The following is a 288,358-nucleotide window of genomic DNA, read 5'->3' as shown; positions in this document are numbered from 1 at the left end:
TTTGTTCATAGTGAGCTGTTTAATTTTTAGGTGTTTGAGTTATTTTTCAGTTTATGTGTGTCATTAAATTCCATTTTCAGTGCATCATGACCTGATAATATAGTTGACATAATTTTTATCTTTTTGTCTTAATGGAACAATGTTTTATGGGCCAGCATGTGGTCTATCTTGGAGAATGTCCCATATGCATTGAAGAGGATTTGGGGGAATGAAAATCCTTTTATGTATCCACTAAAATCCACTCTTCCATTTCTTCCTTCAAGGCCAGTATTTTATTGCTGAACTTTAATCTAGTTTATCTATCAAAAGGTGAGAAAGCAGTGCTGAAGTCTCCAACAATTATTGAACTGCTATCAATATCTTCCTTCAAGAAAATTAGCAGTTGTTTTAAGTATTTTGCTTGTCCCTTATTGGGTGCATATATGTTTAAGACTGTGAGATCTTGCTGATGTACATATCCTTCTTTTCTTTTTTTTTAAGAATTTTATTTTATTGAATCACCATGTGGAAAATTACAATCCTTTCAGGCTTAAGTCTCAGTTATACAATGCTGAAACAACCATTCCTTCACGGGTGTCCATATCCCACCACCACCAAAAAAAAACAACAACACAGTACACCTCCCATCCCACCCACCCCCACAGCCCCCGGCTTGTAACTGATAAATTTCACTTTACTTTCTATTTACTTTGGTTACATTCAATATTTCAACACAAACCTCACTATTATTGTTAGGAGTACCTCACTAGAGTCAGACCTGTTGTGAAGAGATATGAGGTTTTGGATTTCTGTACTTTAGCAACTAGGTCCAGGGAGATTTCTTCCAGGTATTGGATCATTGCAAGCTTTTAAACCCCATATGTGGTCGTCATAATATGGCGGCTGCCACGCCCTTCATTCCGGGCAAGGAAAAGGCGAGAGAGAGAAATACCTTTCCCCTCCTGGGAGGACATGGGGCCGCGGCTTAGTTCTCAGTCTGAAGACATTCTGCGAGGAGCTGCCCATGCCAAAAAATTTAGCTGGCGTCTGGAGTCACGCTCGTGCAGCTGAGACTATGTTATCCTACACTGGGGGACTTTTTTGTATACTTTTTGGGTCACACCTGGTGATGCATAATGGTTACTCCTGGCTTTGCACTCAGGAATTACTCCTGGCAGTGCTCAGGGGACCATACTGGATGCTGGGAATCGAAACCGGGTCAGTTGTGTGCAAGGTAAACGCCCTATCTACTGTGCTATCACTCCAGCCCCATATCTTATAAATTTTAACCTTGCACTCGACACCAGAAATTGCATTTGGTCTTTACTCTTTTAGTTTAATTTAAGAGAAATGTAAACTAAGACTCATTTCTTTCGTTTTTTGTTCCCATTTATTTTGGAGTAATTAACTTCTTTTTTAGATTAATATAATTTTAAATTAATCCATACTGCTTTAAGGTATTTAGGGTATATTTTTCAAAATACCATATCTGAGACGACTATTAAAAATTGTTCTAATGACGTCTCTAAATGAAGTAAATATCCTGTGTTATTTACAGAACAATAGATTTTAGAATGGCCAACTAATTTTGATTTTTAGTATTGGGCCCAATATGCAGATTGAGTTATGTCACTCTTCTACTTCAGCAGATTATTTTAGCTTCCACAAAATGTTATTGGTGTAGACATATTACTGCGCACTTTTGTTTATTTGTTAATTCCTGACAGAAATGTTTTATATTTATATTTAATACATAGATATTTACTAATTCTTTTTAATATATGGGTGACACTTTACAAATAATTAATTCAACATTACATTATTGATTAACATTGAGAGATTTTTTTTCTAGTTGGTTATTTAGTAAAAGCACTAACCATTTTGTCATTAACCTATTTGGGTTTTCCTGGGACTTTTCTAGCATTTATAATAAAAGTCCCCAATCCCAGGAAACGTCAATCCTATCCTAATTGGAGACTTAATTACCTTTATCTCCTCCTATATCTGTTGACCCTAACATCTTTGTACATCTATTTTCACTTATTTATATTTTTGTACTGTCACATGCTTTCCTGAAGCTTACAGATCATCTTAGTGTTTTTATACCTACACTGTGGATTTTTCTAGATTAATGAGACTCAAGTTATTTAGTCAAAATAAGAAAAATAAGTCATAGAGTTATGATACAGGTCCATATTAGAAGGCATAATAAAAATGTTTTAGCATTAAATTTATTGGGAGGGTAAGACAGAATTACAGACAAGCATGAAGATAACAGATGGATAAATGAAAATGAAGAAATATCAAAAAGGTACATATGCTGCCTGAGCCCACGTGTTGCCTGTGCCCCTGTGTAGGTGCCAAATACAGGTGGTTCCTTATCACATGTGTTGCCTGCATCTCCTCTCTTGAGATGTGTACTTTCATACTTTCATGTCTAATGCTGGGATATGTACTGGGGCTCCCTCCCCACTCTGGAGAAGCCCAAGTTCTTTCTTGAATGCATTTGAGTGTATCCTCTCTCTCTTTCCCTCTGTCTCTCTCTCCTCCTCCTCTTCCTCCTCTTCATCCTCCAAACTTTCAAAGAAATCTGTTATACTTCAAATAATTATCAGAGTCAAATTATTTTTTTCTGAAAAATTTGCTATAATTGAGTTCTTTTATGTATATCTCTAATTTAAGTACGTGGCAATGAATTGACAATCTAGAAACCTGTTTTCAATACATTTGAATCTAATATTTTTAGAATTCAAATTGTAAAAAATAACCCCTTCTCTTACCCTAAATATACCAAAAGCCTAAATTCTAGTGCTAATAAAATCTATGCGATATGAGGGTAGAAGATGACTGAATAGAAAGGGACCTGAAAGCACTCCCTGAAGATGACAGAAAAATCTGTGTCGAGGGCTGGAGCAATAGAACAGCATGTGAGACATTTACCTTGCATGAGGCAAACCTGGGTTCAACCCCTGGCACCCAGAGTGTCACCTAAGTGCTACGAGGAGTGATCCCTGAGCACAGCTGGGTGTGCCCCCACCAAAACCAAAAACAAGAAAATACACAACCAAAATGGAATTAAATACAAAGAAAGCTAAAGAAATTCACTGTCTCTATGCCAACTCTGTACACAGTATTAGAAAGCTCTTCTACAAAAGGCAAAGATGTCGTACTCGGAAGTAGTCGGCTACAAGAAGGCATAAAATATGGTAAAGAAGAATAATTTACAAAGGGTCTTTTATTTATTTATTTATTTATTTATTTATTTATTTATTTATTAGTGAATCACTGTGAGGTACAGTAACAAACTTACAAACTTTTGTGTTTGCATTTCAATCATACAGTGATCGTTTACCCATCCCTCTCCAGTGCCCATTCTCCTCCACCAATGTTCCCAGTATCCCTCCTACTACCCCCATGCCATCCTCCACCAACCCACTCTGCCTCTGCGGCAGGGCATTCCCTTTTGTTCTCTCTCCTTTTAGGTGTTATAGTTTGCAATGGAGGTATTGAGTGGCCATCATGTTCGGTCTATAGTCTAATTTCGTCACTCATCTTTCAACCTTAATGGGTCCTCCCAACATCCTCTACTTGGTGTTTCCTTCTCTATCTAAGCTGCTTTTCCCCCCAGCATGTGAGGCCAGTTTCCAAGCTGTGGGGCAGACCTCCTGGTCTTTATCTCTATTACTCTTGGGTGTTAGTCTCCCATTCTAATACTTTATATTGATGAGTGCAATCTTTCTATGTCTGTCTCTCTCTTTCTGACTCATTTCACTTAACATGATACTCTCCATGTTGATCCACGTATATGCAAATTTCATGACTTCATCTTTTCTAACAACAGCTGCATAGTATTCCATTGTGTAGGCGTACCAAGTTTCTTCAACCAGTCATCTGTTCTCGGGCACTCGGGATTTTTCCAGATCATGGCTATTGTAAATAGTGCTGCAATGAACATACAAGTGTAGATGTCATTTCTGCTCCATTTTTTTTTCATCTCTGGGATATATTCCTAGATTTGGTATTGCTGGGTCAAATTGGACCTAAATTTCTAATTTTTGGGGAAACATCAAAACTGTTTTCCAAAAGGGTTGAACCAGTCGGCACTCCCACCAGCAGTGAAGGACATTTTCTCCCCACATCCACACCAACACAGCTTGCTTTTGTTCTTTTTGATGTGGGCCAGTCTCTGTGATATGAAATGATATCTCATTGTTTTTATTTATTTATTTATTTATTTATTTTTAAATTTTTATTATATCACCATGTGGAAAGTTACAAAGTTTTCAGGTTTATGTCTCAGTTATACAATATTCAAACACCATCCCTTCAGCAGTGCCCATATTCCACCACCAAAATCCCCAGTATACCCCCCGCCAGAGCCCCCCCAACTGTATAACTGATGATTTTCACTTCATTTTCTCTCGACCTTGCTTACATTCCATATTGCAAAACAAAACTCACTATTGTTGTTGGAGTTTCCCCCCAATGAAGACAGCCCTACTAAGGAAGCATTTGATAATTGGTTTGTCATTAAAAGATTGTATGTTTTCAGTTTTTAGAAAAGGTCGCGCGGCCGCGCGGCTCGAATGTGTTCCATTCCCGCAACCCGGAGCCGTGTTAGTTGCTTCTCAGTGTCACCAGGGCTCCATCCGGAGAAGGTGTGCCTGCTGTACCTCCTCCGTCTGGATCCCTGGTGTTGTTGGCCCAGATTCGGGTCCGGAGCATTTCTCCGGTCGCGTTGCTCACCAGACTGCCTGGCCTCTTCTCTGTTGAAGGTGGGAAGATGGCGCCGAGGGTGGGTTGAGGGTGGGACTTCCGGCGGCCGGGACCATTTGGAGTTTGGGCAGGCGCTGCCCCACTCCAGTGCCCCCCCCCCGCGGCTCGAATGTGTTCCAGTCCCGCAACCCGGAGCTGTGTTAGTTGCTTCTCAGTGTCGCCAGGGTTCCATCCGGAGAAGGTGTGCCTGCTGTACCTCCTCCGTCTGGATCCCTGGTGTTGTTGGCCCGGATTCGGGTCCGGAGCATTTCTCCGGTCGCGTTGCTCACCAGACTGCCTGGCCTCTTCTCTGTTGAAGGTGGGAAGAAGATCTCTCATTGTTGTTTTGATATTCATCTCCCTGATGATTAGTGATGAAGAGCATTTTCTCATGTGCCTTTTGGCCATTCGGATTTCTTTGAGAAAGTTTCTGTTCATTTCATTGCCCCATTTTCTGATGTGGATGGATGTCTTCTTCTTGTAGAGTTCAACCAGTGCCTTCTATATCCTTAATATCAACCCCTCATTAGATGGGTATTGGGTGAATATCTATAAAGGGTCTTTTAAAATGAACTTAAATCTCATTTGCCTTCACTTTAGTAGAAAATGTAAGTCTACAATTCCAGTGAAAATTTCATAATAAAATTAAAAAACCAAATATACTCATTAGACATAAACAAAAACATAGATATGAATCATCATTGCTATGTAACAGAGAGAAGTCAAAGTTTGGGGAAAGAAAATCAAAGAAAGCCAAAGAAAGCAGACTGTTTTCACATATATCCATAATTCATATAAAATGGTAATAAATTCCTTTATTTGAATAATTCCAATACATATAACTGGCTTGAACTGATCAACTTAAAGGCAAAGAGTTGCAAGATTTATCAAAAAAACAAAACACAATCATTTCTTATAAGGTACACACTAAATAACTTATGATAAACACAAGTTAAAGGGCTGGAGAAATAGTACAGTGGGTAGGGCCATGTGTTGAATGTGACTGATCTAGTTTCAATTCTTGCAACCCAATTGGTTTCCCAAGCCCCATCAGGATTGGTCCCTGAGCAAATAGTCAGAAGTAAGCTTCAGACAACATCAGGTGTGATCCCCTCCTAGTGAACTAAAAGGTTGGAAACAACTGTACAGGCAAATAGTATCATAAAAAGGCTAAGGCAGTCATATTACATCAGAAAGACTACAAAGTAAAAAAGGCGATATTTGAGATAGATGTACATTATATAACCCTTAAGTGGTCACTACATTAGGAAGACATCACTTTTAAACATATATTCACAATTGAAAGGGTATCAAAGTATAAACATATCTACTAATAGGCTGAAGAAATATATCAAGAGCAACACAATAACAGTGTAGTACTAGATGTTATAATTCCTCTCTTATTAATATATAAGTCAAGCGGATTAAAAATCAATAAGGAAACAATAGCCTTAAAGAAGGATGGGGCTAGAGAGATAGTACAAGTATCAAAGCATGTGATTTGCACACATCTAATCCTGGTTCAATTCTAAGAAATATATATGACCTCCTGAGCACTTCCAGGAGTGACCCATGAGCACAAAGGCAGGAGTAAGCCCTAAGCTCTGCTGGGTGTGACATAAAACCAACAACCAACCAAACTACCAGAAAAGTGTAACTTAGCATGTACTGGTTCCTCTCCACTAAAAGGTTAATACACATTATTTTCCAGTGCACATGGGACATTGTCCAGGATATACCATATGCTGCACACAAGTGTCAATAGAATCACGAATCACGAAGGCAGATATTATATTGACTTATTCACACAGTTTTTTAAAAAAGTAGAAATAATCAATAGACACAAAACTAAGAAAATTTCATATGTTTGGAAGCTAAGCAACTGTTGAACTATAGAACAATCATTGTATTAAGAAGAAAACCAAAGAAGTACAAAGATTCCTGTAAAAATAAGAATGAAGAAACAAGCTGTAAGAGCATATGGGACACAACTAAAAACAGTTTCAAGAAGGACAATAAAAGTGTTACAGCTTATGTTAGGAAATAAGAAATGAAAATAACCTAAGAAAATAACCTGTACTGCACCTCAAAGGTGGAGGGGACTGGAGGAGGGCCTTGTGTAGTTGTCAATCCCAGGTCAGTCCCAACACACCAAACAAGGAGCTGACCACGTAGCCCACCACTTTGCTACTGCATCCCTATAGGTCAGCTGAAGCCCTGGTGAAAGAGGATAAAATCTAGTCAGACCCTCTGGTGAGAAATTGAGCAGTTGCACATGACCTGAGCCAAAGTTCAACTCCATAGAAAATAGAACACCAGTAAAAATTTAAAAAAATTATCCATGTCAAAACAGAGGTTGATAGAAGTCCAGAGAGAGCCCCACATAGATAGGCTTTTAAAAACCTGTTTGAAAACTTTAGAGCAATCATAATGCTGCTTAATGATCTGAAAAAGACATTTGAATAGAGAAACAAAACATTTGAAGGAAGTCTGATGCTCTATTCAAGTAAAAAAAGGTAATGTAAGAACCCATTCCAGCATAAATAAAGACGCTAAAATATATAGTAGCAAATATCAGAAGAAGAATGGATAGAATTGAAAATAAAATCAGTGTTTTTAAAGATATAGGAAAAATTTCCATCAAAAATGAAAAGGCAGGGGCTGGAGTGATAGCACAGCGGGTAGGGCGTTTGCCTTGCACGTGGCCAACCTGGGTTCGAATCCCAGCATCCCATATGGTCCCCTGAGCACCGCCAGGGGTGATTCCTAAGTGCATGAGCCAGGAGTGACCCCTGTGCATCACCAGGTGTGACTCAAAAAGCAAAAGAAAAAAATGAAAGGGCAGTAGAAAAGTGATTGAGGAAAATGAAGACTACAAAATATTATGCACAACAGCAGAAGGACCAACCTCAGAAACTTAGTAATACCAGAAAGAGAGGACAGATAGAGAGCGTACTAATCACTAATAGAAATTGTGAGTGAGAACTTCCCCAAATAGGAAGAAGTAGATGGGAGCACTGATACAAGAGGCCCAAAAATGACATTCAAAGTAAACCCAAACAAAACAACCACAGGACACATTGTGAGCAAATGAGCAAGAACGAAAGATAGAGATTCCATAAAGCAACAAGAGAAAAACAAAAATTTTATATACAAGGAAAAAACCATAAGTGACCTGAAGAGATTTTTTTTGTAATGAAACTCTACTAGAGAGAATGAAATAGTATATACTGAGTATTTGGTGAAAAGAACATCAAAGAATCCTCTAATCTACAAAGTTGTAATTCAGAGTCCAAGAAGGGATAAAATATTTCAAACATTTCCTCTGAGGAAATTTTTGGATCATTTTTAACACATAATTCATAACAAGTCATACAAAATAAATTATTTAGGACCTGCTTTTGTAGCAGGCTTGAGTAGTAATTGGAAATTTAAAATAATGGTGGTGGGAAGGTGTTATGGTGGTGGGATTGTTATTGGAATACTGAATGTAATAAATTATTGTGAACAACTTTATAAAAATAAAATAGGAGGAAAATATATTTCAGATAATTTCCTGGAAGTGCCAGAAAAGTATTGGCAGTAGGTCCTCTTAAAAGGTTTGAAACAATTCACTAGTGATTCCATCTGGGCCTAGGCTTTTGTTTTGGAAAAGACTTTTGGTTACTATTTCAATTTCCTTTATAGTAATAGGTCTGTTCAGGTGTTCAAAATCAACATGGTTCAGTCTTGGGAGGTTATAGAAGTCCAGGACTTTATCCAATTCTTCTAGGTTCTCTCATTATGTGACATACTAATTCTTAAAGTAATCTCTGATGATTCTTTGAAATTCCATGGTTTCTGTTGTGATGTCTCATTTTTATTTCTGATTCAGTTTGTTTCTCTGACTCTTTGTGAGTCTTGCTAGCAGTTTGTTGAAACTTTATTCTTTCAAAGTACCAGCTATTGGTTTCTCAGATTGTTTTTTGGGATTCCGGTTCATTAATTCCCATTCTAAGTTTTATTATTTCCTTCTACCTACCTGCATTGGGCTCCTTTTTTGGTCATTTTTAGTTTGTTAAGTTGTGTAGTAAAGTTACTTATGTGCCCCACCTTTCCTTCCTTCCTGAGCAATGCTTGCTTAGCAATGAACTTTCCTCTTAAAACAAGTTTTGCTGTATCCCACACATTCTGGTAGATAGTGTCCCCATTCTCGTTTGTTTTCATGAATCTTTTAATTTCCTATTTGTCTCCTTCTCTAACCCATTGGTTGTTCAGTAGTAGGCTATTTAATTTCCAGATGTTTGAGATGCTTCTCCATTTTTGTTTGTGATTAATTACAACTTTCCCTGAACCATGGTATGAAAAGATAGTTGATATGTTTTCTATGCTCTTGACTTTGTGGAGGTATGTATAGTCAGCCTTGTGAATATATGCACCCACCCCATTTCTTCCATTTTCCATTTCTTCCCTCAAATAAAGTATTTTTTGTTGAGCTTTAGTCTGGTTGCAGTTTTTTTGAAGCGAACATCACCCTGCTAACAAAAGCAGACAGATATACCACCAAATAAAGAGCATTACAGGCCAATATCCTTTATTAACACCAATTCAATGATCTTCAAAAATGTTAGCAAATATAAGCTAACAATTCATCAAAAAGGTAGTACATGAACAAGTAGGGTCCATCCCTGGAATGCAAGGATGATTGTAAGTCATATGTAAGTCTTTTGTAAGTTACTTAACATATGTAAGTCTATCAACATAGTACACCATATCATAAAAGGAAAAGGAAAACCGCATGATTATATCAATAAACTAGAGAAAGCATTAGACGGGATCTAGTACCCATTTTTGATTAAAAACTCAACAAAATGGATGGAAATTAAAGCAACTTCCCTTTGTGAAGTTAGAATTTAACTATACTAAAATGATAAGAAAAACACCAACATTTGGAAACCGAACAACATTCTGTTAAATAAAAATTGGGTCAGAGAGTAAATCAAGGGAGAAATATAAAAATATTTCTTGAAACAAATGAAAATGCAGTCACAAATTCTCAGAATCTATGGAACACAGATAAATAATACTAAGTATGAAGTTTATAGAAATACAGACTTACATTATGAAAGAATAAAAATCTCAATGAAAGACATAACCTCTCAGCTTTATGAACTAGAAAAAGAATAATAAATTAATCATTAAGTCAGTAGAAGGAAATTATAAAAATTAAAGCATAATAAATTACATACAAATAAAAATACAAAAGATCAATGAAATAAGAAGCTGGTTTTTCAAAAGAATAAACATGACCAACAAACTCTTAGATTCAGGCAATGAAAAAGAGAAAATCCAAGTAAACTGGATCAGAGGTGAAACTGAATTAATTACAACAGACACTTCAGAAATGCAAAGGTTTATAAGAGGTTATTATGAACAATTATATGCCACTAAGTAGGAGAACCTAAAGAAATGGATGAATTTTTACAATCATATAAGCACCCAAGATTAAATTGAAAGAATAGAAAACCTAAACAGGCCAATCACAAGTAAGAAAATTGAAACAGTTACACAAAATCTCTCCAAGAGCAAATGTCCTGGTCCAAATGATTCACTAATAGGTTTACAGATCCTTCAAAAAAACCTTAATGTCCATACTCCTGAAGTTATTTATAACTATCAAAGAAACCGGAATCATTCCTAACAGCTTCTACTGAAATTCTATTACTGTAATCACCGAAGCAAAAATATCTCTAAGAAATAAAATTATAAACCAATATAATTAATGAACATATATGCAAATATTCTGTACAAAATATTATCAAACTGAACTCAAAAAATCTCAAAAAGATCACACACAATGATTACGTTGAATTCCTGCCATGGATGCATGCATGGTTCAATATATTTAAATTGTTGGGGGCTGGAGAGATAGCACAGCAGGTAGGGCATTGCACGTGGCCGACCCGGGTTCGATTCCGAACATCCCATATAGTCCCCCGAGCACTGCCGGGAGTAATTCCTGAGTACATGAGCCAGGAGTAACCCCTGTGCATTGCCGGGTTGTGACCCAAAAAGCAATAAATAAATCAATAAATCGTTGACGTAATACACTATGTCAACAAAAGGGGAGATAAAATTATATGATAATATCAATTTATTCAGAGAAAGCTTTTGATAAAATTATACATCCATTTATTTAAAAAACCTCAACAGCTTGTGGATAGGAAGAATATGCTTCAAGACAGTAACAGCCATTTACCAAAATTATCCACAGCCAACATCATATGCAATGAAGAAAAACTGAAAACTTTCCCTCTGAGATAAGGCACAAGGCAATGATGTCCACTTTTTTCACATTTATTTAATAGTTTCGAAATTTCCTGCTATAATGTAGTTAGTCAAAAAAGAAACAGTGGATTCAAACTGTAGAAGTTAAATTATCACTATATTTATATGTATGCATATATATTCCTAGAAAATAATTAGAAATAATAAACAAATAAAGCAAAGTATTTGGGCCCAAAATAAATGTACAAGAAATGTATTGCATTGCTATATGCAAATAATGATCTAAAATAGAAAGAAAAATGATAACCCTGTTTTAAACAGTGTCCAAGGTCACAAAGACAATACAATAATAAAGCATTTGACTTGCATGAAACTGATGAAGGTTCGATCTCTGACACTACATGTCATTCCTCTGAGCACCATAAAGTGTTATTTTTCAACATTGCTCTAGCAATATTCCTGAGCATAGCTAAGTGCTCTGCTCTCAACCCCCAGTCCCCCAAAATATGTCCAATAATATACAATACCTAGAAATCAACAAAGGACTTGCAAACCTTATGCACTTAAAACTGCTTCAGTCTTGGAAAAAATAGGACACCCAGGACATAGAAAAATATTCTATGTTCATGGATTGGAAGAATTAGAATTGCAAGAATAACCATAAACATTATGTAGATTCAGTGCAACTCCCATTAAACTTCTGTTGTCATAACCAAAAACATTATGTAGACTCAATGCAACTCCCATTAAAATTCTGTTGTCATTCTTGAAGGAATTAAAACAAACTCCACTATATTTGTATTTAATCATAAAACGCTAACAATAACAATTCTAAGAAAAGTAAATATGGGAGGTATTTCATCTTCAGAATTTAAATAGTAACATAATACTACATTAATCAAAACTATATGGTACTTTAATAAATATGGATTGTCAGACCAATGGAATAAAATTGAGAGCTCAGAGATAAACCTTAAGATTTATGGAGAGATAATTTATGACAAAGATGATGGGAGCATGAAGTGGAGCAAGGGAAGTCCCTTCAACAATCTGTATTGGGAAAACTTGTCAGCTCTATACAAAAAATAATAGAAAGAAAGGAAGGAAGAAAGAAAGAAACCAAGAATGGAATGAAGAGAGGAAGGAAGGAAGAAAAAAGCAAGCAAGCAAGCAAACTACTGTACTTCACACCACAGGTAAATGTTAATTCAAAGGGGCCACAGGCCTTGAGATAGATTAGATTCCATCAAATACACAAAAGAATACATAGGTAAAAGACTCAGGATATGAACCTCACAGCTTTCTTTAAATATCTGGGTCCACAGGCAAAAGTAACAATACAAATAAATTCAACAGTATAAAATTTGAAAGTTTGTACAAGGAAAAAACAACTGAGGTTTAAATTTAAAGACAGTATGATCTCTTATACCTGGTATCTACAATAACCGGATGAGGCGACACATTGGTTTAAAGGGGGGATTCCTAGGTCTTATCCTTGGCCCCAGAGTATAGGAGTATAAGGATGAGAAGGGAGGAAATCGAGTGGAAGGGTGGGGGCAGAGGTTAAAGGGATTCAGTGGTGTTAAGGGATTATAGAGCTAAATATAGAAACCACAGAATCAATGACACTAAAATTATGAGATCCAAATTTTAACAACCAAAACATAAATAGGTTTCAGTCAGGATGGCAAGCTGGGTGTGGGCATAGGGGAGAGAAGCTGGGAATATTGGTGGAAGGAAGTTGACACTGGTGGTGGATGAGTGACAGAATATTGTATGGATAAAACTCAACTATGAATAAATTTGAAAATCAAGGTGCTTTAATAAAATAAAATTTAGAAAAAGAAAATCTACTAAATAGAAAAAGTATTTCCACGCCACATATCAGATAAAGCTAATATCCAAGATATAGAAAGCACCCATAAGACTCAACAAGTTACTAGCAATACCCCACCAAAAACTGGGGAGAGATGAAGAGATACTTTCCCAAGGAGGACAAGAGAATATATGGATAGGCAATAGACATAGGGAAATGTTCATAATCGTTTATTACCACAGAAACTCAAATTGAAATAGAAATGAAACATCCCTTCACACCAGTGAGAATGGAATATATCACACTGACTGCAAACAACCAGTAGTTTCAGGGATTTAGTCAAAATGGAATTGTCATCTACTGCTGGTGGAAATATTGTCTAGTTCAGTCTCTATGGAAACAGAGCATGGAGAATTTTCCAAACAGCAGAAATTACTTAATCTCTCTGTGTTTTGATATTTTCATCAGCAAAATCAGAATGACCTTAAAGGATTATTGTAAGTATTACATGAAATAATTTATTTTAGGAGCTTAGAGTATATGTATGTGGTGTTGAGTATCGAACTTAAGGCCTAACACAGGGCAAGAGCTCTACTAATGAGCTACCTCCGAGGCCCCCATAGAGTGGTTGGAGCAATAGCACATCGGGTAGGGCGTTTGCCTTGCACGAAGCCGACCTGGGTTCGAATCCTCCGCCCGGCAAACTACCCAGAGTATCTTGCCCGCACAGCAGAGCCTGGCAAGCTACCGCAGTGTATTTGATATGCCAAAAACAGTAACAAGTCTCACAATAGAGACATTACTGGTGCCCGCTTGAGCAAATTGATGAGCAACAGGATGACAGTGATACAGTGATACAGGAGCTTAGGAAAAAATCTTGCACATAGTATAAAATAACCTCTATTATTTTTATCCAAGAGCCTTGATGTAGGTAGGACCTGGTGATATTGAGTATTTTCTTTTTTTTTTTTTTTTTTTTTTTTTTTTTTGCTTTTTGGGTCACACCCAGCGATGCACAGGGGTTACTCCTGGCTTTACACTCAGGAATCACCCTTGGCGGTGCTCAGGAGACCATATGGGATGCTGGGAATCGAACCCGGGTCGGCCGCGTGCAAGGCAAACGCCCTACCCGCTGTGCTATCACTCCAGCCCCGAGTATTTTCTTTTCTTTTACTTTACTACCCATTCTTTTTGGTGTTAGCTATCTTTTAAGGTACCATGCTTTTATCACTATTTCTTCATCAAAACCTATTTTCCAGAACTTATTTAATGCTGCACAAAAATCTGGTTGTCTGGGAGACTTTGTGATTTAGCTAAACTATAAACTGGAACTAAAAGGAAATGCGGGTTTTACGTTAAGGATAAATGAAAACTATAGGGCTCTGAAAAGGAAATCATACCCCTGGAAAGTCAAACTTGCAGAACTGAGTTATTAGTTCATAGTTATTCTGAGAAAATGTGACTTATTAATGCATGTGGCAACCCTAAAATAATATATATAATCCTAAAACTCAAAGGAAATAACTGCCTATTACCCTCCAGATTTTGCTGAAAAGTCATGCATTTTATACATAGTATTATATGAGAACTTCCTGCGTGTTTGATTTTATATCATTTCCTTTATACAGTTCAACAATGGTTTATTTTAGGCATTGACTCCATTTCATGTATATATTTTTCAGTTTGTGGGCCACACCCAACGAGGTTCAGGGCTTACTTCTGACACTGCTCAAGAATAACTCCCTGCAGTGTTCTGGGGACCATATGGGATGCCAGGGATCAAACCCTGGCTGACTACTTGCAAGGCAAACACACTACCCACTGTACTATCTCTCTGGCTCCCATTGCCCAAGTCTTAAATGTAAAAAAATAGATATGCACTTCCAGGAGTTTTATTTATCCCACGGTCTTAAATGATGGAGTCAGGATTCAAGCTCAGAAGTATCTAATATCAAATCTCCTATTATTTCCACTTTGCCACATTGAAAGAATTTTTGTTCTGAGAACAGAGTGCCAGTCACTGTGTAGGAATCACTTTGGGGATTTAGAGATTTGATAGTTTTCGTTCAAGAGACCACTGAATTTTTTTTATTACTGCTTTTTTCTTATCCCTTGCTTTGATCAGTCAAAGGAACTACAATAGAAATGAAATGTATGCTCCAGAGTCCCAACTGGACCCAGAAGGTTTAAATTGACTAAAATATGATTCGAAGTTCTGACTGCAGAGGTTGGCTATTTGCAAGGATGTATCTGCAATAAGGAAAGAAAGCAACTTGGTTGATGATTTGGTATATTGCTCTTCCTTCAAGTCCTACTAGACTAAGAATATGAGCCACATATACATAATTCTCCTGCTAGTTGAGTGTTGGAAATGTGGCTGCTTATTTAACATCATGCCTGGTATTGAGGCTAGACATCAATTGATTGTGAAGCTGACAAATAAGATTAAAAAGTTATGCTTCATATATTTTTAAAATATTTTCTATGGAGACAGTAAGAACATATTTTGAGGAATAATAATACAGACAAATATTTAGTGGTTTTCTAAAGAGCACTTTGCAGACTCTGCATATTGAATTTTAGAAATGTCTCTTGATGTTTATAAGATGCAATATAATACAAACATTGTTTACCTGTAATTAAATTTCCACTTTGCATATAGCATAAGATAACTTATTGTTAAATAAAATACTGACATAGTGAATCTTATTCCGGGTGGATTTTGCAAGTTCATTTCAATGTATGGGTTTTTTTTTTGAGCAGAGAACATGCTTTGTTGAAGAGTAGATATAGAACAGCACATTCTAGCATATGTGGAGAAGGATTATCTTCTGTAAAGGGCCTCTAACCCTTAAGGAAACCCCCAATGAAATTGTTTTTGTATATATTTTAACAGTGTCAGGGATCTGCCACTAAATATGCTTACAGTTACAAAGCTGTCATGATTGAGTTTCAGTCTTACAACGGTCGAACACCCATCCCTCCACCAGTGTACATTTTCCACCACCAGTGTCCCCAGTATCCCTCCCACGACCCCTACCCCATCCCAGCCTCTGCCTCTGTGGCAGGCACTTTCCTTCTTACTCTCTTTCTCAACAAATTTAAAATGCTCTTGCCCAATCCACAGTAGTATACAGAGATGACACTGGAAAGGCATAAACAACCAGAGCTGGGATTGTGGCAAGGGCTTCACATGAAGACAGCAGTGTTATAGAAGACCAAGCTAAGACGGGTGACAAGTTCAACATCAAAGCTGCCCCAAGATAGAAGGTGCTATCGCAGGACTGGAGATAAATTAAAAGGAGCATGTTTTCTTTCACATGACCACCACCTAAAATAGAGGAGACCAGAGAAAAGGAGAATGGTGGCAAGATCCTGAGAGGAAACAGAGGCAGAGTTTGTGGAGGGACATAAGCATTTCAATTCTAGTTCAGCGGGGTTAGGGCATGCAAACCTTGACAGAGATGCCTTGCTGAGTCATGGGAGGGGTACGAAAGTTATTTTCAATCCTGTTTTACATCTCCGAGGATGTTCAGAAAAAAAATCAGTACAACTTATGTGGAAGGACAGGTGTGCCACGCCGAACTGGTACAGGTGACAAAGTTTTGTGATATCAGTTACCATGCAGCATGACAGGGAAAGGTGAATTTATTTTGGCACCTGCACACATGTAAAAGGGGGCAGGAAGTAAAGAAAAAACATTTACCACTGGATACTTTATGGTGAGGCAATAAGTATTCAATTGTTTCTACCAAGGCACTGCCTACTGCTTAGAGATCAAATTAAAATGACTCTCAACTATAAGTTAAGAGCTTGATTATGAACAAATGCTGTCATGATCCAAAAGTAACGATGAGACTAGGACCCTGCTAGGGATAGGAAGGACTAATCTGGCCTGAACACTGTAGTCTGAGATTGAGATGACCCCAGGAGAGCAATTCTATAAGCTTACTGCATCTCTTACTGTGTCCATACAACATGATTAATATTATGAATGCTTGTATGTTTGTTGGACAAGGAGAGGAGAAACACACCCATAGGATTCCACCCTTGGGTGGGTCCTCTTGCTGAAAGACAATCTATCCTAGAAGCGGCATCCCCTAAGGGAAAAAACTTTAACCCTATTGATTGTGACCACACCTATGTGTAAGCCCCTGGAAGAGTGGGCTGGGGGGTTCCAGATCCAGAGTCCGAAGAGAAGCAGAAAGGGAGAGACAGGAGTGAATGGGGATGAGAATGGAATAAACGGCAACTGATCAATCAACCGCTTGATCCTCATTTTCTCCTCTGTCTGCCCCATAGCCTGGGCTGCTCCAGCTGGGCAAATGGCCCAGGACCACCCCCTGAACACGGCCGACGGGGAGAGCTGCCCCTGGCAGATGTTATTTACACCAGACCACAAGTTTTTCACAATTTAATTGAAGATACATATGTTGACATTTTATTGTTGTTGTTTTGGGACCACAACCAGTGGTGCTCAGGGATAACTCCTAGCTCTGTTCTCAGAGATCTCTCCTATGCTCAGGGGATTATCTGGGGTGCAGGAGATCGAACCCAAGTAGGACACATGCAAAACAAATGCCCTGCTCGGTATCTATCGCTCCAGACCCAAAGGTCAATATTTTTAAGAATTTTTTTTTTGTTTTTTGGGTCACACCCGGCAATGCACAGGGGTTACTCCTGGCTCTGCACTCAGGAATCACCCTTGGCGGTGCTCGGGGGACCATATGGGATGCTGGGAATCAAACCCGGGTCGGCCGCGTGCAAGGCAAACGCCCTACTCGCTGGGCTATCGCTCCAGCCCCCAAAGGTCAATATTTTTAATTTAAAAATGAAGTGTACTTGTAGTACTAAGCAGTGTTGTGAAAATGTGGGGGAAGGTTAAGTTCTACCTGAGGAGATTGGACATGAATTCATGGAACACTTTAGAACCCATTATCTGGTTAGAAAAATGAGTTGAGATCTGAGAAAGATACACGGAAGTATATTCCAGGATGTGGGAATTGATCATAGAATAAATTCAATCATGGAATTTATCAAAGTTACAAGTTTGTGGAGGCTAGGCCATTTTTCCTTTAACCATTGAGTTATATAGTTGCGTAGTCAGAGCACACAGTATGGATATTGACCTGGGCAGGCTGATAAATCTGAGTCTAGAAGTAAATCTGAGAATCAAGAATTGAACTGCAGCGATTCTCACTTTTTCATTCTTGGACATTGCTTTTGAAGCTGAGGGAAACATGATGGAGCAATAGATAGCTATTCTTTTATGGGATGAATATTTGTATCCCCTCCGCAGTTCATATGTTGAAATCCTAATGCCCTAATAAAATGCTGTTATAAGACAAGGATTTTGAGAGCTAATTAAGTAATGTGAGTGGAGCCTTCATGAATCAAAATAGGGAGTGCTCTTATAGGAAGAAACACAGAGGTTTTTCCTTCCTGTAGCTCTTCTCTTTACCATGTGAGGATACAATGACAAGTATTTTGTTATAGCAAACCATGATAAGACACTTTCTGTTCCCATTAGATTTTACACTTGGCAAAGGATTAGGAAGAGACCAGGCATCTTACAGAGGAAGGGTGCAGTTCTGAAATATAATAAAATCTTAGTTAAGTAGGAAATCATTACTAATTAAATATCAAAATAGCTCTGGGGCTGGAGCGATAGCACAGCGGGTAGGGCATTTGCCTTGCATGCGGCCTACCCGGATTCAATTCCCAGCATCCCATATGTTCCCCCGAGCACCGCCAGGATTACTGAATGTGAAGCCAGGAGTAAACCCTGAGCATTGCTGGGTGTGACCACCCTCCAAAAAAGACAAAAAAAAAGTCTAAAATTTTATCTTGTTATCTCAAATTCTTCCCTAATCTACTACGTTTCTAACTTCTTTTTGGAGATGTTTCAGTTTAGTTTTCTTAATTTATGGTTTGGAAACAATATTAACTAAATAAAATTGCAAATTATGAATAATATATTATGTAATTTAAATTTTTTTAGATGAAGCAGATTATTTAGGATATGTGAGATGAGAAATTTCCCCGTGAAATAAGGAAAGAGAAATTACACAACCCAAGAAACTTCAGAGTGGGGGGCCAATATATTGGTTTTTACCTGAGTGAAGTTGCTGTTCCATTATTAGTCATTAACTTGCAAGTATTCTTTATCTCTTTTGTGTGAATATTATATAACGGAATCTTGAATAGTATCATTTTCTTGAACTTTGGTTTTTATAAATAGCATTGGTCAGATAAAAAACAATCCCAGCAGAACTTGAATGAAATCACATTATTCAAGAACTTTAGTTCATCATATTCCATTTCACTCAAAGTCATTTCCCAAGAACTATGGAGCACATTAAGTGAGGACATAGTGAATAATGAAAAGCAATGCTTTTATAACCTCTTTTTATTGTGCTAAAACATACCACATAAATTATCTGCTCAAGTTCAAATTTGAGAACATTTTTTCTAACTCAATGAAAATGAAAAGTTTGAATTATAATTATTTCTCCTTAATGTATAAATCAAGCCTTTGTGTTCTTGTCAAGTGTGCTTACCTATTTGCAGATGGACCAGTTTCTATAAGTAGATGTTTTTATTTTACATAAAGCAACAATATAAATCACTTAACTGTACCTTTTAATTTTGATACATAGCAAATGTGAGGCAAAGATCAACTGGAGAGATTCCACTTGATAAGTGGCTGTAATGTATATCAATCTCTCTGCTCAATTAGAGGTGACAATGCAATATTGCATTTGTATTATTCAACCTTGAAAGTGGTCATAAGACTTCAGAAATTACCTAAAATTTGGGTGAAAATATGAACTATGCCCATCAGTCGAACATATCATAATAAGTACTTGAATTTTGTAGGATCAGATAAAATGTACTTTGTTTTGTGCTAAGGCTCCAGGAAGCATACTCTGGGTATATAATAAAGCCTATGTTGGCAGATCACTCATGCACTCTAAACCTGAGTTTCTGTTTCTATAAATATGAAAAACTTGACTAAATGTTAAAAATGTCAGTTCATTCCAGTATCTTTTGATTCCATAAACTGAACAAATTTTTCATTTTCAAGTGCTTTTTCAAGTGTTATTTTATTTGATATCTCCAACTTTCTGAGGTTGTAAAGGAGATTTTAAGAATGGTGAAACCAAGGTTAAGAGAGTAGGATGTCTCTAAGGCTTGAAATGCAACACAATTGAATTCAAATGAATTGATGAATATGACAGAATACAGCTGCTAGACACAGATCAACATTTACATTGAAAGTTTGGTGTCACTGTCACTGCCATCCCACTGATCAACGATTTGCTTGTGCAGCCCCAGTAATGTCTCCATTCATCCTAGCACTGATATTTTAGCAGCCTCTTTTCACTCATCCTTCCCAACGGTGCCACATTAGAGGCGCTTCAAGATCAGAGGAATGAGACCCATTATCGTATCTGGCAAATGAATACGTCACGAGGAGCTTGCCAGGCTTTCCCATGCGGGCAGCAAACTCTTGATAGCTTGCCAGGTTCTCCAAGAGGGGAAACTAGGCTTCCAGGAGCTTGGTTTTATAGTCTCTGGCTGTTGGCTGTTGGTGGGATTACACGGCCGGGGGGGGGGCAGATTCTGGGTGTGACTGCCTAGCTACTGGAAAATGGGGAATCTGGGTGGAAGAGGCTCAGTCCCAATTCAAGGAGCCTTAGAGATCTCGGCCCCAGGTCTCACACACTTGGGTTCCTCTGCCGGTTCCTTCATGTGTGAGGCTCGTCCGAACATTATTATCCAACTTTACCAAATTGACAATTATAAACACTGGTACTAAGGCTACCAGACTACATTTTCTTTTTAAATTGATAAGGTACATTCACTAAAGACTACAGTTTGGACCATAAAACCAGTCTCAGTATATTTAGAAGTATTGAAATAATGCAATATATCTTCTCTTACCAAATAGTCTGAAAAATTACCCAGTAGACTGGAATGATAGCACAGCAGGTAGGGTATTTGCCTTGAATGCGGCCAACCCGGGTTTGATTCCTCCGTCCCTCTCAGAGAGCCCAGCAAGCTACCGAGAGTATCCTGCCCGCATGGTAGAGCCTGGCAAGCTACCCGTGGCGGATTCGATATGCCAAAAACAGTAACAACAAGTCTCACAACAGAGACATTACTGGTACCAGCTCAAGCAAATCTATGAACAATGGGACAGCAGTGCTACAGTACTACCACTGGGTATGATCACTGTTCACTGAAGCAGAAAAAGCCCCTCAGAACCACTGGGTATGGCCAAAAAACTCACAAGGAAAATGAGGGAAATTTGAAGACATTTGAAAGTGAATTATAATGAAAACACACCATGTTAATATTTGTGTCGTACAATTTATACTCTCCATACATTTGATCGAGCCTCACGAAAGTTTGGTGCAGCACTTGATATATAACACACTTAGGAAAACATTACAGAGCATTAAGAAAATCTCAGGATATTTAATAAAAGGTACTGCAGCAAATACTTATTCATATAAAGTATGAAATTGAATCTCCTCTATATATTCTATATAGCAACATTTTCAGATGGTTTATTGGATTAAAGTGTCAACAAAAATGTTTAGAATAAATCATAGTTTTTGTGACCTTGTAGCAAGGGAGTTTTTCCTTATTCTTATTTTTTTTTCCTTTTTGGGTCACACCCAGCAATGCACAGGGGTTACTCCTGGCTCTGCACTCAGGAATTACCCCTGGACATGCTCAGGGGACCATATGGGATGCTGGGAATTGAACCCGGGTCGGCCGCGTGCAAGGCAAACTCCCTACCTGCTGTGCTATTGCTCCAGCCCCTGGGAGTTTTTCCTTATTAATACAAAAGATATTAAAGGAAAACATTGAGTTTGACTCACTAAAATATAATAAAATAGAAACCAAACAGATATATTAAGAAATCAAGAGGTAAGTACATTATATCAATTTCATTTATTTTATTTTTAATAAATTTTATTTTTATAAAGTCATTCACAGTAATTTATTACATTCAAAATTTCAACACCAATTCCATGACCATGACACCTTCCCACCAGCATTATTTAGAATTTTCCCACCACTGCCTCAGCCTGCCCCAAAGGCGGTGCTAAATAATTTATTTTGCATTGCTTGTTATAAATAATTCACTAAAAATGATCAAAAAGATTTCCTTAGAGGAAAGTGCATGAAAACTGTAGTATCTCACCTTGGAACCATTAAGCCTCTGTCATTATTTCGGTTTTAAAGTGCACTTCTATGAAAATAAAAGACAAAAATTTCAAGGAAAGAGAGGGAAAAGTACGATTAATGAATTAGGTCCTTGACTACATCAAGAGAGAAAACAAAGTCAAATTCAACATTTTTTCTTATCTGAGAAATAGTGTATGGTTCCTTCGAGTTTGAGTGAGAGTTTAGCCGGATAAAGTATTCTTGGTGAGGCATTCATTATGTTGAGTTTTTTCACTATGTCCCACCATTGTCTTCGGGCTTGGAGAGTTTCCTCTGACAGGTCTGCTGTAAATCTGAGGGGTGCTCCTTTGTATGTGATTTCCCTCTTTGACCTTGCTGCTTGTAGAATTGTGTCTCTATCTACAGCATCCACCATTCTGACTATGATATGCCTTGGAGTCTTTTTATTTGGGTCTCTTTTTGCTGGCACTCTTCGGACTTCTTGTATCTGGACGCCTGCCTTCTCCAGCTCTGGGAATTTCTTAGTAATGATGTCTTTGACTATGTTTTTTTCATTGGGGTTACTTCCCTGTGGTTCTGGTACTCCAATGATTCTTATGTTGTTCCTCTTGAAGTCATCCCCCAGGGCTCTGATTCGCTCTATAGCCATTTTGAGGTCTTTGGCCATGATTTGTTGTTGTCTGTAAGCTTTTTGCAGCCCATCCTCAAGCTCGCTGATTCTGTCTTCGGCTGTAGTCATTCTACTGTTGAGGGCATCTACTGTGATTTTTAATTCATCTACCGTTTCCTTTATTTGTGTGACTTCCGTTCGTAGGTTTGAAATTTCTGCTCTCATTTCTTCCTGCATTTTTTTGGTAGATCGTTCCAGTGATTCATTCATCTCCTCCCTTAATTTATTGGACGTCTGTTCCATGGTTGCTTGAAGTAGGTCGACTCTCCTCCAGATTTCCTCTCTGAATTGTTTATCTGAGAGGTCGTAGATGTTGGGAGCCTCTTTTGAGGTTTCTAGTATCTTTTCTTCTCCCTCTCTTCCTGGAGGGGATTTTCGCTGCTTCTTCATATTGTTATGGAAGTATAGGATTGGAACTTTGTAGGTGTTTATTCCTACTACCTCTTGCTGAGAGAAGGAGGGGCTCTGTTTGTGCTATTGCTGATGGCAGCTTTATTCCTATTCTAGAATTCTTCCTTACACTCAGCCTTTTCTTTCTGATTGATGTTGGGGCTTTAATGAAGACTTAAGGCTAAGTTGTCTTTACAAAGGCTTTGCTAAGCTTCTCTTATTCACTGATAATTTTTCTAAACTTGGAGCTGATAGGCTAGTTCGCATAAGTGATTGAGATGTGTTAAAGCGATTTTCAAAGCAAGAAGACTATACCTAATGTGCTAAGGTAGGAAATAATAACTGCGGCCGCTCTGGCAGGAGGCCACGCCCCTTTAGGCCACGCCCCTAAGATACAGGCCACGCCCCCGTTTCTTCCTAGCAGGGGCTCCTGGGACGTGGGTCACCTGGGAAACGGCCGGGTTGGAGGGAGCCGGACGGACGGGAAAGCTGGGGCGGTGGGTCAACATTTTTTCTTAATGTGTAGCATCAATAGTCAGATTAAAATTGATAAAGCAAGAAGTAATGGAATTAACTCAAAAGTACTAATACCACAGAGATAAATAGTGCAGGTGCTGAGAACATGCTTTGTTTCAGGAGGTTCAAGATACAAGTTTGATTCCAAACACTGCATGGTCTCTGGAGCTCCACCAGAAGTGAATCCTGTGTCCTGAGCTGGGAATAGTAGCCACTGAGCACTATCAAGTATGACCCAAACAGCAATAGCAACAAAAAGCACAATTCACCAAAATTTCTGAAGGAATATGGAAGCAGGGCTAAGAAGGAAACGTTTTGCTTTTAATTTTTGAAATTTTGTAACACTTGAATTTTACTGCATGATTATATATGTCTTATATAGTAAAAACTTAATTAAATGAACTCTACAAGAAGAAAACATCCAATCCCATCAGAAAATGGGGCGATGAAATGAACAGAAACTTTCTCAAAGAAGAAATCTGAATGGCCATAAGGCACATGAGAAAATGCTCTTCATTATTAATCATCAGGGAGATACAGATCAAAACAACAATGAGATATCATTTCACACCATAGAGGCTGGCCCACATCAAAAAGAACAAAAGCAAGTGGTGCTGGTGTGGATGTGGGGAGAAAAGGACTCTCCTTCACTGCTGGTGGGAATGTTGACTGATTCAACCCTTTTGGGAAACAGATAGGATGTTTCTCAAAATATTAGAAATTGAGGTCCCATTTGACCTAGAAATACCAAATCTGGGAATATATCCCAGAGATGCAAAAAAGTATAGTAGAAATGACATCTGTACTTGTATGTTCATTCCAGCACTGTTTACAGTAGCCATGATCTGGAAAAAACCCAAGTGCCCGAGAACAGATGACTGGTGAAAGAAACTTTGGTATGCCTACACAATGGAATACTTTTCAGCTGTTAGAAAAGATGAAGTCATGAAATTTGCGCATACACGGATCAACATGGAGAGTATCATGCTAAGTAAAATGTGTCAGAAAGAGTGGGACAGACATAGAATGGCTGCACTCATTTGTGGAATATAAAGTAACAGAATGGGAGACTAACACCTGAGGATAGTGGAGATAAGGACCAGGAGGATTGCTCCATGGCTTGAAGGCCAGTCTCACACGCTGAAGAAAAAGGCAGCTCAAATAGAGAAGGGACCACCAAATAAAGGATTCTTGGAGGGTCCACTCAGGATGGGAGATGCATGCCGAAAGCAGACCATAGACCGAACATGATGTCCACTTAATACCTGAATTGCAAACCACAACACACTAAAGGAGAGAAAGAGTAAAAGGGAACGTGCCTAACACAGAGTTGGGGGTGGGGTGGATGGGGTGGAGGTGGTGGGAGGGACACTGGGAACATTGGTGGTGGAGAATGGGCACTGGTAGAGGGATGGGTACTTGATCATTATATGACTGAAACGTAAGCACAAAAGTTTTTAAGTCTGTAACTGTATCTCACAGTGATTCATAAAAGAAATAAAAAATAAATAAAATAAAATAAGTCAGAACCAGGTAGAAAAGTTTTTAAATCCTTTTCTCAAGTATTCACAGATTATATGATTCAAAAGGAACAGATACCCAACTGTCTATAGTTAAGAGAAGTGAAGAGTTCCTGGTTTGCAATCACTAAAGCAATAATTAAAATTTTGAGTAAACTGGACCACATAAAATGTTGATTCGATTTGTAAATGAGACGAATGCACAAATCAAAGGTAGAATGATTAGAGTTTAATCTGCACCATATTTAAAAAAGGGTCTTTAATAGATTGAAGATGTTAGAATTTTCAATAAAACTTTCAATTCAGTATATTCTCATTAATATACTGGTAAAGTAAAACTTGTCCTTGAGTGCTTTAAACTCATATCCAACCAATGTGACAATATGTGAAACCTTAATCAATCATTGAAAATTCAGAATCCACACATTTACTTCATCTGTAAAATGGGGTAATAATATAGACCTGACATAGCTATGAAAAAGCCCATTACAGATGACATTAAGGTAAAGGGTTTTCATATATATATAATATAATTTTCATAAAAGTAGTTCACAATAGTTCATTGCAGATAATATTCAAACACAAATCCCACCACCAAGTATTTTCCCACCACAATAAGAGGGGAGTGTGTTAAGGTTGTTGTATTTCATTCTGGAGCCATTTAAGTCTGAATATAAGAGAATACAAGCAAGTATTTTAAGTAGCACAAACAAATGTGTGCTACTTTTGATAAGTAAGTGAGATAGATTGTTAGGAGCTCCAGGAAATTCTGCGACACTGTCTTCCGGGAGCTTTAGTTTATAGTCTCTGGGTCTTGGTCGTTGATATGATTACATGGCACCAGGTTTAGTTTGTGGGTGTGACTGTCAAGCTACTGGAAAACTAGAGAGCTGTGGGTAGGGATCCAGTTCCAGTCCAAGTGGGCTTGGAGATCTCAGTCATGGGTTCCCGCATACCTGGGTTTTTCTGCTGGTCCACTTTTGAGTGAGGTTCATCCCGTCTTGAGTTAGGCTCGTATCCTCTTGGGTGAGGCTTGTCTGAGCATGTGCAGAATGGCCTTGAGCATGGCTGCTGTTGGGTTCTGGAGGTTTTTGGCTGCCAGGGTTCTGCTTGGGTCAGGGAAGCTAAAGGGTTTTCTATTTTAAAATTTGCCCTGGAAAACTTATTTACAGTGAATATTTTGGGCCCATTGCCAGACATTCTTACTTAGAAACTCTGGGATGAAACTTGGTTATATAGATGCTGAAATATATTTCTTTAGTCACTGTAGCACTGTATCACTGTAGCAATGTTGTTCATTGTTTTGCTCGAGTGGGCACCAGTAACATCTCCATTGTGAGACTTGTTACTGTTTTTGGCATATTGATTATGCCACAGTAGCTTGCCAGGCTCTGCCATATGGGCGGGATACTCTTGGTAGCTTACAGTAAGGTTACACTAAGAGTAACCCCTGAGTTACAGAGGCACTGAGAAGTTCTGTGTGTGGCACAAAAACAAAAAAATAAATAAGTAAATGAATAAAAATAAAATGAACCCTAAAAGCTTACAATTAATTGTCCCTATCTGAGGCTGACTTAACATAATCATATTGATTTCCATCTTGTATTATATTGGATATGCATTGTAAATAACTCAAATTTTAATGATGAGAAGGTAGAATGAAAACCAAACTTGTATTTATTTAGGCATTGGGGACCACATCAGCAATACTTTGGGCTTATTTCTGGCTCTGAACTCAGGGATCACACCTACAGGTGCTCAGGAGACTACATGGGATGCCAGGGATCAATTTCAGGTCAGCCATGTACAAGGCAAACACTTTCTCCACAGTATTAGGACTACCTCTTGAAAACCAAACTTATAAATATGAGGAATGTATTTTCATTTATGGACATCTAATTCACAATGAAAGGGCTGAGCATGCAGTTGAGAAAGGAAGACTTTTTCAACAAATAGTAATGGGAAAACTGTATAGGCACATGCAAAAAATGAAGCTGGCTCACTACTTATCACTGCACATAAAAATTAACTCAAAAGAGTGAATATTATTTAAAAGGTTTGGAAGCCATAAAATGATAGAAGAAATCATAGGTAATTCCAAGTACCTCAATACCAGAAACATATTTGCAAACTCAACTCCATTGGCAAGGGAAAAGAAAGTAAGACTAAGGAGATGGGGCTACATGAAATTAAAAATGCTTTTACACAACAACAACAAAAAAACACTAAACAAAAAGATACACTAGCTACTGGGAAAAGATAATACATGATTTGGCAATGTCACTCCAAGACATTTATACAAAGTCTATGAAAACATTTACTCAAAAGAATATATGTACCTCTAAATTCATCACTGTAACACTGTCATCCCATTGCTCATCGATTTGCTTGAGCGGGCACCAGTAACATCTCCATTGTGAGACTCGTTGTTACTGTTTTTGGCATACCAAATACCCCATGGGTAGCTTGCCAAGCTCTGCTATGTGGGCAAGATACTCTCGGTAGCTTGCTGGGCTCTCCGAGAGAAATGGAGGAATCGAACCCCGGTCAGCCACATGCAAGGCAAACCCCCTACCCGCTGTGCTATAGCTCCAGCCTTCTCTAAATTCATAGCAACATTATTGTTATTCATAATAACCCAAACATGCAATTAATCTAAATTTCCATTGGTAGATGATTCGATAAGTAGTTGTGGGCAAAAAGAATTTTTTAAAAGAGTTGTAGCATGTAAACTCATTGAAATACTACTCTGACATTTAAAAAGATGACATTTGGTACAAAATGGATGCTATTTGAGGTAATTATACTGTTAAATAATTAAAGTCAATTATCAGATGTTTTCACTCATATGTCGAGTATCTACTAAAGCATAGACTGGTAAGAAACAACAAAATTCATTCACCAGTGTTAATTATGGTGGTTACTAGTGGAGGTGGTGGGAGGAATGAGAAAAAGGATCGTTTTGGTGGTATAATGTCACTGAAACTCAGTAGTGGGTGCAGTGAACATAATACAAAAATGTTTGATGACAGACCCCTGAAATTCAATAATTTTTCAATCACTGTCATCACTGTCATCCCATTGCTTATCGATTTGCTCGAGTGGGCACCAGTAACATCTCCATTGTGAGACTTGTTGTTACTGTTTTTGACATATCGAATATGCCGAGCTTGCCAGGCTCTGCCTTGTGGGCAAGATACTCTCAGTAACTTGCCAGGCTCTCAGAGAGGGGTGTAGCAATTGAACCCGGGTCCACTGCACGCAAGGCAAACACACTACCCGCTGTGCTACCGCTCCAGCCCATATGTGTACATACATATATATATATATATATATATACATGCATTCATACATTTATATATAATGTTTCTGAATCTGTGACAGCATCCACTGATTATTTAGTGAATGAAAATAAACTATTAAAATTCATATTAAAATTGTGTTGCATTCGAATTTAGAATACTTAACAATTATCCCATTTTTAAAATTAAAAGAGGTAGGTGGGGCTGGAGAGACAGCACAGCGGCTAGGGCATTTGCCTTGCATGTGGCCGACCTGGGTTCAAATCCCAGCATCCCATATGGTCCCCTGAGCACGGCCAGGATAATTCCTGAGTGCCGAGCCAGGAGTAACCCCTGTGCATCGCCAGGTGTGATCCAAAAAGCAAAAAAAAAAAAAATTAAAAGACGTAGCACAGAGGCTAAGCCTTTGCCTTGCATGCAGCCTACCCAGACTCAATCCACAGTACTGCACACATCCCCTGAGCACTCCGAAGTGTGACCAGTGAGCACAGAACTAGGCATAAACCCTGAGAACCACTCGGTATGGTCCCAAAGCAAACAAAACAAACAAATTCTACAGTAATTTATGATACAGAACAAGTATGAAAAGAGGTTCACTTATTTATTTTTATTTATCTTGCTTTTGGGGTCACATCCAGTGATGCTCAGGGGTTTCTCCTAGCTCTGCACTCGGAAATTACTCCTGGTAGTGCTCAGAGGACCATGTGGGATTCCAGGGTATCAACCATACGCAAGGCAGGTGCCCTACCAGCTGTACTACCACTCCAGCCTCAAAAGTTTTTAAAAAATTTCTAAATTTTTCAAATCAATGATAAATGTGAATGATGGAAAAACTTCTGATGGAGAGAAATGAAACAGACACAAACTAGATAACAGATTTGGGAGAGAACAAGGAAATAGAGTACAGTCGTTAGTTTTAAAAGAAAACAGAGCAATGAATTCTTTTCAAAGGGCTTCAAATTTAACTCTGGTTAATACATATCACGTTTGGTTCTATAATTTTTTAATTACTATCAGCAGCAAACCAAATAAATTATTTTATTAGAATGTCCCAAATATTCATGAAAGCATCAGATCCTTCCTCCAAGGTTGAACTGCAAGCCTCCTGCTAATTTTCCTTGCCTTTTATTTACTCTACTGCTTCCACATGGCCGTGCCCACATCCAATACCCAGGTTGCTCTGCTAAGCAACACTTGGCTGGCACATGGGATCTGTTGCTATTTGGCTTTATCTCTTCCTCTCGTTTGTTTCTTAGGTTTTTCCATGCTGGGGAATGAGGGATTTAAGTAAGCAGGATTTATTAGCTAGCCTTTTCTCCACAAACTCTACTTAAATTCTCTGTTGTCTTAAAGTACACCTTCCAAAAAAGGTGCCTGTCAAGATGGCAGGCTGACACTGGGGGTGGGAGGTAAGAGAGGGAACACCTGGGAACACTTGTGGAGGAAAATTGGTGGTGGTGGGATTTGTGTTGGAAAATTGTATGTGAAAAACTGGGGATATTGGTGATGGGAAATTTACAGGTGGAGGGATGGCATTGGATTATTGTATCATAGAAACCCAACCATGAACTGTGTATATCATGGTGATTCAATTAAAAATAACAACTATAGCTTTGTAACTCATGATGCTTAAATAAAACAAAATTTGTGTGTGTTTGGTGAAGGGAAAGAAATGGACTAAATAGGACCGTAGTGATAGTACAGAGGTAGAGCACTTGTTGCATGCTGCCAACCTGGGTTCGATGCTTGGCATCCCGTATCGTTCCTTGAGCACAATCAGGAATAATTCCTGAGTTTAGAGTCAGATATAACCCCTGAGCATAGCCGGATGTGGCCCCAAAAACAGACAAAAAAGAAATGGACTAAATAGCCAACAATTCTGGGATTTTGGATTTTGCCCACACATCAGTTTGCCCTAAATAGTTTCACTATAGACCTTCCTAGAGGCTAAGGAATGAAGTGAAAACTCAATGGCCTGATGAAGACATAGCTAGCTCCTTGATACTCTGGTTCAAATAAATTAGTTTTTTCATTTTCAGGATATATGAGAATATATGTCCTGATTCTCAGTCTGTTCCTGACTACAACAATAGCAGTAATAATAATTTCCTTGAATTCTAGTGATCCCCAGATTCCATTAGGAATCAAACACTCTCTGAGGGCACTTATAAAAGGCAGAATAATGATATGCATATACAGCTCTGATTCTCTCCCCTATTTATTTTTATTATCTTACACTTTAAATTTTATTAATGCACCATTATTTACAAAGTTATGAAAGTTGAATTTTAGATATACATTATTGCAGCATAATTCCCACCACCATTGTCAACTTCCTCCGACAATGTTTCCAGATTCCTTCCTATATCCCCTTGCCCTCTTGACAGGCACCTTTATAAGTTTATTTATTAAAGTTTGGGTCTTTTGATTTTAGTGTCATTGACTCCGTGGTTTAGACATTTCACTCTATCATTTCTTGACACCACCTTTGTAACTAAGTCTCCTGACCTGATCTGCATTATTCTCAGTTTTCTCTTCTCCTCCCCTCCGCTTTTTCTTTCCTTTTCCTCCCTATACTGTGAGGTCAGGTTGATCTGGGAATCCCCTCTTTAAAACATTGCATTCTCTCATCAAGTTATACTAAATATCACATTTGTGTAATATCATTCTGCATTTATCCTTCTTCTGGCTTGCTTCATTTAACATGAAGTTTTCCAGTTCCATCCATGCTGCCACAAATTGCATGATTTCATCATTCCTTACATCTGTGTAGCATTCCATTGTGTATATATGCCACATCTTCACAATCCACTGATTTGTTGTTGGACATCTAGGTTGACTCCAATAATAGTTGTGTACTGAACGCTGCTAGGAGCAGAGAGAAATAAACTCCTAAGGAAAAAATGATGCAATGACATTGCAGTGGTTTCCTATAAAAGCTTTCCCAAGAAATCTACATATATTACTTGTAACTTAAAGGAAACTACTTTACAAAGCTAATTTTAAAGGAAAATTGTAGCCTCTAATTCATTATGTGGCAATTTCCATTCCAGTCTAGTTGATAGACTAGACTCACTCTAGTTCCAAGAAAATACTTGACTTACTCAAATCATGCAAACCTAGGGATTGAAGTAGATATTATAATTATCCCCATTTTACAATTAAGAAGACAATAACAGAGGGGCAAGTAACTTGACCAAGTTTAAATAAAAGGGGTAAAGCAGGGAATTGAAAATTGGCAGTCTGGCTTTAGAGCCTGAACTCTTTACCACTATACCAAGGAAACTAATATGACACAATTTACTCAGTAGGCACTATAGAAATAGAAAATATGTTTATAAATAAACTATGTATTTTGTGATAAACCTGAACTGATATTTTTATTGTTCTTCAGAGATGTCAGCTAAGGAGCTGCACCAATTCCTATAATGTTTCCACAGATAATCTTTTTTGGGAGGCATGTGGGTATACCTGACACTGTTCAGGACTTACACCTGTCTCTGTGCTTAGGAATCACCCCTGTGCTAAGATGTGGTACCACAGATCAAACTGGGATCTGCCTTGTACAAGACAAGTGACTTAACCACTATATTATCTCTTAAACTCTCATAAATATCCCATTAGGAAGAATTTTTACATGCAATCTTCACAGCCTTTTGATATGCACTGGCTATTGTTCCCATTTGATAAATAAAGCAAACAATTCTAAGAGTTTAAGTGACATGCCTGAGCATTTCATATTCATAAATTGAAATATAATATGGTTAAGATATTCCCAAATTGTTTTGCACATTTAATATAACCCTTATTAGAATAATAGCTGCCATTTGGGGTAGAAGTTGACAAGCTGATCATAAGAAATATAAGAGAACCATAGTAGTCAAAATAGTCTGGAAAAAGAACAAAACTGGAGGACTCACATTTCCTGAGTTCAAAACTTACTACTAAGTACTAACAACTAAGTCAGTGAAGTCTGGCACAGAAAATATATACAGACACATAGGTCAGTCAAACAGAGTTGAGAATCTAGGAATAAAAACTTATATTATAGTTAATTTATTTTTTATCAAGGATACCAATATATTTCAACGGGAAAATGAATAATTTTTCAACATATGGTTCTGGGACAACTAGATATCCATGTACAAATGAAGTAATACAGCATAAATCAAAGACCTTAATGTAAGAGAGTAAACTAAACACTCTTAGAGGAAAATATGAAGATTGCAGAAGATATGGCTCTTGCCTTGCTATGTGGCTGATCGTGGTTCAATCCCTGACACCACACATGGTCTCCTGAACACTTCCAGGAGTGACCCTAAACAGACCCAGGAGTGACCCCTGAGTACCACTAAGTCTGATTTCCCCCCAAAATAAACAGATGTAAACTTTTATAATTTTAAGTTAGAAGTTTCATATATCTGACAACAACAGCACAGAATTTTTTTTAAATTGACGAATTATGTTTCACCAAAATACAAAATATTTGTCTTCTGCGGCTGGAGAGATATATATTGAGTACTTTCCTTGCACATGACTGACCTAGGTTTGATCCCCAGAATGCCATATGGTTCCCCCGAGGCCCACTAGGAGTGATACTTTGGCATAGAGACTGAAGTGCTGAGCACCGTTGGGAACACCCCTCCCTAGAAAAGAGAAAACATCTTTGCTTCAGAGCAGTGTTCCAAGAATGTTTTTAAAACTATCAATAAATCAGTTATCTTTTTTCCTGTGTGTAACTTGTATCAAGAATATATAAAGAACAGTTACAACTCAACATATAAAAGCAACATATTCCTTATGAAAAAGGAAAAGAATATTAAAAGAAAAACTTTCAAGAACTTATACAAATAGCCAATAAGTACATGAAAACATGCTTTCTAACATTAGTCATTAGTAAAATTCAAATCAAAACCACAAATCATAATTTTATGCCATGAGAATATCTTATACTAAAAAAAAGAAAATAAGTTTTGGTAAGGATGTGGAGAGTTTGAGCTCTCACACATTGCTGGTGAGAATGTAAAATTGTGCAATAACTTTGGAAAGCAGCCTCTCAGTTCTTTAGAAAGTTAAACCTAGAGTTACAGTATGACTCAGAATTTCCACTCATATATATATGAGAATTGAAAACACATGTTCACAAAATACTTATATGTGAATGCTCACAGCAACTTTATTCTAGTCAAAATTTTGGAAAATCCCAATGCGCATTTAATGATTAATGGGAAAAGTGTAACTATATTCATACAATGAAATATATTATTCAACAACTGAAATTAATTAAGAATTGATACATGCTATAAAATGGACAAAGGTTGCACTAAGTGAAAAAAAGTCAGACACAAAAGAACTTGTATGATTCCATGTATATTAAGTGTCTTAGGGAGGCAAATCAATAGAGGCAGAAAAGTAAATTAGTGGTTCTAGGGGTTGGCATGCTTGTTGGAAAAGAGGGAGTTACTGCTGATGAGTGTAAAACTTTTTTACAAAATAATAAAAATATTATTAAATTAGTGATGATGCTTATGTTACTGTGAATATATTATAAAACACTGACTCATACTCTAAACCTTTTTATTTTGCAATAGATACATTATAAATCAATAAAGTTGCTGAGAAAATGTTCAAAGTCCAGGCATAACAGAACTGTTTCATACAGCCTAATGCTCTTCAAACCTATAGTTTTAATATTCATTTGTTGTCCTAAAAATAACTTTTGAGTTAATTTACTACTAACAAAGCTTATAGGTGTTATTTTATCAACTATAAAGCTGTCATAATGAGATTTAGCCTTGGTTTATATGATAATAATCATCTAATAATAAATAGTACATAAATAAATAATTTATGATGTCACTGCTTAGAACTTTAAGGAATTCTAACCATGGAAACCTATGTATAATAGAACTTTGGGTCTAATATACATAGACCTGTCAACAAGGATTAAGAGTAGTATCTGTATTGATAATCTACTTAATATAACTAAAGAGCTATAATTTAGAATAGGGAGAAGACTTGGGGCAAGCATTTGAGAGTAGTTAGGTATGAAGAGAGGTAACAGAAATAAGGGTTTTGTGGTAGAAATTGATTTTGAATTCATTTTTTTGTTGTTTTATCCCAAATTATATTTTATAAAAGCACCATGATTTACAAAGTTATTCATAGTTTGAGTTCATCTTTGACAAGGAAATGAATTTCAAATATAAATAAAGGCATTACACTCCAGGAAAGGCTTGAGAATCAGCCTGCAAAGTAAGTACATAGAGATGTGGTATGAGATGATAATGTAAAATGGAGCCAGATTAACAAAGATCGTGATCGCCAACCTATGGTATTAGGGCTAAGTCAGGATGTAGTGTGTTGGGGAAAGGCCCTGGTCTTTGTTTTTCAAAAAATTTAATTGTAGTTTTAAGTAACAGTATTGTTAAGGTTTATGGTATTGATGTAAAAAGGAATGGCATCCCACCACCATAAGCAAAGTGCCCAAGGCTCTCCTACACTGTCTCTGTCACCTCTGGTCCCTATCTCCATTTCTTCTCACTCTTCTTCCCACTGCTTGGTAATCAGTTTTGTAATCCAAGGCCAAGTGTTTCTCATTAGTTGAAATGATCTATTCCCGTGTTGTGTGTCTCTCTATAGTTCATTGATGAGCAAGATCACCTAGTGTTTTTTCTTCTCCCTCTGACTTACTTTTATTTATATGCTACTCTGCAGTTCCATACATATTGCAACAAAATGCACAATTTTCTCTTTTCTTATAGCTTCATATATACCACAACTTCTTGAGAGCTTGTTTGGAGGTTCTAGCAGGGGAGCGCAGCTACTCGTATACCCTCGACCGAAGACCTGTCCATCTCTATTCGGGGAAGGCCATCCTCTTCGACCAGCCCGAAGCTTCGGGAGGAACGCACATAGAGCGGTGAGGGAGTAAGGAGACACCTGCCTAGCCAGCCAGATCAGCCGAATCAACCCTGGTGATCAATGGGGTGACAGATGTCACGGCCAGATTGCCCTCACATCCTATACCACAACTTCTTTATCCATTCACCTATCATTGGACTTTGGGTTTTTTTCCATATTCTGGCTATTTTACTGCAAAAAACATAGATGTGCATATTTCTTTTCTAATTAATATTCTTGGGTCTTGTGGTTAGATGTCAAGAAGTGGAAAAACTCCGTCATATGTTCTTCATTTTACTTTATTTAAACACCATGCTTTACAAGGTTGCTCATAATACAGTTCTTATGTGATTTGATGTTCCAACACCAATTATCCCACCAGAGTGATCTTCCCTCAACCACTCTGCCCATTTTCCCAACTACTCTGCAAGCCTGCCCCTTGAAAATCACACAATAATTTTTTCTATATTGTCTATTACAACAAATGGCTAAAGGAATTATGGAAAAGATTTCAGTAAAAGAAATTGTGAGTTTTTATATCTCCCCAGAGATATAAAATATATATTTATATAAAATACAAAGTGATATATATTCTATAAAATGATATGATGTAAAATATATGTATTTTTATATCTCCCCTTGCAGTCATGCCTGCCTCCTATAGTCACTGCCATGTTGATTCACCAATTGGCCCTGCTCTTCAGATTCACAGACAAAATTTCTGAGCTCATGAAAGCCAAGCAGCTGAAATTCATGGACACATGGATCTCCACAGCTGAAAACTCTGTGGCACACTCAGGAAAGGTGCACTGAATCCCTGCCCTGCGGAAGCCCCAGTAGCCACACCTACACTCCACCGCCGCCGCCACACAGCTTCGCTAAGATTCTTTGCAGACTCATCCCAGTTCTACAGATCCTGAAATTTCCAGACTGCACGACCATGTACCTCCAAATTCCACCATACAGAAATTCCAGTAAGAGCACACCAAATCACATGGGAAAGTAACATATAAACAAATAAACTCAACAGACAAAAACATTAACACAGAAGGTTCCACTAGAGATGAATAGCTTAATAAATCCTCAGACATATGTTCTACTTTTACTTTTCTGAGGAACTGCCACACAATTTTCCAAGACATTAAACTGGATGTCATTCCCACCAAGAGTGAATGGAGATTCCTTTTTTCTTCACATCTAGGTCAACAAATCTAAGTTGAAATCCTGATCCTCTCACTGATCTGGGTGGTGACCTGCAGTGAATTGTTTTCCATTTTTGGGGATGCAATTTAGACAATATACTTCTTTATTTGTTAACCAAAAAACACACCAGTTTTCTATTGTTTACATAATTTTAAAATCTTTCTGGTGGAACCAAGACCTCCTGAACATCTTTCTGTGTCCTCCAAAACTCAAACTACTTCTGTGCACGCTTCGGCAGCACATATACCAAAACTCAAACTACTTCTATTTCTGGATTTTAAAAATACACTCACAAATGTAGCACTGTCTGTAGCACTGTCGTCCTGTTCACCCATTTGCTTGAGCGGACACCAGTAACATCTCCATTGTGAGACTTCTTGTTACTGTTTTTGGCATATTGAATACGCCACAGGTAGCTTGCCACGCTCTGCTGTGCAGGCGGGATACTCTCGGTAGATTGCCGGGCTCTCCGAGAGGGGAGGAGGAATTGAACCCAGGTCGGCTGTGTGCAAGGCAAATGCCCTACCCGCTGTACTATCGCTCCAGTCCATTCACAAATGTATTTTTTATTTATGAAAATTTGACATTGTATGACTGAAATACGATCATGAACAGCTTTGTAACAGTGTGTCTCTCACGTGATTCAATTAAAAGAAAGAGCTGTTCGAGTTGACCCTTTTTGACTTAGAACATTTCTTTGCCAAAATTAAACAGTACAACACCAACATTTCTTCTACAGTCTTCATCTATGATACCAGTGAAAAGATGAGTCACCATGTGGCAACACCATGACAGACAGCAGAAATGAGAAAAATCAACTAGGCTTTAGGTTCAGTTCCTGGAACTGAAACAGTTTTGTTTTCCCATTAAACAGAAATGCAACAAGGCAAAAATAGCCAACCAAGACCCCATTTGGAAAGTCCTTGGGCCCAGCAAGTGGGCTCAATCAATTATCATGTGCAGTGTCAGCAACAATTAGTGTCAGAAATTGTCTTTTGTTAACCACAAAGAATGAGTAGCTTATATAACCGTACTCTATATAATGGGCTGGAGCGATAGCACAGTGGTGGGGCATTCGCCTTTAATGTGGACGACCCGTGTTCTATTCCTCCGCCCCTCCCGGAGAGTCCGGAAAGCTACCGAGAGTATTGCGCCCCCACGGCAGAGCCTGGCAAGCTACCTGTGGCATATTGGATATGCCAAAAACAGTAACAATAAGTCTCACGATGAGAGATGTTACTGGTGCTGCTCGAACAAATCGATGAGCAACAAGATGACAGTGACAGTGACTCTATATAATGCCCTATGAAACTAGAGTCGGTGTCCTTGTCTTAGAGCCGCTGTGTTGGTGTGGACTTGGACGCTAGCTTGAGCTAGCAATATAATTCCTTGCTTTTGCATCACAAGAGTGGTCCCTCTTCCTTATTCTGAGATCCGGTATAACATTTGGTATAACACCAGCTCCAGTATCTCTGAAGTGTTTTGCAGCCCAGCCAGAATGAGGAGCTTCTCTTTCAACACACACAGAAGGAAGAACTATCTTGAATGTTGGTTTTCATTAGGGCTTTCTCCTTTGGTGGTACTGTATAATCCTAGACACTGTAGAGGTCGTAGTCCATGGCGCACTCAGACCCCTTTATCAGGGCGGTTGCATGCTCTGAGAGTGTCGAGAGTGGTCCAAACAGGATCCGTAGGCATTCCTCAAAACACACCCCTCCCCACCCCTCCCCAGTCGCTGGGTGAGACAGCGTTTCGAGAGCAGGCAGAGCCAAGGACACCAGAAACAGAGGAGATTAATCCATAGACTCAATTATTTGTCTTAATTTTCAAAATGGCAATAGGGAGATCTACCTCACCTTGTTGGTGAAAATTTATGAGGAATAGAGCACTTATTATATGTTAGGAGAACCACTGGTAGATTTTTGGGGAATTGTAGTGGAGGTGGTTGAAGTTATGCTGTAGAAATATTTGTACATCAGCAAGAAAAGGAAGGAGACTTTAAAGAAAGCAATCAGGAGACTACTGATGTAGGTCAAGTGAGAGATCATATATACCAATTCCAAAATGGCATCTGTGTAAGATGAGATCTTATACTGATGAGATCCAAAATATGGATGGTTACCTTCCAGAAGTACAACCAATAAGATGTTTGACTTACGAGATGACTTATGAGCTCAGGGCTTTTGAACTTAAAATTCAATAATTGTATTTCAATTTAAAAACCCCAGAAAGTTAGGAAACAGAATACTTTTGGCATAATAGGTAGATGAGGTAGGTTTTGGACTTTTGTGACAAAATATCATTGTTTAACTTTTTGGGAAGACTACACCTGGCTTTGTGCTCAGGGATTCCTGGCAGGGTTCAGGGGACATGTGGGATGCCAAATATCAAATCTGGGCCAGCCATGTGAAGTGCAAGTATGGGCTTACTGTAATATTTCTCCAATCTGAAAAAATATTAATTTTATGGAAATAGAAGGCAAATATGTTTGCAAGCCATAGTTTAAAAAGGGCTAAATATGTCATGGGGTCTGATGGATCTTTCAATTTTCGGGCTTAAGATACCGTTAAAAGTAATATAGTGATTCAATAAATTAAAAAAAATTAAAGTAATATAATTTCAGGAGACTGCTCCGGAACCCAGACAGGACCAACAACACCAGGGTGCCCCAGATAGAGAAGGTGCAGAGTCCCTGCCTTCTCCAGATGGAATCCTGGCGACACTGAGCTTCTACTAACACGGCTCCAGTATGTGAGGACCGGGACTATTTCTCCAAACCACACAGCCGCTTATGCAGCCACTCGTTCTTTCCTGATATACAAAAAACTACTCAGAAATGGCTCCTCCGCCCCTAAGAGGCCATGATCCCAGAGGCACACAAACCAATCTCAGAACGCAGCGGCTACTGGCAGAAATACCTCTGGACTTAATTACTAAAATACCAGAATTCCAAAACCGCGTGGCTGCTTTCATGGCCGTGCAACATCATATATTCTTCATTATGAGCAATAGAAAACAAATTATCTAATGATGTCTTTTCAGCAGATCTGATTGTTGGACGGGGGGGGGATTCCAAATAATAATAGTGAGTTTTCTGTCAAATATTGAATGTATTCAAATTAAAGAGAGAGTAAAGTGAAAATCATCTGCCACACAGGCAAGGTGGGGAGTGGCAGGATGGTATACTGGGGTTCTTGGTGGTGGAACATGTGTACTGGTGAAAGAATGGGTGTTGGATCATTGTATGACTGAGACTTAATCCTGAAAGCTTTGTACCTGTTCTCATGATGATTTAATTAAAAAAAAAATAAATAAGTAATATAGTTTCACCGAGGAAGGATTTAGAAAGCTAGATGGGCATTTTTCAGAAAGAATTGATGTATTTGAAAATTTGCCTCAAGCGGGTCAAAACCACTCCCAAGAGAGGAAAGAAAGACTTTTCTTCCTCTTTTTTTCCTCTATATCCTCATTATTTTATGTCAAATCTCTCCCAGAAGTTAACAAAATATAAGAACACAGTATTCCAACTAACAAAATCACTCAACTACTCTGAGAATTAATAGGTTTTATAATGTCCTGATCAGGAACTTTAGACTTAACATATAACATTTAATTCTAGAAGAATAGGGCGTTTTTATTCCCAAACTTTTGGAGCACATTTTATTTCCATGTGGAAAAATTACTTTATTAAAGTAATAGTTATAAACTTATACCATTGTATTTGTTCATTATAGAAAGCTATATGATATTAAATGTATACAGGAAAGGCCACGGAGATAAGTAGTTCAGTGGATAAGGAACTGCAAATATGACACTGTATACCTTCCATGCAATCAACCAAGTTCATTTTAGAGCACAGCTTATGGTTGTCTGAGCACCACAAAGTGTGATTCCAGAGCACAGATCCAAGAGTAAGTCCTGAGAACAGCCAAGTGTGGCCCCCAAGCCAACCAACTGACAAACAAATAAAGCAAGCATATAGAAAAAAACTGCTATCCATGTGCTGATTGAAATAACAGCTTAATCATCTGGCTGGTCACTGGATCTTCTGCTCTTATTTAAGTTCCTGCTCATCTGCAGTTCTTGAAAGGATCATGCCAATTAACTTTATAACAGGTTATTAGCTACTTCAGTCATAGCCCTTAGACCCCCACTTTGAAAGAGGCTGTGGTTAGTAATTACTTACTTCTGTTACCTTGAGCCTTCTAGGAAATGTAAGTGAGTAGAGAGCTGCTTTGGTTTAGGTGGGTTTTTTTTTTTTGGTTTTTGGGTCACACCTGGCGATGCACAGGGGTTACTCCTGGCTCTGCACTCAGGAATTACTCCTGGCGGTGCTCAGGGGACCATATGGGATGCTGGGATTTGAACCCGGGTTGGCCGCGTGCAAGGCAAACGCCCTACCCGCTATGCTATCACTCCAGCCCCTAGCTGTCTTTTTTGCAGGCCTGAAAACAAGCTGGATGTTTAGGATCCTTTTGTACCCTGATGGATGATAGAATGTCTTTTTTAAAAAAAATTATTGAATGAGGGCTGGAGCAATAGCACAGCGGGTAGGGCATTTGCCTTGCACGCGGCTCACCCAGGTTCGAATCCCAGCATCCCTGAGCACCACCAGGAATAATTTCTGAGTGTAGAACCAGGAGTAACCCCTGTGCATCGCTGGGTGTGACCCAAAAAGCAAAAAAAAATTATTGAGTGATAGAATGTTTTTGAAATGGTTCTGGTACTGGCAACCACAGTTTCTGTAGTACTACTTGTCAGTCAACCATCACGTGTCTCTGTTCTCTTTCCGCCTTTGTGGTACCTGTGGAACTAACTGAGAACAACACTAAAAGAATAAGGAACATCTGTCCCCATGTTAACCTCTTGTTGAGTAGCCATTCTCCTTATGGGGCAGAATCAGAAGACCAATACGGGACATAACATTTCTTACATCAAATCTAAGCCTCTTGCATACAAAGCATATGTTCAGCTCATTTTTGAGCTATCAATATCTCTGGTTTTGATACATAACTCAAAAATTCTTGAATTACCAGCATAGAAGCACAAGCACAATAAGGTATTAAATTAGTTCCATCGGTGCACTATAGTTTTTACTATGAGTGTGGGGCAAGGGTGCTGGTGATAAATTAGACATGGAACATGTCCTCAGAACACTTATGGTCTGGTGATAGAAGTAGAAACAGAATCAGGTTACAATATAATGTTAGAAATACACAGAGCATGATGGTTACACAGTTGAGGTGCACTTAGCCTTTCCTGGTGATTTATGGAAAATTATCTCAAGGGGTGGCAAATGAATCTTGAAGGAATATTTGGGATTAGGAAGTGGTAAAAGACAGGGGGGGTTTTCTAGGCACATGGAACTCTGTAATTACAAGCATAGAGCACTATAAATTATGACAAGTAACTAGAAGCAGTTTGAACTACTAAAGTACATAGTTCTAGATGTAAGTGGCAAAAAAGTTTCTTGGGAGATCTGTTAAGAAATGGAAATTTGGGGCTGGAGCAATAGCACAGTGGGTAGGGCATTTGCCTTGCATGTGGCTGACCCGGGTTCGATTCCCAGCATCCCCTATGGTCCCCTGAGCACCACGAGGGGTAATTGCTGAGTGCAGAGCCAGGAGTGACTCCTGTGCATCGCCAGTTGTGACCCAAAAAGAAAAAAAAAAGAAATGGAACTTTGATCAAGCAGCTTAAGCCATGATCCCAGAGACTCAGAAACAAATCTCGGAACCCAGAGGCTTTTGGCAGAAATGCATCCGGACTTTGCATTATGTTACCGGACTTCGGTCACTCCAGGTGGGAAATGGTGTCGTCCCTCCACCGGTTCCCCCTGGTGGCTCAGTTGCTGCCAATTTCCAGAGCCCAATGGACAACCAGGTATGGGCCCACAGTGACTAGACACGAAGGGCCTCACAGTATTGGGGTGGAGCCGGCCCTTTCCTACTCTGCCCTAACGAGACCCCAAGTCCCCAAGTCACCGCCCATGAATGGGCCCTCTGGCTACTGATCAAGCAGCTTAAGATATGATCCCAAAGACTCAGACTTCCTTTTTTTTTTTTTTGCTTTTTGGGTCACACCCAGCGATGCACCGGGGTCAATCCTGGCTCTGGGACCATTAGGATGCTGCAAATCAAACCCAGGTTGGTCACGTGCAAGGCAAACGTCCTCCCCACTGTACTATTGCTCCAGCACCGACCCCAGAGACTCAGAAACAAATCTCGGTATGCAGCGGCTTTTGGCAGAAATTCCTCCGGATTTCATTATTAAAATTTTAGAATTTTATATGATGTTGGCCAGGTGACATCATATGCTGGGGTTATGCTGGGGTTTGGGGTGGTGGAAAATGTGCACTGGTGAAAGAACGGGTGTTTTATCATTGTATACCAAGACTTAAACACAAAAGCTTTGTAACTGCTCTCATAGTGATTCAATAAATAAAAAAGTGGAAAGAAATGGAACGTTCTGTCCTTACTAGGCATCTATATAACAAATGGCCAAAATGAACATAATCTGAGAACTGGTCTAGAATATAGGCTGCCATAGAGGTGACATGCAGGTGTGGAGAGGTATGAAGGCAGGGAGTATGAGGGGAAGACCCTGAGTTAATGATATAGTACTGTACTGTCCTCCCATTATTCATCGATTTGCTAGAGTGGGCACCAGTAATGTCTCCATTGTGAGACTTGTCACTATTTTTATTGTATCAAATACGCCACGGGGAGCTTGTCAGGTTCTGCCATGTGGGCGGGATACTCTCGGTAGCTTGCCGGACTCTCTGAGAGGGAGCGAGGGATCGAACCTGAGTCAGCTGCATGCAAGGTAAACATCATAAGGGAAAGGAAAATCTGGTGTGTTGGGGGTGTGGAATTAGACTGTTGTGATTATGAAAATCTGTCACTGATAAATATTTTTGTGGTCTGTTTCTGTTTTTGTTTTTTGTTAGTGTTGTTTTGGGGACACATTGTGTTGTACGCAGGGCTTAGTCCTGGCTCTGCATTCAGGTATCTCTCACGGTGGAGTTCAGGGGACTATATTCAGTGTCTGGGATCCAGGCCTAGTTGGCTTGTACAAAACAAATGCCTTACCTGCTGTATTATCTCTCTGGCACCCGAATTCCCTTCATTAACAGCATAGTAAAATTGGGAACTGAAATAAAATTTGGAAGAAAAGGAACTTTATCCTATAGTGGTGGAAGAGCTATTTAGGGATTGTAAGTTGTGTGACCCAAGTTATAGTATAGTAAGTAGAGTTTTGCCTCTCACAGGGTGGACCTGGGTTAAATTCCCAGCATCACATATAAATATCTCAACTCCACCAGGAATGATTTAAAGCAAAGAACCAGGAGTAAGACCTAAGCACCACGTGGTGTGGTCCAAACAAGCAAAGTAATGAAAGCTATGAGTAATTTATCTATTCTTCATTGTCCACATAAGACATTGATATAAAATTTAAGCCTTGCCTTTTTCTAAAACATTGACAAAGCTAAAAGGGGTCATATTAAGCAAAATTAGTCAGAAGGAGGACAAACACCAGATTATTTCATTTGTGGTATAGAAAGAAATGAAAAAAGGAAATGGATTTAAATTTCTTGGATTTTCAATACAGAAGTGAGGTTTCCAACGAGGGAGGTGGGAGAGAGGAAAATAGTGAGACAATGGTTGAGGGTCTTGGGTACTTAGTAGTACTGGTAGGGCATTAAAATTTTATGCACCATAAGCATAAATGTAAATGCTATTGTAACCATATTATAATGAAAATAAATACTGTTTAAATTTTGAAAATTCATTAAAAATAATAATTTTATTTATTATTTTAATAATAAAATAAAAATAATCTGTAATGCTGAATGACAGGTTATGGGAATTGGGGAATGAGTACAACCATTACAAAGTTTCAGTGGCTGCCACTTAGGTATCATGATTTTAGTTATGTTGAATCAGTCTTTTGGATATATGGCTATACCCCTCACTCATATCACAGGTATAACTGAAGACTTGATGCTGGATCACCCATTACTTTTCCTTTTTTTTCTTCCCCCCATTGACTTCTTTCCTTCTCTGTCCATCTCTTCTCTAAATGCTGGGGTCAAGGGTGATCTAGGCACCCTCCTCTTACTACAACACATTTCCTCATCCAGTATTCTATATTCCACATAGAAGTGAGACCATCCTGTGTTTGTCTCTCTTCTTTTGGTTTACTTCACTTAACAAGACATTTTCCAGTTACAACAGTGTTGCAGCAAATTGAATGATTTCATCGTTCTTTGCAGCTGCACAGTATTCCATTGTGTATATATACACCATATCTTCATAATTAATTCATCTGTTATTGGACGCCTAGGTTGAATCAATAGCTTAGCTATCACACATCTATTTGTGGTGATCTTCACAATGCTTGCAAACACCTGGCCAAGCTATTGCTGGAAATAGCTTGTAGCATCAAGAAACTCAGACACTAGAAGGGCTGCATACAAACCACACAGTTGCCAGTGCCTTGCTTAGAGCATATTATGATATCAGCAATCCAGTTTATGGCGTCATGCTTACAAGGCAAGCACTTTAAGCGTTGAGCCATCTCCTGGTCCCCAAAAATCACACTGCAGAAAAGTGGATGATATGGTAAATGTCTATAAGTTATAATCTAACAAAGTAAGATAACAAAACTTAAATATATTACCTCAGCTTAAGGGAATATACACAAATACAGAGTAAATCTTAATCCTGTAGACATTTATCACATGCATCCTATTTTAAAAATTTCTATACATTTAATCATCAATGTTATAAATAATACAAATTGAGGGTAACACCCCCTTAGACTACTCTTTCTCACATTTCTCATTCTTTGTTCATGTTGTTGATATATTTCACTCAATCTATGAGACAAGGAACATTCAGAGATTTTTATGAAGATTAACAGAGTCAATTAAAGCTTGATACATAAAGCTTTTTAGAAATGTTGTGGGGCTGGAGTGATAGCACAGGGGGTAGGGAGTTTGCCTTGCATGGGGTCGACCGGGGTTCAATTACCAGCATCCCATATAGTTCCCTGAGAACTGCCAGGGGTAATTCCTGAGTGCAGAGGCAGGAGTAACCCCTGTGCACTGCCAGGTGTGACCCAAAAAGCAAGCAAGCAAGCAAACAAACAAACAAACAAATAAATAAATAAAGGTTTTTTTTTTTTAAAAAAAAGAAATGTTGGAAAGTACAAAAACCATGGGAAAGAAATCGCACGGGAATGGAAATATGACCATTTAGCAGCTAGAAGAGATTAAATGGGGAAACTTGTCTTCCACTAAAGACTGAAAACCAGAATATTAAATTGTAGCTGAAGCTATTTAGGGAATAGCTATTGCAAACACTCTTGTAATACAAATTGTTCCGTTTTCAAGAGGGTCGTTCATCTGTGTTAGTGCTTTACGTCTAGATAAATTTAAAGGTAAGTAGACAGATAAAATAATCTGTTGCATTTTTCAGCCATCGTGTCCTATGATTTCATATTTCAGAAAGCTAATAAAAAATAACATTAAAATGGTCATTTCAAAGGGAATGTGAGCTGGAGGCCATTTGTGTTTTCATCTTTATCTCTGTTATGCCCATTGGTAATCAAATCACAAACAAATATTCCTAGTGTCAACACGTAACAACAAATAGAGGCCTTTTTGTTTTTTCTTAATATTGCTTTCTTACCACAGTATAATAAATAAATCTGCAAAGTTTCTTTTTTGTACTTGTCCTTTACTAGCTCTTAAAATATACAATCATCAAGGACTTCTAAGGGAAAGGATCTTACAAACAGTGAATCTTGGAACTGGAGTCCTTAGAGGTTGGCTCAGGCCCAGGGACCCATTTAGCTGATGCTATGTTCTGAAATAACCCTGATTATAAAGCAGAGCTTCTAAGCACCAAATCTGATGCCAACTCAATGATCTGATTCTATAAAGTTAACAGGAACCCAGGAACCTGTTGCAGCACTGTGAGTTACTGCTGTTGTTCGACTAGGGAATTGTTACTGTGAGTTACATGTCTCTGTGCCCCAGACAAAAACACTGAGCCCAAAGGGAGTAGTAATACTTGAACAGGGAAAGAGGACAAATAGTCCAGAAACAAATGAACATGAGTACCCTCCTAGACGTAATCTCAGGAGCCATGAGAAAGTATTGCTTACTTCTGAGGAATTTGTAGTTTAGGAAAATGAAAGCTAAAATCTTTATTTTTTTATTTTTTATTTTTTTGCTTTTTGGGTCACACCCAGCGATGCACAGGGGTTACTCCTGGCTCATGCATTCAGGAATTACTCCTGGCTGTGCTCAGGGGACCATATGGGATGCTGGGATTCAAACCTGGGTCGGCCGCGTGCAAAGCAAACGCTCTACCCGCTGTGCTATCACTCCAGCCCCAGAAGCTAAAATATTTAATATGCAAAAAAGCGTTATTTAATTATACAAACCAGAGCTAAATATCACTATGTAAATGCTCAAGAAAATAATTAGGAGGGTGGCATTACTAACTCATACAGAAGTACATACATAGGCAAAGAACTCCAACGGTAGACAACAATGACAGAGGCTATACTCTCTCTTTTTTAATGGCATTTAATGGCATAAAATGCATGGAGAAGCACTTGGAGAGTCTGGTGGACCCATCTCCCTTCCAATCTTGGTCTTAGGACAGCTTGTCAGAATCCGAGTATATGTTTTTCTGTGAAACAATACTGCTCTGTGATTGCACATGGAAACAAGTTCAATATCTCTGAAGATTGTGAAGAAATATCAACACTTTTGCACCCAAGTTCCCAGACACTATACAAATGTTCTATCACTCCTTATGAAGTAGTTATTATTCTTATAGTCATAAAACTTACTAAGAAAGATTAAATTGCTTGCAAAAGTTATGAGAATGTAGTAGTCTAGAAATAAAACCAGGTTGTGGTGAGGCAAGCTCTAGGCTTCCAAGTTATACTTACATCTCCATTTGCAATAATAGAAACAGGTCTCTAGTTTGTGTGCACCTTAAAAATGCTAATTTTCTCTTGACGAAACCTTTCAGAGTAGTGCACACATTTGTGACTTGTATTATTTCTGTAGTCATTATTATACCAAGAGCATTAGTAAAATGGAACTAGACTGAGACTCCTGGGATTGTTGAAAGGCCTGTGCCTTTGTAATACTATGTAATCAACATTGACTAACAAATGATCTCTTTAGAACACAAATTTTATCTTGTCATTCATTTATTTAAATTCATTTAATAGCTTCCATTTCCTTCATTTAAAGGCCGAATTCTTTAGCGTTGTCTTTAACAGTCTGACACCATCTGACCTATATGATTACATCTCCTAACACTTTACTTATATATCCTTGGAGAGTTCTGCTATATTTTTCACTGACTATTGTCCAAATGTGCCTTGCTCTTAATAATTCCGGTATTTGACAATTTTTCCCCTTTGAATGCAATCTCTCTTCTTATTTTTCTTCCTGGAGCACCACTTTTCTTGAACTGTTTAAAGTTGCAACATAGGGTAAGAAAAGAGATGTGTAATTTACTTTAAAGAAAGCAATGTAAGTAAATGGAAGCAAAGATAAACAAATGGAACTATATCAAATTAAGTAGTTGCTGTACCACAAAAGAAAAAATGACGAGCATAAAGAAGACAATCACAGACTGATAGAAAATATTTGCTCACTAATCCTCTGACAAAGGTTTAATATCTACAGAATGCACTTATAAAATTTGAGAAGAAAATAACAACGCCATCCAAAAATAGGGAGAAGAGATGAACAGAAAATTATTTTTCAAAAAAATTGAATAACCGTGAGATGCAGTTACAAACTTACAAACTTTCTTGATTGTTCAGTCATACAATGATTGAGTACCCATCCCTCCACCCATCCTCTACTACCAATATTCCCAGTATCCCTCCTCCACCCCATCCCATCTCCTCCCAGCCTCTTTGGCAGGCACATTTCCTTTTACTCTCACCTGTTGGGTGTTATGGTTTGCAATACAGGTAGTAAGTGGCCATGTTTGGTCCATAGTCTACTTTCAGCACCTGTCTTCCATCCCGAGTGAGCTCTCCAAGCATCATTTACTTAGTGGCCCTTTCTCTATCCCAGCTAGCTTTTCCCCCAGCATGTGAGGCCGGCTTCCATGCCATGGAGCGATCCTCCTGGAACTTATCTCTACTATAAGTACAAAATAAAGTGGGCCATAGGTATATGAAAATTGCTCTGATTCACTTATCATCAGGGAAATGCAAATCAAAGCAACAATGAGATATCACTTCTTATCAGTGAAAGTTGCAACATCACAAAGAATAAAAGTGCTCATGTGGATATGGGGAAAAATCCCTCATCCATTGTTTATGGGAATGAAGACTGGTCTAATGTTTTTGGAACATAATATGGACATTTCTCAAAAAACTAAGAATTGAGTTACCATATGACCCAACAATTTTCCTTCTTTTCATCTACCCTAAGGGTCCAACAGCTATTACAAAAAGATACATGTTCCTATGTCATAGCAGTATTATTAGCTCAAATTTGGAAGCAACCCTAATGTTCAAGAACCAGTGACTGGATAAAGAAACCATGGTAACTATACACAGTGGAATACTACTAGGCCATCAAAAATGAAAATTGCTGCTGTGTGAATGTATTTATAGAGTATAATGCTTACTAAAGTTGATCAGTAAGAGAGAGACAGACACACAATGATCTCTCTCATGTGTAGAATATGAAGAGACAGTAAGGGAATAACAAATGGCCAGAGGGCAACTGAACCTGAGAAATGACCTACAAAAGGAAGCTTACAACGGCAGGGGAACAAAAGTGGGTAAAGATGAGAGAGGAACACTGGGACAATGGTGAAGGGATGCAGACATACTCGGGGTGCTGAAGCACTTTATGCATGACACCCTACCATTATTAGTATTGTAAATTATGGTACTAAAATGAAAATATTGTTATAAAACTAAAAACAAGAGGCCAGAGCAATAGCATAGCACATAGGATACTTGCCTTGCACCAGGCCAACAAGGGTTTGATCCTAGCACCCCATATTTTTCCCTGAGCCTTGCCAGGGGTGATCCCTCAGTGAATAAATAGGAGTAAGCCCTGAACACTACTGGATTTGGCCCATAACTTAAAATAAATGAAAATATGCAATATAAGCTCTAAATTATTATGGATTGAACTACCCAAAGTGCATAATACATTACTTTATTTGTCTAACTTGAGCATAAATATGCATCAAAATATGTATTATGAATACTGAAATTTCATTCAGAGAAGAAAAACACCAAAAATCTGAAATGAGGAAATCACAAATATAATTCATCTAATGCTGAAACTCAGAGTCTTCTTTTTTATTTTTTAAAATTTTTTTATTAGAGAATCACTGTTATGTACAGTTACAAACTTAAGAACTTTTGTGTTTGCATTTTACTCATACAGTGATCATTTACCCATCCCTCCACCAGTGCCCATTCACCTCCACCAATGATCCCAGTATCCCTCTCACCACCAACAACCCATCCGCACCACCCCACCCTGCTTCTGTGGCAGGGTATTCCCCTTTGTTCTCTCTCCTTTTGAGTGTTGTAGTTTGCAACAGAGGTATTGAGTGGCCTTCATGTTCAGTCTATAGTCTACTTTCAGCTTGCATCTTCCAACCCGAATGGGTCCTCCTGACATCCTGTACTTGGTGTTTCCTTCTCTATCTGTGCTGCCTTTTACCCCAGCATGTGAGGTCAGTTTTCAAGCTGTAGGGCAGACCTCCTGATCCTTATCTCTACAACTCTTGGGTGTTAGTCTTCCACTATGTTATTTTATATTCCACAAATGAGTGTAATCTTTCTATATCTGTCCCTCTCTTTCTGACTCATTTCACTTAACATGATACTTTCCATGTAGATCCACTTATATACAAATTTCATGATTTCATCTTTTCTAACAGCTGCATAGTATTCCATTGTGTAGATGTACCAAAGTTTCTTTAACCAGTCATCCATTTTTGGGCACTCTGTTTTTTTTTCCAGATTTTGGCTATTGTAAACAGTGCTTCAATGAACATAGAAATGTAGATGTCATTTCTACTATACCTTTTTGCCTCTTCAGGATATATTCCCAGGAGTGGTATTGCTGGGTCAAATGGGAGCTCAATTTCTAATTTTTTGAGAATCGTCCATATTGTTTTCCAAAAGAGCTGAACCAGTCAGCATTCACACCAGCAGTGAAGGAGAGTCCCTTTCTCCCCACATCCACGCCAACAGTGGTTGATTTTGTTCTTTTGGATGTGGGCCAGTCTCTGTGGTGTGAAATGATATCCTCAAAGTTTTCTTGATAGTCTGAATTATTAGAAATGTCTTTTCCTCTCTTCAGTGTAGAAGCACCAATACTATCTTACTAGGGACAAATATTTTATGAATCTTTCGCTGAATCCCTTAGGAATTATCAACCTCATAGATTCTATTAATATCTCTACTATAGCTCCCACCAGGTATTGTCATGATAATTTAAGTGTTTGTTCTCCCAACTACATTGTCAACTCTTGCGTAAAAACCATATTCTTTTTACTACTCTACCCTTCATACCTGGGACAGTTCTTATCAAAGACAGGACCAGTGTTTTTCTCAAAACATATTCCAAGAAGCAACATTAGAATTATCTAATAGGGAAGAATTTTCATTTTTTAATTGAATTACCGTTAATAAGTTGTTCATGGCTGGGTTTCAGTCACACAATATTCCATCACCCTACATCTGTGTACATTTCCCACCACCAATCACCAATGTCCCAGTTGTCGTGTTGTTGTTGTTGTCATTTTCTCATCTTTCTTCCTCCTCCTCTTCTTCTTCTCCTTCTTCTCCTTCTCCTTCTCCTCCTCCTCCTCTTCCTCCTCCTCCTCCTCCTCCTCCTCCTCTTCTTCTTCTTCTTCTTCTTCTTCTTCTTCTTCTTCTTCTTCTTCTTCTTCTTCTTCTTCTTCTTCTTCTTCTTCTTCTTCTTCTTCTTCTTCTTCTTCTTCTTCTTCTTCTTCTTCTTCTTCTTCTTCTTCTTCTTCTTCTTCCTCCTCCTCCTCCTCTTCCTTCTTCTCCTCCTCCCCACCTCTCTATGTCTCTCCTTTTTCTTTTGGGCATTATGGTTTGCAGTACAGGTACTGAAAGTTTATTATGTCTATTCTAACTGCCCTCCCCCCTCCACCACTTGTAGCAAGCTTCCAACCATAGGCCAGTCCTCCTAACCCTTGTTTCTTTTAGGTGAGGTTCTTCTTATTAAAGCTATTTTTTGTCATAAAAGTACAATATGGGTGTAGCCCTACTAGATGCATTGGACTCATTACCCAGTTAATTTTTAATTAATTTTAAATTAATTTTATACATTGCAACCTTTTGTTATTGAAAACATTTTCATGACCCTCCCACATTTAGTTACTTAAATCTGGTGCCTTAGACACCTCGTTCATCCTGACACGTCCACATTTAGTCATTTAACCCCAAATGGAACCCCACAGTTTTAATAAGCTAGGGTTTAGGGTAGGACTGGATCCATAGCACAGCGGGTAGGGTGTTTGCCTTGCACGCGGCTGACCCGGGTTCTATTCCTCCGTCTTTCTCGGATAGCCTGGCAAGCTACCGAGAGTATCCTGCCTGCACTGCAGAGCCTGGCAAGCTACGTATGGCGTATTCGGTATGCCAAAACAGTAACAACAATTCTCACAATGGAGACTTTACTGGTGCCTGCTCAAGCAAATTGATGAATAATGGGACAGAAGTGCTAAAGTGCTACAAGATTTAGGGTGCCCTTGAAATGCAAATTCACTAGAGATAAATAATTTGATTTTTGTTTATTTTCCTGACATTATTTCAAGGTTTGATGTAAGAATCCCTATTGTCAAGCTACTTCAGGTAATGAAATGTAAATGTAGCCACTTTTCTGTTGCTCCTGGCATCTGTCATCTATCTGCTATAGGATGAAATATGGGGAGGACTCTGAACTAAAACAGGGGAAAATTACTGACTCTGGAAGGAAATCACTGAGAAGGAATTAGAAAACTGGCTTGAAATTTGCACAGAGATATTATTCCCAAGGAGATTTTCCTGATTGTGGTTGATACAAAAGTTACAAAGCAGCAACACTGTACATTGTGAAGAAATACTGTGTACACACTTAGTACACTGTGAATAATTCGATAGGATACATTTCATTTCTGTCTCAGTTTAAGGAATAAGCCTGGTTGATCTTGATTTTGAGATAAGCAACAAAACACTTGGTTCTGATTGCTGTTGATAACTTTCTAATGATTAGGAGGAGAAGATAGCTATAGATAGCAGCTGATCTCTGGATATTTGACTACAGAGGTGGAAAGATTCTGGGTTAATTTGTATTATAACAGAGTACCTAGGACAAGATTTTCCATCTTGATTATTCTTTGTACATGGGTCAGTGGTACTGAATACATTCATATTGTTGTGCAACTATATCTACCATTCATCTTTTTAAAAAAAGTATTAGTGAATCACCGTGAGGTACAGTTGCAAACTTATGAACTTTCGTTTTGCGTTTCAGTCATACAGTGACCATTTACCCATCCCTCCACCAGTGCCCATTCTCCTCCACCAATGTTCCCAGTATCCCTCCCACCACCCCCACCCCATCCCCCACCACCCCACCCTGTCTACCATTCATCTAGAGAACATTTTCATCAACAGAAATTCTATCCATTAACCATGAACTCTCCCATTATTGCATCCACAACTTTGAGGTAATTTCATTCTACCTTCCATCTCTATTAATTTGACTACTCCAGAAATATTATATGAGAGGTATTATATAATACTGTAGCACTGTCACTGTCATCCTGTTGCTCATCTATTTGCTTGAGCAGGCAGCAGTAACGTCTTCATTGTGAGACTTGTTGTTACTGTTTTTCGGCATATCAAATACACCATGGGTAACTTTCCAGGCTCTGCCGTGTGGGAGGGATACTCTTGGTGGCTTGCCGGTCTCCCAGAGAGGGACAGAGGAATCAAACCTGGGTTGGTCGTGTGCAAGGCAAATGCCTTACCCGCTGTACTATCGCTCTATCCCAGATAAATTTTACAAATGTAAATTTTATTAAGAATGAAGAATTAATAAAAATTTAAGGAGAGATCATGAATGTGCATATAAGTATGAAAATACATATATATGTGGTAATTTTTATAGTATTTAACCTTTTGTAATTGACTTATTTCATTTAGCATGTCATCAGGATTCATCTATGTGGTTGTACATATATTTTTTTCTTAATTTTTAGTGCTAAATAACATTCTATTGTACATTTTTTATTCAATTGTCATTCTTAGGAGACTTGGGTCACCTCTACCTTTCTGGTATTGTAAATTATAAATAATACTTCTATGAATATATACCAAAAGAAGAATTCCTGCATCATAAAAACATAACTCTGTGTTTAATGTATTGCAGAATCGACATACTATATCCCATAGTCGCTCTACCATTTTACATAACCACCTGCAAAATCCAAGCATTTTTTTCTGCATACTTTCCTACACTTATTTTCTCCATTTTGTACTGTATTATTTTGATTTTAATAAGAACCCTTCTAACTGATGTGAAATAGCATGTTACCATGCTTTTTACATGAATTTTCTTCATTACTAGTGATTTCTGAAAGCCTTTCTTGCAGTATTGGTCATTTGTATACCTCTTTTGGAGAAATGTACATTTAATTCATCAGCCTGTTGGATTTTACTTGATGACACATTTAAAATGCTGACTCAGGGGCTGGAGCAATAGCACAGCGGGTAGGGCATTTGCCTTGCACAAGGCTGACCTGGGTTCGACTCCCAGCATCCCATATGGTCCCCTGAGCACCGCCGGGGGTAATTCCTGAGTGCAGAGCCAGGAATAATCCCTGTGCATCGCTGCGTGTGACCCAAAAAACAAAAAAAAATGCTGACTCAATGAACCCTGAAGTTTGTTCTCACTCATACCCCCATTCAAATAATGTGGAAAACAACCTAGGGTAGATAGAATAATTGTACACCAAAGATGTTCATGCCCTAATTTCTGATACCTGTGAATATCATCCCATACATATCAAAAAGGACTCTATGTATGTGATTATGTGAAGGATAATAAAATGAGATTTTACAGATTATGCAGGTGTATCCATTGCTATCACAATAATCCTTATGAAAGGGAGGCAACAGACTCAGAAGCAAAGAATGAGATTAATAGTAGAAGCAAAGATTTTAGTAATATAGGATTATGAATCAAATAATATGTTAAGCCTCTGAAAGGTGAAAAGGTCAGGAATTGATTTTGCTCTGGACTTTCTAGATGTTGCAAAATGTAAGATCTGTGTTGTTTTAAGCCTCTAAGCTTGTGGTAATTCACTATAGCAGCAAGATAATACACACTGGTTGTTTAAGTCGTATTATCTTTCAGGGTTAGTTGATTAAGGACGTTGAAAATGTGATAATGATGGGAAAAATTAGCACTGCACTGTCACTGTAGCACTGTCATCCCATTGTTCATCGATTTTCTCGAGTGGGAGTGGGCACCAGTAACATCTCCATTGGGAGACTTGTTACTGTTTTTGGCATGCCACTGGTAGCTTTCCAGGCTCTGCCATGAGGGCAAGATACTCTCAGTAGCTTTCCAGGCTCTCCGAGAGGGACAGAGGAATTGAACCCGGGTCGGCCACATGCAAGGCAAACGCCCTACCCGCTGTGCTATCGCTCCAGTTCAGAAAAAAAATTAAAAAAATGTGATGATGTGCCACAGAGATAGTAAATGGGTTAAGACCCATGATTTGTGTACAGACTATCTTGGTTTGATCCTGAAGCCGAATATTCCCCAAACATTGTCAGGGGTGATCCCTGAGCACACAGCTAAAAATAAGAACTGGACACATCCAGGTGTACCCCAACAATCCTTAAATAAATAAAGATGTGATAAAAGATATAGTTTCTATAGACAATAGAATACTGCTCAGCAATTTAAAAAAAATGAAATCTTGCCATTTGCAACAATGTGAATGGGATTTGTGGAAATTATGCTACATAAAATAATCAGCCAGATAAAGTTGAATAATGAATGATTTTACTGATATGACAAATATGAAGAAACAAAGCAAAGAAACCCAAAAAAGGCAAATAAAACGCTTAGATTATGACTGCAGGATTTAGGTTACAGTAAATAGAGGTGTAAATGAAGTGTAGAGGGTGGTTAGACTGTAGGAAAGTTATTTGTTTATTGGTATGGTGTATATTTTGTATTATGTTATATTATATTATGTAATTTTGGTATGTTCATTTGAAGAAGTATATACTCAAACAGATATACAGTGTTGAAAACCAACAGTACTCTATTAAAAATTAAAAGTGTCATAAAGTACAAATAAGTACTTACTATAGAACCAAGTAATCTGATTAAAAGGGGTAACGTTTTTCTGTTATTTATACACAAGAATATTTTAATTCACACAACTATAAAGAACAAAAACAACAGTTCCAGATTTTCAGTGAATTCTACCTACACAGAAACTGTGTGTAGGAAGTTAATAATGAACTGTCATTACATAACAGGAGGCTGGCTAAGAAAATATATTATGCTCTATGATATGCTTAAAGAATGAGAATCACACTAAAATGTTTGATAAATGTAAGAATAAGACTGTTTTTGTTTAACTTGACTACTGTTATTTATAATTTCCTCTCTGGTCTAATGATTCTGTACTGAAAAGAGGCTGTGTTTTCCTCACCAGGCTCTGGACTGGTGTGTGTATTTGAGGCTGAATTTGCATAGGAGTTGATTGTTGCCCCAGAGGCTTGTTTTATAAACTCAGACTCTTTTGCAAACTCTACATTGCCTCCCTCAGGGACCTTTTCCTTCCCTGTATTTGTTGTTAAATCACTAGGCAGTGGTAAGTAGCCAAACAACAGGTATTTATCATCAAGTCCCAGAGGAAAAAGGTCTCGTCCACTCATCTGGACCCCAACATTCTCAAATCACTAATCAAACATACATCGTGCAAGTTTCCCAGGAGAAGGTTCCAATTTTATCTTAGATGGGCACAAGTTCTTTACTTCAAATTTAAAAAAACAAAATAAACAGCCAGGCTTACACTCCCTTTCTTGATGTCTAGAGTTGACGTTAAAACCGGTTTTCCTATTTGTTCTCGGATGACAGTATTGCTAATTAGTGCTAAAAAGATCACTGAAGGCTTCACAGGCTACTTTGAAGAGAAAAGAATGTTTTCTGGAAATCATGCAATTTTTGTACCTAGAAGTAAAGCTATTTATGTAATATAATTTTCCAGTAAATAGGTCTCTTTACGGTAAACAACTGGAAAGACCATTTGCAAGGCTACCAGTGTGCCACAAAAAATCACTTCTGTACTATTGGTCCAGCTTGAAATTTTGACTTTTTGTGGCACACTGGTAGCTTCATTAAAGAAAACTACTGCCCTTGACAACATATTACAAGAATAATAAGTAATTGGGCGTTTCTGTGACAGAGAGTTAGTATAGCAGGCTTACCTTACATATGTCAGACACAGGTTCAATCCCCAGCACAATATAGGGTCCCCCCGCGCCACTAGGTGTGATCCCTGAACAAAGAACCAGGAATAAGCCCTTAGTAAAACCATGTGTGCCCCAAGAGAAAAAGAACTGGGGCATTTCTATGAAAATGTGTTCTGTGAAAATGCCTTCTCCCATTAACTGCTTGGCTTCTATCTTCAGGGATCAAGGGGGTAAACCAGACTATACCGATTTGCTAGATTCCCTATCCTTCAAAACTTGATATAAAATATAGTTTATGCTATAAGATTCTCAGCTTATGCTTTGAAATAAGATGGCATCAGGTTCAAATTATGACGCACAATACTGACTGAAGTAATTTTGAGGTTGGTCATTGCAAGTCTCAATTTAATTATTGGTGAGAAGGAGATAACTTACAACAATTCACAGGGTTGTTGTAAATACTAAATGAGATATTTTGCATACTAATGCTCAGTTAATGGAATTGGGAAATTCTTGTGTCAACCTGGGGGCCAAGTTCTCGCCCAATGATTCTCTAGAGTTGACTCGTAGAATCATCATTTCTGGCTGGAAAATTAAAGCATAAACTCAATAAATGTTTATATAACTTTGATGAACTTTATAAACATAGAAATAAACATAACACATCAAAGTGATAAACCTTAAATTTTACAAGAAATTGAAGATTTACTTCATGGTATATTCTGGTCTTTAAAAAATAATGCTGTGATATAAGCCTAAATATATACCTCAGTGATGTTCTCTCGATCTTATCCCACATTCCCAGATCTCCAAACTGCTAACTGTGGCCCCCAAACCCTGTTTATATCTGACTTTACCTTTCACCATTCCTCTCCTTAATTATTCTGTTCTGGACCATTTGATTTTCATTTTGCTTCTCCAAACACTAAACTATTTCTACTTAAAAACCTTTTAGTTAACTATTTCCTCCACATGGAACACTTTTTTTCTCAAGTTTTCTTTTGGTTTAATTAGTTTCTTTTTCACATCTTTGATACAGTGTCACCTCCTCAGACAGGCTTTCTGGGATCATGCTAATTAAAATCAGTTCTATCCTCTTTCTTACAATTAAAAGGGTCACCTTTACGACCTTACCACAATTTATATTTTCTTCAAGCACTTGTCATAAACTGAAAATTGTATTCTATATCTGGATGTATATGAATTAGTTGTTTTCCTTTTAGAGGCAGCTGTGGGATACTATTCTCAGATCTTCAAAAGAAAACTTTTACAGGATGCATAATTTACATACCCATATTATATGACTCTGTATATAACATCACAATGACAACAAAACCATGCTTTCCTCACCAGCCAAGAATCGAGCATGCTAAAAAACTGGCCCATTTCTAAGGGAGGGATGACACCTCTAATCAGAAAATTTAATAAGGAGGGGGCCGGAGCGATAGCACAGCGGGTAGGGCGTTTGCCTTGCATGCGGCAGACCCGGGTTCGATCCTCGGCATCCCATATGGTCCCCCAAGCACCACCAGGAGTAATTCCTGAGTGCAAAGCCGCTGGGTGTGACCCAAAAAGCAAAAAAAAAAAAAAAAGAAAATTTAATAAGGAAATTCCCTTATTAACATGACCAAAAATTTCTTAGACCTGTGTCTTTTGCCCAAGCCTCCTTTTCCACTTTCCTTACCTGTCTCCTTCATGGAACCTGAAGACTCTTGCTTCTTACTCCTGGCCCATTCTCTTTATCTTTCACAGGTACTTCCTCCAATAAAAGGGTTTTTTTTTTTATCTAAACCTACTTTACTATTTACTTTTTTGAAGATACTAATGGATCCAGCAGTTTACTCTCTTGAAGGGCCTGGAAAGACTGCTATGACCACTCGACCAGCAAAGACCTGGAATTTGGAGAGAGATGCTAAAGGTAGGGACAAGATGATCTGTAAGTAATGTCAACAGGCAGCAGCACTGATAATATTTCAAGTCAAAAAAGACAAATGGAACAACTTGCTCACAGTATTTGCCAGTCAATAAACTGGACTTAAGAGACCATCTGGTAGCAAATACCAACAGACTAGCAGAGAGGCATGACACTGAGAACTGGTAATCTATCCTCCAGTTCCTAGGAGGATCTTTACCCTCTAATATTACCTGTAACTCAGTGCAGCTGGGAGCTTCTGAATAAGATGAGAAGAGAGAACAGTAGTGATAAATCAAGTCATCTTTTGTTACACCTATATGATAAATAGAACTGGAGCGATAGCACAGCGGGTAGGCATTTGCCTTGCACGTGGCTGACCCAGGTTCGATTCCTCCATCCCTCTTGGAGAGCCTGGCAAGCTACCAAGAGTATCCCGCCCTCATGGCAGAGCTGGCAAGCTACCCGTGGCATATTCGATATGCCAAAAACAGTAACAACGAGTCACAATGGAGATGATACTGTGCCCACTCGAGCAAATCGATGAACAACCGGATGACAATGCTACAGTGTTACATGATAAATCAAGTCATGTTTCATTATACTTGTAAATTAGTCACCATACAGAATAGAGAACATTAGCATCTTTAGTATTTGTTCTATATTCTTCCCCCTCTTCTTCCTTTCATTGTTGTGATGATTGTGAGCTACACATGTGCCTGGATGTGGTGCTTGCATATTTCAGTTCTGGTGCTTACAGGAAGTCATATGTGATGCTCCTACAGTCAGCTGCAGTGCTTACCAAGGATTATGTTTCTTTAGTTGTGATGCTCATGTACATGCTCAATCTAGAGGAGGTTCTCATGCACATTCTTGTTATAGTGCATATTGGGGGTCTTTGGGTCTTTGCAGTGCACATACAGGTGATTACTGAGGCATACTTACTGGTTGTGGTTTCCACACATCTTTAAATGGTGATGTACCAATGTAGTTGTGTGTTCAGACACCTCTGGCAGTGCTGCAGCTGGAAATTGCTTAGAGAACCAGGAATCGCAGACGCAGACAGCTGCCAGACTCAAGCAACAGTATTGCCAGGATTGTTCTCTGAAAAGGTTGTGTCACCAAAGATTGAATTTACTATCCTTGTGCTAACAAGGCACATGTTCTAACCCACTGACCTATCCTCTGAGCCCAAGGTCTTTGATCCTAAGTAAATAATTCCAAGTCTCTCTATGGCTTTGGGTCAACCTTTAACTCTGGGTTGAAGCAAGTGAGTTGAAAGATTTGGCTTTCGTTTAATCTTTGCTCTATTTCTAACTACATAGGTCAGGAATACTTGTTCATCTTTCAGAGTTTATGCATAAGTAGAATAATCTATATCTTGAACAGATCTCTCCTGTTATGGTGAAGAGATATCACATAGTAAAAATTCATATATATATAAAGGGAGATAGTTCAAAGGGCTGGAGTGAACATCATGCATGTGTGAGGCCCAAAGTTCAATTCTTAGGACTACCAGGGGTGATCCTACAGGTTCAAAAAGCGCTGTATTACTTACTAGGCCTGCATCACAAAAATATCAGGTCCACATCACCAAGACTGCCTCAGGCTGTGAGTGTTCCCAAGACCCCAAACACTACTGATGAGAATGCCTTCAAATCAAGAATCTATGTCTATGGTGAAGGAGGGAGCCTAGTGTGTTGATAGTAAACATAGCATAATATACACAGGTGACAATTTATATAATTCTGTGTAATTAAAAGAAATATTATAGACTGATGTCACTATAATAAATTATTTTTAATTAAAATATTTTCTCCATTATAAAATTGCATATATGCTTTATTTAATTTTATAAAATATTAGAAAATATTTTCTTGGACATTAAACTGCCTGTGATTTTTAAAATTCTGAAACTATCTTTTATAAGATGATGCCCTCTGCTGGTCTCTTGTACAGCTTTAGTATACAAGAAACTTGGTCCATATTAAAGTAAATGGATATATCATTATCACTTTGTCTTATACTAAAGATTAAAGCAAACCATACATAATGGTAAAATACCTAAAGTTAGTTAAAATAAGGGTTAAACCTAGATTTCTGAGCTCAAGGTTCAGTGTCCCATAATCAGGCATATATTTCTACAGAAATATAAATATATGATTGAGTTTGATTTAACTATCCAAACGTACATTATTCTTTTCCCAACTATGTTGTTCCCCTAAAATTCATAAGCAACATTATGACTCAAGACTCAAACTTCATGAAACTTTTAATTATCTCCTCTCTTTTATTTAGCTCATAAAAGTATGTTATGTAGTCTCATTAATTCTCTTATAAATGTTTAACCCACTTGTCCATTAAAACTGCTGTCTTTAAGCATTCACATTCATTTTCAAGCTTGTGCTTTTCCAACAGGTTCTTGTGTGACTACATAGCCTCCAGATTTGTTCACTGTTTCATTCATTGTCACTGTCACTGTCACTGTCATCCCGTGGCTCATCAATTTGCTCAAGCGGGCACCAGTAATGTCTCCAAGTGAGACTTGTTACTGTTTTTGACATATCGAATACGCCATGGGTAGCTTGCCAGGCTCTGCCGTGGGAGAGAAATACTCTCGGTAGCTTGCCGGGCTCTCCGAGAGGGACAGAGGAATCAAACCTGGGTCGGCCTCGTGCAAGGCAAACGCCCTACCCACTGTGCTATCTCTCAAGCCCACTGTTTCATTCATTCATTCAAATTCTTACCTTACATTTGAACCAATGTGCTAGATGTGGACAATTGAGAAAAGCAGACACAACCTTTGCTCTTAAGAAAATAAAAATTGTGTGTAGAGAGATAAACATGTAAGCAACTGTACAATTATCATTACTCCAAATTAATGCCAAAACAATCTTTTGATGAGGCAGACTTGAAGTATTTTTCTTTCTCTAATGAGTGGGGAGTACTTACTAAGTAGCATCTATAAATTAGGAGAATGATGTAAGAATATTTAAGATATTTTGACATCTTGTTTAAGACAGATATTTTATGGGCAGAGAACTTGATTATGATTGATTAAGAATCATGATAAACAGTTTTATGATATATGGACATAGAAAGTGAGGATGTGCAAGAAGTAGTCAAAGATTCTTTGGGTGTAAAATGTTAATGTTTTCTGCTGATCACTCGATGTCAGTAAGTCCCTATACTGCACAACAAAAGTTGATTTACAATTTTTGTTTTCTTGGAATAAGAAAGATGCTGAAGGTAGTTGAAGAGTAATGTGATGTAAACAATACATGGTATGGTTGTAGGTAGGTGAAGCAAAACATTTTGATTCAAAACTATACAAAACGTATAGGAACTGTTACGGCATATCAGGGTCCCCGGTAAAGAGCTGGCAATAAAAAAAAACTTAGGAAAAATTGCCAAGCCCTGAAGTGGCCCAAAGGCATGAAGACTTAATCAAATTGAGATGCATACTTTGAGCTCTTTGGAGATAGGGAAACTGAGGCACGACCCAGAGAAAGGTTAGCCCCTCAGAAATAGAGAAGCTACAGGAGACTCTAGAGGTCAGGATAACGTGAAAGGACCATTAAAAGGCCAAGGATTTCCCTCTGACAATGTCCACATTAACTTTCATATATGTAGAGAACTGTAGGCCAAAACATTTTCGAGCAATTGTGTTTGACCTTCTTCCAAAATGAATTCTCTGCTTTTTACACCCTGGAGAAACCTATATCCTTTCTTGAGCATGTATTGTTCTCTTTCTCTGCTCTCTCACTTCTCTGCATAACCTTCTGTCAGTTAAAATTTTTTGGTGTTTCACAGCGATTCAATTAAAAACTGAAGCAAATCAAACAAACAGAGAAACCCTCTTGCTTCATGATTTCACCTCCTTAATGTTTTTCTGTGAGAAAAGGCAACAGATCTGGAATGACTGCACTGAGGTTAGGATTTTCTTTTCCTGTAAAGAGGAATATTGTCTGCTATAGAGGCAGGGGGAGTGTCAGAAAGGGGGGTATACTGGGAATATTGGTGGTGGGGAATGTGCACTGGTGGAGGGATGGGTGTTTGATCATTGTGTGATTGTAACCCAAACATGAAAGCTTTTAACTATCTCACGGTGATTCAATAAAATTGTCACTTAGTCACTTATCCCTTATCATCCATTGCTCATCGATTTGTTCGACTGGGCACCAGTAATGTCTCTCATTATGAGACTTATTGTTACTGGTTTTTGGCATATCGAATACGCTACAAGTAGCTTGCCAAGCTCTGCCAGGCGGGCGCGATACTTTTGGTAGCTTGCCGGGCTCTCCGAGAGGGGTAGAGGAATCAAACCCGGGTCGACTGCATGAAAGGTGAATGCCCTACCACTGTGCTATTGCTCCAGCCCCAATAAAATTAAAAAATAAAAAAATAAATAAAGAGGAATTCCTCTCTCAGTTCATGCCTATTTCAGAACTCAGGTGGTGACCAGTTCGCTTATTGTATAGAGCAAGTTGACTTCAGGCATAGCTTGAAAATTGCCTTGTGGGGCTGGTGGGATGTGAGTGCTTAAGTTCACAGAGCTGATCTTAGCAGTCCTGATCCATGCAAGTCCTTTCCCCTGTTATCTAAGGCGGATTGAACAAAGAGGTGGAAACACTATTTTCTTGAGGTTACTTCCAATGCTCCCCACTTTACCAAGCCATGGTAACAAAAGCCAGGGGTACATGGAGAAAATATTGCCAAATGAATCCTTAAATTCACACATTCAGTGATCACTGTCATCATTGTCACTGTCATCCCGTTGCTCATTGATTTGCTCGAGCTGTTACCAGTAACGTCTCCATTGGGAGACTTGTTACTGTTTTTGGCATATCGAATACGCCACGGGTAGCTTGCCAGGCTCTGCCATGCGCCAAGATACTCTTGGTAGCTTGCCAGGCTCTCTGAGAGGGGTGGAGGAATGGAATTTGGGTGGGCCAAGTGCAAGGCGAATGCCCTACCCACCGCGCTATTGCTTCCCCCTTAAATTAGAATCGGAAACAATGAGAACACGTTGAACAAAGTTGAACAGTCATTTAAAGGGGAATCAGATTTTATTTATGTACGTGTGATATTTTGCTTATTCACTCATCAGTTGATAAGCGTTCAGGTTCTTTCTGCTTCAGACTGTAATGAATAATGCTGTTATGAACATTCTGCACCGATTCTTATGAAAAAATATTTTTTATCTCTTGTATTATTTCATTTCTTCTAGAAATGGAAATGCTGGATTATATGGTAATTTTGTGTTTAACATTTTAAAAAAGATTGTCCTTATAGATTGTACACAATGGCCACTCAATACCTCTATTGCGAACCACAACACCCAAAAGGAGACAGAGAACAAAAGGGAATGCCCTGTCACAGGGGGTGGGGGTGGGGTGGTGGTGGCAGGGATACTAGGATCATTGGTGGTGGAGAATGGGCACTGGTGGAGGGATGGGTACTCGAGCATTGTATGACTGAAACACAAGCACGAAAGTTTGTGAGTCTGTAACTGTACCTCAAGGTGATTCACTAATAAAAATTAATAAAAAAAAGATTGTCTTGAAACGTGTCTTATTATTGAGAGACTTTGCATAATTCATGTGTCTATAGATAAGAATTACTTCCCTTGTCATTCCTGCCTTGCAATGTTTAGAGCCTAAAGAAAGGGGGAGTGAAATATGCTCCAGGAATGAGCTGAGTTGAGAGGGCTTGGTCACCTCACCAGGAAGCTCTGTTGTAGCCCCTGGGGTTTAGTGCCAAGTCTTGCTTTCTTTCTTGCAGTTTGCGTGCTTCTCCTTCAGGCATGTACAATTCCTGTTCTGAGAAATTTCAGCCTATTACTAGGAAGCTTTAGGGGATAGGCTGTGCAAGCTGGCCAACTTGTGCTTTTGAAGCAGTCAGGCAGGTAGGGGTTGGGGGGTGGGTGGGAATGAGTTCTTGAAACATAATACAAACCATGGATTGTGGGATTTGAAGGAGTTACTCTGTCACTAGCCCAAAGCTGCTGAAAGCGTTATTTCCAGGATCTACCTTGTGGACACAAGAAATGAGATCTGATAAGACTCTAACTTGGATGCAAGCAACGGCCTTGAGAAGCCTCAACCGCCTATGAGAGAAGCTACAGTGGGAACAAAGGGCCGTGATAAGGACGTAGAGAGAATGATCAAAAATTTCAAACTCTTCTCCTTAATGACACCTTAATGACTTTACCTAGGTAGAAAATTCTATCTGTGAGCAATTTGGAAAGTGTATGATGAATTATATTTATTAACTTTCAAAATGACCCTTTCATTTCTCTGATAAATCCTAATTACTCTTGTGCCTTTAATTTGTTGTTGCATTGAGTATGCTGATATTGTTTACCAAATGTTTGACTGGTATATTCATATAGGATGCTGTCTGTCATTTTCTTGTGATACCTTTGGCTTTGGTACCAAGGCAAAATTGTTTTCATAGAATGAGTTTGAAAGTATTCACTCTTGTTCTATTTTTGGAGTAGTTTTTGAAGAATTGGTAACACATTTTGAAAATGGTAAACATTACAAGAGTAGCTATTCTATTCCGGACTTTGTGGTTGTTTTTTTTCTTTGACTGGGGGTCACACCCAGCCATGCTCAAGGCTACGTCCTGGCTCTGAGCTCAAGGATCACTCCTAGTGTGCTCAGGATACCATATGCGATTCTGGGAATCCAACTCTGGTTGTTTTCATACATGGCAATAACCTTCCCACTGTACTGTCTCTCTAGACCCTTTGTGAATTTTTAAAATAATGGTCTCAACTTTCCTGGTTGCTATAGGTCTGTTTATATTTTTTTATTCATTATTCAATAAGTTTTAATAAGTTGCATATAACTTGTTGAAAAAGAAGTATTTGAGGGTCAGAGAGATAATGCTACAGGTAAGATGCTTGCTTTGTATGAGGCCAACACAGGTTCAATCCCTGGCACCACATCTAATCTCCTTAGAAGTTCCAGGAGTTACCACTAAGCACAGAGCCTGGAGTAAGCCCCGAGAACTTCTGGAATAAAATAAAATATTTGAAATTTAACAAAGCCTAATTTTTCTTCCTTGTGTCACTTATGCTTTTATCATTATATCCAAAATAACTTTGCCTAACTCAAGTTAATATAGTACTACTACTACTACTACTACTACTACTACTACTACTACTACTACTACTACGTAGTAGTAGTAGTAGGTTATGAGAAGGGTAGAAATAAAAAAGATGAATATAACATGAGGTGGGGAAGGAAAGAAAAGCAGTAAAACCAAAAATCAGGTAGGAACGAGCAAGAAAGGTGCAAATAACTCAGCAGCGAGGCTGTAGTTCTTTGTAGAAAGGAGAGGCAAAACATCAATCAGGTAAAAGCTTTCTATGACAACATTCAAGGTGGAAGAAAGTCAGTGGAAGACAGAGAAGAGAGGGGCTGGAGTGATAGCACAGCGGGTAGGGCGTTTGCCTTGCATGCGGCCGACCTGGGTTCAATTCTCAGCATCCCATATGGTCCCCTGAGCACTGCCAGGAGTAATTTCTGAGTGCAGAGCCAGGAGTAACTCCTGTGCATCGCCGGATGTGACCAAAAAAGGAAAAAAAAGACAGAGAAGAGAGAGCACTCCTAAACATTAGCAGAAAAGAAAAAGAAAAAAAAAAGAAGCTTCCTATTTCACATGGAGATAATTAAAAATGGTGTGAGCATAGGTGAAAAGTATTGCTCAAACTCTCTGGGGCCTAATCTTTATGTCTTAGACCTGCTAGGCGACAAATCCCATTCAGGTTACTGGTGCCCGCTCGAGCAGATCGATGAACAATGGGACAACAGTGCTACAGTGCTACAATGATATTTTAGGTTCAAAATAAAGGCTGAAAAAGCTAAAATTTGTCTTTGTCTGGATAGGTTAGGTTATTAAGACCCATAACAAGCTGTGATCGTTGGAAGTGTGCTTTTCAGTTGCATTATGTAAATTGCTGAGGGGCACTATAATAAAGTTTAAAAGATTGCAAGCCAAATCCTGACTGCTGCTTGAACTACTTGTGTGTCATTGGACAAGTTACTTAATCTCTTTGAGTCGTGACTTTTATCTTGTCAGATGCAGATTATACATGCTACCTACATTCTGTGTATGAGAATAAAGTGAGAAAACTATTGGCAAAGAACCTAGAACGTGGTCTAATACATGTATTACTATATACGCAATATGTTCCAGTTCTTTTCCCCAGTTTATCATCATTTCAGCCACATACACACTGGAACAGTCTCCTGTTTCTAAAACCTTTGACGGAATAATTAATTCTGCTTCTGACATTATGTTACAATGAAATTCTCAGAAGGAAAGAAACATTTTGTGGTCAAGGATAGTTATTGTGTTTGTTCATGGAAAACACATAAATATACACTCACAATTGACTACTCAAATGTCTATGCTAGGAAACTGCTATTAGTCTTTTTGTTTTTGTTCTGTTTTGGAGCCACACCTGGCTGTACTCAGGGCTTACTGCTGGCTTTGTGCTTTGGCTTCACTCCTGGTGATGCTCAGGGGAGTGACTATATGTGGTGCTGGGGACTGAACCTAAGTAAGGCACGTGCAATTCAAGCACTTTATGTCCTGTCCTATCTCTCAGGCCTGGGGCTGCTATTTAAAAAAATAACATTGTGAAGACTTTTCGTAACATAATGAACTGTTTATATTATAGAATCAAGGTAAGAAAATGTATTTGTATGTAAGTTTAAATCAATATATAAAGACAATTCAAAATGTTGAAAAATATACAAAAGTCTGAAATAAAATGACCAAAATATTAAGGATGATTTTCTTTGAATGGAGGATTATTTTTCATGTTTAAAACATTATATACTTAGGGCAGGAGACCGAGTACAGTGGGTAGGGCACTTGCCCACTTGCCAGCACGTAGCCAGACTGAGTTCGATCAATGACATCTGATACGGTCCCTGGAGAACCGCCAGGAACAATTCCTGAGTATAGAGCTAGGAGAAACCCCTGAGCATTGCCAGGGGTGGCCCCAAAACAAAAACTCAAAAGCATTGCATACTAGGACCAAAGAGAAAGAACAAGAGTTAAGGTACTTATCATAACTATGGCTGACCAGTGTTCGATTCCCAATACCACATATGGTCCCCCAATTACTTCTAGGACTGATCCCTGAGCACAGAATGAGGATTAAGTCCTGAGTACTTATAGGGGTGGCCAGAAAAGGAAAAAGTCTTAATAAGTAAAAAAATATCATTGTACATTGATGCTGTGAGATAGTACAGTAGTTAGGGCACAGGCTAGCATGTGCCCAACCCAGGTGAATTTTTGTATCACATCGTCTCCTGAGCATCATTTGGGACAACTCTGGAGGCTCAAAAACTGATTGTAGTGGTGGAGCCTCAGAAATCCCTGACACCCCAGGACCTGAGCTCCACACATCTTCGGGCCCTTGCATTGAATAGCCAGTCTAGTATGCTAAGAATGACCAGTGGGGCCCCCAAACTCCTGAGCACCACTTTGGAGACTACCTCCCCAAATAAACGAAAATAAGAATTGCACAATTTTTTGGCGCCAGAACTGCACAGGAGGAAGAGAGCAGCGTGGAAAGCCTTCAAAAGCATTGAAGAAGTGGTTAAGAGGACTAAGGATCTCCAGCTCTGGGCACATCTTTTCAATTCCACCGTTCTTTCTGCACTAACATATGCCTCAGAAACCTGGGCCCTATGCAAACAGGATGAGAACGCTATTCAGGTATCCCAAAGAGGAATCGAAAGAGCTATGCTAGGAGTATCACGTCTCACTCAAGTGAGAGAAAGAATCCGGAGTTCCGACCTCTGTCGACGGTCAAGAATCAGGGATGCTGTCTCGTATGCCAAGACATCAAACATCAGATGGACCGGACATGTAATGTGAATCAGAGATGACCGCTGGACTAGAGCTGTTGCCAATTGGATTCCACGGGACATCAAAAGATCGCGTGGCCTCCCACCAACGAGATGGTCAGACTTCTTCATCAAAACCCTGAATGAACGATTTGAGGCACTTCCTGTCCCTGGAGCGAACAGATATCATTGGGCTACACTCGCACACGACAGGGAAAAATGGAGACGTTACTGGCGCCCGCTCTAGCAAATCGAAGATCAATGGGAAGACAAGTGATACAAGACAAGTGAAGAATTGCACCTATGTTATTTTATACTAAGATCAATGCTGGACTATTTTATAGGCTATTGAGGAATACTCCAGAGCCGAGATTTATAAAATGTGGGTTGCAGCCCCATATCAGGCCATGGAACTGATTACTGTGGTTGGTAAAAAAATTGGCAACAGTAAACATTTTCTGTGTAAGGTATTTCTGATAGTGATGAAGAAAATAGATCCCTGGCATATTTCAAACAGGCTAACTTCAAACAGACTAACACCGGAGAACAGGAACTAATGGAAGTCTGAGTCTGGGTGACATAACACAACCATGGAGTGCATTGAAAGTGTAGTTGAGGTACTCATAGTCTTGCTTTGTGACTGTGGTAACCTGGGAATATACTCCAAATGTTCTCGTGTCCTTGAGGTGGCCCAGATTCTGCTTTGCAAAATAACTTGCTTGAGAATTTCTGCTTCCATGATCTTATTCCAGCTGCTTGAAAATGCTCAACTCCCCATCAGATTTTCTATAAAACTGGGCTGCAATAGCCACAATCTGGAAAAAACCAGAGTGCCCCCAAACAGATGACTGGTTAAAGAAACTCTGGTACATCTACACAACGGAATACTATGTAGCTGTCAGAAAACATGAAGTCATAAAATTTGCATATAAGTGGATCAACATGGAGAGTGTCATGTTGAGTGAAATGAGTCAGAAAGAAAGAGACAGACATAGAAAGGTTGCACTCATATGTGGAATATAAAGTAGCTGAGAGGTACAAGCTTGCAATGATGCAATTTCTGGCAGATATTTCTCTAGAATTAGTTACTAAAATACTAAAATACAGAAATCCAAAACCGTGCGGCTGCTAGTGTGGCCGCTTGACCTCATATCTCTTCATTCTCAGCAATGGAAAACAAATTATCAAATGCTTCCTTTTTCAGCAGGTCCGACTTTAGGGGGGAGAAACTCCAAATAATAATAGTGAGGTTTTTTGGTTGAAATATTGAATGTAATCAAAGTAAAGTGAAATTAAAGTGAAATTTATTAGTTACACAGGCGAGGTGGGGGCTGGGAAGGTGGAGGTGTAGGGGGAGGTATACTGTGATTCTTGGTGGTGGAATATGTGCACTGGTGATGGGATGGGTGTTCGAGCATTGTATAACTGGTACTTAAACCTGAAAGCTTTGTAACTTTCCACATGGTGATTCAATAAAAGAATGAATTAAAAGAAAACTGGGCTCTTGCCTATGCCGGAGCACAAACTCAACTGGACTATGATAATAAAACAGTGTTTTCTATTTCTCAAGGCAGATTGGTTCGTGTTTTGCTGGCTTTTTGTGGGGATTTTCATAGTGGCTTTCCCAAATATGGAATTTCTTGGATGTAAAAGGGTCACAAATGCAAAGTTTTAAAAGCCCTACTCTATTGCAATGAGAATGCTCTACAACTACAAATAACAATATGGATAAATTTCATAAGAATAGTACTAGCAAAAGGAGCCAGGTGCAAAAGAATACGTAGTACGCAACACTAGTGTATAATTTGAAGCAAAAATTATGCTATTCTGTTTGTAACAAGGATGTTAGTAACCCTTGGAGTGAGGGCAGTGACTTGCATCTAGTTCCTTTTACTCAACATTAATTTTGCGAAATTCAGCGTCTGGGGGAAATCTTTTTGGTCGTGATTGAAAAAGGGGCACAAAAATTTTTCTGAAATCTGCTAATGTTCTGTTTCATAACATGGCTACTATAAGTGTTCAGCTTTTGAAAATTTATAATCGTTATGAAAAGTTTGGCTTCAATAAAAATTAATATAGGATGGATAGATAAATAGATTTAAAATGTGCTGATGGCCCAGGAGTGCATGATGGAGTACCTGGATTGAAAACATAATGCCCAAAATTTGATCCTCAGCATTGACGACATACCTGATTGTTATCCTCTGTTATCACAGTATGCAATTTTTTGCAACATATGGTGGTTAACAATGCAAAACCGTATGTTCAAAAAAAGTGGGCTCTCTGCATGTGCGTTTGGTGCCCATCAGCCGCTTCCCCACTCTGGCTGGCTGCTGCCAACAGACACATGAAGGAGGGAACAGGGCCGCCAGGCTGGTTGGTGATCAGTTGCCGTTTATTTTCATCTCCGTCTCCATACCAGGCTCACATTCCTCTCATCCTAGCCTCGCACACCCCATTATGTTCCTTCTCTCCAACCAATTTTGCCCTTTCCATCCAGTTTCACTCTGCCCCCTCATAGCCATCTCCTACTGTCCCTCATGCTAGTTTCTCTGTCCCCAGTATCGCAGCCTTAGTTATAGAGAACAAACACCAAGGATTGGGGGTAGCAATTACACATAGGTGAGATAGCACAGTCAACGTAAGTAAAGTCCTTCGGAGCTCTTCTAGGACAGTATCTCATACAAAATCCAGAGCCCTAGAAGAATTTGACTGTACAAGTCACAGGGTATGATTTGGGGATAAGTGATTCATAGATAGGGAAAAGCAGAGTACAAAGGAGAGATTAAAAATAAACACAGAGAAATGGAAGTACCTCGGGAGCACTGAGGTGGGTGAAACTCAATAAACATAAGCTCCCTGAAGCAAGAGAGAAAGGACAGAAGACAAAGAACCAATGTTATCCTACACACAGTCAACTATACAACCCACTGGTGACTGCCACAACCAAGTGTGTGATATCCAGACACTGAAGAAGCAGCTAACCACAGCAACAAATAATAACAAAGGAAGGTGGTAAGACATCATCAGAACGATTTTTAGGACAAAGAAAAACCTTATACAAAAGGAAAAAATGTTTTGACCACAAGATGGCAGCATTGGCTTCTTGGAAATAAAATTTCAAGCTGCTGTTTTTCAGCCCATTTAAAAACCAAGTATTGGGCAACATAAGTGGAGAATTAATCCCCACAACTGAGTTGGTATGAGGGAGTCTTGAAAGTTAGGGGCACTAGGATCCGTCGGGGAGGGAGGTGGTTACATTGGTGATGGGCGTGGTATAGGAATTATGTGCATTGGAAACTGTTATTGACAGTATTGTAAACCACAGAATCTCAATCAGTTAAAAATAAAATCAAGCCAAATATTTGGACGTTGTAAACCAGGGTGTCTCAGTAAATATGGGGGAAAATAAAACCAAATATTTTATGTATTAGAAGAGAATTTAGAGATTTTATAACCCGCCCTCGTATTTTCCAAGTTTAAGGTTAAGTTGCTCAAGATTTCGTTGCTAGTTAGAAGACATACCAGGAAAATTCATGTGTCTAAGCTATCAGTTTCCTCTGTCACACTTAAAAAACTCATTTTCAGCTCTTGTACCACCCTAGTATGTTCTGGAATAATATTATGAGTAGTTCTCCTACTTTTTCCCAGAAGACAAAAGTCCTGAAAACAAAAGTGTCAAGCATAATAGAATTTTTTTGACCAGAAATTGCAGCAGTATTAACAATAAGCAGTGTGAAATTTCCTTATACAGACACATAAAAACATGTGGTCAATTCTTCTTGAGCTGGTTTAGGGTTCTCTTTTTAATACAAAGGATAAATCATACACCTTATCTGTTTTCCTGCCTCCCTCTTACTGTTAAAATGATCTGTTAAAAATTCCTTCCTTTATCTCATGTTGCTTCTGTATTTGAATTGCAGAAAACAACAATACCTCTCAGACCCGGAACTATGTACCATAGTTGCCTGCGGCACACCCAGCTTGGATCCTGGCACCCCAGCTGGTTCCTCCAAGCAACATCAGGAGTGACTCCTGAGCTAAGAGCCAAGTGTAACCCCATGAGCATCACCAGGTGTGACCCAGATTTAAACAAAATAGTTCAAAATTCAAATGTAATTTCTTTAACAGATCATGTGTTTTATATATCACTGTTGCAGAACACTCACTGGAGAAAGCCCATGTGGCAGATAAAAAGTTGTCAAGGTAAGATAAAGTAGATCTGTCCTGGTAATCAGGATCATTGAGGCTCCTTAGTCCTTGGTAGATGAAGACATCTGTAAAGAGATGAGAGAGATAATCAGCAGATTCTACAGTATGTTCCACAATATTTTCAATAACCCCTAACTGAAAGGCAGTTTACAAATATGAATGTCAATGTAAAGATGCGTTGTAAAAAATGTAAATGTAAAGATGCGTTGAAAGAAGTGGGGCCACCCACAACCCCTGAATATTTGACAGTACCAGGAGACATTTTTTTTTCATTATTACAACTGGAAAAGTCACTGTTGGAATCTAATGGGTGCAAAGACCAGAGGTAGTGCTAAACATCCTACAATGTATATAACAGCCCCTATGACAAAGAATTCTACAACTTCAAATGTCATTAATAACAAATTTGAGGAAACTTACCCTGTATAAAATTAGATCCCAGGAAAATAATGTGGCAACTTGGATCCTTTTGATTTCTCATTCATCTAAGATTTAGAGAGAGATAGATGGAGGAAAGAGGTGAAGGAAGAGAGAAAGTGAGAGAAAAACAGAAAGAGAAAAAGAAACAACAAAAGAGAGAAAAAGACAATGAAATAAAGAGAAAGCTAGAGTCCTTAGTACAGCAGGTGGGGCACTTGTCTTGCCGAAGGCCTTCCCAGATGCAAACTCCAGCACCCCTTATGGTTTGTGAGCTCTTTAGGAATGAGCTCTGTGCAAAGAGGCAGGAGTAAGCGCTGAGCACCACCGAGTGTGGCCCAAAAACCAAAGAAAAGTAAGAGGTAAAAAAAGAAATGAAGGAAGGAAGGAAGGAAGGAAGGAAGGAAGGAAGGAAGGAAGGAAGGAAGGAAGGAAGGAAAAAAGGAAGGAAGGAAGGAAGGAAGGAAGGATGGAAGGAAGGAAGGAAGGAAGGAAGGAAGGAAGGAAGGAAGGAAGGAAGGAAGGAAGGAAGGAAGGAAAAAACGAAGGAGAGAGGGAGGGAGAGACAAAATGTCTAATTCTAAGGTGAAGACATAAAAATGATTTGGTTACATTTGGGATAATCTATATTTTATTATATGCTTTTGCTTTTTAATTTCTTCTTAGTCCAGAAGGATTTGAGTCGTTTTTAAAAACATTGAGTGCCTACACGTATAAAGAAGGGATGTTACTAATAATTCACCAAGGAGACTACTGAAGGCTTAAGTTATAAGGTGAGGGGATAAACAAAAGGAGAGAGGGAGAGAGAGAGAGAGACAGAGACAGAGACACAGAGAGAGACAGACACAGAGATAAGAAAAGTGCCCCTGCCATAAGAGCAGGCTTAGGGGTGGCAGGAGAGATACTCGGGGGATATTGGTGGTGGGAAATGTAGACTCCTGGAGGGAGGAGTGTTGGAACATTGTATGACTGATCACAAAATGTTTGTAACTGTATATCATGGTTATTTAATTAAAAAATAATTTTTTAATAAAGATGAGGGGCTAAAACTTAGACTTACATTGTCCTCTCCTCTGTTATCTTTCTAAAGTGGTGACAAAGGAAATTTAATCTGAATCTCCCTGGAAAGAACTGCTGAACATTGTTTAGCATAAACTCTTATTTTATATACCACCGAGGTCATTCTGAAACCTAAAAAAAGACATGATTTCTGGTTTGCCTTAGAGTCTATTGAATCCACACTCCAGATGCTTCTAGTTCTGTTTGTTACCACCAATAAGCATAAAGTACACAAGTAGAAAAACTTATCCGAGGGAAGCCTCGGGTTAACAGAAATATTTTGGTGGCCGAGAGAAGGTTTCTGGTTGACTTTTCTGAGTAGCTAAGGAATAACTCGAGAATGTATTGTTTTGCTCCTTATGACTGAAAATATACTTGTCTCTTTTTTACACTAGAAAGTAAAAGAACTTGGAGAGTAAAGTTGAAGCAGATGTTTTCATTGCCTTAGTCATTGTCTTGTTTGTTAGTGATTTCTAGCCAAATCATGAAATAGTAATTGGAATAAAAGAACTTCAGAAGAAATCCAATTCCTTAAATGAGGGACTGAGAACCAGAGAGAGAAGTGAACTCTCTAAGGTCATGTGAGCCTGAGTTGATATAAGCTTATATTTTCAAAACTTGGAAATGAAAAAGAATCTTGCCTAAATTTAAGGTCTGGCTATCTTAAATGGAAGGGGCAAGTTCCCTTGTTCTTTGTTCACTGCTAGAACTACCAGTCAAAATTCTACTGACAAAGTAAAGGATTGAAACAATTTTGTGAATCATTTGATCTGAAACCCCCTTGCACAGCTATAGCCTTTAAATACATGTGGTGTGGCTGTAAAGCAATGTGACCATTTTCCACAAACCACACAAGAAAACTGGGCACATCATTATATATTCATGCCACATGCTCTGAATTTTCCATGAATGCAGGGGACAGGAAATACAGAAATAACCCCTAAACTTGATTTGAAGTCACTTTATACCTCCACCTTTAACAAACCTTTTGCAAAAAAGCCACTGTGGGGAAATAAAATTGACTTAACTATAACATCATAATTCTTATCTTTGCTCTGTGCTTGTCTGTTTCATCATGTCCTGCTGTTAATTCCAAGGAAATTGGAAAGAAAGGTCAAAAGAAGGGGCCACAAGGAGACGAATAATAAAAGTAGACTACTTACTGGGTAAAAGACAACACAGCATTGACTTTGATGTCTGCACTCAAAGAAAAAAAGGTATCTGTTCACTTCTAATTATATCCATTACTATGCTATATGAAGTGTGGTCTGAGTGCCAAAAGCGTTGGTTTCACCTAAGAGCTTGCTATAAATGCAGAATGTAGGGTCCTGTGGAGCTCTCCAAGTGATTTGTGTGCTCATTAAAATTTGTGAAGCATTGCTGTAGAGTATCATTAGGACAACGCTGGATTAAGAATTCAAAAAGTAGGTTTCTTTCCTTGCATTTAGGGCTGATGATTTTAGAAACTTTTCCAAATCAATTTAAATTTAAAAAAAAAATTATTGAGTCACCGTGAGATAGTTACAAGCTTTCCTGTTTGGCTTACAATCACATGACGGTCAAACACCCATCCCTGCACCAGTGCACATTCCCCCCACTGGTCTGCCGGGGATGGGAATTGAGGCACACCGCACGCGCTCCCCAAGCTGAAGCGTTCCGCACATCCTCTGCTCATTCCATCCAATTTCAATTTTTTTTTTTTTTGCTTTTTGGGTCACACCTGGCGATGCACAGGGGTTACTCCTGGCTCTGCACTCAGGAATTACCCCTGGCAGTGCTCAGGGGACCATATGGGATGCTGGGATTCGAACCCGGGTTGGCCGCGTGCAAGGCAAACGCCCTACCCGCTGTGCTATCACTCCAGCCCCCAATTTCAATTTTTAAGCTTCCATTTTTTCATGGGTTCAATAAGGAAATTGGATTAAAATATCTCTGAAGTTTCTATATCCCCAAATTCTGTGATTTTAATTCTCACTGGATCCTTGAATATTTCTTTGTAAATAGTTCAACTTCCTTTAGATTATCATTTCGTTATAGAAATTTCAGGTGCTAAGACATTGGAGTCCATCCATTGTGCTTTATAACTAACTCCTTTCTGTTTGTTTCAGCTCCACTGGCTTCCCAGAGATGGGAAGATCACAGTTATTATCAGTTTGAATTTTTTCATAGTCAATCCACATGAAGAAACTGGCAATGGCAGATGGGCTGATGATGATGGAAAGGAAATATTAGTGGCTGTCCACCTGGATGTTGGAGTAGACAGAAGCAGATTGTCAGGGTAAAAAGAACTAGAGAAAGTTTCAAAAGCTAATTCTACTCACCTAGCTCTTCCTCCTAATAAAATCATTAGAGGAGTACTAATTTTGCAGTTTTTCCATATTTTTATGTTCTTCTACCTTGTACCACACAGATTCTCTTACCATGCAATGTTTGACCATAGACAAAGATTGTTGAAAATGAGCTAAAATGTGGCATAAGAAAAGCATTACTGAAAATTCAGGGTTATGGTCCATAGGTAGAGTGAGCTTTTGAGTGGACTATCTTAAGTACTCCAAACCCAAACTAAAAATATGCAGACCCTAACAAAATACTTGTATAGTTTCCACATAAATATACCAACTTTAGTAGCATAGCAACTATTTTATTCTATTTTATTATGCCTATGAATTTGTGGTTTAGGAATTTGGGAAGAGTTTGGAATGGTGATTCTATTGCTTCTTGTGGTATGAACTAAGGTTGCTTGGGGGTATTTAAATGATAGGTGGAATAGTCTGCACGATCAAAATGGCTTCATTCTCATGTCTGGTGCCTTGATGAGAATGTCTAAGATTGAATCAACTGAAATTATGGCCTGCAGGCTTACATATGGCTAGCTCAATCTGACCATCTCAGGTTTATTGAATGTCTTACTGAGCAACTGGATTCCCTTAGAGGGATTATTTTAAAAGAATCAGGTAAAAAGTGGATATATTTTTATTGCATATAATCAAAGGGATATGATATTGTTTCTGCTTTCTATATTGCTTGATGCAATCAGAAAGACACATTGACTTAAGGAGAGAGAATTGAGACTTCGCATATTAAGAGAATTTTCAATAAATTAACGGTCATTTAAAAATATCTGCCAGGGAATAAATATGACCAAGAAAATACTATATTAAATACTATATTCAATCTTCAGGGCATGTATGTTGCCTAAGATTCCTTTTTCATTTCTCTTGGGACCCATATAAGAGGGTAAGTAAAGTTGGATGCTAAACATTTTCTTTTTATTCTTTTTTCTTTTAAATATTTAATTTTCTTAAATCACCATGGATTACAAAGTTACAAAGATATTTGTGATTGAGTTGTAGGTGTACAATATTTCAACACCAATCTCTTAACCAGTGTTCACTATACTCAACCAGCATTTCCAATTTCCCTTTTCCCCATGTCCATCCTGCCTCTGTGGCAGGCACAATTCCTCTCCAAGATTGTTTTAGTGTTCCTTCCCAACTAAACCCCCAACCCAGTTCCAGGGACAAGTTTCCTACTGAAGACTGGTTCTCCAACTCTTTGTTTCTATTACCCTTGGGCATTTGATGTTCCCCTAGGAAGTTCTTTATATCCCACACATGAGAGAGAGCATTCCTAGTCTGTTACTCTCCTTCTGGTTGATTTTACTCAACATGGTACTCTACAGGTCCAGCCATGTATCAGAAAATCACATAACTTCATATGTTCTTATGGCAGAGTAGTATTTAATTGTGTATATATATCATAGTTTCTCTATGAAGTCATCTATTCTTGGTCATTTGGTTTATTTAAAGATTTTGGCTGTTGTGAATAATGTTTATTTAACCTGGTAGTAAACAACCTTCCATTTTCTGTTTTTCTTATATTGAATCACAGTGAATATACAGTTACAAAGATTTTTGAGATTACAATGTTGCTAAGGATCTTCTTAGTTCCTTCTCTCCATGACTCACCTCCTATCTCTCACTAACTTTCTTTAAAAAATGACCTGGATTGACTAAGTCACTCATTATCTGTCTTTTTTCCTCTAGGCCATATGTCGCTCAGTGAAGGAATAGAGTTTTACTGTACCAGTCCTCAGTGAACTGGAGGAATTAAAAGAGCAAACTCTAATGGCAAAGAAGAGCTAAAAAGAAGCAAAAGGAAGAGAAGGTTTGTCTGTCATAGGCCAGTTCTATTTCTCTTTTAGGGGGGTGTGGTTTTTACATATGAAATATGTAATGCCATATGTAATATGTTTTTACATATGTAATGTCATATATGAAATTTGTAAAAACCTTCATATATGACAAGTGCCACATTCAAGGAAAGGCAGATTGCAAACCTATTGGCATAACATTAGGATAATGATGGAGACAAAGAAGACACCAGTTTTTTTTTTTAACCTCAGCTCTATAATGTCAAGGTTGTAGATAATAGAACGCTTATTAATATGTTGGTCCAACATTATCTCTCTCTCTCTGTTTTCTTTTTGTGTCACACAAAATGATGCTCAGTGGTTAGTCTTGGCTCTGCACTTAGGAATTACTCCTGGTGGTGCTTGGGGGACCATATGAGATGCTGGGGATTGAACTCATGTCGGCCATATGCAAGGCAAAAGCCCTACCCACTGTACTATCGTTCTGGCCCACATTATCTCTTTATACATATTGTTTCTTCAAAGTTTTATAAAGAAAATAGTATAGGAACTAATAGTAAGAAGAATGCTTGTTATACGTAATATTACAAGTCCGCTTTATATGATGGAGCTAAATGAAAACAGTTGACTGAACGGATCATTTGGCTGAATAGATCAAAAGACCAAAAGTAATTTGGTAGGCTTGCTGTAGTCAGTTCATTTCTTCTTAATTTTACATAACTTATGTTCATTTTATGTTTCTTAATTTTATGTAATTCATTGTTTTCCAGAGACATTTGTCTAAGTACAATAGGGGATATTAGCACAATGAAGGTGATTTTACTATTACACATATAGATCTTTTTTTTTCAATAAACAGATGACCGAGGACTACATCGCTATTTTAAATAAGAGTCAGGCAGTGGCTGCTGAACTGAAACTGTTTTGATTTTGGAATTTGATGAACTCATCTAAGTTTAATGATTTAAATAGTCAGTTATATTTTACTATTTTGTAGTAAATTAGAAGATATGGAAAGAGCACTGTCTATGCAAAACATTGAGAGAACTACATTTAGGCACAATTTTATAATTTTAAAAACATTAAATATTTAGATTTCTGTTTTGAATTGGTTGAAATAACCTTTTTTAGGGCAAATAAGAATGTGTTTTTTTCAGATGTGTTCACTTGACCCAAAAAAAAAGTATTCCCAGGAGTTTTGCTACATAAGTTTTGCTACGTATCAGTAGCACTTTAAAAGAGCTTTTTTCTGAAGGATTTTTCCCCAAGGGACAGAAGCTATAAGTTGTAGAGTGCTTTTCTTGAGGTCATCATGTTAAAATGTTCTTTGAAAGGATTGCCCAGCCATAGTTATTTCTTTCAGAGTCCATGAGGCCTTTGCAATATTGAAATATATCTCCTTTAATTGTCTGTACACTAAAAGAATCAGAGACTGGGTATGTTGAGCACCCCGTGACTCACAAAGGTGAGAGTTTATGGGTTCCAGAAGGTTGTTTCTGAGATTTAGATGATCAAATGGGTTCCAGATGGGTTGTTCCTGAGATTTAAATGATAAAATGAGAAGTTTTTGGCCAAGGCATTTGGAAGATCCCAATAGATACAGTAAATGGAATTTTAATTGTGCTCTTGGTATACTGAGTAAACTAAATAACTATGAAAATGTTGCAAATCGGTCATGCAGCATAAACTTGCTGGATCTTCTAGCTGGTAATATGGATCCTCAATCACTATCGAACTCATGAGGAGTGCTCTAGATAGGTGAAATATTTTTCAAAATTTGAAAAGACAATAGTCTTTACAAAGGAAGTTTTCAATTCAGTGAAAAAGCACAAAGACCACAACTAAAATATTTATATGAGAAGTGGGTAAGCATAAAATTGCCATATCTTAAATGGTCTATTTGACAAGTTAGAGTATCTAGGAGTCATGACAACAGAACTATTTGAATTGTATTTTGCACAGACAGGAAAAACTAAACACTTTTGCAGCTTTAATGATATGTCTTCAACCATATTGATCCAATAAAGGTATCATTAATCAATGGACCTGTGATTTAACGCATGTATAATGGTTAATAGTGCCTCCAGTAGAACTAGGTTATTACTTGGTTTAAACTATGTTTTATTTAGTAAGACCAACAGTTATTTAATTTCTAATTCCATTATTTAAATTTATTTAAATATAATGGTTTACAAAGTTGTGCATAATACAGTTGTTAGGGGCATTTTACATCCAAAAACCAATCCTACTCCTTGAGTGATCTTCCCTCCATTATTGTCTCATTTTCCCAACCCCTCCCAAGCCTACCCGTTTAGAAGGTGCACAATAGTTTGTTTCATATTTTTTGTTAGGACCAAATGGCTAAAGGAATTATCAAAAATACTTCAGTGAAAGAAAATTTGTGAAAATTGTTATAACTCACCACAGGGTTAAGTCCTTGCCCAGCCACAAACACTACCCTGTTTTTGGCTAGCTGAGCCTTCTGTGTTATTGTTTTTGTTTGTTGAGTTTAGTTGGTTTCTATGTTACTTTCCCATCTAATTTGGTGTGCTCCCACTGGAATTTCAATATGGTGGGATTTGGAGAGAAATGGTCATGTGGTCTAGAACCTTCAGGATCTGTAGAACTGGAACCAGTCTGCATAGAATCTTAGTGAAGCTGTGGGTTTGGGCCTGTTGGTATGGCAGCAGCAGTGGGGTTTGTGTGTGGCTGCTGGGTCTTTGGCAGGGTGGGACCAGGCCCACTCCCTCTTGAGGGCATCCCAGAGTTTTCCGATGGGAGACTAGTGTGTCTATGTATTTCTGCTGCTTGGCTTGAATCTCCCTGAAGATTTAATTTATGAATATGAAGAGCAGGGTTGATGGATGAGTAGACATGCTGGCGGCTGTGAAAGGTGGGTTCATTTTTAATTTTCTCTAGCCAATTCTTCCGAGTTGTTGGACCGTGACAGAATTGGCTTCTACTGATTCCTTTAAGAGTAGTAATTCTTCACTGCTGGTGGCATTGGTACTAGGATATTCTATGCCTAAAACAAATATCAATAACTTTGTACATTACAGTTTTTTAATTAAATAATTTTTAAAAAAACAGTGGTAATTTTAAGAGAAATAATAGCAAAATCACTTCCTTTAACTTTCATAGTCAATTTTATAATGTCCCAGATATTAGTAGCTAAGAAATCAAGGAAAAATATCCAATAAGTACTGAAAATAAGTGCCACTTTTAATTTTGTTGACTCTGGAGTTAATAAAGCTGATTTGCTTCTACAATATTCCAAAATAATTTGCTACTCCGAAAATGTATCTCCTAGGGGGATGGAGCAATAGCACAGTGGGTAGGGCGTTTGCCTTGCACGAGGCTGACCCAGGTGCGATTCCCAGCATCCCATATGGTCCTCCAGCACTGCCAGGAGTAATTCCTGAGTGCAGAACCAGGAGTAACCCCTGTGAACTGCTGGGTGTGACCCAAAAAGTAAAGAAAAATGTATCTCCTAATATTAATGTTGAATTTTTTCCTTGTCTCTTATATATGCCTGCATTAATTCGCAGAATTTTGCATCTTGAGGTTGTAGATACATCAAAAGCTGTAGATATTCATTATTTAGTATATATTTATCATTTTAAATTTTGTAAATATGAGCCATTACTGAACCATACCATGTGGTTTAGTAACTGTGTTACTCAGATTATGTCTATCTTATTCAAAGGAAAATCTTGAGTATAGTCATAACGAATCAAGGCAAAAATCCGTAAGAGTCAGACATGTTCATAAAGAAAGAATTTTGGTAGCACAATAAAATATTGCTGTTTAAAATTGTCATAATGTCCCAGTTACACATGCGGGGTGGGGAGTTGGGGAGGTGGGGGGAAGGGGGGAGGTATATCGTGATTCTTGGTGGTGGAATATGTGCACTGGTGAAGGGATGGGTGTTTGAGCATTGTATAACTGAGACTTTAACCTGAAAGCTTTGTAACTTTCCACATGGTGAATCAATAAAAGAATTTAAAAAAATTGTCATAATGTGGAAGAATTATATAAGGAAAAGTCATTAAAAGTCTTTTATGAAAGCTAGGCTAAACTTAAATATTGAAGCTAGACTAAAACATTGAATGATAATTCAGAAGAATTTCTATTGTTTGAGGCATAAAAATTATTTAAGAAGAGATTCACAATGATTTTCTCCATGACTTTAATAACTGTACTGGGGACAAAATCTTTAGAGCAAATGATGTATTCTCAAGCCACAGGGACCTGTCGTTGACTGTAACACCTTATTCAATGGTGTTCCATTTTTCTGGTGGTTGTTCCAAAAAAATTCCTAGCTTTTTTATATATGAAAGGATGAAGGATATCTATAATTGGAATATGTAACTATAGGTGAATGTTAATCTTCTTATACATAACATTTGCAAGTAGCTTACAATATAACAGAAACTAAGGAAAATTTTATCTACATTATTTTGTGAATTGTTCTCAATATCTAAGTCAGTGGTGTCATTACTATCAAATTTTTTAAGTGAGTAAAGTAAAAGAAAAAAATTCCCAGGATTACAAGGCAATTAAAGTAGTAAATTTTTTTAATTTAATAGTTTATTTTTAATTAGTGAGTCAACGTGAGGGTACAGTTACAGATTTATACATTTTTGTGCTCATGTTTCTCCCTTACAAAGTTTGATAACCCATCCCTTCACCAGTGCCCATTCTCCACCACCAGTAAACCCAACATCCCTCCCCCCCCTCCCCAGTCCTGTCTCCCCCCACCCCACACTGCCACGATGGCAGGGTATTCCCTTTTGATCACTCTTTCTGATTAGGTGTTGTGGTTTGCAATAAAGGTGTTGAGTGGCCATTGTGTTCAGTCTCTAGTCTATATTGGGCCCGCATCATCTTTCCCCCACATGACCTCCAATCACATTTTACTTGGTTTTCCCTTCTCTGAGTTGCCCAGAATGAGAGACCAGCCTCCAAGCCATGGAGACAACCTCCTGGTATAAAGTAGTAAAAATTTAACTTTAGGTAATTTATTCAAGTTATTTATCTAAAATATTATGTAATACTATCTGTCTTAACGGTATCTGCCCATAAAAAATGAAATCATAGATGTTATTAACCTTTCTATAAAGGGGAAGATCATAGCCTACCCTAGACGTACAGAGCACTAAATATCAAAGTGCTAGTTTGGTAAGATTTTGCATATGTTTTGAAGAAATATTTTATTAATAGTTTAATAATAGTGTTTTGCACATAGTAGATACTCAACAACTGATTTTGAGATGGCATTATTTAGTCATTTATATTCTAGAAGCTTTTGATTATATGAAACAGTAAGCTAAGTGAAACCAAATCGAGGCCAGGGAAATTGTTCAGTGGTCAAGGGCACATCCTTACATTATGCAGAGACCTGAATTCGATCTGCACTACACTGATCCCTGAGCACTGCCAAGGTTTTCCTTGGTGACTCATATCACTGCCAGAGGCTGGCAGCTCTAAATTGTTGACATGAGCATCAAACCATACAACATGATTGTTATATTGCAAGGTGTGATCCCAAGACCCCTGAGAGCTTCTTGGGAGTCTCTTCCCCCCAGAGAAAAAAAACATAGTTTCTGCTTATCTTTGGTTGGTGTGCATTAGGCTTCAGTTTATTAGGCTGTATGTTCCTGAAGAATTTTGAGAAACATAAAGTATGAACTAAGATATTTATAACCCCTTTAAAATGTTCTGGTCAGGTCTCTATGCATCAAATATATCTCATATTTTTGTGTATAGAATATTTTCTTGGTTTTGTTTTCTTGGCTCACACACAGCTGTGTTAGGACTTACTCCTGACTCTACATTCAGGGATCACTCCTGGTGGTGTTCATGAGACAATATATCATGCTGGGATTGAATGCACTTCACCAACAGGCAAGAAAAGCACCTACCTGCTATACTGTTTCTTGGGCCCCTTGTTTCTAGAATCATCGAATTTCCTTTTCATCTGGAAATATTTTTCTATACCCAAAAACACTATTCTGGAGATCTTAGGTTGTAATTAGTCTTATTATTACAGATTCCTACACCTACCACTTCTCTATAAATGTTCCCTCGATTGGAGATACTCTCTGCCTCACTATATTCCTCTAAACATACCTGAGGAGTTGCATTTGCCAACTAGCTTGCTAGAGGATTGAGGCACAAACACAATATGTCTTCAGCTTTACTGTTCTTTGATGCAGTCCCATTAACAAGTACTGATCCATTTGTCTACCACATCAAGCACAAATATATTTCTCTGGTTTTCTAGATCTTCTGTATCTACTTCCAGCCTCACCATAGTTTATAACTCCATTGCTTCCTGTTTCTATGTCAAGATATTTTGTCAGACAGAAAAAAATCTGTTTACAGAAATTGTACTATTCTCATTCCCACCATGTGTTAATACATTCAGTTCTCCCTTTCTCATCTTACCACTAGCATTTAAAACGGTCAAAATAACATTTAATGATATTCTTGTAATGGAGGCGATTATTTTTTCTCTATCTACATTAGTTTTTCAACTATACCGTAATACTGTGACCTATAATACTATATTTTGTGTCCCTCTCCATTTCTAGCACAGAGCTTATAAAACCCTTGATATTTCCTAATGGATAAGAAAGATGCTGTTTTTGTTAAAACAGAGGTTTATGGGTCTATCTTAGCCCCACTAAATCAAAACCTCTGGGGACAGAGCTGACTTCATAATTCTTTTTTTAAGCAAATACTATGGATCAAATTATGGCCCTTAAATAATCACATGTTAAATCTCTAATTCCCAGCAATTAGATATATGACTTTTAGGAAGAAATTAAGGCTAACAAAGATTATAAAATCATATTAATGTAGGTCATAAACAAATAGAATTGATAGCCTTATAGGAAGAGAAAAAGAAAGATTTCTCTCTATATATGCACGCACTAAGAAAAGAGCGTGTAAGCACACAGCAAGAAGACATCCATAGGGGCTGGAGCAATAGCGCAGCGGGTAGGGCATTTGCCTTGCACGCAGAGGGCCCGGGTTCGATTCCCAACATCCCATATGGTCCCCCGAGCACGCCAGGTGTAATTCCTGAGTGCCTGAGCCAGGAGTAACCCCTGTGCATCGCTGGGTGTGACCCACAAAGCAAAAAGAAAAGAAGAAGACATCTATATACAAACTATAAAGTATTATTACTGGAAACCTATGATGTTTGCTTGAACTACCAGTCTCTAATATAATGAGAAAACGAATTTGTGTAAACTTACTTAGTCTAAAAAATTTTGTTCTCATACTAAGCACACTAGACAACAACATTCTGTGAGGATTCTCATGCAGTCAGCACAGACCTTTGTCTCTTCAACCCCTTATCTAGAAATTTTCCGTTCACCTTTTAAAATTTAGCTTATGAACTATTTCTCCCTGACAGCTCAGGCAGCACCTGGAATAACTGAGCATCTTCAGACTAGCACTGGATTTACCATTTTCACATGTTCCACTTGCTAGGATATAGAAACGATAGAGGTCAAAGACATAGACTATTTTAACTTACAGAATAGTTTCTAAATAAAGGCTTAGGATAAGCAATCTTGGCACAGAGGTCTGTGCCTATCAAGGGACTTGTCTACAAGTGTAGTGTAGACACACTACACTTTGTAAAAATGCTTGAGAAAAAGTAAGTTTGTTTAAAATGGAGAAACTCATAGAATCATCATTTAAATATTACCGTTCTTTTCCTGTCTGTATCCACCTTGATACTTTCCTGTCACTATTGAAAGTGAGATCTCTAACATATTCCCATAGGGTTTGATCAGTTTGTGATTAGTGATACTGAGAATACCTACTGTTTGTTTATTGTTCAGTTTCTAAAAAAAATTCAGATATAAAAAGCTGTGTCACTTTCCCTTTTGACACAAAATCATGGATATGTTTGATATGATTTATGATCTTTGTCTTCTTAAGCACTGTGGTCCTTGTGTAAAGTAATATAGATGACCACATTGGACTGGAAAAGACCATAAAAACAAAAACATAATTAATATCAAGCAAAGTGTAGTAGATGCACTTTTTCCATTCCTTTGAGAAAGTACTAGCAAATCTCTGTGAAACAAATATGCAAAGATTTAGGGGAAATTTAAGTGATGAAAAGAAAGCTAGAATTGCTCGGGACTTTAGGATCTAAAGAGTGATACATGATAAGTTTCAAGAAATTCTTTTTATGGATTAAAAACCTCAATATTGGAAAAGAATTCATGAGGTACATAGAGGAAAACACAGTAAAATCTTTTTATGACATTGAACCTAGAGGTCTGTATAAGGATGAAACTCTACTGATCAGGAAAGAGGAAAAGACAAAATCTATTAAAATATGTATAAATCCACATCAATGCATACCTGAAACCTGGAGTAATAAATCTTCAGAGCAAGTGATTAAGGGAGAGCAACCAGTGGATAGAAGATAGAGATTTTTTTTGCCAAGGAACCATGGGGGTTGGGTAATAATGGACAATTCAGAAAGAACAAAAGAACTTTAAGAAAATGTGAAACTGTATGGATAGAAATCACATAGGAGCAATTAAACTAAGGCATACGATTATAGAATTGAAGCTATAAACAAAGTTAGCTGTAATACAGGGTAATGGAAACATCCTAACACACCAGCAATTAAGCCTCATATTATTACAAAGGATTTGTCATTTGTTTATTTATTTATTTATTCCTTTTTTTCCTTTTTATTGAAACACCATGAGAGCAGTTACAGAGGTTTTGGTCTAAGTCTTGGTCATACAAAGGTGAAACACCCGACCATTCACCAGTGTACATTATCTACCACCGAAAAACCCAGTATCCCCCATCCCAAACCCTCCCCCTACTTGTGTGGCATACGATTTCCACGTTACTCTCTCTCTCTACTTTGATTACATTCAACATTTTGACACCAAACCCACCATTATTATTTGGGATTTTACCCCAACACTCAGATCTGCCGAAAAGGCAACATTAAGCAATTTGTTTTCTATTGCTGATTATATATTACATATGATGATGTGTGGCCATTGTTGTGGCCGCGAGATTTTGGAATACTGAGATTTTTATAATTAAATCTAGAGGGATTTCTGCCAAAAGCCGCTGTGTTCTGAGCTTGGTTTCTGAGTCTCTGAGATCATGGCCGATAAGCAGCTCGATCAGCAGCCAGTGGGCTCGTTCGTGGGTGGCAACTTGGGGTCTCATAGGAGCAGAGGGGGAAAGGACCGGCTCTGCCCCCATCCCATGAGGCCCCTCATTCCTCATCACTGCGGGCCCCTCCCTGGTTGTCCCTAGGCCTCTGGAAGATGGCAGAGGCAACCGAGCCTCCAGGGGAAACAGGCCAAGGCACGAAACCCATTCCCAGTTGGGGTGGTCTGGCGCCGGAAACCTAATGCATACTCCAGACACATTTCTGCCAAAAGCCGCTGGGTTCCAAGCTTTGTTTCTGAGACTCTGGGATCATGGCCGGTAAGCAGCTCAATCAGCAGCCAGAAGGCTTGTTCGTGGGCAGCAACTTGGGGTCTGGAATGGGGGGGGCGGGGGAAGGTCCGGTTCTGACCCCATCCTTTAAGGCCCCACATTCCTCATCAAATGTGTGCAGCCCTGACTGACTGTCCTTAGGCCTCTGAAAGATGGCAGTGACAACCGAGCCATCAGGGGAAATAGGCCAAGGCATGATATCTATTCTCACCTGGGGTGGTCTGGCGTCCGAAACCAAATGTGTATTACAGATGCATTTCTGCCCCAAGCCGCATGGTTGATATTCAGCAATACAATGATTCATCACCCAACCCTCCACCAGTGCAAACATTCCACCACCAATATCCCCATTGTCCCCTCCTTTTCCATTTTAGTCCTTACCCTGCAGACAATTGTTAAGATACTCTTTCTAGTTTTGGGCATTATATTTTGCTTGGATATTCCCACCACCATTCAAACCAGCCTTCTAGGGGCACGTGGTAGATCATCTATTTTCCATTGCTCACTTTGCATATCAGTAAAGGTCCCGGAGAAAAAGTCCCGGTCCCCAGATACTGGAGCCTTGCTTGTAGAAGCTCGTGGTTGCTGAGATTCCATCTGGAGAAGGCAGGGAGACTGCGCCTGCTCTGTCTGGGACACTCCGGTGATATTGGCTAGTTTTGGGTCCAGAGCATTCTCTGGTGTTGCGGTGTCTGCTGGCCAGGATTCTTCACTGGATTTGTCATTTAAAGTGCCGCTTCTATGGTGAAATGAATTCATATTGCATTAGTAGATTTTCAGAAAAATTAAACACTAAACAAAGCATACACAAAGACTATTGCCATAATTTATTGGAAGACTATCATAATTTTGGAAGACTATCATAATTTTGCTCTTACCTACATCTGATATCACATCTTGTTTCATTATCTTATTTGCCCATAACATCAACTTCAATATGCTTCCAAAGACATTTCAACTTAATTTTACTTTAGTATCATTTTGGTGTTCCCCGTCTTTCATGATCTAACTATTCACTTATTTGTTTCTATTAAAGTTTAATTATAATTATGTATAAAGCAGACGATACTGCAGAAATACCATCTGCACTTCTATCTTTATTGCAGCACTATTCACAATTGCCAGAATCTGGAAACAACCCGAGTGCTCAAAAACAGATGATTGGTTAAGGAAACTTTGGTACATCTACACAATGGAATACTGCGCAGCTGTTAAGAAAAATGAAGTCATGAAAATCACTTATAAATGGATGGATATGGAGAGTATCATGCTTAGTCAAATTAGAAGGAGAGGCACAGATGTAGAATAATATCACTAGTTTTGGGGATATAAAGAAAAAATAATATGAGACTAATACCTAAGGGCAGTAGAAACAAGGCCTAGGAGGATTGGTCCACTGCTTCAAGTGCTTCAGAAAGGCAGTTGGGATACAGAAGGGATCACTATAACAAAGATCACTGGAAATGATCGCTGGAAAAGAACTGCATGTTGCAGGTAAAGGAACAAACATGATAACCTCTCAGTATGTGTATTGCAAACCATTATGCCCAAATGTGGGGTGTGTGTGGGACAGAGAGAAAGAAAGAGATAGAGAGAGAGAGTGGGGACATTGAAGGTGGAAAACATAAACTAGTGGAGGGATGGTTGTTAGAATATTGTATGACTGAAACTGGATCATGAATAGCTTTGCAACTGTGCATCTCATGGGGATTCAATAAAATAAACTAATTGAAAAAGAGAAACAGAGTATACGGTGTCTATATATCTTAATAAATTTTTAGAAGTAGCACTGTAGCACTGTCGTAGCAATTTTGTCCCGCTGTTCATCGATTTGCTCAAGCAGGCACCAGTAATGTCTCCATTGTGAGACTTATTGTTATTATTTTTAGAATATCGAATATGCCACGGGTAGCTTGCCAGGCTCTGCTGTGTGGGCGGGATACTCTCGGTAGCTTGCTGGGCTCTCTGAGATGGATGGAGGAATGAATCCAGGTCAGCCTCGTGCAAGGCAAACGCCCTACCCACTGTGCTATTGCTCCAGTCCAAAATTTTAGAAGTGTGTGGGCTAATTCTAATAACTGTAGATAGTGGTAATATAGGTACTAGTACCACTTTTCCTGGTTGTTAAGGGTTTTACAATAAATATAGACATAAAATCCAGCAAAAGAAACAACGAACATAGATATAGGCATAAAATCAGAGGTTTAAATTAAGATAGCATTAGATATTTATGAGACGGCATCAAGAAAATAATAAGCATTTTAAAAAGTTATAGAAGAATAGGTTGGAGTGGGATTTATTCAAGTAAATAATATCAGAAAAATGGGAGTTGTATATATATATATATATATATCCAAAAGGCTCACAGAGTTAAAAAAATACACATTAAAATTTAAGTAATAAAAGTCAAAGATTAAAAAGAACTTGAACGCATCAAGGGAAAAACAGATTCACCAATAAGGAAACCCCCATTATATGGAGGAAATGTTAATGGAAATTTTCGATTAGGAAGACAGTAGAACAGAGGGAAATTTTACAGGAGGGCATAAACTTTAAAGGTATTGGTACTTAATAGGATGTCTTGGCATCAATTTCAATGTACATGGGAAAAGTAACACCAATTTCAAGTAATCCTTTGATGCCAGAAGAATGAAATATAATTCAACTCATTTCTCATGCGATGTATCTGGGAGACAGCATCTGATACATAAGTTTGTCACAGTTTAGAGGTGTGATCATATGACTGCTTTTCCCATCCCATATGAAAAAACAGTTGCAAGTTCAAGTTACCATCAACTGCACTTCTTTTCTTTGTGTGTGTGTGTGGGGGGGGTGTAGGGCTTTGAGTCAGATCCATCTTCCATCTGATCTCAGGGCTGACTCCTGGCTCTGTGGTCAGGGCTCATTCCTGAATGAGCTTAGGGCACCACATGTAGTGCCATGTATTAAAACTGGAACCAACTACCTGCAAAGGAGTTGCCATAACCCATACTATCTATGTGGCCACACCTGTGTATGTTATCAACCATCTGAATATGATGATCTGAGAAACTTCAGAAAGATAGACAAATTGTCAAAAACCAGAAGGAAGAAAATAATAAAAATTAGAGTGGGAAATAATAAATTAGAAATTTTAGAAATAAGAAAAAAAAGAAATTTTAGAAATAAAAAGACTAAGTTCTTGATTTGGGGATAGAGTTCTGGACTGGAGTGACAGTACAACTTACAGGGCACTTGCCTTGTACGTGGCGGACCTGAATTTGACATCTCATATGGTCCTCTGAGAACTGCCAGGAGTAATTCCTGAGCTAAGAGCTATGAGTATCCCCTGAGCATCACTGGGTATGGACCAAAACCCATAAATAAATAAATAAATAAATAAAATAACTAAGTTATTTGTGGTTTTTTTTTTTTGGGGGGGTCACACCTGGCGATGCACAGGGGTTACTCCTGGCTCATGCACTCAGGAATTACTCCTGGCCGTGCTCAGGTGACCCTATGGGATGCTGGAACTCGAACCCAGGTCGGCGGCGTGCAAAGCAAATGCCCTACCTGCTGTGCTATCGCTCCAGCCCCCAATAACTAAGTTCTTTTAATGGACAAAAATTGATATTGACAAAAATTAGTGGTGATCACTAATTTACAAAGGAACAAATACCTAATAAATATAATCTGAAAAAGAAATGTGAAACAGAGACAACTATGGAAAACTGCATAATAATACATTTGAAAATCTAGAATAAGTAAATAAATTTTTTAAATAATACAACTTTTAGATATGATTCAGAAGGAAATCAGAAGTTAAACACAAGAATTAGAGTAAGGGCATTAAAAAAGTAATCAAAATTTACTCCTAATACTAAATTTCAGCACCAGATAGTTTCATCAGTCAGTTGTACCAAACCCTCAGACGTAGTCAATACCTATCATTCTCAAATTTCTCACAAAAAATAAAGATAAGGAAATACTCCCAGACCCATTTTTCAAGACCATTATTCCCCAAACACTAAAAGCAGACAGAGGATACGGAAACCACATAAACCAAACCACAGATTAATATACCTGGTGACTATAGAGATTAAAAAATCCTCAAAAAAGCAAATAAAGTTCAATAATCATATTATATATATATATATATATATATATATTTTGCTTTTTTAGGTCACACCAGCGATGCTCAGGGGTTACTCCTGGTTTTGCACTCAGGAATCACTCCTGGAAGTGCTCGTGGAACAATATGGGAATCGAATCTGGGTTGGTCGTGTGCAAGGCAAATGTCCTACCGGCTGTGCTATCACTACAGCCCCCATATATCATGATTAAGTAGACTTTATACTAGAAAAAATTGGATGGTTCAGCATACACAGATCAATAAGAGCAATATATCACAGAAAATATAACAACAATAAAATCACATCAATGAATGTGAGAAAACATTTGATAAGATTTAAAATTTATTTATGTTTAAAATGCCCAGTAAAATTTAGATAAGAGGAACAATCTTGAGGCTGGAGCGATAGTACAGCAGGTAGGGGTTTGCCTAGCACGTGGCCGACCAGGGTTCGATTCCCAGCATCCCATATGGTCCCCTGAACACGGCCAGGGGTAATTCCTGAACGCAGAGCCAGGAGTGACCCCTGTGCATCAGCCAGGAGTGACCCCTGTGCATCGCCAGGTGTGACCCAAAAAGAAAAAAAAGAGAAACATTCTTAAATGTAACAAAGACTACTAAAATAACTACTGTTAACAACATACCAACAGCATATAGTGAAGTGAAATGTTACAAAATTTGTAAAAAAAGTATGTTTTGTTGCATTTATATATATAAAAATAAAAAGGAAAACACAAGATAAATAATTGCATATGTAGTTGTTTTAAAATCAAATAAGCATTTAGGGATTGAAAAATGAGGTAAAAGATCTCTACAATGCACAAAAAATGAGAAAATGCTACATGCTTATGGAATGGATTAACTAACATCATTAAATGAGTATCCAGGACCATATAGTATAGATGGCTTGCCGTGCAGGTAGCCGACCCAGGTTCAATCCCCAGTCTCCTGAGCCCATCAGGAGTTATTTTTGGGTGCCGAGATTATTGTACAACTTAAATAAAATGAGCAATTTTTTTTTTGCTTTATGGGTCACACCTGGCAATGCAGAGGGGTTACTCCTGGCTCTGCACTCAGGAATCACCCCTGGCGGTGCTGAGATGACCATATGGGATGCTGGGAATTGAACCCGGGTTGGCCGAGTGCAAGGCAAACGCCCTACCCACTGTACCATTGCTCCAGCCCCAAAATGGACGAAATTTTTAAATCATACAAACTTCCAAGACTGAACCAGGAAGAAATTGATAGATTAAACAGACTAGTCTCAAGTATAAAAATTGAAATAATAATCTCTCAAAGATTCTCTCAAAGAACAAAAGCCTAGTGCTAGATGGCTTTACCAGTGAGTTATATAAAACTTTAAAAGAAGTAATACTCATCCTGTTCAAATGTTTCCAAAGTTCAAGGGGTGAAATAATCCCTAACATATCATATGAGGCCAACATTACACTAATCTCAAAACCAGAGAAACAGAACAAAGAAAACTTTAGAAAAACTATATCTGATTTATGAAAATGCAAAAACTGTTAACAAAATCTTGGCAAATCAAATGCCACAACATAACAAAAGAATCGTCCGTTATAACCAAGTGGAATTTTTACAGAAATACATGCTTGGCTCAATGGAAGAAAACTGATTAATGTAACAAAATACATCAGTAGAAAAAAACCCACATGATTAGATCAATAGCTGCTAAAAAGAATTTGACAAGTTTTAACATTCCTTTAGAATAAAATTTCTCAATAGATCAGAAATAGAAGGAACATACCTCAACATTATAAAGGCTATACATGACACAGACAAATCCACACTCAGTGGTGGGGTAAGAGAGCTTTTCCTGCATTATCTTGCACATGATTTTGAAGTCTACTTTCATCACTACTTTTCAACACTGTTTGTTTTTTTTTTTTTTGCTTTTTGGGTCACACCCGGCAATGCACAGGGGATACTCCTGGCTCTGCACTCAGAAATTACTCCTGGCGGTGCTCAGGGGACCATATGGGACACTGGGACTCGAACCCAGGTTGGCTGTGTGCAAGGCAAACGCCCTACCCACTGTGCTATCACTCCAGCCCCTTTTCAACACTGTTTTTTGGAAGTCATAGCCAAAGCAATTAGGCAATAAAAATATAAGTAATCCACATGGTAAAAGAAGTAAAAGTTTCACTATTTTCAGGTGACATAACATACATAGAAAACCCTACATACCACCACCAAAATCTACCAGATATAAGAAACTAATAAAGTGTCATTTATACAAAATTAATGTGCAGATGAATTGCATTTCTATACACAATGAGTTAAAGAGAAATTAAGAGAACAGTTTTTAAATTAATGAAAAATACCTGGATTAAATCGAATAAAGAAAAGAGTGGCCTACAAGTTGAAAACTGATATTAATTAAATATATAAAAGAATAGAGAAATAAATAAAAATACTTCCAGTGTTCATATTTTAAAAATAAACATTACTAAAATGGTGATCGTAAACAATCTTCTACAGATTTGATGCAATCCCTGTCAAATGGAGTTATTTTAAGTATATAGAGAAATAATTCTAAAATTTGTATGGAACTATAAAACATAAAAGACCCTAAATATTCAAAGCAATTTTGAGAGGAGCGCAATAATAATTAGAACATTATCTTAATCAGAAAACACACACAGAGACCAATAAAGTACACATATGTGGGCAGTTAATTTATTACAAAGGATCCAAGACCACACAATGCAAAAATGAAAATCTTTTCAACAAAATGTACTGGAAAAAATGACTAACCACATGTAAAAACTTGAACATAGACCACTGCCTCACACCATACAGAAAAATCATTTAAAGTGGATTACAGGCTTGCATGTAACACCTGAAGCTGGTTTCAGTGATGTCTTTAGAAACTCAGCTCCAGTAGTACCACTATATCACTGTATCACTGTCATCCCATTGCTCATCAATTTGGTCGAGCGGGCACCAGTAACGTCTCCATTGTGAAACCTCTTGTTACTGTTTTTGGCATATTGAATACGCCACGGGTAGCATGCCAGGCTTTGCTGTGTGGACAGGATACTCTCGGTAGCTTGCTGGGCTCTTGAGAGGGGCGGAGGAATCGAACCCAGGTCGGCGGCATGCAAGGCAAACACCCTACCCGCTGTGCTACCACTCATGATACATATATATTTACAAGATTTTTTTCAATAATCCCTGTGCAATCGGATGGCCAGAACTTTCCTACATTTATAAAATGTGGAATTTATAAAATATGTATTTAAGTGAGTTTTAAAGTATTTGAGTTGTCCACTGTCATACAGTCATTTTCTCATCCATTAAATGGGGTTAACAATAGATTCTTCCCCTAGAGCCACTTATTTTGTGTCTTTGGGGCAAACATGGAGGTGTCGAGGACTCACTTCTGCTCAGGAATCATCTCTGGAGCTCTAGTAGTATGGAAAACAAATACAAAAATAGACAAATGAGACTAAACCAAGCTAAACAGGCCTGCAAGGTGTAATAAGCTGCTATTAGAACTAAATAAAGAATGCTAGGGATGCAATTTATGGAAGAGTGCAGGACATGCCTTACAAGGGTTTGATTTCAGACACTGCCCACAAAATATAATCTAGGGAATGGGATTAAGTATTTATACATTTTACATTCTATGAAAGTTAACGTTCAAAATATGTAAAGGACAAAAAACTCAACAACAACAAAAATTACAGCATGACAAACGGATATGCAAATAATTAAATATCTCCTGTGAACACACCTCCTAAGATGACCAACAGGCATTACAAATGCTCACCATCACTTTCTAGCAGAGAAATGCTAATCAGAGCAGAAATCAGTGTTTCTCAACCAGGGGACTAGAGGTCAAAATTGTGTAACATGTGAAATGAGAGGGGCAACGTATTAGGACAAAAGACCACAGGATGAAAAATAATTAGGGAGTTAATGCTGGTAAAGTGTTAAGAAACACAATTTTTGCATCAAAAAGAGAAGAAATAGTTAACAAAGTTTTTTGGGAAAAGTAGCCATCTCTTGTCACTAGTAGTTATTTAAACTGGTCTAGACACCTTGGAAATCGGTTTGGACATGTCTCACTCATCTGCTAAAAAATAAGCAATTCCATTTTGAGATGTCTATTAAAAATAGGAAAAACTAATTAAAAATTTATATAGATTCCTATATTTATTTCAGTACTATTTAATGTAGCCAGAATATGGACATAAAAACCATGTCCAATGATAGATGAGTGTATAAAAAGGTTATGGTATATATCCACAATAACATTTTTCTCAGTTATATAAAGGAAGATTAATTATTGAAGTTTGCAGGAACATGGCTGGAGTTGAAGTGTGCTAACTGAAATAAATTAGAAAGATAAATACCAGATGATCTCACTCCTGGTATCACATAGAGAAACAGAGCAAGGAAACAGACAAAACAAATCCCAATCTAATTCAGACTGAATAACTGATGCCACTCAAGTATTTGGACATAGGATCACAAAAGATGAAAAAGGAGAAGAATAGATAATGGTCAAGAGATATTGGCACATTGGTGGTGACTGTGTGGTAACAAGTTTCTCGAAGACATGAAAAAAACGCTCCTGAAGAAAACAAAAGGGAATGCCCTGCCACAGAGGCAGTGTGGGGTGGTGGCCACTGGGGTGGGGGTGGTGGGAGGGATACTGGGAACATTCAGTGGAGGAGAATGGGTACTGGTGGAAGTATGCAAACCAAATACAAACATGAAAGTTCATAAGTTTGTAACCGTACCCCACGGTGATTTACTAATAAAAATTTTAAAAACTTAAAAAATTAAAAAAACGCTCCTGAACATTGTAAACTAATGATGCTTCAATATAAAAATGATTCCAGTTAAATACCAATAAAAATTGTAACCCTGTCTTCATCTCATCCACATTAGCAAGGTCAAGTGGGGAACGTAGTCTTCCACCCCTGCAAATATTTTTTTAATTTTTATTTTTATTAATTCACCGTGAGATACAGTAACAAAAATTTCATGTTTGAACTCGATCATATGGCCATCCAACACCCATCTCTTCACCAGTGCACAATTTCCACCACCAAAATCCCAGTATACCCCCCTATTCCATACCTTCCCCTGCTTGTGTGACATACAATTTGCAAGGTATTCTTTCTCTACTTTAGTTACCGTCAATATTTTGAGACCAGTCCTACCTCCCCTCATACCTGCCGATAATACAATTACCAGGCAATGTGTTTTGTATTGCTTGTTATGGATATAATATAGTGTTACGCAGCCACAAAAGTGGCCTTGAGCTTTAGGAATTCTAAGATTTTAATAATTAGGATCTGAAGAAGTTGCTGTCCAGGTTGCTCGTGTCTGGGATTCCTGTATATGTCTCTGAATAGTGGCCACGTGGGAGCTGGTACTTCTTGCTGGCTTCTAGAAAACGGTGACCGCTGGGCTCTTAGAGGGCAGGCTGTGGGACGGCACCTGTCCCCATCTAGAGTGGCCCAGTGAAGAAGGCCTATTGCAAAGTCCCAGTCCATCTCTGCTGTAAGTTGCTCGGGTCCGAGATTTCTGTGTGTGTCTCCCCCTGCAGAATTTTAATACACATTCTCTCCTCCTGAAGAGGTAAAAATAAAAGGTGAGTTTTCACCATAAATGGGTGCTGGATTTTGTCAAATGCTTTCTCTGCATCTATTGACATGATCATATGGTTTTTAACTTTTACTTTATTTTTTAATTTTTTTTCTTTTATTAATGAATCACCGTGGGGGTACAGATACAGGTTTACATATTCTCGTGCTTGTGTTTCAGTCATATACAGCTTGAGTATCTATCCCTCCACCAGTGTCTGTCCTCTGCTGAAGACCCCATCATCCCCCTACCCACTCCCACTCCCACCCCATCCCACTCCCCACCCCACCCCACCTCTTTGGCAGGGCATTCCCCTCTATTCCCTTTCTCCCTTTGGGCATTGTGGTTAGCAATGGAGGTCTTGGGAGTTTGGTCTATAGTCTGCTCTGAGCACGCCTCTCCCATCCTGAGCAGGTCCTCCCACCACATTTTTGCTTGGTATTCCTTTCTCTGTCTGAGCTGCCCTTTCCCCAAGCATGTGAGACTGGCCTCCAAGCAATGGAGCAAATCTGGTACTTATTTCTGCTTTTCTTGGGTGTTAGTCCTTCATTCTGTTGTTTTATATTCGGCAGATGAGTGCAATTCTTCTATCTCTTTCTGACTCATTTCACTTAGCATGATACTTTCCATGTTGATCCACTTACATGCAAAGTTCATGACTTTGTCTTTTTTGACAGCTGCATAGTATTCCACTGTGTAGATGTACCAAAGTTTCTTTAGCGAGTCATCTGTTCTCCGACATTCGGGGTTCTTTCAGATTTTGGCTATCATAAGCAGTGCTGTGATGAACATACATGTGAAGATGTCATTTCGACTATATCTTTTTGCCTCTACGGGATATATTCCCAAAAGTGGTATTGCTGGGTCAAATGGGAGCTCAACCTCTAGTTTCTTGAGGAGTGACCATATTATTTTCCAGAAGGGTTGAACCAGTCGGCATTCCCACCAGCAGTGTAGGAGGGTCCCTTTCTCTGCACATCCATGCCAATAGCAGTTGCTTATGTTTTTTGGATGTGTGCCAGTTTCTGTGGTATGAGGTGGTATCTCATAGATGTTTTGATCTGCATCTCCCTGGTGATTAGTGATGACGAGCATTTTTTCATGTGCCTTTTGGCATTCGTATTTCTTCCTTGAGAAATTTTCTGTTGATTTCTTCGCCCCATTTTCTTATGGGGCTGGATGTTTTCTTCTTGTAGAGTTCAACCAGTGCCTTATATACCCTTGATATCAACCCCTTATTAGATGGGTATTGTGTGAATATCCTTTCCCATTTTGTAGATTGCCTTTGTATTCGGGTCAGTGTTTCTTTTGCGGTGCAGAAGCTTCTTAGTTTAATATAGTCCCATTTATTTATTTCTGCAAAAACAATATTATTCACAATTGTGCCACAGAAAATCAAGTGCCTTGGAATCAGCCTAACTGAAGAGGTTAAGGGTCTCTACAAAGAAAACTACAAAACCCTACTCCATGAAGTAAAAGAAGACACGAGGAAATTGAAACATATTCCCTGCTCATGGATAGGAAGACTTAACGTTGTCAAAATGGCAATATTCTCTAGAGCACTATACAGATTCAATATGATCCCCATAAGGATACCCATGAAATTCTTCAAGAAATAGACCAAGCAATCCTGAAATTCATATGGAACAACAAATGCCCATGAATAGCTAAAGCAATTATTGGGAAAAAGACGATGGGAGGCATCACCCTCCCCAATCTTAAACTCTACTACAAGCGGCAATAGCATGGTACTGGAACAAAGGCAGAGCCACACACCAATGGAACAGGATGGAATATCCCTACACACCACCCCAATTGTATGAACACCTAATCTTTGATAAGGAAGCAAGAAATGTGAAGTGGAGCAAGGAAAGCCTCTTTAGCAAATGGTGCTGGCATAACTGGTCAACCACATGCAAAAGAATGGGCTTAGACCTCGACCTGACACCATGCACAAAAGTCAGATCAAAATGGATTAAAAACCTCAACATCAGACCACAATCCATAAGGTACATTGAAGACAAGGTCTGAAAAACCCTCCATAATATCTTTTATTTTATTGATGTGATGGATTCCGTTGATTGACTTGTGAATGTTAAACCGTTCTTGCATCCCCAGGATGAATCCCACTTGGTTGTGGTATATGATATTTTTGTTGAGGATGTTCACTTCCATGTTCATCAGGGATATTGGCCTCTAATTTTCTTTTTTGTGGTATCTGTTTTCTTTTGGTATTAGTGTGATAAGTGCCTCATAGAAACTGTTTGGGAGTATTTCTGTTTCTTCAATTTCCTGGAAAAGCTTGAAAAGAACTGGCAATAGGTCCTCTTTAAATGTTTGGAAGAATTCACTAGTGAATCCATCTGGACCTGGACTTTTGTTTTGGGGAAGATTTTTTATTACAATTTCCTTGATATAAATAGGTCTATTCAGGTATTTCAAATCTTGTCTCAGCCTTGGGAGGTTATAGGAACTGTCACACATCTAAAAGAACAAAACCAACCAGTGTTGGCATGGATATGGGGAGAAGGGGACTCTCCTTCACTGCTGGTGGGAATGCCTATGGGTTCAGCCTTTTTGGAAAACAATATGGACGTTTCTCAAAAAGCTAGAAATTGAGCTCCCATTTGACCAGCAATACCACTTTTGGGAATATATCTCATAGATGCAAAATATATACACAGCAGCAGAGCGTTTGCCTTGCATGCGGCCAACCTGGGTTCGATTCCTCTACCCCTCTCGGGGAGCCCAGAAAGCTACCGAGAGTATCCTGCTCGCATGGCAGAGCCTGGCAAGCTACCCGTGGTGTATTCGGTATGCCAAAACCAGTAACAACAAGTCTCAAAATGGAGACGTTACTGGTGCCGGCTTGAGCAAATTGATGAGCAAACTGGATGACAGTGACAGTGACAGTGACAGAAATGACATATGCACTTGTATATTACTGCAGCACTATTCACAATAGCCAGACTCTGGAAAAAACCCGAGTTCCCGAAAACAGATGACTGGTTAAAGAAACTTTGGTAAACATACACAGTGGAATACTATGCAGCTGTTAGAAAAAATGAAATCATGAAATGTGTATATAAGTGGATCAACATGGAGAGTATCATGCTACGTAAAATGAGTTAGAGAGAGAGGGACAGACATAGAAAGACTGCACTCATTTGTGGAATATAAAGTAACAGAATGTGGAGATTACCACCCATGGATAATAGAGATAAGGGCCAGGAGAATCGTTTCACGTCTTGAAAACTGGCCTCACATGTTGGGAGAAAAGGCAGCTGGGATAAAGAAGGGACCGATAAGTGAATGATACTTGGCGGGCTCGCTCGGATGGAAGATGTGCGCTGAAAGTAGACTATAGACCAAACATGATGGCCACTTACTACCTGTATTGCAAACCATAATACCCAAAAGGAGACAGAGAGTAGAAGGGAATGTGCCTGCCACAGAGGAGGGGGTAGATGGGGTGGGGGTGATGGGAGGGATACTGGGAACATTGGTGGTGGAGAATGGGCACTAGTGGAGGGATGGGTACTTGATCATTGTATGACTAAAATGTAATCACGAAAGTTGTAAGTCTGAAACTGTATCTCGCGGTGATCCACTAAAAATATATATAAAAGAAAAGGTGAGATTCTTATCTGTACTAGGTAGTGATGAGTTCTCCTGCCATTGTGATTTTGGAGAAATCACCAGGGGAGCGTGAACATCCATGACCGTGTAGCTAAATAGCAAGGTGTCCTTCATTTTCTCTGCCAGGGTGGTGTCAGAGGAGGTCTAGTGTAGAGTAATACAACCATGCCTAATAGTACATCAATTGAGACCACATGAAGAACTAGACCTCCCAGTCACCACATGGCAAAAATAAGGAGCTATTCACTTACTCAAATGTCAACAGAGTCCATGTGGGGATCTTGGACTTCTATCTCATCTCCAATAATGAAGTGACACTCCCTCCTTCCTCTTTTGGAATGGTGTCAAATAAAGGGAACAGAAACAAACGGTTTAAATAACATCCAGAGACTGAGAGCCTAAAGTGAAAATGTGCCAATAGAAGCATTGAAAAACACTTCAATAGTAAAATGCTTGTCATAATAAGTACCAAGAAGAAACTTATTGAACTCAGTGGAAAAAAGATAATTAATATATGCCAACACTGAGATGATCTAAATTTTAGCAATATTTGACAAGAATTTTAAAGCAGTCATTGAAAACTTTCTCCAAACTTAACTGAACCCTTAATTCAACCCTTTGAATCTGATATTTTTTAAAAGCTTCAGCAAGGGCCAGAATGATAGTATAGCAGGTAGGGCACTTACTTTACATGTGGCTGATCTAATTTGAGCAACAGCATCCCAGGTTGTCCCCAGACCCTACCAGGAGTGAACTCTGAGAGTACATCCAGGAGTCAGCCCTGCGCACCCTGGGTGTGCCCGCCTCCCCTCAAAACAGCTTTCAACTTTTTTCCCATTAATTTTATTAATATAATATATAAGAAAAACAAAATGGACATGACACTCTTAAAATACAGTAATTTAATTAAAAGTTCCAGAAGAGGCTCAGCAGGAGAATAAGTTTGTAAGAAGAAAGATTCAATGAATTCAGAGTTTGTAGAATAGAAATAATGTGACCAACAAGCCGAGAAAACACACTGTGATGGGTAAAATGGGTCCCATCACACGTGGGAGTGTGATGAAATATAAAATGTATAATCTAGGAAATGAAAGCAGGACTCCTACTAAAATATGATTGTGCTTTGCTGATTTTTTTTAAAAAATATTATTATTGGGCTGAAGAGATAGCACAGCTGGTAGGACGTTTCCCTTGCACTTGGTGGCCCGGTGTTCGATTCCCAGCTTCCTATATGGACCCCCAAGCACCACCAGGAGTAATTCCTGAGTACATGACCAGGAGTAACCCCTGTACATCGCCAGGTGTGACCCAAAAAGAAAAAAAATATCTTTACTTTTCCATAACACTTTACAAATGAACCAGGAAGCAAGTATCTACCCCTTTTTCATCTTCTATAAATACTGATTCTTGTCTTCTGAGGAATGAGTGTCCTCCCTCACTCAGAAACAAGCTGCCCTGGGGGCAGAACACAGGGCACAGTAAAGGACATAAGGTGCTTGCCTTGTCTTGCCCGCAGCCAACCTGAGTTCCATGGTTCAGAAGTTCTCCAGAAGTGATCACTGAGCACAGAACTAGGAGTAAGCCTGAAAAACCACTGGGTGTGGCCCCAAACCAGACAACAACAACAACAACAAGAAACAAAGGCCACCATAAAAGCCCTGAGTACCACCTAGACAGACACCAAGATTTTCCCTGGATTATTTTCTTATTTTAGTTTTCACCTAATTTATTGTGCAAAGCCTGTGGTGTATTTTACTTAAAAATGAGAGGGGCTGTCTTTAACTCATAAGCAATAATTTTTGTTGCCTTTTGGGGCAGGAGAGGGGTGAACTCTGGTAAAAGAGCTCTTCCACTGCTATTTAGGAAACTTTAAAATTCATAAAATTGTCATAAAAAACTTTCAGTGCTCACCTACCTGCTCATCATTTAGTTTATATTTTATTGAAATTGCTTTAAAATATACTTACCCATTTATGTACACTTTCAATGTGTTCATCAACCCTTCTCATTTTTTTTTCAACAATCTTCTCTCTAAATGCTTTACTATGTGTATCATTGGCTATGTGTTCAATAATTGTCTAAATTTCTCTTTATATTTTGATGTGACTTTTGAATACACTGGTGCATTTGTACTGCATGGAAAAAAATCTCTTCTATTGGTTGGGGGGCGAGGGAAGACTTCCAAGAAAGTGCTCATGGAACTAAGAAGCTACTTTCACTGACACTAAATTAAGCTGTGTGAACCTAATAGTTCTGTGCTTGGGCTCCCAATGTTGTGCCCCCAGGGCCCAGCTGTGCTGGATGCCAAAGAGAGCTATAATCTCTGATGTTCAAGTGTCCAGGTGGCACCAGAGATCAAATTTGGAGCCTCATGCATGCCAGGCATGTGCCACACCCATTTTAGCTACCACTCTGCCCCCATATATACTAATCTTAAGGATTACATTGGCTGAATTTTGACATAAACATATGAAGTGATGACCCTGAAGAAACATATACCTGGCGTTGTTATGCTGTAATAAACAAGATATCCTGACTCATTCACAGTGTTTTTCAGAAACGCTTTGCAGAAGCAGTAGACTCTGTTTAGCAGGAAGAAATAATAAGCAGAAATTTATTCAGAAATCCCTTTCTCTTCATTCCTGCTGGCCTTTACTTTGAAAATAAACCTGAAGAATATAAGATACATTTACATGTTTTAGGAAGAAAACCATAGAAAATCTGTCACATGAATCTATTTATCCAGAGACTTCTGTTCTTTCTTCAAGATCCTATTTCTTTACTCCAAAACCCACTGCATTTTTTCAATAAATAGAAAATTTCAAGCACCCACAACTGTCCATATAAATATTCCCTGAAACAAAAAGACAGGAAGGTAGATTTGAACATTAGTCCTGCCTTCATTGCACTCTGGACCACAGACCTCACTTAGTAAAAGTTTTCCCTTCCTTGCAAAAGACTGTGACAATATTTGACTTTGTGGTGCAAGGATGAGCTTTCATTCAACTTCAAATGGTGTTCATGAATGAACTGAAGTCCATTGATCTACTGTTTCTGGCTTAACACGCCTCTAGGGTAACAATATTATGTTTTCTGAAGGCAGCAGGTCTTCCTTTGATTTAACATTAAATTGTATCATCCCAACTTCTGACAAAATATGGCATATGACTTTTCATTTCAACGAGAAACATTGTATTCTGGTAAATCATTAAATATAAAAATACATATAAGTAAATCTAGAAATGATAAAAAAAACCTTCCCTTTAAGCTCTGCCATTTTCCAGTAAATTTTCAAAACTATCAACATAGGTTATTTTTTTTTAAAAAAAGAGAGGCTTCTTCTATATATTATCTAGACTTTTTAGAATACATAGAGTTATTACTTTGGTCAGAAACAAGTAGATCTACCTAAAAAGCGATATATACATAAAGGAAATGGGCACTATTCAAAAGATAATGCCCCACAAATGTTTCCAAGTCAAAACCGGAAGTCCACAATGTTCCTCAGCATGCATGTTGGCATTATAATGAAACAAACAAATAAAAAGCAAGAGCCTTGCCAATAGAATTAAAGTTCATTTTCAGCAAGTTAAGCAGTTTAAGAGTGAAGGAGATGTGAAGGAAAATGACCAGTAAAACTATGAAACCAAGGAGAAAGATAGTGGAGTTTAGCCCACTCTACCCAGAGAAGCCAATTGTGTGAGAACCAATGAAAAGAGCCTAAGTTTCTGGAACCTATTACTGAGTCATTCAGATTATATTGAAAGTCCTTAAAAATATGAAAAAACCCCACCGAACTACAAAAACATTTCTTCAAAATGGTGCTTGGAATACTGGATCACTACATGAAAAAGCAAGTGGGAGCCATACCTCACAATATTCACAAACGGAAACTCAAGAGTGGATTAAAGATCTGGAGATTAAACCAGAATCCATAGTATACATTGAAGAAAACTTCACCCAAACTCTCCAGGAAACTGAGCACAGAGGGGTCTTCAATGAGATCATCATAGTGGCAAACACAGCAAAAATAAACAAATGGGATTAGCTAAAATTAAAAGGCCTCTGTATAGAAAAAGAAACTCAAGTTATAATTAAAATACATCAAGTTACAATAAAAAGACTGAATGGAAGAAAACATTTGCACACAATACATCAGATAAAGGGCTGATAGACAAGATCTATAAAACACTCAGAAAACTCAATAGCACTGCACTGTAGCACTGTCGTCCCTTGCTCATCGATTTTCTCGAGCGGGCACCAGTAATGTCTCCATTGTGATGCTTCTTGTTACTGTTTTTGGCTTATTGAATATGCCATGGGTAGCTTGTCAGGCTCAGAAAACTCAGTAAAACATATAATTATCCCAGATACAAATGTGGGAAGAGTTGAATAGAGACTTTCCCAAAGAAGATATGGATGGTCAATGGGCATATAAAAAGTGCTCATTGTAACTCATGATTAGGGAAAGGAAAATCAAAGCAACATTGTGATGTTGTCTCATCACAGTGATAATGGCACATACCAACTGAATATAGCACTTCACATAATGCACATAACACTGAAACAACCAGTGTTAGCAACGTTGTGTTGAGAAAGGAACCCTCATCTATGCACTGTTACTGGGAATGTCATCTGGACTAGCTTCTGTAGGAAACAATGTGGAATCTCTCAAAAATGGGAATAGAGCACCTGTATGAACCAATGATAGCACTTCTTGGTATCTGTCTCAAGGCATAATAACATTTATTCATAAGAACATATGCACACCTACATTCATTGCAGAACAATGTCCAAGATTTGAAAAAGACTCACATGCCTAACAAAGGATAACTCTATTGAGGAATGGGGTATACATGCACAACAGACAACCATGCAGGTCTAAGATGGAACAAAATTATAAAACTTGCCACAATGTGGATGGAATTAGAGGATAGCATGTTGAGTGAAGTCATCAGGAAGAAAGAAATAGATACAGAATGAGCTCTTTCATATACAGGAGTTAAAGACACACAGCGAGATAACAACAAAGGACCAAAGACAGCACAATGGGAGAACTGATTCATACAATTAAGCTGGTGGGTGAGGGTAGGAGCACTGGAAAAAAAAGGTTGTTGGGTTCCTTGGAAGAGGGAGATGGGTACTTTCATGATGAATTTGGTGTTGGAGTTACGTGCATTGGAAGCCATCATTAATAGTATTATGAATCACAGAACTTCAATCAATAAAAAAGCAAAAATAAAAAACAAAAATTATTTTCTATTTAAGTGTCACATCCCTTACCCACAAATTAATGTACAGTAAAATTTCAATTGTGTCCTACTACAGCCTATTTATTCAGATACCATTTACAGGTGTTTAGGTTGATTCCATGTTTTGGTTATTGTCTGTAAATTAACATAAGGGTGCAAATACCTTTAGAATTAGTATTTTCCTCTCCTTCAATAAATGTCTAGGAGTGATATTCTGGTCATATATATCTACATTTTAGAAAGAAATATCCATACAATTTTCCCCACAGAGAATGTACCAATTTATATCCATACTTAATGTGGATTGGGATTCCTTTTCTCCACATTTTTACAAACATTAGTTGTTTTTGACCTTTCTGACATAGATCATTTTTATGGGTGTGAGTGAAGTAGCTACATACATTAACAATTTAAATTTAGTGGCATTTTTTTCTTGCTTAAAGATGTAAAATGTTTTATTGTGCAACACAGAATCTACACAATTGATTAGGGAACTTCCAGGCAATGTAAAACATGCTTGTTTTAAATTAATCCTCTAAATCACTCTGAAAAGAATTTAATAAATAAAAAAAGGTTATCTGTTGCCCTGCAATTATACTCAGGAAAGTTGGTTGCTCTTAATTGAGTCATAAATAGCTGTCTTAAGGATCAGAAATTTGCTTTTGAAGCCTGCTACTTAAATATGCTTTTAAACACACACAACACACATAAAATATGTGGAATAAAATTATAAATTTCTCTTCCTGGTTCTCTCTCTGGTCTCTTTTGTCCTTGTTTCTGTGACACTGGAACTTCAGGGCTTCACACGTGTGCTGCAACTACTGTACCTCTGAGCCATCTCCCCTACTTCCTGGTCCTTGCTTGCACCCAATAACCTTCAGAGGGAACAGTGTTCTGATACTTTTGCACTACAGTCTAATTTTTTCTTACTTAGAATTTCATATAATGGAATTTCATATGCACTCTCTTTTTTATGTGGATTTTGGTGCTCGGGATCTACTCCCAGTTCTGCTTGTGAATCACTCCAATGGACTCAGGAATCTATGTATTCCCAAAGATCAAACCCAGCCCTCCTGATTGCAAAGCATGTAATAAACACACAGAACTGTATCAATGATCCCTCACATGTACTCCTTATTTTGATGGGGCACAGTTGGAAGTACTCAGGGCTTACTCCTGACTCTGGGTTCACTCTTGTCAGTGAACCAGCTCAGTCCTGGGGCTTGAACTGAAGTCGTCTGTATGCAAAGCAATCACCCTATTATCGATACTATCTCCCCAGGCCCCTCATGTGTACTCTCTATGGAAGGATTTTTGACAGCAGAATGCTTTTGAGAGTCATCTATTTTATATCATGTATCAGTGAGTACATCCCTTTTTATTATTAATAAGTTGTATTTCATTGAGCATACTACAGTTTATTCATTCTTCTATTGATGAGCTGTTTGGTGGACAGTCACCTTCTTTCCAGGTTTTTTGTTAGTATGAAGCTGCCACTCTTTTTCTTTTATCTTTAATAAGTGTCGTACTTGATGATGTCCCTGATAGTATTTAAAGGAATGGGGATTGGAAGTGGGGAACAAGGATAGGAACATGATGGCCTGGTGAACTGGACCTTAACAGTCAGTGCGCTCAAATGGCATAATGCCCCACCTTCCCATCAATCCAGAACAATGGTATGTCTGTTAATATGACTACACTTGCTCTCAACTCATAAGTTTGCTCTATTGGAGAAGTTTTTACTGCATTCAAAAATAGCTTTTCAATATATGATTTAATCCTTAAAACTTCAAATTAGTTTTTATTTAAATTTCATTGTCCCCATCCTCCATCTACACTAACACCAGCTTCCACTATGAGTTTAGTAGACAATTAAAATAGGTTCCTATTGAGTGTTCCATAGAGACACTGCATAGTAATACAACTTTTATTTTATTTTATTTTATTTTATTTTTGCTTTTCGGGTCACACCCGGCGATGCACAGGGGTTACTCTTGGCTCTGCAATCAGGAATTACTCCTGGCGGTACTTGGAGAACCATATGGGATCCTGGGAATACAACTTTTAAATTCTTTAAATAGAACAAAGTGAATTTGACCTGGAAGTTGAATAGTTGTATAATTTGATCATTGTAGAAAATATATTTTAATGGAAAACTATGCATATAGTACATTCTTCCAGAGTGTCTTATTTGGAATTGTTGATTGCTTTTTAGTAATTTTTCAAAGGGTAAAATTATCTTGAAAGTTTTAAGTAACTGATTCAAAGTACATCTATTAGAGTGTTTATTGACTTCTTATATTTCTGTCAAAAAGAAAACTTTACCCCGGTTTGGATTTTACTTCTATTCATATAAATCTGTGCTCTTTTCACTTTTCTTTTCAATTATGATACCTGAATGTGTCCCGCATATGACTAAAACAAATCTTTAAATGTATTTTTGTATCTCTACAAGATCCATGTCTTATCCTATTCTCTGAAATACTCTATTTTTATATTAGTTTATATAGCACAAAAGTCATTCCCCTCAAACACACAATTCTGTAGTATAGTATAGTTAATATATTTATTATATTATTTATTACTCATAAAATAATTATAATTTTATATTATTTTATCATATCATATTATTACGTCACAAAACTGAATTATTTCATAACTAAGTAATCAACAATAACCATATAACATTAAAAGTTATCTTTTGGTGGAAAGTTGAGCCACACCCGATCAGATCTTTCTCCTGGCTAGTGCCCAAGGATCACTTATGGTGATGCTCCAGGAACCATATTGGGGACCAGGTGTAAGGTAAGTGCCCTGCGCACAATATTATCTCTCCAGCCCCTGAAAAGGATACTTTAATATACGATTGAGATTGATCTAATTGGTTGCATGTATCAGTAGTTAATTTTGTTCTATTTCTGAGAAATATTTTATTACATGGTATTTAACTTTTATCTAGTTCACTTATCTTCTGAAAAAGATTTGTATTATTTCAATTTTGGTTATCATGAAGAGTTGCTATAAATATTCATGTATCAAAGGTATTGCCATTTAGTATTTAATATCCATCTTAATTTTAACATTTAAATTGTTTAATGTAATTTGATTTTAGATTTCTTGGTTATGTATATTTCTATACAGATTATCTTATTTGTTCACTGTGGAGGATTATATTTCCCATCAATAGAGGCAACTATACGTACTACGCCGCAGACTCTTTAACAGTGTGACATTAACATGTCAAGCAAGACATGGGGTCAAAATCCTTTTCCCTTGAATCTGGGATGATTTAGTGAATTGTATTAATGGGATATGGTGGAACTGACAGTATGACCCTTGAGGTTACATCAGAAAAGGTTATGTAGCTTCTACCTGGTTCTTATGCAAGACCAGTATAATGATTTTCCACTAAGTGGTCTTTGAATTATTCCAACTCATGTAACAGACATGTAAAAGAAGAAGGTGCCATTCAAAGTTCAGAGACAAGTTATTCTTGCTTTAACACATTTTTGTGTGAGCAGAAGTTTTCATTTGCTTGGGATAAATACCTAAATGTTAGATTATTCAGTCATAATTTTATAAGAAACTACCAAACTTTTCTAGAGTGGCTGTACAGTCTTGAAATCCTACTGATAATATGATTGTTGTGGCTGCTTGCAAACTTCACCAGAGCTAGCAGTAGACTTTATATTTTAGCCAATTGCTCAATTCCTGGGTAAGTTCATTGTGACTTCAATTTGCATTTAATTAATAGTAATTGATGAGGAACATTTTTCATGTGCTTATTAACCGTTGCATGGCCTTTTGGCAATTTTATTCAATAGTTTTGCCACTTTAATCCTTTTTTTCTGGATAGCATTTAAATAATGAAATATGACAATGCCTTATGCATTCTCTCCCCCACGACATGACATTTATTATCTTATTTACTATTCAATGTTGCTTCCTCTTGTGCTTGCACTGAGTTTTATCAAAGATATATGCCTGTGGAAAGTAAGCCTATAAAGTAATAGGATATAAATAATATTCCAGAGGTTTCTTTCATGTCGATTCTATTTTTTCCTTACACCTAACACCTGGAAAGTAATCAGTGTTCTGATTTTCCCCACCATTTATATTTCTTGACATAATGGAATCATACAGAAAATGCTTTTTTAGGGAGTTCACTTAATTTATCATATGTTTTTAATGCTATAGAATTTCAGGGATGTGACTTTATAACTCTATATGTGTATAAGTTTTAACACATCCTACTTTAACATTTCAGAGACATCCAAATACCAAAAAAACTTCTCCATTTAATCCTTTATGTACCCCCCTTTAGCATCCTTTTATCTGATATCCATCAATCTTTTCTCTTAGCCAAGGGGATAATTTTGTTATTTACAGAAGGTTGTTTTTTGTAAGCATTTGTTATTTTACATGTTATATAGATACATCCGTCTTGCATTGTCTGTAGTTTTTTTTCTTTTATTGCTGAGTATCATTCTATTGTCTGCGTAGGTAATAGGGATTTTATCTGTTGGTGCACACAGGCTATTTCCACTTTGATCTACTACATAAAACTGAGTAATTATATACAAGTCTTTTCTGAGGTAAGTGTTTTCAATTATCTTAAACTAGTAGTTTAATTGCTGCATCATGATATTGGTATATATGTAATTTTGTAAGACTTTGACGTTTGTTTTTAAATTTTATTATAAAGATTTATATATATATATATATGCCAAGTTTGTGATGTGGAGAAGTATCTCTTTCCCACAAAATGACTTAGGCATTTCTGACTTGTGCATTTCTCAGGAATAGAAGTGTGCTTTGTTGTCAAAATTGTAGGGGTGAGATGATTACAATCCACCCCTAGACCAGAATTGATACAAGAATATATGTGCCTATCTTATAACCTCAGCTTTCATAGCTGTCAGCCCTGGTCAGAGTAATATGGAGTGTTTTAATTGTAATGATTTTTATAGTTTGTGAGCTGAGAAGTTACTGCCTGCTACATTAGTAGCTGAGCTAAGCTTGAAGCTGCCATACTGAAAACTCACTTCACTGTATCTGGTTTTTCCCTCAGCATGCTTGCTAATGGCAAGAATTTCATGTTTCCACATACTCAGTGCTGGTCAGGTGTTGGTTTCAGTCACATGCCAACTTAATAGGATTGCATCACTTTTCGTATTTTACCATTAGGTTATCTGAAGCACAGCATACAGTCCAGCAAAGGCTGAGCGGCTACGAAAGGAGGCCTCATAAAAACTGAATTGTACACATTTAACAAAGCTGCACATGTATCTACTGACTAGCTCTGCTCTTATCCTTCTATGATCCACTTACACATCCTCGGACTTCTTTTCTCTTTAATTTATAGGGAGACTGACATCAAGATACTGAGGGAGGTAGAGACTCCCGTTGCTCTCCTTGCAGAAATGTTCACTACCTCCTTACCACTTAAGCTCTACCTTTTTTAATGGCCCTGAACACTTTATACCCTGTATTATCTCTTCTTGATGTCAGATATTTACTTAGTAGCTCACCTTGTTCCAAAAAGTTTTGATGTGATTTGTCAGAAGATATCAAATACAACCCTCCGTCTGGCTTGATTCCAGCAGCCTTCATATCTGACCTTCACCATATTAAGGGGATCACACAATAGTTCCTAAATATCTATCTGATTGCTTCTTTACCCTTCTGCACTGTCTGTAGCACTGTCGTCCCATTGTTCATCGATTTGTTTGAGCGGTCACCAGTAATGTCTCTATCATAAGACCTGTTGTTACTGTTTTTGGCATATCGAATACGCCATGGGTAGCTTGCCAGGCTCTGATGTGCGGGAGGTATACTCTTGGTAGCTTGCTGGGTTCTCCGAGAGGGACGGAGGAATCGAACCCTGGTCGGCCATGTGCAAGGCAAACGCCCTACCCGCTGTGCAATAGCTCCAGTCCCTCTATCCTTCTAGGTAATATTAATCTCCAGCATATATCTCTGGCCCCACTTGGAACAGGAGGCAATCCCCAAATTCTGATAAGATTCCAGCAGCATTCACACCCAACCTCTGCCAAATTAACAGGCCCATGCCACGGCTACCTAGCAAAGTTCACAGTGCTCACAATTATACTTTCTATCACTGTGTGAAGATAGGCAGAGAAGGAAAAACCAACTCCCAGTCTAAATCTTCAGAATCTCTCACAGAATTCTAACTACAAATATTCACCTTCAGCACTGCAGAAACATAGGATGAAACATAAGATATCATGGCAGAGGTAGTCAGCAAAGCACAATGAAGTGTGAGAACTCAAATATGTTCATAGATTTGCTGGAGTGGGCACCAGTAATGTCTCCATCGTGAGACTTGTTGTTACTGTTTTTGACATATTGAATACGCCACGGGTAGTTTGCCAGGCTCTGCCATGTGGGTGGGATACTCTGGGTAGCTTGCCAGGCTCTCTAAGAGGGGCGGAGGAATAGAATCTGGGCAGGCTGCATGCACCCAACTGGAGCAATAGCACAGCAGGTAGGGTGTTTGCCTTCCACACAGCCTACCCGGGTTCAATTCCTCTGTCCCTCTCGGGCTCTCTGAGAGAGAGAGAGACTGTCTCTCGGAGAGCCCGGCAAGCTACCTAGAGTATGCTGCCCGCATGGCAGAGCCTGGCAAGCTATCGGTGGTATATTTGATATGCCAAAACCAGTAACAACAAGTCTCACGATAGAGACATTACTGGTGCCCGCTCGAGCAAATCGATGAACAACGGAATGACAGTGCTACAGTGCATAGTGGTCTATTTAAAAAAAATTAAAAGGAAAAAATAATACAGACAAACTATGTTGGAATGGATGTGGTGAAAAAAGAATTCTCGTTCACTTCTGGTGGAATGTTGCCTGGTTCAACCTCTGTTTCTCAGTAAACTTAAAATCGAGATATCATATGACCCAGCACTCTGCTTTTGTGTGTATACTCCTAGAACAGAAAAACATTCATGCGAAACGACATATGCATACCATTATTCGTTGCAGCACTCAGTACAACAACTAAGACTTGTAATCAATTTAGATGTCCAACAACAGATCAGTGGATCATGAAGGTATGGTATATATATATATATATATATATATACATATACATATATATTTATATACACACAATGGAATATTATGTACTTTAAGAAATGATGACATCATGAAATTTGTTGTAACACATGAAACTGGAAGATATCACATTAAATAAAGTAAGCCTGAAGTAGAAAGACAAAGAGATATTAATTATATGTGGTATTCAGAGTAACTCGATAAGTAAATGTAATCCTTTAAGTGGGGATTGTCTAGATCACCCTTTACCCAAAAGTATAAGGAGAAAAAGAAAAATATAGAGTAAAGGGGAAGAGGATAAGAGATAGATGATAAGCAACGGGGGCAGGGGCTAAGGACATTAAAGTGCATCAGTGGTATTAATGAATGATATAGCTAAATAACCAAAGCAGAGCCAATAATATTAAAATGATACCCAAATTTTAATAACCAAACTTGAAGGGCCTGTCAAGATGGCAGTCTAGGACTGGGGTTTGGGGAAGGAGAGGGAACCTAGGAGCACTGGTGGAGGGAAGTTGACACTGGGTTCAGTGAAGGAACATTGTATGTCAATGACCCAACTATGAATAACTGTAACTTATGACAATTTAATAAAATACAATTTGTAAACACATTCTTATGTCCATGTTTGTGGCAAATATTTTTTGTATAAACAAAACTTAAGATGAGGAGACTTAAACTCTTTTCGAATTTTATTATCGACAGGAAAACAAAACTGCTTACTACTTATCAGCACTTGGAGATTTTTTATTCTAACTTTAATCAATAATTTTAAGATATTCTTAAAATAAACAAACCCTATTTGGTCTAACCCCTTTTTATTTTTTCTGTACATCCATTTTTTTCTCTTAATCGGCAGAACCCAGGTTGTGCTTAACGAAAGGAAAGGAGCCAAGTATCTCAGAAGATCCCTTGTTTTCAGACCCTGATACTAAGATCATAGAAAAAGTTTCTCAATTTTGAATATGCAGGATACCAGCCCTGTACTCAGCTAAACCTTACACAAATTGGGCTGCCTTGACCAATCAGGTTGAATAAGGAGATAAGCTTGGAAGAAATTTACACCAACAAGAATTATCAGTCATCTCCAACCTAAGAGACCATCTCTGAGGAACCTTAGGAGCTCAACACAATTCTGATTTTCATCAGCTCAAGGAAGCTTTGATGGGCTGTGGAATTCCAGAACATCAGCCACCCTTGATTCTGCCAGCCAACTAGAGGGGCCCGGGCTACAATTGGAAGGACCTGTTCACCTAGAGTGGCCTCCAGCTTAGATGTGGGACTCCTGCTTCAGAAGCAGTTGGAAGAGATGAATGCCTTGTTCCTTGTGGAAGAGGAAGTGGGTATGGAGTAACCCCATTCCTAAATGAATCTAGGAGAATCATTTGTCCAGCAGCCCTGGATTGGAGCAAGCCACTGAGGCAGTTCTATTTTTTCTGTTTTTCGTAAAGTTTTTGATACAAAAAATCCAAAGTAAAGGAACCAAAGTGCCAGAACTGGTATTTGATCATTGCTGTCTGTAAGAAGTAACAATGAATTAGGTGTTGAAATTTAAATTAGAGATGGCTTTAAATAGTTAGGAACACAAAATCAGATACTTATACTTCATACTGGATTATTGCTATAGTACAACATTTTAGGGGCTGTGGGTACACTCAAGTAGTAATAAGAATGTTTATGGGACGCATTGGAAATAATTAGGAAGCAGGCTTGCAGTTCAATGCGAGATCCCATAAATGAGATGCTTCTTGAAGCCTATAGTGTTAGATATTATCTAGGCCACCACAGCGGAGCTGAGAATTTCTTGGTGTGTAGCTGATAATGTTTACATTATAATGTAGTGCCAGGCATTTAGGCCAGGTCAATCACTTTTTGACCTTTAGGCTAAGATTAAGTATAAGAAATTAAGCCAGGTCAATCGTTTACTAGGCATGTGCCCTAACCTTTGTACTATCTCCCAATTCCAGTAAAGGTTTTTAATTTCATTTTCTTGATTATGTTTAGTAGGATGTATGCTCAGTGCAATCACAAACCTACTAACTAAACTAATAAATTGACTAAAAACAGTTGATTACTGTGATTTAAGAATTCTAGTGACAAAATATAACTGATAATAAATTGATAGCAGTACACCAGATCCAATGTTCTCAGAACTATTTTTTTATTCATAATTTTGCTTTATCTTTCATTGTCTCAAATTTACATAATGTTTGTGTTACTATGCTTGGTTTTAATATATAATGTTATAGTTTCAAGATTCAGGATGTCTTATTACAGTATCTTTCTTTACTATGTTATAGGACATTAGTTGAAATATAGGTACATACAAGAACACAAATTTGCCAGTGAATTTTTTTGTTTATTTGCCACAGGATAAAACAAAAGTGTGGAGAGATAGTAGAAGGGTTAAGGCACTTGATTTGCATGCAGCAAATCCCAGTTGGAATTCCAGCACCATGTATAGTCCCTTGAATCAGAGCTAGTAGAAAGCCCGGAACATATGACCACAAAACAAAACAAAATTAAATGCACAAAGATTAGAACAAAAATTAATAAAATAAAAATCAAAAGACAACCTAAAAGATCAATTAAACTTAAAACTGTTTCTGCGAAAGGATGAACAAAATAGACACGATTTCAGCCATAATCACAAAAATAAAGAGATAAAGCACAAATAAATACAGAAACAAAAAAGTTATAACAGACATTATGTAAATACAAAGGATAAGAGAGAATATTATGAATAGTTACACAATAACATATTTGACAATATAAAATTGACAGATTCTTAGAAACATACAAAACACATTACTTAAAGAAGAGAAACAATATGTATGAGAAGAAAAGTCTAAGTAACAAAACTGAAACATTAGACACAAACTTCCCCAAACCATTGTGTCTTCACTCATAAATTCTACCAAACTTTCAGAAAAGAATTAATATATTTATCTAACTTTTTTCATAATTGAAAAGGAGAAATTTCAGTTGAAAGGAGAAATTTCAAGTGCATAAGATAAAGCCAACATTATTTGATCCCTAAAATGTACAAAGGCATCAAAATAAAATCAAACTATAAACAATATCTCTAGGGGCTGGAGAGATAATACAATAGGTGAAGGCACTTGTCTTGCACACAGTTGACACAGGTTTGATCTGTGGCACCCCATATTGCCCTCCTGAGACACAGCAGGAGTAATTTCTGAGCTCAGTGCAATGAGTAAGCCCAGAGTACTTTCGGTTGTGGACCTAAACCAAAATAAATGCATAACTAAGTGAACAGGATCATATATAAAAATAGATAAAAAATTATCATACACCATGATTAAGAGAATTTACCCCTGGAATATTAGGACGGCTCAACTTATGTGAATAAATAAATGTGATATACCACTTCACCAAATAAAGGGCAAAAATAATATAATGATGTCAACTGATGCATAAAACAAGCGTTTAAGTGAATCCTTTTATGTTTAAAAATATTCAACAAAATTGGTATAGAAATTGTGCCCATCAATATAAAAAACGTTATATAGGACAAATACCATAATCAAAAAATACTAAATGCTGAGAAATTGAAGGTTTTCCGCTTTCAGATCAGGAACAAAATAAGAATGTTCACTCTCTCCATGGTTATTCAATATATTTTTTAAGTTATAACAGTAGTAAGTAGAAAATAACAATATAAAGCTATTCAATTTGGAAAAGAAATTAAACTATATCTATATAATATATACTAATGACACGATAATATACATATGTATATATAATAGCAGATACTCCATTAGAAATTTATACAGAAATAGATACAGTGGCAGACTAGAAAATGAGCATTAACAATAGTTTTGTGTTTACACATCCAAATAATTAACTAGCAGAAGTAGAAACAGGAAAACGTGCTATTGATTATCACCTTAAAGAGAATTAAATACCTTGAAATAAATTTAATCAAATAAATGTTCAGAACTGCAAAATGGAAAAGTTTCAGAAATTGTTTAAAAACAATTGATGAACTATAAAATGGAAAGTTATTCCTTGCTCATTTATAAAAAAGTATTAGTATAGTTTTAAGAGGTTACATTAAAGTGAAGTAATGTACAAACTCATTGCAATGCTTCTCAAAATCTTAACGGTATTGTTTATAGAAATTGTACAAAAATCATGAAATTTATTTGGAACTACAAAGATTCAAATTATTAACACTCCCTAGAAAAAAATGAACAGAAGTGCAAGCCATATTCCTGACTTCAAACTATGGTACAAAGTGACATTATTCTAAAGAGCATGCTACTGGAATAACAACAGAGATGAAGAATCAGTGAATAGAATTGAGATCTCAGTAACAAAACCACACATTTAAGAACAACCAATTTATGACACATAAGCCAAGACAGTACATAGGTATGGAAACTGCCATTCTATAAAACGGTATTGAGAAAACTAGACAGACACAGGAAAAAAGAATGAAACTAAAACACTATCTAACAATATACACAAAAATTAATTCAAAATGTGTTATAGGTTCAGATATAAGACCTGAAACCATAAAATACATATCAGAAAAAAATAGGCAATACACTCCTTAACGTTGGCTTTAATGGGTTCTCATTTGCAAATGCCAGGGAAACAAAATTAAATAAAAATGGGACGTGGTCAGAAAAAGAGTACAGTGAGTAAGGTGCTTGCCTTGTGAATGACTCACCTGAGCTTGATTACTGAGCTTGATGGTCCCCTGAGCCCTTCCAGGAATTGTCCCTGAGTGTAGAGGCAAGAGAAAGCCCTGAGAAACACTGGTCGTGGGCCTCAAAGACAAATAAATGGGACTGGACCAATCAAAATGCCTCTGCACAGTGCAAGAAATTAGTATCCAATGTCAAATACATTCATCTACACTGAAGAAAAATTTTGTACATCTTATCTAACAATGGTATAATATACAAAATAAAGAACTCATAAACCTCAACAATGGCACTGTAGCACAGTCATCCTGTTATTCATCGCTTTGCTGGAGTAGGCACCAGTAACATCTCCATTGTGAGACTTCAACAATCTATATTAAAAAATAGACTGAAGATCTGAATAGCCATTTATTCAGAGAAGGCAAAGATTGCTAATAGGATGAAAATATGTTCATTTGCATAGACTATCCCAAGATAGTTACAGCAAATTTCTGTAATACAAGAATTCATCATATCTGAAAAACATAAAACCAGAACGAACAAATCAATTACATTTTTGTGTACTAGCAATGTACACATGGAAAGCAAATCTTTTAAGTATAAAGCATTTTGTTTTCTCCTATTTTTATCGAGGAACTGAGAGTTACAGTACTGTCAATGATATTTTCATGTATGCATTGTTCCAACACCACACTCACTACCACAGTTTCTTCTACTTTCCTTCACCAATATCGCAAAAGCCCTTCCTACATAATGTCCCACTTTTAGGCGAGGTTAATTTCATAGATTAATTCATCAATTCTGTTGCCTTTGGCCATATGTTTTGCCCTTTAATATGTTTATTTTATTTTAGTCTTTAGATATTCTGCTTCCAAGTTGTCCTTTTTGAATTTGCAAAATATTTATTTATTTATTTATTTGTTTGTTTATTTATTGTCTAAAATCCAAGTGTAGGGACCAGAAATAATAGCAGGCAAGGAACTGACTGACTAGGGATCAATCTCAGGCACCACATACGGTTCCCCGAGATGTATCATGAGTGATCCCTGAGAACAGAAACAAGAGTCAGCAATGAGCACATCCAGGTCTGGTTAAAAACCAAACAAAATTTTAAAATTAAAATAGAACCCAAAGATTCAACCGAGATCTCCAAGGATGGATAAGTGGATCATGAAGATGTGGTTTATATACTCAATGGAATAATTCACAGGTTACTATGAAAGATAAAATCATGCAATTCATGGCAACATGGGTGGAAGTGGAAGATAACACAAAAAATTTAGTAAGCCAGAAAAACACATCCTTATATCAAATGTCTAATCATTTATGTGTGGTACTTAGACAATCTAGATGAGGGAATGCGGTGGTTTAAATGGAGGGTACCCAGATCACCTTAAGCCGCAGAGTATATGGAGAAGGAAATAGAGTGGATGGGGAGGGGAAGAAAAGACAGATGAGGAATATCAGGGGCATGGGTCAAGGGGACTCAGGTACATTGGTGGTGTCAAGGAATAATAGAACTAAATATTCAAATCACAGAATCAACAACACTAAAATCATCAGACCCAAACTTTAGTTACCTAATTTTAAAAGGTACCTGTCAAAAGGGCAGGCTGCAGGTAGGGGGTGAATGGGAGACAACCTGGGAACATTGCTGGGGGGATTTGACACTGGTGGTGGGATTGGTACTGGAATACTGTTTAAAACTCAACAATGAATAGCTTTGTAAATTAAAAAAATCAATATAGTATTAAAAGAAACTCAATCCCAAAATATAAATAAAAAAATTATAAAATAGAATCTGGCGGGGGGGTATGGTGCTGTCAACAGGTCAACCTGTACCCATGAGGCGAGTGCATCAGCAGCCTGATGGTGCCTTCAAATTTCCTGATACCCCAAAATTGCTCCTGTGCCTCTTGTCTGACCCTAACAACACGGGACCTAGTTTCCTGAGAAATAAAGCAGCCAAAAGTTAGGTATGTGTGAACCACCCCCACAAACCACCTCTGGCTCAGCTATATAAGCTCATTTATCAGCCATGCTTCAGAGACTCATAAGTAAGTCTCAAGAGATCAAAAGCCACAGTTAATCTTCAATACTCACAAGTCTGAATTGAACGGGGTAAATCAGAGGAGAGCAGGTCAGCCTGGTGCCTGCCCAAGCAGAGCCTCTGGCAGCCGCTTGCATCCACAATTCAAAATCTTCACCATGACCCCGACCAGACTCCATTGTCTTAGATGGACCTCACTGAGATACAATTTGCTGAAAATTCGGGTATGAGGGCTTTGTGATTGAAATCTTCAGACTTTCTTGGGGATGGCATGGTCTACCTCCCCAGCTTTCCTATACTCCTGGAAGCACCACTTCCACAAACTAATTCCAGTGTCACTATGTAAGTTTTTCTGCCGGCTTTGCTTTAGAGACCCATATCTAAGTTGCAGTTAATCTTGGACCTGTGAAAGGATGAACAGACAGAGGTAAATCAGAAGGGGGTGGGTAATCCTGGTGCCCACCCAAGCAGAGACCCTGGCAGCTGCTTGCTTCCACAATCCAAAATTACCACCATGTCCTCAGGTCGAACTCTACTGTCCCGGGATGGACTTCACTGAGATACAATCTGCTGAAAATTTGGGTATCAGGTATGTGGTTTTGTGACTGAACTCTCCAGTTTTTCTCAGGGCCAGGATGGACTGCTTCCCCTGCTCCACACACACCTCTTTGTACTTACTTCTCGAAGCCAGGGAAGTCACATCCTCACTCCAAAGTTGCCACCCAGTTAAAAAAGTTGAGCACTTTTTTGGTCAGTATAAAAATACTTAACACCTTGAACAAACAAAATGACCTTTTAGTACCTGTATTACAAACCACAATACACAAAAGGAGAGAGAGAGGGAGGTAGGGAGGAAGGGAGGGAGGGAGAGAGGGAGGGAGGGAGAGAGGAAGGAAGGAAGGGAGAGAGAGGAGAGAGAGAAGAGAGAGAGATACAATAAGTTTATTGGTGGTGGATAATGTACACTGGTGAGGGATGGTATTGGATCATTGTATGACTGAAATCAGATCATGAACAACAGTGTAATAATTTGTCTCACGAATATTCAAGAAAAATAGTTTTAATTAAAAGTATTAAAAGAATAATGTGTAGTTCATACCAGCTTCAGCCAGCTTGATCAGGGGTTGAATAAATAGCAGTACTCTTACATTTAAAAAATAAAAAATAAAATAAAATTAAAGTGTTTTGAGTTTTTCCATTTATGTTGGTGATTGATTACCATTTTCAAAGCATCATACTCTTAGAAGACAGTTGATGTAATTTCTATCTTCTCAGTTTATGGACATACATTTTTGTGAGACAGTAATTGCCTTATTCACTGGGAAAGAATGCATACTCAAATTTGCTTGATTGAGGGTCCCTAAATATATCTGATGCGTGCATCCTTTATAAATCCATCCCTTCCATTTCTTCCTTCATGGCTAGAAGAAAACGTCTCCTTGTTGATCTATCCAGCAGTAATAGAGGAGCTTTAATGTCTGCTAATTACTATTGTGTTACTGTCAATATCTTCTACATGTCTGTTAACAGTTGTTTTAAATATGATGGTCTATCAACACATCAAACTTAAAATTTTACATATAATACTTTTTATAATACTTAAAAACTAAACTGGTATAGCGCCAACAAATGTGCACAAGATGAATATGCTAAAAATTATGAAACATTGAGATAAAAATCAAAGATAAAAACATGGATATATATATATATATATATAAAGTGTAGAATTAAGACTCAACATAGCAAAGGTATACATTCTCCTCAAGTTGGTCTATAATACAATTCCTATAGATGCAGATGGGATTGTTATACAATTTGTATAAAAAGATAGAACATCTAGGACTGGCAAAACAATTTATAATAGAGTTGGAAGAATCAGTCTTCTAGATTTCAACTTCACTGATCAAGAATTTTGATATCAGCGAGGTAATCAATGTACATGTATATGTTAAGATGCTAAATACAGAAACAGAGTCACAATTATAAACACAATTGAGTTTTCCAAGAATGATAAAGCAATTCAATGGAGAAAAGACAAATTTTCAATACATATTGGTGGAGTAATTACATATTCTTAAACAAAAATTAGGAAGTATCATCTAGGTTTCAAACTTTATACCAATAATAACTTAAATGTATCACATATTTAAATGTAAAATATATATCCATAAAACATTTGAATATAAGAGAAAAACTTTCAGGACCCAGATTGCATGCAGTTATTAGTCATGAGGACAAAGGTATAATCTATAAAAAAGGATAAATTGCTTTCTCTGTGTGAAACTATATAACAGAATAAAAAAGATAACCTAAATATTAAGAAAGCCTGGAGCGATAGCACAGCGGGTAGGGTGTTTGCCTTGCTTGCAGTCAACCCGGGTTCGATTCCTCTGTCCCTCTTGGAGAGCCCAGCAAGCTACTGAGAGTATCCCGCCTGCACGGCAGAGCCTGGCAAGCTACCCATGGAATATTTGATATGCCAAAAACAGTAACAAGTCTCACAATGGAGACGTTATTGGTACCCGCTCAAGCAAATCGATGAGCAGTGATAATGACAGTGATAGTGACAGACAAATATTGAGAAAACATCTTTGCAAATGACGTGTATGTGAAAGGTTCATATTGAAAACTTATAACTAGCTCTGAAATGTCAACATTAATTATTTTTAATAGGCAGAATACACAAAGTGTCATCTCACTGAAGAAGGTATCTTGTTAAAAAACAAGCATATGAAAAGATATTCAATACCATTGTACATGAAGAAAATATTAATTAAACCACATGGGAATCAATAATGCAAAGAAAAGGTCAAGGGGTATTATTTTCACATCAGATAAAATAGAATTCAAACTAAAAAGGTCAATAAGAAGTAAAGATGGACATCATACAATAATTAAGGACTTAATTCATCAAGAAGATATTATAGGCATGAATATTTATGCACTGAACATGAGGCTACCCAAAGACACAGCTATGGGTCACTACTGAGCACACACCCAGGAATAATCTTGCACCCAAACATAGCCAGTTGTGTCCCAATCCTTCCATCCTTCCTCCCCGTCCCCAATAAAACATCTTCAGAGATACATTGACAATAGTATAATAATTTTACAGAATCTCAGGGCCATAGAGAAAGCACAGAGATTAAGGTACTTGTCTGGTTTTAACCTTGGTACCACATATGATCCCTGAGCACCACCAGCAGTGATTCCTGAGCACAGAGCATAGAGCACAGAGTAAGCTTTAAACACTGCCATATGTGGCCTCACCACTCTAAAATATAACAATTTGGAAACTTTAACACATTCTTTACACCTATATACAGATCTTCCAAAATATTAATCACTGTCACTGTCACTGTCAACCCATTGCTCATTGATTTTCTCGAGTGGGCACCAGTAACATCTCCATTTTGAGACTTGTTGTTACTGTTTTTGGCATATCAAATAAGCCACGGGGAGCTTGCCAGACTCTGCCGTGGGGGCGAAATACTCTCAGTAGCTTGCCAGGCTCTCCAAGAGTGGCGGAAGAATCAAATCTGGGTCGGCCTCGTAGTTGTACACACACAAAACAAGGTGCAATATGAGATTATAATTCCAATTGTCATGATCTTTTTAAAACTCAATACTATGTATAGACATTTAAAAAATCTAAACATTATTTTTAATAACCACTTATGGGTACAGTTTAATCAATAAACTTCTGAAGATTATTAATAATTTTATAGTTCTTTAATATGAAAGCTGATATTAAAAATACTGTTAAGATTAGTTACCCCTTTTCTACAGTTTTATTTCCCATGCCTTCAGTTTTCCATGGTTAATATGAGATAACAAGAGATCTTGAAAGAGAGAGAGATCACATTCACATACGTTTTTTTGGGGGCTGAGAGGAAACTCAACAGGTTGAGCACATGTTTTGCCTGTAGGAGTCCTGGAATCAACACCAGCACAGCATGGTACCTGAAGTACCATCTAAATGTTAATAATGGCATTAAATAAAATAATCTCAATTGATTAGGTAGAGTTAATAAATGTGTATGTACAAAAATCTATCTTAAAAGAAATGAATACATATTTTTATAAAATTCACATGGAATATTGTCTAGTTTTTCACACAAAATAAGTCTTTTAAAATGTGAATATGGAAATCATATAAAGAATTTTTCTGATCACAATTTTATTAGGCTAAAAATCAACAAAAAAGAAGAAGGGAAGAACATCAGCATATTTCAGAATGACACTGGATAAATGAAGAAATCAAAGGGTATATTAAAAATTTCCTGGAAACAATGCAGGCCCAATTCAATAAATAAGTATCAAGTAAGAATCTAAGATTGTACATCAAATAACTAGTAAAGGAGCTACAAACAGAGTCAAAATTCAGCAGGAGGAAGAAAATAATAAAAATTGGAGTAGAAATGCATGCATAGAAACCAAAAAGAGAACATAAAAGATCAGTGAAACCAAAGGGCGTTTGCCTTGCACGTGGCCGACCAGATTCGATTCCTCCGCCCCTCTTGGAGAGCCCAGCAAGCTACTGAGAGTATTCCGCCAGCATGGCAGAGCCTGGCAAGCTACCCGTGGCGTATTTGATATGCCAGAAACAGTAACAACAATTCTCACGATGGAGCCATTACTGGTGCCTGCTCGAGCAATTCAATGAGTAACAGGATGGCAGTGACAGTGACAATAAAATTGTTAAGCCCCTCTCTCTGCTCTCCTTGGAATGAAAGAGAAATCAAACTCTGATAAAAGAATCAGAAAGGCAAGAGGTGAAATTACAATTGATACTGAAGAAATGAAAGGATCATGAGACAATGAATAACTAGACGTAAGCAAATTGAACAATCTAGAAGACACAGGCAGTTTTTAAAGAATGATATAACCTCCAAAACTGAATTAGGAATGAACAGATTGAACAGAGAAATCACACAAAATAGTAACAGTAAATTGGAAACTTTCCGTATAATTTTAAACTCCTTATGAATGTATATTAATATCAAAGTTAAAAAGTTTTAAAAACATATGGAGAAAAAAAGATGCAATACTCATATCTCACCACCCAATTTTATTCATACTTTTTCCATAATTAAACATTTTATTTTTATGTGAGTTCAGGAGAACTTAATTTGGACATTCAGTTTTATGAATTTCAGCACTTAGAGATTTGCATCAGTATTGCCACAATGAGCTATTTAGTTTTGGTTTGGGGGCCACACCTGGGGTTGCTAGGACTTTCTTCTGGCCCTGTGCTCAGGGAATCTCTTGGTGGTGCTCAAGAGACCATATTCTGTGCCTTGGATTAGTCTGGGGTTGGCCAAGTGCACCTTAAACCTTGTCCTATCCCTCTGCCCCCTGCATCCACAATTAGGATGCAGGGTAGTTCTTCACCTCCAAACCTCATATGTGTTATTCGCTTGTCGGCACACCTTTCCCCTCCATCTAACCTCTCACAATACTGATATTTGTTCCTACGGTTTGTATTTTCCATAATGTTGTGTAAGTCATATCTCCCCAACAAATGTGCTCTCTTCACTGAAATTTTATATATTCACAAGGATAATATATTCACCACTGATTCCAGATTATTTTTTTAAATGATACAAAAATCTACCTATTACTGCTGTGGGCTACAAAGCAGTAAATTGTGATCACAAATCTGCAGGTTATCTAACCATATGCGCAATCCTGTTCTCACAACATATTGCTACTTTAGACTGGAGGCAGCTTTGCCTAACTGTAGAAAAATCACATCTGGAAAATATACTGCAAAATAGTTACAACTATGCTTCACAATAGTTACAGTACCACTTATAAATAACAAAATATCCCTCTGCCCTAAATCTATTAAGTCTATCTAATGTCTCCAATCCCTACCCCCAGGACAGACTGCTGTCTTCAGTCTATCCTGCACTCAGTAATCTGTTTTGTATTTGCCATTGCTTTACCTTTGGTAGATAGACCCTCAGCTTGTGGCAATTACCAGTCACTCCCCATTCCTTCCTATTACTAATCCCTGGCAACAATCAATTACATGTCCCTATGGACTTTTCTATTCTGGGTATTCCACACAAGTAGTATGTGGTCTTTTATGTCTGGGTTTCTTAATTAGCATAGTGTTTTCAAAGTTTATGTATATTGTAGTATGTATCAGTACTTCATTCCTTTTTTATTTTTAAATGTATTTTTATTTAATTTAAGGTCTGTGATTTTCAAAGTTATTGATTAATAGATTAGTCTTAGGCATACAATACTCCAACACCAACACCATTTACTTTTATATTCGAGTGACATGTTGCCCGGATATGCAGCATTTTGAATTTTTGATTTTCGAGAGGCACATATGGTAATACTCAGGTCTTATTTATGATTGCTCAGGGTTTACTCCTGTCAGTGCTCAAGGACCTTAAACAGTGCCAGAGATCAAACCGGGTCAGGGCTGGAGCGATAGCATAGCGGGTAGGGCGTTTGCCTTGCACGTGGCCAACCCGGGTTCAAATCTCAGCATCCCACATGGTCCCCTGGCCACCGCCAGGAGTGATTCCTGAGTGCAGAGCCAGGAGTAACCCCTGTGCATTGCCAGGTGTGACCCAAAAACAAAAACAAACAAACAAAAAAACCCAGGGTCAGACATGTGCAAGAAAAATACCTTGTTCCTTACTATTTCTGTGGCACCACATTATATTTTGTTTTCCCTCATCAGTTTCATAAAACTTAGGCTGTTTTTTTACCTTATTAGCTGTTATACAGAAAGCTGCTATGAGCATGTGTACAAGATTTTATGTGGAAGATTGTTTTATTTCTCTGTGTGCACATATAAAATTAGATCTCCAGGGTAATGTTGAAACTCTATGTTTAATTTTTGCAAAGACTGCCAAACTGTTTTCTTAAGTGGATGCAACATTTTATTTACATCATTGCCAGCAATGCATGAGGGTTCAATTTTTCTACACTTTCTCCATTTGCTATGTTTGCATTTGTTTTACCAGAATCATCCTAAAGAGTGTGAAATGTTATCTTCTCATTTTGATTTGCATGAATCTGCTGGTTAATAATTTTGAGTCATTTAATTTACTTAGTAAAATGTGTCCATTGGGTGATTGTATCTTTGCAGAAATAGAAAATAAATCCACTTCCCATTTTAAAATTGAATTGCTTTTTATTGTTAAGTTGTAAGAGCTGTTTATATATCTTAAATACAATCTCTTTATGAACATGTGTGTCATTGTTTTGTTCCATCGTTTGAATCTTCTTTGTTGTCTTTTACAGTTTACTTGAGATATAATCTACATGAAACATTTAATGAGCACATAATATTAATTTTATATATGTATTATATTTACCCTTTTATCCATAGTAGTTTTGTTCTCTTTTGTTGTATTTTGCTTTTTGAACCACACTTGGTGGTGCTCAGGACTTATATCTGGCTCAACAAAAGCTTTGCATTTTGACTGTGGCTTTTTCATTGGGGTTGGTTCCCTATCCTTCTGGTACTCCAATGATTCTAATGTTGTTCCTCTTGAATTCATCCCCTAGGGCTCTAATTCTTCCTAGAGCTATTTTGAGGTCTTTCCCCATTGATTGTTGTTGCCTGTAGGCTGCCTGCAGCCGATCTTCAAGCTCACTGATTCTGTCTTCTGCTGCAGTCATTCTATTGTGGAGGGCACCCACTGAGTTTTTAATTCATCTACCGAATCCTTTATTTGTGACATTTCCTTCTGTAGGTTTTTTTTTTTATTTCTGTTCTCATTTCTTCCCGTAATTTCTCGGCTGTCTGTTGTATCGTTTCTGTCAGGTCCTCCTTTAATGTAACGAATACCTTGTCAATCTTTCCATTGAGTTCATTGAACATCTTGAGAATTTCACCTCTGAATTCTTTATCGGAGAGCTCCAGTTTGTAGGAAAGTTCTACTGAGGCATCTGGACTCTTTTCTTCGTCCTCTCCTTGTGGCGGGGATATGCGCTGTTTCTTCATATTATTGTGGTGGTATGGAAGAGGGACCTTCAAGTTCACCTCTGGTTGTGAAAAAGGATTCTGAATGGGCTTGGTCAGTGGTGATCAATTTCTTCTGTACCCCCACTAGAACATGTCCCTCTCTGATATTCCTCTATTCTTTATGTGAAACTTCAAGCAATGCTTTTTGAGAGTGGGATCCTTTAGCTTTGGCTTGAATAGCCGCTTATATTCATTGGTAGTTTTCAAACTTGGAATTAGCTAGCAACCTGCAAAAGGGACCGGGCCAGTGCTGGAGGGTCGCGAGGGTCTAGGTAGGCCTTGCTCAGATAGAGTGGAGTCGGGGTCCGAAGGAAGAAGGTGCGGGAGGTGGGGTGGGGGTGGGTGGGGAGGTGCAGGCGCAGATGAGATGGCGTCCATTCAGTCCACTAACCTGCAAAAGGGAGCGGGCCGTCGGGCCGGTGCTGGAGGGTGACGAGGGTCTAGGTAGGCCTTGCTCAGATAGAGTGGAGTCGGGGTCCGAAGGAAGAAGGTGCGGGAGGTGGGGTGGGGGTGGGTGGGGAGGTGCAGGCGCAGATGAGATGGCGTCCATTCAGTCCACTAACCTGCAAAAGGGAGCGGGCCGTCGGGCCGGTGCTGGAGGGTGACGAGGGTCTCAAAAAGCTTTGCATCTTGTCGAGATTAATGTTTGATAGTTTGCATTTAGATTGCTCTTTCAGCAAATAGAAATAGGGTAATATCCCTTTGAAATTTCCCTATAACACATGCAAATTCAATTTTGTAGCAATAGAAGTCACTTTTTATGAATGAATCACTAAGTATAATAATAATAGTTTCCACCTCAATTTCTATACTCTGATATCATAATTGTAAGAGAAATATTGGAAGCTGGTTCAGAAGACATACGACATCCAAAAGATAATTCCTCAAATTAACAATATGTGGTCTTGCAACTGAGGTTATATCTGATTCTGCATTATGTGATTTCATCATTTTATAAGATTATCTGCTTCTGGCTGATAATATTCATGGTAAAATCAATGAAATTCATATATGTAAGACCATTATCTCTTTTTTCAATTAAATAAGATATTTGATTAGAAGAAATGTTGCAAGTGATTTTTTAATGATTTGTAAGATATTCAGGAAATCCATAGGTATTAATATTAGCTGAAACATTGAATAGGCAAGGTTATCTAGTGCATTGATATCTAGATATTGGTTATCTAGTGCATTGAGAGCAAATATCTCTTTCCAGATAATAAATGTAACCATCCGATTTTCCACGTGGCTGCATGGTTATGCTCTGCTATGGTACTAAACCAGCAACTCAATGATCATCATTTCTTTAAGCATAGTGATAGTTTAACATCAATTATAGCCACTTTTATGAGAATTATCTTATATTATTTACTCATATGTAGCTTTGAGTCTCATCATCATAGTCATGATTCATGATTTCATTGAGCAAACTTTGGTATTGCTGCTCAAGGACATTGACAGATAAAATGTTTACTTTCCACAATATTTTAGTACATGCTTAGTCCTGATCTTGTATCTATAATTTAGATAGTGGAATGTTGCTTTTCACACTCAACTCTATAGCCCTGTTGATTAATCAATCAATTATAATCCATTTACAATAGGCCGCTGGGGTTTAAGGATTACTCTGTATCTCATGGTAAACTATTTGGTTCTTACTCAGGCCAGACAAGCATATTATGAGTTATCTCTCAAAATAAGAGGCTTTACCAAGATCTGTAGATCTGTGGGGGAGATATGGGGTACTTGAACCTGAATCTTCTACTGAAACTTGCCACCATTAATATACAGAAACCTGAGCTACATTGGATATTTTGAACAAGACTGAATCTTTTGGCCATAAAACCCATTTCAGAGGTAACATAAACCAGTCACATGCTATACCTATTTTATCTGTTGAGATGGGATAATGGTCAACGTTCCTATAAACTGAATTACTCTAGAAATAATAGCGAGCTGATAGACCTCAGAAATGAGGGCATACCGATGTCAATGGGTATAATAAAGCTATAGGGTTAAAGTAAAATTAACCACTTAAATGTCTTGTTATTTTTATTTTAGCATTGCATTTATTCTTAGATCTTTATTGAAAATTAAATGATTCTGATTTCTGATGAAAAGTAAATGGCTGTAGAATGTTTAAGCTGTGCAAGAGAAAAGTGTTGTTATTGACATTACTAGATAAAGAAGTTTCAACCATTACAATTTCAATATGTCCCTGCTATTTTTCCTTCTTTTCTTTTTGACCACACCCAGCAGTGCTCAGGGCTTACTCCTGGGTCTTCACTCAGAAATCACTCTTGGTGGGTTCAGGGGACATTATGGGGTGCCAGGAACAAGGCTCGTCAACCATGTACAAGACAAGTGTCCTATCCGATGTACTATCTCTCAATCTTCTTGCTCTTTTTTTTGTTATCACTTGGTCTCTGACTTGAATAATCCTGATTTTTGAAAACAGTGGCCACAATGTAAGATAGCAACAAATATAAGAAACACGCAAACACATGCATTCCCCTTAGATACTTATTTAGAAAGCCGGAGATCAACAGCAGATGTTGGGAGGAATTGACGGGGCAGGTTGCACACTTGAGTCGGACCACCCAACTAACAGCTAGCTTAAGCCCTGCTGCACCAACACCTTCCAGAGAAAAAAAAAGAAAAGTGACTCTACTTTGAGGCAGCTTACAGTTAAGCATATGAATGGAATGCACTTAACAACAAACCATCAACCAAGGGCTATATATAAAGGAAGACTCACTGTAGTAGGAATTAGATCAATTATAATTATGAGAATACTGTTAACTCTGAGATTTCTGAAATACAAAAATACATCAATGATTTTTCAAAATGGTTATATTTCAATACATATAGCAAAAATTATGAAGATAGTAGTTTATTAGTCTCTCATCTTTTTCTTTTTTCCCTCCAATTTAGTCTCACGATTTTTTTTCTGTCTTGGAGTTTGTTCTGATTTTGTGAATTCAATTTGGATGCTTCTTGGCCCTTTATGACATATTTGATACAAATAGGTAAATTAGTAGCAAATAGGGAATTTGAGGAAAAGGCATTAATATTTATCTTATATCCCACAAGACACAACTTCACATAAAAGATCTCTGAGTCGAAAAATTGAACTCTCAAAGATAAATATTGAATATTCTATTAACCAAATTATCATATGAGGCTGAAATGTCTTTAGGTCCTTTTTAAATTCCATCCTCCATGAAATTATGAAACTATTTCTTTGTCTTGTCCCTGCTCAACTCCTTGTATACCACTGATCTTATTACAAAACAACCAGTTGTTGAAAGATGAACTAAAATACCTTAATGAATTGGTAGATTTGATTAGTTTATCGCAAGAAGTGAAAGAAAGAGAGCTACACTTTCTTAGAAGCTTGATGGACTGTCCCTACACAGATTAAATTAAGGTTTTGGTCCAATGAAATTGCCATTTCCGTAAAAGAAAAGGCTAGCACATTGCTCATTAGAGCATTTTGAGACTTGCCTATGCAATCTTTTTGCTATTCTGCAATGTCGTGTTGATGACAAATAAAAACCTTTCTAGCTGTTGATGCTGGCTGTGAATTGAAAAAACCATGTAATTAATCATAGGAGGTTGGGGGGATTCGCTAATCCTGAGGTATAGGGGAGAAGCTGGACAAGGCACTAGGACCTAGAAGGCATCTATCCACCCTGGCAGGAATTTCTTGCTTGGAGCTCAGACAACAAAGGCATAGAGAGATTGGTTTTCTTTCTCTCAGCATCTCCACCCAACCAGCAGAAAACCGGTGAGTGGGGCTTTCAAGAGATTTTCAGGCAGCATGTAACAGATGTCAAACGGGGAAAGCACAAGTCAAAGTGTGTGCTCTCTTTCTCTCTCTCTCTCGTTTCTCTTCTTTTCTTGCTTTATTCTATCGGATTTTCCCCTAAGCTTATACCTGGGATTTTTCCTTTGGAAAAGTGAGTTTGCCCTTCCTTTGTTTTCACTGTGATGCTTATTTAGAATACTAGTCCGGAAGGATGATAAAGCAAACCAAGCATAACTGGCATGCCTGGGGAAATGCTTGCTACTTGTCTTGAGGAGGTGGGGTCTCTTACCACTGCAGGGTGTCTGACAGAGACAATGCTGAGCTCAGCACAGGTCATGGTGACATTGGAGAAAAAAAAGGGGGTGAGACTGGCAAATCTGCTAGGCACCAGGCCTCCTTTATCTCTTGCTCTCCTTGTCCCTTGCAAATATTTCAATGTGGCAGTGTGCAGCAGCTGAGCCCTGCTTGCATTGAGAGTCCTTTTATCCCTGTCTGTGAGATGCATGTTAATACTTCGGTTCCTAGGCTCTCACTATATTTGCTAGCATTAGGAGCTTCTGTTTTATTTCTCTCTTTTTTGCTTTTTGTTGGTGGTGGTTTTTCAATAGAAGGGGGGAAAAGCGAAGCCTGGCAGAAGACCATCTTTTGCCTCGGTGAATACACCTGGGGAATAGACAAGTTTGGTGTGAATAGCCTGCTGCGAAGGCAAGATGCTATTTCAGTCAGGGTAGAAAGCCAGAACAATGAAAGGTGTGCTTGCTTCTAAAGAAGGTCCCATATGCTGTTCAGGAACTCATTTGGGAATCTTTCAACAATCAAATTATTCCATTAAGGGGTGGTACTACAATGGTGGGGAGGAGAAAGAGCATCTAAAACAAACAAACAAAAAGGGTTTTATGACCAAAGGGGAAAGCAGAACTAATAACTTATTAAATGATTGATTTGGTTAATCCTTTTTTCCAGCTTATTTCTTATGAATTATGTCGAATAGTTACACCATCTTTGTGGAGAAAGGGTTTGATGAATAGCACAAAGGCACTGGTTAGTCCCTGGAGGCTGTCCCTGTAAAGGAGAATTCTAGTTTATTCCAGGGGGAGGGGAGGCACACAGTAGAGTAGGAGAGAGGGTTTGGAATAAAATTAAAACATTCTCCCATACTCATTTTGCAGAGATTTAAAGACTGACTCCTAAGCTGTGGATGATAACCTTGGCTAGCTCCTTCTATTCTCCTCAAGGAGAATTTTATCAGGCATTGGATTCATTTACAACTGTTAGTCATGTGGGCATGTGTGAGGAAACAGATGCCAGTTTTAATGCATTTAGCCTGAAGTTACAATTTGATAGGAGTCACTGTCAGTATATCCTAGGGTTTTAAGCTCTTTCGAAATCTCGCCCTTGTCTGTGTTTGGAACAGTGCCCAAAGTGCCTCCTTCCCTATCACTCACCCCCACCCCCAATAGCCACCATCGCCCCTCCCCCTCCTTCCTCTCTATTAAGATCAATATTCTGCAGGTCAGGGGCAAGAAGCAGATGGGTCACTGGCTTTAAAAAACACAATTCTTTTCAAAAGCAGCAGATTGCAGATCTAGATCTGGCAAATATTTTAATTCCTCCCCCCCCCCAACCTTGCCTGCTTTTTATTTGCCTCTTTTCATCCCCACCCCCTTTTCTAACACTCAGGTCTCTGCGGTTCCACCAAAATATGGAACTTGATTTTGGACATTTTGATGAAAGAGATAAGACATCCAGGAACATGCGAGGCTCTCGGATGAATGGGCTGCCTAGCCCCACTCACAGCGCCCATTGTAGTTTCTACCGAACCAGAACCTTGCAGGCTCTGAGTAATGAGAAGAAAGCTAAGAAGGTACGTTTCTACCGCAATGGGGACCGCTACTTCAAGGGAATTGTGTATGCCGTGTCCTCTGACCGTTTTCGCAGCTTCGATGCCTTGCTGGCCGACCTCACTCGATCTCTGTCTGACAACATCAACCTGCCTCAGGGAGTGCGCTACATTTACACCATTGACGGATCCAGGAAAATCGGGAGCATGGATGAGCTGGAGGAAGGTACTCAACAAAGTGTGGGTGGTAGCCTTTAGTGGGAGGCAGCATAATTAGCTATGGTAAAAATTTTTAAATTTCATTGAAAGTGATTAGGAAATATCTTTGCCAACCCCCCAGGTTGATGCTGAAACCTCTCATTTTATAAGCATCAATCGAGCCATTAGTCATTACTCCCATCACACTCTGTCTTAGCTGGGGCTGAATGTGGATGCTGGTAATAATGAATTGTGCTGATCTGTCAGGTTATACAAAGGGAAATCTGAATTATGTTGGTTATCTCGATACTGTTCTTAAATTTAAGAAACCCTATTGAGGCGAGCCATGAAATCATTAGGAGTGTAACATAAAGAAAGGGGTTTTGTAAGGTTAACAAAAGCTATTATTTCCAGACTTTTTTTAAACTAATGAGACACTATGCACCTCATGAAAATATGCAGCCTAAAAGCAATACTTCCTAGATATATTCTCAAAGGGTTATACTTTTAAGTAGTCACCACTCAGCTGTTGCTTCTAAAGACCCCACTTCAGGGTGTGTCCCTAAAGCTGAGGTCATTGTGAGAAATGCCAAAGAAAGCTGTAGGTATGTCTGGCATTCTAATAAAGACCATTTCTATTAGAAGAGGAACTGACTCACTGTACCTAAATCCCTTTAAATCCTCTCTAGATTTTGTCTTTTGTAATTGAATTTTATGACTAGGTTGCTAAAAAATCCTGACAACCTGCATACCCACCACAAAATACGAGAAATTATAGCTCTTACTAAACTTGTTCAGCCATGCAATTTGTTTGTAACATGTGAAAAAACAATGGGTGCAATGGTGGATCAATTATTATTATTATAATTATTATCATTATTATTATTTTGTGGTATCAAATCAATTAGACTAAGGATGTTTCCCTTATCTGAACATTTAGATTAGTACTAAAAATATGATCAGTTTAACCTGACACAGTGCTTTAAAGGGCAACTTTTAGGAGTGGTGATAATAAAAAAAATGTTTTCCTCAAATCTCTCCCCATCTTCAGCACTCTCTCCTTACTCTTTCCATTATGTGAGCAAAGGTGAGCTTGGAGAGAGCATACTGGTCTTGAGAGAAACCAAATTACAAAACACCAACAAGAGAGGAGAAACAGCATATTCAATGATTTGGTGTGGGAGTACCCCGCCTCCACTACACTGCTTCTAGGTTTCTTGCATTCCTAGACAAAGGAGCATGAGGGCTTCCCTTGTTAAAGATCATACTCTTGCAAGTAGCTACTATTTTACAAGTCAGGTCCAGTACTTTGGGACCCATGACTTACAAGAAACAGTGTCCATATAGTTACTGGATCTGGGTCCCAAAATTGATATCTGAGGATTTTTTTTTACATTGATGACCTTGAAAAATATATGCTGAAGAGATTTCATTATTTGAGCATATGTTTGATTTTCTTGAACATCACTGGGTTTTTTTGAACATTGAAGAAATGGACATACAGAGTGCATCTTAAAATAAAGGAAAGGAGAACCAGGGCAAACTTGAAAGGCTTGAAGCCAGGTTGAAGGAGCTGTCCAACCGGGTGTGTGTCTTTGTTACTGTGAAATGTACAGATCACTCAAATTTGAAATGCATTTAAAAAAATAACACGCACAAACAAAGAACCCTGACTCACTCAATATATCCACACTTTCATTGTCTCTAGTCGCCTAAAGACCACAATATACATCAGGGAAGAAGTCTGGGTCATGTCATTGTATTTGGAGGCAAGATTTGAATGTTCTTGTTTCTGATAAAATAGAGTTGTCATGCCATGTTATCCCCCATGAAAAATACATTTTAAAACATATCTTACTCAAGGTCAAGTCCCTGATATTGATTTCCACCCTGGATGTGTGTTGATGTGTGTATGTATGTATGAATGTATGCATGTGTTTAGTATTGCTGTGATAATCTTAGTCTAGTATAATTAAATCGAATTTGGCAGACTGCAGATTTCTTTTTTCTTGAGTTTCCTTGAGTTCTACTAGATTAGATTCCTTTCACTTACCTCTTTTGGGTGTGATGGTAATACTTCTTGGTGAATTCCTGCACTGTATAGAATGTACTAGGACTCACAATTGCTTTTATTCATATTCCATCTATAACCACAAGGTGCGGTGGGTTTCAATGCCCTCTCATTTCTAGTATATCCTAGTCAAAGAAATTCTGTGTTATTTATCAAATAATGATGAGATATGTCACTGAGTTTCCGCTATCACAGAGTCTGATGGGAAAGGTCACTGGGATAAAGAGGTAAAGAAAAGGGGTTCTTTTCTTTATTTTGTTCTTCGGAATTACACATCTAGGAATAAAGAAAAATGTCTCTAAGATTTTAACCTTTAGTACAGTTTGAACGCAAAAAAATAAACCATGCACATTGTTCCCTGAGAGTCTTTTGAGAAACAGAATATTATAGCAGAAAAAGACGTTTTGGGTTTGTACTTGATTTGAATTGAAAATTTGCCACATGCTAGTGGTGTGATTGGGAGTATTATTCAGAATCACAGAGCCTCAGTTTTTCTTCTGTTAATGGAAAATTCCTGGTTTGAGGATTAAATAAGACACAGAATATGGAGTATTGAGTATTTTGACTGAAACACAATAGCATTCAATAAAGGGTAGCAATTACCATTTGAGTCACTCTGGCTTACAGCTACATAGTCAAAGTTTTGTCTTTATATAACTCTAATTTTTTTGGTAAAAACAACATTATCATGGCATAATTTTCATGCCATAAAATTCACAATTTTTTTTGCTTTGTGGGTCACACCCAGCAATGCTCAGGGGTTATTCCTGGGTCTGCACTCAGGAATTACTCCTGGCGATGCTCGTGGGACCATATGGGATGCTGAAGATCAAACCCAGGTGGGCTGTATGCAAGGCAAATGCCCTACCCACTGTACTATTGCTCTGGCCCCTAAATTCACAATTTTTTTTATAATTTATTTATTTCTAATTAGAGAATCACCGTGAGGGTACAGTTACAGATTTATACACTTTTGTGCTTATAATTCCCTCATACAAAGTTCGGGAACCCATCCCTTCACCAGTGCCCATTCTCCACCACCCGTAAACCCGGCGTCCCTCCCACCCTCCCCAATCCCATCTCCCTCCCACCCCACCCTGCCACTGTGGCAGGGCATTCCCTTCTGTTCTCTCTCTCTAATTAGCTGTTGTGGTTTGCAATAAAGGTGTTGAGTGGCCGCTGTGCTCAGTCTCTAGCCCTCATTCAGCCCGCAACTCCCTTCCCCCACATGGCCTTCAAACTACAATGTAGTTGGTGATCGCTTCTCTGAGTTGCCCTTTCCCCGGAACGTGAGGCCAGCCGCGAAGCCATGGGGTCAACCTCCTGGTACTTATTTCTACAGTTCTTGGGTATTAGTCTCCCACTCTGATATTCTATATACCATAGATGAGTGCAGTCTTTCTATGTCTGTCTCTCTCTTTCTGACTCATTTCACTCAGCATGAAACTTTTCATGCCCATCCACTTAACTACAAAATTCTTGACTTCCTTTTTTCTAACAGCTGCATAGTATTCCATTGTATAGATGTACCAAAGTTTCCTCAACCAGTCATCCGTTTTGGGGCATTCGGGTTTTTTCCAGATTCTGGCTATTGTAAACAGTGCTGCGATGAACATACATGTGCAGATGTTGTTTCGATTGTACTTTTTTGCCTCTCTGGGATATATTCCCAGCAGTGGTATTGCTGGGTCAAATGGGAGCTCAACCTCTAGTTTTCTGAGAATCGTCCATACTGTTTTCCAAAAGGGCTGAACTAGCCGGCATTCCCACCAGCAGTGTAGAAGGGTCCCTTTCTCCCCACATCCTCTCCAACAGCGGTTGCTTTTGTTCTTTTGGATGTGTGCCACTAAATTCACAATTTAAGTGTATAATATATTTAAGTTTATAATTAAAATATAAGTTTTTAAAAAATTTACCAAGGGTACAAACATCACCACAATCTAAGTTTAGTTAATTTTCAACAACATTTACTTCAAATCTGTATGTGCCAAATAGCTGTCATTGCTCATTTCTTCCATTTTTTCCACCTATATCACCATACCACTGAATACCTGATGCCTGTTCTTCTTTATGACTATATAGTATTCTATTGTATACTATGGCTATACAGTATTCCTTTTATATCTTTTATAACTAGTCTATTTATAACTATTCTATTCTATTCTAATACCAAATAGAATACCAAATAGAATACTATTTGGCATATATTACATTTTGTATGTATGTTGCAATCTATTTGGTATATTCTAATACCAAATAGAATACTATTTGGCATATATTACATTTTGTATGTATGTTGCAATATATTGTGTATCTGTAAAATGGTAACATAGGCATTCTTTATCCATCATGTTAATGCTTTCTGAGGATAAATTTATAAGATATGGAAATACAGGGACAAGGTAAAGTAGAAGCTATAATGAAGTAATATTGCCAGTGACGTAAGCTTAATATTGATTATAACAGTTATGGCACGAGTGAGAAGTAAAATTGACCAGTGGTTCCCATTATGACTTTTAGAAACATTTATTTACTTGTTTTAGGGGATTTCTCCCTAGTGATGCTTAGAGCCTCCAGGGTCACTTCCAGGAATACTTAGGACAGTAGAGCTGACCTGAAGTTGAGCTGACTCAGACTCAATGATGCAGTATATCAGGCCAAGCAGTGCTGGAAGTTCCCAGGTCTTCACTTTCTGTGCTTTGTGTGAATAGGGGGTGAGGGCTATGCAGGGTGAAGATATAATTCAAGGCTGTCAAAGCTTTGCATTTGTCAAATCTTTATTGTCCTCAGAATCAGAGAGGTTTTTTTTTTTTATGAAGGTGAATGTTTTTTTTTAAATTTATTTATTTTTAATTAGTGAACCACCGTGAGGGTTCAGTTACAGATTTATACACTTTTGTGCTTATGCTTCCCTCATACAAAGTTCGGGAACCCATCCCTTCACCAGTGCCCATTCTCCACCACCAGTAAACCCAGCATCCCTCCCACCTTCCCCAATCCCATCTCCCCCCACCCCACCCTGCCACTGTGGCAGGGCATTCCCTTCTGTTCTCTCTCTCTAATTAGCTGTTGAGGTTTGCAATAAAGGTGTTGAGTGGCCACTGTGCTCAGTCTCTAGCCCTCATTCAGCCCGCAACTCCCTTCCCCCACATGGCCTTCGACTACATTATAGTTGGTGATCCCTTCTCTGAGTTGCCCTTTCCCCAGAATGTGAGGTCAGCCTCCAAGCCATGGAGTCAACCTCCTGGTACTTATTTCTACAATTCTTGGGTGTTTGTCTCCCACTCTGTTATTCTATATGCCATAGATGAGTACAATCTTTCTATGTCTGTCTCTCTTTCTGACTCATTTCACTTAGCATGAAACTTTTCATGCCGATCCACTTAAATACAAAATTCATGACCTCCTTTTATCTAACAGCTGCATAGTATTCCATTGTATAGAATCGGAGAGTTTTGAACAAATACAAATTCATGGACCACACCCAATTCCATTGAATCAGAATTCTCAACATTAGGGACCCAGTAATTATGATTTTATAATTATTTTCAGGTGATTTGAGAACCAAGGCTTGGGAAATAATGGATTGGGTGATCAAATAAGTCCTTTTCCACTAATTACTGCAGTAGAAGTTCCTAGGAAGGGACTGTAGCGATAGCACAGCGGGTAGGGTGTTTGCCTTGCATGCAGTCAACCCGGGTTTGATTCTCAGCATCCCATATAGTTCCCTGAGCACCGCCAGGAGTAATTTCTGAGTGCAGAGCCAGGAGTAACCCCTATGCATTGCCAGGTGTGACCCTCCTCCCAAAAAAAAGCAAGAAGTTCCTAGGAAATCAGACATCCTTGTCTTATTTAGATCTTTTTAAAGGAGCAATTCCATGTAGGACAAACAATGTTTAAATTACCCAATTATCAAATATATAGTCCAAAATGAGGATTAAAAAAAGTAATTGGGTAATAATCACAGTACTCTATGACACGTCTTTGTCTAATGCTTTTAGCCTACTTGATAAAAGAGCAAAGAGAGCTTTTAGAGCAAAGTTAGAGTATTGGTGTCAGCTTTTTTACAGCACCTGGGGCAAACAAATGGTCTTATAAAAGCCATATGTCACCATATCTATATTAACTGTGTTTCCAGTGGGTTAAATGAATAAAATCCAGAAATTCGTTTTTCTTTTATTTTGCATAATCTTTATGCAATCACTCTCCTTTGCCTCATATCCTGTACTAATCTTTTTATATTTCCTTATATGTGTGTACACGTAACAATCTTAGGGCTATCATTCTGAGCATTATTATGAAGACCATAGGCACCTTATTGACTGATGAGACTCTAATTAGAATATAGAGGTATATGGTGACATTAACTATAATTCAATTCATTTGCTGAATTATTTGTTTCAATGACCTGGAACCACCTCTCACTAATTTATCCATTAAGTACTAAATCAAACACATTGCTCAAAGAGGTTTCTTTCATATAAAAAATTTACTTGAGATTTTGAATTGTTTCATTGACATGGTTTACTTAGTATTAATGTTTATGTTTGTGGCATACAAAGTTACTCCACCGCCACCACCAAAATCCTGAAAGGAGGATTTTGAGATACCTGGGAGTGATGCATCATTGATTGATGTCACAATATAACAAAATACCACTTTACATTTTCCTTCTTGTATAAGAAAACCTTAGAAAAGAAAACAGAAAGCCCATCAGAATTATCTTTTTTGTGGAGAAAAAACAAATATGTTTAGTATTCCTGAAAATCGGCACCTCCTGAAAGTGAAGGGAGGTAGAGATTAGGTAGAGGTTAGATATTCTTCGGTGATGACCTCCTGCCCTTTGACCTGTGCTTCCTTGACTTTATTGCCTCACCTCCTTGCCCTGAAATAAGTTGTCAGTTACAGCAAGCTGTCACCATGCATGGCACTTTGTATCCAACGTCTAGACTCCCACTAGGTGGGAATTGGGCCCTGGAAATTGTGGCAGAATGGGAACCCAGTGTATGAAACACACCTCAGCCAATTACAAGTGCCAGGTATCTGGAATGCAAAAGGGAACTGAGCTCTGCAGCAGATTTTGTGGATGTTTGCGAAATCAGACAAAGGACACTTGTAGATCATTTACAGAAGCTGCACATCTGATGTCTTTCCAGTAGTAGAAGTGGAGAGCCATTAGTGGTGGGTTCTGGTTTCCTTAACATTGGACTCCGTAGCAACTTTGTCTCCACAAATCTGTTTGGAAAGGGACAGAAAAGAAAATTCCTCCTTTAGGGTCTTTGGAACTGGAAGGGACTCAGATGTCGCTTGTTTAATACCTTTGATTTATACATGGAAAAGCTGTGTCTCAGAGATAAGTGACTCACCTGAGGTCACAGAGCTCATAAATTCCTGACAGGGATTTAAATCCAGGCTGGCTGACTCCCCAGTTGCCACGCTTAACCACCATAAATATCCTCCTCACTCGTGGGGGATGCTTTTAATGGAGGAGGCTTTACATGCACTGGGGGTGCACAAACAAATCTCTGTTCCTTTCCCTTCATTTTTATGGAAGCCTAACATTGATTTTATTTATTTGATGATATTTTATTTTTTATAATAAGGAACTATTGCAACACTGATATTTCTTCTCTTTTAAAAACTTTTTTATTTTTTAATTATGGTTGAGTTCACACGGTATTTATGATGTTTAGATCTTCTTCAGGTTACAGCTTGATCCCTTCCTGCCCTTTATTTACTTAACTTCATTTCCTTACCTCCTTACCCTGAAAAACATATACATCACCACCACCAAAGTGTCCAAAACACTTCATTAATGTCCCCCAGGTACTTCCAGTCATCATCACCACCCCCTACACACACGCACTCCCATCCTTCTTTGCTAGTCTCAGTTCTGAACCCTAGGGTCAATAGTTTGTCATTATTTAAAATACCCTATTCCCTTTGTCTCTCCTTATGCCATAGATGAGTGATATCATCCATTGTTTGTCCTTATTCCCCTGACTTACTTTACTTAACATAATGTCCTCTGCTTTCATCCACATTAAAATAAACTTAAAGAACTCTTCTTGACTTACATCTGCATAATATTCCACTGTGTGTGGAATGTATATATACACAATATATTATTATATTCATATATATAACCACAACATCTTTACCCATTCATCTTTAATTGGACTTTGGACTGTTTCCATATCTGACTAGTGTATTAAGCATTGTGGTGGATACATGTATGCATATAGAACCAAAAACTGCTATTTAAAATGAAGTTTGATTTTTTGCCCTCTGTGTGTTTCAGCAGTTACAACAGAGAATTTCCTGGGGGATAGCTTCTGAACGCCTACATTTGGAATTTGTAGCAACTAGAGGCCTTCTCTCAACAAGCAGAAAATAGTTCCTTTGAAGCATGGCATGTCAGTGTTTATGTTATACAGCAATAATGATAGCTCTGAATGCCTGCCCTTGCCTGTTTTTCTTTGTATTTCTCTCCTCTTCCCACTTCTTTCTCTTAACACTTTTTCCCCCTAATTTCTTTGTTTGCTCTTTTCTTCTTGTTACCTTTATTCCTTCAGATAAGGTCTTTAATAATAATGATAGTGATAATATCCAGAATTGATAAGAGTTTACTAAGTACCACACTCTAGGCTCAGCCCTTTCTATTCATCATCTGATTTGTGCCTCCCAACTCTGTGATAGAGATGTAGACCTCCTCTCATCTTCATAGACAAATACCTTAAAGGAAAGAAACCAGCAAGTCGTCCACGGGCACACACCAAGAAAATATTGGGGACCCCAGTCTGATTGACATCAAAATTGTCATCCATTTTTTATTACTCCATAGTAGAGTTCAAAAGGGAAACACTGATGAGGCTAAAATAGACTGCCAGAAAGTGCTCGACATAGTTTGCACTGAGGGCTGGCCCCTCTGGAAAGTTCTTAGCCGCCATTTGATACTATAGCTGTCTGCCATCATGTTCAATTTCATCTGGAGATAGTTAATCATATTCATAGCTCAGAGGCTTAAGTGGTTTAAGAGATGGGAACAAAGAAAGTCCAGATTCCTAATAACACTACACAGCTGACTATGGACGAGTGAAATCATAAATATATATCCTCACAAATTTACACACCACCAGTTTTCTGACAGTCTTAAAAGTACATGACAAATTACAGAAAACATCTGACTTAAAGATCATGACCTCTTTGAATGTGCCTGTGAATCTCCTAGAGGTTTAAGACAAAAGGCCATTTCCAATGTGTGAGAATATTAATATTAACTTTGAGTATATGAGGGACTTGAATGGGCTCTTCATGCTTTTAAATCACAAATTAAGACCTCTAAGGACTTGGGTTGGTTTGAATTGGATCAGTCAGCCATGGAGGTAGAAATATTAGGACTCCTTGAGACTCTAGTCTTTGACAGTCCTAGTTCCATTCTGCATGTTTTAATGTGCTTTGAGTCAGTGAGGGCACCCATGTTTGCCCACCAAGACTATCCCTCGGTTCTTCAGTCATGACAAAACACTAGTAGCTTTTGGGACTCAGAAAAGTGATGGAAGCCTCCTTCCAGATACTAGAACCTTTTCCTTCTCCCCTTACACACACATGCACACAAACACATACACCATACTGACCTCAAAGGTTTTATAGGACATCTGATTGAATTGCTTTTGGCACTAACTGAGAAATTTATTAATTAACATGACAAAGGATTTGGCACTACAGAAAATCAATAACTATTTGCAAAGAGAGTGAATTATCAGCCCAGTGTTTCTAAATGTCTCTGTACAGTTCTCCTGCTGAGACCAAAGGAACAAGAGTCATCAGACTATAATTACTGTTAATGCTTTCTTTGCACTGGCTAGGGTTGACTTATTTATTTATTTAGTGTTATTACTGATGAGTTAAGCCTGATTAAATCATACTGGCTTTCTGAAGCTTGACCTCTGGATGAACTTCTATATACCTTGGGGCTAATGTGTTTTATTCAACAAAGTCAACCTTTTCCAATTCTCTCCACTCCCCCCTTCACTTTCTCCTTCAGCATCTATTCCCAGATGTCTAATCCCCTTCTCTTGACTCTGGCCCTTGCATTTCTTCCACGGAGTTAGTAATTTCCTCTAGGTAAATGTTAAAGTGATATTAGATTCCTCCAATGCATAAATCAGGCTGTAGAATGTATTCTCACATCTCCACCTTATTACTGTGTCTGACAAGGGTGAGCAGTGGCAAAAGACAGCTCTGAGTACATAGTTTTAGTGTGTGACAATTGGTAAGATAAAAGATGAGGATGGGTAATAGGAACAAGGGAAAATATTTATCAGCAAGGGTCACACTTGCAAACACAAAGAATGGTGTGTGTGTGTGTGTGTGTGTGTAATCTGTTATTAAGTTTCTCTACTTGGGCATGGAAGTGGGCAGTAGAAAACACAGTTATACACACAAATATGCATTTGCCACACACATACATATTACAGAATTCTATGTTTAATTGCTTAGCCATATACTCAGTGCAAATAACAATCTGACTTCTTGGCAAAATAAATATATACTGTATGTCCAGTGTGCAACTTTTCTTGAATAACTTTGATTTTGAGTGAAATGTATAAACTTTGAAGTTCTCCTTGGCTTATAAAATTGGAATGGGGTTATAATTCCAAAATAAGAATTGGATAAATAAGAAATAGAGAAGCAATAGAGAAGGTACAGATGCTAGAGTGCATGTTTTGAATATACCAGACCCTAGTTTCATGCCTGGCACCACATCCTTGCCCCAGTGTCACTAGCTAAAGCTCTGGAAGCTCCCCACACCAATGTCTATGTGGTTGCCTGGGTAACTCCGCACCAAAGGGTCAGAGCAGTTCCCATCCCCAACATTCACATTAAATAACCTGCCCAATTGGTAAAGAACCGCACCTCTTAGGAAGTTTTCTTCCCCTGTGCCTGAAGAAATGCAGACATTACAAAAACTTCTAAATGATAACAAACTTCTCAAAATTAACACAGACAGTCCTATTTGCTATAGTAAACTTATGTTTGTTTAGTATTCTTAAGATGCCTTAGTTTTATAGGGTTTTTCACCTAGACATGCCATTTTTACAAAGAATGTTTTGAGCAAATGGATTACTTGCTCTTGACTTTGAATGAACCAAGCTGTTCAAGAGCCCAATATGGAATTGTACCTAATGTTGGTGATTATCACCATTTCCTCAAAGACCTATTTTAACATCAGTGCATATTAGTTTGGTTAGAATAGTCAATATATATAATCTGCTATTTAGCTAATCTACACTTATTTCTTCCCTTAGGGGAAAGCTATGTCTGTTCCTCAGATAACTTCTTTAAAAAGGTGGAGTACACCAAGAATGTCAATCCAAACTGGTCTGTTAATGTGAAGACATCTGCCAATATGAAAGCCCCCCAGTCTCTGGCAAGCAGCAACAGTGCCCAGGCCAGGGAGAACAAGGACTTCGTACGCCCCAAGCTGGTAACCATCATCCGCAGTGGGGTAAAGCCTCGGAAGGCTGTGCGTGTTCTTCTGAATAAGAAGACAGCCCATTCCTTTGAGCAAGTCCTCACTGATATCACTGAAGCCATCAAACTAGAGACCGGGGTTGTTAAAAAACTCTACACTCTGGATGGAAAACAGGTAAGTACTTTTTGTTTCAAAGCATTCTTTTTCTCCTTTGTTCTAAATTCTTGCATGACCATCTTATACTTCAGCCATCCTTTCCAGGTTGTAGGATCTTCCTCCACATTTTACTATCACCACCTGAGAGGATTAGATGTCTCATTGGCAGGGGTTGGGGGATTTTCAGCAGACAAAACAATGGACCATGAATCTGAGGCTTTGAAATTCGACCTACTTAAGTAGAATGGTCTCTTAGCCTCAGCTTCCAGAGCTGCTAAGAAATATTAGGACCTAAGTCCTTCATATTCGTGTGAATTACATGACATTACCTTGTTTGTTAATGCATGTGGCTGGAAATGAGTTTTGTCTGCTCATTTCTTCATTGATACTCTCATGTTGGGATTCATCCTCCATTCTTGTGAAAAGAAGTTGGAATGACCTTAATAACCAATGAAAGGAATAAGATATATGTATGGAGTGGGTGAGTTGGGGCCATATTGGTCCTGTGTTTGCCTCGTATGAGACCACCTTTCTCTTGCTCCCTTTCCCCTGACATAGCTGTCTTAATTTGGCTTCACTGATGGTTTGTGTGAGAAAGGGACTATTTCAGGATCCTAAAATTAGACCAAGAAAGATGCTGCCATCTGCTCCCCTCCAAATCAGGTTCTTTATGTCATTGGTTATGCTACTAAAGTGCCACCTATATTAATATCTGAGAAAGTATGCAGCCAGACGTCTCCACCAGACAGATGCATCATTCTCTTAAACACGGGGAGCTGTAAATATATGACCCAAAAATGTTCCAAGGGAATTGGAGCAGTGGCTGGTTCGGCTGGCTCTAAAGAGGATCCTGGTCCCCCATTAGAAAAGATAAATGTGGATTATTATCAGTCCATACTTTATGCATCTTAAAATACCTTTGGTGTTTGTAAAACAGTGTAAATTCTAAAATTAAAATTAAACAGTGGGGGTCAGATAGATAGTACATAGAGTAGGGCACTTGCCTTACACACGACATACCTGGGTTTGATCCTTAGCATCTCATGATTTTGTGAGCCTGCCAGGAGTGATCCCTGAGCTCACAGCCAGGAGTATGCCCTGAACACAGCCAGATTTGGGCCCCCAATATTTCTTTTTGCTTTTTAGGTCACACCCGATGATGCACAAGGGTTATTCCTGGCTTATGCACTCAGGAATTACTCCTGGTGGTGCTCAGGGGACCACATAAGAGGCTGGGAATCAAACCCGGGTCGGCCAAGTACAAGGCAAACACCCTACCTGCTCTGCTATTGCTCCAGCCCCCGGGGCCCAAATATTTTTTAAAGATTAAAAATACTTCAGAATGGCTGATGACCACCCAAACTTAGGCCCATACTGCCTCCCATAGTTTCTGACGTTTATACAACATTTTAAGTTTCTGGGAGAACTCTAACCTATATACTTGAATATGTTGATAAATATATGTCTTCTATATTGCTTTGTAATCTTGTAATCTAACAGACACCTGGAGTCATTGGTTATTCACATTTTATGTATTTTGTACAAAAGTAGAGATTTACTTGAGATGTTGAGAATAGTTTCAACTCCAAAGAGCATCTCCTTTTATAGGATTAATTTTATGATAGACAAGAGTTTTCCTGGAGCAAGCATAGTCACTGAAAATCCCATCTCAAAGTAGTAGGACCAAGGAATTTAAGAATCATTGGATCTTAGAATTGAAAGTAAACTTAGAAGCCATGACATTTAGTCTCCCAAGACAAGAATATTATTTTTAAAGTCACATTACAGTCATCTCATTGGATAATTTATTCTACTGTTCAACAGCTTTGAATTTGGGTATATATCTATCTACTATTTTTTCAGTCTTTTGAAATATTATAGGAAAATTATAAATCAAGGATATAACAATGAAGATTGAGATTTAGAAGACTTTGTTGCTAGTCTTAATATTACAATTTACTACATGATCTTGGGATAATTAATTACTTAGCTACTCAGGGCCTAAAATTTCTCTATACAAAGGGGTTGATCACACCTATTTTATTCATACTAATGTGATTCTTGTGAAGATAAAAAGAAATTATGGATTTGAAAGTACACTGTAAATCAGAACACATAACCTAAATATGTATGCATATTTAATAAGATTAACCAAAACAATTTTTAAATAATTTATATATGTATTAATAAGTGTTAACTCTACTCCCTGTACATTACTTCTATCATTTTTAGGATGAATTTTCAATGTTTAGTGCAGATATATCATACTTTGCCATTTTGTGATTGATCCTAATAATAAATACAGGGATATCTCTACCTCCTTGATAAGCAAGCTACTGCCCAGTGATGGGTAAATTTTCATTCCACAACCAGCCCCAAATTAGCAAAAAGTCCTCTCCAACTTTTAAGCATCAGTTAATGCATTGTGAGAAGCCAGTGCACTGTATTTGTGGATTCAAAAAACATCAGGAAACAGTACCCAAGGAAACAGATCAATGATTTCTGGAGCATCTGTCATACACAGTTCTGTCTCCCTATAGACCTCTTTCTACCTACTGTGACCCCTGGTGTTATCTTCTGAGGCCTGGTTCAAATGTCATGTTTCCACTTGTTTCCAAAGCCTGTTTACACTTATGAAATTTAGGTGTATTTTGTTCTTTATAAAATTTGTTCTTTGTAATTAAGAAAATATATATTCAGGGCCAGAGATACAGTGGAGCAGCTAAGGAGCTTTTGCTGAATGCAATGGACAAGGAAACAATCTCAAATATCACATATAGTGCTGAAGTCCTGCCATAAGTGATCCTTGAATTCAGATCCAGCATTAGGCCCTGAGCAAAGCCAGGTGTTTACCCCAAATCAATATATGTATATACACATATGTGTATTTATTTCAGTTCCTGGTACAGTGTAGATGCTTTATAAATGTGAGTTAAGTATACTAATAAAATGATATTCTGTTTTGTTCTTTTGAATGTGTGCCAGTCTCTGTGGTGTGAGATGATATCTCATTGTTGTTTGGATTTGCATCTCCCTGATGACTAGCGATGTGGAGCATTTTTTCATGTGCCTTTTGGCTGTTTGTATCTCTTTTTTGAGGAAATTTTTGTTAATTTCTTCTCCCTATTTTTTTATGGGGTTGGAGTTTTTTTTCTTATATAATTGTACTAGTGTCTTGTATATCCTGGATATTAATCCCTTATCAGATGAGTATTGGGTAAATATTCTTTCCCATTCTGTGGGCCCTTTCTGTATTTTGGTCACTGTTTCTTTTGAAGTGCAGAAGCTTCTTAGTTTGATGTAGTCACATTTGTTTATGTTTGCTTCCACTTGCATGGTCAGTGCTCTTTTATCCTTAAAGATGCTTTTAGCTTCAATGTCATGGAGAGTTCTGCCTACATTTTATTCTATGTACCTTATAGATTCATGTCTGATATTGAGGTGTTTAATCCACTTTGATCTGACTTTTGTGCCTGGCATTAGACAGATCAGAGTCCATTTTTTTTCAGGTAGCTATCCAGTTTTCCAGCACCACTTGTTGAAGAGGCTTTCCTTGTTCCACTTCACATTTCTTGTTCCTTTGTCAAAGATTAAGTGGCCATATATTCAAGGGTCTATGGCAGGATATTCAACTCTGTTCCATTTGTCTGCAGGTCTGTTTTTATCCTAATACCATGCTGTTTTAATTACTACTGCTTTGTAGTAGAGTTTGAAGTTGGGGAAGGTGACGCCACCCATCTACTTTTTTCTAAGGATCACTTTAGCTATTTGTGGGAGTTTATTGTTCCATATGAATTTCAGGAGTGTCTTGTCTATTTCTTTGAAAAATGTCATTGGTATCCTGATGGGGACCGCATTATATTTGTATAGTGCTTTGGGAAGTATTGCCATTTTGATAATGTAGTGTGGATGTGGGGAAAAAGCGACCCTCCTTCACTGTTGGTTGGAATGTCGACTGGTCCAGCCTTTCTGGAAAATAATATGGACAGTCCTTCAAAAACTACAAATTGAGATTCCATATGACCCTGTAATACCACTTCTGGGAATATATCCCGAGGATGCAAAAGAGCACAATAGAAATGGCATCTGTACCTATATATTCATTGTAGCACTGGTCACAATAGCCAAAATATGGAAACAATCCGAGTGCCCTAAAACAGATGACTGGTTAAAGAAACTTTGATACATCTACACAATGGAATACTATGCAACTGTTAGGAGAGATGAAGTCATGAAATTTGCTTATAAATGGATAAACATGGAGAGTATCATGCTAAGTGAAATGAGTCAGAAAGAGAGGGACAGGCGTAGAAGGACTGCACTCATTTGTGAAGTATAAAATAACATCACATGAGGCTGACACCCAAGGAGAGTAGATAAAAGGGCCAGGAGGATTGCCCCTTAGCTGGAAGACTGCTTCATGAGCGGTGGGGAGAAGGCAGATGTAATAGAGAAGGGAACACTAAGAAAATGATGGCTGGAGGAACCAGTTCGGATGGGAGACGTGTGCCGAAAGTAGATAATGGACCAAACATGATGATCTCTCAGTGTCTGTGTTGCAAGCCATAATGCCCAAAAGTATAGAGAGAGTATGGGGAATATTGTCTGCCACAGAGGCGGGGGAGGGTGGGAAAGAGGGGTTATACCTCGGATATCGGTGGTGGGGAATATGCACTGGTAGAGGGATGGGTTTTTGATATTTGTGAGATTGTAACCCAGACATGAAAGCTTGTAATGATCTCACGGTGTTTCGATAAAATTTAAAAAAATAAAGTGAAGATGCGTGCTGAAATTAGAGTAGAGACTGAACATGATGGCCACTCGATACCCCTATTGCAAACAACAATACCCAAAAGGAGAGAGAGAACAAAATGGAATACCCTGCCACAGAGACGGGGTGGGATGGGGGGACGGGATTAGAGGGTGGGAGGGATACTGGGTTCATTGGTGGTGGAGAATGGGCACTGGTGGAGGGAAGGGTTCTCGAACATTGTATGAGGGAAACACAAGCACAAAGATTGGTAAATTTGTAACTGTACTCTCCTGGTGACTCACTAATTAAAAAAATAAATAAATTTAAAAAATAAAATAAAATGATATTCTCACATGACTCAGATAGATTTTCTGAGAAAGCCTCTGCTTTTAATTCCCTAGACACTATCCTAAGATGTAGGAGAAGAAAAAGGGTTTTCCAAATGAGTGCATATTCCACGAAGAAACAGGTCAGCCCCTTTCCATTAATTACTTGAAGTCATCAAGTGCAAAATTCTCAAACAATTTTTAATTACTGTCATCTAAACAGTGTCCCCGTTTCCCCACCCTTCCAGGATCTTCTCTTAAAATGGTCCTGTGATCAAGTGAGGCATAATGTAAAATTCTGGAAATTATGAGATTTTCTAGAGAATCACAATTTTGACGCATGAAATGTTTTATTATATCTTGCAGAAATAAAGTTTATTTATTATATAACCAGGATTTGCAAAAGTTACTTAGCCCCAAACATACAAAACTTTTAAAAATTTATTTATTTATTTATTTTATTGAATCACCATCACCATGTGGAAAGTTACAAAATACTCAGGCTTATGTCTCAGTTATACAACATTCAAACACCCATCCCTTCACCAGTGCCCATATTCCACCACCAAAAACCCCAGTATACCTCCGCCCCCACCCCCACCCCCAACTGCATAACTGATGAATTTCACTTCATTTTCTCTTTACCTTGATTACATTCCACATTTCAACACAAAACTCACTATTGTTGTTGGAGTTTCCCCCCAAGAAGGACAGCCCTACTACCAAGGAAGCATTTGATAATTTTGATAATTAGTTTTCCATTGCTTAGAATGAAGAGATATGCAGCCCCACTGCTCCAAGTACATAACTCTTCTTTTTCCTTTTTCCATTTCCTTTTTTCCCCCTCATCCCCCTTCACAAGCCTCATAGTATGGTGGACACCACACCGAGTTTCTCACCGAAAATGGGAAACAACCAGGAAAGAGGGATATTTCTTCTTCTCGGCTGGTGTGGGGCTGTTGCTTAGTTCAGTCTAGAGAAATGGCTGCTACTTTGACTGCCTTCAATATTTCAACAAAAAACTCACTGTTATTATTTGGAGTTTCCCCCCAAAGTCAGACCTGCTTAAAAGGCATCCGTACAACTTAACATCTCTTAATTGTCAGCAATGTGAAATGGTTCCTTTTAAGCATACAAAACTTTTTATAGTCTAATAAATATAATATACATATATATGCTGAATATACTAGGAAACATAGTTTTCATGAGATTCTGAATTGTTTGTTAGTACCCTAGCCTAAATGATAGTTGGTATGTAAGGAATAAAACACAAATTAATCATTGTTTTATGGTTACAGTATGAAAATTAAACTGTGGGGGTATAGGTAAAAACCTATTAATTATAAAATAGATGCTGAGCATGCTAAACATTTGTGACAAAATAAAAAGGAACAGTGGATCCCAGCTCATTTTACAATTTTGGTGATGAGAGTTGTTACGTTAACATCTGTTAGTCATTTTGATTACAGATGAGTACTATTACTAATTGGGAATATGATTTTCCTCTATGTTTCTGAAGAAACGTTTATGTGTAACAATGGCTTGCATTTGCTTGGTTGAGATTCCATACCTTTCTGTGACTAAATGTGGCACTAGGCTCTAAGTTGGAAATAAAAATATATGGTCAAGGCTTAGCATGAGAGGTAAATCCATTTATATTGAGTAACTTGAAGAGGACCATCATATAGCAATTGGTTCTGATGCAGGCAGTTCCATTACCAACCACTGACGTAAGTAGTCTCATTACCATTCTTTCGAAAGAGCAGTAAAAGCTTTATCTCCAAATATAATTTAAAAATACCATTATTAGAGTCTGTAATGGGCTCAGTGATTGGATACATGCTTCACAAGTGTGAAGCCCTACTATCTATTCCCAACAACACAAAAATAAAGATAAAATGGCATTATTGAGGTATTGCTCTCATAAAATGCAATTTGCCCATTTTAAATATATAGTCCAGTGCTTTTTAACATATTCACACAGTTGTGCATATGGCATCAATACAAATTTTAGAACATTTTCATCACCACAAAAAGTCATACAACACCTTCTAGATATCACACCACAATATTCTAAACCTTTTATCTCTTGGTAATCTATCTCTACCTGTTTTACTATTCTGGACATACAATATGATGTAACCGTACAATATGTGTTTTATTGTGGCTAGTTTATTTACTACTATAATACTCAAAATTCAAGGGTCATCATAGAGTTCCATTTTCGAGGACTTTATTAATTTTTATGTCTGAATAGCATTCCATTGTATGGATATAACACATTTTTTATTGAATCACCCGTGAGAACAGCTACAAAGCTTTCCAGTCTAAGTCTTGGTCATACAATGATCAAACACCATACCCTCACCAGTGCACACCCTCCACCACCAAGTACCGAAGTATGCCCCCCACCCCGCCCTTCCCCCCACCTATGTGGCAGATGATTTCCACTTCACTCTCTCTCCGCTTTGATCACATTAAATATTTTGACAAAATATCCACCATTTTTATTTGGAATTTTCCCCAACATTCAGACCTGCTGAAAAGGCATCATTTGTTTTCTATTGCTGATATGAAGAACATTTTGGATTTCTGATATTGTAGTAGTAAGTCTGAAGGGATTTCTGCAAAAGGCCGCTGGGTTCCGAGATTGATCTGTGTGCCTCTGGGATCATGGCTGTTCAGGAGCCAGGAGTTGTTCGTGGGTGGCAACTCAGGTCCTCCTTGGGTCGGGAAGAGGGGCCGGTTTCACCCCCCATTCCGTGAGACCACACGTGTCACGTCACTGCAGTCTCATAGCTGGCTTTGCAATAGGCTCTGAAAAGGTGGCGGCCACCACACCACCGGGGAGAAAAGGCAGAAGGGACAAACACCTTTCCCCACCCGGGATGGCACAGCACTGTAGTTTATTTTATTTTATTTTTTATTTTTGCTTTTGGGGTCACACCCAGCGATGCACAGGGGTTACTCCTGGCATGCACTCAGGAATTACTTTTAGCAGTGCTGGGGTGGCCATATGGGATGCCAGGGATAGAACCTGGGTTGGCCACGTGCAAGGCAAACGCCCTACCAGTTTTTTTATTTGTTCCATTATCACTGGTGTGAGATGATATCTCATTGTCATTTTTATTTTGATTTCCTTGACAGTAACTGATGAAAACTTCTCCAAGTGCCTATTGGCCATCTGTTTGTGTTCTTCAGAGAAGTGTCTGTACATTTCCTCTCTTATATTTTGATAAGGCTATTGAATTTTTTGTTCTTGATATTTGTGAATTTATATATACTGGATGTTAACCCTTTACTTGATGAGTGCAAATATTTACTTCCATTCAATTGGTTTTATTTTAGTTTTATCCCGAGTTTCTTTTGCCATGAAGAAGCTTTTGAATTTGATGTAGTCCCATTTATTTATTTTGTTTCTGCTGCCTTTGCCAATTGATTCATATTACTGAAAACACCTTTTCCCTCATTTCAAACTTTATTTAAACACCATTATTTGCAAAGCTATTCATAATACAATCCTTTCAGATATTCAATATTCCAACACCAATCCCACGACCAGTGTGACACTCTCTCCACCAATGTCCCAAGTTACCCACAAATCCACAGCCTTCCTCCTTAGAGGGCACACAATACTTTATTGTTACAGCATATATCTTACAATGGTTTTACTAAAGTCATTGTCTGAGGAATTGATGAACTATGAAGTGCTAGTTGAGCCTTCTCTGCCATTGCTTTTGCTCACTGAGCTTAGTGGGTTTATGCATGACTTTACCCTCTAGTTTTCTGTGCTCCTATTGGGCTGTTAGTACTGGAGACAGACTACCAGGATAGGCTCGATGTAGCTTCACTCCAAGACTCATCAGGGGGGCAGGCTATTTAAATTTGAGGAGAAATGTGTGTGGAAGTGTGGAGCCCCGGGCACTCCAATAGGTCAAGGACTTGGCTTGCCCTATCCTGACAAAGTTCCAGTGATCTGGGCCCAGAGATCTGGCCTAGCAGGTTTGGCTCAATTGCAGTTCCTCCTGAAAATCACCTTTGCAGTCCAAATCTTGGAGCACTCTGAGAATATTTTCCTCAGTGGATTTTATGGATTATGGCCTGATCTCAAATAAATTTAATACATTTTAGCTATTACCTCCTCCCATAAATCTCTCACTTATTTTATCCCTAAACAATAGCTAGTACACTTTCTCTATATATTTGCCTTTTCAGGACACTTCATATAAATTAATCCTACAGTACGAGATATTTTGTGGCTAACTTATTTTAATTACCATAATGTTATCAAGTTTCACTGAGCATATTTTCATGCTATGTGTTGTAGGATGTAGTTGCACGTTATTTCACTTTAATGGGTGAATAATATTATATTGTATGGATATACCACTTTTATCTATATGTTAATTGGTAGACATTTGAGTTATTTCCATCTATTGGCTAATATTAATAATGTTGTCATGAACATTTGTATATTACTTTTTATGTGATCATTATAGTTTCTTATCTTTTTAGTATATACCTAGTAATAGAATGGGTGGGTTCTACTTTCCCTGTCCCCTCACCACCAAACCCAAGTTCCTAAAACATACATTTGAAGGTTTATTGACATATTGAAATACTTTTCTGTGGAGAGAACTTCTTACCGAACTTTCACAGTTCTTACTGAAATAATGTAAAAGGAAATACAAATGTTCTTTTGGCAGTTTTCCTTGAAGCCAAGATATATATAAAGAAACCAGTTTTCTTTTTCTTTTAATACTTTATCACCCTGGCCCTTCTTACTCTCCAGAATCCTAAATGCTTTCTAGAAAGAAGCAACATCCCTGGTGGAGAGATAGAAAAAAGGGTAAGGTGCTTGCTTTACATGTAGCCGGCCCTGGTTCAATCCCTTTACCATATATAGCCCCTCTACCATGGCCTGGAATAAGCTCTGAGTACCACCAGATGTGGTCCCAAAACCAAAACAAAAAATGAAATTATAAAAAAAACCAGAATCCATGTCCAGTACAAAGAATCACTGATTCTCCCTAAATCACCAAATTTCCTCAATTTTAAAAGAGCATACCAAACTGGACTTCTAGAGTCTAAGTCCATCTATTATTCCTAGACTTAAAATATTTTTAATCTGTATGTTTTCTTTTTGGATTTTAGTCTATATCCAGAAACCGTTGAGGGTTACTTCCAGCTCTGTGCTTGGGGGTTCACTCTGGTCTATGCGTAGGGAACAAGTTGATTTTCAGGATCAAAATTGGACCTCCCGCCTGTGAAGCATGAACTCAGTCTATTGCACTGTATCCAGTCCCCCAAAACTTTTGTTCTTAATACCACAGTTTCTATTCTCTCCAAGACTCCTGAGAAAAAAATAGTTTGAATCAAGGGAGACACATTAGTTTCACATCATTATTCCATTGGTTTTCTACCAGGGTAATTTTGCTTCCAGGGGTATTTGAAAATGCCTAGAGACATTTTTGGTTATTAGAGTGGGGGTGGGATGCTTCTTTCATCTAGTTGGCAGGTGTCAGGTACTGGTAAGCATGTTATAATGCAGAGGTAATAGTTCACCACAGAAAAAGAATTGTCTGACACCAAATGCCAACAATACTATGCTTGAGCAACTGTACATTACAGAATAAAGTGCAAGCAGGCATGACAGAAGATGAAACTGATATAAATTCAAGAGCAAGAATCAGGAATAATTTTGCAAACTATTAAGAATCTTGGATGTTATCCTGTAGAGATAAAAGCCTCTAGAAGATATTGAGCACAAGAATAATGAAATTTGCAGTTTGAGTAGGGGACTTTATTGTTTTTAATTTGAAGAAGTCAAATCCAGTATTGAAGCCAAATTAGAGAGCTATGTGGTCGTAGAGAAACAATAGAAGGCTAATAGTCATCGAAAAGAAGAAATAGGCTATTACTCAAGGTGGGGTATTGTAGCTTCCTTGCCAGTTTGATACACTGTTTACTAATCCCTATTGTTGTGGCTGATTAAGGTCCCCCAAAGTATCACCAGAAACAAAGAAGAAAACAGATCCAGGTAAAAACAGGTAGGAAAATTAAGAGACTAGGGATAATTTTAATTCCATTTTCTATTTCTGTGTAATAAATTGCTACATACATAACACCTTGGAGCATCACTCCTTTATCATCTCACAGTTCAAAGTTACATTATGGTTGGCTAAGATATCTTTAAACCTGTAATCAATGTGTTTAACGGGTTATGCTCTTATCTAGAGCCTTGAGGGACAAATCCAGTTCAATGTCATTAAGAGGTTTGGGCAGAAACCAATTCCTTGGAGCTATAGGACTGTTATCCTTGCTGATTGTCAACTGGGAGTGTTGTAGTGTCCACAGAGGTAGTTGTCGTCAAACAGTAAAAATTGAAAGCAAGGTACCAGATAGCAAATGGCTGAATTCAGTAAAGATTTTATTTATGGCTAGGCAAAGAAGGGGAGAGTAAGCCAGCGAAGCTCCCAGAGTATGGGGGGGGGAGCTCCTAAAGCAGCATTCTGAAAAAAAGGATTCTGAAGCCCTTCGACTTTTATACCTTTTCAACAAAGATGGGTGGGTGATCATTTCTTTAATGTATTCCAAGAATGTGGGGCATTAAAACAGGTGAGAGGATGCTGAAGTAATTATCTTCTGGATCCAGCAGGTCTAGCTCATCCAGTTTTTCAGGCACCACCCAGGCTTCTCTGCAATATTCAATACCAGGTGATTCCTTTTTTGTAAGGGCTATATCCCCAATCTTTTCCTGCCTGTTCTCCCCTATTCTCTATCAGGAGCATTTTCAACTTTTAGAAGCTGCCCACATCATTTTTTCATGGATTTTTTCCATCTTCAACCCAACAGGAGTTGATATTATTTTCTCTCATGCTTAGAATTTTTCCAAATGTCCCATGGTAGTCAGGGCTTACTTCTGGCTCTGTGGTCAGGGATCAATCCTGGCAGTGCTCATAAAACCATATGCAGTTCCAGGATTAAAATCCAAGTCATCTGCATGCAAAGAAAATGCCTTATGCCCTGTACTATCTTCTCTGGCTCAGCAAACTGCTTTTAAAATACTCATATGAAAAGATTGCCTCCATCTGGTTATTTTTCCCTGTGGTTAGCCTAAAGTCAACTAAACACTAATCTTGATTACATCTGAAAAAATACCTTTTTCTCATGAGGGTTGATATATAATACGTACAGGTTACAGCCTTACTCAAGGGTAGGAGATTATGCAAGAGCAAAGGTCATTCTTAGAATTCTGCCTGCCTTACCTGATCAAGGGGATGTTTAGGTGATTTATGTGAATGTACAGTAGGGCCAGTATCTGAGTTAAGGGAAATCCAGAACAAGAAATAGAGTTTAGACAAGTTAATTGTATATATTCTGAAATACCCAGAGAATGGTTTGTGATAGAAACACTGATTTGGCAGTAATCTACACAGGATGGTAGTCAAAATTAAGTAAGCAGATGAACTAATAAGTTTGCATTTGAAAAGTTTTCGCAGAAAAGACCTTGGAGGGCGATTTGCAATAAAGGGTAAAGATTAGAGAGAAACCCAGTGTTTGTTAGAGATAGACTTGGAGAACTAAATGAAGACATTTCCAAAAAAACTAAGACAATGGTTTCAAGACTGTGTATCTGTGTCAAATGTATCAGACAAAATTTATTTATGATGAATATTTACGTATTTAACCTGTCAAATTCGAGTGATATGCCTCATCATTATTGCTGGAAAATGGGAGCAAAAATCTCCCACATGCTAGACGGCAGAGCCAGCGAAGTTAGACCTGCTGAGCTTTCTAGGCAGATGGAGTTGTGACTGGAATACACTATAGGATTTTGAGGTTTCTTAGCAGCTCCCCATGCTTCAGACCTATCACAACTCGTCTATCTAGTGTTTCATTTCTCACTGGGTTTTACTCTTTGCTAGCTTTTGGGTACTGTGAAAATTCCCCCACACTCTCAGGCTGTGTAAGCCCTTCTCGTGCTCAGGGATTACACATAAAAGGATTTCGCAGGCTCTCCACGGGGCTGTCTGTCGCCACCCACGTTCGGTGCTCTTGGGCCGCTTCTCCACCCAGGATGGCTGTTGCCTTGGATGGAGGAAGGAAGAACGAGGGCCAAGCTGGTTGCTGATTAGTTGCCATTTATTCAACCTCTTGTCTCTCCCAGCTGTCTCCAACCCTCTCTGTGTGTCTCTCTCTAATTCATTCTTTCTGCTGTATCTATTTCCTCTATCTTTCTCTCTCTGCTATCTCCGTAACAGTTTCTCTTCTCTCCTTCTCTTTCAGTCCTCTCCCTCCTTCAATCAATCCTCTCAACCAGGCCTCCCCAACCACATCTCCCCACGGGAAGTGTGGTCAAAAATGTTTTCCCAAACAATCTGAGGGCCCTAAAACAGATGACTGGTTAAAGAAACTTTGGTACATCTACACAATGGAATACTATGCAGCTTATTAGGAGAGATGAAGTCATGAAATTTGCTTACAAATGGATAGACATGGAGAGTATCATGCTAAGTGAAATGAGTCAGAAAGAGAGGGACAGACATAGAAGAACTGCACTCATTTGTGGAGTATAAAATAACATCACATGAGACTGACACCCAAGGACAGTAGATACAAGGGCCAGGGAGATTGCCCCATAGAAGAATGACTGCTTCATGAGCGGAGGGGAGAAGGCAGATGGAATAGAGAAGGGATCACTAAGAAAATGATGGCTGGAGGAACTGGTTCGGATGGGAGATGTATGTCGAAAGTAGATAATGAACAAACATGATGACCTCTCAGTGACTGTGTTGCAAGCCATAATGCCCAAAAGTAGAGAGAGATTATGGGGAATATTGTCTGCCACGGAGGCGGGGGAGGGTGAGAAAGGGGAGGTATACCTCGGATATTGGTGGTGGGGAATGTGCACTGGTGGAGGGGTGGGTGCTTGATCATTGTGAGATTGTAACCCAAATGTGAAAGCTTGTAACTATCTCACGGTGATTCAAGAAAACAAAATTAAAAAAAAATAAAGTGATTGTTCCTAAAAAAAAATGTTTTCCCAGTATTTCCGACTACCTGCAGCCCACAAGGGGAAAACAGCCCTTAATGTATGTTTTTCCTCTCCTTAGACCTGCAACTTAATTAACATCTTTAATTCTACTTCCTAATATTTACCATTCTGTATGGACACAGTAATAGACACTTTTAGGCTTATATGATTCCTCTCCAGGGGACATCTCACCACAGACTCACACTACAATGCTCAGGCCGGATCAATCATTCCTAACCCCAGCAGGATACAAATCTAGTTATTACTTTTGGATCATGTCAGAATTTGTCCATGACCAAGTTCTTAACTTATAGTTAAGTATTAAAACTTTGGCCAAGCCCCTTTCGATGCCAGGGTAGCTCATAGTTCACAGCTTGCCCTGGGTCCATCCAGTGCCTCGTCGGGACCCTGATTTGGGGGATCTAGGAAGTGAGGGCAACTGAGACTGTAGTCAAGAGAGCAGATGTCCAGGAGGTAATATCTGGAGTCAATCAACTCCCAAGCCACAGGCTTGTTTTTTTTTAACTGTATTCCTGTATCCACACAAAAAGCAATTAACCATGCAAAGGATATTAAGAAGAAGAGAAAGACAATATTTACAAGTCAGAGTCTGATCGGGAGACAAAGGTAATTGACAGGTTTGGGGGCAGTCAACAAACACAAGCTCCCAGGGCCCAGGGAGGAAGGGCAAACCAATGTTATCACACAGGGTACATGATTAGTATGATTAGAAAAATGCCCTTACCATGTTTATGTTCATATGTATGCATTTTAATATGCAGAGCTAGCTCTAGATAAGGTAGAATTCTTTTTTTTGATCTAAGTTTCTCAGGGACATGTTTTTACCTGAGAAATTAATTTGGTAAAACTCACAAACTAATCCTCCCTATAATATTAGCTCCTATCAGTTTATAGTACATTATTATATATAATCTAACCAAATATTCTGTTCAAATAACTTTAATAATATTGATAGTAAATGTCCCTCTTGGATAAAGAGTCAAGAATCCTTTCTGAAGAAATCTGCTTTTCTTTTGTTTGCTTTTGTGTCACACCTGGTGATGTGCAAGGCTTACTCCTGACTGCACTCAGGAATTACTCCTGTGTATTCAGGGAATCCCATGGCGTTCCAAGGATCAAACTCAGTATGGCCATGTGCAAGGCAAGGACCTTATTCACTGTACTATTGCTCCAACCCCTGCTTGATTTTGTTTAATCCAGTATTGTTTGAACGCCAAATTTAAACCACAATGACAACAACAGCAAACTGTGACAATATGGTAGATTGCATTTGGGAATCAGTGTCCTATGCTTTAGGAATTTATTTGCATTTTAGTTAGAAATTCTTGAAAAGACTGAAAAGAAAGAAGAATGTGATTAGAAGTAGAGGAGTTAAAAGCCTTTTTATCTCTGTACAGGAACCAGAAAAAAACCTTTTAATAATCCAAAGAATAATAAAGGGAAAAGAAAACAGGCACCATTATCCATTTGACAGGAATGATAAACTGAGACCGCAGGGCCCTTATAGGCACAGCATCTGTAATCACTACAAAGGTAACAGCTATTCAGTTTGAGAGTTTTTGTCTCTAATAAAGACTTTTGGGTTGGGAGGTTAGGCCATACCAGGTATTATTAAGTGCTTACTCCTAACTCGTCCTCAGAGATCGTTCTAGCAGGCTACTGGGGAGAACCCTCTGGGGTTCTAGGCATTGAACTCACACTGAGTACATGGCAAGTGAGCTCCCTACCTGTTGTATTATCTCTCCAGCCCCTATAATAAAGACTTTGAAGGAAAATGTAGGAATTGGTCAAGAAGTGAGAGATTTTAGCAGATGTTTTAAGAGTCCTTCCCTCCAAAAAATGTTGTAAAAGATAAAAAAGAATAATTTATGGTCAATGATACTACATGTTGGCTTCTCTAAACCACAGTGGTAAAGAGCCAGTGACAATTCTATTGCCAGTTTCAAAACCTTCACAATAGATTTATTCATATATATATATACATATATATATATATATATATATATATCTCAGTTTTGCAGTCTCACTGGAGGAATCAGACAGGTTTACTAATTAGACCTAACTGCCATAAGTAGTTCTTGCCATTGAAGTAAACTGCACACTTTCCATTTCCAAGCATGAACCAAACCCATGCTTTTCCAGCTGGCAACAATTTGGCAGTCCCTAGGGGTCTGAATGCCTTGCCCAGCATGATAATATTCCTTAAAAGAGATTTGAGCCAGAGACCATTACCTCCCGCAGACTCTTTGTGTCTGTGCAAGCAAGTCTGTACCTTCCTTTCACTTAAGTACTGGATGTTTCATCTGATGACGTTACATATAAATATTTATATATCAGGACATTTCTGGCCCTTCTCACCAGATGCATTACACGTCTTAATAAAAAAGCTCTGCAAGGCATTCTCTCTGGCAATCTTTGCCTCCACAAGTTAATATGGTAGTTGATAGGTGAATTTCCTTCTGCTGTTTGCAGAGATGAAGCCTTGCCTCCCTTGAAGTTTCAAGTTTTTGGCTTGCTGCCTGCTGGGAATTAATGTTTGTGCTTTCCCTAGGACTTCACTGATTACAAGGACCTATACTTTAGATTGTGGGTCTGCAGGACTAGTTGAGATATGTATGGTTTTACTGTGACTCTTGTGGGCTCTGGGCACTTATTGTGTTTTTGTGGAAGCCTGCACAAAATCACAGTGTTGATATGAAGAGGAATAGATTAATACTATATATTTAAATATTGTATTCAAAGTAGAAGGATTTTTCAAATTTTAAAAGAAATTAAATAATTTTCATGGGTCTGTGAAAGTATTCTGGCCACAGAGTCAGGGTGATAGCAAAGTATGTGTGCTTGACCCTGGTTAGATCCCTTGAGCAACATGGTCCCAAAGCATGTGTAATCCTAGAGGCCCCTGTACATAAATAACTAAATGCTGGGCAACCAGGTGTTCTTCCAGGGTCCAAATTGCACCATAAATTTGAAACCTAGCACCAAACCAATTGACAGTTTGGCTAAGTGGCCTCTGAATACCCTAAGCCTTCTTGGGAGGCTCCAAAAACAAAAAAAAAAGTATTCTGGGCTGATAGACCTACTGTACCTAGTGGATACTCATCTCTGGGTATTACTCGGCTGCTTCATGGTCTAGTGCTGCAGGCTCATGTGAACTAAGCAGTGAATAAAAGTGCTGTGATCCAGGGTTCAGTCTAAGAGAGAGGCAGCTTCTTAGGCATATCAATTAATAATTGAGAAGTACCAAGTAATACTCAGACTCTAAGTTACATTTTACCCACTCTACAAAGCATGAGAAAATAGCATTTCATTTGCCATGGTGGACTCAAAGTTGCGAATAAATATGTGTTCCTCCTCTGCATCTTCAAAGAGAGACTTCTGGGATTGAGAACTGGGATCATTTATTTCCAGGCTAGAACTGTTTCTGTCATTTGGCTTGTGGACCTGCACAAAACATCTGAGCAAAGTGGGTATGGAAGTTGATTAGCAGTGAAGTGGCTTACTGCAGCTTATCCAGACAAAAATGCCTGGGGCTGGTTTAAATCCAAATACACTTTCAATGGAGACAAATATACACATTTCTTTCTCAACACCTATCCTAATTTTTCTTAGCAGTAGTCACACTACCTGGAATTGGGCTCTAAATGGTTTGGCTGCCACACGGTTTGTTAACCAATAAGCCAATAAGCCACACCTGGAAGTTGGTGGTGCTGGGAATTGAGAATTGGGCTTAAACTAATATATAAGAGAATTTAAGACAAGATAAACCCTCTCATATGGTTCACTATACACAGCGTTCCTTGCTTTGAGAATTTTAGTCCAACAGGGACTAGGACTGAGACTATAGAGACAATGGCTATTACCAAGAAAGCAAAATATTTATATCCTGCCCTATATGGTGTAACAATCCTGGCTCTGGTTTAGTAAATCGAGTGGTATGGATTTAGGCTGTTCCACAGGGACCTTGCTGAGACCTTGAGGTCAGATTGAGCAATCTCTTTCCCTCCCTTCTTTAAAAGAAAAAAATAATGTGTTTAAATCAATATTTGCCCATCCCACAGCTGAATGTGGCTTTTAGAGAAGATTGCATCTGCTCCATATTGCCCTTGTGCTTGTCAAGTCCTAGTCTGAAAGAGAACAGAATAGGGTGGGGCAGCCGGGTTTGTGTGTGTGTAACACATACAGCATGAATACGAAGACACAGATGCTGGAAATCATTGCACAAAAGCCAGAACTGGTGAAATACAATCCAAAAGTCATCAGAGAGAAATATAATTGAAAAGAATTAAGGTTGATCAGTTTGAAAAAGTCCCTTTTGGGGTAGAAAGAAATTGATTTTCCATTACTCACAGTATATTAAATCAAGGGTCAAAGAGCCAAATTTTTAAAAAGGGAAGAAAATATACAACACAGACCATGTGACACCACAAATCCTGACATATTTGTTATATGGCCTGTGTTTACCAGGGTTCCTCAGGGGAAAATAAAAGCAAACATTATAAGGTGTGCATCTGTGTGCGTGTATGTGTGTATACAGAGATTTAAGATATCGGTTCAAGTAATTGTGAGGGCTGGCATATCTAAAATACTCAGAGTAGCCTAGAATACTAAAGAAAAGTTAACGATTCAATCTGGAGTTTGAAGGCACAGCCTGTAACAGAAAATTCTTGTAGGGCAAGAAGGATAATAGGATAATACAGGGATTAAGGTGCTTGCCTTGCACATGACCAATCCCAGTGGAACGCATATGGTCCCCTGAGAAATACACCCTATGTTCGGTGAGTCCCAACCCCTACCCCTTCCTTGCCCCCACCAAACAAAGAAAAAAAACATGTGCAACTCCAGCAATAGAGGAAGGAAGAAACAATGGAAAAGAGCTTTGGGCAAGGGAGTTAGTCTCATGCTCTGCCACCACTAACGTGCTAAATTTGAGTAAACAATTGCCCTTTCTGAATCTATTTCTGCTTTTGTACAATGCATACCCCTACTGATTTTTCTACAGAACAAATGTTATTTGCATTTTAGTTCTTTCTATACTTAAAGTTCTATGATACCACAACTTTAATCTAGAAAATACCAAAAAGACAAAGTTACAACTTCCTGTTATTCTAGAAATGATACTACACTGACAATAGTACCAGAAATCAGTAAAGTTCAGTGATATGTAACAGACAGTATGAACAAGGTACCCAGTTTTTAGAGTTATTAGTGGTTTCCTGATAAGAGATTCTACTAAAGATAACTGACTCATTGTTACAGTCTTTGTAATCATTAAATAAGAGAAAAATCTATTATTTGTGAGCTATTGTACCCTTTGGAATACTCTATATTAAAGTACCAGAAAAGAAATTCTTCTTTTCTTTTTTTTTCTTTTGCTTTTTGGGTCACACCCGGTGATGCACAGGGATTACTCCTGGCTTTGCACTCAGGAATTAGTCCTGGTGGTGCTCAGGGGACCATATGGGATGCTGGGAATCAAACCCGGGTCGGCCATGTGCAAGGCAAATGTCCTTACCCACTGTACTATCGTTCAAGCCCCCAGAAAAGATATTTTTGTCTTGATATGATGTTTAGAATCTTGTTAGAAAAACCACACCCCATAACTAGAATACATTCTTGAATCAGTAACTATTGGAAGCAGAGTTGTTGGCTCATTTATGGAATATTGTCAGGGTCTAGAAAAAAGTCCAAGGCATGGGATATTATATCACTGTCACTGTCATCCCGTTGTTCATCGACTGCTTGAGCAGACACCAGTAACTTCTTCATTAGTCCCAATGGTGTCTGCTCGCTCCAGGAACACTAAGAGCACTTTGTTGTTACTATTACTGTTTTTGGCATATCAAATACATCACGGGTAGCTTGCCAGGCTTTGCCAGGTGGGTGCAATATCCTCGGTAGCTTGCCAAGCTCTGCGAGAGGGACTGAGGCTTTTGGGACGGTCTCTAATCATCCTTACGGGTCCTCATGGATTACAGGAAAAATTGTGTCATTCTCTTCCGGGAGCTTTGTTTTATAGTCTCTGGATCTTGGCCATTTATGAGATTACATGACGCCGGGGGCAGTTTGTGTGTGTGACTGCCAAGCTACTGGAAAACTGGGGATCTGGGTGGAGGAGGCCCAGTCCCAATCCAAACAGGCTTGGAGATCTCAGCCACGGGTCCCGCATACCTGGGTTACTCTGCTGGTTCCTTCATGGGCAAGCTTCGCCCGAGTGTGTGGAAAGTGGTCTTGAGCAAGTCTATGGCTGGGTTCTGGAGCAAGTCTATGGCTGCTGGGGCTCTGCTTGGAGAAGGGAGGGAATCTCCTGCCCCCACGCCAGGCTGTCTTCACCAGAGTCCTATGGAAGGCGGTAGGTCGTTTCCCTCCCTGCCCCAAGCATATATATATATATATATATATATATATATATATACATATACACACACATATATATAGGATTTATATAATAAATGAGTACAGAGTATATGCCTTGCTAATGATTACTAAGGCAGTGCATGCGTATACAGACCAGGACCAGGAAAAAGCTAATTTGGAAGTCCTTTTAATGCTAAAGAGAAGGATACTGTGAATTCAGCAGAAGTATCTAATAGTGTAAAGGTGATATTTTTGAAATGCTTGATTTCTAGAAATAAAAGTAAACAGGAAAAACTCAGTATGATTAAGTATCATACTGATTTGGACATTAGGTCAACTGAAAGCTATCTAAAACATAGGTCTAGACTTTTAACTTGAAAGATACAGGTCCTATCTTACATAATTAGGGACATTGGTGGTGGGAAATGTACACTGATGGAGGGATGGGTGCTGGAACATTGTATGACTGAAACCCAATCATGAACAGTTTTGTAACTGTGAGGCTCGTGGTGATTAAAAAAAAAAAACACAACAACTCAGGCGGCCAGAGTGAGTAGGGCACTTGCCTTGCAAGCTGCTGATCTGGGTTCGATTCCCAGTATTCCATATGGTCCCCCAAGCACTGCCCTCAGGGAGCCCTGAGTGAAAAGCCAAGAGTAATTCCTTGTCTCTGCCAGATGTGGCTCCCAAACAATACCAAAAAAACTAATATGGTTTTTGTACCCTTAGCAGGTACATTGCAAATGTGTTGTGGATGTGATAAAACCCTGTCGTTTTTTTATAGCTTGCACTTATCATAGTTCTGTTTTGTTAACAAGCTTTAGCAGACATTCCCTTGGTAAATACTCAAAGAACTGAATTGAGTTGTAATAAGAATATCTTATACCTGACTTGTACTTTATTATCTGATTCACTTCTATTGTCTGATTGTAACAACCACCCTGGGAGATAACTTGAGTGATATGATTGTTTCCTTTTGATAGACACAGAATCTCACATATTCAAAAAGTGAAGGACCTTGCTCAATGTTAAAGAATGGAGACAGAGACAATTGCAGAGACTTAGATTCAAACTCTTCTGACTCCCAAACCTGTGCTCTTTCCTTCATATCAAGCTGACTGATTAAAGCAAAATTCATGTCAGATATTCATTACATGCTAATTAGGTAACTACAGGCACAGATATAAAACTTGCCTTTAAAAAATATAAACCTGTCCAATTTTTATTCATTTGCTTGTGTAAAGCATATAGCAATATAGCAACTCTCAGAAAGCCAAAACTAAACATTTCTGTTTGGAATTTATCTATGTAAAAAGCCTTATTGACTATTGGCAGGCAGTATATTTCAAAAATCAAAGGTATGAATTGGATAACTAAAATAGGAAACCAGAAATTATTCTTTCTTTACTGAAATACCTTTACAATGTATTATTAATAAGAATTATCTATTAATACAAGCTAAAGTTTGTATGACACATGACTCATGACTCATACTTAATAAGTGGGTATCAAATTTCAAATTGGTATAGTCAGTGTTACTAGGATTTAAATTATAAAATAGATACTTCCTATTCATAAATAAATGATGGAGAATTAAATATTTTGCTTGAATAGACAAAACTGAAGGATAAAATATGTTTTATTTCTAAAGGGGATATTTTATTTTATTTGTACCACACCTGAGTATGCTTACAGCATACTCCTTGCTCTGTGTTCAGGGATCACTTCTGGCAGTGCTCAGGGGACCATATGTGGTTCCAGGATTAGAATGTCGGTTGGCCACATTCAAGGCAAGGGCCATACTGTTGCACTCTCTCTCTCTCTGGGCGCTAGAGGATATTTAAAAATAGATTTTTGACAAATTTTCTTCATATAATGAACAGAATACCTGACTGGGTCTTGAGGGCAATGCTGTGTTCTGCCATGTCACTTTCCCCAAGCCCTCCATAAAAATCCTACATGAATAATGGGGTGAGAGCAATGGTATAGTGGGTAGGGCATTTGGCTTGCACGATGCTGACCCAGATTTAATTCCTGGTACCACTTATGACCCTCCGAGTTCACCAGAAGTGATCTCTAAGCACAGAGACAGAAATAAGTTTTGAGTACCACTGAGTATCTGCTCACCCTCCTCCCCTTACAAAGCAGTCCACCAAGACTATTACACACTGATAATTCTCCATCACTTAAAATTCTGTTTAAAACCCTCTCCCTTCCTCACTGATTTTGTGCACCCTTGGTACTTTGATTTAATATTGTGTTCTATCTAACCCTTTGCATTTAGTTGTGTTTACCAAAGTATTTTTTGATTGAGTAAACAAATATTTCAAACCTCTAAGTTCAGCAATGGCAAATATATATTTGAAAACATAAGGATGTCAAATTGGTACAGTAGAAAATTTGTATTGTTCTGGCTGGGGAGATACGTCAAAGGGTTGAAGTGCATGCTATCGCATGCGTTAGGTTCCCAAGCATTGCTAGATGTAACCCTGATGGCATGTGACCACTGCTGCTCCAGATCAGGCACAACATCACTGGGGCGTACCAGAACTCTCTTTGTCTATTGCTCAAAGTGGTCTCTTAAACCTCTGGTACTGCTGGGGAGGACCCCTAAATACTTATTGATAATAAAGGGGTTAGCCATGAATTATGTTCCAGAACATATCTAACAATACTTTTACATCATTTATACAATTAATATTTTAATTTCCCTTTTTTCTGTATATTTTAGACAACACCCATCTATGCTCAGGGTTTATTTACTCTTCTTATGTCTGTGCTCAAGAGTCACTCCTGGTGGTGCAAAATCCCATTTAGAAACACTAAGGATCCAGAACAGTCATAGAATCTTACAAAAGAAGAACACAATAGAAGGACACTTTAGAATTTTGAAAACTAACACAAGATCACAGTAATCAAAACAGTATGGTACTGGCATAAAGACAAACTTGTAGGTCAGTGGAATATAATCTCAAGTTCAGAAATAAACTATCATATTTATAGCTAACTGATTTTCAAAATGAGTAACAAACAGTACAGTTCAATAGGGAAAGAATGGTCTTTTCAACAAATGATACTGGTAAAACTGGGTATCCATACACAAAACCAAGTACACAAATAAATTCAAACCTGTTTATCATACCACATAAAAAAAATTAACGAATCAGAACTTGGAATGTGCGTCAGTTGTAGAGCACCTAACTTGCATGTCTAAGGTCAGGGTTTGATTTTTGGCACTCTTTGGTTCGTTACAAACTACCAGAAGTAAACCTCTCAGCAATTCCTGCCCCCAAATCAAAATGAATTAAAGATGTAAATGTAAAAGCAGATATTATGAGACTTTTTAGAAATAAATGTCTGAATCTTCTTGAGTTTATACTAAGCAATGGTTTTCTTAGATAAAAAAAACAATAAAATCAACTGAAGAAAAAATAGGAAAAATTGAATTTTATCTAAAACTTTTTGAGTTCCAAATGATACCATCAATAACGTCTAATACTTAGAAGCTGTACATTTGATTAGGGCTTTGCTTTTAAAATATATATTAAGAACAGATAAATCAATAGTAAAAAATAGCAAAATGTACTAGTGATTAGAATAGTCAAAGAAGTTATACAGATGGCCAATAAAATTATTAAAAGATAATTGCTATCAGAGTATTGCAACTTAAAACCACAATGAGGGCTGGAGTCACAATGAATAGGGCAGTTTTCTTGCATTATGAAGACCAGGATTCAATTGCCAGCATCCCAACTCAATGGTTCATTGTGCACAACCAGAGGTAGTTCTGAGGGCAGAGTCAGAACAAACCCCTGAGCATTTCTGGGTGTGGCCTGAAAAGAAAAATATAACCATTTCGTGCCTACTAGAATTTCAATAATCAAAAAGATAAAAAATAATAAAAAATAGAATGACAAGAATTAAAAGAGGTATGGTGAAATTGAACCCTCACAAAACTCTCAGTTGATGACATGTAAAATAGGCTTTCATTTTGGACATATAAAAACATATTATTACCATATAATGCAACAATTCTGAAAATTTTAGGTATTTAGTCTTCAGATACATATAGGATAAATTCAAGAAAATACAGATATCGATCTACAGAAAACCACACAAATGTTTATAACACTATTCACAATGGCTAAAATGTGGAACCATCGAATTGCCTTTCAATGGATGAATAGGTAAACAAAATGTGCTACACTCATTCAATATAATATTTCTCAGTCATAAAAATCAATAATGTACTAATGCATATTATAACAATAAGAATTGGGGAAATGTTGTTTTAGATGAAGCAATCTAAACACACAACAACACATTATGAGTTCATTTATATAAAATGACAAAATTAGGCAAATTTATAGAGATGGAAAGTAGATTAGCAGTTGCTTGAATTATGCAGTTTGGAAAGAAATTAACAGTAACTACTAATAGGTATGGCATTCCATTTGTTGATGGGAATGTACTAAAATTGGTATGATAATAATTGCATAACTGAATAAAATAAGAGCCATTTAAATACATATACTTTTTTTCTTTTTGGGTCACAACTGGCGATACTCAGGGATTACTTCCTGGCTCTGCACTCAGGAATCACCCCCGGTGGTGCTCAGGGGACCATATGGGATGCTGAGAATCAAACCCGGGTCGGCCGCATGCAAGGCAAACGCCCTACCCGCTGTGCTATCACTCCAGTCCCTAAATGCATACTTTTAAGCACAAAATTTCCAAGTTGTCATGTAGAATGGCATAAATAAGCTAAAAATAAAGAAGACTTAGAGATAGGAGAAGTCAGACCTTTTCTGCTAATGAAGAAGTAAAAGTGTATATAAAAGCAACTGTGGTATAGTAATGGAGCAAGACAGTGATGCCCAAAGAAAGAAATTGAGTCACCACCCAATTGGACCCATAACATTGGAGGATGGTGAACTGTTATGGAAAATTGGGTAGGTAGCATAAAAAGCTGTTATTTTAACACACAAACATTTAAAAAGCACTTTTTGTCAAAAGATACAATAATCCAGTATCTTGCAGTTTTGTATATGGATCCCATCCAACTAATGAAGCTTGTTCAAAATGTAAACTTCCTGATCTCTACCTCAAACCTTCTCGATTTGATTTGCTAGAATCTGGTCCTGAAATACAATAAGTGCTAATGTTTAAACTCCATTTCACCTTTTTCAGAAGGTTCCCTGCTATCCCAAACTGGAGCATTTCTATTTGGCATGCACACACTTTTCTATTTCAAATAATGTTAACAGTGTTCCCAGCCTTTCAAAATAACTTATTAAATCATAGTAAATAAGGTTATTCTACTTTTGGACAGAGAGGGGGGAGGAGTTCTCAACACTGACCACACATTGTAAATACCTGAGGTAAGCTTTAAAAAAACTGCAGGAAGTTAGGACCTTCCATCTGTATTTGTGTGTGTGGTGCTAGGGAACAATCCTAGGTTTCATTCATTGAAGCCATGCACTTGGCTACTTAGTCACATTCCAAGCCCATCTGTATTTTTCAAAGGCATAAAGAAATATATGAAGAAATAGAGAAACAGAGAGGGGGGAGAAGAGATAGAGAGGAGGGGAAGGAGGAGGAGCAAGAGAAGGAGGAGGAAGGTGTTCAATTTTTAAAGACGCATATTAAATATTGATACGCACAACGTCAAAGAATAAAGACCATGTGCATGGCACAGAATATTTAACAACTCTGAGAGGCATATTCATTCCCACACCCCACCCCCAGTCCGCCCATTTTCATACACAGATTGGTAGAGCAGGTGGAGGTGACAGGAACTTGAGCCCAAGAAGCCTGATTTGGCAATTGACTCGCCACAGTAAGGGGCTTTGATTTCCACTGATTTTTCTCACTGGAATATAGTATTAGACCCAAAGACAAAGCTTAGATTAATGCAATCCCCACCCCATCCTGCTCCTGGCTTCATTTCTATAAGTTATGCTTTTAGCATTGCAAGTCTGGCAGCTGCAAGGTCTGGTTGCTAGGTAACAATTTCCCAGCACAAAGAATCCTCAGCTGGGAAGGTCAGGTCTGTCAGTGTGAAACAGCTGTACAGAATTTTTATTTGTCTTCCCTTGTTTTGGTTAATCACAGGGCATGGAAGCAGAATCAAACTTTTCAGAGAAATGAGAAATGCTGGAGGGTATCCGTTCAGCTGCTGTTACTCCTCGCCCACCCCTTATCCCCCGCTCTTCAAATCACATCTTTTCTGGCTTAATAGAGGCCCAGTAAATCCAAAGGCTGCAAGTGAAGGCAGGAGGTATGGGTGTCAGGTGTTACTTCTCTAACTTCTGGGTGGGAAGCCATGATTTAAGAAGATAGCCCTCTTTCTTCAAATTTACGGGAAGTATCTTAGGATTTTGCCACCACATTAAATACAGAATAATGGTTAAATCTGAGTTTCAGATAAACATGGTAAGTTAAAATTTAACTAGATAATTGGCAAAATCTGGTATATAGATTTTCTACACAACCGATATGGTATAGATTTTGTATAGGTTTGATGCCAAAAGAGTAATAAAACTGGAAGAAGACCTGATTGTATTGTTGTTATGAAGGAGTCAGCCTCAGTCATTACTTGGCAGTAATCCAAACAGTGTGCCAAAAGTAAGAAGCAGTTTTATAAAAAGTAATGCAGAGACAAACTTCATTTCTATCACTGTTACCTTATAGCTACCATATAAACCTGGGTGCCATGCTTTGGAATAAAAACACAGAATTGGGGGAGGGGCTGGATTGATAGTAAAATGGATAGACTGCTCGCCTTGCATGTTGCCAACCTGGGTTCAGTACCTGGTAGCCAACATGGTCCACCAAGCACCACTAGGAAATTTACGTTGGAAATTTACTAGGAAATTTAAATTTACATTGTTTATCTTGAGTGCAGAGCCAGGACTTACTTCTGGTAATTGCCAGGTGTGGCCAAAAGCTAAAAACAATCCCCATAGAATTTAATGGACTGTATATGATATAGCTCAGTGGCAAAGCACAAGAATCAGATATGTGAGATCCTGTGTTCACTATCTAGCACTACACCATGCATAAAAACACACGCACCACACAGAATTGGAAATCTGGGGACTTGAGGTGTAAGACTTGATTATGATCCAAGACATCATGTCTCGTTAAGGTCTTATCTGCCTTTTCTATGCCCTAAATGGGTTAGTTTAGAACAATATACTCAAAGTTTTCTTTCTTTTCTATTAACAGCATCAGAACCATCTGAGTTTTGGTTAGAAATGCAGATTAAAAAAACCTACTCCACACCTAAATCAGAAACTCTGGCAGTAGTATCATGTAATATGTATCTAAACACATACCTACACATGACTCTCATGTACTCTTATATTTAAGAAACATTGAGCTACAGAACCACTAAGTGTTGAATTCATCTGTTCTCTTTACTTTTTGGCAATTTCAGTGGACAACATGTTGTTTGAAATGCTCTGATATCGTCATTCCTACCCTTCTCAGAAAAACATTCCATAACAGTTTTGTATGGACTTTATTACACAACACTGAGATGTCCCTGATTTTTACACATTGATGTATCCTTGTAACCTCTCCTATTTTCCTACACTTCCTGCCTTCCTCAGTCAGCTTTTGCAAGAGTTTCAAAGTCCAATTTGTTAGCAGACCACTGTTATATGAAGGTTTCTTCAACAGTCAGCAATGCCCTAACATATTTCATCTCACTAATAGACAAATGACTCTATGTGCATTTGGTGTCGCTATGCATAAACAACTAGGAATGCCTTCAATTCTGATATTTCCTAGAAACCTGTTTCCAAAATTCCATCTCCTTCCTGATTCATTGTAAATTCTATAGAAAATTATGCGTCCCCACCATGTTGTCTCCATAATTATCTTTTTGCAAGATGGAGAAGAGTAATGAAGAGGAGATAAATAGGAACCTAGTGAACACCACAACTCATTTCTTGCAATGGGTGTCATACAGATTTATCCTTGGTGCTAAATGTGGTTGTGAATTCAAACATCAGAAAGCTTTGGGAAATATTTGCAAGGGAGAGGTATCTGGATTGTTTATTTTGTAGTTGTATGTCCTTTGTTTATTTTATCTCACACTGGAGAGAGCCTAATGAATTTGGTAAACACATCATGCTATTTAGTCAAGATGATCAGGGAAATTTTGCTGTTATATAAGCCAGCGCCTTTCTCTAGTGCTTTTCTAATGGACTGGTAGAGAAAGGCACTTCTAAATAGGGTAATTATATTTTGTTCTAATGGAATGAGCTTGCTCTATACAAAGGTGTGTTTTTTTAAGCGCAATGAACAGTCCCCCTTAAATACTACTAAATGTCAAGAATACAAAGATATAAAGTTAGTGTTCAAAATCATAAAGTCGTACTCAAGTCATCTTAACCATAATGCGTCCTTAAGAGTAAGAAAAAACTTGGGGCTGGATCAATAGCACAGCGGGTAGGGCATTTGCCTTGCATGCAGTCAACCTGGGTTCGATTCCCAGCATCCCATATGGTCCCCTGAGAACCGCCAGGAGTAATTCCTGAGTGCAGAGCCAGGAGTAACCCCTGAGCATTGCCAGCTGTGACTCAAAAAGGAAAAATAAGAGTAAGAAAAAACAATAATCATAGCAAGACTACCATATTTTTTTCTTAATGCTATTATGGGATATGTTCACTTGAGTGGTAGATAGTGGAACACAGATAGTTAGAATTGATTAGCCAAATACTTATACTTTTTTCAGCCTTGTCCACTAGACTTTGGTTTTCTTCACTCCTCCTTGAGTTCTCATTATGAGAACTCCTCTGTGTCTATAGTGATATAATGCTAACACTGGCATGTATCTCAAATTTCAGTGTAATTTAATGGACTCTTCACTCAATTTGGGTATAAAGGAAACCGATATTATTCTAAGAAGACTGGGTTTGTCTAGCAGAGTAAAAACAGATATATTTCTAATTGCAAAAATTTCACATTAAATTCTAAAAAAAAGATTCTAAGTAAGTTACTAAGCTCTGAGCCCCTGTTTTATCATCTCTAAAAGGGCACAATAAGTTATTAGATACTATATAAGTAGTGAATATATGTCACACACTGTTCAGACTTCACAAATCTCTCTTACAATTACATATAACTGTTAGAATATGCCTGGTGCATAGTAGGCACTAAGAAATAGAACACAATAAAATTATCATTGATGGGGCCAAAGAGATAGTACAATGGATAAAGTACTTGCTTGCCTTCCATACACCTGACTCAGGTTCAATCTGTAAGACCTTCCAGGAGTGATAACTGAATGAAAAGCCAGGAATAAGCCCTGAACACCCCCAGATGTGGCCTGACTCCAGTACTATTGATTAATACAAATATTTTACCTCAGTTGTGAGGCAATGTTTGTTCATTGAGGTTGTGCTTGGTAGATAAGATTCTCTTGCTATCTAGGCATTGACATTGAATTCTGTTAGCATGTCTAACATAAGTATCTCAGAAACAGTATACATTCCCACAAAATGAGGGAAATACAATAGATTTCTTCCCATTTATCGGCTCAGCAAGCACCATTTTTGTGTATGTATAACACTGAATGAAGACCAGAACTATTTCTAATATAGTAGACTCCTTAAATAACCACACAGGCAAACTCCTATTTTGTGTGTGGAGACACACCTAGCAGTGCTCAAGAATCACTTCTTGAGGGGGACTATGGGGGCCATATGTAGTGCTGGGAATCCCAGGTCAGCCATCTGCAAAGTAAGCAGCATGCTACCCGTTGTTGTATCTCACCAGCTCCCAGGAAGGCAAACTCTTGTGAACTAATACTGGGAAGTCATTGATGGTTAATATTCACAAAAATGTATCTATTTTATGGAATCAGGAGCCAAACAATTTATGACACCGTAAACATGTTCCGTCTATTCTTATAGCTGTTAATGAGATGCTCAGTCTTTCTTGGGTAAGAAGCATAATGGTGGAAAGACCAGCCTGGCTGTAATTCAACCACAAGTCCCCTAGCTACCTAGTGGCAACAAATCACAATAGTCATTACCCTGGGGACAATAAATTTATGGGAGTTGTGATAATGCAACATTGGCTTTTGTAACAGAGAACCTTATTTCATTGTGTTATCAGCTTTACTCTATTGGCAAGGATCCCTTGAATGTTGACATCATCATCACTCCAGGCACTTTATTTGCTAAATTTTCAGCTATTTTTCTTCCCAGTGAGTGGTAGGTTCCCTAATAGCCTTCACACAATTAGAAGAAACCTAGAAATCTGAGATTCCAAAGGAGCCACTGAGCTTGAAGGTGATTTAAGAGAATGAGCAATTCTCATTCTCTTAGAACACTGATTGCTGCCTTTCTGCTGAATTGAGCTTCTAAAACTTTGAAATTGATGTACCATCTATTTATGCATAGGTTCCTGATAGTGTTAAAAGAAGTAGTGTTCGGTTTTCAGCTGTTGCCATGCTTCTTCTTAAGTCTCAGCTAGAGAATTTACTACTAGATACCCATCTGCTGTCCCGTGCAGAGCATGGCATTGTCTTCCTTTTGCCAACAAATTGGGAACATAGCCTGTGAAGATAGGCTGTTAGAAATGAGTGGCCCAATATGGGAGACTAAGGAATATGATGGATTTGTGTGAGACTGCTTTACTTAGGGGAAAAATACACTCAAGTGTGCATAAACAATCACCCTGAATGGGGTGTGGATAATTGTCCAATTTAATAGGATTTGTATTTGGGGGAAGGGTAGCATAATGTAGCTTAAGTGAGCCCTGCCCATTCTCTGGTTCTGCGAAGATGTTAATCACGCTGCTGCTGGCAAGTCTGTCAGGGGTGAAGTGGATGATGTAACTGATTTTCCAGCAAGTCCTTTGTCTGAGAGACTGCAGCACAGATGCAGAGCAGAATGCCAGGGAGCTGAATGTGTTAATAAGGGAAAAAGAACTTTCTCTAGTTCTTTTTTCCAGAAGGATGTTGTTGCTGGAAGCTTTGTGTCTTGGTCAGTGCTTTAGCTAATCTTATTGCTAATATTTCTCAAGGTCATGATAGAAAGTACACTGCTAGGAGCACAATAGATATACCAATCTGTGGACCAACAACACTGAGCTAATTAAATTTATAAGCAATTTTTTGTGTAGTGGTCCCATGATTTCATACGGAATATGTAGCTGAATAAATTGTACAAATGATTAGTAATACATATATAACACAACGTGCTCTTATTAAACACAGAGCATTTCTGAGCTCTTTCTTATTCAGTGAAATATATAGAGGACATATAGCAGTGTGCGAGTTGATCCTTAGAATCAAACTACTTACAATTATTAGCTGTGTCATTTTAGGCAAGGTGCTTAGCATTTATATTTCTCTTTTCCCATCTTTCCTGGGATCTTAGCAGTAGGGAGTATAAGATAAGATAATCTATTCAATTAAATAAATACCTAGCAAAGTATAAGCACTTAATAGTTGTTTACTAATTTAATTTTGCTATTATATTTAAGACTTTCAATCAACCATCTGTAGTGGTCATCATTATGATCTATATTATATAGGTAGGAAACTGAGGCTTGCATAAGTTAGCTTGGCAGAAAATCTCAGAAATTGTACTTGGTTGAGCTATCCTTGGCTTTAAGTTATTTGACAGCAGAACTGTTCATCAACAAGCCATGCTGCCTTAATTACAAAAGCCTGGGGAACTGAAATTTGTCTCTCTTTAAAGGGATTTGTCATCCTGACTGAAAATTAGAATCACTTGGAAAAAAATTAGGCTTGAGCAATGATTATCCATGGGGATGATGTATGAGGAGAATTTTATACATCTTGATAACGATTTTATTATACTGGTGTTTAAATTTGTCAGAATTCATCAAGTGAGACATTGCAATTTATGCACTTTACTAGTTGTAAATGTTTTCTAATAACAAGAACCTATTTTACACGAATATTGAACACTGTGTGTCTGTTGAAGTGTTTAATGAAGTATACTGACTTATACAGCTTATTTTGAAAGATATAAAAATTAAATGGGTTAATGAGAAGATAGAGGGATACATTTGTGATAATGATATATATAAAATCCTAATTGTGGAATGCAGATGATACATATTTTACACTATGGTTGAAATATTTATAATAAAATACTGTAAAAAGCAATTATAATCACTTGCAAAGCTTTTTAAATTTAAATACCTACAATTGCCTCGGGGTTTACTAGCTAAATTAAATGTGGAACAGAGGCAAAGTATATTTCTTATCTTCAAGTTAATTGTACAGATTCTTGGGGCCAGAGCGATAGTACAATGGGTAGGGCACTGTACCTTGCATGCAGTTGACCCAGGTTCAATGCCCTGCATTCCATTTGGTCCCTGAGCACCACCATGAAGAGTGATCCCTGAGTTAGGAGCCAGGAGTAAGCCCTGAGCACCATTGGATGCATTCCAAAACCAAAAAAAATAGTTTAAAGAGCCTTAAAAATAAACAGTATGTGCTCTAGGTTCTCTAAACCAACTCACAGTAGTTGTCCTTAGGTCCCAAATTAAACATTTTTAGTATAATGCCCCAACTGCTGTACTATCACTCTAGCCCCTAAAATGTTTTAATGACATGTCAATCAGTGAAAGTCTATCCTTTCACTCCTCACATATCTCTACTCCCTACCATTTCTCTTGCTTCAAGCATTTCCTTATGTTTTTAGAAGTACTGGGAAGAATTGTAATGAACCCAATTCCCTCTCTCACCTATCCCCTAATCACTACATCATTGCTCCAGATACTGCCCAAAATTAGGTCTTCAAGTTTTAGCACCTGGCAGGGCTAGCACTCATTTGGCTAAGCAGTTAGCCTGATAGCTAAAGTTGAATATGAAATATAGGAACACAAAACTTCATGTTTGATGCAAAAGGCAGTTCAAGAGTTTCTTTTTTAGTTTCTCTTTTGTTTCTCCTTGATTTGGAGAATCTGGTTTGAAATTATGCTCTCAAAGAGTGCTATTTTAATACAAGCATCCCCAGTGCTGCTTGCGAGCCATGAGGACTATACCCAACACTGCAGATGTGGTTATGGGAGTTAACTATATATGGTGCCAGGAATCAAACTTAGGGTCTCCTTTCTGCAAAGCTTGCACTTCATCCCTTTCATATATCTTCTTGGCCCACAAAAGGCACTATTAAGTGTGTCTAAGGAGAGCAGAAGCTCCAGATCCCCAGAATTTCAATCCCTGGACCTCTTTAGAGGTATTTGCCACGTATTTCCTGTCAACCTTACTCAAGATTCCATGCTTCCTTTCTCATCCTTACTAGAGTACTGTGGATCTCTAATCATGCATATCTGGGAAAGAACTCATATTTTCCAAGACTCATAAATTAAATTCCTGTACATAAATAATAAAGTGGAAGTTAAAAAATAAAGAGTATTCCTTTCAATATAGTGCCCCTGAATATCAAATACCTAAGAATCAATCTAATAAGGAAGGTGAAAAACTTTTATAGTGAAAATAATAAATCACTGCTAAGAGAATCATAAGACACCAGGAAACAGAAAAACATTCCCGGTTCATGGATTAGAAAAATCAACATTGTTAAAATGACTGTTCTATCCAAAGTACTAAACATATTCAATGCAAGACCCACTAAAATTCCAATGACATTTTCCAAAAATATGTAACAAACTCCACTAAAATTTGTGTGGAACCTTAAAACTCCCTGAATAGCCAAAGCAGTTTTGAGAAAACAAACAAAAAGCTGGGAAGCATTGCATCTCCTAACTTTTAACTATATTACAAAGCTATAATAATCCAAACTGTGTAACACCAAAATAAAGATAGACTTGCAGACAAACAAAACAGAATTGAAAGTCCAAAATAAAGCTACCAGCTTTATGGCCAGATAATACATGAAGTGAAGCAAGGAAAATCTCTCCAACATATGGTACTTGGAAGACTTGATAGGTAAAGGTTAAAAAATGAAGTTTGAGCTGTAAATCACATCACTCACAAATTAACTTCAAAATGGGTTAAAAACACAGAGATTACAGGTGGAAGTAAAGCATGTGCAGTGCTTGCCTTGCACGTGGTTGAACCCAGTTCAATCCCTGGCACCCCATATGGTCCTCTGAGTCCTACAAGTTGTTATTCCTAAGCAGAGAACACAGATTTCACTCAGTGTGGCTTCCAAACAAAATAAATAAATAAAATATATAAAGACTAGACCAGAAGACTTGAAATACATAGAAGAAGACATTGGTGGAGCTTTCCAGGAAACTGAGAACAAAGAAGTCTTCAACAAAATGTCCACAGTGGTAAAGTAAAACAAAATAAAATAGGCAAATGGGAATGGATTAAATTAAAAAGATTTTGCACAGCAAAAGAAACTCAAGCTCTAATAAAAAGATACCCTATTGAATTGGAGAAAATATTTGCACATAGTACATTAGGTGAAGGGCTGGTATCAAGATCTTTTTCAAAATTCACAAAATTCAACAACAAAAACCACAATGACCCATCCACAAATGGGACAGGATGATAAACAGCCACTTCCCTAAAGAAGACATAGAGATGGCCAGAAGGCTTATGAAAAAAGTGTTAGTTGTAGCTTGTCTTTATAGAAATTCAAATCAAAACAAAACTGAAATAACATCTCACAGCAGTGAGAATGATACATATCAAAAAGTCTGTAAAAAGCCAGTGTTGGCAGGGTTGTGGTAGAAAGAAGCCCTCAACCACTGTGGAAATGTCATCTGGTTCAGCCAGCCTTTATGGAAAGCAATATAGAGATCTATATAAAACACAGGAATAGAAATCTTATATGACCCAGCAATGCCACATCTTGGTATCTATCTGAAAACACAAAAATATTTATTGAAAATATATGAACACATAGGTTATCACCACACGTAGCACAATAGCCAAGATAAGCAAAGAACCTAAATGTCCAACTAGGTATGAGTGGATCAGAAAGATGTGGTATATATACACAGTTAAATACTATGCAGTTTTAAGATAAGCAAAATTATACAATTTGCAGAGCATGAATGGAACTATAAAATATCATGCTGAGTGAAGTCAGTCAAAAGGAAAATGATACAAACTGATCTCTCTCATATGTGGGACTTCAAGATACACAGCAAGGTAGAAATAAAGTTCAAAGGCAACATAATGGGAGAACTTACCCACACAACTGAGTTGGGAGGTTGAGAGGGAGGGACATTAGGGTTCTTTAGGGGAGGGTGGTAGGTACAGTGGTGATGGTTGTGGTGTTGGAGTTATTCACATGGGAAACCATTAACAAAATTGTAAACCATAGACTCCAGTTAAATAGAAAAAAATTAAAATTAAAATAAATCACATAGAAATAGTTCCTTTTGCAACCAATGGGCCAGTGGTCAAAGGCTGATTCAACTGAGAAGCAGTGACCCTGTCCTTTAATCACTGATGTAATTCATAGTGTGGGTTGATTTTCCTCTGTATATGGAATGTGTTTTTGACAGAAGCATCAGGATTCCTTAGACTTACATATTTCTTTTAAAGTATTAGGTGAAAATTGTGTCAGACTATAGTGAAATCATTTTGAGAATAGTGCAGTTATCAACAGTTTAGAGTGAGGGAAATGAAGCTAGAGGAATATGCTAGATTACATCAAAATGACTAGTTCTGGACTTTCTAATTTCCAGACTAGGGAAATGAAAATCAAAATATTAGAGCAATAATTCATTGAGTAGGACACTTACCTTGAACACAGCTAACCAGGGTTCAAGTCCCAGCATCCCATATGGTCCCTCAAGCACCACTAAGAATAATTCCTAAGTACAGAGCAAGGAGTGACCCCTGACCATAGTTAGGTGTAGCCCACCAAAACAATAAATAAATAAATAAAATTTTAAGAAGAAAATCAAGCTATCATCTCACACTTCTGAGAATGACACGTATTTTAAAAGTGTTCAAAAATATTCAGAGTTGGCCTTGAACATGGCTGTGACTAGGCTCCGAAAGCTGTGGGAGAGCTGCTTGGGGCGGGGAGGAAAGCTGGAGCCCATCCCCTCCGAGGACTGTGCAACATCTTATAGCCTACTTCTCCCTCTGGGAGAACCTGGCTAGCTACCGAGAGTTTCCTGCCCACGGGGAGAACCTCGCAAACTCCCCATGTTGTATTCATATGCCAAAACCAGTAATAATGCTGGTTCTCATTCCCCAGTCCCTGAAAGAGCCTCCAATGCAGCATTGTTGGGAAGGATGAGTAAAGAGAGACTTCTAAAATCTCAGGGCTAGAAAGAATGGAGACATTGCTGAGACTGCTCGAGAAATTTGACAATCAACAGGATGATGATGATGATGATGATGACGATGATGATGATGATGATGATGGATGATTAAAAAACTGTGAATATACAAATACCCATTGAAGTGTATATGTTAAATCAGTAAATTTATTGTATTGCATGAAAAATTTCTCAATGAAGCGGTCACAAAAATGTATAAATATCTGCAGGGAACAAGTTAGTTCTGTGGAAGAAACCCTATATTTAAAGACTGAGGCTTATAAGGCTGTGTTTGCTCCAAATATTTTCTTGGTGCTACCACAAAATGTAATCTACATCGCAAACAAATGTGTGTGAGCAGCACAGCTGAAGAATATAACCCAGGTGAGCTTCAGAATTAAGTATACAAGTACTGCAATCAAGTATGAGACACCCTTGGTGACTCTGCAACCAAGTAAGCACCACAACTGAAGTGTGGTACCTTCAGGAAGGATCAGTACTAAAAGGTACATAAGTACCACAAACAAGTGTATGAACACTAAAACCAAGTATGTGTGAACTGTAGTCATCACAGGAAAAAAGGGGGAAGGGAAGAGGAAAACTATGTATGTTTATACATTAGAAGATTCAGGTTCAGTTAGGAATGGTTGCAGGAAATCTAGAGTACCATATAGAAAGAGAGAAGGGATTTGTTCCACCAGTGCAGAAGGAAACACTGGAAAACAAAATACAGGAAATATAATTCTTCTTTTTAAAACATTCAACTTCCCTTAATTCATTTAATACATTTTTGAATTTGATTGCCAATAATTCCAATAGTTTTGGTTTTAGTTTTGGGCTTGTGCACCACACCTGGCTGTCTCCAAGGCTAACACCTGACTGCTCAGGCACTAGTCCTGTGGTGCAGTAGGAACCGTATGTGGTGCCTGGGGAGAAATCTCAGTTGCATGAAACGCAAATAACTTAACCCCTGTACTATATCTCCAGCCCCAACGATTCCAATTATTATCAAGTTATCCAGCACTAGATTCTTCATGGGCAAAAATGGGCATACAGTCTTCAAATGCTGTACAAATAGAGAGAAATACAAGTCTATTAATATTATCATGTCATCCATTAATAAGGCAAAGGGACCGGCACTTTTGGGAGCTTTTCTTCCCCTGACTTTTGGGTCACAGTTGGTGATGCTCAGGGGTTACTTCTGGCTCTGACTCAGGACTTACTCCTGGCGGAGCTAGGGGGACCATAAGGGATGCCCGGGATCCAACCTGGGTTAGCCATGTGTAAGACAAGTGCCCTATCCACTGTACTTTCAATCCGGTCCTCTTGAAGATTTTAAAGTATTACCAAGCAGGATTACAGTTATTCTAGTCTACAAAGTCCTGGGAGACCTGAAAAATGAACTTTCTTTTATCACTGAAATGGAGACTATAATTTTGGAAGAGGTGATTTAAAAATCACATTATTTCATATACTCTTGACTCACATAGCCATATAGGTTGGCTTATGTAGTTCATATATGTTATATCATATAATTAAAAGCCCCATAATCTCAGAGGGGGAAAACCTGTATCTTCCCATATGGATTTTCATGAGCTCACTGTAATTTCTCCAGTTTGGAATAACATTGTTGTAGCATAAATAGCAGGACCAACTTAATTCTGTTTAAAAAGTAAACAGAGGGGCTGGAATAATAGTACAGCAGGTAGGGAGTTTGCCTTGCATGCGGCCGACCTGGCTTCGATTCCCAGCATCCCATATGGTCCCCTGAGCACCACCAGGGGTAATTACTGAGTGCAGAGCCAGGAGTAACCCCTGTGCATCACTGGTTGTGACCCAAAAAGAAAAAAAAAGGATCTAGAATTCTTCTTCCTAGGCTGAGTTCATGCTGATTTAATATACAAGGTTTATGGTTTCTAATAGAGAAAAGCCCTTCCTTCCACTCTCCAACTGGTGGCTTGGAATAATTTGGGGAAAAATAACACATTTAGTCATTATCATTGTTTGTATGTGCTGTCAGTGAAGGTGCTACAGATTAAGGCATGATTGTTTGATCTCAGTTTGGGGAAAGAATGGCCCACCATTGAGGGAAAGTGATGTCCAAAACAAAGATGGAGGCTAACAAAACAAACTAGTTTTTGCCTCTATGATTCCTCTTTCTGTGACTGTTACACAGAATCCCTGGACATGGAAATGCAAATTGAGAAGGCTATCACTGAAACCCATATTGGGAATTTGCCCCTGATATGTCACTTTTAGTATCCTCCTTCACTGCCTATTATAATATGTCACTGTCTTAAGCTTTTTCAGTGCCAAAGAAAACCAGGGCAGATGAGATGGCGATTCAAAGACAAAAGGAGTAGGCATTCAATAAAATTATTAAATACTTATTTCACAATTTCATATCAAATCATTATCTTTAGTATGTCAAAAGTTTACATTTGGAGTAAGTCCAGTATTTGGTCAGTGACTGACCCTGGTGGGTGCAATAAAACCCTAATTTTTAAAAGAAAACATTGCATAAGGTCCTTTTGATTAAGCACAGTTTATTCTTCAGAGGACAGTGGGTTAAGTACAAGGCATAATGATTTCTTCCAATGTTCCCTTTCCTGCTAAGCAGAGATTATATCATCTCTTCAGACTTCACAGCAGGGTCAGCCTCTCTTGGCTACACTTTTCCTGTGTCTGCATCTCTCAAATTGTTGGGGAACATCTTGTCAGGGAAAGGCCAGATGGGCAGACAGGGAAGTGATCCAGCCCCTGAGGAAATAAAATGCTCAACCTATTTCCACTCCTCCAGGACACTGGGGAATGAAGGGGCAGACATACAAAGACACAGGGGAAGTGCTCCAACTTGGTTTAGAGCTGCAGAACCTTAGGCCAGATGGACATTTTGGTAAGCAGGGAATTCAAATGTCCATGTTGTAAACTCACATGATAAAACCTGATACCATCCTCCTTACGCTCTAGAAATTAACTCTGTCCTCTCGTTGAATTGGGTAGCAAAATTGAGCTGCATAATTCAATTTTCACTCCCCACACTGGGAGACAAAATGAAATACTGAGTGCATAGGCATGGTAGTTGTACATAGTCTAAGTAAATACTGAACATGAAGGACCCTCTCACTTCTTTTCAGCTTGATGAATGAGAAATGGTTTTATTTGGAAATCACATAGGTTGTATATGTATTTATATATATTATAACTGTACTTATATATATTTAGGTTGTATATATATTATATACATATACAACCTAAATATAAATGCTCCAGCTCGCAGTGCTACAGTATATATATATATATACATATATATGTGTGTGTGTATTTGTGTATGTATATATATGTATATACACATATATATGTATGTATATGTATATATGTAGATATACATAATATTGGTTTTGGGACTACCCCCAGTATTGCTCATGGCTTACTCCTGGTTCTGTGCTCAGAGTTCACTCCTGGCAGGGCTTCAGGATCCATATGAAACCTGGGTCAGCAGTGAGTAAGACAGGTGTCCTGCCCACTGTATTATATATCTGGCCTAATATGTTGTAGATTTTAGACTAAGTCATTCCAGAGTCAATATAGAATCACCGGCATATCAAGCATGTGGTGGTGTTCAGCGTATATATTTTGTAGAGTACGGATGACACCTGGAATCAACCTGTCCTTATATCTTTGCATTATAAGCCTTGGGATTTCTGTGTTTCAACCTCATCAGACAGATACCCATCCTTTCCGTGACCTATATCTGGTCCCTGGATTGGTCATGCCTTGGTAACCTGTGTAAAATCTAAAGTCATCAGGGAAAGGAAGTATGTAAGCTACACAGCCAAGCTTTGGATTGTTCTGAGACGAGCCTGGAGTTGGCTCTGATGGTTTCCTCTGTTCCCCCATATCCTTAAGCACCATGGCTTTGTCCAAAAGCAATAACTCTGAACCAATTACTTACTATTATTTCATTAGGTTTCTTATTATCAGAATTCCCTGATCTGAACACATGTATCAAAAGAAAGAGCTTTGCTTTTACTGTTTAATTACTTCAGTGGTGGTTAGAGTACAGGCCTGGGTTGAGGAATTCCAAACCAATTAATCTAAAAAGGGAGCAGTCAGAACACAAGGCTGTGTTTCCAAGCTTGGAACTGAGATCTACAGGTAAGAATATGAGAATGAAATAGAGACACAACATTACCATTGTGTCTAAACTATAAGATGGATTATGGATATTCCATATGTTATGCCATAACTTTGTGCTATTGATATACGCAATTAGTGGTTCTTCTCCAGGGGCAATTTTGCTGCCTACTGGGAGATATGCAAAATGACCAGAAATAGTATTGATTACCATAATTATGTGAAACTATTGTCATTTAGCAGGTAGTGGTCTGGACTGCTGCTAAACCTTCTACAATGCACAAGTGAATGTCCCACAACAAAGATTTATTCAACTCAAAATATCAGTGGTGTCAGTGTCCAGAAACAGTTTAATTTATGTTAAATCACCATGAGATACACAGTTGCAAAGTTGTTCATCATTGGGTTTAACAATGATTTAATCAGTCAAACAATGATTCAACACCCATCCATTCAACAGTTACGTTTTCCACCACCAATGTCCCCAGGTTCCCTCCTTCACATCCCACCCCCCGTCTGCCTCTATAGCAGGCATTTTTATTCTCTCCCTATCTCTCTCTCCTTTGGGCATTAAGGTTTGCAATACAGGTACTGAAAGGTTATCATGTATATCCCTTTACCTACGTTATACACTCAATTTTCGTCCAGAGTGATCATTTCCAACTATCTTTATCATAGTGGTCCCATCTCTTTCTTAACTGCCCTCTCAATTCACTGTCAGTAAGCTTCAAACTGTAGTCCTGGTCCTCGTTTGACTGTCCTTAGTTAATAGTCTTATACTGGGGCTGGAGTGATAGCACAGCGGGTAGGGCATTTGCCTTGCACGCAGCCAACCCAGGTTTGATTCCCAGCATCCCATATGGTCCAGTGAGAGCCTCCAGGGGTAATTCCTGAGCACAGAGCCAGGAGTAACCCCTGTGCATCATGCCAGGTGTGACCCAAAAAGCAAAAAAAAAAAGAAAAGAAAAATGTCATACTATTTTTTTAAAAAAATTGAATCAGTCTGAGATACAGAGGTATAAAGCTGTTCATGGTCGAGTTTCAGAGTGTTCCAACAATCATACCTCCACCAATGTCCCCATGTTCCCTGCCTCCGCCACACACTCTCTCCCTGCTATATGGTTTTTATATCCCACAAAGGATTGCAGTAATTCTATGTCTGTCCCTCTCCTTCTGACTCTTTTCACACAATCACACAATATAATACTCTGTGTTATCCATTTATAAGCAACTTTCATGACTTCATTTTCCCTGGTGGCGCATAGTATTCCATTGTATACATGTACCATAATTTCTTTATCTGGTCACGTTTTCGCAGGCACTCTGGTTGTTTCCAGATACTGGCTATTGTGAATATTTATGCAATGAACATAGAAAAACAGATGGCATTTCTGCTGTGTGTTTTGGTGCTCCGGGGTGCATTCCCAAAAGTTGTATTGTTGGGTTGTGTGGAAGCTCAATTTCTAGTTTTTTAGGAATGCCGATATTGTTTTATATTGTTTTCCAAAAAAGCTGGCTGCCTCAAGTGCTGGGGGAGAAGGCAATTGGGATAGAGAAAGGACCATTATAACAAAGATAGTTGGAAATGATGTAAAGGAACAAACAAGATAACCTCTCAGTGTCTGTGTTTCAGATTATGGTGTCCAGAAGGGGAGAGAGGTAGAGCAAGAGCAAGATCGAGCTAGCGAGCGAGCGCGAGAGAGAGACGAGAAGAGGGGAGTAGAGAAGAAATTTCTTTCCATAGAGCTAGAGAGGCAGGGATGGGGGGGTGGCGGGAGGGAAACGGGTCATTGGTGGTGGGAAATGGACACTGATGGAGGTATGGGTTTTGGATTATTGTATGAATGAAATCACAAACAGCTTTGTAACTGTGTATCTCAGAGTGACTCATTAAAAAAAATAAAATAAAAAAACAGCCTGAACCAGTCAGAATTCCCACCAAAAATGAGAGTTCTCTTCTCCCCAAAACTGCACCATTACTTGTTGTTTTTATTCTTTTTGATGTGTGCCAGTCTCTGTGCTGTAAGTTGATCCCTCCTTGATTGCATGCCTCTAATGAATAGTGATGAAGAGCATTATTTCATGTGCCTTTTGGCTATTTGTGTTTCTTCTTTGGAGAAATTTCTGATCATTTCATCTTCTTGCTTTTTGAGATGGGGTTGTATGTTTGTATGGTTTTTTTTCTTGTGAAGTTCTACCAGTGCCTTATATATCTTGGATATTTGCCCCTTATTAGATAAGTGTTGGGGAAATAGTTTTTCCCATTACATGGTCTGTCTTTGTAGACTGGTCATTATTTCTGTTAATATCCAGAAGCTTCTTAGTTTAATGTAGTCCCAAATGTTTATTTTTCCTTTCACTTATTTGGTCAGTAGTATTTTATCTTTGAAGATTCCGTTAGCTTCAATGACATGGAAGGTTCTGCTTATGTTTTCCTCTGTGTACTTTATGAATTCAGGTCTGATATTGAAGTCTTTAATCTATTTTTTTAATTTTATTGATTCACCATGAGATATAGTTATAAGCTTTCATGTCTGAGCTATAATCACACAATGATCAAGCACCCATCCCTCCACCAGTGCACATTCCCCACCACTAATATCCCCAGTATACCCCCACCTTTCTTACCTTCCCCCTGCCTCCATGGCAGACAATATTCCCCATACTCTCTCTCTACTTTTGGGCATTATGGTTTGCATACAGATACTGAGAGGTTATCATGTTTGTTCCGTTATCTACTTTCCACATACATCTCCCATTCTGACTGATTCCTCCAAACCATCATTTTCTAAGTGATCCCTTCTCTGTTCTAGCTGTACTCTCCTTGCCTGCTCATGAGGCAGGCTTCCAACTATGGAGCAATCTTCCTGACCCTTCTATCTACTATCCTTGGGAGACAGTCTCCTGCTATATTATTTTGTACTCCACAAATGAATCCAGTCCTTCTATATCTGTACCTCTCTTTCTGACTCATTTCACATAGCATGATCTCTCCATGTGTATCGACTTATAAGCAAATTTCATGACTTAATCTCTCCTAACAGTTGCATAGTATTCTATTGTGTAGATGTACCAAGGTTTCTTTAACCAGTCGTCTGCTCTTGGGCACTTAGGTTGTTTCCAGATCTTGGCTATTGTGAACAGTGCTGCAATGAACATATAGGTACAGATGTAATTTCTACTGTGCTTTTTTTGCAGCCTCGGGATATATACCCAGAAGTGGTATTGCAGGGTCATATGGAAGCTCAATTTCTAGTTTTTGAAGGACTGTCCATATTGTTTTCCAAAAATTCTGGACCAGTGGCATTCCCACCAACAGTGAAAGAGCATCCTTTTCCCCCACATCCATGCCAGCACTAGTTGCTTTTGTTCTTTTGAAAGTGTGCCAGTCTCAGTGGTGTGAGATGATATCTCGTTATTGTTTTGATTTGCATCTCCCTGACGATTAGCGATATGGAGCATTTTCTCATGTGCCTTTTTGCTATTTGTATTTATTTTTTGAGGAAGCTTCTGATCATTTCTTCTCCCCATTTTTGATGTGGTTGGAGGATTTTTCTTATATAATTCTACTAGTGTCCTGTATATCCTTGATATTAATCCCTTATCAGATGGATATTGAGTAAATATTCTTTCCTATTCTGTGTACTTTCTCTGTATTTTGGTAACTGTTTCTTTTGAAGTGCAGAAGCTTCTTAATTTGATGTAGTCCCATTTGTTTATGTTTGTTCCACTTGCTTGATTATTGGTGTTTCATCCTTAAAGATGCTTTTAGCTTCAATGTCATGGAAGGTTCTGCCTACATTTTCCTCTATGTACCTTATGGATTTATGTCTGATATTGAGTTCCTTAATCCACTTTGATCTGACTTTTGTGTCTGGCACTAGACAGAGATCAGAGTTCACTTTTTTGCATGTAGCTATCTAGTTTTCCCAGCACCACTTGTTGAAGAGGCTTTCCTTGCTCCATTTCACTTTTCTTGCTTCTTTGTCAAAGATTAAGTGGTCATATATTTGGGAGTCTGTGACAGAATATTCAACTCTGTTCCATTGATCTGTGGTTCTGTTTCTAGCCCAATGCCATGCTGTTTTAATTACTACTGCTTTGTAGTACAGTTTGTAGTTGGGCAAGGTGATGCCACCCATATTCTTTTCCCCAAGGATTGCTTTAGTTATTCGTGGGGGGTATTGTTCCATATGAACTTCAGGAGTGTTTTGTCTATTTCTTTGAAAAATGTCATGGGTATCCTGATAGGGACCGCATTAAATTTGTATAGTGCTTTGGAAAGTATTGTTATCTTTTTTTAAAAAAAATAGTGAATCGATTAAAAGAAAATTTTATTATCATTCCTAATTGTCCACTCTATGCCTAAAAGCATCAATTGCTTCATATTTCACAATTGCCACAGGGGATATGTAAAATAAATAACTTTTTATAAAACTATCCATAGACAGACCAACAGACAAATGTATACACATACAAATCCGGTCACCCCATCAGTAATATAAATTTCTCTGTAGGGAAAATGATCTATTGACTAAATTACATAGCTCATTTGTTTTATTTTCCAATGATCGACTTTTTCCTCAGAAAGTTACCTTATTAACTTTTCTTTAGTAAAATGTTTGTGATTGAGAAATTTCTTTACTGTTTCTAATTTTTAATCCCTCTCACTTTATAAAGTATTTTTTCTAAGAATTAATATATCTAGGTTTTTATGCTTTTCAAACATGAATATATTTTTTTATAATTTATTTATTTTTAATTAGAGAATCACTGTGAGGGTACAGTTACAGATTTATACACTTTTGTGCTTATACTTCCCTCATACAAAGTTCGGGAACCCATCCCTTCACCAGTGCCCATTCTCCACCACCCGTAAACCCAGCGTCCCTCCCACCCTCCCCAATCCCATCTCCCCCCCAGTAGACTATGGACTGAACATGATGGCCACTTAGTACCCATATTGCGAACCATAACACCCAAAATGAGAGAGAAAGAGAGAGAGGAGAGAGAGAGAAAAGAGAGAAAGAGAAAGAGAGAGAGTAAAAGAGAATGTGCCTGCCAGAGGCAGGGGGATGGAGCTGGTGGCAGGAGGGATACTGGGAACATTGGTGGTAGAGAATGGGCACTGGTAGAGGGATGGGAACTTGATCATTGTATGATTAAAACGTAATCACGAAAGTTTGTAAATCTGTAACTGTATCTCATGGTGATTCATTAAAAACTAAAAAACATTAAAAAAAATAGTGAATCACCGTGAGGTACAGTTACAGACTTACAAACTTCCGTGCTTACATTTGAGTCATACAATGATCAAGTATCCATCCATCCACCAGTGCCCATTGTCCACCACCAATGGTCTCAGCATCTCTCTCACCATCCCCACCCCATTCCATTTTGCTCTCTCTCTCTCTCTCTCTCTCTCTCTCTCTCTCTCTTTCTCTCTCCTTTTGGGTGTTGTGGTTTGTAATAGAGGTATTGAGTGGCCATCATGTTCGGTCTATAGTCTGCTTTCAGGGTGTGTCTCCCATCCCGAGGGGATCATCCTAGCACAATTTACTTGGTGATCCTTTCTCTAACTGAACTGCCTTTTCATTCAGTATGTGAGGCCAGCTTCTAAGCTATGGAGTAATCCTCACAGTACATATCTTTAATAATCTTGGGTGTTAGTCTCCCATTCTGTTACTTTATATTCCACAGATGAGTGTGACCTTTCTATGTCTGTCTCTCTTTCTGACTCATTTCACTTAACATAATATTTTCCATGTCGATCCACTTATATGCAAATTTCATGACTTCATCTTTTCTAGCAGCTTATAGTATTCCATTTTGTAGATGTACCAAAGTTTCTTTAACCAGTCATGCAGATGTCATTTATACTATACTTTTTTGCATCTCCGATATATATTCCCAGAAGTGGTATTGCTGGGCCAAGTGGCTGCTCAATTTCTAATCGATTGAGAATCGTCCATAATTGTTTTCCAAAATGACTGAATCATTCGGGATTCCCACCAGCAGTGAAGGAGAGTCCCTTTCTCCCCACATCCACACCAACACCGGTTGTTTTTGTTCTTTTGGATGTGTGCCACTCTCTGTGTTGTGAGTTGATATATCATTGTTGTTTTGATCTGCATCTCCCTGATGATTAGTGATGAAGAGCATTTTTTCATCTTGATTATGTTAATCCTCCCTATCCATAAACAGGGGATGTGTCTCCATTTCCTTAGTGCCCTCTTTTATTTATTGAAGTAGTGTTTTGTAATTTTCCTTGTATAGGTCCTTCAACTCTTTGGTTAAGCTGATTTAGAGGTACTTGATTTTCTGAGGTACTATTGTGAACAGGATTGTTTTTTTAATGTCTCTTTCTTCTCTTTAGTTGTTTGTATATTAAAAAGCCATGGACTTTTGGGTGTTGATTGTGTAGCCTGCCACTTTACTATACAGAGCTATTGTTTCAAGGAGCTTTTTTTGTAGAGTCTTAAGCGTTTTCTAAGTATAGCATCATATTTTCTGCAAATAGTGATAGCTTGACCTCTTCCTTTCCTATTTGTATTTTCTTGATATCTTTTTCTTGCTTAACTGCTATGGCCCGTACTCCCAGTACTATATTGAATAGAGGTGGTGAAAGTTGGCAACCTTGTCTTGTGCCCGACCTTGGCACTGTAGCACTGTCATCCTGTTTCTCATCAATTTGCTCGAGTGGACACCAGCATCGACTCCATTGTGAGACTTCTTGTTACTGTTGTTGTTCCACTCTACCGTTCCCAGTTCAGAACCTCAGCACTGCCTATGGCCACTAGTTGTTCAGGAGTGACCTGTTTAATTTCCAGGTGTTTGATTTGATTTTATGTTTCTCTGTGTGATTCACTTCTATTTCAGTCCATCGTGGTCTGAAAAGATCATTGGTACAATCTCTATCCTCTTAATTTTATGGAAGTGTTTTGTGGCCCAGCATGAGGTCTGTCTTGGAGAATGTTTTGTGAGCACTTGAGAAGAATGTATATTCAGCTTTGGGGGGGGGGTGAGCGATACCACAGCAGGCAGGGCATTTTCCTTGCATGCGGTCAACCCAGGTTCGATTCCTCCGTTCCTCTCGGAGAGCCCGGCAAGCTACCAAGAGTATTCTGCCCTCACGGCAGAACCTGGCAAGCTGTCTGTGGCTTATTCGATATGCCAAAAACAGTAACAACAATCCTGGTCTTAGAGGGAAGGCTTTTAGTTTTTCCCCATTGAGAATGATATATGCTGTGGGTATATATCATGTGGGTAGATAGCTTTGACTACATTGAGTAAAGTTCCTTCGATGCCCATTTTGCTGAGCGTTTTCATCATAAATGGGCGCTGGATCTTGTCAAATGCTTTCTCTGCATATATTGGTATGATCATATGGTTTTTATATTTTCTTTTGTTGATATGATGCCATTTGATATTATTGCCATTTCAGTTCTTTGATGGTGATAGGTCTGTTTAGGTATTCAAGGTCTTCTTGATTCAGCCTTGGGAAGCTATATGAATCCAGGAATTTATCCATTTCCTCAAGGTTTTCTTGTTTCATGGTGTAAAGCTTCTCAAAGTAATCCCTGATGATCTTTTGTATTTCTGTAGTTTCTGTTGTGATGTCCTCCTTTTTATTTCTGATTCTGTTTATTAGGATTTTCTCTCTCCCTTTCTTTGTGAGTCCTGCTAGAGGCTTATCAATCTGTTTATTTTCTCAAAGAACCAGCTCTTGGTTTCATTGATCTTTCGGACTGTTTTTGGGGTTTCCATCTCATTAATTCCTGATCTGAGTTTTATTATTTCTTGCTTCCTGTTCGGATTGGGCTCATTTTGTTGGTCATTGTCCAAGCTCTTAAGCTGTGAGGTTAGGTTACTTATGTGGGCTTGGTCTTCCTTTCTGAGGATGCTTGTAGAGGTATAAACTTTCCTCTTAACACAGCTTTTTCCATGTCTCAAATAAGTTTTGGTGACTTGTGTCCTCATTTTTGTTCATTTCCAGGTATCTTTTGATTTCCTCCTTGATTTCCTTTCAAAGTCACTTGTTCAATAGTGAGCTGTTTAATTTCCAGGTGTTTGATTTAGTTTTCTTTTTGTGTGTGATTTATTTCTAATTTCAGCTCATCATGGTCTGAGAAGATCATTGATAGAATCTCTGCCTTCTTAATTTTATGGAAGTATGTTTTGTGGCTCAGCATGTGGTCTATCTTGGAGAATGTTCCATGCACACCTGAGAAGAATGTGTATTCAGCTTTTGAGGATGAAGTATACTGTATATATCTACTAAACCCCTTTCTTCCATTTCTTCCCTCAGATGAAGTATGTCCTTGCTAAGTTTGAGTGTGGTTGATCTATTGAGATGTGATAAAGCCGTGACATTATCATAGAGGGAAATATATATACATATATACATATATATGTATATATGTATGCCTCTCAGAGAGCCTGGCAAGATACTGCAGGTATCCTGCCTGCACGGAAGAGCTTGGCAAGCTCCCCGTGGTGTATTCAATATGCCAAATACAGTAACAATAGCCAATCTCATTTTCCTGACCCTGAAAAGAGCCTCCAATCAATGGGAAAGATGAGTAAGGAGAGGCTGCTAAAATCTCAAGGCTGGGACAAATGGAGACGTTGCTGGTGCCTCCTCGAGTAAATCAATGAACAGTGGTATGACAATGAAACAGTGATACAGTGATATTTGAGGGCATGTGTCAGGTTATTCAAGTCTATTTCATTTTTCTGTAGGTCTGTCTTTATTCCTATGTCATGCTGTTTTAATTACTTCTACCTTGTAGTACAGTTTGAAGCTGGGTATGGTGATGCCTCTCATCTTTTCTCCAAAGATTGTTTTAGCTATTCCTGGGGTTCATCGAAGAAACAGCATATTAAAGTAATAAGACCCAACCTATTGAACACAGCTTTTTAAAGTACGTGGGTAAAATTTACTGGAAGGATTTTTATAAATATAATCAAATAGTATTTAGATTGCAAGACTATGCATCTTGTTTTCTTTTTCCCCCATTAAAAATATCTTAATTGCTAGGTGAGACTACAAAGGGGACAAAAGGATCTTGTGTCAGCGATGGAAAGATGTTGACACGGGTGGTAGTGGTGGTGGCAGTGCAGCACAGTATAAAATAATAATATACTTTTGTAAGCCATTATATCTCAATCAGAATAATTGATAACTAAAAATAAATAAAATATTTACATAAAGCTGTCAAGAATTCATTTTTCAATATCTACTTTGTACCCTCATTCACTGTTCATAGAACATCTGACTGGTAGAGCCTTTGTGAAAAACAATATAGACACTTTTTAAAACACTAGGTATTGACCTCCCGTATGATCTTGCAATCCACTTCTTAGAATATATCCCAAGCACCCCAAAACACAATGCAGAAAATATGTTTGCACACCTATATTTGTTGCAGCACTATTCAAAATAGCCAAAATCTTGAAACAACCCAAGTGCCTGAGAACAGATGATTGGGTAATTAAACTATGGTACATATACACAATAGAATACTACTTCATCATAAGAAAATATGATAATTTTCAATTTGCTGCTACATGGGTGGACCTTGAGAGTACCATGCAGAGTGAAGTCAGACAGGGTAGAGGGACAGACACAGAATGATCTCTCTCGTATGCAGGATATTAAGAAACAAGTTTGAAACGAGAGTTTCTTTAGATATACTATATAATAACACATGTCCATGCAATAGAAATGAAGAACATGAGAACTGGTTTCCAATAGGAAGCATGCATCAGTCTGAAGATGGGGGTCAGGGGAAGGATAGGACCAGGATAGAAACACTATGACAATGATGGAGGGAAGTGCTCACTCTGGAATAGGAAGGATTCCTATTGGCAAAAGGATCCAAGTTGGAATATCATATGTCTAAAACTCAATCACGAATAACTTTGTGAATAACAGAGCCTATAAAATAAAATTTTAGAATATTTTCCAATTTTCAAAAATTTCTTCAGAAAGGCATTTGCATTCCTATGTTCACTGCAGCACTATTCACAGTAGTCCAAATCTGGAACAACCCAATTGTCCAAGAACAAATGACTGGATGAAGAAACTATGGTTCATACAATGGAATGCTTGATGATAAGAAAAGGTGAAGTCATACAATTTGTGTAGCTGATACTGAGTGAAGTTATTCAGGAGAAGAACAGGTAGAAAGATCTCTCTTATACACAGGATATAAAGAAACATCGTAGGGTAATAATAAATGCCCTAAGGGAACAGAAACTGAGAACTGATAATCAGTAGGAAGATTACCAGGAGTTAGTGGTGTGACTGAAGGGGTTACAGAATGGGGGAGTGACACTGGGACAGTGATGGAGGGAAGGGGGCACTCTGCTGGAGTGTGTAATGCTAGAATGATTTAGGGAATAAACTCTATAACAGTATAATAAACATGGTATATAAAATAAAATTTAAAAATAGAAAAGTTAAATGAAACAGCATATTTGTATGATATATTAAAAAATTCCCTTTCATCTAGAGCTGTCATTTTCCAGTGAATAGTCAAAAATGACCAACACAAAGTGAAAAAGATGCATTTCTCTCAAAACATATGTTTGCTATATGTTTTTAGAAAACATGGTGTTGGATTTGTTCCTTCGGTTACATACATGCGAATATACATGGCAGGTTATATTTTAGATTAAAAAGAGACTGGACACTCTTCAAAAAAGATGCCACAAATGTTTCCATGGCAAAACTGAAAGAGTTCACAATGTTTCCCAACACGCAGTTGGCATTGTTGAAAAAAACTTTAAGATTTTTTTTGCAAAGAGGACTAATGTTTATTTTCAGCATATTAAACAGTCTAAGAGTCAAAGATAGTTTCCTGAAAGGTATGAAGGAAAATGACCAGTAAAATTAGGAAGTCAAGGGCCGGAGTGATAGGACAGTGGGCAGGGTGTTTGCCTTGCATGTGGCTGACCTGGGTTTGATCCCTGGCATCCCATATGGTCCCCCAAGTACCACCAGGAGTAATTCCTGAGTGCAGAGCCATGAGGAACCCCTGAGTATCGCCAGATTTGACCCAAAAAACAAAAAATAGGAAGTCAAATAGAAAGGTACAGTAGTTATCTGAAGTACCAACCCATTCCACCTTGTAAGGCCCATTGTGTGAGAACCAATGGAAAGAACTTGAGCTGCTGGTACCATACCTAAGTATTTCATGGCAAGATAATAGATATTTAACAATTATAAAAGAATTCTGAACTATTAAAAAAACTGTTGTCATTAATTTCAACTATAAAATACTTTGTGAATACATTCTCACTGTAAAATATTAGTTTTATGGAAAAGAATGATGCTCCTTTTGTTTGCTTTGGGGGCACACCTCGCAGTGCTTAGGTCTTACTTCTGGTTCTATGCTTAGGAATCATGCATGCTGGAGCTTGAAGGACCATATGTGGTGCTAGGAATCAAACTGGGCTGCATGCAAGACAAGCACCTTACCCCTCAACTATCTCTCCAGCCCTAATGGTCTCTTTGACTGACTTGGCTTTCCCTTTCTCAGATAACTTCCTGGAGGTATCCAGTTTTGTGGATGTGACCTTTCAGAGCTTTATTTATGCATATACTCTGAGCAGCCACAGAGTTTTTTTTTTGCTTTATGGTATTCTATAGCTCCCATTGTTCCCTCCTAAGAAATGTTGAATTTGGTTCTTCTCTGGGGGTTTTATAACAAATGCTATGTACATGCCTCCTTGAACATGTTTGCCAGGAGTTTGTAAAGTACATATCAGAATGTGAAATTTCTGGGTTATGGAAAATATACATTCAAAATTTTATTACCTAGTACCTATTGCTTTCCAAAGAACCCATATATTTAATTTCCTGACACTCTCACTAACACTTGATTCTTATGTTTATTTTTCATATTTTTCAACAATATAGCTGAGAAATGTTGAGGACTCCGTGTACTTGTGGAACCTGTTATATATTCCCTCTGTGAACAATGAAGTTCCTACTCCTTACTCACTTTTGTGTTATAATGTTTTCTCAATGAATTTTAAGAACAAAAGAGAAGAATCAGATTTTCATTCAAACATAGAAGGTAGTTCACTCAGCGTTTTGCCTGTACTTCCTACTTAAACTCCCTAGTCCCATCTAGAAAAAAAAAAGATCCTTTCTTGTCATTACTGAAAAACAAGAAAGCAGACACATTAGCCAACAAATTACCCAAGCATTTTTTTCAACCATTGTTCCATGTTGTCCCTGGACTATGAGGTTTTGTTCTGCCAGCTTCTTGACACTGAGTTGTCAGCAGATACTGCCAGTCAGATTTGCTACAGTCAAATACAAATCTGATATGTAGTGAAGCATAAAGGAGCATGAAAGGCAGCTTGTGAACTGGATGGTATTCACTGCCCGTGCAAATGGCATTTAGGACCATTAAATTTCAGTTAATCTTCATTAAGAACATCTGTTGTGTAGCCCACATGAGAAAACCAAGGATAATATTGGGTGTTTATGACATATACAAATAAGTAGTTGTATTGGTTATTTTTCTCCTACACTTCTCAGACATAAACTGATAGAATTTTAAGGAAAATATGAAATATGCAATATGTAGTGGTCAAATAATAAAAATAAATGCAAAGCATCCTTTCATTTTCTTGAACATTATGTGACACTAGTGTGCTTGTAAACTAACTTTTTATAATTAAAAAAGATTATTTTGTTCCTGGTGAAACACAATACAGGACGGGTTTCCAAAGACTTAACCAGAATTAGCTGTTTGACTGGGTGTGACCAAATGGGTCCTTCTGGTCCACTGCAGCCCTTTTGATTGCCATATTATGTATGCTCTCTGAATCTGTCACCTTAGAGAACTGGTCTATGTAAAAGTAGTATGGGTTGGGGCTGGAGCAATAGCACAGCAGGTAGGGCATTTGTCTTGCACGTGGCCGACCTGGGTTCGATTCCCAGCATCCCATATGGTATCCTGAGCACCGCCAGGAGTAATTCCTGAGTGCAGAGCCAGGAGTAACCTCTGTGCATCGCCAGGTGTGACCCAAAAAGAAAAAAAATGTAATATGGGTTTAAATACATTAAATACCTACTACCAACAGATTGTTCGAGTGCCATTTTCGTAGCCCACAAGTGGAGGATATCTTTTGCATTGTCACTTTCTCAGTGGGCTTATTTCTGTGGCCTGGCAGGCAGTCTCAAAATTGTTCTTAATATTTCCAGAAGAGGTACTGGAAGGACAGAACTTCTTTGTGTGGCTTTAGAAGGCTAGGTCAAAGTTGGTTGTACTATGCTTTTCTTTTTTTAACAATTTTTTTATTAGTGAATCACCGTGAGATACAGTTACAGACTTACAACTTTTCGTGCTTTTGTTTCAGTCATACAATGATCGAGTACCCATCCCTCCACCAGTGCCCATTCGTCACTGCCGATGATCCCGGTATTCCTCCCACCACCCCCACCCCATGCCCCACCCCACCCCAACTCTGTGGCAGGGCATTCCCTTTTGTTCTCTCTCTCCTTGTGGGTGCTGTGGTTTGCAATAGAGGTATTGAGTGGCCATCGTGTTTGATCTACAGTCTACTTTCAGTGTGCATCTCCCATCCCCAGCGGGTCCTGGAACCACACTTTACCTGGTGTTCCCTTCTCTACCTGAGCTGCCTTTTCCTCCAGCATGTGAGGCCGGCTTCCAAGCCGTGGAACCAACCCCCTGGTACTTATATCTACTATTCTTGGGTGCTAGTGTACTATGCTTTTCTTTTTCTTTTTTTTTTTTTGCTTTTTGGGTCACACCTGGCGATGCACAATTACTTCTGACTCATGCACTCAGGAATTCCTCCTGGTGGTGCTCAGGGGACCATATGGGATGCTGGGAATCAAAGTATGGGCATAGGGGAGCATTAGTGATAGAGAGTAAAGGTTGCCATGACATTTTATTGTTTTCTATGATCTCAATGCCACCATCTTCTCCAGATAGTGAAGGCAGATGCTTGTTAGTAGGCACAGATCTCTCTTGTTGCTTGGAGCCTAAGAGTAAAAGTATGCCAGAAAGTTCTTAATCTGAGATGACAAGGAAACCAAGTAACTTGAGAACTGTATTTCCACTAAATCTGAAACAAAGACATACTGATATCAATGAATTTTTATATCATAATTGAACTAGGAATCTGGCAAAATATGACTCATTTGTATCTCAAAGATAATTGTCACATAAAAAGCAGAGGCTGAAGATTGTTGGAAAGATAGTGTAAATGAAACAAACAAGTTTTGAGCATGTTTTGATTCAAACTTTGCTTTGTAATTTTCTTGTGCACCAAAGCTATGATGCTTGCTTCAACTCTTCTCAGCTATCCCATTTTGTTTCTTTTAATTTCAGAACTTGCTCCTTTTTTTAAGACCCTATCATTGATCTCTGATCTATTGCCTTGAATTCTTACAGAGTCTTATACTTATGTACACCAAGAGCAAAAATAAGATTTTAAATCTTTAGCTTTTCCCATATTACCCAGGACCCTGATACAGAAATGAGAAGCAAGCTAAAAGGATTCATGTTTTTTACAACTTAAACTCCACAGTTGCTACTAACTGGAATACCCTTTATTCATAAAACCCATAGATTTCCAGTGAGATCATTGTAATTCCATAAACTCAGGGCTTAGATAAAGCAGTTGGCTTGGGTGTCACTAATTTCATTTCCATGCTTATGTTTGACATAATTCATTGAAAGACAAGAACAAATCAGCTATAGTAAGAATAAACCCTGGATTATCATTGTGCATTGTAGTTGTATGTTGTAGCTACAGCTACAACATACAACTGTAAATAGAATCCATATAAGATTGAAATCCAGTTTGAGAAGAAACAAGAAGATAAATATGAGTCTCTGTTGGAAAATAAGTTAATTGATTAGTGGATATTTGGGATTAGTAATTTCTATTAAATAAGGTTCTTAATAGACCTGGAGACTGAATTTATAATAACAGTTTAAGAGTTTAGGTAGAATTAATCAAATAAAATTTCAAAATATGTAAAACTGAAAGAGTCTAAGGTTTAGCTATTTTATGATCAAAATGTTTAAAACAACAAGTGTTGGGGAAAAATGTGGAGAAAAGGAAACTGATGGGCTTTTGGGATGTCTTTATGGAATGGCCTCTATGGGAAATAATATAAATATATCTTTTAAAAATGAAAATTCCATTGACCCAGAAATATCAATCTTAGGCATTTACTCAAAAAGTATGAAAAAATATTTCAAAAGTATATTAGTACCCTCCTCAGTTTTTGTGGTTAAATTCTATCTTCATGGTATTGTGGGCTGAGAAAATGTTTGTTATTACCTCTATTATGTAATTTTATAGATACTCAAATTATGCCCCAACATGTGATTTATACTGAGGAATATTTCAAATGGACTGTAAAATATAATGTATTCCATTTTTGAGGGTGGAGGGTCTTATTCTTAACTATTCCAAGTCCTTATTTAGGACTCCTCTTTTCTTACTGATATTCTGGTTTATTTATCTAATGACAAAAGAAGAGTGTTAAAGTTTCTGACTATTATGATGTTGACTTCGATGTATCTCTTAAGGTCTATCAGCAGTTGCTTTATGAATGTTTCTGCCCCATTATTTGATGCATATGTGTTGAAAAGAGTTAAGTCATTTTGAGATATTGATCTCTTAACTAATATGTAATGTCCATATCTATCTTTTATTACTTTCTTTAGTTTTAGCATTAATTTATTTGATGACAATGTGGCTATCCATCCTTTTAAAAATCTATCATTAGCCTGTAGAAGTTTTTCCATTTTTTTCACTATGAGCTTGTGTTTATTATGTGAATTCAAGTATGTTTCCTGTAAGCCACAGAAAATTGGATTTCTTCCTGATCCATCCAGTCACTCTGTGACCTTTTTGCTTTTAGGACTTGTCCAGTGGTGCTCAGGAATTACTCTTGGCTCTATGCTCCTGGTGAGGCTCAGGGGATCATTTTGAGTGCTGGTTTTTTAACTTATGCTAATTGTCTTCAAGATAAATGCCCTATACACTGTGCTACCTCTCTGACCTCACTTTGTGCCTTTTGATAGGAGCGTTCAGTACATTGAGATTTAGAGAAATTATTGAGATAAAAGAATTTGTTGCAATTTTCCACTGAATATTTAAGCCATTCTTACTGTTCTACATTTACTTGTATAACTTAGAAAGATCACACAACTTCTTAATGTAATTAATTAATAGAACTAAACTTGGGTCTCCTAACTTCCATTGCTGAGATCTTTCACTATGTAATGCTATTTCTCATATTAACCTTCCACTTTACTGACACATATTAATCTTGATATCAAATAAAATTCTAGGGCTGTAGTTAAGGTCCAGTTTTCTTCAACTGTTAGAGTGGAATTCTATTAATGTAAATTAAAAATTCATATGCATTAAATGTGTATGTAGGGGGCTGGAGTGATAGTACAGTGGGTAGAGTTTGCCTTGCACGTGGCCGACCTGGGTTCGATTCCCAGCATCCCACATGGTCCCTTGAGCTCCCACCAGAAGTAATTCCTGAGTTCAAAGCCGTGAGTAACCCCTTTGCATCATCTGGTGTGACTCAAAAAACCAAAAAAATTGGGGCTGGAGCAATAGCACAGCGGATAGGGCGTTTGTCTTGCATGCAGCTGACCCGGGTTCGATTCCCAGCATCCCATATGGTCCCCTGAGCACCAGCAGGAGTAATTCCTGAGTACATGAGTCAGTAGGAACCCATGTGCATTGCCGGGTATGACCCAAAAAGCAAAAAAAAAGTGTATGTATAATTTCTTCTTGAACTCAAAGGGACATTCTAAATTTTTTGACTCATAAATATTGCTTTTAAAAACTTTATCAATCCTGTTTCTTTTGGCATGGATGGTCAAGTAAGGATGTGCTGATATTTAATCCCTAAATCTTCAATATGCCAACAAAGACTAAATCTTCAATATGCCAATCAAGTCTAAACTTCAAAAACTTCAGATTCACATTTTCTGGAATTGCTTCTCTTTCTGTCATCATCTATGGAGACCTATTTCAAATTATATCACTTCTGCGAAGGCTACATTTATTGTCTATGAAGCAGAATTTAGAGATTTCTTTATGTCATACAATAAAATCTTAATGACTAGAATACTTTCTCTATTGTTTAGAAATTATTTAAATGTCTTATTTAATCTCTAAGTTCTCAGGCTGAGTCTGCAATGGAAGGTAGCCGCTGATGACTAGCCACTAATAACTATGAAGTCAGATAGGAATTCAGTGGTAAATAGTGCTATGATGGGTTAATAATTTATGCCATGGGCTACAGAGGGAAGTATTTTGCTAAACCTGGCCAAGGGCATCATCTTAACTCAAAATATGATTTTAGTGTATTTTTCACATTCACCCCCCAGAGTCTATTAACTTCGTGCAAAAAAAGTTTACATTGATATTATTTGTCAGGCCTTGTTTGTACCCACTAATAATGATTTCCATTGAGTGTTCACAAATAATATTCTTATAACATTTTAAAGATATTTTCTAGGTATCACCACCACTTTAAGTGTTAGTTTATATTTTTAAGATACACTTTTGTCCCCTTTTCATAAAAGCAGGACAACATTTCCTTGTCTTTAACCTTCTGGCGCCTCCTCTATTTTCCAAGAACTTTCCAGGTGGTGGTGACTCATTTGGAGAAAATGGCTCTTTTCACTCAGACCTTTCAACAGCATTGTTTGTAATGGTTAGGGGCCATGACTAGTAGAGCTGTTTCTTGGGGGGAAAAGTATATTTGAATTGGGCAAAATCAGAGGCTGAATCAGGATCGCCAATAAATGTGTTATTGACAGAGGCCTGGCCTAGAAAGGCAGCCAAGTCTATGGAGGCAGTTTTCTCTGAACCTTGGCCCAACAAGCATTTCAGATGGCTCTCACTGTCTGTTTTCCCTTCCTTTCTCTTGGCTCCATGTTTTCCTCTTGCTGGAGTTCATCTCCTTTGAACTGAATTTGGATGACTAAAGTGTAACCACAGCACAAAAAAATGAGCAGAAGAATGCACATCTGCACTTGAGTTCCAGATGAGGGCCAAGGTTAGGTCCGTTAGTGACAGAAATAATAAGAAATATGGAACAATTTCAAGAAATTTAAGATACTAGGTTAATGATGGATGTTCTGTGGGATGTATAGGTTTGAAATAGAGATGGTATTTGTCATGTATACATACAAACATGCAGTAGAATAATGACTCATTGACTTTCAAAAGGACTGATTTTCATGAACATACTATGTGTCCAGTTTTGTGCTAGTAACTTTGAAATACAAGAGATGAAATCAAACAAGGGTTGCTTTGGTAGCAGTGGAAAGGTTTGAGTTGAGCTCCTTCCAAGCAATCGCACTGGCTGCCATTTTATACAGACTATTTCTGTCATCCTGTACACATCCTTCAATTTTCATTCCAGCTTAACCTTGCCACTACTAGAGCTTCTCTGTGTGGGAGGTAGAATGGATTTCAAGAGAGGAAATAGAAAGGTATTTTGTGAAAAGTGGGATAATAAAGAACTTTCACTAGCTGTTCCTCCTAGATATCTTCAGAGAAGCATTTGTCTCCTGCCTTTCTTTTCTTTTTTCTTTTCTTTTCTTTTCTTTTCTTTTCTTTTCTTTTCTTTTCTTTTCTTTTCTTTTCTTTTCTTTTCTTTTCTTTTCTTTTCTTTTCTTTTCTTTTCTCTTTTCTTTTCTTTTCTTTTCTTTTCTTTTCTTTTCTTTTCTTTTCTTTTTTGCTTTTTTGGGTCACATCGACGTTGCACAGGGGTTACTCCTGGCTCATGCACTCAGGAATTACTCCTGTCAGTGCTCAGGGAACCATATGGGATGCTGGGAATTGAACCCAGGTCAGCCACGTGCAAGGCAAATGCCCTATCCGCTGTGCTGTCTCTCCAGCCCCCCTCTTTTTTTAAAATTGAATCATCATGAGATACAGTTGCAAAGTTTGATGATCAGGTTTCAGCCATATAATATTCCAATAACCATCCCTCCACCAGTGTACATTTCCCACCACCAATGTCCCCAGTATCCCTCCTACCACCCCACCACCACCCTCCAGCCTGCCATATGCTTGCTCTCTCTCTCTCCCTCTCTCTCTCCCTCTCTCTCTCCCTCTCTCCTTTGCACATTATGGTTTACAATACAGATACTAAGAGGCCACCATGTTTGGTTCTTTACTAACTTTTAGCCATATATCCAATCCAGAGCAATCCCTCCCAACCATCACTGTCAAAGTGGTCACTTTTCTATTCCAAATTCCCTCTCTCCCAGTATTTGAAGCAGGCTTCCAAATGTAGACCATCCCTCCTGTTCCTTGTTTCTACTGTCCTGAGGTGTTAGTCTTATACTATATTTTTAGGATAACACATCTTTTACCACACACATTAGATTTGATTTTTATCTGTACTTGACTTTTAGTTTAGCTTGAACCAATTTGGCTTACTAAAAATGTGACTATGTTGGGGCTAGAGCAATAGTACAATGGGTAGGGTGCTTGCCTTGCATGTGATCAACCTGGATTCGATCTTTGATCCCTAACACCCCATAGTTATTGTCCTCAGAGCACCTTTAAGAGTGAACTCTGTGTACATAATCAAGAGAAAGTCCTGAGCACTGTCATGCATTCAATTAATTAAATTAAAATTGAGATTGTGTATGTGAAATGAGTAAAGGAGTGAAAGATAATTATCAAATATTTCACTCACAATGTGTAATAAGAACAAGTAACTAAAGCAGATGAACTTGTAAGGAAAAAGACCAAAACTAATCCTTAGATTCAATAAAAACCCTGGTGAATATCAGAAAGAAAAGGAAGATGGGAGGAACTGGTAGAAAAATCTTTTTGGTGGTGAGATGACACTGAAACTGGTGGTGGTTGGAATAAGTCCTATAGACATATAGACGCCTAAAGCTATACTCTGAAACTATTGTGATATTGTAATTTACATAAATTATTTTCAATATTGTAAATTAGTTTACAATATTGTAAACTAGGGCTGGAGTCATAGCACAGCAGGCAGTGCAGCCGACCCAGGTTCAATTTCTCCATCCCTCTTGGAGAGCCCGGCAAGCTACCGAGAGTATCCCACCCACAAGACAGAGCCTGGGAAGCTATCCGTGGGGTATTCGATATGCCAAAATCAGTAACAAGTCTCACAATGGAGACATTACTGGTGCCCACTCGAACAAATTGATGAACAATAGGATGACAGTACAGTGCAGTGCTTATTGTAAACTAACGTTATGTTATTAAAAATGATAACTGACATAATGAGAAGATGAGCCAAAAGAGGGTCAAAACAGACGCTGAAGCTGGCTTACAACCTGAAGATGGTGATTGAAGGGACAATCAAAGGCCCTCAAATATCTACCCATAAAATTTAAAGGAAGTGAGATATCTGTCTGATAACATGGCTTTTGTCTTTAAAGTTTAGTAAGAATTATCCTCAGTACTAAAAAGGAGAAAAACTAAGCTATAAGCACTCTAGCATGAATTAGCTCATCTGAAATTTGCAGTCAATTCATTTATTCCCAGAAAGCAATTGTAGGTCCTTGCCAATATATTGTACTTGGACCATTTCTCCCATTTTTAAGGGAAACTAATTTCACTGTGTCTGTTCACAGCTTTAACAGACTCAAAAATAAATTGAGTCAAAACTTGGAATGGGTAAGTATTTTAGACAATTGTATAAACAAAGTCCAAATGTCATTTTTATCTGAGCATTAAATGTGGGTCAAATTCATGAAAAAAGTTAAATTGGCAAAGAAAAGATTCAACCAAGAAATTCTCAACAGATTAACAGTTTCTTTAGTTTTGCCTTACTCTCTCCTGTATCCTTATAAATCCCTGCTTTGTCAAGATTCTTAGGAATAAACACTAAAAGCTATTTGAAAGTGGATTATTCAGAAATATTTCACTACTAGAAGATCAATTCCAAAGTGAATTACCAAATATTGTTAAGACATCCTTTATTATTAAGATCTTATAAAATAAGATAGTTACTGCAATGCCCAGGATGCATATGAAAAATACTTAGTAGGGGCAAAAACTGATGGTAGATTTTCTTTCTTTTGCTTGAGAGTACACAACAAGATGAAAATAAGTTATATAAGTTTCTCTGTTTCTGTTTTTCCTGAAATTGATTTTCTTTACCACATTTTCATGATTCCTTCTTATACATTTTCTCTCAAACCAGATATATTTTACAAATTAATTATAATAATTTCCATACATATAGCACTAATGCTCTTCAAGGTATTTTCATATGCACTATTTTTTAAATTCTGAATTAAAAAGAATTATCATCAGTTTCATTTTCAGATGAGGAACCTGAGGAATAGATGCTAGGCAGATTTCCAATGACCACAAATAAATGTGTTATTGATTCAGGACTGGTAACCAGTGTCTTTGTAAAATATCACCCCAGTATAAAAATTCAATATTGGAAACTCATTAGACAGCAGTTCTGTTGCCTTCATATTTATAACCCCATAGCTTCTCTAGTTTCATATTTGCTTTTTGTATTCCTTTCAAGGCTAGATAAATTAACAAATGAAGCATCATAATTATGAGTTCTGAATTTATTGTCAGCATTTTTCTTCTTCAGTACAAAGTTTATGTGTCATCTCTCCCTATCTTTCTCTATCTGTCTCTTCCCTCTCCTCCTCCCCGACTTTCCCTCCTTTCTTGTACCAGACATTCCATTGAGTCTTTTCCTTCCTGGGGCTGGCAATTTTCTCATATAGACTCAAGAGGTAGCAGGTCTAGTGTAATTACCAGCCCAAACCCTGTTTGGTATCCTGGAATGAAATGAGTAAGGCACTGTTTTACTGAAACCATGGATGAAGTTGGACCTCAGATCCTGGGAAAGATGCCAGGACTAGAAGAGCCAAGGGCTTTGCAAAAACCAGAGGTCTGGAAAGGCAGTGAGTCATTAACCAGACAAGCAGTTAAGAACTAGGAAATAAGCTTCTTTTGAGGTTAAAGCAAGGCCAAAGGTCAAAAACTAAATAGCAATGAACTATAGTAATCACAACAATAGGAAGAGTACTGCTCTGATAAATGAGATGAATTCTCTCTAACCCCCAAAGTCTGCAAAGTGCAATTGTTTCTAGGGAATGACCATTCAGAGACCTAAAAGTGGAATCAAGGAAAACATTTTTATAGGAAGTGAGAGTACGGTGATCATTGAAAAGTTGATGCCTTAAGGCCATACTCTAGAGTGTAAAAAATATAAATGCATGCATGCTCGTGGGAGGGTGCGATGTGATGATGTGTTGTGTTGTTCAAGACCTCTCGGGGCAGCTCTCTCTCTCTATCACTCTCTCTTGCCACTCGCGTTCAGTGCTCTTGAGCTGCTGTGTATAGAACGGATCAGGATGGCTCCTCCTTGTGCTCTGCTTCTGTGTGTGCCACTGCGTTCTCTTCTGTCTGTCTCTCTATATCTGTCTCTGTCACTGGAGTCTCTCCTCTGGTCTCTTCTGACCTCTCTCTGTCTCTGCTTCTGTGTCTTCTCTCTGTGTCTTCTGTTTTGCCTCTGTATCTTCTCTCCACTTCTGTCTCTCTCCTTGCTTCTGTCTTACCTCTGCCTCTTCTCCCTCGCTTCGGTGTCTTCTACCTACTTCTGTTACCATCTTAGTTTATATAGCAATCACATAGGGCAGTAACACAAAGGTGGGTTGAACATTAACAAATCAACAGAGAGGGGTAAGACCATTTCTCTAGGAGATTAACAAAGTCTCATCTAAGGAGATTACTCCAGATTACTAGGAGATCCACTCAAGGGTGGGATCCAAACAAGGGTGTGTCGCTTTCTTCCTTTCTCAGCTAGCAATCCACTTAAATAATTCTAGCAATGTCATTCAGTATGAGCACAGTAAGAGATATATCAGACTTAAAGTTTGGTTCCTCCTGAGGACATTCACTATATATTCCAGACCACAGTCCTCAGGCCAGGTTAGTCTTCCTAACCCAGCAGAGTCCTAGTCTCATCGTTACTTTTGGATCATGACAACATTTGTCTATGACCATACTCTCAACTTATAGTTTAGTATTGTGGCTCTTTGGCCTGGCCCATTTCGATGCCAGGGTAGCTCACAGCTTACCTTGGGTCCATTCCATCCCTCATCGAGTCCCTGCTTTTGGGGTGCTAGGAACTAAGGGCAACTTAGTTGAGAAAGCAGATGCCCAGGAGTAAATATTATTGGAGTTAATGGGCTCCCAAGTTACAAAGCATAATATTAACTGTCTTCATGTGTCCATACAGAAAGGACATTGCTTTAAGGTAAACTAAGTTCCCTACAGCAAGGCTAAAAGGACAAACCCAATGTTATCCTACACTAGAATAGTGTTTGTCAACCCTGGAACTGTTGGCATTTTGGATTAGATTGTTCTTCGTGGTGTAGCCTTTTCTGTTCATTGGAAGTAATTTAGCAGCATCTCTGACCTCTACCCAATGCATTTCACTAGCTCTCTGCCCCACCAAGTTGTGACAACAAAAAGTCTCTAGATATTGGTCAGGGTCCTTGAGGGATAGGGGACTCAAATGACATGGATTGAGAAACACTGCTGTGAAAGCTGTGAGTTGTGAAATCTTCATGGTCTTGAGCCTTCTAGGATTCTAAGTTATATTCAGAGCAGCCAATATAAGAGAGCAAGTAAGATATCTGCAGATACATTCTAAATGTTCTTTTTCTTCCAGAACCTGGGTCACCTCTTCTATTAAGCAATTTTGGTTCCTAAGAATACTGGACACTCAGATTTCCTCAAATTCCACTTAATTGCAAACTCACCGGTAGATCTTTTTATGGTTTTCATTTTTGGTTTATATGAAAATTGGAACAAATGTAAAAATATCTCTTACTCTTGGCTAAATAAATTACTTTGTGGGAGCACACCCACATGTGCTCAATGATTAATCGTATTTCTGCAGTCAGGGATCACTCCTGGTAAGCTCAGGAAACCACAAGGGGTGTTGGGGGTTGAGACTGAATGTGCCATGTGCAAAGTAAATGCCTTACCCACTATACTATATCTCTGGCCCCATTGACTAAATGAATTCCAATAACATTAAATTTGCGATTTTTTTCTTTACCATTGAGCTTACCATTTTTTACTTTCCATTTCTTTGGCAGTGGGAGGGCTTGTTGTTCCACACTCAGTGGTGCTCAGGAACTATTCTTAGTTCTATATTCAAGGATCAATCCTGGTGGTGTTGGAGCAGAGGTGGACATATTTATGAAGTTTCAGGTATTGAACTAGGGTCAGCTGCAAGCAAGGCACATGTCTTTACCCCTGTATTATTTATCCAGCCCTTCTTACCATTTATTTTCATATTCCACATGAACTTTTACAATGAAAAAATAGAACTGATTAGTGGAACAACTAGAGACTGTAAACAAATAAGAATTAGAAAGGTTAGGGAACATTGAGGAGGACCATTTGGCCAAATATGAGTCTAAGTATGTATACTCTGAGCAGGATATTGTACCTAATTATCTCATAATTCAGCCCATTTTCTTATAACCCATAATAATGGTCTGAGGATGGATTTTTATGCCTGTCAGAAGAATGAGGAGTATTCCTGAAGGCCTGTCAGAATACTTTTCTGGACTGAAATAGTGTACTAATGTGACTAGGATATAGTAGAAATTTCCCTATATCAGGAATTCAAATACAAATTTTTGTCTACTTATTTTTAAAAAATTTATATTTTGGGAACCATATTCAACCATATGTGTGAGATCATACAGTGGCTAGGATTGAACTTTGGCTTTCACATGAAAAACATGTGTCCCAGCTGTTTGAGTCAATTCCTCAGTTCCTGAGAATTTGTTATAGATATTTGATTCTGCAAATTATCTAGCTTTGGCTGAAACTTAGTTCCCTCAAATGTAAAGCAGAACTACCTGTTTGACTTCATGGTACTAACATATTTAAAATAAGACAATGGGTGAAGGCAGCATGAAATATGTAAACTCTTTTACAGTAAAAGTGATATTACTTTTATTTAATTGCAGTTCGTTCAATTTCAACTGACTGCATCCTTTGACAGAAAAGCATTGGTCCTGTTAATGGAGCTCTTTAATATAATTTTATCCTCTTCTCTGTCTTGGTTCTAGTAACTGTTACCTCCTCTCTCTTCAGGGCCTGAAAGTGATAGTAAATCTCACTGTAACTAGTTCTGATATACTTCAGCACTTGTTATGATTCTTTCGGGGAAGGAAGGTTGGAACCACAACCAACACTGCTCAGAGCTTGCTGAAGACAGTGTTCAGGGGAATTGATTCAGGGAGAGCTATATGCAAGGACCTGATTTATACTCTCATACTCTCATCAAATCTCTTTCTCTTTCCTGTTCTTTTTTATAGATATAGAATGGGATGTGCAAAGACAGTAAGTCTGTAGCCAGTAGTGTTCAATTCTACATATTGAGAATTAGTTCTTAAATTACGATTTCAGAACATCTATAACTGAGCTATATGTTCATTACCAAATGGGTGGTTATGCTCTTTGTCTTATTACCAATCAACCATTGAAAAGCATTTAAACACCATATTCCTGTGTCTGTTCTCTCCCACAAAATTTGTATCCTTGCTGAATTCCAACAACATGGGAGGCAGCTTTCTTATGCACACTCCAGTCTCTGGCTTACTGTAAATCAGTTTGCACCCCTTTGCTTCCCTTGGACTCAGTTTGCAGAGAATGAGCTTATATCCTTTTGCTTCACTTGGACTGTAGTTTCAGGAAGCCTGGGGCAGGAGGGGGGCGTGGGTACAGTTAAGCCTCTAGGATTCCATGACAGCTGCCAGCATTCTGGCCCTGGTGTCTCCGCTCATTAACTGTGTCCAACTTGGAATGTTTCATAGAATGTCAGAGCTAGAAAAATCAACTAGTCCAGAGATTCTTAACTTGAAAATCTATATCAGAGGTCTACAACCTCTCTTCTTAAAAAAAAAAAACACAGTCAACACTGCCCTGGAAATCTACCTTCTTTAACCAAACAGAAAACACCCTATCCAATTGAACCCATTACTACTGGCCTCCAACATCATTCCAGCTCCTCATTTGGAACAATATAAACTACTTTGGGAACATCACTATAATTGACTTAGGAAATTGCTTAACTCCTCCTAAATTACATGAAAAATTAGTTGCCTATGTGCACATAAATGTTTTTCTGAGGAGATGGTTCAGATCTTTTATCAAATCCTAGAAAGGGCTTGTGACACAGAAAAGACATAAACCTCAAAAGGCTCTAGACCAACACTCTCACCTTAGAGCCGAAGAACCTGATTGAAAGAAAACAACCTAGCCAATATTCCACAATGAGTCAATGACAGGATTTAACCTAGAGCCTAGGTAGACATGAACTTCCTGTTTTTAATAAATCTTTCCTGCCTCTACTGATTTCTTACTCCCACTATATTTTGTGCACAGTAGACACCAGGTAACTGTTAAATTCAATCAATAACTGCTGTGGACCCTACAAACACACTCTTATTTTCACTGACCATGCTAAACAGAACCTGGAGTTGTGTGGCGCCCAGGGCCAACCTAAGAGTTTAGTGGTGCCAAAGGATCAAGCAGGGATTTTCCACCCCAGTTCTCTCTGATGAATGGAGTTCTGTCTCGTCCCTGTTTTTCTGAGCCAACATGTCCCCAGGGCCTTGTGGAGGGGCAGGTGTTGGTACTGGGCATGGACTCAACAGCCCAACTCCAGCACCTCTACAGCTGTTCTCATCTCTGTTAGGCCCCCAGTGGGAGCTGACACAGACACTCTTGGAAAATGTGTGTCTTTGGGGGGGGGAATTAAAGAAAAAACACCCTTGAGTACTGAGGGGTTTTTAGGCTTTCAGGGGAGCTGGAACTTCCTAGCACATGTTATTAAATCATAACTATTTTCTGGTAAAAATAGGGTAGACAATTTTGTTCCTTTTCATATCCCCTTCACTGCCCTGCCTTCCCAGGTCACAAGTATTCCCATACTACCCAGAGTCCCTTGTTGTATTTAATTACCCAGGTCTCCCTATCTAAGAAATAAGTGTCATTTCAAATTGCTTCCCCTCTGCCAGGCTCTGCCCCTAATCCGTCTACCTAATATCTTAAACTCTAACCCATCAATCTAACATCTTAAACACAGATGTGTATGGATCGTGGTGTGCTCTTCACACTCCTCCAGCCTGAAGTCCAGCCCCCACACAAAGGGAAGACTCAACCCTCAGCCTTTTGACCCCAGAACTACCCCTCATGTTGTCCTTTTAAAATCTCTAACCTCAAAACTGCACTGAAGGAAGTTACTTCATCTGTAACCTATATTAGAGGTAGCAGTGAACCCACACCTCATATTTCTTCACCTCTCCATAACTAACTGTAATGTGCAAAGACAGTCTAACTGCAGGGACCTAACTACACAACAACTACACAACAACACACAAGAAACAACTCCAAACCACAAAGGTCACAATGGTGAAACAATGCAAACTCACCAGGATTAGTGAGTAAAGTCACTATCCCAGATTCACAGAACAGTGATAATGAGCTATATAACTTCTCAGAAGAGGAATTTAGAATGGAGCTGTTAAGGATGCAAAAGAGCTCAAAGAAGCAAAGGAATGCACTGCCATTAAAAAAGCAAGAGGATATGAGTGCATAAATGAGGAAAATGCAAATGAAAATACAAGCAGAAATGACAGACCTGAAAAACTTGGTAGGTGAAATGAAGGGAAAACATGGTAAGCTACAGGGGCTGAAGCGATAGCACAGTGGGTAGGGTGTTTGCCTTGCACGCGGCCAACCCGGGTTCGATTCCCATTATCCCATATGGTCCCCTGAGCACCACTAGGGGTAATTCTTGAGTACATAGCCAGGAGTGACTCCTGTGCATTGCCGGGTGTGACCCAAAAAGCAAAAACCAAACCAACCAAACAAACAAAAACAAACATGGTCATCATCATTCAATCATCATCCCATTGATCATTGAATTTCTCGAGTGGTCTCAGTAACGTCTCCATTTGTCCTAGTCTTGAGATTTTAGAAGCCTCTCTTTACTCGTTGAGGTGGTGGATTGCATAACTACTGTCACTGTCACTGTCATCCCATTGCTCATCGATTTGTTCGAGCAGGCACCAGCAACATCTCTTATTGTGAGACTTATTGTTACTGTTTTTGGCATATCCAATACGCCACGGGTAGCTTGCCAGGCTCTGCCGTGGAGGCGCGATACTCTCGGTAGCTTGCCAGGCTCTCCGAGAGGGGCAGAAGAATCGAACACGGGTTGGCCATGTGAAAGGCGAATGCCCTACCACTGTGCTATCGCTCTGTGGCATAACTACTAAGTTACCAAATATTATCAAACCATCCACTTATGATGATATGCAAATTACACCTTAATAAAATTGTATATATTTAAAAATAAGTGTCTGCTATAAAGCTTATGTGCCCAGAGTGCCAGAGTAAAAAAAACTAGTTGGGTTCTAATATCAGCACTGTAATTTTCTAGCAATATGATATTGTACAAGATACTTAACATAGGTGAACTTTTGTCATTAAAAATGGCTAATAAAATAAATGGGGTAATGAGAATGAATGGTATAATTTGCTAAATATAAATCAACACAATCTACCTGGGGTCATTATGACCTTTAACCTTTCAAAGATAGTTATTTTTTATTGAATCACCATGAAATATAGTTACAAAATTGCTCATGATTGAGTTTCAGTCATACAATGCTCCAATACCCATCTGTTCATTAGTGCCCCTTTCCCAACCCCATCGTCCCCACTTACCTCCTGCCTGCCTCCCACCGCACCCCCACAACCTGCCTCTGTGTCAGACACTTTTCTTCTATTTCTCTTATTTTCCTTTTAGGCACTGTGGTTTCCAATATTGTTACTAAAAGGTATCATGCATATCACCTTACCTCCTTTCAGCACTCAATTTTTTTTTACCAGAGTGATCATTTCCAGCTATCTTTGTCATAGTGGTCCCTTCTCTAGCCTAACTGCACTCCATTTCCCCCTTTATGGCAAGCTTCCTGCTATGGACCAGTCTTCTTGGCCATTGTTTCTACTGTACTTGGGTATTATTTACATATTATGTTCAGAAAAAGCAAATAAAAATGGATTAAAGACCATGACATCAGGCCTAAATCCATAAGGCACATAGAGAAAAATATGGGGAGAAATCTCATGCCAATGAAGCTAAAGGTATCTTTAAGGATGAAGCACCAGTGACCAGAGAAGTGGAAGCAAAGATAAACCAATGGGACAAAATGAAGCCAAGAAGGGGCCGGAGCGATAGCACAGCGGGCAGGGCGTTTGCCTTGCACGCGGCTGACCTGGGTTCGATCCCCGGCATCCCATATGGTCCCCAAGCACCGCCAGGAGTAATTCCTGAGTGCAAAGCCAGGAGTAAGCCCTGAGCATCGCTGGGTGTGACCCCAAAAAAAAATGAAGCCAAGAAGCTTCCGCACTTCAAATGAAACATTGACCAGAATTCAATGGAAGGACACAGAATAGGGAAATTTCTTAGTATAAATGAGTATTTACTCAGTACTCATCTGATAAAGGGTTAATAGCCTAGGTACATAAGACACTGGTAGAACTTTATAAGAAAAAAATACAATCTCTTTATAAGTGGGGAGAAGGTATGAACAGTAACTTCCTCAAAAGAAGTCTAAATGAATAAATATTTTAAAGATAGAAAAGAATCAGATTTAATGCATGATCTCTGCTGAAATTTGCTGCCTAGATTTCAGTATAAGTGGGTTTTACTAGGGGAATCTTCCAGAGTGAAGTGGGGAGGAGAGTCACCATTTACTGTACCTCAAAAACACTAGTGGTAAAGTATGTTGATAGAATTGTGACATGTTTCTGGGGTTTTACATACCTTCTTGGGCCTTACATCATAGAGACTTCCAAAAGTACTTGGTCATTCTTTGTAAAGCAAGGGTAAAGAGAGACCCAATCAAATTTCATATTGGAAGCTCAGAAGATTTCAGTTTCAATATGATTGGCCATAAAAATTAGAACAATAGCTTGCTGATGGACAGAGGGGTACTAGCATGTCATATTCCCAGAATGTGATGTGATGTAATGAGAAAAAGTGGGAACATAGTATCTGTCCCTTCCTCCACAATGAGCCTTCCATCATTGTTTTCGATAGGTGAGGTACTACAGCTAACCACCATGAATCAAAATAAAGGAAATAAAAGATTTGTTTAGTGCCTTTCAGAAATGATGCTTTGAGGAGCTAAAAGTAGAAACAACAAAATCTCTAGGGGATCTGAGGTGCTCAAAACGCTTTAGGGACCAAGAGAGATAATATGGTACTTAGGCGATAGCCTTGGCTGTGACTGACCCAGGTGCAACTTCCAGCATTGCAGATGGTCCCCCAAGCACAACCAAAAGTGATCCCTGAACACAGAGCAAGCGATAAGCTCCGAACACAGCCAGGTGTGGCTCCAAATTCCACCAAAATGCTTTTAAAGTGGTTGACGCTAAACTGTTCTAAGTAAATAGGAAAAATAGATCCAGAATTCAGTAGAGAAAAAACTTACAGTACAGAGAATAGTGATCAGTAGTGTTCTAGAATAATATTATCCCATTGTAATATAGCCTTAATCATGGAAAAAGAGGGTTAGTCATTATGGTTTCCAGACTCTTCTTGCTCTTGTTATTAATGATCAGAATATCTATTAAATATTCTATATTCGAATCTATTGGGAACACAATACCAAAAAGAAAAATGGGCTCTGCTCACTTAGATTCTCATGGTGGTGGTGGTGATTCTGCTTTTAGATTGGGAGATAAGGAAGATATCCCTCAATTGGTGAAATTGAACTGCTCTATTCTATTTATTTTATTTATATAAAACACTTGTATAACAGTCTGTTGACAGGAGAATTGTTTCAACATTTTGGCTATTATGAACAATGATGAAATGAACATTGCTTTCAAGTATTAATTTGAGTCACCTACATCAGTTCATTTGTGTATTCATATACATAAAAGTAGAACCTCTGTGTATTATGGTATGACAGTGTCTTTTATTATTAGAAATTTGTATTTAGTCCTTGTCTTTTTTTCTTTGAAGAGTACCTACAATCCTTGTAATTCCCTGAGTAATGAAAGTGATAAAACGTCTTTTGTTACATTGAGGTTACTATTAGAAATTACTTAATCAGATAGGAGCTGGTTACCAGGTGAATCAACTATATGATTATAGATTTGGCACCTGCAGTCCCACCCCTTACCTTCTTGGAAAGGAGAGGGTCTGAAGATTGAATAGATCATAATAACTAGTGATTTTGCCATAATGTCATGATGAAACCTCCATAAATTCCCCCAAATGAGAACTTACTTCTAGTTTTGTGGACACATGGAAATAGGGAAGGCAGCATCCCCAGATAGGGCAATGATGTTCTCTACCCTTTTCCATACCTTGCTTTATTGTGTGTCTTGCATTGGTCTATGCCTGAGTTATACCCTTTTGTAATTAAACAAGTCTCTGGTTACTAAACAGATTTTCCAAGTTCTGTGAGGCACACCAGTCATAGCAATATTAATGGAATCTATAGGAGGGCTCATGGTAACCTGTTATTTATATCCTGTCAGTCATAAATACAAGCGTCAAATTAGACTTATGGAGGGGTCAGGGGAACTTGTGATTTATAGCCTGTCAGTCATAAGTACAAATGATAACATAATTAATGTAAGAAGTGGATTAGCAGTATTCTAAGATTTAGCTCTTGTGCTCTGTGAGAGATCTGATGCTACCTCAGGATAGATAATGTCAGAGTTAAATTAAGTTGAAGGGAATATTGCTGGTATCTGAGAATTTCTTCTTGGGATAAGGACACACATATATGCACATGATGAAATTGACTCCAGAATCCAGTTTATATTGTAATTTTGTTAAACTTTTTGAGGCACCTACAAAAAAAAACTTTTAAGCTCCAAGAGGGAAAACGTAGGACAGGAAAATGGAACTAGAAGTAGAAGCAAGGATGGCAGGTGGTATGTTAAAGCTTTGGCTTCTCTGGAAGCACTTTCCCAAACTGGAGCCCAGTATTTTACATATTAACCAATATGCAGAAATCAAAATTCCTAAAAAAAATTGAGGGACCTACAGCTGAAACCTCCACGTGAAGCAAGAATCTTTAATTGGGGAGATACCAGAAACCCATTGGCAAATGTGTCTCTGTCATGATGCCAAGTGGGAAACCAAATTTTAAAAAGAACTCTACGCATACTGTTTTTAAGCCCCCTGCTCCTGCATGTAGTCCCTTAAGAACTTGCAACCCAAAGCTTTCTTTAACACATGCCTGAAGTCCAAATTTATGTTAGTAATCTAACAAAAGAAACCACAGTAGAGAAAAAAATGATGCCACTTTTTTAGTGCCTTCCAGCACCATGTAGAAACCAGCTCACCAAGCAGAAACCAGATTTGTTTGGAAAAAGATCATTCCAAATCTAGAGGCCTCAGGATTCTCACTGATTTCGTTTAAAGAAATAGAGATAGTCATGAAAGAAAAAAACACTATCCAATTCACAAGGAAACAAAATACAATGAGAGAGAATTAGTATAGATAATAGTTTTAGGTTCCCAACAACATCATATATTAGAATTACCTGATTGGGCCAAAGTGAGAGTACAGCGTGTAGATCACTTGCCTTGTTTCCAGCCTACCTGGGTTCTATCCCTGGACAACATAGGGTTCCCCAAGCCTGTGAGGACTGATCAATGAGTGCAGAGTCAGGAATAACCTGGAACACTGCCAGCTGTGACCCCAAACCCGCCAAATTATCTGATGCAGGAAATAAAATTAATTTACATATACTTGATAAATATAGAATAAGAGAAATAAAAAGACTGTCAGCTTAATCAGGTAAATCTTCAGGGGAATATCAAATGCAGATTCTAAAGTCAAAATTGTAATTACTGACATTTAAAACTTAGTGAGTTATCAGAAAATTAAACATATCTGAAAAAAGCAAAATGACAGATTAGAAGATGTTCTCAAAACATAGTGCCAAAAAATAATATAAGGAAAAATAAAAGTGAGTTTGAGACATGAAAGATAGAGTAGTAATGGCCTAACTTTAAAGTAATGGGAACTGGAACAAAAATAGGCATATAGACCAATGGCATAGACTAGAGAGCTGAAGCCTTAAATATATCCACACATTACGTGAGCATCTAGTCTCTGATAAAAGGGCCAAGAGCCCACAATGAAAAAGGAATGTCTCTTTAACAAATGGTTCTGGAACAACTGATAGCTACACACAAATAAAGAACACAGGAAGGAAGGAATGAAGAAAGCAACATAATAAAACTAAATCACGGGCCAGAGTCATAGCACAGTGGGAAGGACATTTGCCTTGCACGCGGCTGACCTGGTTCGATCCCAGCATCCCATATGGTCCCCTGAGCACCTCCAGGAGTAATTCCTGAGTGCAGAGCCAGGAGTAACCCTTAAGTATTACCGGGTGTGATCCCAGAAGAAAACAAAGACAAAAACAAAAAACAAAAAAAAACCTAAATAACTTTTTAGCACCATTGTAAAAATTAATTCAAATGTATTAAAAACTGTTATATTACATTAGACACAAATTAATAAACATGTAGGTAAAACATAGGTGACTTTCTCACATCAATACTTCTGATATTAAGGTGATTTTTTAAAATTGAATCACTGTGAGATACAGTTACAAAGCTTTCATGTTTGAGTTTCAGTCATACAACGATCGAATACCCATCCCTCCACCACTGTACATTTTCTACCTACAATATTCCCAGTATCCCTCTTCCCATCCCCCCTCCTCCTGCTTCTATGGCAATTTCCTTCTCTCTCTCTACTTTGGGGCACTATGGTTTGCAATACCGATACTGAGAGGCCATCATGCTTGATCCTTTATCTACTTTCAGCGATCCCTCCAACCATCATTGATTTAGTGATCTCTTCTCTATCCCATCTGCCTTCTCCCCCAGCTCATGAGGCAAACTTCCAACCACGAAGCAATCTTCCTGTCCCGTCAATGTGATTTAGACCTTAACATCAGAGATGTATTTTGAGATGCAACTTCATTAGCAAAAAAAAGCAATAATTATTAATGAATGAAACTACATGCAAATTTAAAAGCTTTTACAAAATCAAAAAAAATATCATGAAACAAAAAGGCAAAATAGTGATTTCGGGAATGTATTTGCACATCATATAGCCAGTAGAGTTGAAATACAAAATATATAAAGAACTCACACAATTCAACAGCCCCTACAAGTTAGCAACTCATATTCAATATGAGCAGAAAATCTGCAGACACTTCTCTAAAACAGGCATATGGATGACCCATAGACATATGAAAATAGTGCTCAATATTTCTTACATCAGGGAAACACAAATTAAAAAGACAATGAAATATCCTCTCTCATTGGTGAAAATTGTCTATATCAAGAAGACTGGAAAAAACAAAGCAGTGTTGATGAGCACAATACATGGACAAGCAGCCCATTGAAAAATGACTGGATAAAGAATCTTTGGTGTATATACTTAATAGAATAATAGTCTGTCATTTAAAAAAAAACTAAAGCATGCTACTTGGGAGAAAATTGATGGTACTTGGGATGGTTATGCAAGTGAAATAAGTAAGGAAATGAAAAATAACTTATTAGTTTTACTCTGTGGACTTAAAATAACTAAGCAAATATACTGGCAAAAATAACAATAACAGCAACTAAACTGGGATAATGGAAGGTTAAAGTGTTTGCCTTGCATATAGCCAATGCTAATTTGATCTCCTGACATAGGTCTGGAGCACAGGACTAAGTCTTAAGCATCGCCAGGTGTGGACCCCAAACACACACAATTAACAAAAATTTTTCCAAACCAAAAAACACTCCCCCCCAAAAAAAAATCCCATCAGAACTAACTCCTTGACTCAGTGAAAACTAGTTACCAGAGGGAAAGGTAAGTGGAGGTAGGAGGAATGGGGAGGGAATCTTTTTGGTGATGAAGCTTTTGTGTGTTGAGTCCCATAAACATACTGAGGTGTAAAGCTGTACCCTGAAATGCAATAATTTTGTAAACAAATAAATTAATAATGTTAAATTAAGAGTAAAAATAATCCTAAAATAAGGTCTGAAGTGTAGTAATAAATTACAAGACAACTGATTAATATGTAGATAAATCTAAACAATGTTGATTATAAAATAATGATATGCCTATGTTATGGGATTTCAATTACAAGAACTAAAACTCTTAGCAACAAGTGGTAGGTGAGTTGAGGGATTCTGAGACTTAAGTGTATGATACTTTCTTTGGATGAAGAAGCACTTATGGCTGTGAATCTGCAAAGAGGACCTGGAGATAGTGATATCTGTGACAGGAAAATCATGACATATTTTAAAAACAGAAAAAAGGTGAGTGCGATTAGAATTAGCAAGCATATGTGTTACAAGATAAGGGATATTGTGAAGCCAAATAAAGTATTCGGGTTTTACACTATCTATGATGTACAATCTGTCGAGGATTTGTAACAGTGATGTACCTGATTGGACTGGGTTAAGAGAAGAACTGAGATGAGTGAAAGGACATCTGATAGGCTCTGTGTAGCTATGTCTTAAAATGGGGGAACTACTTTATTTTCATGTATTTATTGGAGAAGGTTGAGAATAGACCATATCTTTTCGTGTTCAGGAACTGTTCATGGCTCTTTGGTCAGGGTTGACCCCTGGCCATGTTTGGGGGATCATTATGTGGTGTCAGGTATCAAACTGGCATAGCAAGGCAAGAGCTGCTTTAACCCCTACAACCCTCTCCAACCTCTAGTTTAATTTTTAAATATTGATTGCAATTTAGGTAGCATGGTTTTAATTATGTGAACATTTATGGTTTTGATGTACAATTATTCTGTATCTTCACCACCAAAATGTCCAACTCCCCCCCCCGCCCCACACTGCCCTTATTACAAATGCAGTTGGTGTTGTCAATTCTTTCAACAGAAATTTTTGGGAAGTTCAAGCAACTGAATAAAGAGATTTGCTAGTAGAGAAACTGCAGAACCCAAGAGCATTTTGCCTACACAAAAACATTGTCATGAAAAACCCAAGAGTAAGATTTCATAATAATGCTAGAAAAACAAATTTTGATAAGAAAGTCCAGGTCGTATCAAAAACCTTTTCTCAACTAACCAAGACAACACTGTGTTCATCTAATTGGAACTCATCCAGGCCCAGCAGGCAGAAAATGTTCTAGAATAAGCACAGCAGCAACTTTGATAAAAAGCCTCATCTGTAATGTTGACTGAATCTTTCATTAACTTACTTGTGAAACTTGCAAACCAGTCTTTATGGGCAGGACACACTGTTGGCCCAGATGGGAAATTAGTGTGGTATGTCTTCCCTACCACAGGGTTCCCTCTTTTTCACCACTAGAGCCACCCCATAAATGTTCTCTGTCCTCTTCACCCTGAATTCCATCACTAGGCAACTGTATGTTTTGTTTGTCAGAAGGCTGGCAGATGGGTCTGGACAGTTGTGCTTTGCAGGATTAGAATATTTATGAGTAAGTAGTCAACAAAATGCATGCAGTGCTTTTTTCTAAGGCCCGTTTCCACTTCTCTGCCTTATTTTTGCAGTTACCACTGCCTGAAATATCCTTCCCTCCTGTTTGTCAGCCTATATCCCACACATCCATGAAGATTCAAAATTCATGTAATCCCTTTGCATTCTTCTCAAATTCTACTAATTGATACTATTCTGTTTGTCCTCTGTGCTCCCCTTTTTTTGGTGCCTCTATAGTAGTCTCAAAAACAGTTATTTTTTATATTTTTATTTTTTAAATATATTTTTAAATTTTGTTGAATTACTGTGAGATAGTTACAAGCTTTTATGTTTGGGTTACAATCTCACAATGATCAAACACCCATCCCTCCACCAGTACACATTCCCCACCATCAATATCCCGGGTATACCCCCCCTTTCTCATCCTCCCCCTGCCTCTATGGCAGACAAATTTCCCCATACTCTCTCTCTACTTTGGGGCATTATGGCCTGCAACATAGACAATGAGAGGTCATCATGCTTGGTCCATTATCTACTTTCAGCATGCATCTCCCATCCTAACTGGTTCCTCCAGCCATCATTTTCTTAGTGATCCCTTCTCTATTCCATCTGCCTTCTCCCCTCCACTCATGAAGCAGTCTTCCAGCTATGGGACAAACCCTCTGGCCCTTCTATCTACTGTCCTTGGGTGTCAGCCTCATGTGATGTTATTTTATACTCCACAAATGACTATAGCCCCTCTATGTCTGTCCCTCTCTTTCTAACTCATTTCACTAAACATGATACTCTCCATGTCTATCCATTTATAAGCAGATTTCATGACCTCATCTCTCCTAACAGCTGCATAGTAGTCCATTGTGTAGATGTACCAAAGTTTCTTTAACCAGTCATCTGTTTTAGGGCACTCGGGTTGTTTCCATATTTTGGTTATTGTGAACAGTGCTGTAATGAATACATAGGTACAGATGTCATATCTATTGTGCTTTTTTGCATCCTCGGGATATATTCCCAGAAGTGGTATTGCAGGGTCATATGGAAGCTCAATTTCTAGTTTTTGCAGAACTGTCCATATTGTTTTCCAGAAAGGCTGGACCAGTAGGCATTCCCACCAACAGTGAAGGAGCGTCCCTTTTTCCCCACATCCATGCCAGCACTGGTTGCTTTTGTTCTTTTGAATGTATGTCAGTCTCTGTGGTATGAGATGATGTCTCATTGTTCTGATTTGCATCTCCCTGATGACTAGCAATGTGGAGCATTTTTTCATGTGCCTTTTGGCTGTTTGTATTTCTTTTTTTGAGGAAGCTTCTGTTCATTTCTTTTCCCCAGTTTTTGATGGGGTTGGAGGTTTTTTTCTTATACAATTCTACTAGTATCTTGTATACCCTGAATACTAATCCCTTATCATATGTGTATTGGGTAAATATTTTTTCCCATTCTGTAGGCTCTTTCTGTATTTTGGTCACTATTTCTTTTGTTTTTTTCCAATGGTGATTTTGCATTCTTTTTTATTAATAGTTTATTTTTAATTAGTGAGTCAACGTGAGGGTACAGTTACAGATTTATACATTTTTGTGCTCATGTTTCCCCCATACAAAGTTCGATAACCCATCCCTTCACCAGTGCCCATTCTCCACCACCAGTAAACCCAACATCCCTCCCACCCTCCCCAGTCCTGTCTCCCCCCACCCCACACTGCCACTATGGCAGGGTATTCCCTTTTGTTCTCTCTCTTTCTCTGATTAGGTGTTGTGGTTTGCAATAAAGGTGTTGAGTGGCCATTGTGTTCAGTCTCTAGTCTATATTCGGCCCGCACCACCCTTCCCCCACATGACCTCCGACCACATTTTACTTGGTGTTCCCTTCTCTGAGTTGCCCAGAATGAGAAACCAGCCTTTAAGCCATGGAGACAACTTCCTGGTACTTATTTCTACTATCCTTGGGTGTTAGTATTATAGTCTATTATTCTATATTCCACAGATGAGTGCAATCTTTCTATGTGTGTCTCTCTCTTTCTGACTCATTTCACTCAGCATGATACTTTCCATGCTTATCCACTTATATGCAAACATCATGACCTCATTTTTTCTAACAGCTGCATAGTATTCCATTGTATAGATGTACCAGAGTTTCTTCAACCAGTCTTCTGTTCTGGGGCACTCTGGTTTTTTCCAAATTCTGGCTATTGTAAACAGTGTTGCGATGAACATATAAGTGCAGATGTCATTTCAACTATACTTTTTGGCTTTTCTGGGATATATTCCCAGCAGTGGTATTGCTGGGTCAAATGGGAGCTCAACCTCTAGTTTTTTGAGAATCGTCCATATTGTTTTCTAAAAGGGCTGAACTAGCTGGCATTCCCACCAGCAGTGTAGAAGGGTCCCTTTCTCCCCACATCCTCTCCAACAGTGGGTTGCTTTTGTTCTTTTGGATGTGTGCTAGTCTCTGTGGTGTGAGGTGGTATCTCATGGTTGTTTTGATCTGCATATCTCTTATGATTAGTGATGTAGAGCACTTTTTCATGTGCCTTTTGGCCATTCGTATCTCTTCCTTGGTAAAGTTTCTGTTCATTTCTTCGCCCCATTTTTTGATGGGGTTGGATGTTTTCTTCTTGTAGAGTTCAACCAGTGCTTTATATACCATTGATATCAACCCCTTATCTGATGGGTATTGTGTAAATATCCTTTCCCATTCTGTAGATTGTCTTTGTATTCTGGTCACTGTATCTTTTTCAGTGCAGAAGCTTTTTAGTTTAATGTAGTCCCATTTGTTGATCTCTGTTTTTACTAGATTGCTTAGTTCCGTGTCATCTTTGAAGATACCTTTATCTTCAATATCGTGGAGGGTTTTGCCGACCTTGTCTTCAATGTACCTTATGGTTTGTGGTCTGATGTTGAGGTCTTTAATCCATTTTGATCTGACTTTTTTGCATGGTGTCAGATCCAGTTATAAGTCCATTTATTTGCATGGGTCACTATTTCTTTTGAAGTGCAGAAGCTTCTTAGTTTGATGTAGTCCCATTTGTTTATGTTTACTTCCACTTGCATGGTCAGTGCTGTTTAATCCTTAAAGATGCTTTTAGCTTCAATGTCATGGAGAGTTCTGCCTACAGTTTCTTCTATGAACCTTATAGATTCATGTCTGATATTGAGGTCTTTAATCCACTTTGATCTGACTTTTGTGCCTGGCATTAGACAGAGGTCAGAGTTCAGTTTTTTGCAGGTAGCTCCCAGTTTTTCCAGCACCATTTGTTGAAGAGGGTTTCCTTGTTCCACTTTGCAGTTCTTGTTCTTTTGTAAAAGATTAAGTGGCCATATATTTGGGGGTCTGTGACAGAATATTCAACTCTGTTCCATTGGTCTGCAGGTCTGTTTTTTCCCAATACTATGCTGTTTTAATTACTTCTGCTTTGTAGTAGAGTTTGAAGTTGGGGAAGGTGACGCCACCCACCTATTTTTTCCCCAAGGATTGCTTTAGCCATTTGTGGGGGGTCATTGTTCAATATAAATTTGAGGAGTGTTTTGTCTATTTCTTTGAAAAATGTCATGGGTATCCTGATAGGGACTGCATTAAATTTGCATAGTGCTTTGGGCAGTATTGCCATTTTGATCTTGTCAAAAACAGTTGTTTATTGTATCCCTGTTACTTGTGTAAATCTGAATTATTTATTATGTTCTTGATTTTGAAGATGGGGTATTTTATTGTACATGTTTGTGTCTCTCACACAATTCCTTTGTCATAGTAAGTGCTTAATGAATGAATATTAGTAAATTGATCTTTCAATGATTTTCTTTTGTAATCTTGAAAGTCTCATAGATATATACAAACAAGACCTTACTTCCTGAGATAACATTACTTTCTGTCACTGTCACTGTCATCTTGTTGCTCATGCATTTGCTCAAGCAGGCACCAGTAACATTTCCATGTGAGACTTTTTACTCTTTTTGGCATATTGAATATGTCATGGGTAGCTTGCCAGGCTCTGCCGTGTGGGCTAGATACTCTCAGTAGCTTTCTGGGCTCTCGGAGAGGGATGAAGGAATCAAACCCGGGTTGGCCCCGGGTCAGCCACGTGCAAGGCAAATGCCCTACCCGCTGTGCTTTCTGTACAATTAATAAAATAAAGAATCCCTTGGCAGCAGGCATTTAAGATAACTGCCAGGATCTGTAAGGTGTGGATGGAGAATCTAATAAAGCTTATATTGAGCCACAGCTGAATTTTCCATTTATCGCTAATAGACTCAAACTACTTCCACACAGTGATCGTTGTCTCCATTTCCCATTTGTACTTTGCCATTTAAGCCACTGGGCTAAAAATACAACCAATTGTTCACACTAATGCACTACCAAACTAGATTTTCCTCCTCTCCCCAAAGCCTAACATTTTATAAATGGAGAACCGTGAGTTACTGGTTCAATGTTCTTATGAGCTGGTTTTATTGATTTTACTCTGGCAGTTGATTAATTTCAAAGGCAGGTGTCAGAATTTTGTATCCTCTTCAGTGACTTAAACTCACAAGGGTGATTCATACAAAAGCTGATGTCAACAAGATCCTTACTCGCTAAGGATGCTGTAAGTGATATCGGGTATAATAGTGATATTATCTGGTGAAAGAGCACATGTCTTGTTTGAAGCCTTGGATTCAATCCCTGGGAGCACACAAACATGCACACACACAGTAATGATTGTTATTTTTACCACTTCAATTGCCACCTCATAGTGGAGATTTTATCTCAAAAAACTAATTTGCAAGCTTTATAAGTCAAGGGTTGTCTTTTTGCAATGTTAACCACTCTCAATAAATGCAGGAATAAATTTTATTTGGGAATTACTTATTCTTTGTTTATAATTTTTATTTATATTTTTATTAAAGCACCTTGAATTACAAATTTCTTCACAGTTGGGTTTTTGACAACTATACAATATTTTATATGAAGTTTCATCACTAATCCTGCCACCAGTGCCAACTTCCCTCCACCAGTGTTCCCAATTTCCCTCTTATATCTTCCCACCATCTTCCAGCCTGTATCTTGACAGGCATCTTTTACATTTAGTTATTGAAGTTCGGGTCTCCTGGTTTCAGTGTTGTTGACTCTGTGCTTTGGATATTTAGTTCATTCATTTCTTAACACCACCAATGTACCTGAATCCTCTTGGCCCTGCCCCAATGCAGGGCCCATCCACCGGTTCTCCAGTTCCTTCTCCTCCTTATGCTTTAAAGACAAAAGGTAACCTAGGAATGCCCACTTAGATGATTTCATTTCCTCGTCCAGTTATTCTTAATACCACATAAAGTAATTTATCCTGTGGTTGTCCTTCTTCCAGCTTACTTCATTTAACATTATGTCTTCCAGTTCCATCCACGTTGCAGCAAATTGCATGATTTCATCAAGTCTTATAGTTGCATAGCATTCTGTTATGTATGCATACCACATCTCTATGATCCACTGATCAATTGTTGAACATCTAGGTTTGATTCCAAACACTAGCTATTATGCAGAGTGCTGCAGTGAATAATGGTATGCACTATCCCTTTTTTAAAAATTTTTTATTGAGTCACCATGTGGAAAGTTACAAAGTTTTCAGGTTTAAGTCTCAGTTATACAATGCTCAAACACCCATCCCTTCACCAGTGCACATATTCCACCACTAAGTATCACAGTATAGCTCCACCCCATCCCCCACACCCCTAGCCCCCCGCACATTCCTAGCTCCTCCACCCCTAGCCCCCCATTGCCTGTGTAACTGATAAATTTCACTTTCACTTTGATTGCATTCAATATTTCAACAAAACTCACTATTATTGTTTGGAGAGTCTCCCCCCTAAAGTCAGACCTACTGAAAAGGAAGCATTTGACAATTTGTTTTTCATTGCTGAGAATGAAGAGGTATGAGGTTGAGTGACCGCACTTAGCGGCCTCATGGTTTTGGGTTTCTGTATTTTAGCATTTTAGCAACTAATTCCAGAGAAATATCTGCCAGAAGTTGCATGACTGCAAACTTGCACTTCTCAATTATATTATATTCCACATATGAGTGCCATCTTTCTATGTCTCTCTGATTCATTTCACTCAGCATGATACTTTCCATGTTGATCCATTTATATGCAAATTTCATGACTTCATGTTTTCTGACAGCTACATAGTATTCCATTGTGTAGATGTATCAGAGTTTCTTTAACCAGTCATCTGTTTTGGGGCACTCTGTTTTTTTCCAGATTCTGGCTATTATAAACAGTGCTGCAATGAACATAGAATTACAGATGCCATCTCTACTATACCTTTTTGCCTCTCCGGGATATATTCCCAGGAGTGGTATTGCTGGGTCAAATGGAAGCTCAATTTCTAATTTTTTGATAATCGTCTATATTGTTTTCCAAAAGGTCTGAATCAGTCGGCATTATCACCAGCAGTGAAGGAGAGTCCCTTTCTCCCCACATCCACGCCAACACTGGTTGCTTTTGTTTTTTTAGGATGTGTGCCAGTCTCTGTGGTGTGAGATGATATCTCATGGTTATTTTGATCTGCATCTCCCTGATGATTAGTGATGTTGAACATTTTCTCATGTGCCTCTGAGCCATTCGGATTTCTTCTTTGGGAAATTTTCTGTTCATTTCATCACCCCATTTTTTGATCGGGTTGGCAGTTTTCTTCTTGTGGAGTTCAACCAGTGCATTGTATATCCTTGATATCAACCCTTTATCGGATGGGTACTGCATAAATATCCTTTCCCATTCTGTAGATTGTCTTTGTACTTTGGTCACTGTTTCTCTTGAGGTGCAGAAGCTTCTTAGTTTGAGATAGTCCCATTTATTTATCTCTGTTTTCACTTGCTTGGCCAGTGGTGTGTCAGCCTTGAAGATACCAGTGTCTTCAATGTCGTGGAGGGTTTTGTCGACCTTGTCTTCAATGTACCTTAGGGATTCTGTTCTGATGTTGAGGTCTTTAATCCATTTTGATCTGACTTTTGTACATGGTGATAGGTGGAGGTCTAAGCCCATTTTTTTGCATGTAGCTGTCCAGTTTTGCCAGCACAATTTATTAGACATGCTTTCCTTGCTCCACTTCACATTTCTTGCTCCCTTATCAAAGATTAGATGGTCATATATTTGTGGGGATGTGTCAGAGTATTCAACCCTTTTCCATTGGTCTGCCGATCTGCCTTTGTTCCAGTACCAAGCTGTTTTAATGACTACCGCTTTGTAGTAGAGTTGGAAGTTGGGGAGGTTGATTCCTCCCATTTTCTTTTTCCCAAGAATTGCTTTAGCTATTCGTGGGAGCTTATTGTTCCATATGAATTTCAGGAGCGCTGCTCCATTTCTTTCAAGAATGACAAGGGTATCCCTATAGGGATCGCATTGAATTTGTACAATGCTTTGGGGAGAATTGCCATTTTGACAATATTAATTCTTCCAATCCATGAGCAGGGGATATTTTTCCATTTCCTCGTGTCTTCTTTTATTTCCTGAAGTAGCGTTTTGTAGTTTTCATTATACAAGTCCTTTACCTCCTTAGTTAAGCTGATTCCGAGGTATTTGATTTTTTTGAGGCACTATTGTGAATGGGATTGCTTTTATCAAGTTGCTTTCTTCTCTCTCACTATTTGCATGTAAGAAAGCCATGGACTTTCGGGTATTTATTTTATAGCCTGCAACTTTACTATATGAGTCTATTGTTTCTAGGAGTTTCTTGATAGAGGTTTTAGGGTTTTCTAAGTATAATATCATATCATCAGCGAATAGGATGCACTATCCTTTTGAATGGAAGCTTTTCTGTCCTGAGGGTAGATACCCAAAAGTATACTTGCTGGGTCCTATGGTAATTCAATTTTAAGTTAACTTAGACCCCCCCACTGTTTTTCACAGAAGATTAACCAAACAATAATACCACCAGCAGTGGATGGGAGTTCCTTTTTCATCGCATCCCCACCAACACAAGCTGTTTTCATTATTTTTGATATGTACCATTCTCAGTCGTGTGAGATGGTATCCATTGTCTTCTTGATTTGACTTTCCCTAATAATAGGTGATGTAAACATTTTTTTCATGTGCCTTTGGCCCTCTGTTCATATTCCTCAGAGAAGCACTTCTTCATTTCCTCTCCCCATTTTTGATTAGGGTTTTGGATTTTTTTGTTGCTGATCTTTGTGTAGCAACACTTTATTTGATGTGTTGACAACAAAATATTTTTTCTATTCAGTTAGCTCTCTTTTAGTTTGATAGCTTGTGTTTCCTATGACATGCAGGAAATAGTTGATGTAGTCATATTTGTTTATCTTTATTCTATTGCCTTTGCCAGCAGCATTGTATCATTGAAGAAAACTCTCAGGTCCAGATCTTGGAGAATTATATCTATATTTTATAGATTCTAGTATAATATCAAGGTCTTTGATCCACTTTGAATTGACTTTTGTAAGTTGTGACATACAGATCCAGTTTTAATTTCTACATGTGGTTATCCAGTTTTGCCAGCAACATATGTTGAAGAGTCTGTCTTTACTCCTTTTATACTCTCACAACCTTTGTTAAGTATTAGCTTACCTTATTTGTGGGGTTTACCTTTGAATATTCTATTCTGAGTCCTTGGTCAGACGCCCTATCCTTATTCCAATGCTGTGCTGTTTTGATCACCATGCTTTGTAGTATAGTTTCAAATTAGGTAATGAGATTTTTTTAGTATGATTTTGCCTACTTGGGGTCTTTTGTGATTCCATACAAACTTTATTCTGGAGTGTTCTAAATACTTGAAGAACATTGTCTAAATTTGTGTAGGAAATGAACTGAATCTATATTATAGTTTAGGTAAGAAGGTCATTTTGGCGATATTGATTCTTCTAATCCAAGATCATGAAATACTTTTCAATTTTCTAAAAACTTCTATTTCTTTAAGTGTTTTGAAGTTTTCATTCTATAGATCTCTCACCTCTTTTATTCCATTGGTTCCTAGGTACTTGCCTTTTGCAGACACTATTTTAAAGGGGATAGATGCTTTGATATTTTTCTCCTCTGATTCATTATTTGTCTGTAAGAATGTGATAAGTTTCTAAGGATTATTGTTTTTTATCCAGCCACTTTTCTGTATTGATTTACTGCTTTTGAAAGCTTTTTGTAGACTCTTTGGCTCTTCTGTATATATCATGTCATCTCCAGATAGACATAATTTGACTTCTTTTTCAATTTTGATGTCTTTGATTTTGTTTTCTTGCCTGATTGCTGTTGCTATGGCATCTAACACAATGTTGAATAAGAGATGCAACAGTGGAATTGCTTATCTTCTACCTAATCTCAATACAGATGCTTTACCTTTTTCACCGTTAAAAATAATATGTATTATGTGCTTGTTATAGATAAACTTTACTATCTTGTGAAAGGTTCGTTCCACTCCTATTTTGTTGAGGGTTTTTTTTTTATCATAAATGGATGTTGAATCTTGTCAAAAGCATTCTCTGGAGTGATTTATATGATCATATTATTTTTATCTTTTTAATCTTTTCTTTTACTGAAGTGGTGTACTATGTTAATTGATTTTCATATATTGAATTATCCTTAAATCCCTAGATAAATTCCATTTGATCATGGTTTATGAGTTTTTTCATTTGGTTTGTCAAGATTTTGTTGAGAATTCTGCTTTTAATGCTCATGAAGGAGATTAGTCTGAAGTTTTCTTTTATTATAAATGTCTCTGTCTGCTTTCAATGTAAAGTTAGTTAATAGAAGTTATTAGGAAGGATTCTAGTTTCTTTGATATTTTGAAACAGCCTAAGAATCAATAACAGTAAGTCTTCTCTGAAGGTTTGGTAGAACTCACCAATAAACTAGTCTTGACAAGAACCTTTGTTTGGGGGATATTCTTGATTCCTTTCTTGTAATTGCCCGTTTAGGCTTTCTATTTCCTCTTAGTTCAGTTTTGAGAGAGTACATGTTTCTAGGAATCTATCTTTTCTTCTAGGTTCTCCAACTTAACTGAGTAGAGTTGTTTATAGTAAGCTCTCATGATGTCTTTGATTTCTGAGGCTTCTGCAATTTCTCCCCTTTCATTTCTGATCCTCTTCATTTGAGGACTTTTTCTCCCCTCGTGATTTAAGCCAAAAATTTATATCTTATTTATTCTTTTGAAGAATAAGTTTCTGGTTTCATTGATTTTTTGGTATTGCTTTCCTGGCTTCTATATCACTTCTATATCACTGATTGCTGCTTTTATTTTTTATTTCCTCCCTTCTGCTGACATTTGAATTCATTTGTTGTTGGTTCTCCAGATGGTTAATATGTGCATTTAGATTGATGAGTTTATCTTTTTCTTCTTTCATAATGTAGGGTTATAATGCTGTGATTTTTCCTCTAAGTATGACTTTTATGTGTCCCACAGATTTTGATAACCTATTTCATTATTATCATTAGAATCAAGGAATTTTTATATCTTTCTTGATTCCGTCCTTGATCCAGATGTTATTTAGTAATGTGTTGTTCAGTCTTTCAGGTATTAGCATTTCTCCACATCTTCTTTTTATAATTCATTTCTATCTCTGCAGCATTGTGGTCTGATAGAATACTTGGCATGGGTTTGATGCCTGACAATATATATATAAGTTTTTCTTATGTCCTAAAATGTGATTTATCCTGTAAAATATTTAGTGTGCACTAGAGAAGTATATGTATTTGCTTTTATGAGGCTTAAAGGCACTGTAAATGTGCGGTAGTCCCAGCTCTTCCAGTTCTTCATTTAGAATGCCTTTACTAACATTCTTTCTAGTTGATCTGCCCAGTGGTGACAGTGGATTGTTAAAGTCCCTCACTACTATTGTATTTACATCCATACATTTCTTTATGTTTATGAGCAAGAATCTTATAAACTTTGCTGATCCTACATTTGGTGAATAAATGTTAAAGTCAGTATTTCTTGATCTATTGTTTCCTTAACCAATAAGTACTGTTCATTCTTATCTATAATAACTTTCTTTAGATTGAATGCTGTTTGGGCTGATAAAAGTAACTATGATTCTCCCTGTTTTTTCCCTGTTTACTGTTGGCTTGCATGATTGTTTTCCATCCTTTTACTCTGAGACTGTGTCTATCCTGTGATTTTTAGATGTGTTCCTGTAAGCAGCAAATGGATGGATTTTGTTTCCGATCCTTTCTGCCACTATGTCTTTTGATGGGAGAGTTCAGTCCATTGACATTCACGAAATTATTGATATAAAGGTCTGTGCTACCCATTTTTCTGTGTGGGAGTGTTGCTTCTGCAGTTGGCTGTTAGTTTCTGAAAATGGTTTTTCAGTATTTCATTCAGGACCAGTTTAGTTATAGCAAATGCTGTCAGCTCTTATTTGTCTGAGTTTGTTTTTATCCTTGCCTCCCATCAAAATGAGATTTTTGCAGGGTAGTGGACTCTAGGTTTTTCAGTGAGCAATTTGAAATATCATTCCACTATTTTCTTTCTTGTATCATTTCATATGTGAGATATACTGTGATTCTAATGTTGTTTCCCTTTTATTTAAAGTTTATCTTTAGAAACTTTAAGTTGTCTATATCTTTGGATTTTACCATTTTGGTTACTATATCTTTTAATTCTGTTTGAGTTTATTTTTCTTGATACTCTTTGGGCCTTTTGAATCCGAAGACAAGTCTCCCTCCAAAGAGTCAGGGAAGTTCTCAGCTATGACGTCTCACCAATTATTCTTCCCCTTTCCCAATTTTCTTTCCACTCCTTCAGGTATTTCTATAATATGGAGATTGTTCCTCCTGCTTTTAAAAATAAAGTACCTTATATTATCTTCCATTCTGGTGCTTCTCTTTTTCGTTTGCCAGTTCCTTGTCAATGTTGGCTTGTACTTTGTCTTCAAGTTCATTATGTGGTTCTCTACCTGTGTAATTCTGCTGCTATCGCTTGCTATTTGGTTCTTTAGTTCCTTCAGTTCATTTTGTATGGTATCTTTCATTATTTGTATAGCTTATTCTTTTAGGTTGTTCAAATTAAGTTATTGCTTAATTTCACAGATCAGTGCTTGCTTAATTTTGATTGCAAATTAGTGAGTGTTGATTTCAGGTCCTCCTCAACCAGGCAGGAGAGATTTAATGAGATTGAGGATTTGCACGGCTTTCTATCTCTGTCTGCCATAGCAGTTGGGTTCCTTAGTTTCCACATTGTGCTTTGAGTTTTATGTGGGATAATTTTGGAGGTTTAGATTCCCAGTTACTTAATAACTGATCAGTTCGGTTGTTACATCGGAAGGCTACTGATAATACCGCTGTTGTTCAGATTATTTCCTTTACGATGTAATGCTATTAGAGAATGACATTGGAGGGTTTGAACTAGTCACTCTGTTTAACTGGCTGAAATATATGATTATATCAGGTCAGTGAAGTATTTTTGTTGCATCCACTGGCTTCAATATGAAGTGTGTTCAGTAATAATCTTGCATAGACACTTTAGTGTCTGAGTGGTTTTGGGTTCGGAGACTTAGAGCTGATGTCAGATGTTGCAACTCCCTGAACTAGGGGTTGGGGTCGGTGAGAAAGAAACCCTCAGGGTCTCATAACCGAGGTTTTCCATCTGGGCCCTGGCCATTATAAGGAGAGGGTGGGTGCTGTCGCAATTGCCAGAAGCTCACACGTGGAACCCACTCTCCTTCCTCATTCTCCTTTCCCCTTTTTTCCATGCCAACCTTCTGTAATGAATACTCATTTATAATTAGTGAATACTTCACTTGTCCATAGGTTAAATATCCATAAACATGTTTTCAATCAGTAAAATGTCTAATGCATAATAGGTATTGATTAGGACAAGTGCAGACTCTATCATTTAGGTTTTTTATGCCTTTGAAATAAAGGTTTTAAGAGGGCATGTCCTCTCAAGGCAATTAATTATTGTGCCCTGAGTTGAATGAGAACACCTGGATGCTAGCCTCAACTCTGCTATTATTCAGCTGTGTAACCTTGGACAACATTCATTCTCTGTACCTCAAATTCCTCATTTTTAAAATGAAAAGCATTCTATTTTCCCAACCACATAACAAAGTACTGGCTATCGTGTTTCAGTATCCAATACATTTTGGAAAAAAACTGGGTATCCCACATGCACAATGTGAATTTTTCTACATTTGGGAGCCAATAAAGTGTGGGATGGGATCACACAAGAAATCTGATGCTTAACAGCTGGATTGAAGAATAAATTGTTTGAAGCTACTCACACCACTGCGAGTTTGTAGAAGCATGAAGGACTTTGCCTTTCTTAGAAGTGCCCCAGAGGAGAGGTTATCCAAAGGCTTTTCCCAAACTCTGGGTGGGGGCAAAAGGAGGGGGTGTCATTATATTAGCAACCACCAGAACAATCTGTGAAGGCTTTGTTTTCCTACAATAGGCTAACTTGGCATGCCACCCTTAAAACTAAATGCTTTTGCGCATTTGGTTTCTTCTTGAGAAGAAATTTCCACAGATAACTCCAAAATGAATGTTCTGGTCACTTTTGGGGGAAGTGTTGCTGTTTGAAGCATTTACTAAATTCTGTTTGGGGCTAATTGTTGGTTTGGATTTTTCATTTCATTTTTAACTAATTTGGTTATTTAAGATTTCCTTTAAAATCATTCATTTCTTCTAAATTTCCAAACTAACACAGATGAGCATTAAAACCACAATGCTGCAGAGATACACATTAAATTCAGAATTTATAATCATTACTCCTTTCCTTTTTCTAAATTTGTGTAGTTGTGCTCCGTTCAAAATCTTTGAATGGTCTGTCAGCACTGTGATATTTCTTGTTCCTACTTTCCTGCCTTTGTGTATTCTTAAGAACCATCCTTCTTAATTTTTTTGCTTTTCAGTTAGCCTTGGTCAAGTTCTCACTATACACAGTCTATAATGAAATATGGGGATATATGTAAAGGGAGGAATAAACTAGGTGTTCACATTTAAAAATACAGTGACCTAATGGAAGAACTAGGTGAGTGCCTATGAAAATAAATACAGGTCTTTAAGCAAGTGTCAGATCCTAGAGCCCACTAGTGGAAGGATGCCAAGTATAAAGCTCCCCTTATAAATGCCCTAAACTAATAGCAGTCATGGATAGAGGCATCCTCAAACATGAAGGCATAGAAGAGATCTTAAAGGTCATGGAGGTCACAGGAGTAAAAATTTAGAAGTAAAAATTTAGAAGCCCATAATGAATCAACAAATTTATTAAGCAAAAGTTTATTATATCTGTGGGAGGCTATAGCAGGGTACAAGACCACGTGGCCTCTGTAATCAGACCTGCTATTAGGACAATATGCAGAATACTTATCGATTTAATAGTGTCACTGAACCAGTCACTTGGATATTATAATCAGGAATTCCAAAGGCACTGCTGATACCATTTTTCCTAGCACTCATGCCACTAAATCAATAATCTCTTTCAATGTATCTCACTCCATCAGGATGTGATCTCCATGAAGTTCTGATCATATTTCTCTCTTCAGTGCCTGAATAATACATAGGTGCATTATATTATTGCGTGGTTAGAAGCCTCTGCTTTTCAGTTAGTTTAGGTAGTCATCAGTCAATTAGTATCTGCTTTTGTCTGAACTCATCACTTTACATTTTAGAAACTCAGTTTTCACATGTGTAAAAGATGTTGAAAATAATATCCACTCCTAGGATAGTTTTGTGAGAGTAAAATTTAGTAACTGATTTGGAAGTACTCAGTTCAGTGCTCGTTATTGTATGTGCATTCACTTAAAGGTAGCTCTATTTGTCAATATGTGATTGTGGAATGAATGGACGAGGAAAAAGTAGGCTGAAGAATGGTGTTGGCCTATCTGATGAGGTCAGAACTTTCCAGCCTCCCTCCCTTTTCCTGGCACGTGTTGGATGATTGGGGGACTGAGACAATGGGATAATCTTTAAGCATCTCTCTTTGTTTAAGTCTTACAGTGATCTTGGCTGGGAGAATAGTGATTGAATATACCCTGGGTGGGGGTGATGTTATTCATATAAATATTTTTCGATTGCAACATATTGCCCTTTGCAACCAGCAAGCTGTTGTTAGTTTGTGAGCACTATGCCTTTAGAAATCCATTTTGGCAGCTTGAATGGATAGCTTAAAACAATTAGAAGCTTTGAACATTTTTAAGCCAAGAATTGGAATAAGAATTTTTTTACTCTATAGTTTCTCCTGGGAATTCCCTGATGTGTTGGAATAATTATCAGATGTAGTTTGAAAAGCTGAGAAGTGAGGAGACTTTAGAGAACTGCATATTTTCCCAGAGACCGTTACTTCTTTGTGCAGAAAGGTGTCTGGTAAAAAGCAGCAGTGCAGATGGCATTGAAGTGCAGAAAGTATCCTGGAGCCTGATTCCTATGTGGACCTCTTAAGTTTTTGTGGGCAGCACAGTTTTCTCCTCTTGATTCTCCAGAGGGGAATAGTATTCTGCACCATGGCAGTTAATAGGTACATTTTAAAGCAGAATTTTAGTTTCTTTAATTCCAAAGTGCAATAACTGGTGTCCTTTCTCTCAAAATTCATGAAAGTGAGAGTATCTTCCATCTTTCAATCAACTCCCTGGACAGCAAATCTTTATGTTTCTAGGACTCTCTGACTCTTTATTTTCTTGATGTTATTCTTGATGTAAAGGGGAAAGATCGCCACAAATGAAACATGGAAAGACAATGATGAACAATTTGTCTTTACTTAATCAGGGCCCTGGTACAGAATCTGAGCTTGGGATTAAAAAGAAAAGATCCCTAAGAGCTGAAGCAATAGCACAGTGGGTAGGGTGTTTGCCTTGCATGCGGTTGACCTGGGTTCGATTCCCAGCTTCCCATAATGGTCCACTGAGCACTGCCAGGAGTAATTCCTGAGTTCATGAGCTGGAAGTAACCCCTATGCATCCCCACATGTGACCCAAAAAGCAAAAAAAAATCCCTAGGGGCTAGGGAGTATTATCCAGATAGAAAAGTTTTTTTTACCACTGCTTATATGTCATACATTTCATTGTCACAAAAGCATCAAAAACCAATCCAGTGTGTGTGTTTTCTCCATAGGTAACCTGTCTCCATGATTTCTTTGGTGATGATGATGTGTTTATTGCCTGTGGTCCTGAAAAATTTCGCTATGCTCAGGATGACTTTTCTCTGGATGAAAATGGTAAGTACATCCTCTGTGTTTTAAAGATACATTGTTCCCTCATCTCCTTAAGATTTCTGTGGATTCCTCTGGCCTGAAGAAGATATGTGGTTGGTCCCTCGAAGACAAATATCAAATCTTCTTTATATTTAGATACATGAGTACCTAAGTAAATGGTTCATTGTATGGTCCCAGTTGATCAGTGTCCAAAATCACTAACATTTACTATATAAATATATAAATAAAACTACACCCCAGTAATTACCATGTTTTCGAACCCCCTCTCATCATATAGTCTAACAGACACAATCATACCACAGGAAGGACCACTTGTAGTCAGAACTTGAATATTGTATGCATATGTTTTTCCAGTCAACATACTCCAGCAATCAGCGTTGTTTGATGGTTCCATTTTAGAAATATTTTCCTCTATATTCTTAATCTTAAACCTGTTCCCTTTTCCCCCACTTTCTAGCTTGTTGCTCCACTCCCCTGCTTTATAATGCAACATTCCATATGGTTATTAATCTCAGGAAGAAGGGGAGTATCCCCATATCTCACTCTGCTTGAGTCCAAGGTTCAGGTGTAAGTTAATGATGATATAGTGCAAATTGTAACAGGTGTAGGAAATCATTCTGCTGGAAAAATGCATTGGAAACATATTTCCCATTTATGAGAAATCAAATGTCCAGAAAAAAGCAAGTTATACCAATAAAGACTTTATGGACAACTAGAAGTGACAAGAATCCTGAAAGAGCGCATTTCTATTCTCTTCTCTTTGAGAGTATGGAAATAACCATAAAACGTTTCAACAAATCCCAGTAAATGTCCTATTTTATGTACTCTCTACATGTTCAGCTTTAAGTACTGATCACCAAAGTTTTCAAACAATTCAAAAAGGAAAGCAAACAGAAATGAACATTGTGTTGGGTGCAGTTTCCATAATAATTTAATTTACCAGAAATAATTCTCTAACTTTTCTGGGGAACTGATATTTCACTGTGTCTTTAAGTAGGAGGTGACCCTCAGGTTTGCAAAATAAGAGACAACTCTTGCATATCTGGTTTCCCTTTGAACAGTAAAACATTCCCTTGGGGTAAATACAATGAAATAAGCACTAGAAATAAGCACTCAAGAAACTTTGCTGTGAGTTTTTGTTCTACTATTTTCTTCCCTAAGCAAGAGGTTTAAATGCATCATTCTCATCCGCAAAATGAAAGTAGTAGTCTTCCTAATATGCAGAATTAGCTCTTAAAGTGACCCTAGTAAGAATGCTGAGTGACCTGCTTAGGAAAGGTGCTTGGAATGTGACAGACTCGGGTCAGTCAAGTAGCAGGAATACTGAGCAAAGTTTCCTACACACCCAGGAGTTTTCTAAAATTCTGAATCACAGAATCACTACAGGCCCATTTATCCATTAAATCAATATAGTAAATTGTGCTAATGTTTACTGAGACTGAAAATAACTACAAATAATTCATAGTGAAAGTGGTGGGAATGCTTATTCATGCAAAATGCTATGATACCCCTAATAATTCCTATCACAACATGTGGCATATAATGAATAATAAATGGTAACTCCTTCCTTACTTAAAATCATTTCATCCGTGTGACTGCAAAAAACCTCTGAGCTGTCAATCTCTTCTCTAAGGAAATTAATTTAACATTATGTTAACAGGTGCTATTCTGAGACATAGTTGTCCACAAATGATTAAGTTGACTATTTAATTACCTACTCAACCTGCTTTTCAACTTCTTTACTTGTTTTCATAATCCAGGGATTTAAACACCTGGCTTAGTCCAGGTGACTTTTGAAAATTTCTCCCATGCCTTCTTCTGCAGAGTCATCAGTCTCACACACAATGAGGACCACCTTGGAGTACTGAGTCAATATTGCTTTGGCTTGTGGTGGTTATGCCAGTTTCCAGAGTCTGATAACGTACTAGGCCTCATTTTTCCCTTGGCTCTACTATGTTATTTGTGTCTTTTTATACCAGAATGCCGAGTCATGAAGGGGAACCCATCAGCTGCAGCCGGCCCAAAGGCATCCCCAACACCTCAGAAGAGTTCAGCTAAGAGCCCTGGCCCCATGCGCCGGAGCAAGTCTCCAGCTGACTCAGGTAACGACCAAGACGGTGAGTGCTCTTCTCCTAACTGTGCATGCTGATTTTATGGAGGCTGATACTCTATGCATGCTGAAGAATGAATTCCTCATGAACATCATTGTGTCTCCATGATAGAAAATACATGAATTCATAGACAAAATAGTCAAACTTTTTTGGAGTCATGGAAACACGGTCACGTCCCAGACTCAAGTGAATGCAACCATAAATCTGACTCCTTTTGCCATGACTGCTCTTTCGTCTTCATTGTCATCATCTTTAGCATCACCTAGTAAAAGCAGAGTTAATTAAATAACTAATCCAAACGTAAATGTGAAATAGAAAATCAAATTAGGAAGCAACAATGTGAAAAAATAACACCTAAGCAGAAGAGACTGTACTAATGTTATAATATACAGTGCTGACTGTGAAAGTGGCCTACTTGAGTTTGATCCTCACCAACACCACAGATAGCCAGGAGTGATTCCTGAGCACACACCCAGGAAACCCTGAGCACCACTGTGTATAGCCCCAACCTGCCAATACAGATAATACCTGAAAATGTCCTTGTACTTGAAATATTTTAACTTCTAGTTTGACTTTAAACTACTTCTAAGTCAAAATGATAAATTACATCACCCTCACAGTAAACAGGAAAAGTATAGGTTACATTTTAAGATAAAAATATTTGTCATACAGAATTTTATAGGTGAATGGCAGTGATCTAATAGTATGTTCTATGGATCACTCCCGACCCAACCATGAACCATTTAACTGTATGTAACAAGATTAGTGGCTGTGCCAAATATAAATTACCTATGCCCAAGTAAGTAATTTACTTCAGTTGTCTTTTTCATAGCATGATTTTTGGTGGAAGCAGGAGATGTTGGTTTGCCTTATGATATATGTTCTTGCTTCTGAAGTTTGAGTGGCACTGATCTGTAAGATAATGAGTGACTCAAGTCCACTTTGAGAAACTCACTTGACTCATGCACAGACAATTTGAGTTCTTTGTGGTAAGGAAATCACATGATTCAAAGACCACATTTCTCCTCCAAGGACTCAGAGTGTAGCATAACTCTTTAGCCTGAGAACCTTTAGGTTGACAGCACAAACACGTTCTCTCTTTCCTCCAATTCTGAGGCAGCTTGGAAAACACTATTGGCTTTGAATTCTTTTGGCCTAAATAATCATCCTGTCTAGCTTGCCGCACATTCCTTGGAATAAGCTTCTCACCAGAAATCTCTTCAGTTTTCAGTTACAGAGGAAGAAATTAAACTATCAAAAGAAAACCCTCAAGCTTTTTATACATCAATGTCTTTTCACACCCTGTTAGCCAATACCTGTAATGACATCTCTCCAACCACTTTACTTTGCTTGAAAACTCCTATTTATATTTGAAGACCATGAATAGAAATAATTGTTTTATTATATACAATACCACAGTATGTTATTTGTACCTCTGTAGTATTAGTCACCGTGCTGTGTTTTAATTATGTGTTTACTTGTGTACTGCCCTAAATTCTGAGCCTTACACAGCCAAGGTGTCATGTTCATTTTTGTATCCTCAGTGCCAAGCACAGTGCCTAAATTCTAATAGATGCCCAAATACTATTTGTCATTTTAAAAATACATAAGAGACATACATAATATATTTCACACATCATGTTTATAGATTTAGATAAAGTTTATTGAAGAAATAAAAATATATGTCTTTGTTCATATGATTATTAATTGTACAGAGCAGCATGTAAATCAATCTAAAACAAACTCATATGCAGCAACTACAAAGACCTAGGTTTTGGCACTTGGGTTCAAAATGAAATTGTTGGTAAGGATTCCAAGCAAAGCTTTACAAAGCAGCAAATTTTATAACTTGGTACAAATGTATAAAGTTGAGTATTAATCATTAAGCTTATTATGGTTCAAAATTACCATTTTTTCTAGGTTCTTAACTGTATAGTTTATCCCTTTCTGGGGAGCAAATACTCCAAACCTTCGTCACTAAAGAAACATATAGGGAGCCATAGTGATAGTACAGTGGGTAGGACACTTATGGTAGCCACATAAGGACCACTGAGTCCATCAGAAGTGATCCCTGAATGCAGAGTCAGGATTAAGCCCTGAGCACTACCATGGATAGTCCTCCCACAGAAAACCCCCAAGAAAAACATTTAGGGTTGAAGAGATAACTCAGTGAACTGGACCATATGCTTTGCATGCCAGAGGCCTGGGTGAAATCTCCCCCAACCATTACTGGGAATGCCCCCACCAAGTACTGATCTGAGATGATCCAGGTGTATCCCTGAACACCACTAAAATAAAATCGTTTTATTTTAATAAAATAAAATTTGACTCAATAAAATTATTTTGCAGTTCTGTGGATTCGGAATTGTGAAGTGGCTAAGTTGTTGGTTCACTGTAGCTCAGGAGGTTGCATTTACTTGTAGTCAAGGTATTTGAAGGGGATGCCGTCACCTAATGACTCAGCTGGGACTGTGGGGTTCACACACAAGATGGCTGTTAGAAAGTCTGAGTGAGTGAAGAGAGTGAAGAAAGAAAATATAGTGTCTTTTATGATCCAGTGTCCAAAACCACACATTTGTGTCACCTCTGTTTTAGTCTATTAGGAACATCACTAAACAAATCCAGCTGTCAAGGAAAACAATTTGCTCTACATCTAGAATGGTGCCGTATACAGGAATTCGTGGATCTATTTTAAACCAACACTTAAACCACTGCTTAGAAATCCTAAGGTGGCAGAAATTTTAAATAAACTTCTTTGCATACTGTATCCAATTTGGTTACCCAGTATACGTGAACACAAACTACCTATAATTATACAGCTTAAATATACGGCAAAACATAATCTCCAACATGCTATTTACAGACTTTCCTTCCTATACAACAGCCATTTCAGTGATTCCAAGATTAGAGACATAGCAGTAACACAGCAGGATACAATTGTGGTTATTTGTCAAATTGAAAGGACTTACAATAGATCCAACCCAGACTCAGACAGACAAGAACAGCTACCGCTGCTTCACAACTCTCTTACCATTGGAAAGGAATGAAGATGTATTTATTTATTTATTTTGTATTGTAAAATTTATTTTTTATTGTGGTAGCACTGATATAGCGGTACATTGTCACACTTTTTTTTTTTAATTGAATCACCATGAGAACAGTTACAAAGCTTTCCAGTCTAAGTCTTGGTCATACAATGATCAAACACCCATCCCCTCACCAGTGCACACCCTCCACTACCAAGAACCCCAGTATACCCCCATCCCACCCCTCTCCCCACCTATGTGTCAGATGATTTCCACCTTACTCTGTCTCTTCTCTGATCACATTCAATATTTTGACAAAAGATCCACCATTATTATTGGAATTTTCCTCAGTCAGACCTGACAAAAGGCATCATTAGATAATTTGTTTTATATTGCTGATATGAAAAGCACTTTGGATCCTGATATTTTAGTAATAAGTCTGGAGGGATTTCTGCCAAAAGCCGGTGGGCTCCTAGATTGGTTTGTGTACCTCTGGGATCATGGCCATTCAGGAGCCAGGAGCCATTTGTGGGCAGCAACTCGGGGCCTCGTCGAGGCGGGGAGAGGGACTGGTTCCACCCCCCCATCTCATGAGGCCCCACGTGTCACATCACTGCAGTCTCATACCTGGCTGTCCAATAGGCTCTGAAAAGGTGGCAGCCACCCATGATGATGTATTTATTTATTTTTTTGGGGGGCTGCTTACATGTCTTTTATTTTTTATTATTATTTTTAAATTTTTTTATTGAATCAACATAAGGAAAGTTACAAAGTTTTCAGGTTTAAGTCTCAGTTATACAATGCTCGAACATCCATCCCTTCACCAGTGCACATATTCCACCACCAAGAATCCCAGTATAGCTCCACTCCGCACCCCCAAACCCCTAGCCCCCCCATGCCCCTAGCCTTCCCCACCCTTAGCCCCCCCTTGCCTGTGTAACTAATAAATTTCACTTTACTTTCACTTTGATTGCATTCAATATTTCAACAAAACTCACTATTATTGTTTGGAGAGTCTCCCCCCTAAAGTCAGACCTACTGAAAAGGAAGCATTTGACAATTTGTTTTTCATTGCTGAGAATGAAGAGGTATGAGGTCGAGTGACCGCACTTAGCGACCTCACGGTTTTGGGTTTCTGTATTTTAGTATTTTAGTAACTAAGTCCAGAGAGATATTTGCCAGAAGTTGCATCATTGCCAACTTGTACTTCTCAGTTACATTATATTCCACATATGAGTGCAATCTTTCTATGTCTGTCTCTTTCTTTCTGACTCATTTCACTCAACATGATACTTTCCATGTTGATCCATTTATATGCAAATTTCATAACTTCATGTTTTCTGACGGCTACATAGTATTCCATTGTGTAGATGTACCAGAGTTTCTTTAGCCAATCATCTGTTTTGGGGCACTCTGGTTTTTTCCAGATTCTGGCTATTGTAAACAGTGCTGCAATGACCATAGAAATACAGATGTCATCTCTACTATACCTTTTTGCCTCTCTGGGATATATTCCCAGGAGTGGTATTGCTGGGTCAGATGGAAGCTCAATTTCTAATTTTTTGAGAATCGTCCATATTGTTTTCCAAAAGGGCTGAATCAGTCGGCATTACCACCAGCAATGAAGAAGAGTCCCTTTCTCCCTGCATCCACGCCAACACTAGTTGTTTTTGTTTTTTGGGATGTGGGCCAGTCTCTGTGGTGTGAGATGATATCTCATTGTTGTTTTGATCTGCATCTCCCTGATGATTAGTGATGTTGAACATTTTCTCATGTGCCTCTGAGCCATTCGGATTTCTTCTTTGGGAAATTTTCTGTTCATTTCATCACCCCATTTTTTGATCGGGTTGGCAGTTTTCTTCTTGTGGAGTTCAACTAGTGCATTGTATATCCTTGTTATCAACCCTTTATCGGATGGGTACTGCATAAATATCCTTTCCCATTCTGTAGATTGTCTTTGTACTTTGGTACTGTTTCTCTTGAGGTGCAGAAGCTTCTTAGTTAGAGATAGTCCCATTTATTTATCTCTGTTTTCACTTGCTTGGCCAGTGGTGTGTCAGCTTTGAAGATACCTTTGGCTTCAATGAAGTGGAGGGTTTTTCCGACCTTGTCCATGAAGATATATTTATACACATAAGATAAAGAGAGTAACCAATTTGAGGAGAAGAGGGAGGCAGAGATCAGAATTCTGAACAATCTTGGAAAGCCCATCTGCACCACTTTGTACCTTCCCAATTTTGTGTATTAGAATGAATCCTTACTTCTCCAAGATTTGGTTTCCATTCTGTTTGAAACAGAATTTGCAATTCTATAGGTAAAAATAACTTTCCATTGTTATTAGCTATTTCAATTCACAGAAAACTATAACTTTCTCAGTATCAGATATTCAGAATACAAAATTCAATTTTTCCATCAGCATGAACTTCTTACAGACATTAATTAAGAAAAATACTATCCTCAAAAATGAAAAAATAATTATTTAAGTGTCAATATTTGTATTTATTATGCAAGTTAATATACATTTAATCAAAGGAAAATAACATTAAGTGGATTTGAAATTTGTTTTTTATTTTAGGACTCAGTAATGTCATTCTGTTTCCATCCTCTGTTAATTTCTCTTAGGTCTGAAACTTGTGGAGAGATTCACATTCTTTCATTCAACTTAAATAACTAAAAATTGTGGAAGATAAACCATTTCCAGGGAATTTTAACTACCTTCCTTTGAAGGCAAAGGAAAGCCAAAAATATTCCTTTTTAACAGAAAGTCAAACCAAATGAAATATTGGTTCAGTTAAGATTCAGCTAAAAGAATGTTTTGATATTTTAGTTCACTAGAAAATATATAGGTTTGATTCTGCCTTGAAAAATATATATATGTATATTCTAACATATATATTTCTAACATATATATGTAGTCCAGTTCATTTTCAGTTAATATTTGGTTTCAGTTTGGCTTGAGGTTTAGTAAATTGATCTCTTTGGTCTGTAATTTGCTTCATAACTTTATTCCATATTTCTTAATCCTTAATGTGTCTCTTTCCTGTTCTGCCCATAAATAAATCAAAATCTTTCTATTTTATTATTTTCAAGTCTATCTTGCCAATAATGAGTATGTCCCAAATGGAATGTCTGTTACTGAGCCCGAAACTTTAGTTAGAGAAAGGATTTAGTTGTCTATATAATATTGCTGTTAGGAGAGAATTCTTTTTTTTTTTTTGCAGGACAAGCACTTTATTTATTTTTTTTATTTATTTATTTTTAGTTAGTGAATCACCGTGAGGGTACAGTTACAGATTTATACATTTTTCTGCTCATGTTTCCCCCATACAAAGTTTGAGAACCCATCACTTCACCAGTGCCCATTCTCCACCACCCGTAAACCCAGCATCCCTCCCACCTTCCCTAATCCCATCTCCCCCCACCCCACCCTGCCACTTTGGCAGGGCATTTCCTTTTGTTCTCTCTCTCTCATTAGGTGTTGTGGTTCGCAATAGAGGTGTTGAGTGGCCACTGTGTTCAGTCTCTAGACCACATTCAGCCCGCATCACCCTTCCCCCGCATGACCTCCGACCAACCGCATTATACTTGGTGATCCCTTCTCTGAGTTGCCCTCTCCCCAGAATGTGAGGCCTGCTTCCAAGCCATGGAGTCAACCTCCTGGTACTTATTTCTACTATTCTTCTATTCTTGGGTGTTAGTCTTGTTAGGAGAGAATTCTTACTGGGCAGAACTGACGGACTCTCAGGATCCAAGTTTCATTTACTATGTTTGTCTTTAAAGTCCTCCGAGGGGCTACAGTATACAGATAAAATTGGGCCCAGAAGTCTATGGGATATTTGAAAAGATGGTCACATTTTGGGTTACTAAAGACTTGTTATTTTGTTTTTTATTTTATTTTATATTTTCTGCTTTTTGGGTCACACCTGGCGATGCACAGGGGTTACTCCTGGTTCTGCACTCAGGAATTGCCCCCTGGCAGTGCTCAGGGGACCAAATGGGATGCTGGGAATTGAACCCGGGTCCCGTATGCAAGGCAAAAGCTCTACCTGCTGTGCTATTGCTCCAGCCCCAGGACTTGTTATTTTGATAGGCAAAAGGCAAACCTGGATTTGAAACTAAGGGAGACTGTGATTGTTTCCTTTTTGGTCATTAATGTGTTAATTTTCTTTTTTTTATAGCTACCACTAGTTGAATTGAATTAACTTGAACCAAAAGAACAAAGTAGCTAGTTGCTGGGAAGGAATGTTTTTGAAATCCTCCAAGGAAGCTAATTATTCTCCCTGGTAGGCAGAGACTATTGTAATGTGATAATTAGTTTGCTATTCTTCAACAGTAAGTCATTGTTATAGCAACCTAGAATATCCCACCCCAATTCCCTTGACCTATGTACACCCATTTCTAAAAAGTCAAAATGTGTTTGTTTCCAAGCACGAAAGAATGGATTCTTTACCACAATATACAGTCTTTGAAAGGGCAGTTTCAGGGACAAAAAAGTGTGTGTGTGTGTGTGTGTGTGTGTGTGTGTGTGTTCATTGGAGAATTGTACCCCAGAGTCCTTCTTTTCTGAACCAAAGACTCTGCTGTGGGTTGCAACCAGAGAGTGACCAATTCTTCTCACCTTCCTGAATTTATCTTTCTAGAACAGTTCTAAAAGAAATATATATTTTTTCTCAGAAATATGAGCCCTCTATGTAGTTTAGCAGTCACAGTTAAAAGTTAAAAGAAATATAGGCCTGAGCGACAGCACAGGGTTTATGGCGCTTGCCTTTATTTGACCTACCCCCAGTTCAATTTGGGGCCCATCTATAGTCCTCTAAGTACCATCAAGAGTGATCCATGAGTGCAGAGCCAGGAGTAAGCCCTGAATAACTCTGGTTACACAGAAAAGGTTAAAGAGATAGGCCAGGATTATAGCACAATGGTAGAACACATGTTTTGCATCTATGAAGTCCTGGGTTACATCCTTTGGCACCAATCAAAAGTATTCTTAAAACATGTGAAACTAAAGAGACAGACATAGAATCACTGCACTTATTTGTGGAATACAAAGTAACATAATAGGAAACTAACACTTAAAGACTGTATAGATAAGTGCCAGGAGGATCCCACCACAGCTTAGAAACCGGCCTTACATGCTGGGGAGAAAGGCAGCTGGGATAGAGAAGGGACCACTAAGAAAATGATTGTTGGAGGGATTGTTCAGGATGGGAAATGTGTGCTAAAAGTAGACTATAGACCAAACATGATCGCCTTTTAGTACCTGTATTGCAAACCATAACACCCAAAATGAGAGAGAGCATAAGAAGGAATGTGCCTGCCACAGAGGCAGTGGGTGGGAAAGGGTGTAGGTGGCGGGAGGGATACTGGGAACATTGACGGTGAAAAATGAGCACTGGTGGAAAAATGGGTGCTCGATCATTGTATGACTGAAACATAATCATGAACGTCTATAAGTCTGTAACTGTATCTCATGGTGATTCAATGAAAAAAACATGTGAAAATAGTTTTAATTATCAGTTTACTCAATAAACCCAAATTATTTCCATTTCAGCATTGTTGATCAAAATTAATTTTTTGAAATTATCATTTAACTTTTCAAAGTTACCATGTATGAAAAATTTGATTGTTCTGGAGTCAAATCTAGTAGTGTTTGGGGGAATATTTCCTGCACAGTGCTCAGAGGTCATTCTTGGCGCTGTTCTGTGGACCATGTGGTTGTAAGAATAAAACTTGGTGCTTCTACATACAAAATATATCCCCAACACTCCGAGCCATCTCTTTGGCCCAATGTGAGAAAGTAAAATGGGATATTTTACAGTATTTACAGTATTTGAAATTTGGTTTCATTTCATCCTAACAGTATATCTCATTTATACTTTAAATGCTCAATAACACATGTGACTAGCTCTTACTGTGTTAGAGAGAATTTTTTTCTATTACATAAAGGAGTTTCAAGATGATATTATTGCATGAATTCAATGGTCTGCATTTTAGAAAATTATTCACAAATCTATTACCTTGGTTTGCAACTCATAAATAGCACCATAATTTAGGTTAGAAAAATAAAGTTGTCCAGTCTAAAAAGCCATTGAAGTAACATTGAATTAAAACATTATATTCAGCATTGATTTGACATCTGGTTATACTTTACCATAATTACCAACAGAAATATAGTTTTCATTTACCACCACCACGTTTGAACCTTTTATACATTTCATTCACCCACAACCCCTTCCCCTGTGGAATCTAGTCTCAATACATAAATGGATAAAGAAGATGTAGTTTATTTATCTCTGCATATCTATAAACAACATAATATTATTTAACTAGAAAAAAGATAAAATATTGCTAGTTGTAGCTATGAGAATGCAACAAGACCCTATGCTAAGTGGAATAAGTCTAGGTTTCTTTTTTCTTAATATCAGGAAGCTAAGACAAAAGAAAGTATAATAACATTTGGTCTTCCCAATGTCTCACTACAAACTCTTTAGTATCCAAGAGTCAGAGCCCATTTTTGTTGATTACAGATAGGATTCCTTCTGTCTTTAATGCAGAGGCTCCAGCCAGGCATATAGAAAGGCTTCTGTGTAATGTTCCTTCCTTCACTACTTCTTTTTTTTTCTTTTTGGGTCACACCTAGCGATGTGCAGGGGTTACTCCTGGCTCTGCACTCAGGAATTGCTCCTGGCAATTCTCAGGGGACCATATGGGATCCTGGTACTCAAACCCGGGTCGGCCATGTGGAAGGCAAATACCCTACCTGCTGTGCTATTGCTCCACCCCCTCCTTCACTACCTCTTCTGCTCTTTCCCAACCCCAGGCAAGGAATGTGGCAAAACAGTGATATGGGATGGTTTATCTCAGTGCAGCATAGAGCACATTCATGAGTTATTAGACACCTCTCTTTCTGTACTCAGTCCTATAGGTTCTGTCAGCTCCCCTACTAGCACTCCAAGGAGAAGTGGTATTGCTGGCAAACGTGTAGAAAGAAAAAAAGCTTCCCTTGTTTCCCCGCAACCCCCACTCCGATTCTTTCTAAAACCATAGTTCATGTCTAGTTGAAGTGTGAGATGTTCCCTATTTAGATCTTCCCTACCTTCCATATAAGGTAACTTTTTATTGCTGTTGGAGAGTTGTCTAGGAAATAATAGAAGCACACAGTTTATGGTGGCTAGTGACCTACATGGGTCATGAGAAGTGGCATTGAGACAACTCCTTATAATAGTGGTTCTAGCAACCTCCACAGCCTAAGACTTATGTTTGAACACAATTGAATTTCCTACAGTTTGGTGGCATACCTAGCAATGCTAGATGCAATGAGGAAAAGAAATGATAATACAAATTCCCTGTCCCTAAGAAACTTATGATTTATTTGTAAACCAGTTACATGTAAATATAATAGATGTGAATTTACAAATGCTATGGAGTTCTTAATGTGTAGTAAAAACTGTCCTAATAAATTTGCATTTTATTTAATCTTTATAACAACCTTATGAAGCAAATACTATTATTTCCATTTTCTGATAAAGTTGAGCTATATGAAAGTTAACTAAATACCCCAGATTAAGCAGCTAGTAAAGTACAGAGTTGAGATTTAACTTAGGCAAGACAGCTCTATAGTCCACAGTTTAACCACAGTAGCTATATAGTAGTTAATGGTAATAGTTACTTAAAAGTCAAATAAATAACAATTAAGAGCAATAAATCCTATTGTAAATTTAAAATGCATGGGGAAAAGAACTCATCAGGTTCTAGAATGCTAAGAGATATATTCCTGGAAAAACTGGGACTTGGAGGAAGATAAAACTTCAATTGATATGGAAATGGAAATTTCCTGCATGTAGGATAACAGTAAAAAAGTCACAGAAGTGGTAATGAACATAGCACATAGGTCTATATGGAGGAAGCTGTTAAATCTACCTCTCCAGACCCAAACTTGTCTAAATGTCAAAAACATGAATGTCCACTAGATAAAACTACTCATATGTGCAGCACACATGTGGTATAAAATTTTAAAAAAACACCTTTTCTTTCCAACTTTTAGCCTAACAGTGGAACCAAATTCTGTTCTACTCTATTCTACAGGCTTACTACCTTGGTATTCTCTTTAAGTTTTCCCACTCTTTAATCCTCATATCTTCCATATGCTACTATTCTTGTTTAACCTTTGAAACATTTCCACGTTAATCGCAGAGAAATCCCTTCCTTTCCCCTGTCACCTGATACTCGAATAACTCTAAAGATTCAATCCTAAGTGGTATCTCTGCTTATAAACTTTGCCTCCTTATGCATCTGATGTGGGCCTACATATTTTCTGTTCTAAACATTGTTTCCACTGTGTTATTAACCTGCTCTAAAACCTTCCAAAGTTCCACAGAGCATTCATGAACCTATACCCTATCCCATCCCTACACATTGATGATATTACTAAAAGTATAAGCAGATAAGAGCATAGAACTAGGGATGTGCTGCAGGGAGCACAAGAATAAAATTAGTAGGCTTCACACAGAAAGAATTCAGTCTTCTAAGTCCTGACTTCCAAGCCTATATCGACTGTGGAATGAAATATTTTGACTTATTTATTTAAGTTCTTCCATTTCTAGCAGTAGTGGTACTAATGGACTGGAGCGATAGCACAGCGGGTAGGGCGTTTGCCTTGCATGTGGTTCACCCGGGTTCGATTCCTCCATCCCTCTCGGAGAGCCCAGCTAGCTACCGAGAGTATCCCGCCTGCACAGCAGAGCCTGGCAAGCTACCCATGCCATATTCGATATGCCAAAAACAGTAACAACAAGTCTCACTTGGAGACGTTACTGGTGCCTGCTTAAGTAAAATTGATGAGCAACGGGATGACAGATGACAGTGATACAGTGATGCAGTGGTAATAATAGCAATAAAAGATACCATTCAATGAGCCATTCCTATGTGCTAGACTCTTGGCTAAGTATTTATGTACCATTTGTCATGCAATTCTCAAAACAAAAGTGAGATCTTGTTTTTATTCAGCATTACAGATGAGGAAACTGAGACGCACCCATGATAAAGGTCTTATAATGGATAACCCAGGATGCAAAATCTTGGCTGATTCCACAGCATGTGTCCTTTCCACAACTTTCAAACTGTGCAGCTCTTGTTCCTGCCTCATAAAACAATTAGTGACCACTGACAACAAGTTTTCTCCATAGGAAATATGTTATCAACAGAGCTACTTTCAGTTGGAAGAAAAGTTATGGTAATGTTATCAAACCTTTGAAAACAATCTTGGCACTTCCATTAACCATCTTGCAAATGCCCTCTAATCGTAGGAAACTGAACTGTATCAAAATATTGCAGAATGGAGTACACATATTTGTTTTGCTATAGAAAAGATTCTTACTCCTCTAATTTAAAGGAGTCATTACTGAATGCCAAGACTCTATAGGTAATAGATTAGAAATTCAAGCTCCATATTCTGAAAATGTAGCTTCTCAGAATCTATAATTAAATTGGGCCTAAGAACCGGCACCATAAGTAAAGCAGAGAACTGTTTCTTGCTCTAAACTCTTATTTCACTTATGTTTGAGTGTGTGGAGAGGGACAAAAGCCATTCTATTGAGAGGAAACAATTAGTCAAACAAATCCAGACACCCTGCCCAAGGGCTCTTTGAAATGAATGTGTGAAAACCACAGGCTAGTCTTTTGGCCTTGTTCTGAAGTAAGTTGAAACCACCTTGGTTCCACTTGGATGGCCTTCCAGAGAAACTCCCTGTGTACATAGTGGGGGAATGGAGTTTCTTTGGAATGGAGGATGGCTTAGAGCACATCAGTATGAGAAAAAAATGAGGAAGCGGTTGGATTTTGTTTTGAGATTTCTCTCTGCAAAACACTGGGTAAATACAGAGGACAAGACAGAAAAACAATTGGTAAAAGGTGACAGTGGGAGATGTGTGAGGTGCCAATATCTTTTTTAAAGGTAGTTTTTCCCTGCCGTAATGTAGTTTACAACAGTTCTCTCTTGTCGCTATATACTTGCAGTACTACTCCGCCACCCCCACCACTGCAGTGTCCACAGTGCTCCAGCACTGTCCCAAAGTTCCTTCTCCCCCCACCCCTTTGCAGCTTCAGTTCAATGTTCTCTTGGCAGTATCACAGGGTTTGTTTCCACTGGGGATCATCTATTCCCTTTCTTCGTTTCTTTATGCTCCACATATGAGCAGGATCATCTGGTATTCGTCTTTTTCCTTCTGACTCAGTTAGCATGCATGATTATCTTCCAACTTCAGTGATATACTAATCTGAGGGGAATTTTGAAATGAATCTCTGAGCAAAACCTTGAAGCCACCATTCATCATGAAAAGGCCGTTTATGCCATTTAAGCAAGTAATACTGTTTTTGAGCTGCTGTAAACTTGTGGAAAAAGGAGAGCAGTAATTCCTGGTGACATTCTTTTGGATTTAATCAAGAAAATTAAGTGAGCTTATATGTGGCAAATTCCATTGAAGGAAACTGTAAAAAAATACAACCACAAATGTTGAGGCGGCTTTTTAATATACTGGGAATATTTTCAGCAAGAACTATATTTTAGTTTCAACTTAGGTATCAAAACAAAAATCAAGAAGCTAAATTTTGAGTTGAGCTCAAGTGTTGGGATCAGAATGCCCCCATAGCACATGTACACATACTTCATATGCCAGCTTCCCTTCCTGGAGAGAAAAATTCTGATTTTTTTCAGAGAAGGAAATGCTCAAGGAAAGGCCAGATGTAAGTGAATGAACATTCAATCCCTCTGGTTTCCATTCAAAGTCTGGGAAGTAGCTGCCAAACAAAACCCATTCCTGCTGGTACCATTCTAGCATGCAAACTTAAACCCAGAAAGTATAATGACTTCTTTAACAATTTGCCTAGGTCGGTTTTTTAATTGGCACGCCTAATCTGTATATAGTCACCCCACAGGAGGCTTCATCCTTATTTCCAGGGGTCAGTCCCGACAAGTGAATCCACAGTCTGAATCCACCAACTTTGGTTGGTGATCCCACTATATCATTGGTTATCCATGCCAGAAACTAGATTCTCTCCTTGTCATTTGGAAACTGACTCAACTCCATCTTGTGACTCACTCCTAAAAACAGATTCCCTCCTCCTGTAAATAAATATAAATACCTTTAAATCTATATTAGTAAATTTAATTTCTTTACTGACCAAATTACTCGTCCTTGAACTGTTCTAAATTCGAAAGCAGTATTCTGGGACCCTAAATTCAAGTGTGGGGTGAAGTTATCCCCTCTAGCAATTGTTTATATCCCCAAACAATTGGGTTTCTGACAATTAGATTTATTTGTACCAAAGACTATGTATCTGCAGCTAGTTTGTGATTCCACTGGTAAAGGGCTTAGTCTTCCTGTACTGCCCATCCCCCAACGTGTATACACATGTATCCTTGACAGATTGCAATCCCAGATTGTCACCTTGTATTACTGACTCACTGATTATATATATATCAGAGGTTCCCATGATCCAGTTTGATTAATTTACTAGAGAAGCTCACAGAACTGAGAGAAATATTTTACTTCCAGGATTATTAGTCTGTGGTAAAAGTATAACACAAGAAGAATCAGATAGAGGACTCTAAGGAAAGTACTCAGAGCTTCTGGGCCTTTTCTGGGCACTCTGCTCTACCCAAATTTCCTCATGTTCACCATCCTGAAAGCTCTACAGGTCCTCTAGTTGAGAGAAACTATGGAAGCCTCCTTACATAAGCAGTAGTTGGGTAAATCATTATTGTTAATGATAGATTTAACCTCCAGGCCTTCTCCCTTCCCTGGAGGTCAGGGGTAGGGATTGAAAGCTCTAACCCTCTAATCACAAGCTTGATTCTCTTGGCAACCAACCCCATAATTGGGTGCTTTCCAAAACGTCCTCTTTACCATAACAAAAGACACCTTTATGGTGCTCTCATTGCTTAGGGAATTTCAAAGGGTTTTCAGAGCTCTGTGCCAGAAAGGAGACTGAGACCAATATATACTTATTATAAATCAGAGTCACACATTCTCTTAGAGCCACAAATCTAAAGATGAGCACTGAGTCAAAAGTAGAAGTGTCATCATTTTGAGAAGCCAGTAAACGAAGTCTGTGCAAGACTCACTTGGCAATAGTGCTACATATACAAAAGGTACCAGCGGAGAGGGGTGATGGACAAGACACAAATAGCATCTTTCCAAAGAGTTCTGGCAGGAAATTAGCAATTTGCTCTCTTGGCTGCTTTGACTACTATTGTTTCAAGACATTGAAACAAAGTCTACAATAACCAGTTGGTTCCTTGGCTGGGAAAAAGGTCTTTGTAATCCAAATCAGATAAAATAGAATAAAATTCTAGAAGATGGGTGCATGCTGTGTTGTCTGCACCCATTTTCTTCTTATTTATTTCTCTTTACCCTTTCTTTTCTCCCCATCAGAAAGTTGCTTTATGAAGGAATGCCTGAAACAAGTCATATTAAAAAGGAATGTAGTAAAAACTGAAAAGCAGCCTTTGAGGTGGATGACACAAAGTAGATGCATAAAGGATTTGTTTGCACAACAAATGTGTGTAGGTGTGCATGTGTTATGTGAGTGCATGTGTGTACTGTGTCAGAAAGAGAGGTAGAGATTAAGAGAGAATGGGAATAGGGGCTGGAGCGATAGCAAAGCGGGTAGGGCGTTTCTCTTGCACACGGCCAAACAAGGTTCGATTCCCAGAATCCCATATGGTCCTCTGAGGACTGCCAGGGGTGATAACTGAGGGCAGAGCCAGGAGTAACCCCTGTGCATCGCCAAGTGTGACCCAAAAAGTAAAAAAAAAGAGTGAATGAGAATAAATAAAAAGACTAACTGACCTATTATAGACAGTGTTGTCATTACTCAGTAAAAAGTAAGCGCTATTTTTATTTGCTGATATTATTGATAAGCTGATCTAGGCAATTGAAATGTTCATGTAACAGCCTGTTGTAGAGAGGGAAATTAAATGTATGATGAGAATAAAAGCATGAAAGGATTTTGACTATGTGTAAATAAAAGATGACAACAGTAAAACACAGTTGTGATTCTTGAGGTGGGAGAAAAGACAATGTTATTTCTAAGTCTCTAAAAATGAAAGGTCACAACATTCCAGTGGAGTTGCCAGTCCAAGACAATGCAGTTCATTGATCCTATTCTACTTATATTTATTTCCTGCTGCTAATTTTAACACTTAATATAAATTAACTTCAGAATCTTTAAAAAGCAAAAATAAATAAAAGAAGTTGGAGGCATAGTGCAGCAGGTAGGGTGTTTGCCTTGCACTTGGCCAACCCAGGTTCAATTCCTGGAACTTCACATGTTCCTTCAAACACACCAGGATGTTCCCAGAGAGCAGAACTAGGAGTAAACCCTGAGTACTTCAGGGTGTGGCCCCCAAACCAAATCACTAAAAAAAATCTGTATCAGTGGCTCCTGCCATGTTTGTCCTTCATGTAATTCATAGAATAAATAAATATGTTTGAAAATATTTTTATCCAGTCTGTAAGTGTAGGTACTTTTACTGCAACATGTCTACATTTGCTGGTATAGTTCTACAATTTTCTCATTTCTCTGTCCGTCTTGAGTTTTATTCCATCAGGGAAGTCTGCATTTTTCAAGAATGAAGTGTTTGCAGTTAAACTGTTTAAAATTGATTTCCAAAATGCTTCTTGAATGTTGATGACAAAATAAAGCCTTTTGTTTACAGAAAATTTAAGATTGAATAGCTGGAGGAATTGCAGGCAGAGGAGTATATAAACCTACACACATGTCCATAAAATATAGAGACATAGATGGAATATGCATTACCCCTAATGTTTGGGGAGTGAGAAAATATCAGAGGATACTGAAAACAAAACTAGAATTCAATAAAGAACCTAAATGTACATATATAAGTCCATGAAGTAAACTCTGACTCATTACAGTCATGATAGTAGGAAACAATTTCTCACATTTTGGCAAGATCTTTGAACTCATTCTCTGCTAGATAAGTACATGGGTGAAAGAGACTGCTTTTTTATTGGGAGTTTAATAGCCATCCCTTCATAATGTGGCTAAAAGAATGCTGGGAAACTTGAATCTGTTGTTCAAAAGGATACAGCTATTGTGAAACAAAATGAGGGAACTTACCTAGTGATGCCTAGATAAGATTTCTGTTATACTTCATGGCTGAGGTCAGGATGATTTTTACTATGTTGACTCAGAGCGATCTCTATGATTACTCCCCTTATCTTGAATGCTACTGGGCCATCTACAGTGCCAGAGGGCCTCCTCCAATAACCATTTCCTTTTCCTGCAGAGTAACTGACTAAGTTGTCCTATTGTGACTTCATAGACTCTTGCCTTTTACAAAAGGCTGCCTTGTTTTGAAAGCCTGCCTTGTCAAAACTTAGCTCCCAAAGGTTTGGCACAGATCATTCTTTATGGGTGACAAAAAAGGGCATATTGGTTCATATCATACTTTAAACTTGCCCAAACTTCATGTCTCTGTCTACCACTATGTCCTGTATCTTCATACCTGTTCCTTTCATTTAAGTTCACATCATCTTTCTTCTGAAACAAGGTGAGAACATGTAACTCAATGGCTTTCAACCACCAGTCCATGGACCCATGGTGGTTCACAGGTGTGAAAAGGTTGAAAACCACTCGTCTACCACAGTGTTTATTAAGTAAGTCCTGGTCTGAGGATGGTACAAGTATAGTGGGAGCCAGGACAGGTGCCAATTCACAGCTGTAAAAAGGTCAAAAAGCACTATATTAACCAAACTCTTTGCTCCTGCCTTTATCCTACCCTATCTTTTAGTCTGCTCATGAAAACTGTAGTAATAGATTTTTAAAATCCTCATCCAGTTACTCTATGTCTCTAGAGTTTAGGGAGGAGAAGGAAAGAAAGATGGAGTGAAAAAGAGATAGATGAGAAGCAATGGGGGCAGAGGTAAAGGGGACTCGGGTACATTGGTCATATTAAGGAATGATAGAGTTAAATATCCAAATCACAGAGTCAAAACACTCAAAATCTTGAGACACAAATTTTAATAACCAGATTTTAAAGGGTACCTGTCAAGATGGCAGGCTGGATAGAGGGTTGAGGGCTGGGGGCAGAAGGGAAAATCTGGGGATGGTGGAAGGAAGCTGACACTTGGGCAGGTTGGTGAGGGGATATTGTGTGTCAAAACTCCAAATATGAATAATTTTGTAGTTCATGGTTATTTAATAAAATAAAATTTTGGAAACAAAAATTAGATTAAAAATATAAAGTTGATGGCATCATTTCCAAATTTCTTTCACAAATTGATCCCAATTTTCTGCATGGGCCACACAAAAGGCACCTTGCCCATTTGTTCTTGTTTCCAACCATATCTTAGGAATCACTGCTGGCACCCTGTGCTTGAACCATTTAGAGATATGTGTACTTCTGTAAATATGCTGTACTGTATTCTCTCCTACCTCTCATTTTTGTCCCTCCTTGTGAAATTCTAAAATTTAGACTATCCTTCTAGCTTATCTGTCTAACTCAATTCATTTTTAAGAAATGGCCCAGGTAAGATGTAATTCATATCACTAAGGGTTCACACACTTAAAATATACAATTAAATGCAGATTTTAACCACGCAGTTGTGTAACAACCACTACTGTTAAATGCTAGACACCTTTATCACCATTAAAGAAACTCCACGTATCTTGGTCTATTCTCTTCAATTCCTCCTAACACCTATACCACCACCCCACCCTGGTCCTCACAAGCCAGCTACTAGAAACCCTTGACCTACATTCTGTCTATAGATTAATCTATCCCAGATTTATCTTTAAAGACATTCTCACATGTTTTCTCTTCTTATCTCGCCTCTACTACCTCAATTTCAAAGTCTCTCTTTTTTTTTTGCTTTTTGGGTCACACCCAGCAATGCTCAGGGGTTACTCCTAGCTTTGCACTCAGGAATTACTCCTGGCAGTGCTTGGGGGACCATATGGGATGCTGGGGATCGAACCCGGGTCGGCCACGTGCAAGGCAAACGCCCTACCCGCTGTGCTATCTCCTCTGAAATCCAATAATACCCCTTTGCATGGCCATGTTACAGTATGTATTCTTGCTTGCCTCCCCACCACAGTAGACTTATACATCTCTAAAATCTAAATACCTTTGCTTGGCTTAGAAAAAGTACTCTGCAACTACTGGCTAAAAGAAAAAATTACTTCCAGGAAGCCCTGACCATGATAATTTTTCCTCTATGAATGGGTGAGAGATAGGTAAATACTAAAGTAAAGCAAGAAAGTATATGCCTAAGTCCTCATTGTTCAGATCATTTGGACTTAGGTAGAGCCAGGAAACACCACACTGTGTTTTTTTTGTCCTACATTTCTGTTTTTTCTCTCTCTTTGTCTGTCTCTTTCTTCTTCCCCTCTTCTCTTTCCCTCCATTCTTTTCTATCCCAGTATTCTCCTTTCACTTCTTCCCCTACACAACTTGGTGATATTTTATTTTATTTTTAAAGTGCATTTCAGAATATCTCACTTTCTTAATGGAGTTCCTGATATTGGAGAAAGAAATCTTAAATTTAGCATGAGATGTCTGACCATGAGTCCAATTTGAAAGCTGTTTTCTGGAGCTAGACTGATAATATAGCAGGAAAAGGTGCTTGCCTTGCATGTGCCCAACCCGAGTTCAGTCCCCAACACCCTAGGTGGTCCCTGAGCTCCACCAAGAGAGACCTCTGAGGGCAGAGCCAGGAGTAAGCCCTGAGTATAGCTGGGTGTGGCCCAAAAACTATAAAAATGAAGAGTTTAATTGCTTCATTTCAGTAAACAACCTTTTTACATGATTGAGTATTTCAACGGTCCTTTGCAAGGAAATATGGAACAATTTGGGAACATGATGGAGTATGAAAATGTTAAAAACTAAAACATCTATTTTCCAGCATTTCATTGACTACAGACATACAGAAATGACTCTCTGGTCACCATTTTCTGCTTTTCTCAGTCTTTCTGTCTTTCTACCTAACTTTTTATGTCTTCTACCTTTAGACCTAACCATTGTCCTAAGTTATTACCTTATCTTCCATGTCACCTCTCTCCCCCATTCCCAATTTGTTTCAATGTTTGCTTCTCTCCCTACCATCTTGTCATGGAACTTCCGTCTTCAATTTGTTTTCAATTTTCTTCTTGAGTAGTCCTCTTTTCCTTTCTTTGTGTTCTTGTCAATGAGCATAAGAAAGAGAAGTGTGTGCTGTATAGGAGTTTGGGGGTGACAGAGGGAGCAATGGGCAGAATTAGAAAGGGGGCTGAAAGATTGACAAGGGGACTGTCCTGCCACCTGCACATCATTTACTAACAAAAAGGTACCCTGGTCCAAATCACCCTCTTAAGGTAAGGCACATAACCTCTTTATACCTCGCTTATCTTACTTATAGCATTGAAACAAACAAAAGAATACTTTCCCAGACTAGCTCCTCCCATAGATACTGTTAAGGTCAAACTTGGGAATGAACATAAAAAAAGATTTGAAAAGAAACAGAGCCTGTAATTGGAAGCACTCAAGGGAGGGAAGGAGTGGGAGGATTACACCTTGTCTTGCACAGGGCTGAGATCTAATTAACTGAGGATTGCACTTCTTGCCTCTCTGAGGAATGTGTTTCTTTTCACCTTTGTTCCACTCATCAAATCACTCAGTTGTCTGTGTACCTTGTTTGAATGTTCTTAGTGTTTTCAGAGGGGCAGGATAATTTGTTCCTTTGTAATGCTGTTGATTTTTATCCCTTCCTTTTCTCTTGCCTTGGGCTAGCAAACGGAACCTCCAGCAGCCAGCTCTCTACCCCCAAGTCTAAGCAGTCTCCCATCTCTACGCCCACAAGTCCTGGCAGCCTCCGGAAGCACAAGGTATTATGTCTCTTATACCTTACTAAACCTCTTTACCCTTGAATTTTTTTAATGGCTAGGCGACGGTTTTTTCTTGCATCTACTTCCTCAGCATAGCAAGGCCAAAATTTCCCTATATGGTCCTTAAGTCTTAAGCACTGGGACCAGCAGAAGCCAAAGGTCTAGTTACTGTGATTTATTCCTCTGACCCTTAGTTTATTTCCATCATGTTACATTTAGCCAGAAGGAAGAGGTACAGATGTGTCAACCACCTACTCTGAGTGAAGGTGTCACCAAAGTCTCAGGGGATGGGTGGAACACTTTTCTCCCCAATTCATAAACATGGAAAAGAAGATGCTGATGACAACTTATGTTCCCCCAGACCCCAGACAGTGGAAGTGACATAAAAATAGTATTTCTGAAGTCATGTGGGTGTAATTTGTGGGGATAAGTTTCACACTCTGGGTCACCTTCCTGGATGATCTCTTACCCCAACTCACAATGCTTGGTGTGAAATGGCAAAAGGCAACAAACCGTCGATATGGCCAACTCCACAGAATCACAGATTCTGTGGCTAGAAGATATTTTACAGTTTCACTTGATTCTCTGAACTTCCGTGATTGTTATTCTACAAGTAAGGAAGTTAAGACTTAGAAAGATGAAGTTACTCATTCAGATAACATAGCTAGGTAGTGGAGGATACAGTACTGCCACTGTATCTGCCAATGTATACCACGTCACCACCACTGGTATCCTGAAACCTTTTAACACTAGCTCATGAGATCTGATTATATGCATTGCTGATTGTATCGTCTGAAATGGACTGTAGTGGGAATATTTGTAGCATAGTAATGAGAAAAAAACAAATCAAGGTGGTTGGTTTTGCTTTTATTTTCTCACAGAAGATTGTTAAATGTGTAACCGCACATTACTGCTTAACATTCATTCCCTTTTCATTTCAGGATTTAAATCTGCTGGTTATTCTGACGGTTGCCTGATCCAGTAGTTCTAATGGCTATTCTATTCCTTTAATAACCCCTTAAAACTTCTGGCACCTGATAAGAACTTTGTAATTGTCTTTCTGAGCCTCTCAGTTTACTTTGCAAAGGAAGATTTGCTGGTCTGTATGGATAGTCAATGTTATCCAGAGACTGAGAAATGAATTTAAATTGTTTCACATCAGCTTTCACTTACTCTTCTAAGCAACAAAGCTTATTAATGAGGAAATTCTATATGCAAAGTAGCCTACTCCGTTGTACTGTTTGCATTTAACCTATGCTGCACTGATTCTTACCTTAATTTTGCCCTATTCGTTTATACCTTTACTTTCCTTCTGGGAGTGTGATCTTACCCCAGCACCTTCCAACAGCAGTTTCCTTAAAGAACATGAGGAAGTTTGGACATTTGCTATGTACACTTAAGTAATTTAGTTTTTCAGTGGACATATTCAGTGAACTTAGGCCGAGGACCTATCATTTTTAATAAGCATACGGAGGTGAGTGCTGACATTATTATACTGTTTCTCCTGGTTGGGTGTTTTAGGCTTATTGTGTATGGGTTACTATATTTTCCTTTTGTACCTAATGATAAATTCTAATTCAACCATTGGAGGACTAGAATAAGCTAATAGGTGGTAGAATTGCTGGAACCTCTTATCTTAATTGTTATATCTCATCATGGGGTTGTTAAGTCCTTGTCTGAGGATTTACTAAGCTGTTTGTTGCTAGCTGAGCCTTATGTGTTACTGTTTTTATTTGTTGAGTTTAGTTGGATTCTATGTTACTTTCCTATTTAATTTGGTGTGCTCCTAATAGAATTTTATTATTTGGGATTTGGAGATGTCACACAGCTCTCTATGTGGCCGCTATACTCTCCAAAATACTCTAGTAAATATTTCCTAAAAATATGCATTTTTAAAAAAATTTCATGATCACCATAGCATTATAAAGATCAGGAAATCAATTCTGATAATATCATTACATATTATCAGTGCACATTCATATTTTATCAGTTGCTCAATAATATTTTTTTCTGGTCGGGTCTAGGATCCAATCTATAACCACAGTTGCCTTTGATGTCATGTCTCTTTAGTATCTTTAATCTATTAAAGTCCTGCAGTTTTCTCTTTTTTGTCTTCGAGAAGAGTTGTCGAAATTAGGATATAATATAAATGAAGAGCACAGGCCAGTTATTTGGTAGGATGTCCTTTGATTTAAGTTTTTTGCTTCTTTGTAGTTAAATTATAGTTGTGCATTTGGGACGAGAAGTTAAAAGACATGAAGCTGTATCCCTTTTCAGCGCATCCTATTAGGGTACAATAGAGTCATGTTAATCCAATCTGTGGTGGAGGACACACTTGTTTTACTGAATAAACTAAACAGTGTTTTGTTGCCTTGCCTCAGTACCCTTGCAACTTAATTATCAGATTCTTTTTTCTCCTTTGACATAATTACCTGAACCTTAGCACCTTCAGGGTCCTTGGGCAGCGGGCCTAAGCAATTCCCATCTGAATTTCCATTCAGTAGACCTGAAAGGTGTGAGTCATGGTGGAGACAGGAAGCAGGTGGCTGAGGCCATGACTTTCCTCCTTCACAACTGGAAACAACTTGAGTTCCAACATCCCTTTGGTAAATGTTGATGGCTGTGGCAGGGCCCTAAGCTGTAATCAGCCACTTGGCTTCTCCTCTTAAGCAACTCATGGAGAATCTTCTTTATTGCAGCTGTGACGGGGTTAGCCAAAGTCCGAATACTCAAGTGCTACAATATGGACACAAAGTAAATCCTTATATATTTCATGGAAAGAGCATTTTGTAGTTTCATGCTGCTTGAGTGGTTCGCATAGCCATTTTCTCATTTACCTTTGTGATAACACTGAAAGAATTGTAAATCAGATGACATTTCCACTTTACAGATGAAACAGAGGAGGTGCTAAGTTTCAAGACGATGCCAACATGACTCAAAAGCTTGGAGATGGTATATATCTAAAACATCCAGAAAGTCTAAAACATTAGAAAAATCCAAATTGATGAGTATACTTCTGTCTTTAAATTTGGAAGCATTTAGCCTACCAAACTAGAGAATAAAGAAAATATATGCGGTGTATTATTTGAAAACATAACTAAGGTTCTTAAAATTTATATTTTCCTCTGTGTTTCCAGAAATTTTTTGGTCTTTCAGTAAGCGCTTAGAGAGATAGTTTGATGACTAAAGCAGGCACTTAAGCCTTAAATCACAGACATCACTCTAAGTGGATTATGGTAGTGTAATCAAGAGAGAACAAAAGGACTGTGTGAACAAAAATGAGGGTGGCAAAGATAGACAGGATGGATGGTGGAAGACTGGAAAACTTTACAGAGTAGGTGACATATAAATGGGGTCTTGAAGCCTGGGTAAGTTCTTATGACTAGTTAAGAGAAAGGGCATCAGAGTTTAAAAATAAAACAACCAAAAGAAAAGACAAAAGCAAGAACAAAGATAACAAAGCCACCACATCTGAAAAGTACAAGACATATTTGGGGAAAAACAAACCCAAGCTAGAAACCAGGTTTCTCATAAATCCTTTCTAATTTCTTTGGACTATAAGATCCTTGGATCATAAACCAATATTGAGTTTTCTCTAAAGCAATAGTACTGCCAGCACAGCTGTATTTGTTGCAAATATTTCCTTCTGTAGGGCTCCAGGGGACTAAGCAGATGAATTTCAGGTGCGAATTATTTGTATTGTGAAGCAATATGTGTTCTTGTGTCTCTACACATCAATCAACAAAAATAAAATGTTAAGATAACTCCTTTTCCTGAATAAAAGAATACATTTTACAGACTAAATAAATTGATAGAAGACAAAAGCACAGTAGTTCTTACCTAGGCCTAGTCCTATAAGATTTTTTTTTCAATATTCTGCATCTCATCCTTTCCAAATCATAGCTGTAAATGAAGTCTTTTAACAATTCTGGGTCCCAAGATCTCCTCACTTTCTCTGAGACAGAAGTCTTGAACAGTCATCTCAAATATTCATTTCTACCAACCAGTAATCTATATTGAAGTCTATATCCTATGAGTGCTTGTGAAGGGAGATGAATGCGGGGCCCAGCGGTTCAATGTAGTGGAATACAAAATATCATCCATATGAATAGGTACCTTTGAACTGTCTATAATGCCCAGAGAGTTCACTAAATTAACGTCTTTATTATTTCTCTCTTTTTGCTGTAACCAGAAAAAAAATAGTATAACCTGATTTATACATATTTGGCCTAAAGCCCAAATTTTAATTTTATTTATTTATTTTCATCGTTATATTTTAGGTTGTTATAATAGTATTAAAGTTTATGATATCTATATACAAAATCAATGCACTCCATCACCACCAATGTGGTCATGACACTCCACTTGTGGAATGTCCCTTTTTCATTACTAGTGTAATCTTTTCTTTCTACCCTTCTCCCACTGTTTTCAAATAAGTTTTGTGACCCAAGAATGAAGGTTTGTTATCTTTTGATACTGCTATTCCCTTGTTTTATTTCTCTCTATTCCATACATAAGCAAGGTCGTTTGGTATTTTTTTCCTTCTAATTTATTTCACTTATCACTATGCCCTCCATGTTGCTGCAAGCTATATGATTTCATCATTTCTTACAGCTGCATACTTATATATAAAGAAATATATGTATTCATTATTCATTCTTCTTTTGTTGGACATTTAAATTGTTTCCATATAATGGCTATAATGGATGTTGGAAATCAAACCCTGGTTGGCTGCAGGCAAGGCAAACATCCTACTCTCCTGGCCTTAAATTGACAAACCAATGATATATGCATATATATTTTTAAAATTTTCTTTCTTTATTTATTTTTTATTAGTGAATCACAGTGAGACAAAGTTACAGACTGACAGGTTTTCATGTTTACCTTTCAGTCATACAATGATCGAGTACCCATGACTCCACCAGTGCCCATTTTCCACCACCAATGGTTCCAACATCCCTCCCACCATGCCCATCCTGTCCCCTTCATCCCACCCTGCCTCTGTGGCAGGGCATTCCCATTTGCTCGATCTCTCTTTTTGGGTGTTGTGCAAACCAATAATATATATTACCTTAGGTTGGTGTACATGTTTTTAATAACTTAAAACCCTCCCTCTGAATTTCCTTAAGAAGTTTTTATGGGTTATTTATGTATTATTTAATGTACTTTTAAAAAATTATGTGTCACAAAAAACCTTTGTGCTGAGGTGGATAGGGGTTGTGTCTCTTCCTTTTGTAGTTAGGGACTATGAAGGATTGAGCCCAAGGTCAGCCATATGCAAATGATTTGAACTTCCTCCCATCTCAGGCACCCTTATACTTATTTTGTATGCCCGTGTATCCAGGGTTGTACAAAATTTTTCAGGGAAAAGGGATTGCACGAAGTCATTTACAGCCCTGGAGACATAAAGTGTGTTATGTACTCTTATTAGTTATTTTAGTTTTTCTTGTAATTTTTTTAAAGAACCCTTTTATTTTTTTGATTTTTGGCTACACGTGCAATACTCAGGGATTACTCCTGGCTCTGCACTCCTGACAGTATTCAGGGGACCGTGATGGATGCCAGGATACCTTGGTTGACTGCATGCAAGGCAAATGCTCTATCTTCTGCCCGTTGGTTCAAAGAGCTCCTTTAGGGGGCCGGAGCGATAGTACAGTGGGTAGGGCATTTGCCTTGCATGTGGCCAACCCTGGTTCAATCTACGGCATCCCATATGTTCCCCCAAGCACTGCCAAGAATAATTCCTGAGTGCAGAGCCAGGAGTAACCCCTCTTAAATAAATCTACTTCTTTATACACAATGGGTCTATCAACGCATTTTAATAATGAACACATTTAGTAATGAACAACGGGATGACAGTGATACGGTGATACATTTACATTTACTACTGGTCTTGATTTTCAACATGGATTTGAGTTACTATTTAGTGCCATTCATTTTATTTCTCGTTTTATTGGACATCACTGTATCACTGTCACTGTCATCCTGGTTTACATCAATTTACTTGAGCGGGCACCAGTAACATCTCCTTTGTGAGACTTGTTACTGTTTTTGGCATATAGAATATGCCACGGGTAGCTTGCCAGGCTCTGCCATGAAGGCGAGATACTCTCGGTAGCTTGCTGGGCTCTCCAAGAGGGGAGGAGAAATCAAACTCGGCTCAGCCATGTGCAAGGCAAATGCCCTACCTGCTGTGCTATCACTCCAGCCCTTATTGAACATGTCTGCCTGAAATAAATGTTCTGTTTTTATCCTCCGTTTTAAGGATTTTTTTTTAGATTTTCTACAATTTTTATATAGTAAGTCTTCCAGCCATTTTGCTTAGGATTTCTGTACTCTGAGAGACAGCCTACAACTTTGCCTTAGCGTTCTTCACCAGCTACTTGTACTTGGCCTCAAGATGAACTGAAGGTGATCTTCACAGGTCTTTTCTGAAATTATACCCAATTGTGAACATGAACCTGGATTTATAAATTTTTGGTACCCTGAAAAATTCCTGAGGTCCCCGTGTATATATAATTTTTCGACTTTTTCTTTTAATGGTTTTGAATAGCTTTATTTGTCTCAATTATTATCTCTACATTGGGTATATGGATTTTTGACAACTGCAACTAATTGATGTACATTTAAAAGGCTGCTTATGATGAGTTCAGGGTATTAGGTCAAATAGAAAAAAAAGTTTACACGTGGGAGTTTCAAAGGAGCTACCACACCGGACATATAATGAAATTGTCTAGGAATAAGATTATTGAGAAACTCTAAACCAGTTCTGCTTCTCCAGTTATTATTCAGTTGCTGTTTTTCAGTTACTGCAGTTGTGATGGTATTTGTTTTCATGACAAACCTACAGCTAGAGAGGGAGATTGGTATAGAGAAAGTTAAAACAAATATTAAAGCAAATCTTAGTATTGTTACTGAGATTCAGCCATTTATTAACACTTTTGGTTTGTTGCAAACCTTTGATTAATTTCCAGGGTTCTAAAAACATTCACTTTGACTATTTCCTAGGATTACTGCGTTTTTATAGGATCCGCATTTTAGAGACTAATCCCACATTTTGGAAATCTAGAATTCAGATTTATTTTCTAACTGATTTTCAAATTTTACGTCATTAAAGTATTTTGGGACTAAATCCTTTCAGATATTAGATTCCATTGTATTATACTTTGCCTGAATTTAGTTTTACAAATATTTATTGTACTCCTTGTTTTCTTAGTATTTTACTTTCTGACCCTCAATCAGTTTTCTGATACATTATGTTTGGTAGTATAGAATAGGGAACAAAATTCTGCCCAGAAGGCTTTCTAGAGTTTAAGAGAAATATTAATTTCATTAAAGTGTTTTGAAAGAAAAAATACAAAATTAAACCAACAAGACTATGACAAAGACTATACATGACCAGCCAAGAATTTCTACAATAGTTTATATGTAACCCTTTACAGAAAAAGTTTATCAAAACCTCATTTATAATGAAGGTATAATATACTAGTAAAAAGTAAGTGAACTTGATATAGTAGGTTTTGTTTATAAAGATTTAATATTTTCTTTTTATTGATTCATAATTAATTTGCAATACTATAGAATTTGAGAGATTAGCTATTTATATCCCTCTATATATGTATTTGGCTCATTACACCTACCACCAAAATTCCAGAGCCAGCGCAAATACCTCTCTACCCATTTCTCCCACCTCCAATTTCCTTCTGATAACCACCAATTTTCACTTAGTCCAGAAATTAGTTTTGTTGCATTGCCAATTTTTTTGCTTCAGTTATTTAAATTCCACATAGTAGTAAAACCATCAAGTTACTGCACTTTACTTCCCTGTTTCTTTCACTTAGCATCATGACCTAAAGACACATTTATTTTCTCCAAAATGACAGAATTTCATCTCTTTACATGATTGAGTGCTATTCCACTGAGTATGCAGCTTCTTTATCCATTCACTTATTGATGGGCATTTATTTGATTTCATAGTTCAGTGACTGAATAAAGTGCTACTGTGAGTGTAGGAGTGCAAGTTGTTTGAACTGATATTTTCATAGCATTAAGATAAATACCTAGAAGTGGCATTCCCGAATCACATTATATTTTTCATTTTTTATTTTTTAAAATAATGATTTAATATTCCTTATTGAACATTGGGACTCCCAAGTGGATCTCAGGAGGTAAAGATATCCTACCAGCAAATTTCAGTCAATCAGGCTAATGGTTCAGTGTAAGGTCCCAATGAGGTAATGTTGTTCAACTACTGCAGTGCTAGGATATCCAAGCTACCCCTGTGAGAATGGGGTGTCCAGGGTTATACCCAGAGTTGCTTGGGGTACCATGTGATGCCTGGCATCAAACCCACATATGGCACATGTTAGGCATCCTTAATAACTACTATACTATCTCCTAACCCCTCAATAACCTTTAAGAATCCTAGATAGTCTTATAGCAGGCAGCTACTTAATAGGCATTCCATTGCAAATTTTGTATTTTCTTGATGAAGAAAACAATTTAACAACTTGCTAACTGTCACAGTATCAATTAGCCAGGACTAGAACCTTGGATTTCTGAATGTGCTTTACTCCTCCTTCGTTTCTTAGCTACCCCAAATTTTCTTGCTCCTTATTTCTCAGCATAATGTTACTGCTATAGGTAGATTCCTCTTCTCCGCACTGTTCTTTTCCTCATACCCACTTTTCCTTCTACCTCAGAGAGAAGTTGTATTTTTCACTTTCCTTCTGAAGTTCTATACTAAAGTTTTGTTCTCATTATAACAAAGGTCTCTTAAATAGCCATAGAGTTGACCCTATAATTTCCAGTTCCTTTTGGCATCTTGCTGATAACATGAAGAAAATTAGTGATTTTCAAACTTTTTTAACTTGCTGGTGGAAATATAAAGTATCATTTTGGCCCTGTAACTAATTTTTAACAAAGATATATCAGTCAGTTATTGAAGGCATGTATATTTTTAAATAGTGTTGGAACAATTTAGTATCAGCTAGCAAAAGAGTGAGCCCAACCTAAATTACACACTCACGCAAAAATTATTTAAGAATGGATTACACATGTAATATTTAGAAAGTAAATATAGGAGAAAATATTTGACCTCAGGATAAGCAAAAAATTCTTAAATTTAACAATAAAGGATCTGGAGCAATAGTACAGCCAGTACTATTGCACATGGCCTAAGCGGGTGCAATCCTAGCACTACATATGGTTCCCTGAGCCTCAACAGCTGTGATCCTTGAGTGAACACAGATCCCGGAGTAATCCCAGAGCACTGCCTGGTCTGAACCACCAAAAGATCAAAACAATTTGAGTGCCTTGGACCTCATGAAGATCTCAAACTTGAAAACCCTTGTATTGAACTTCTGGCCTGCTTAGCTAAATATCACTACCATTGGGCCCCCTAGATATCACATAGGAAACTCCCCCACCCCCACCCCCACCCCCAACCCCCTACCAAAAAGTTTTTAAACTTGAGATCTGTCAAAATACACTAGTAAAATATCAAAAGAAAAACAATGGACTGAGATACTATTTTCAAGCCATGTATCTAAGCAAAAACACAGAATATAAAAATAACACTTAAGGGGCTGGAGTGATAGCACAGTGGGTAGGGTGTTTGTCTTGAAGGTGGCCGACCCGGGTTTGATTCCCAGCATCCCATATGGTCCCACGAGCGCCTCCAGGAGTAATTCCTGAATGCATGGGTCAGGAGTAACCCCTGTGCAATGCCGGGTGTGACCCAAAAAAGCAAAATAATAATAATAATAATAATAGTAACACATAAAACTTCAGGTAAAAAAAATCCATTTGGGAAGTGGATGGGAGAGAATCTGGGGTAAATAGAAGAGGGGTGGACATGGATTGGAGGTGCGAATATTATAAGCCTGAAAACCCATTGTAAGCTATGTAAATTACAATGTATAAACAGTTTTGTTATCTTTGGATCACACCTGGTTGTGCTCAGGGCTTACTCCGGGATCTGTGCTCAGAGACCACCCCTGGTGGAACTGTGGAAACTATATGGAGTTCTGGGCATTAAACCCGGGTCAGCTGTGTGAGAGGCAATCTTTCTGCACTCTAATACTATCTCTTTGGCATCTAGATTGAAAGTAATAAATTAAAAGTTAAAATTCAACCTATGTCCCACAGCAGCCATCATGTCAGTTCATCTACCGGCCTTGTTCAAGAGACTGGTAAATAAATCTGAAAAGAGATCAACTCGTCACAAAAATTTCTAGGATATTCCTCATGAGCCCTCTGAGGTGTCCTTGGGAGGGAGGCAGAACAGCTTTGGTCCTACCAAAGCCCCGACAGCTGCTCCCACTCACCAAAGCCACTGCCACTGGTCTTCACCGTCTCAGGACTAAGCTCCACCAAGAACTTAATTTGTCCAAATTTTGGGTATTTTGGCCGAAAACTCCAGGTCTTCTTGAAGTCAAAATAGGGGACCTTCCCACATCTGCTTGTACTTCCAGAATCTCCGGCAGTGATGCCACATCACACTGCTGCCACCATGTAAGATTTTCTACCAGCTTTGTTCCAGAGATTTGTAAATAAATATTAGACAGCCCAGTTAAATATTCTGGATTTTTTGGAGCATGCACTCACATTCACAGCTGCACAATATCTCCAAACTCTACAACACTAACATCCCAGTAGCAGCACATCAGATTGGATGGGATGTAACATAAATGCCAATCAATCTTGACTAACTAAAACATTAACACAAAAGGCTTAACTTGCAGCAACATCTTAGCAAACCTTTAGACAAGGACTTAATGCTCCCATGGTGAGATACAACAATTTTCACAAATTTTCTTCTACGAAAAATTTTTGTGATCATTCCATTAATCATTTACTGGTAACAAGCAATACAAAATAAATTATTGTGGGTATGTTATGGGGGCAGGTTTGTGGTGTGGCTGGGAAAATGAAGAAGACAATGTTGGAGGGAAGGCGACAGTGGTGGTGGCATTGGTGTTAGAATATTGAATGCCTATAACAAATCAAGATGAACAATTTTGTAAAACAGTGTTTAAATAAAGTGGGAGAGAAAAAGAAAAAGTCCCTGAAAAGTGAAGAAAAGCCATTAAACATTTTGCTGAAGAGAAATCCACTATGCATATGGAAAGATGTTTAGCAAAATTAACCATGAGGAAAATTCAATTTAAAACATCAAAGATTTATCAGTACGCATCAAAAAATAGCTAAAATAAAGAGTAATGAAAACACTAAGTGTTGGTGTGTATGTGTACAGATTGGATCACTTACACTTTTCTTGTAAATACATACATAGTATAGTTACAATTGTATCCAGTACATCAGTCAACAGAAAATTAAACATGTAGTTCTCATACCACTCAGAAATTGTACTCGAGCTATTATCTCAGAGAAATTAAACCTTGTGTTTATACAAAAATCTGTGCACAAATGTTTGTAGGAGCCTTATTTGTTTTTATGTGTGTGAGTTCAAGAGCTATTGAGTTTTAAGTGATTTATTGTATAAGTTCCTTTCAGGAAATGAATAGAGAGCGGAGAAGTGTCAAGCAAATATGTATTCTCTTGGGTAGTTCAGTAAGAGATATGATGTCCTAGGTTTATTCCAAGCACCAAAACCAAAAAGCAATCTCAGTGAAACAGTAAGTCCTGTCCTGGTTCTCAGGGGATTCTGGAGACAAAGTCATAACTTAAAAGATTTTTTTCTGAAAATTGTGGATTTATCAAGGTATCCACTGTGGTTAATTACATGGTGGTGGGAAATTGTGAGACTTGTAGGTGATATGCACAGAACTCAGAGAATGGGTGCACCAAACAAAGATCTTAGCCAGCCATGATTCCGAATCATTTGGAGGGAGAGATTATTCTTTGATTCCTCTTTATTGTCTCCTTCCACAAAAACATTTTTTACTTCTTCACAAATTTCCGTTTTGAAAGGACAAATCACATACCACCCTCCTAACTTTGAGCAGGAATGTATATTGTTAGATTCCTGCAGTGGTGTTGTCCCCTAGCATCAATGCTATGTACCTATGATTATTTGATTATAATTTAATGGATAGTTTAAGATCAACTCATAAGAAAAAATAAGTAATGTTTGGGTTGATAGTTTAAAGAAATTTTATTTGTAATAGACCTAAACTGAAATCATCACACATGCCCTTAAATGGATGAATAATAAAGCAATCTGTAGTACAACCACACTATAGAATACTACTTAACAATATAAAAGAGTAAATTAATAACACACACAACGACTTGGATGATTCTTTAAGGTTTTATGTTGAATGGCCAATATCAAAAAGTTATATACACTGTATAGTTCCATTTATATAACTTTATTAAAATTATAAAACTGTAGAGTTGGAAAACATAAGTGGCGAGTGCTTAGGGATGGTGGAGAGGTGTATGTAGCTATAATGAAATAGTACTAGAGAAACTTTAATGAGGGAGCAGTTTTTTATATTTGCATTATGGTTGGCGTCAAACAAATATGTGATTAAAACTGCATAGAGTTTGGGGCTGGAGTGATAGCACAACGGGTAGGGCTTTTGCCTTACATGTGGCCTACTGGGGTTTGATTCCCAGCATCCCATATGGCCCCCTGAGCACCGCCAGGGGTAATTCCTGAGTACAGAGCCAGGAGTGACCCCTGTGCATCGCCGGGTGTCACTCAAAAAGCAAAAAAAAACCTACATAGATCTAGACACAGTATGCATGCACACACATTTGTACATAAAAAACTGTAATATTTCCATTGGGGAAATGGAACAAAAGACATATTAGAATAGGAGTACCTCCCTGTAGTTCAAATTCCCGTGGGTTTATAATACTTAAAAATAAAACTAAGGGCCATAAATATAGCACAATACAGTACAGTTTAGTATAGTATAGTATAGTATAGTATAGTATAGTATAGTATAGTATAGTATAGTATAGTATAGTATAGTATAACAAAGAATGGTATGGTATAGTATAGTATAGTATAGTATAGTATAGTATAGTATAGTATAGTATAGTATAGTATAGTACCCTTACAAGCAGCCAATCCATGTTCTGTCCCTGGCATCTTATATTTTCCCTCAATGACCACCTGAAGTTTTTCCTGAACATATATCCAGGAAATAGATGAAAACAAAAACAAAAACACTCACATCATCTTGTCCACTTCAGAGTCCAGTATGCTAAGAAACAGAGAGTTAACTTTGCTTTTTATCTTCTTACAGGACCTGTACCTGCCCCTGTCCTTGGATGACTCAGATTCACTTGGTGATTCCATGTGAAGGAGGAGTATTCAGAGTCCAGAGTACAAATCCAAGCTTACAGTTACAATAGGGTACTTCTGCTCAACTGTCCAACAGGGCTATTGGTGCTTTCAAGTTTTTTAAGTTTTGTTATTGTTGTTCTTAAAGACACACTGCAATATGTTGGATTTATTTTCCTGTGATTTCTCCTCTGGGCCACTGATCCACAGTTACCAATTATAAGAGATAGATTGATAATCATCATTTGGGGTAATTTTCTAGGGATGCAAAATATGCTCATTCTTGAAATTTCTATCGAATACTTAGGCACCTGCACTATTTCCTCTGTCTGACTCTGCTCCTGCCCAAGAATCTTCCTTCAGTAGAACGTTGTTTATACACAACCCTTAAAATGTGTGTGGGGTAAGGAGGGGTGCTCCATTCACAAATTCTACAGTGACAAATACAAGTGTCCCTTGTCTCCTGATCCCAAGAATGCTGAAGGATCCTGGATGAACAGCAAGTAAGCTCCCCAGTCTTGCTATTCATTCCTGACTGAAACCTTAGTTTGTTGTCTAGCACTGATTCTGGTGTCAAGGGGGAGAAACACCAGCAACTTGTAATTCTGACACCAGATCCTTAGAAATCCAGTTCAGGGCTAACTAAAGGAGATCAGGCAGAATTGGGAAATACTGTAGACATTTCAGTAGAGATTATAAAGCACAGTGAATTCTTTGTCAACCTCTCCACTAGGGCAATTGGGAATTAATAAGCAATTAATAAAATTTAGGAGTGAGAGAGTTTAGATTCCTAAGTGAGCCTGTCTAACATAGCAAGTTATTACACAAACTGTATGGTATCCATCTATCTCTGTTCTATTGAATGCCTTGTAAACAGCCAACACTGAAAATACTGTGAGAATTGTTTTCAGGTCTGACACCTTTCAGTCGCTTTTTATAGCAAGAAACCAATATCCTTTTTATAAAAACTTGTCGGTATTTCAGGAGCAAACTCTTCAGGCTCCTTTTTTATAAACTGGTGATTTTTCTTTTGTCTAAAAAACACATGCAGAAAATTTACCAAAAAAAAAAAAGCAGAAGAATGCGTAGTTTAGAAATCATGCTGTCACTGCCAAACAGAAACCTCCAGGAGAAAACAAAATGAGTAGCAAAGGCCAATTCAATAGAATCAGACTTTTGATAACTTTTTAACAGTTATACTTTAATAATTTCAATGTGGACCAGACATTCTAATTATATTTTGAATGAAATGTTATGACATATTTTAAGCAACTCTTTTTTATCTATATTCCTGATATTTCATACTAATACAGAAACCTTTCACTTGTCTTTAACAGTAGAAAGGATTTCCTTTTGCTAAGGACTTATCATTTGAAATAGTTTTTAGTCTTTGAGGTACAGGTTTATCAAACTGATTTTTATCTGCAATCATAGCCCATAATGGCAAAAACAACTAAATTTAAGTGAAAGCCATGCATGCCAATTTTATGTTTCCTTTTAGCAGATGTGAAGCTTTCCTTATTTCTTTGTAATTGTTCAGATATTTTGAAGGATGCAGCATTTGAAGCCAAGCAGTTCCTTGGCTATTGAATGACTTGCAGTTGTTCTCCCTCTTTAACTGGAATGAGCTTGCTCTATGTGTGTATGTGTGTGTGTGTGTGCTCACATGTATGTGTGCATGTGTGCGTGCATGCATCCACAGCTGCTTCATAACTAAGAGATGTTACAGAATACCCTGACATGGATCAGTGGCAACTTGGTGATTGCTAATAAGTACTGTGTAGGAGGGAACTTGGTGGTGGAAGGGGTAACTGAGATGCCCCTGGGAAAGGTACCCTTAGCTACAGGACACATTTTTGGTTCAAGAAGTATCCAGGTGTTGGTAGTACTGGTTCCTGTTGAATTATCTATTTTCCCCTTCTCCTTTATTTGTAAGCCTGGTAGAAACCATTGAGAGGCCCGTTTGCTTACCCCATACTTTTTTCCTTGAAGCTGAATAGATTTAGTGCCCAGAACAGTTTGTGTTACTTGGGGCCATGGTGATGGGGGCTTGAGAGTGGTAGAAATCTGTTTCTAAACCTCAGGCTATACCCACCTCAATGATGTACCCATAGTCATTTTCCAGGATTAACACTACCTTTCTTTTAAAATGAGAAAATGGAGGTCCAGGCAGCTAAATAACCTGCTGATAAAGAGCAAGGCTAGAGGAAGAATCCTGATTTACTTATGTCCAGATACTATACTACCTCTTTGAGCATTTCCTTGCTTGTCACATATCTACCATTAGAAAATGCTGAAGGAATATGTTGTCTTTAGAAATAAATTTGAGTCAACACTCTTCTATAATAATGTTAGATTGTTCATCTTTCTTTTAATCAATTTTAAGGAAATGCTTCTATTCTGCCACTTCAGGGGCCTTGATGTAGTTCAAAATTCAAGCCTTCAATGATTGCATCTTAAACTGACTCATTTTTGAGGCAAAAAATTGTAACAGCACTTTCATCTGTGTCATTCATTCCGAATTTTACCCAGTACTGTTTTACCAGTAGAGATCCATTGTGTTACCTTTCTCACAGTCAGAAAATATGAAGTCGTTCAGCAAACATATGTTACCACTGCCCTACTTCTTCCCCTCTCTCTCTCTCTTACACACTCTCAAGTACATGCACATGCACACATGCATACACACAAACACACAAACACACATAATCTGACTGATGCTTGTTCCTACCTCCTGATTTTTCTCCATTACAGAAATAGAAATAGGGAAAAAGAAGGGGGAAATGTATATATGGGGCTGGGCTGAACAATTTCATAAGTAGTATTAACTGATGTAAATTGAGAGAAAAGCTCCTTTTCTCATCACTGTTTTGGAAAGGATAGCCATTAGCATGACTGCTTCATGTCCTTAAATACTTTAGTATTAGCCTAGGTTGAACCACAGAGTTTTCTACCTGGAAGGACCCTTAAGAGCACATCATTTACTCCAAATTTCTCATTTTAAGGCCAGGAATGAAGATCCAGAGGTCATTTTCTCAATGTTGCACAGGTGGCCAGGGCAAGACTGGGATTAGAACCCACATCTCCTGGCTCTTATTCCAGGGTCTTTTCCCACTTAGCAGTTTTGCCTTCCACTAGGCTCCTGAGAATTCTTTCCCAGGGTCATGTTGCATCTTGGAGCCATATGGTGTTGCCCTGATCTGAGCAAGAAATCCCCTGGCAATCTAATACAGCTCTTCCTCCTTGTATTCACATGGTTTCCATTCACATGGACTGCAAATGTACCCAAAGAGAAGGGGGCATTGAAGACCACTATAATAATGGATTCTAATTTAGGGGATCATCACTCCAACTTGAGATGTCTCAGAACAGCATCCCTGAGGTTCTGCCATGCCCACATGGAATGGAGGCTGACTCTTTTCTTTAGGCAGTTCATAGTATCTCATATTGGTTGGTTTTTGAAAGCTGAGTGAAATGGTTCTTGTTATTGCAGCAAAAATAAGAAGGAAGGAGGAGCAGAGCAATAGCTTTGTTCATCCTTATTTCATAAGATGGTATCTCAGTATTTTTTAAATGACTGTGGCTGCCATTCCCTATTAAAACTTTCTTTTAAAATATGGGAGTGAGCGGCTGGAGAAGTAATACAGTGTGTAGGGCAATTGTCTTATATGCAGCTGATCAGGCTTCTACCTCCAGCACCCCATATGGTCCCCTGAGACCTGCCAGGCATAATTCTTGAGTGCAGAGCCAGGAGTAAGCCTTGAGCATAATCAGCTGTTGCCCCCAAACAAAAAATTGATAAACAAAAATAAAATATCGGGGTGAGACTAGCTGGAAAAAAATGGCCTACTCATGCTGTAGTTGCCCTCATTCACAATGTCCCTATATCTCTCCTGCCAAGGTGAGGACAATTTCCAGGTATAGTAGAGGGTTTTTTAAAACTAAAGTGTACCCTGGAAACTGATGTCACCAAGATAGCACGTCATGTGCTCTACACACCATATCCATTTTCTGCTTATTACTCCTGTTCCCTTCTGTGATCGAAACCAGAGGGGGCCTACACACATAGTTCTCTCACAGCAAATCTCTTTCTGAAACCATAGGTTAGTCATAGTCATCTACCAACCCACCCAAAGAAACTCACTCTTTCCTGTTTCTTTTCCCAAATTAGGTGGTTCCCCAAGAAAATTTAAAGTGGATACATAGTTACCTGCAAAAAGGCAAGGAGAAATTATTGAAAGCAACCTTATAGTCTTTGAATTTCTGGGTTGAAAGACCCAAAATATTCCTCAGATTGGGTTCTAAGTAGCTTTTTAAAAAAGACACAAATCTCTCTGGCACAAAGGAACAAACATACCCATGTTAATAAAATGAGCTCCAGAATACTGATAAGAATGTTCTCCTAGTATCAATCCTTCTCAGAGACATATGTGCCAAGAGATTTCTAAGACAGTTGCACTGGGGCAGTGGGATTTGAATGACCTTTTTCCCTTTCCAGTTTGCAATGAGGATAAAAGGCACTGGAAATGTCTTTGTTCTTTTTGAAAAAGGCTATTGGAACCTCTACTAAGCCACATGGGCTCAGTTGGGTCCTCAAGGCCAGGCTTCATTAATAATTACCCTCATTTCATGAAAGGATTTTGACAGTCTTGGTCCAGATTGGTTTCTTACGTAAGCCATTAGAGTTTAGAAGCTCATCTGGGATGCACAAGGGTTAATATTCAGTTTAGGGTTCTGGAATCTATATAGACCAAAGTCCCAGCCACTGATATCTCAACTGATGTGAGACCTTTTGTGTAGCAATGGAGTCTTGCAATTGTTTGCCTTCCTACATATTTCTCTTGTTTTGGGTCTTTAAAGGTGTCATACATAATTCTGCCTCTTCCGTCAGACTAGGATAGCACCTGTAGCCTTACCCACTGTTCTATGATTCTCTATGTTTTTTTCTCCCTCCCAGGTATGAACACCTGGAAGAAATAAGGACATTGAATTATGGATTGAATTTTGCTTACTCCTTGGCTGGAGCGGCATTTCCAACAGATTGAGAGTTGGTGGTCAGACCCCAGTCTAGTTCTATTAACAGCCATTGGATTATGCCTAGTCAGCCTTAAAGGTGGTGATCATGGACCAAGGCTACAAAGGCCGTTTCTTTAAAAAATGAATTTCCAGTTTTATTTTTCCTTTGGCTAATAGACCCTGTTACTCTAGTGGGTAAAAGACTATAGGTTCTTGTCACACAGTAGCCAAGATTCATGTGTGAAAGGAAAATACATTTCTAAATCCACAGAGCATTGATTCCAGTGAATGACCTACCATGGGCTGGGATTATTAACAGCTTCTCTTAGTTTCTCCCACATTTTCTTTTTAAGACTAGAAGCCTCCCTACATTAGCCTGTTTTTAGCCAGGCCTGGGCAAATAATTTCCCCCTCCTATCTCTTCAAGATTAGGCGGCTTCCTCCTCTGTCTCCCCCTTCCTCACTCCCAGAAATTGCCTCTATCCCTAAAGATCTAGTGTGTTTTTTACTTACCCAGACTCTCGATGTTTCTTCTACTTATTTGTTAAAGGTTTATGCAGACTTCCCACTTTGGCTTCATGTGGTATTAGTTGTCATATGACAGGATTCTTGCACTCCCTTCTCAACTGTTCTACACTTTATCCTTTGGTTCACATTATCTGGAATCAGAGGGAATTTTATCTTACTTTGGATGCCTTGTGACTAGGGGAGTGTAGAATTCCCATTGAGAATTAAGGCATGTTTCTGCTTTTGATTAGAAAGACAGGCTAGCTGGGAGAGTTCATATGGCAAAACAGACATTAGGATAAACACCTTGTAAACTAAGACTAACATGTTAGAAGCCTTGAAACATCTCATTTCTGGATCATTAATCTGAAGAAATGAATGACTTTCCCCCCACTCTCCACCTCCCCTGTGTATCTCTTTGTTTTTTGTTCTCTAGCATTTTTCAACTAGGGACCATATGGACCCTTGTGGGGCCCCAGAAAATGCCAAGAGGGCACAGACAAATATCACATAAATGGCATCCATAGCACAAGACTAGGGAACCAACAATTAGAACAGGGGTCACAGGAAGGAAACTAGGTCAGAAGGGGTATATGGTCAGAAAAAGTTTGGGAAACACTATTCTTTCTATTTGCTTTCCTTTTATCTTGTTACCACTCTTTGCTTTTGATAGTACAAACATACATCCTTTGTCTTGTACTATCTCTGTCATCTGCTTTTTAATTTTTTCCATCCTCTTTTCTAGGCATATGTCTTTTCTTAGCCCTGTGATTTTTGCCTTGGAGATGAGAAAATGTTTCCAGAGTATATCAGTCCCAGTCCAGTTTGGAATATGTTGGTTGGAATCAACCTTATCCTGGCCCTTTCTTCCCCATTTTCAACTGCGATTCCCCAAAAAAAGCAGATCCTCATAAATGGCTTCATTACAGCTTGTGCATCTTGGGTCTTCACTTTCCAAGTACCAGATAGAGTACTTTGTGGTTCCTTTTTAGTCGGCCATTTTGTGGAGCAGTGAAATGTGCTCAGAGAAATAATCAGCTGAACAACAACAAAAAAACCCATGGATTCATAATAATATTAATTTATTTGTTTAATTTGCTCATATTTTTAAAAGCTGCAATATAATATAATATGAGACCACAAGTAATTTGTTCTATCGTGTTTTTGTCTGAATGGGGATGTTGGATGATGGGGAGCAATTTGTCTATAAATTTTTTACATGCTCTCTATATAACCTTAGGCTTTAGGCTTACCAACTGTTGAATTGTTTTATCTAAACTGATAGGCAATCGGGGTTGATTTGAATTAAAGTGGTATTTAATCAATCTGTATGATAAAAATCGTTTACTAAATTCATCTAATTACTTATTATTAACTCTTTCCATTATCCTATGCAGACAAACATATACAAGTAATTGGTGTACCTAAAAAACAAAGCTGAACTTGTAGGTGCTAAATTATTCAACAGGTTGCACAGCCCTTGGAGATATCTATTTACAGTACCATATAGAATGCCCTTTACAATGACTTTTCTTACAAATATACTTAAAGGGATTTGAGCAAGTAAGAGGTTATACCAAAATATCTCCAATGTATGGTCCTGTAATATATTGCAGCTTGAAGCCAATGATCCCTTATGACTTGTACACAACGAATGCATGTTTTGATAGAATTTTGTATTTCTCATCTGTGATAATTACTTTAAAGCATTTTGTCACCATTTTTGTGCCATTTAACTTGTACAGGAAACACTTTTATGGCCATTTTCAAAGGGAGAAAGTTTAAAATGGAAACAGCCCACCCTTTCTGCCCTATAGCTGTAGTTAGGACTCAGTAACTGTAGCAAAACAGCTGTAATTGGTGGTTGTAGTGTTAGAGGCGTTAGCTTGCTAGTGACTAGCTTTGGAGAGTAAATGCATGGTATTGTACATCACATTTTTAAAATAACTCATTTTAACCTCTGAAAAGAGTATATTCTTCCTTGTGGTCCCACTTTTCTCCCTTCCCTTCTCCCCAACTGCTCCATGGTGTCTTGCAATTGTAAATAACTGATTTGAGGGCCAATAATTTTTGCCAAGTAAAGTCATCAAGGAATAAACAAAGAAAAAGGAGAAAATATCAATTCTCAACAGTCTCTCAGCAATTATTGACTATTTCTCAAGGAATGACAGTGTGATCAAAGAATCAATCTTGGCATAAAAAATAGTGGCAAAATTGGAAGTGTTTTCAGTCATTTGATTACAGTGCAATTAAATTGTTCTCAGAATCATATATAATGAAAAAGAGTGTACAATTATGTTTTTAGCCCAGTTTTGAGATGTTTGGAAGCCTCGGTAGGCTTTACTTGACCAATGAACTACAATTATAAAAAACAAGAGAAAAAAGAGATATATAAAAGATATTTAGGAGTTTTTAACTGCTTCTTTAGAATAGCTATAGCCAGGAAAGACAAAGCCATGGGTTTGCCTATACCGATATCAGTTTTCCAGGCAGTACTTAGCTAGCATTTAAACTGTAATTGAAAAACAGTGCTCTAAGAAGCATTCTCCTTTTCAGTTTGCTGTTCCCACTTAGACTTGGAGGTTTGGTGAGGCCCATGTAAACCAGCTGGAGCAGACCCTTTTCATAGCCTGTGCCCGTTAATATCCCTCTTCCTCCCTCCACAATTTGATGAGGACTTTCTTTGGTCAGAGGACTTCAAAGTTTAAAGAAGCCCTCCAAACCCTGCCCATGTGTGTAATGTGTTGTGAACTGTGAATGCTGTGGACTCACAGCGTTCAATACTGGGCAGCCAGAGAGCTGCTCTTGCAATCATTTTGGCTCTCAAGCTCTGTTCTTCATCTCATTCTCATTTCTGTGTACATTTGCAAGATGTGTGTAATGTCATTTTCCAAAAATAAAATTTGATTTCAATATTTCTGGCTGACATTCTCTTTTTTTTAAAGCAATGAACTGATGATCACAGAACTACAAGATGTCCAAAATGGAAGAAAACACACATTTTGGGGACCCAACCCCTTAATTTTATAGATGAGGAAGTGAGAATCAATTTATTATGGAAATACATAAATAACATAAATAACCACAGAGCATATTTTCAAATGAATTATTTTTATGTTATGATTTTGGCCAAGATCAGTCTGTGTCATAGATGGTCCTTCTAGAAACTTGTATTCAGTGACCCCAAGATGTTCCTCAAAAATTTCTCTACACTGCCTGTAATTCTTTTAATTTTACTAATTTCAAAATGATGTGAGAATCAATCCTGGATCTACACTGTATTTGGAAAAACAAAAATGCCAGCATCTTAGGTTTGTAGATGTTCCCTCAACACAGTCTTATGTCAACTATCATCTGGTGAAGACAAAGTAAGTAGATAGAGATGGATCTCAGTGTTCCCAATACCAAGAAAAGTTGGCTTCAGCTATCATCAGACTAGTGAGGTAAGTCTTCCCTTCCACTATTACTAGACCCTCTTGGTAGTTGGAGTTTTTGCAATGCCACTCTGAATGATTGGTTTTAAGAGCAGAAATTGGTTATAGTTGTGTTTTACCCATTAGGTTGCATACTCTACAGCTTTTTCTTTTGATTATTAATAAGACGCCATGATTTGCAAAGTTATTTATGACAAAATTGTTTCAGACATACAATGTTCTAACACCAGTCCCACCACCAATGTCCCCTTCCCTCCACCTATGTCACAGGTTTCCTCCTACCCCCAAGCTGCACCACTGGCAGGCATGTAATGAAGTTATTTCATGTTATTTGCTCCAAGAAAACGTAAAGTAGTGGCAAATGAAATTATCAGAAAATAAATCAATATACATGCATTTGTTTTCATTAAAACTTCTCTGAGAACAGTGTTCCAGGTATCCTGCCAATTGCAAAACCATGTTCTTATGTGTCTCAGCGTTCTAGCCTAAAGGAGATAGATAGATACAGAAGAGGGCATATGTTTTGTAAAACATATCTTAGGTTTGATTCCTGGCACCACATGATCTGAAGCACTGTGCCAGGAGCAAACATCAGTTTTAGACCAGGCTTCTTAAACTTTTTCTTAGAACCTCTTTTTTTCCCATGAAATTTTTACATGACCCTGCACACAATATATATAAAATTGGTATACAAATCAGGTTTTTATGAAAATAAATCACGAAATAATTTTTAAAAAATTATTCTAAAGCACTTTAAAAGTTTTATGACTCCATGTGGGATCAGGATCCCACAGTTTTCTAAGCTAGGATTTAGAGCTGTGTTTCACAAAGCGGAAAATACTACCCAATGCCTATCCCTAGGATACTGTTGAAAAGCTTCAGAGGAGAATGGTGCCAGGGTCGCTTTCTGTTTGTTCGCTTAAAGAAGGTTTATTTCCAGAAGGACCCTGAGTGATTTTGTTTCTGAAAGGGGGGATGTCAGCCAAATAAGGTCTGGAACCTCTTGTTTAGACTAAAACAAGGAAGAAATGAAAACTCTTGTATGAACTTTGTTGTAACAAAAAAGGTGCTCAGCTATTTTAAGGAAGATTTTTATGAGCACCACATTCTCTTTCCTGCTCTCCCTATTAGTCTCTACTCCCATGTATTCTCCTTTCCTCTCTCTTCCTCTGACCTTTCTCCCTTTGTTCTCTTTTTATGATTATCTTCTTTCAATACCTGCTGCTGAAGGCCTCCTGAACTCCCTCACAGGCCTGGTGTTAAGCCCCTAGGGTTAGAGACAAAACAAGGGTTTCTTACAGAAAACCTGTGCTCCAGATGCTAAGAACTTATTGGAAATGCCAATAATTTTGTCCTACCCCACATGCAATGGGTCAGAACCTCTGAAAATAAGTTCAGGTCATTTCTGTTTTAATAAGTTTTTCATGTATTTTGAGGAGCTCTCAAGATTGAGAACCCCTATTCTTATGAATTTCACTTCTTTATTCCCCAGAACTTTCCTTAGGTCCTAAGTAAGGACCTAGGTAGCATGTATGATCTGAAGGCTACTTTAGCAACCAAAAGCAAAGAGAACAAGTCTATTAATTCTGATAATATTTTTCTATTTTGTTTTCTAAAGAAGCAATGATTTTTCTGGATTGAAAAAATAGGGAAAGATGAACTGAACTTGGGTCTTTGCAGCTCCTGCAAGAGTCCAGATGAGGACATGAAGAGACCCTGAATTATGGACAGAACAAAGATAATGGTGAGGAAGAGAGTGACAGGAAGCCGGCGCATATGCTGCCTGAGCTCATGTGCTGCTTGTGCCCATGTGGCCGAGCACATGTGTCACCTGAGCACATGTGTCACCTGCATCTCCCCTCTTGAGATGTGTACTTTCATGCTTTCGTGTCTGGTGCTAGGATGTGTGTAGAGCTCTCTCCACCCTTGGAGAAGCTCGTGTTTTCTCTTGAGCGCCTTATTCTTACTATTCTCTCTCCCACTTATGCCTTCCTCCTTCCCTCAGAAACCTCTAAATAAAATCTGTTTACTCCAAAAAAAGTGACAGGAAGCCGTTGAGACAGAAATGTCAGGATTTGGTGGCTGGATGGGAGATAGCGTGTAAAAATTAATGTATGATGCTGAATTAAATGAGTCAGAAGGAGAGGGACAGATACAGAATGACTGCATTCATTTTTGGTATATAAAAATATATAGTAGAAGACTCATATCCATGGAGAGGGAAAACAGTGATTAGGAGGACCGGTCAATGGTTGGAACTAACCACTAGTGTGTGGGGGGCTGAGGGTAAGTAAGATAGAGAAGAGACTAGTATGACAAAATTAGCTGGCAATGAACACACTGGACCAGAACTGAGGGTTAAAAGTAAGTAAAGGGATATTCTTGATAACTTTTCAGTATCAGTATTGCAAACCACAATGCCCAAAATGAGAGAAAGACAGAGACAGAGACAGAGGGACAGAGAGAGACAGAGAGAAGAAAAGAACCTGAGAATAAAAGAGGCAGGCTGGGGGTGAAGGGTGATGGGAGGGAACCTGGGGGACACTGGTGCTGGGAAATGTACACTGGTGGAGGAATGGGTGTTGGAATACTGCATGGCTGAAATCCAGTCATGAGCAGCTTTGTAAGAGTATATCTCACAGTGTTTCAATATAAAAAGTTTAAAAAAAACATAAAAACGAATGTATGAAAGCAACAACTTGACTTCTGGAATTCAGTCCTAGATTTCCCATCCCCAGATGCTATCCTCTCTCTGTACAGCCCAGTAGCTTCCCTCTTATCCACCTCCTCCCCTGATTTGCACCCTGGCTATGCAATACTCATTCACACTTCACTCTTGCTGACAGTCAATCCTTCTTTCCTTGCCCAGAAAAATACCCTCTGAATGTCCTTCCACATTCTCACCACCTGTCTAAATCTCATATGTAGCCAAAACCTACCAGTAATGGAACTTAGGGCATATTTATAAGTAAAACCAACTTCCAAATGGAGAAAAAACTGGCAACTTTCTATCTTGAACTTTCCAGTGCAGTCCTGATATTATGTAAGGGTTTTTTTTCCAAATAAAGGTGATTTGTTAAACATATAACTAAATGTGATTTAGCTTTTAGACTTTTCTTTAAATTTTTGTGTAAATAAATTCACAAATTGGAAAACTTCCTTTGTCAGGACACACATCCACAGTGAGAGTTTGGAAAATATTAATACATTCTGGGAGAGGATTTCTTTGGTTTCCTTGTCGATTCATCTGACCTCACTTTCCTACAACCCCCTGTCAGTGTAGACACTGTTCCCTCTATCTCTAGTTCTCCATTTTCAGAATGCCAAGAGGATATAC

At 38.1% G+C, this 288,358-nt stretch overlaps 1 protein-coding gene across 2 annotated transcripts; it reads left to right on the top strand.

The window, feature by feature from the left end:
• The first annotated feature begins 132,312 nt into the window (after positions 1 to 132,312).
• DCX (doublecortin) lies at positions 132,313 to 284,502 on the top strand. 2 transcript variants are annotated; one of them, XM_004606297.2, is made up of 7 exons: positions 132,313 to 132,417; positions 134,119 to 134,504; positions 145,859 to 146,199; positions 239,684 to 239,786; positions 241,763 to 241,885; positions 262,709 to 262,803; positions 276,027 to 284,502. In XM_004606297.2, exons 2-7 carry the CDS (start codon positions 134,141 to 134,143, stop codon positions 276,081 to 276,083), a joined length of 1,083 nt encoding a protein of 360 aa, XP_004606354.1. In that variant the 5' UTR covers positions 132,313 to 132,417; positions 134,119 to 134,140; the 3' UTR covers positions 276,084 to 284,502. The 2 variants fall into 2 exon arrangements, with proteins under 2 accessions (XP_004606354.1, XP_004606353.1); XM_004606296.2 differs by having other exon boundaries at positions 241,763 to 241,900.
• The last annotated feature ends 3,856 nt before the right edge of the window (positions 284,503 to 288,358 follow it).

Source organism: Sorex araneus, chromosome X, assembly GCF_027595985.1.
Source record: "Sorex araneus isolate mSorAra2 chromosome X, mSorAra2.pri, whole genome shotgun sequence".
NCBI classification, from domain to species: Eukaryota; Metazoa; Chordata; class Mammalia; order Eulipotyphla; family Soricidae; genus Sorex; species Sorex araneus.
Note: the sequence above shows the minus strand (reverse complement) of the source record. Positions and strands in the feature narration are given on the sequence as shown.

Bases quoted from the DNA above. Each gene is read 5' to 3' on its own strand.
- DCX (XM_004606296.2), top strand. From the start codon at position 134,141: ATGGAACTTGATTTTGGACATTTTGATGAAAGAGATAAGACATCCAGG. The intron at 146,200-239,683 runs GTAAGTACTTTT...TTTTCTCCATAG, and splicing joins ACACTCTGGATGGAAAACAG to GTAACCTGTCTCCATGATTT. The intron at 239,787-241,762 runs GTAAGTACATCC...TTTTTATACCAG, and splicing joins CTTTTCTCTGGATGAAAATG to AATGCCGAGTCATGAAGGGG.